The sequence below is a fragment of the Episyrphus balteatus genome, chromosome 4 (genome assembly GCF_945859705.1).
Source record: "Episyrphus balteatus chromosome 4, idEpiBalt1.1, whole genome shotgun sequence".
Lineage (NCBI taxonomy): Eukaryota > Metazoa > Arthropoda > Insecta > Diptera > Syrphidae > Episyrphus > Episyrphus balteatus.
In genome coordinates this window covers 4,629,081-4,880,514 of record NC_079137.1, presented here as the reverse complement: position 1 = coordinate 4,880,514, position 251,434 = coordinate 4,629,081, and the positions used below count along the sequence as shown (strand labels likewise).

Below are 251,434 nucleotides of genomic sequence, written 5' to 3'. Positions count from 1 at the left end.
TGTATGTATTTTAAAAACCAACTCCTACGTCACTTTACTGGAATATTTAGATAATTCATTTCAATCATATAATATCGAATATTTACTGAATTTTACACGATATACTTTGTACTCCTTAATTAGCCCACAAAGAAAGTACACCCAAGTAGAAATAGCAAGCTTAAGGAGTTTAACAAAAGAGGAAGAAGGGAAGGATTTTAGTACTTTTTGTTAAAATATATATAAATATATACATAGTCGACACAACGCCAAAAGCCTCTAATTTGCATTTTTGGACATTTTCATTTGATGTGCCATTTTACTTGTTATCGTTCCCTCTATTCACTGCGTCGATCCCAGTCCCTCATCTGTTGCCTAGACTGTACTATCAATTTCTGTTGCATTGCAGTTTCCAAATGATTGCATGAGTTTCCAAAACTTTGAAGCCGTTTTTTTTCAAAACTACAATTTTGCAAATTCGTGCTTTTGGGTTTTACGCACGATATTACTGATAGCCGGACATCCGTGAATTTGTCAAGTGGTTCTTATTATGCACAAGAATGAAGAATATTCACTTTGAAATGAGTATGAATTTTAAACTTTTTGCAAATCTGCTAATTATGGAAGTCGCAACTCTTCATTTTTTTAACGCACTAAAAATGTCACAGTCTAAACAAGCAAATACATTTTCAAAAATAACCGCCACTTTGAAAATTTATACAAAAAGTATAGATAGTACTCACTGCTAGGTGTCGCTAATATACATTGAAAGAAAATATATATTCCACAATCCACAACATTTGACATTTCATATTCCATTTCAGAAAAATGCAAAAGAACGAAAAATGGACCTGCGAAAAATGAAAAGTTTGTTTTGTTTTGTATTTGTTATCAACTGTGCAGGTTGTCATTTATTTATTTTCGTGCGGTAAATTGTGTATAAATCTATTTGTTTATAAACATTTTCAAAATATTTAAACAAAACAACAGACAAAGTATTGCTCTATACCAGAAAAAAACCTTCGCTCAAAAGAGCCTGAAACTAGAACGAAGAAAAGGTGAGTAAAAAAGAATGTCCTATTTAAATCTATTCACATCATTAATTCATTAAAACTAAAAAAAAATGCATACAAAATCTCTTAACTTGAATGCAAAATACTTTTCATTTATTGTTTGTGTATAACTCCTCTATAACATTGGTAAAATTGCTGGGGCTGAGGGCGAAGCAAAGCCCACGGAGATGAATGCCTTTTCGTGACCTAATAATGGAAAAAAATGAAGAATAACCAGAACGAAATTCTCTGTCTCCCTATTTTTTTAGCCTGGCTCTGGCTCAGAACAAGAAAAACTTCTTGCAATATACGCACATTCTCGGGGCACAAACTGGTTTACAAAAATTCATTACTTGCTTACTTGCTTTAGGTAAGATAGAAGATAGAAGCTAGAGTTAGAGACAGTGGCGTAACTAGTCTTTTGGGGCCCTGTATCCAATTTTTTTTGGGGCCCCTCCATCTCCTAAAAACTAAAAAACTTACGTCAATAAGTATCTTTTTAACAAAACTTATCAAAATAGTAACCTACTTTCCCAACAAACATTATCCCCTCTATAAAGCTTTACAGGAGCAACATTAACACCTGTTAAGCTTTATAGGAACAAATTTGTTAGTCGGGTTCCTTGCCTTAAGGCAAATTTGATGATGCAATCAAGCTCTTAGTTTTTCAACCTTTCCTGCTTTTATGAAAAAAGAAAGCGTGTTGTGGTTACCTCAGAAAAACTAGAAACAAGAACATTTAATTCAATAACCAAGCCAATTGCCAATCCGGTTTTCAGATGGCAAAAGTTGAAAAAATTATTAGCAGACTGATTTGGTACTTTTTCACTAATAAAATTGAACAAGGCATACAAATCGATTTTACTAGTCAAAAAGTATTTTTTTATAGAAATCAAAGTATTTTTTTCTAATGGTTTTTTGTGCGCTGAGCTCGTATCCGAAGTTAGAAAAATTCTATCACATCACGTTTTTGAGATATTATCATGCCAAAAATAGTGTTTTGGAAGTTCAAAATTCAATATCTCAAAAACTTTGCAGGTTAGAGCTATTCTAATGATAGAATCCAATTAAGATGGTCAAAGGCCATTAGAAAAGTATAATTTGGTTTCTATGGAAAAATATTTCCGGCCATATTACTGTTATTTACGGAGAATCGATCGTTTTTTTTTTTTTTTCAATTTTTCTCAATATTTTCTAAAACAAAAGTATAGTTTTTCCACACAATCTTAAATTAAATCTAAATAACTGCATTCCAAATTTTGTTCGGTAATTTTTTTGATTGAAAAATAGGCTATTTTTTTAAATTAAATTCATCAAAAATCCAAAAAATTTACTTTTTACTCAAAAAACATTTGTTAAAATCCAACGATTTTTGTAAAAGATAAAGATAAAAATACGTATATTTGCAGTTTTCTCAATATTTTTGAGGTTATAGAAAAAAAAATGATTTGAGTAAAAGTTGTAGACACTTTTACTATCTACAACTTTTGTATTCAACTTTTTTTTCGATAGGAGGTCTACTATTGACAGAAATCGTAAAAAACCACCCGCTTTCCCCCAAATTGTTTGTGGGCAATTTAGTTTTCCCCTTTCATATACCATTTATCCTTAATTTTCCAACCTCCCATATGCTGCTAATATTTTTTTTTATTCAAAAATTATTGGAACTGGTCTAATAATTTTAACGTCCCTTCCCTTGGCGAACCCTTTTTGGCAGGTTAAAAAAAAACTAATCGCAGAAATTGTAGCAAATTAAATGCACGTTTATTACTTTCAAAATCTAAAAATTGAGAAATTCAAAAATGTTTTTGCAGACATTTGAAATTACCCAGATTAATTTTAGGTATACAAAATCAAATTTCTGAAAAAAAAAATTATAATTTTGCATTTTTTCGCATTTAGAAAGCTCACTTTTATTAGCAACATTTTAAAAAGTGTGAACTACACCAAAAATTTAGTTTTTTAAGGCTACAATTCTGATAATAAAATTTAAAAAATTTCTCCATTGGCCTGAACAAACCGGAAGAAGTGCACTTTTGTTTAACTCGAAATTCAAATATTAAAAATTACCCATAGAGGATCTACAAAATTGATTTTTGCGCGACAAATTAGCTTCAATTTCTTAGATTAGCTTTTTTATTATTCCGCCACAAAGTAAGGAACGTAATAATTCTTTCGAATAAATTTGTTTTTTCATTTAAAATTTTGTCAGTTTTTTTTTTATATACTTATTTACCAATGAGTGAAGTTATAAAAAAAAATAGAATTTTTCAATTTTATTTGGTAACATTTTATTCAGCTCTTTTTTGTATCTCTTTCGCTTCTCAGAGTTTCGTTTTTCTGCAATATCAATTTTTTGGGGGGCCCTAAATCTCCAGGTACCTGTTACATGGATACAGCTGATACAGTGGTAACTACGCCCCTGGCTTGAGATGACGACAACGAACCAAACGACTATGATAGTAAAGTAACAAATCTACGCGATCCTAGTTTCCATTAGAGAGCGTGCCAACCTTCGTTCCTTCCTTCTACTTGCTGTCTTTTTGTCTTCTCTTGTCTTGTCTGTTTCTGTTGTGATTGTAAACTTGTGAAGTTGTGACGCGTCGCATTCTTCACTCACTCTTTTTGAAGCGCTATTAAATGTCCAATTCCAGTTTGTTGAATTCCCATTCCACCTGTGGGCTCTGTTACATTACAGAGTCAAGTGGTCTTGATTTCATTTCAATCGAGAAAATCAAAATCAGTTTACAAGAACTCATTCGAGTGCCAACAATAATAATATAATTCACTTAGAGACACACGGTCGTGACCACAAGTTTTTTTTTTTTTTGGGAATTCGAATATCGAAACGCTGATTGAAAGTTAATTTTTGTGTTTCTTTTGCTTAAACTATCGAGGGCTCAAATAGCCACTTGGAAGTATCGTTAACGTGAGTGAGTTTGCGGCCCAAAGCCGAATACCAAAACATATTTTAGCAAATTCTTTTCTACGAGTTGTGAGAATAGTTTTAATTTTCCATTTTTTTTTTTTTTGTTGTTTTTATTGGACGATGACGACCACGACAACGACAATGTTAATGTTCTTTTATAGTGTCTACATAAGTTAAGCGAAGGCAATCTTGTTGTTTATTGAATTTGTGGTTCATTCATTTCTTGTAAGAAAAAATTATAAAACCAGTTTAGTGATTTAATTGACAAACATATTTAAATTATTTGTGAGTTTATCATTCCGCGGGTCATTCGCGGAATGACACAAAATTTGTTTATTTTGAGTTTGGAGATTTTTGAAGCAAACAATTTCGAAATTAAAAAAAAAAACTCTTTCTCAGATTTTGTTGTTCTTGAAACTTTAGTTTTTTCCTGGTTTCGTGTAATAGATTTTCCTTATAGACCGAGAGCCGACAGCATATTTTGGCAGTTTTGATATAACCGAAATTCGAGTGTGCACATATCTAGATATGCACCACAGTATGTCAACGGAACAAGTCTGGCAGTGATCTTTTTCAGCTTTCCCTTGCCAGACGCATCCAAAGTGCAGCAAAAAATCAATTTTTGGCGTTTTGGTATAACCGAATAAATGATACACCAAAAAATCATAAAAAATCCCCTAATTTCGAATCTGTGGGTACCGCAAGTTTCTTTTTCAGCTTTCCCCCCGCCAGACCGCTTTAAAGCATTTTTAAGTGCATTTTTCTAATAAAAAACCTAATTACTTATTTTCTGTAAGGTATAACCGTATGATGGTAACAAATTAATATTCTATGTCTATTCCAGGTCCAGAAAATATAATTTTTAGCCATCTATTTTTCAGCCTTCCCTCTGCCAGACGCATCCAAAGTGCAGTCAAAAATCAACTTTTGGAGTTTTACTAGGTATTACCCCAATAAATGATACACCAAAAAATCATAAAAAATCCCCTGATTTCAAAAATGTGGGTACCGCAAGTTTCTTTTTCGGCTTTCCCCCCGCCAGACCGCTTTAAAGCATTTTTAAGTGCATTTTTCTAATAAAAACCCTGATTACTTATTTTCTGTTAGGTATAACTGTATGATGGTAGCAAATTAATATTCTATGTCTATTCCAGGTCTAGAAAATATAATTTTTAGCCAGCTATTTTTCAGCCTTCCCTCTGCCAGACGCATCCAAAGTGCAGTCAAAAACCAACTTTTGGCGTTTTTCTAGGTATTACCCCAATAAATGATACACCAAAAAATCATAAAAAGTCCCCTGATTTCAAAAATGTGGGTACCAGAAGTTTTTTTTAGCTTTCGCCCCGCCAGACCGCTTTGAAGCATTTTGAAATGCATTTTTCTAATAAAAAACCTAATAGCTTATTTTCTGTTGGGTATAACCGTATGATGGTAACAAATTAAAGTTCTATGTCTATTCCTGGTTTAGAAAATATAAGTTTAAGCCAGATATTTTTCAGCCTTCCCTCTGCCAGACGCCCTAAAAGGTATCTCAATAGTACGGGAAAGTTAGATTTTGCTATATGGGGCATGGGGGTCTGGGAAAAAATCCGAAATGCATTTTGTCTTCAGGGATTAAAAGAGCATAAACCCAGGGATCGAAAGAGTCTAAAACCACATTTTGTACAACCGCACCAAGAATCATTTTGTTTGTCCCTATACAAAAAATTGCAATTTTTTGAAGTTTTTTGCCTACAGATCGAAAACGGTCTGTCAAATCGAAAAACCAATATTGTAACAAATGAAGGTAATCAAAAGGTCTACAACTTTTACAACGAACAAATTTTTTAAAAAACGCTCAAATAAAAGAGATATGACAAAAATAAGAAAATCACTTTTTGACGTGTTTAAAAAAAAACACCCTAACTTTTAAACCAAAGGGATAAAAATGTTATTTAACATATATTGTAGAAAATTAAATTATTTCAAGTTTGTCATACATTGTTTTTTTTGTAGGTTCAAAAATACGCGAGTTATGTGAAAAACTAAAATTTATATTAAAAAAAAAATGGCGGCTAAATGACTCTTAGTGCGATTGAACAAAATTTGGTTTACGACTCGTGTCTTTATGCCTTTCGAGCCCTGAAGTCAAAATGCATTTCGGATTTTTTCCCAGAACCCCATGCGCCATGCCCCATATAGCAAAATCTAACTTTCCCGTACTATTGAGATACCTTTTAGGGCGTCTGGCAGAGGGTAGGCTGAAACAAAACTGGATTAAACTTACATTTTCTAAATCAGGAAAAGGCAGAGAAAGTTAATATTTGGCCATCATATGGTTACTCTAAACAAAAAAATATTATTTCAATTTTATAAGAAAAAAACAGAAACTAGGTGTTTTTTCTATGGAAAAACCTGTTTGGGAAACCTTTAAGGGCGTCTGGCAGAGGGAAGGCTGAAAAATATCTGGCTTAAACTTATATTTTCTAAACCAGGAATAGACATAGAACTTTAATTTGTTACCATCATAGGGTTATACCCAACAGAAAATAAGCTATTAGGTTTTTTATTAGAAAAATGCATTTCAAAATGCTTCAAAGCGGTCTGGCGGGGCGAAAGCTAAAAAAAACTTCTGGTACCCACATTTTTGAAATCAGGGGACTTTTTATGATTTTTTGGTGTATCATTTATTGGGGTAATACCTAGAAAAACGCCAAAAGTTGGTTTTTGACTGCACTTTGGATGCGTCTGGCAGAGGGAAGGCTGAAAAATAGCTGGCTAAAAATTATATTTTCTAGACCTGGAATAGACATAGAATATTAATTTGTTACCATCATACGGTTATACCTAACAGAAAATAAGTAATCAGGGTTTTTATTAGAAAAATGCACTTAAAACTGCTTTAAAGCGGTCTGGCGGGGGGAAAGCTGAAAAAGAAACTTGCGGTACCCACAGATTCGAAATCAGGGGATTTTTTATGATTTTTTGGTGTATCATTTATTCGGTTATACCAAAACGCCAAAAATTGATTTTTTGCTGCACTTTGGATGCGTCTGGCAAGGGAAAGCTGAAAAAGATCACTGCCAGACTTGTTCCGTTGACATACTGTGGTGCATATCTAGATATGTGCACACTCGAATTTCGGTTATATCAAAACTGCCAAAATATGCTGCCGGCTCTTAGACTATTATTTTATGAATCCAATATTGTAAATAAACTCGGTAGAAATATATTTGACCTTGTCGTGACATCAAAATATGTAGCAGAACCGAAAAGATTACAGTTTTGATACAACTTAAAGGCTTTACTTACCAGAAATTCGATGTTCAAAATATGTATACAAAAAAATGTCAACTTTATTAATTTTTAGATAGAAACCACTTTCCTTCAAACATTTCAAGCGAAATTTGAACTTACAAAAATGTTTATTTAATGATCGGTGGCACTCAATCAGTCAGTTACTTTTGTTATGATTTTTGAAACTACTCAAGCTTAAGTAAACGAAATCTTCTGAAGTGCAATTTTTTAGTTTCTGACTTGTTATAATATACATTTATTGTAAATTTAAGGGGTCTTGTGATATGCTTTCAACTTTCCCACCTAGGTTAAGCTCTTCGGATCTCTAAGGTTCTTTCCGAAGAAAAACACTAAAATGAAAGTTTCGTGTTTAAAATGGGATTTTCTACACTTACTTTTGAGTAATATTCATAAGATACGAAGAAAAAAATAATGAAAATTATTTTAATTTTATAATCGATTCATAAGACACGTTTTTCAAAGAAGGAGTCTTCTGTTAAAATACATGTTTAACTAAACAAAGTGAAAAAAAAAAAATAATGAAAATTATTTTTATTTTTAAGCGGAGTGATTGAATATAATTCAATTAAAAAGTTAATAACTTTTTATTATTAAAAAGTTAAAGTGACCTCAAACGCATATGGAGTTGAGGTCACTTTAACTTTTTAATAATAAAAAGTTATTAACTTTTTAATTGAATAACATGTTTAACAATAAATTTAAAACCGTCACAGCCTTTTTTTATAATTTTATAATAACTTTGTTGATTAAAAAAAAATATTTGTTTGAAGAGTACATATTTTAAAATAAAATTCACGACTGGATCGCACGTACTTGCTCTTGTACTTCCTTTGAATTAGTTAACCATCCAAAATGTTTTTCTAGAGAAAAACGCAGTTTTGTTCAAAACATACAGCATTACGTACTGTATATCATTCTCTGAGAAAATTGTAATTTCTTTAAAAATTTGTATGGGTAGTACCTACACTTTCTAAAGAAGATATTACAAAAAAAAAAACCTTGCAAAACATCACCAAATTTCACTTTTCAGCTATGGTTTTAAAACAAAATCTTGAATATTTCAAAAACGGTTTGAGTTACAAAATTGGGGTTTGTATCAAAAATAATGTATACCACACAATGCGACACAATGCGACACAATGCGACACAATGCGACAAAATGCGACACAATGCGACACAAAGCGACACAATGCAACACAATGCGACACAAAGCGACACAATGCGACACAATGCGACACAAAGCGACACAATGCGACACAAAGCGACACAATGCGACACAATGCGACACAAAGCGACACAATGCGACACAAAGCGACACAATGCCACACAAAGCGACACAATGCGACACAAAGCGACACAATGCGACACAATGCGATACAAAGCGACACAATGCGACACAAAGCGACACAAAGCGACACAATGCGACACAATGCGACACAATGCGACACAAAGCGACAAAATGCGACACAATGCGACACAAAGCGACACAATGCAACACAATGCGACACAAAGCGACACAATGCGACACAATGCGACACAAAGCGACACAATGCGACACAAAGCGACACAATGCGACACAATGCGACACAATGCGACACAAAGCGACACAATGCGACACAATGCGACACAAAGCGACACAATGCAACACAATGCGACACAAAGCGACACAATGCGACACAATGCGACACAAAGCGACACAATGCAACACAATGCGACACAAAGCGACACAAAGCGACACAATGCGACACAATGCGACACAATGCGACACAAAGCGACACAATGCAACACAATGCGACACAAAGCGACACAATGCGACACAATGCGACACAATGCCACACAAAGCGACACAATGCGACACAAAGCGACACAATGCGACACAAAGCGACACAATGCGACACAATGCGACACAAAGCGACACAATGCGACACAAAGCGACACAATGCGAAACAATGCGACACAAAGCGACAAAATGCGACACAATGCGACACAATGCGACACAAAGCGACACAATGCGACACAAAGCGACACAATGCGACACAAAGCGACACAATGCGACACAATGCCACACAAAGCGACACAATGCGACACAAAGCGACACAATGCGAAACAATGCGACACAAAGCGACACAATGCGACACAAAGCGACACAATGCGACACAAAGCGACACAAAGCGACACAATGTGACACAAAGCGACACAATGCGACACAATGCGACACAAAGCGACACAATGCCACACAAAGCGACACAATGCGACACAAAGCGACACAATGCGACACAATGCCACACAAAGCGACACAATGCGACACAAAGCGACACAATGCGAAACAATGCGACACAAAGCGACAAAAAGCGACACAATGCGACACAAAGCGACACAATGCGACACAAAGCGACACAATGCGACACAAAGCGACACAATGCGACACAATGCGACACAAAGCGACACAATGCGACACAATGCGACACAAAGCGACACAATGCGACACAATGCGACACAATGCGACACAAAGCGACACAATGATACACAAAGCGACACAATGCGACACAAAGCGACACAATGCGACACAATGCCACACAAAGCGACACAATGCGACACAAAGCGACACAATGCGACACAATGCGACACAATGCGACACAAAGCGACAGAAAGCGACACAATGCGACACAATGCGACACAAAGCGACACAATGCGACACAATGCGACACAAAGCGACACAATGCCACACAAAGCGACACAATGCGACACAAAGCGACACAATGCGACACAAAGCGACACAATGCGACACAATGCGACACAAAGCGACACAATGCGACACAATGCGACACAAAGCGACACAATGCCACACAAAGCGACACAATGCGACACAAAGCGACACAATGCGACACAATGCCACACAAAGCGACACAAAGCGACACAATGCGACACAATGCGACACAAAGCGACACAATGCAACACAATGCGACACAAAGCGACACAATGCGACACAATGCGACACAAAGCGACACAATGCCACACAAAGCGACACAATGCGACACAAAGCGACACAATGCGACACAATGCGACACAAAGTGACACAATGCGACACAAAGCGACACAATGCCACACAAAGCGACACAATGCGACACAAAGCGACACAATGCGACACAAAGCGACAAAATGCGACACAATGCGACACAAAGCGACACAATGCCACACAAAGCGACACAATGCGACACAATGCGACACAAAGCGACACAATGCAACACAATGCGACACAAAGCGACACAATGCGACACAATGCCACACAAAGTGACACAATGCGACACAAAGCGACACAATGCCACACAAAGCGACACAATGCGACACAAAGCGACACAATGCGACACAATGCCACACAAAGCGACACAATGCGACACAAAGCGACACAATGCGACACAAAGCGACACAATGCGACACAATGTGACACAAAGCGACACAATGCGACACAATGCGACACAAAGCGACACAATGCCACACAATGCCACACAAAGCGACACAATGCGACACAAAGCTACACAATGCGATACAATGCCACACAAAGCAACACAATGCGACACAAAGCGACACAATGCGACACAATGCTACACAATGCGACACAAAGCGACAAAATGCGACACAATGCGACACAAAGTGACACAATGCGACACAAAGCGACACAATGCGACACAAAGCGACACAAAGCGACACAATGCGACACAAAGCGACACAATGCGACACAAAGCGACACAATGCGACACAAAGCGACACAATGCGACACAAAGCGACACAAAGCGACACAATGCGACACAAAGCGACACAATGCGACACAAAGCGACACAATGCGACACAAAGCGACAAAATGCGACACAATGCGACACAAAGCGACACAATGCGACACAATGCGACACAATGCGACAAAATGCGACACAATGCGACACAATGCGACACAAAGCGACACAATGCGACACAAAGCGACACAATGCGACACAAAGCGACACAATGCCACACAAAGCGACACAATGCGACAAAATGCGACACAATGCGACAAAATGCGACACAATGCGACACAAAGCGACACAATGCAACACAATGCGACACAAAGCGACACAATGCGACACAAAGCGACACAATGCCACACAAAGCGACACAATGCGACACAATGCGACACAAAGCGACACAATGCGACACAATGCGACACAAAGCGACACAATGCCACACAAAGCGACACAATGCGACACAAAGCGACACAATGCGACACAATGCGACACAAAGCGACACAATGCGACACAATGCGACACAATGCGACACAAAACGACACAATGCCACACAATGCGACACATAGCGACACAATGCGACACAATGTGACACAATGCCACTGCCACACAATGCCACACAAAGCGACACAATGCAACACAATGCGACACAAAGCGACACAATGCGACACAATGCGACACAAAGCGACACAATGCCACACAAAGCGACACAATGCGACACAAAGCGACACAATGCGACACAATGCGACACAAAGCGACACAATGCGACACAATGCGACACAAAGCGACACAATGCGACACAAAGCGACACAATGCGACACAATGCGACACAAAGCGACAAAATGCGACACAATACGACACAAAGCGACACAATGCCACACAAAGCGACACAATGCGACACAAAGCGACACAATGCGACACAATGCGACACAAAGCGACACAATGCCACACAATGCGACACAAAGCGACACAATGCGACACAATGCGACACAAAGCGACACAATGCCACACAAAGCGACACAATGCGACACAAAGCGACACAATGCGACACAATGCGACACAAAGCGACACAATGCGACACAATGCCACACAAAGCGACACAATGCGACACAAAGCGACACAATGCGACACAATGCGACACAAAGCGACAAAATGCGACACAATGCGACACAAAGCGACACAATGCGACACAAAGCGACACAATGCGACACAAAGCGACACAATGCGACACAAAGCGACACAATGCGACACAATGCGACACAAAGCGACACAATGCGACACAATGCGACACAAAGCGACACAATGCCACACAAAGCGACACAATGCGACACAAAGCGACACAATGCCACACAAAGCGACACAATGCGACACAAAGCGACACAATGCGACACAAAGTGACACAATGCGACACAAAGCGACACAATGCCACACAAAGCGACACAATGCGACACAAAGCGACACAATGCGACACAATGCGACACAAAGCGACAAAATGCGACACAATGCGACACAAAGCGACACAATGCCACACAAAGCGACACAATGCGACACAATGCGACACAAAGCGACACAATGCAACACAATGCGACACAAAGCGACACAATGCGACACAATGCGACACAATGCGACACAAAGCGACACAATGCCACACAAAGCGACACAATGCGACACAAAGCGACACAATGCGACACAATGCGACACAAAGCGACACAATGCCACACAAAGCGACACAATGCCACACAAAGCGACACAATGCGACACAAAGCGACAAAATGCGACACAATGCGACACAAAGCGACACAATGCGACACAAAGCGACACAAAGCGACACAATGCGACACAAAGCGACACAATGCGACACAAAGCGACACAATGCGACACAAAGCGACAAAATGCGACACAATGCGACACAAAGCGACACAATGCGACACAATGCGACAAAATGCGACACAATGCGACACAAAGTGACACAATGCAACACAATGCGACACAAAGCGACACAATGCGACACAATGCGACACTAAGCGACACAATGCCACACAAAGCGACACAATGCGACACAAAGCGACACAATGCGACACAATGCGACACAATGCGACACAATGCGACTCAAAGCGACACAATGCGACACAATGCGACACAAAGCGACACAATGCCACACAAAGCGACACAATGCGACACAAAGCGACACAATGCGACACAATGCGACACAATGCGACACAAAGCGACACAATGCGACACAAAGCGACACAATGCGACACAAAACGACACAATGCCACACAATGCCACACAATGCGACACATAGCGACACAATGCGACACAATGCGACACAATACGACACAAAGCGACACAATGCGACACAATGTGACACAATGCCACTGCCACACAATGCCACACAATGCGACACAAAGCGACACAATGCGACACAAAGCGACACAATGCGACACAATGCGACACAAAGCGACACAATGCGACACAATTTTTTTTGAAAATTTTGACCGTTACATATGATATTGAGTCTTATTTTAGCGGAATATTGAATAACAAATATACTAATCGAGCTACAAAATCCAGGTTTTTGGATTTCGTCTTAGTCTAGGTTACTTCAAATTTGTGCAAAAAAAATTTTTTGAATTTCTAATTTTTTTGGATTTTGGATAGTCACTTTTGAGCTATGGTTTTAAAACAAAATCTTGAATATTTCAAAAACGGAAAGCAGCTTCATGTACGGATGGACGCACCTGGATAATCTCCTCTTTACTTACTTACTTAAGGTGGTGTCCAGAATGGATCCCGCCCTCAACCAACAAGCCAGCTCGGTCTATAGCTAGCTGTATTCATTTGCGTTCACTAGGAACGGAATTCATAGTCATTCCACTTGAGTAAAGTAAAATCTCGACTTGAGGAAAAAATGTTCTCAATTTAGCTGACAATAAATTTTCATCTGAAAATATATTTTTTTTTAATAATTCGTCATTGATTTGATTTTGTTTGATTTTGTTTTCGTTGCGATAAACGATTTTTACCATTAAAGAAAAAAAAAACGAATACCTAGGGAATTATTAAAAATTTATATATTTTTAGATGATAGTTTCCTCAAGTCAGTCAATTTTCATTGTTAATTATTGATTGACAAAAACAAATTTGTCAAGATTTTACCATACCATAGCGTTGTTCCCTAGAACAACTTCATTTAATAATTTGAAGTTCTTCTGTACGTCTAAGACGATCTACAAACCTAACATTCTTGAGTATTATTATATAGGAATTAAAAACCTTAAACGCATTTTTCTCAAAAGAGCACTTTTTGGGTTTTATGAGCGTGACAGCTCAAAAACTATCCATTTTATTTGAAATTAACGCAATTTCTTTGTGTAAACTTCTAAATGGTTTAAAAGTGTTTTAAATTTTGTATTCATTAATGTGTAAATTGCTATTAAAATGGTTAAAACATAACCTATTTTTTTTTTTTTTTTTTGAAAAACTTGCAAAATATTTCGAATTTTATTTTTCAATAGTTTTTTATTTAATTCAACCATTAAAACTAAGGTTGTATTTTTTCTCGGCTGTTCATGATCTTGCAAATAAATTTGACTTTAGATATCTTTTTGAAAGAACTAAGTATGAAAGACATTTCTTTAATTTCTTCTTTTTTAAAAGATTAGTTGTGTGATTGCTAGAATTGCTAAAATTAGAACTGATGAAGTTTTTTGCCTTATACATTCCGTTTTCAAATTCTAGAATTTGCTTATTCTTAATTAAAATGTATTTTAAATTATTAGTTTTCTTAAATTTATAATATTATTATTTATTTATTATAAAATTCAGTTTTTTTTTTCTAGAAAAGAAGTATTTTGTTATGTTGAAAATTTTGAGCGTCAGCTTTAAATCACGTAAATTTGTCATCGATTATGAGTTAATAATAATCAAACAACAAGATCTTCTTCTCCCTGAGAGAAGACATCTATACTTACCTGTCTCGTTAATTTATCATCTTTTTTTTTTACTCCTACTCTCGCAGGTAGTACAATTTCTGTGAGTCACTATAATTCTTGAAAATAATAATAAATGTCTAAATAACTTATACTCTCTATTAAGTTTGTCTTGAATCTTAACGGCGCATTCCTACGTTAATCATACGTTTCATTTCTGAAGTAGCAAAAGTTTCAATTTATTTAATTTAAATTGCCAACGGTTCGTCGTAGTTTATTCTTGTTCTTTTCTCTGATTTGTTATTTTCTTTTTCTCTTTTTTTATTTTATTTTAGTAATCGTGTTTACCTCACCTGAGTACTATGCACGAATTCTCTACCACATGGGAGTGGTATATGTAGGTAGAATCGTAATTGAAAAAAAGGTTTATTTTTCAGTTACTGTTCAGCGAAGCATTGCAAAAAAAAAAAATTTGTCTATGTCCATTGTGAGGGGGCGGCAGGATGAATGAATGTTGTGTCTCATTTACAAATGAAGGTCTAACGGACGTTTAAGCGATTGTTTTGTTTTTATTTTTCTATTTTACTTCATTTTGATCTCTCACTGTTCAAGTTCGTGGATAGGTTCATCGAAGCGTCAATTGAAACTTAAACCCGGTTTAAAGTTGCCATCTTGATAAATCCTAGATATCAAGTTGTCTGTTGGCGTCCGTCGTCGTTCGTCATCAATAAACAGAAAGTTTGTTATTATTAATAATGATGATGATAGTGATGATGTAGCTGTAAAAACTATATAGCTAGTATTTTGCTTTCGTTTTCTAACCGGCGCTTAACCTTGTTTCTCTGTTTTATTTATTAATTCATTTCTTTTTGCAACAAAGTTAGTAAACTGCTTCGGGAAAAACAGGTTCTTTTAATGTAAATAAGAAAAAAAAATCGTGGCTTTATAAATCAAGAACCTATTAAAAAAAGTTAAGCGGTGTGTGTTTTAGTTTTATCACGTGAAAGTATATTCATTCACATAAACAGGATATGAACAGTTTCGAAAAATCAAATAAAACAACACCTCCTTCAATTGAATGTTTTTAATATAGGTAATTTTCGTTTGTGTGCAAGGATTACCACCAGAGATCAGAAATAAATCTCAACCTTTTGAAAGGTTCCTTAATAACTCTTATTTGTCGCCATTTTCAATAAAGGTCATAAAATTACCTTTATTTTAAAAAAAGAAAAATTTCGGTCAAGGTCTGGGACAAACCTTTATTTTGTATTTTTTTATGTTTCGGTCAACCAGTGAGATTTATCGCTGAAAGAAAAAAATAAATCTCATCTGCAAATGTATCAATTCCTAGAGACATGGAAGTGCTGCCATATGAAAGCTTATATTCTCAGCTACCCGATAGAGGTATAATCGGGTTTTGGATTTTTTTTCAAAATTCCGAGAAAATCGCGTTTGAAAGTTGGGGAAAATTTCTTTTTTCGAAAAATCCCCGAATCTTTGAACGCTCCTGGAAATTAAACCGCTTGAGAGCAATTTTTGAGAGTGATGCCAAATGATAGCTTGTGTCATGGGCCTACGCTTTGCACATTGCCAGATTTAAAAAAAAATCATCTTCCATGTTAAACCGCCACATCATGCCTATTTGTTCGGAATCGGGCTTTTTTATTTTTTTTTTAAATTCCGAGATATAGCCGTTTGAAGTTGGGCGGGCGAAAACGCTTCTGGAAGCTGAACGCTTTGACCTAGATATTAGGACATCGGTCTCCTGAAATATTCGAAATTGCATTGGTTGTGCTTGTCGTCCCAGCAGCGACTCAAATCACAGTGGAAATATTTATTTTGTAATATAAAAACATAATTCGACATTTTCCTTTGAATTAACCATTTTTGATTTATTTTCAGCGAAAACGGTTAAAGGTTGACCTTTTCCATTTATTTTTTTTGTAAAAATCTCAACCATTGAGAGATATTTAAAAAAATAAATCTCAACCGATAACCTTTATTTTTAATTTTTTTAAATAAATCTCAAATCTTAACCGAAACTATTCAAAATAATATGGTAACTCTCAGAGAGAAACCGACTGAAAATAAAGGTTGACTGTTATTTCTGGCCTCGATTACCACCATTTATCTTTGATATTTAAGTTTTTTTTCCATTACGGACAGCATGATGAAAGCTACTCTATCAAAGTTCTTCCTCATCTTAGGGCAGAATCTACTTGCCCTATAGAAGAAGTAAAAATCTGCTCCACTAATAATATGTGATATTTTGACCCACATTGTCCAAATGTTGGCCGTCTTTGTCGATTGGCAGTTTGGAAAAGGTTTCTTTCCATATTCTCATCAGCGTTTGCGTATCACACCTATCATTTTTCTATTTTCATTAAGACATGCTTCTATTCTGGGCTGATTATTCTAATGTAGATCTTTCACCCTTTGATCGAATTTTCAAATATCACCCACTAATTAACTGTTTGAGGCCCAGTAGTTCGTGGTTCAGCCTTGGTACAGGAATTTAACTAGTCATTTTTGGTGGACTCTGTGGATGTGTTGCAGAATTAAAAAATTAAAACGTCAAACGAAAACCCAAAAATTTCTGGTGGGAACACATTTCAAGTTTTCAAAATTTTTTTTGCCGAAAACCGCGTTTTGGGTTTGATGGGAAAAAGCTGTTACGCAAAAGACCTATATTTGCAAGAGTTATTTTTTTTTTTTTTTAATTTAGGTACGTTGAAACTGATCGCTCGTACAGATGCATTTTTAGAAAAAAAAAATTTTTAAAACCGTTAGAGCCGTTTTTTAAATAATTTTTTGAAAAAAAAAAAAATTAAAATAAAATTGAAATGCAATTTTGTTAAAATTTTTAATCCACATCTAAATTAAAAAAAAAAACAATATCCCATTTTTGAAAAATCGATTTTTCAATAAAAAAATTTTGCAAGTTTTTTTTTCAAATTCAAAATTTTTTTTTTTTCAAAATTTTGATATTGATTTACATATATTTCAGCAATAAAAAATATGGTTTTGCGTAAAAAATTGTTAAAATTGAAACAGTTATTTGGGAGATAGTCAGAAATTAAAAAAACGGTTCCGTTGAGGGAGGTACCGTTGCAAATGAATATTGAAAAATAATACTTGATTTTTTTTAACAGAATCGTAGAAAAAATTATTTCTAGAAAGTTAGATTATATAAAAACCTTCATTTTCAATACAATGAGGTAAGCGCAAAAAAAACAAAATTTTCGGCAATTTAGGTTTTTTAAAATCACGATAACTTCTAAACAGATGATAAAAGTCATTTCACATCTTTTATAGAGAATTGTATGATAAACAAGCTTTGCATAGCTTTCTTCGTTTGACAGTTATAATTCGAAAAATCCATGTTTTCGACATTTGACCTTGAATAATTTTTAATGTATTCACGAATCCTCCATGGACTTTGGAATACGCATTCCCCATGTCAAAATAAATATAATTGTTTTTTTTTTTACAAATCATTTAGGAACGATTTATTGTTAGATATTGTAAAACTGTCAAACCACAAAAAAAAAATTGTTTTGAGAATACTCTTATTTGCATAATTATAACAAAAAATGTTTTTTTTATTCAAAATAAATTTCAGCTTATTTTCAAAGAAAAAAAAATCTTTGAGTTTGTTTTGTAAACAAAACATCCACTTTGACACATAAACAATCTCATTGGGGTTCAACTCATATCATGGGCAGAACGAGCGGGCGCATTAACTTCAGTAATATTTGTAGAATGAGATAAAACAAATTTAGAGACGGAAAAATTCTTGAAAAATCCAATTTTATAAACAAAGTTGAAATTTTTCACAATTTATTTAAAAAATGATATGACAGTTCAGTGCTCAATTGTATTAAACTGTTCAGGGCGCTCAGGTAGCGCTCAGTTCAGAGCGAGCTCTATTCGCTCTTTGCCCCGTTTCGGGACTAAAAAAGAAAAACGCCTATAAATTGCATATTTTGCTACATATTTGTTTACTGGAAAAAATAAAAATAATCTGAATTCGATGTCTAATTTACGAATTTATTTTTGTTTAAACTTAAACGGTTTTCTTCTTGTTTGCACAATTTACTCAAACATAGATGTCTCTGTGTTCACATAAAAGAAATCAGAAAAAAAATATTCATGAAAAAGTCAAAGTGACATAACCAAACCAAATGTTTATTTGTGAAATCCAAGTCAACTAGAGTTCTTTTTTTTATTTTCTTTTTCTGTAGTTAAATAAAATAATAATAAAAGTTCTGAAAAAATGTCTAAATACGCTGATTTAATTAAACTTGGCACACAATATGCCCGTCGAATGGATTTCTTGTCAAATCGTATATTCGGCGAAGTGGCTCGCACAACAAATGACAAATCCATGAAGGTTGTCCGAATGTACAGCGAAGAACCGATTCACATGCGTGATTACGTCAAGAATTGGTATCCCCGGCATGTGGAGACACATCTGCTGATGAAACAATTGAGATGGTATGGCCTTTTCCGAGATGAACATCAAGATTTCAAACAGGAAATGAAGAGATTGCGACGACTTCGAGGAAAAGCTCCACCAAAGAAGGGTGAAGGCAAACGTGCTTCGAAAAAATAAAAGAAAAACAAAACATTAATAAAATAATTTTATCCAAAAACAAGTTGGTGTTCTTTTTTATTCAAATTTGTTTGTTGATTTGATTTACATTTGACCTTCCCGAAGAATTACAAGTCTTTAAAAAGATACATTTTATTGTGTTTGGTTGTCATCAGAATTTGCAATGGAAAGAGGTTTTTTTTATGGGACGGTGATTTGTGACTTGTGAGCTTCATGGAAAAAAATCTATATTTTTGTTTAGACAAATAAGACTTATTGTTAGTAACTCTTGTTGTGTTTATTTATCGTAGCTAAGAACCTATTTTAAATAAAAAGGAAGAAGTAGGTTGGTCATCGCCGAACAGTGGCTAACTAAAATGCGGGAATGACATAGTTTAATGGTGAGTCAGACAACCCTACCAAAGTGTATTAAGATTTAATAACACTATCCTTTGATCAGGCTAGAATTGTTGATGTGTTTGACTCCTTTGGGCTTATATCTCCAAGTGGGATATATTTTTTCTTGATATATTTTAAGCTAGGCAATTTAGGACAAGCTTAGAATTCGTGACTTATTTACGAATAAAGTTGTTTTTATTTAAGACTTTGTAGTGTTAAAGAAGTGTCTTAGAGAAATGCTTACATGGTTTATAACTTTCGATTGAAAATACGGTTATAAACTACAAAAATGACTCCCACAAGTGACCCTTCAGAATTCACAAAACAGAAAAAATGAGCAAAACAAAAATAATGAGAAAAATATTCCACATACGCCACAGTGACCGCTTAAGTTATAACTAGGACTAGGGTACTTTTGTCTCGGAGTCATCAAATCTGACAATATCTGCGTTATTAGGGAACATTTATCTACTGCTTAGTACTTAAAAGTACTTTGAACCAGTGTGGCCAGAATATTTTCGAGGCAAGGAGCCGATTTTGGCATGAGATTTAATTTTTTTTTTAATTTTCAAATAATTTTAACTTATCAGACTTCAAGTATAATTTCTTTTTCATTTTGTTGATGTATTCTGGTTTTCATGCTCATTTACGGGCGTAAAATTAAATTTTAAATGAAAATCAAATGAAAAATGTTTGCAAATTGGTTGTTTGTTCACATTTTTGGTTGATTTTTGCTGTAAAATGCTTTGATTTTAAAGGAACCTTAAATCGTCAAGTTCAAAATTAAAAGAGCCAAAATCCGATAAATCGAAAATCAAAATTTTAAGTAGCGAGTTAAAAATTCAAGGAGTCTGCTTGGCGATAAATATCCGGCTCTGGCAACAATGCTTTGAACTACTTTTGCTATATTGAAAAAGTAGTTCAAAGCAGCGTTAAGTAATAAGCAGTAGAAAAATATTCCCAAAAGAACGTAGCTAATGAGTGTGATTTGACATTTTTTGCAACATACAACTACCATTTATTCAAGCCAAGTCCTGACTAACAAGGCTGTGTTGTGTATCATTCATTCTGCGTACGGTTGCACTGACTTGACTACACGGATGAGCCAATTCGTTTTTTCATTCATAATAAGGCTGAATAAAACGAATTTATTATGTAAGTTTAAATTCAATTATATGTAGTTTTTGAGTTATCACGCTTAAAACTCAAATAGTGATGTTTTGAGAAAAACTTTGTTAAGTTTGGAATAAGTATTCAATTTTAAATCGCAAAAAATGGCAAATGGAAAAATATGAAATTTATTTGTTTACATTAGTTGTAAATGTTTGTTACTAAGGAAAAATAATTATCCAAAAATTCATTGTTAACATTGAAACATACTTTTTTGCTATTTCACTATACATGGAGTTAAACTCCATCAAATATCTTAAAACTTAATTTTATTATTTTATTTTATAATTTATTTTTTCCACAAATTTTGATCTACGCACTTGTCGCACGTACTATAATAATTCAAAGCACATAAATATTATTTAACCGTTAAGAAACTCATTTATTTAGGTAGAAAGAAAAAAATGAAAAAAAAAATACATATGTTCAGAAAAAATATTTTTTTAAAAATTTGTATAGACAAAATTATTTAAAGTTTTAAACTGTAAAATCGGTCCAGCCTTCAACCAAAATGTCAGTTTTCGCAATATTTCCACTTTCCGAATTTTTATAGAAATTTAATTAAAAAACTGTAAAAGTTGATAAAAAATTTTCAAAATTTGTAAATCTCGTACTAATTACTTAAGCACTAAAAAGAGTGCACAAAAAATAATTTTTAAAATTTTTTGAACAATGTTTACCCACTTGAAAATAACCGATGATTTCGTTGTTTTCATGATATTGACGGTTATTTTTTATGGCTATTTTTCTAATAAATTAAAAATAATTTTTTCGTGCACGTATAAATACATATAATGATAGAGATATGAAACTTTGGAAATATTTTTTTAAGTTGTTTAGAAACTTTTGAGTCCGTATACATTTTAAATTTTAAAATACGCCCTATTAAACATAGTTGATATACGTAGGTATTATTCTGCATAAAGTGTAGTGCGTAGTATAATAATTTCACTTTATTATGATACCTTTAGATCGAAGTTTGTTCAACTCTGAAACTAATCACATCCAATTTAAATTTTCAATGCCACATTTTTTTTCTACCAAATTCATTCCAGTGAATCTATTTTACCATTTCGTACATTTTACTGAATTCTTCCCAAAATACTTCATATATACAAACCTTTTCTTAAACTGTTGTTATTTCAACTATTTACCCATGCGGTTTAATTAATTATCTTTCTACTGAAATTTTAATTTTCCTTCTTTTTCTACTACCTTTCTGCTTCTAATGTAAAAAATATACTCAAAGCCTCGCTCAAAAGTTTTAAAACCTTCTCTTTTGCTGCTTTTCTCTATTTTAAATCTCTTTCTGCAAAAAAAAAAATATTGAAGCATACAAAACCCCACCGCCGACGCGACCCTACCTTGTGTTTTCTCTTTTACCTGAGAATAGACATTCCTTAAGCCTCTATCATCATCGCTTTGGTTGTTTGGTCTCATGGTTTGGCGTCATTCACTCCGCTGAATTGACCAACAACTCATTTTCTAACGATAGATACTCGTGCAACAACCATGCTGCATTAGTGCCAACAGAGTCTTTCTTTTAGTTTGCTTCTTGTCTCTTTACGGTTTAGACTTGGTTAGAGAATACAAAGTAAAATAACTAAACAGCGACAAGTACTTAACTTGTCTACCTACTGACCAATCGGTTGTTTTTTGTTTAATATTTCTTGTCGTTTTTTTTTTATTCCATTTAATTGAAAATAAAAATTGCAATTCTTTTACGATCCATTGTCGTCGTCTTGGTCGAACGTTCTGGTTATGTATTCTGATAGTTTCACTGCCTCGCGCTTTAGCAATTAACCGACATTAACACACTCACTCACACATACAAGCAAATGTAAATAATTATATTAAAAAAAAAAGTTTATTTTTTATAGTTTTTTTATTCATCATTAACCAAATATGAATTCCAGGTCAGAATAGATTGCCGTTCGAGAGTGCAACATTGTTCAGACAACCGGAAGCTCTTGTGTTGTTATTTTCCTGCTGAATGTGGCTGTGTTGCAAAGCCAAAAGAACTAAACGATCCAATTAACAACAACACAACAGCAAAAAAATGCCTCAAACAGTCTCATCAATCAACGATCAACTGACCAAACTAATCGATTGTCAGGATCTTGGCGACATCACCTCCGAGCTATGTGACTTCTCATTGGAAGAACAAAATGCTGCTAGCGAAGCACAAGGCGTCCAGCCATCAGCTGCTTCTGATTTCGTTCCGGTACTTGGCAAATCGGTGACCTACATTGTCACAGTTGTCATGATCAATGATCAAGATGAAGTTCTAATGATCCAAGAGGCCAAACAATCGTGCGCAGGAAAGTGGTATCTGCCCGCTGGTAAAATGGAAACCGGTGAAACCATCAATGAAGCTGCCGTAAGAGAAGTCTTTGAAGAAACTGGACTGAAATGTGAGATGACAACTTTGATTGGTGTTGAAACTGCTGGCGGTTCGTGGGTAAGATTTCTACTCACCGGACGAGTTCTCAGTGGCAATTTAAAGACACCCGATCAAGCTGACCAGGAGTCGTTGCAAGCAAAATGGTTTGCTGATATCAGTGAGTTAACACTGCGCGCCAATGATATATTGAATCTTATAAAAATGACACGAACCTACAAAGCTCGTGCGCAATCTCCAGCACTATGGCATTCAGAGATGATGCCAATACAATATGCTCACCATAAAAATTACTTGCGAATTGTGGCAGTGATTCGCAAACGTGCCACAAACACACTCAATGTCTTGGTTAGTGAAAGGAACGTGCATCATTTGCCGACGGTCGAGATACATCCAGCTCGGAGTTTGCATTCGACATTGAGAAAATTCATGATCGAGCTGTTTGGAGCTGAGCTCCCTCAACATCGCCCACATGGCCTTTTGACTGTTGAGCATTCTCCTGCAGCATATCCACATACCACAGATGGCTTCTGTTTGACACTGTTGGTGGTATTTCGGCCTCCAATGGAGGAGGTGGCGGTCATTGGCAAGGCCGTTTGGCAGGAGATGAACAAAGAACTGGAGGATAAGTTTGGTAGAATGGTGGGAAGTAATCATTCGACACTGCCACTTAATGTTATAAGATAAGCTGGTGATGTGTGGTGTACCTAGAAACGTTATTTATATGCATTTTGAATCTCCATAAAGTTGCTGTCTCAAATTAAATTAATTTGTAAATATTGACACTTTATAAATATTTTATGTCTCAAATTGATGATATTCTGGAGTGGATTTGTCTAGAAACCTGATAAATATGTCTCATTTATTTTTTTCACAAATATTTTAGCAAAATAACATACAATTCTTGCAATATGTTTAATTAAAACAACAAATTAACAATAATTAAATGAATATCTCTCTATATCTATTTCTCTCTCTTGCTTATTGTTTATTGTTATTGTGGATCGAAAGGTGTATTAATCCGCAAAGTATATTCAAATGTTTTTTTAATATTATTAAATAATAATTTTAAAAATAGATTTATTTGTTTGTATTATGTAATTTAATAGTATTTATCATTATTTTTTTTATGTATTGATGCTTTATCACCTTTTTATTAAAATCAGGTGTTTAGTGCGAGTTCGATTTATTTCAATAAATTGAAATGTTAAATAAATTAAATTTATTAACTAATAAGTGAGTGGTTGATTTATTTATTGGAAAACTATGTGAAATCAGAAATGGCTTATAGTGATTCTCATAATAAGGTACCTTCACTTATGAAGCTTGTTTCCATCAAAATCCGACCCATACTATGTACCTAAGAGTGTCGATACTTTTTATTCTATCGAAAAATCTACATCCTGTATTCGTAAGTATGAAATTGTAAGTATTGTGGGTATTGATTTTGGATGATGGTTTAAAGATATGAGTTCACAGTGAACAGGCCTATGCATTCCGGTAAAAAAAAAAATTAAAAATTTATTTATTTTTAAAAAATTCCTCCAAATTCATCGAGTGAAACATCAAAAGGTCTCTCTAAGCTCTATTCATAACTGAAAACTAAACGTATTTTGGAGGTCTGGTTCCTGAGATATTTCTAACCAAAAATTTTTGTTTTTCTTTTTTTTCCTTTCAGTCCAAAGCCGATATCTTTTGACCAAAGTCTCGAAACAAGTTTTGGTTTACAGATATGAGTTCACAGTGAGCAGGCCTATACATTCCATTAAAAAATTTCAAATTTATTTTTTTCAGATTTTTGAGAAAAAATCAAGGTTGCCAAAAAAAATTCCATTTTTCAAAATTTCCTCCGAATCCATCGAGTGGGATATCAAAGGAAAGGTCTTTTTGAGCTCTATTCATAACTAAAAACTAAAAGTTTCTTGAAGGTCCGGTGCCTGAGATATTCCAAACGAAACGTTTTTTTCTCTCTTTTCCTTATTTTCCTTACATTCCAAAGCCGATATCTTTTGATGAAAGTCTCGAAACAAGCTTTGGTTAACAGATATGAGCTCACAGTGAATAACTCTATCAATTCCGGTAAAAAAAATAAAAATTTATTTTTTTTCGATTTTTGAGAAAAAATCAAGGTTAACCCCTTGCCCAAAAAAAATCCATTTTTAAAAATTTCCTCCAAATCCAACGAGTGAGACATCAAAAGAAAGGTCTGTCTAAGCTCTATTCATAACTGAAAACTTCAAGTTTCTTGGAGGTCTTGTTCCTGAGATATTTCGAACCAAACATTTTGTTTTTGTTTTCTTTTCCTAAATTCCTAGGCCGATATCTTTTGACCAAATTCTGAAAACAAGTTTTGGTTTACAGATATGAGTTTGCATTGAACAGGTCAATGCATTCCGTTAAAAAAATCACAAATTTATTTTTTTCAGATTTTTGAGAAAAAATCAAGGTTAACCCCTTGCCCAAAAAAATTCCATTTTTAAAAATTTCCTCCAAATCCAACGAGTGAGACATCAAAAGAAAGGTCTTTTTTAGCTCTATTCATAACTGAAAACTAGAAGTTTCTTGGAGGTCTGGTTCCTGAGATGTTTGCAAAAAAATATGTTTTTTTTTCTTTCATTCGGAAGCAGTCTTTTTCGCAAAAAGATCCAACCTTATCCCCTTGACGGCAACGCTTAAGCTTCTACGATCCTATTACTTCTACAGTTTCACTTGGCAATTTTTAAGCGTAGTCTTCCTTCGCGGCTATATTGCTATATTAAAAAAAAAAAAAAAAAAAAAAAAAATTTCATCAATCTACTAGGTCCCCATGTTTAAGAATAGGTACTATACTCTGCACTAAAAAAAAACGCCTTAAGAAAATAAGAAAAGCCAAAGAATATTTGACATTTTCATACAAAATTCTCATTGATCTAATAGGCGACCATGTGGAAGAAGAAGGTTATCAGAAAGAATGACAAGTGGACTTTTTTCATGCTCCAGTTATTTTTCTTTCCATGGTAGTAATTCGTTGTTTTGAGGCGGAGCCTATCCCTAGCAGTTTAAATCTAGTATAGATCTAGCATAGATCTAGCTTATATATATCCTGATCGTTGTTTGTGTGTACCCTTCAAGCAAGAAAACGGAGTCCAGAAAAGACAGTCCGACCTCCGACCGAGAAAAGCGGGGTTGCACTCACACACTTGCAACTTTTTGTTTATGAAGACAAAGTCTAAGAGAATCGTGGTGAAAACTGAGAAAAGGAAAAAAAAGTAGACAGACATAGCCAACAAGAGCAAAAGCGTCATTTTGTTATTTTTTGTTGAAGTGTTTAGTCGCGTCGTGTCTCGTGTCGTTGTTAATAAAATATAAGTATAATTATAAACAATTATATCAAACTATTAACAATATGGAAACAAAAAAAGGTATGTTGTATATATCGCTCAAAGTGTTTGGATTAAAGTGATGTGTTTCTGTTTGTGTTGTAGATGTAATCTCTAATGATGAAGAAAAAGGCAGAAGGTGAAACATGCAATTGGGCATCTAAAGAAACACCAACAACAGCAGCAACAACAAATAAAATAAAATGAAAAAAATGTATTGTATTTTATATTGTATATATTGTGAAAATTTCGTTTGCCAAAATTAAATAAAAAATAAAACAGTTTCAGTGAAAAAAAAAAATAAATTTTGTTCTTTTTTTATTCGCAAATGCGAAACGTCATCCCTTTTTTATTCCTCTTTCTGGTAGGTTTTCGCTGCTCCGACTCAGGTCCGCCTTCGGCTCCGTTTTCTCGGAATTTAGATTTTCACCACACCAATACATATGCAATCGACTTCGCGGTGATTATAATTTCCATACTAATTTGAACCGCCTTCGGACCAGTTTCTGATCCGAAGTCGGACTCAGCTCCGCCTCAGGCGGAGCGGATTCGGACCGAGGTCGGACCTGTTTGCTTGAAGGGTAGTCCTAAGAAAGTTTGAGTACGTCCAAATAAAATTTAAAGAAAATAAGAGCCCCCGCACCATAAACAAAAAATACCAAGACTGGAAACTCGGCGGTCAACTGACGTTTGCCTACAAGCTGCGAGGTGCGGCGAATGTCGTGAACCTATCGTTGTGTTCGTGTCAAATGTGTGGTGAATGTCGTGAATCTATAAATGTGTGCGTGTTAACGTCATTTACCAACGTGGTGGCTTTCACATATATTCACAGACAGCACTGTACACAAAAGGGTTTTGGGGGGAAAGACGTACGAAAGTTTCCAGTCTTGGTATTTTTTGTTTATGCCCCGCACACTACAAACTTTCTATCGGCCGACAGTTTAGTCGGTCTCTTAATCAGAATGAAAATGTATGAGAGCGCGCACACTACAACGATTAAGTATCGGCCGATCAAAAAGTTTGTTTGATCGAAAAAAAAGTTTGTTTTGCTACACAATTGCCTTCAAACTAAAATATTTCCTAGCGACCCAATTGTTTAGTCGGCTGCCTGTGCGCACACTAGGAGCCCAACCCGACTAAACTATCGGCTGATAGAAAGTCTGTAGTGTGCGGGGGCTCTTGAGAAACCAAAATGTCTAGCATGATTTTTTGATATTTTCCTACAAAATTCTCATTGATCTACTAGGCGCCCATGTTGAATAAGAAGTTCATCAAAAAAAACGATCAGTCGAATTTGTTCTTGCTTTAGTTTTTGTTTATCTTTCCTCCTAAGTATCCCGTTGTTTGGAGGCGGAGTCTATCCCTAGTAGAATTGATCTAAAAGAGAACTAGCTTATGTCACCTGATCATTGTTTGAGTGTAGTTTTATGTAAGCTTGAGTACGTCCAAATAATTTAAAAATAAATAAAAAACAAAAGTCCAGACAGCACGAATATTTGACATTTTCAAACAAAATTTCTCATTGATCTACCAGGCGCCCATGTTGGAGAAGAAGGTAATCAAAAAGAACGATCAGTCGACTTTGTTCTTTCCCCAGTTTTTGTTTTTCTTTCATTCGAAGTATTCTTAGTAGTATTATGTAGTTCTAGTAATTGTTTTAGATGTGTCTTGACAAAAATGTTCAAGCTTGTTGTTTTTCATGATAGCCTGGTGTTTCAAGGCAAGATTCATTTAAATTTTCATTCGTAGGGTGGGCTTTGATGTGTGTTCAAAAATCTTTTAGGGCTGTTGTTTCTCATGATAGCCTGGTGTTTCAAGGTTCATTTATTTTAAAATAAAAAAACAGGTTTATTTATTTTTTTTTTTTTTTTGATAATTTTTCTTTTTATTTATATTACCATTTTGGTCTGTATTACAAAACAAAAAAATATATATTTTATTTATATTTTACTCTGAACTTATAATAGTTTTAATTCTTAGATCCTCTTTTCTTTAGGATGTTTATTTTTTTTTTTAATTTTGCACTTAATACAAATCTATAAAAAGAAAAACAAATATATAACTACACGATTTAATTTTTTTTTTATTTTTAAATAACAAAATAAAAAATAAAATAATACACTATAACACATTTGTTCCCTTTGGAGAATAATTTTTTTTTTATTTTTATATTTTTTTTTACTTTATTTAACCAGAAAGCAAAGGATTCTAAGATTTTGTTTAAAATTTTTGTTTCTGTTAATTTAATTTATTTTTTTTTTGAGTACTAGTATTAATTTTGTTTTTATTTTTTTTTATTTTATATCTTCATCTAAGGCACTTTTCACTTATTTTTTTTTTTTTCAGTATAGGATAACATTTTTATTTTATTTTTGTTTTTTTTTTTCTTAAATGATTTTTTTATGATAATCATTTTTTGTATGCATTTAAATTTTTATTTTTGAGAATACATAAATTTGATTTTATTTCTTTTTAGGATTTTTTTAAAAATATTTATATGTAGACTAGCAGTTTTTTTTTAACAATAAAAAAAAAAACACAATAATAAAACTAAGATAATTGTTTTTTTAGCTTTAATTCAATAAAAAAAAGTGCCTTTTACTTACAGAATAACTACATTTTTTTTATAGTCAAGATTTTTGTTGTAGTTGTGTTGTTTTGTTATAAAGAGGAGTAATATACATTGTTGGTATTTTTTTTATAGAAAAAGGAGAACAGAAAGCCATCAACTATGTTTTTTTTTTGTATTGATATAAAATTTATATATTAAAGAGATAACAGATTAAAACAAATTGTGGTTATTAAAAATTCGATAAATACTTGATAGTTTTTAACTAACAAATTACAGGAAACTAAGAGCTGATTTTTCAATAGCCAGATAAACCCCAGTTATTCCTACGAATAAAAGTGTTTTTTTATATTGACATTTATTCTTCTGATAACTGACGATTGAAAATTCAGGGATAAATCAAATTAAAGTTTATGAGAAAATAAATTTAAGTTTATAAAAAAAAAAGAAATTGAACTAAATAATAAAAAAAATTGAAACGAAGTTTATGCGTTTGATTGGTGAAGAATTTTTTGAGAGTTGCAGTTGCACTTTTGAAATTGAACTTTCGCTTCGAATTTCTTTAAGAAACTTTTGGGATGGGAACTGTTTTGATGAAAATGTATGGCAGGTATATTGGTGATAATTGAGAACATCATGAAAGAATATAGCTAATTATTTCAATTCCCTATGAAGCTCTAAAAAACAGATTTTGAGGCTACATAAGACAGTGGCGCAAAATTTTAAACGATAAAATAAAATTTTAAAGCAATTTTAGTAAGTTATTAAGTTATAATTACTTCTGATTTTGAACCACGTAACTTATACTAAAATGTATTTACCATTTTACTCAATCTTTTAAAATTTTGCGCCAGTAATGCGTCTTTAAAAAAAAATAATTAAAACATATTGGATTTTTTGCACAAAATCTTAGCAAAAATGGCCCTTATTAATGGGCCCGAATTTAGCAAAACTCGATTATCACACAAAAATTAATGGATAATAAAAAAACTCTGTGATGGGAGCTGAAATAGAACCTAGAACCTTTGACTTGACAGTCCTTCGCACTAAGCAGACTCAGAAGGCGAATACTTTATTTTGGAATTCGGTCATTTTTATTCAACGAAGATTTGATAATACAAACAAACAAAATCTTGTTTATCGATTTTTAAAATTTTAAATAAATCGGTCGCTGTGGTGTATGTGTAACTTTTTAAACTAAAAAAAAAACTTTATAAAATTTCCATCGCTAATAATGAAATCAGTATAATTTTGTTGAAGAATTTTGTATGAGGTTGCAATCAAAATGAGAAAGAATAGGTAAACCAAATCAAAACATGCAAATAATAGTCAATATTATTTCCATTTCTGACGCTAACACAATAATTGTTCTTATTCAACAGTGAAAAATTGTAAAATTAGACTGAATAGTAGAAACTATTTTGATAAAATTGAAAAAGTGATGGCTTCTGTTAATTTTATTTATTTTAAGTAAATATTGAATTAAAGATTTTAACTCAACAGGTGTCTTATTTTTTATTCAAGAAAAACTATTATGAACTCTATAGAATTGCTTAAATGTTATTTATTACACAGAAAAAAAAAACCTACACATAATAATGGTGTCCGGAAGGCAGTATGATTTAAAAATGGCAAAATAACGAACACATCTACATTATACGTTGAACAAATCAAAATAATACACAAAACAATAAAACAAACAATTATTAAAAAAAATACTAACTATCGATTTTAAAATTCTAACAACCTGTGTTACCTATAGGAAAATATTTTATTCTATCAACTTTTTGATTTTAATTAAAATTAAAACTAAAATAATAATAAAAATAAAAAAAAAATTATAATAATTTTTGTCTTTTGTTTATTTTTTTTTAAATATAATCAATTATTACATAATTCTCCTACCTAACAACTATTTTTTTTTCTCTTTTTTTTTATTAATTTTAATTTGTTTTAACATTAAATTTTATTTCTTTCTAAATTTGTTCCATGTGTGTTTTTTATTTTGTTTCAAAATTAAGTTTATAATCATCAATTTGTTTCCCTATTTTTAGTTTTAATTATTTTATTTTTTGATCTTAGAATTTATATATGCATTATTTATTTGTATTTCTAGAAAATATTTTTTAATTTTTTTTTTTCAATAATTTTTAGTGGATACAAATGTTTTAATTTATTTTTTTTTTTGTAATTCTTAGATCTAGAGATATATCACTTTTTCACTTAAGTATTAAGTTTTATTTTTCTGTTTATATATATTTTGTTTTGTTTATTTCTTTTATTTAAAATTAATTGTTATTTATCTTGAGTTTGAAATTTTCCATTATTTTGTAGTATTTTTTTTTTCTGGGTTAGTTCTAGGATAGTTTTATTTTTGTTTTCTTCTTAAATTCAGCTTTAGCTCTTTTGCTAGGGAAGCAGTTTTGTTTGCATTATTTAAATATATATATTTATATTTTTGTTTGTTTTAATTTTGTTATTGATTTTTATTTTTGTAGTGTGTGATGTACTTAATTGAGTTGGGTATACATTATATAGATCCCCTATAGTCCAAATACTAAGAATTTTTATTTCATCAGTTTTTTTTTTTTTTTTTTGGTTTTTCAACTTTATTTTGTGTATTTTTAGTTTAGAGAGAATAGAAAAGAGATTTATTTTAAGCTTGACTTTGAAAGCATGTGTGCTTAATATCGAAGTGTTATTATTTGTAATAATGGAAAATATGTGATGTTTGAGAAGAAATGAATAATAAGAGGAAAAAAGAGTATTATCGAATACAAAACAAAAGAGCTGAGCAGCAAACTTTTATTTAAATACAATTAGACGGTTTCAGAATAGTTTGACTGATTTTGTTTTGTTTTCAATTCTTTCTAAGAAAAAAAAAAAAAAAATAGACAGTTTATTATTGACTGTTTCATAAGTTGGATGTTTTTTTTTAGTTATGCGTTGAAAATACAATTTTTTTTTAGTTTTTAACTTTTTTATATACTTTTTTATTTAAGACAAGAATATACGAACTTAAAATAAAATAATTACATTCATGCAACAAAAAAAATACAAATAATTAAGCTATACAAATATACAATTAAAAAAAAAAAAATTATCATATTTTATGTAGTTGGTATACATAATATTATTATTGGGGATTAGAAAAAATATATATGTATATGTATATGTAATTGTTTTTATTTTTTTTTTTTATTTTTATACAATGAATTTTATGATATGAAGTTTTTTGTTTGTTTTAAGAGTTATTAAAAGTTACAACATTGATAGATATTTTTTTCTTATTTTATATATTTTTTTTTTTTTTGTTTATAATTCAAAATAAATATTTTTAGCATCGAATTTGTGAGTAATTTGTGAAGTGAGTATTTGTTGGCCGGAATTCCATGAATTGAAAAATTGAATTAAGTTAAAATTTTGAGTTTTGAAATAAATGCAACGTACATACTTGGTAAGTTGAAGATGTTTTTTAATTCAAAAATTAATTTAAGTAAAGTTATAAATGCGTAAGTAGGCTTTTAAGTCTATAGATTTGAAATACTAAAACAAATCATACTAATGCCAAACAAAGGTACTGAAAAAAATGATGGGAATTTATTTTTGAGATTAAAGAATTGAATATGCTTGAGGCCAAGATAGAAATCTGCCACAAAAATAATGGGTGCTTTCATAAATGCATGGTTGCGCAAGTCTGACCAATGCAAAGCTTTCATCAATGCAAATGACAAATGTCAGGTGTTCATAAATGCAAAACGCAAATATTTGCAGCAATAAAATTTCACATGCGTTCTAAATGTACATATACTGAAAAAAAGAGACAAATATCATGCAAATGATAATTGTAGTCTTTCTTAATTGTTTCTTTTTTAAAAAGTTCTAATTTTGTGAAGGTCACAGAGAAATAATATTCGCGTTTTGAAAATTTCAAAAAAAAAAATAATTTGTCTCACGGAAAAAAAGTAAGACATACATAAAGTCTATCTATTTAATATAAGTGTTCTAAAAAAATAATAAAAAAAACTGACTTATTTTCATGTTTTATATGTATAATATAGCCAACAGAAGCAATCAATTGTTTCATACATTTTTAACCTTTTTTGATGCATCATTTTGCATTTTTTTAAAATTAAATAACAACAACCAACAAAGCAGTCGATTTAAACAAAAAATTAGGTTTCTGCAGCCATTTCAAAATATAGATACCTCAAGCTTAACTTCAGCTCAAAGTGGTGATTATACATTTCAGTTCATGAATAGAAATGTATGGAGCTTTTGTTCCTCTCGGAATGTAAACTTTAAAAGTCCACGAAAAATTGCATAAATGCCAAAATTGTCAAATTGTCTATTTATGATTAAGCATATAAAATTTTATAAAAAAAAAATCCTCTAAAAATAAGAAAAAAAGTTCTATATTAACATTAAAAAAATAAAATAAAATAAGTATATCTTCACTCCAAACTACTCACAAATACTAATGAACTATGATACTTTCTACATTATTTCCCCAACTTTTGGTTGCCCTCATTCCACAATTATTAAGATATTTTTTTTTTTTATTTGAAAAATTAGTTTTTCATGTTTAAATAAAATAAAACAACATTTTCATCTTACAGAAATCTTTACATTACAATATAATACAACTCGTTACTAAAATAAAACAAACATAAAAGGAAACATACACTCTTAGTCTTAATCTAAACACTTTCTTAACTATTTTATTCGTTTACTTTAAGCAAACTTTAGGTATTTTACTTATAGACATTATTAATTATAGAAAATTAAAAATAAAATGAAAATAATACAACATTAAAAACATTTGCACTTAAATTAAAAAGAAAAATTACAGAAATCATTAACTAAAAAAAAAAAAAAAAAAAAAAACAGATCACGATTACTACACAAACACACACGCATACTTATATATAAGAGTGTTGGTTCCCATCATCATCATAATACATAGTAATATCGATATCTTTATATATATAAGTAGTATTTAAATAAATATTTATACAAATTACAAAAAATAAAAATAATAAAAAAATAAAATTCTTATCATGCATGTGTGTAATCAGTATTTTATAGGTATACGTCAATTATTATTTCTGCATCTGAATATATGTATGTGTATGTGGGATAGTGTTTAAATGTACATTATACATATTTATGCATCATACACACAATATAATATATATTCAATGTTGTTTTTTTTTTTCAAAATCAGATAAGTTTACTTAGTAAATTCTTAATGATCTCCGATAAATATCCTTTTTTACTACTAATTTGTCTACTATTCGTATCTAAGTTAAGTCTTTTCTTCTTTATCATTCTTTGAAGAGGAAGGAAAAAAGGATATTTATCATAATTACTATACCGCACATCCTTTTCGTTGGCCATACATTATTCTTAATTCAGGATAGATGATTTTTTTAATTAGCTGATTTGTTTTTCCCGCTAACATGGCACGTCTTGGATCCTTTTTAAGAACTTTAATGCCTGGTTTATGGACTAGGAATGCATTGTCCAATATATGGAACTCATAATCAAGGACACATAAAGCATATCCCTATTTAGAAAAAAGAAATCATTAATTACTTATTTCTTTTAAAAAAAAATTATAATAAATACCTGAGTCATTTTATCACTTTTGCCTTCCCAACTTAATCGCTCATCATAATGAGGATCAGCATTTGTACCAATATAGATTGGCTCCCAATGGACAAAATAACCAACTCTCTTGCCAATATGGAATATGCCTAATTCCTCTGTTTCATTGGCAGCCATCCATTCTTTTGATTTAGGCACTCCGTGACAACTGGAACACACTCGTTTATGGAATGGTATGGCTTTGCCAAGTCGTAGTAACTCTTGTAATTCGGTTTTGTCTCTTGGCACTGCAGCTGAACTTTCCACTTCGAATATTGATAGAGGAAAAACTCTGCGAATTAGAGGAGTTTTAAATTACAATTAAATTAGAAGAAAACATAAAATTAATTTTTGGCACTAAAAAAAAAAAACAAATTTGAAAATCGTTTGAGCCGTTTGATATAACAAAATACTTTTTTTTAAAAATGGTCCCCTCAGAAGCGAGGTAACATAAGTCGAATATTTTTTTACTTGAGATGTAATGTACATAATACGTAGGTACTAAGGGCAAGTTTAGGACTCGTAAAAATGACCGAATCGAAATGGAAAATGTTGTTTTTCTCAAAAACGGCTCTAACAATTTTGAAAAAAACAATACAGTCGACTATTGGAACTTCTTTTAAGTCGGATTTCTCTCCAACTGTGCAAATTTGACTTACAGGGAGTCGAACTACATGTAATGTGGGAAATAAGGTCTTTTTACCTCGAAAATAAAAAATATATTTTTGGGATCGTTGTTAACGGTCAATTCCAATAACCATAATCTAAAAAAAAGTTGTTTTCGAGAACGTGATAAAAAAATGTTTAATTTTTTCTTAAAAATCAAAGAGAAAATGTATATTAAAGTTATATAAAAGACATTTGTTGAAATCAAACCACAACTCGTTTGAGAGAGACTAAAAAAATTTAAAAAACCGTTCAATGGGAGACACCGTTAATATTAATTTGTAAAAATCCAAAAATTTAGTTTATGAATAATTTATTGTAGGTAATTTTGTTTTATGTTGGAAATTTTAAAGCTTTAGCATACAATTTTTTTGAAATTGAATCAATCGTTTGGGAGAGACTTAGAAACTTAAAAAGGCTCTATGGTTCGTATGTACTTGCCGTTAATAAAAAAAAAATCAAAAAAAGATAGCCTTTTTCTAAAAAAACACAGCAGTTTTTGAGGATTTGAAGTTTTTTTTTTCAAAATTGTCATTTGGAAGAACAAAACACAAAAAAAAAATAATAAAATCTTACCTTGGCGCCTTTCGATGCAAATACGCCTCATTCCTCGCAATCATTTCTAAGAATTTCTTCACCAAACCCGGATTCGGATACAACTCAATATCACTTGCCAATATAAAATGTGTTAAAGCTGCATCACGGGCAATATTCCGGCCAACATTTACCGGATAAAGTAGTTTCTTTTGTGTTTTGTACAAATGACCGCCAGATAAATTGAAAAATGGCGGCGGTATGGTACAATTATAGGCTGAACTAAGTACCTGATCACTTTTCGGCACAGCCTTGGGGATATGTTTCGTACTAAAATATATATGAAATGTGACAAATTGTCGAACCAAATTACTTTCTGGCAGGCAGTCTCTTAGGTATTTTATCGAATTAACAGTTGGTGCAAAATCTGTACCAGGTGCATGTAAGGCTATGCTTACTGGTGCATTCCATCTTAAAAAAAAAAAAAATAAACAGAATATATGGTTAACTTGACAATGTTGGATAAGAATTTATAGGTTTACCTTTCTAGTAATGGAATAAGATTATCCAAAAACGTGTAATCAGCGTGCGTGGTATAAGTAATAGTTTCATGGCACTTAAGTTCGCCATGTTCAGCCCGCACATAGTTCTGCAGCACCCAAAAATCACCTCGCTGCAATGTGACTGGTTTGTAGTCATGTTCATGGCATTTCAACAGTGACCGCAGTCTTTCGTCAAAGTCTTTTTCGTCACCCGTCACCATGTAGCCATCGGGACTGGAATTATTAACATAAGAGCTAGACTCTTGGATGCCACCAGCATCCAATGTGGAATCAGTCGGTGCTTCTGAGATTTTCTTGTCAGGAATCATTTTCAGTTCGAGAACTAGAGGATGTTCCGGTGTAGGATTGTCATTTCCTACAGCTGCCGGAGCTTCGTCTTCTTCTTGCTGCTGCTGGGCTTGCGTTTGTTGTTGTTGGGATTGTTGGCGTTGTTGCAACTGTTGAGGTTTGTCCTCAGATGTTGACTGAGGACTTTGATCCTTTAAAGAAAAAAATATTGTAAAAGGTTCTTAAGAGATAGTTTAGATTTTGTACCTGTTGTGACAACGGTTCTCGAACATTCGCCTGTTCACCTTTAAACGGCGGTACCGCATCCAAATGCTGAGCTTTTGGTGACTCATCTTGGATTATGTACGCCGATCCTGTGGAGAAATTACTCCCTCCACCAATCATCACATGACTGCCAAGGTAAAGGATCACGGCCACATTTATAATGATACTGCAGCGCAGTAGCCAATTTCGTCTCGTGAACATTTTTGAGGGATTTTTATGAATGAAATTCTTGAATTTTGAAATATTTGTGCGGTTTTTTTGAACAAACAAAAAGTTAATTTTTTTTAAGTACACTTAAGAGATACGTGTGTTAATTTTTTAAAAATTAAATTAAATTTATGCAAATAAAAATTTTATTTGGTAAGTTATGAATTTTTAGCCTCTGAATTTTGTAGTTTGTCTATATTTTCTGAGGTTTTTTTAGTTTGTTTTATATTTTTTGTTGTTGTTTGTTGCAAGTTGCGCAAATATTTATAAATCTTATATCTCGAAAGTGCTGGTAGTTTTTTTTTTAATTTTTTTGTTTTTAATTGTATTTGAAGAGAGACATAAACTCGACACGATAAAAAGGGCTAAAGGAAGAATTTTCAGCTTTTAGTTGAGCGTTTCAGTCGAGCCCCTTGGGAGTTTTTAAATTTTTCATTTGTTTTACGATAACCACGTGAGGTTACTTGCTTTTTCGTCCTCATTTAGAGTTATTTTGTTTGATTTGCTGCCCAATAATTTTGGTTTTTTTTATTTTTATTTGTTCTTCTTTAGGTTTATTTGTTTCATTGGTTTTACTTAATTTCACATAGATTTATTTCTGAAAATAAAAAAAGCAAAATAAAATTAATAAATAAAGTTTCAAAATTAGGTTCTGAGAATCAAAAAAGAGTTTTAAAAATTGGCCAAAAGATATCGGCTTCGGAATGTAAGGAAAAGAAAGAAAAAAAAAAAAATGTTTCGTTCGAAATATCTCAAGAATCAAACCTCTAAAAAAATGTTTAGTTTTCAGTTATGAATAGAGCTTAAAGAGACCTTCCTTTGATGTCTCACTCGATGGATTTGGAGGAATTATTTAAAAATGGGATTTTTTTTGGCAAGGGGTTAACCTTGATTTTTTCTAAAAAATCTGAAAAAAATAAATTTGTAAATTTTTTACCGGAATGCATAGGCCTGTTCACTGTCAGCTCATATCTGTAAACCAAAACTTGTTTCGAGACTTTGGTCAAAAGATATCGGATTCGGAACGTAGGAACGTAAGGAAAAGAAAGAAAAAAATTTTGGTTGAAAATATCTCAGGAACCGGACCTCCAGGAAACTTATAGTTTTCAGTTATGAATAGAGGTTAAAAAGACCTTTCTTTTGATGTCTCACTCGATGGATTCGGAGGAAATTTTTAAAAATTGAATTTTTTGGGAAGGGGTTAACCTTGATTTTTCTCAAAAATATGAAAAATAAATAAATTTGAAATTTGTTTACCAGAATGCACAGGCCTGTTTACTGTGAACTCATATCTGTAAACCAAAACTTGTTTTGAGACTATGGTCAAAAGATATCGACTTCGGAATGTAAGGAAAAGAATGAAAAAAATGTTTGGTTGAAAATATCTCAGGAACTAGATATCCAAGAAACTATTGGTTTTCATTTAGGAATAGAGCTTAAAAATAACTTTTGTTTTATGTCTCACTTGATTAAGAGAAAATATATGTTTCCGTCCGTCAGCCGCTCAATACATCGGTGTACTCAAAGGTGTACTCAAAGGTGTACTCAAAGTCGTTTATGAGGAAGTCATAACGGTTCAAAATATATTTTCGGTATCTATTTGAAAAGTACAACTTACTTTATTTGAGAAGCATTTTAAGCCAAATTTTTAGCTTAGAGACGTTTTTGAAAAATGAAAAAAAAAATATAAATGTCCTATTTTGGTTCAATGACAAGTACCGTTAGTTTAAGTCCTATAAAAATTGTATTATCTAAAGAATCACCCTTACAATAATTGGCATTCATTCAAAATATGTTAGTCTTCATCAAAAATATAGCCCATACAAAATTTCGAAGCTGCGGAAAAAATTGTAATAAAGTTTTTTTAATCCAATTATTTTTATTAACCTGAAACTCTAGCGAATCTTGACCGCATACGATAAGCCTTATCAGGGTCAAATTTTATATGAAACAAAAAACATAAATTCGTTTTTAAAAGGAAAACAACCAAATCTGAAATCAAATTAAGCCCCAAAAAAGGTATGCAGTTTGATTTCTTTTATTAAGACAAGACGCATTTGTAGAAAAAAAAATCAAATAGAGTCGTTTTTTTAAATAAGTAAGTAATTTTTTGAAAAAAATTATTTAAATAAAATTTAAAAATTTAAAATGCTTATAAAATAAATTTTATTTAAATTATTTTTTTCAAAAAATTATTTAAATTGAAAAAAAAAACGACTGTATTTTGATTTTTTTTCTTCTAAAAATGCGTCTAAGGCCGAGTGTGAATTGCGTTAAATAGTTAACACCGTGTAAAATTTTTGACACTATTGAGGTGAATAAAAAATGTTCAGCTGTTAAAAATTTATTAGGCTCTGGACCTGGTTAAATTTTTTTGTAGATGGTTTTGTTTTGTTTTTTTTTATTAAAAAGGAGTTTCATGGCAGAAAAGAGGCAGAGAAAAATATTAAACAATAAGCCATACAGCTGAAATTTTGCTGTTCACCTTAATAGTGTCAAAAATTTTACACGGTGTTAACTATTTAACGCAATTCACACACGGCCTTAATAAAAGAAAACAAACTGAATACCTATTTGGGTACTGCCTATATAGAAATATTTAAATTTTTGTCAAAAATCATGTAAAAAACTACACTATAATTTCAGAGTATCCAAACAGAAATTTTGTTTAAAATGATGAAAAAATTTGAAATATTTCTCTTTAAGGAAGTTCCTAAACAGACCTTTTAATAACGTATTTCATCTGTTATACCAAATATTTCTAACACTTTATACAATTTAAATAGTATCGACATCCGTGTCTTTATTTTATTTTATTCCCCACACCACAGCAACATTCAAAAAGTAGCATCCATCTTCTTGTCTATCTACAAACATTATTGACTTATTCAAAAATCTTGAATTTTAATAGCGCAGAAGAAACAGCACAATAAAAACTATTGAATTAATAAATTGTAGAAGACATGATAGTTTTTTTCTTATATCATATTCACACCTAAATTATTTCAAATTTCCAATTCAAAAAGTAACGTCTTTTTTCAAACTGTTATACAAAATACACCTCAAATTTTATTCACCACAAAATACACACCACAATTCACTTCACATCCACAAATAAATCGCACATCGCTGACAACACAAACTGTCATATGACAGTTCAATATGACAGTTCAAAAGAAAAGTCATTTGTGAAAAGACCTGCGCGGGAATTGAATTTGAATTTATTTTGTGTTTAAATAAAATTTGTTTATTTCTTTCATAAAATTGCACAAAAATAATACAAAAACATGTCAACAAAAACCCTAACCAATGACTTGGACAACTGTTTAATCAATTTCGATCACAAAATATTAATCACCAATTTGTTGGACGATTATGGTGGTTTATTAGAAGAAACTGCAAAAACAGTTCAACAATTTCTCGCTGCCGAAGAAAAAAAAGGCAAAGAATTTGAGAAAATTTACCTTCTTCGTGGAACTCAATTAGATTCTAATGATGAGGTAATAACTTTAGTAAATAATGATAAATTGAATGAAAGAAAAGAAAAACTGAGAAATGCTCAGAGTTTGCTTTACAGTGCCGAAATAAAAGGTGGCACCAAATCACCACCAACAGAATTTGTTCCATTGCGACAAATGGCAATTAAATTAGACAGTTTGGTTGTCAAAGATATTCCAGTGATGGTTAATCCTGGACTGTTGCCAACTTCGTCAAATGGAACAAGTTCCGTCAAAGAATCGGTGGCAAATACAAAAAAACCGGGAGGCGCTCTTGGAGCAATGTTTAAAAAACAAGAAACTAAAGAAGCAGCAGCTTCTGCTGCTCCAAAGTCGGCTCCCGACACAAGTACACCAAAAAGACCAGAACCTGAAAAGAAAACAGACAAATCAGGTCCTCTCGGGGCAATGTTCAAAAAACAGGAAGCCGCGGCTTCTAAAAAGAGTCCCAAAGCCGAACCAGAGAAGAAAACTAATTCTCTGGGGGCAATGTTTAAGAAACAAGAAGCTGCCGCTGCTAAAAAGTCTCCCACAAAGTCAAATGACAAACCCGATTCCAAATCGTCTAGAACAAAACTTTCTAGCTTCCTCACAAAAAAAGACGAAGATAAGCCCAAATCTTCTCCTCCTAAAAAGAAAGAAACCCCCAAAATCAAAGAGGAACCTACACCATCAAATATCTCAGTAAATTTATTTGAAGAGAGTGAATCTTCGGATGATGAAGAAGCTTTGGACGCTTTGAAGCGTCAAGTTCTTACAGACGAAGATGAAAATGATGATGATAAACCAGCGACAAGTAATAAACGTCGTCGGATTGTTGATTCCGACGAAGATGAGGAAGATACTGGGCCAGAAGTTAAAATCGAACGAAAAGAAGAGACCGAAGAAAAAGTCGAAGAAATGGAAGTTGAGGAAACAGAGGAACCAACAAAATCGGAAACATTCTTGGATGATGATGGATTTGTTGTTACGAAGAAGGCAAAAAGGCAATCACTTCCTAAAAAGAAACCGAATCCAACTCCGGTGAAGATTAAAACTCCATCGAAAGTTAAGAAAGAAAGTCCACCGTCGAGTAAGAAGAAGGAAACAACGAGTAAGACAACAACAGGTCCGAAAACGAAACAAGGGAATATTATGAACTTTTTTACAAAGAAATAAATTTTTAATAAATATGGGAAAAGGGGTAGGAGGGAGCGAGAGCTATTTTTTGAATGAAATAAAGGTTAGAATTTATGTTACAGAAATTTGTTGTTGTTTTATTTTTTGTCGCTTTGGTTATTCTGGATTTTTAGTCGCAGTTGGATGGTTTTCATTATATTTTTGAATGAGTTTTGTTGGCTTCAGCAAGGGTTCCATCCAACTAAGGGAGGTTTCCCATCGTATTCGACATTCAGAGACGTGTAGCATAGACAGATCAGAAGTAAGTATCAAAGACGAGAGAGAGTTAAGATTTCCTTGAGATCGATAATATCCCCGAATAAGGACAAAGAAGAAGCTAATGGGCGCATGCACAAACCTAGGTGCTACGTAGTCGACTCGTTCTGATTGGCTGAAAAGAACTAAAAAATTAGGTAAAATTTCCCCTCCGACGACGTAGTGTAAAAATTTTCGACTTCTAAGTTAGCTGACATTTCTCAGTCAGCTGTTTGATGGAAACAAATTCTCTTTGAATTTTAAATTTGGTGGAATTGATAAAAAAAAAACATATAAAATAAAATTAATTATGCAGTATGTGAATATAAATCAGGAAATTGAGGAATTTCAAAGAAAAAAAGCTATTTAAACCAATTAAAACACATTTTTTTTACTACATCTGTCACCTAGCTTTGTAGTGCAAATTCGCATTCCAAAAGCTAGTTGAAACTCGACTACGTAGCACCTAGGTTTGTGAATGCGCCCAATGTGAATATAAAGTCTCAAACGGAAGGAAATTGAGTTTCGGCAGAGATAGGGGAAAGAAAAGAGAACCATCAGCATTGTCGCCTCAGAAGCAAAGTCTCTTATGTCAAAATTTAGCGATTTTGATTTTTGTTTTGTGATTTTTTCTATATGCTTAAATCAAATTCAAATTCAAGTCTCAATAAATCTAAATTTGAATTTGATTAAAGTACATATATAGAAAAAATCAGAAAACAATAAGTTTTTTTCTGGTCAAACTGTCATTAAAATACTTCTTAACTGAAGGCGTGAGAGCATAATCTCGTTTTGCATATTAGGTACCCTCCCTATCGGTTTCATTTCAATGCAAAAGGACAGTTTTTAAAGCGACATAAGTGTTTCAATTTTTTTGTTTTTTTAAGAGATTTTGAAAAAACGAATTATACTATTCGATAGACGACCAAAAATTAAATTTTAATTGTTCTATTATTAAAAAAAAAAACAACTTTTGAATCGAATTAAACATGTATTTTTGATTTTAAACTGACTATGCTTTCCTTTGTCATCCAACGCGTTCCAAAAATATTTAACAATTCATTTTGGAATAGAGTTGTTTTGAAAGTCATGCATAGGAATAGTTTAGTTTTGAAACTTAGCAACAAAATTATTTTGCTTTATATCAGGAATAGTGTTTTTTTGATTGTTTTTATTCTCAAATAATATGGAATACATTCGTTTTGATGCAAACCATAATATTTCTATTATGTATAACTCTGGAACAAGTTGGCTTTGAAAGTGTTCAACCACACTCAAAGAAAGAGGTTGAAAAATTGAGATAAACTGCGTTTCTAACTCATTTTTCACAAAAAGTGGAATAGATTGTTTTTGATTCTAGGGGACACAATTGTAACTTGATTGGAGTACCCGGTGGATTTGTCTGGTATGTTGTATTTGGCATTTTTAAGACCAAAATTGTTTTGTAGACTCAAGGTCCAAATATGGACAGTTTACAGATATCAGGGACTCAAAACAGATCTAACTATTTTCTTATAGCGGTTTTAGGATTGCTGAATGAAAATCCAAGATTTCTTGAATCCTATTAGTAAAAGTCAAGAACATTTTAGGGTCGAATATGGAAAATAATGTTAAAAATCTGTAAAAATTCTAAAACATCTGTAAAGACAAATCCACCGGAAAATCAAATTCATACATTTTTTGCGGAGTTCTTTACGGAAATTAAATACCAAAAGAAATGTACCTTCATAGCTGTATATGAGAATAAAGGATTATTTCTCAGCGGCGATTACGTATCGAACAACGCAGTTAGAAGAAAATAAGCATTCGGGATGACCATTAATTAGATTTAGAATGACTATTGATATATTTATAAATGCAATATTTGAATACAAGTCGCTATAAGCTATATAGCCGTGCGTCGGTCAAGATGACCTTTAATAGGAAATATATTTAAGAATTTAATAAGTTAAAATACTTAAATGAAGAAGTTTTTCAGTGCGGTTTTCGTATTAACCTCAGCGGCAAAATCATATAAATGGGTTTCATCATACCGAGAATCGAGATCCTAAGTGGAAAAACTATTTCTAAATATTGTATGCAATACAAAATATCCACTAATTTTTTAAGATATTTATTTTGGCGCTAGATGTTGTAATTCAAATTGTTTGCACGTTGTCCATATGCACTGTGGCGTATACGTGCTATTTTGTAATGTTTTTTTTTTTTTTTTTTAAACCGCATAATGCAAGAGTAGGGAAGGAAAAGGGTTTATCAAGATAGAAAATTTAACTTCATGCAGTCTGGCCACATGACACATTAAAATAAAGTATTTAAAGTATTTTATAATTTATTTAATTATTTATTTTATTTTTATAAAGTATTTTATAATGCTGGATAGAATAAGGCCTGAAACTCTCTGAAAAAGTTTATTAGACTTTTTATGAAAAAATGAATACTTTTTGAGTAGTGGTGAGCGGGATTAGAAGTAACAGGGGTAAGACTTAGAATTAAGAATTCTATTGAAGTTAAAACTGTTTGTCTTTTCCATAGCTATCGGTCCATTTTCTTCAGATGTAAATTAAACGATAGCAAAGGTAGGGGGCCCTTAAGGTGGTACCGCAACAAAAAAAAAAAAACACTTTTAAAACGTTTTTTTTTTTTTCAAGCCCAGCTCGGGCAATTTTCAAAATTATTTGAACATAAGCGACTTAGCACCACTGAAAGGAGTCTGATGATCGAGTTGGTCCCCGTGAAATAGCTTTAACTCCAGCCTATGAACTTGGTGGTAACACACACAAGTTGTTGTTCATTCAAAACCTTCAATATAAATTGATTACACGTGCAGGCCGTATTGAAAGCTATACACAAACCTCTTCTAATAATGTTTTTTTTTTTCTATTTTTGCCATTAGAACAAGGTCCCAAACCCATACAGATGAAACAAAGGTTTTAGCCTCTACAATCTACATCTACAGCACTTTACAAACAAAAAATAATGAGTTTATTACAATTCAGTCAAATACGTACATATATAAAATTTTAAATGAATTTAATTTGTCAACCGACAAACTTTATCTTTTTTTATTACTCACGAATTTAAGATACATGTTTCTCTCAACTTACGATATGTTACTAACCAAGAGCGAACCAAAAAAATAATTAAAAAAAGGCGGAAGCATTCCCCAAACCTTCTTTTATGTTCGTTAAATTCACCATTATCAGTTTCTTCACCTTTCCAATTCGACTTAATTATTACTCTCTTATAATTATTATTCCTTAACTTTTTACATTACAAATAAATAAAAAAAAAAATACATTCAATCTGTTTTCTCATGAGAGCTTGCTTCTTATTTGGAAATTTTGGGCTTTTACTTACGAGAATCTCATTATGAAGAACTTAACATGGTCAGCCAGCATAGTAAAATTAAATATGTAATTTTTTTTATCCAAACTTAATGCGGAATTTAAAATGAATCATTTGTGTCGGTGCGTATTTGTATTTTTTTTTTTTTTTTGTTTTTCATTTATTTTTAAATAGAACAAAGGTTTCTGAATATTTAATGAATTATATTAAGATAAAAAATTAGTCGTTCATGGGAATAAGAATTACACGCTGTTTTTCGTGTTTTTAGTTTGAGTATTTAGAGCTTTATGTTGCAAATGAATATTTTACATAGAGAATTATGGATTTTGTAGAATTTTTGATACTTTTTAATAGAATTCGAGAAACATCAGGCAATATAACTCTCATTTAAGGAAATATCTCATTTTTTGAATTTTAAGTAATTATTTATCCATCAACCACAAACTCATTTTTAATCTGACTGGAAAACAAACTAATTATACATAATTGACTTAAGGTCAAAATAAAACATCAATATTCCCAAATGAATTCCCACAGGTAGGTGTAGGTACGTATACTCTGTCTGTATACATTAGAGCACATAAATTAATTTGTTTTAAACCCAGACTTATAGTCAAATATTTATTTTTGTCATCGCCCATAATTTATTTGATTGCAATATATTTTCAAATATAACTCTATAGAAACAAAAACAATAAAAAAAAAGTCAATATTCAGTTTATTTCGTTGCACTTCAATCATAATTGAAAAAACAAATAAATTAAAATGCTAGGTATTTTTTTGTTTGTTGATTTTTCACTTGTGAATTTATGATATTCATAGATATTGGTTTTGTCAAATTAAATAAAAATGACCTTGAGAATATTTTGGTCACAAAAATGGTGATGTGATGACGAAATATATGTTTTTCTGCAGAAGTTTAAGATATACATACATCTGGATTGTGGACATAAAAAATAAACAAAGAACAAGTCAAACTACTACCAAATAATGGTACTTAAGGGTTCTCTTTTGAGTCCTACTCACTTTTGACGATTGACGGTAAAAACTCTCCCATAATCTGAACGCGACTTTAGAAACGCCTTTGTTTTTTTAGGGCCTTTAAACTAAAACTAATTTTGTGATATTCCTCCTACAATGTTCTAATACATCTGTGGGTCGTGACATAAAAAACAAGCAAGAGTGAAACTTCTTTTGAGGTATGAGTTTTTCTGGAATATCTGATATCGAGGTCCCTAAAAGGTTGTTCATCTTTAAGTTCCTTCAAACTTCTCCATTGCCTATTCGAGTTATGGATTGAGCGAAAAGACATTTCGAAGAAAATTTTGGGTCGCAATTCACACAGAATACAAGGCATTGCAAAAAAATAGCGAATTCGATACAAATTATTATGGACAGAATATAATAGTTTTTTTTCCAAAATTAAATTAAGAAATTCCTGAAGAACAACAAAATATTCTTAAGAATTTCCAGGTTCTTCAAATGTGTATGTTTGGTTAGTTGTATTTTGAAAACTTTGGTACCAACAAAAACGCTTTTCAACTCAGGATGTAGCACACTTAATTATGTTTGAAATGAACGGCGTAGTCATTATTAAAAAATTGTCTTTTGAAGTGAAAATTGACATAAGCTGTAAAAAGGTCTAGAATCTCTTGATTCTTTTTGTTTTTGAATTTTTATAAGATTCCATTCTGAATGCCAATAACTTGTATTAAACAAAACGTACAAGATCAAGATTACTACATCCATATTCCCCTTGTTTTTTGTATAGAAAAAGATACTGAATTAAAAGTAAAATTAAAAATTATATCTTCTCACAAGCAATAACCAATGTTGTTCACCTCTCATAGCTTTAAATCATTTGGAATAAAGAAGAAAACTTTTTCTGCGCCATAAAAGAATATACAGGGCAGAAATTAATTTTGAGTAACAAAATATGCTAAAACTTCCACTTTGAAAAAAAAAAAAAAATAAGTTTTGAAAGGTGTACTTCAAAAACATTTGGCCTAAAATTGTACCAAATTTTGTTCTTTTTAAAATGAATCGAGCAATGATCGAAAACTGATCTTTTAGTGTTGAAACCAATTTTAAATCGGGAATATTATGTATTTTTGGTAGGTAAGACTTTTGTTTTGGTTTTATTTATACCTAAGGTTTTAACAAAAAATCAGATTATTCTTAGAATAGATCAGCAAAAATTGGATCTTAAGCAAACAAAAAAAAAAACTCTTAAAAATTTGAATAAGGTCGGGGATATTATGTATTTTTGGTAGGTAACCCTTTTGTTTTGGTTTTATTTATAAGGTCTTAACAAAAAATCAGATAATTCTTAGAATAGCCCAGCAAAAATTGGATCTTAAGCAAACAAAAAAAAAAAATTCTTAAAAATCTGAATAAGGTCGGGGATATTATGTATTTTTGGTAGGTAAGACTTTTGTTTTGGTTTTATTTATAAGGTCTTAACAAAAAATCAAAAATTGGATCTTAAGCAAACAAAAAAAAAAAAATTCTTAAAAATTTAGGTTCCAGTTTCAAAAAATTGATCAATTTTGAACAAAATGTATTTAAGAAAAATTGGTGTATAGAATCGATTTTGGCCTTAAATTGTTGAAAATTAAGTTTGTTTTAAAATGAATGGCATATTTTTTTTTTATCGTAAACTGCTTTTTAGGTGTTAAAACCTCTAATAACTGAAAAGAGGTGGTGAATTCGGAAGTTTTATGGAAAAGATAGCGTTTGGACTTTGGAGTATCAAAAAATCACTCATGAGTTCCATGAAATTTTCTAGAAGTCACATTTTCTTGGCAGTTAATGGAGCCTTCGCTTTCAATAAACTACTTAACCTTCCAAATAACTGCGTCTACGTGCGACTTAGTCATATAACTTAACCTTTCAACACTCAACTTCAACTATATGAGTATATTATGTCCAGCCTGCGTTTAGTGGATCTATGAAGCAACATTTTGTTTTTTAATTTTTTATTAAAAATATTAAAATATTTTCAATTTCCATAATTGAAGTTTTTTTTTATGCTCAGTTGGTATACGAATTTCAATATTTATTTTTATGCATGGTTGGGAATGGGAACTAGTGATTTATTTACTGAATTTAAAATTCGAAACAAAAATTTCAACACAAAATATTTCCATATCTACTCTCAAAATACCTGCACATAAAAAAAAGATATAAAAAAAATAACATTTTTGTTAATTCAAAAACAAAAGAATAAAAAAATAAAAATTGAATAGAAGAAGAGGCGTGTTGGGGTGGTCGGATAGGTTTATATTTGGAGGAACTTTTTATGTTATTTTTTTTTTTGTATTCCCAATCTGCTATCATCGCACTTTTTTTTTTGCATGATGTGAATTATTCACATCAGACACTGAGTTTTTTTTCTATTTTTTTTTTTGTTTTCATTAATTTCGATTATTTGGTCATATAGCTACGGACAAGGAGAAAAGTTGTGAATTCAACAACGAGTAGTAGGTATAAAATAGACGAGTATTGAACTGGACTCTGTGTAAAAAAAAAAACGAAAACCACCAACTTCAGTTTTGGCTTTTGCGTCATTAAAACGGTATTGTTGAGTAATTGGGTTTTGGGGTTTGTGTGGTTTTAAATTGAAAATTGAATAGAAAATAGAATGTGCATAGACGAATTTCGATTCAATAGGATTTTCATGTTTTGTCTATGCTTTTGTTAAGAAATATTCTATACAAAAAAAAAATAAAATAAATTCTTTTGATAAATAAAATCGATAAATTAAACGAATAAAATAGACAAAAATGAAAAGATTCACTTTTTGAGATTGTGAGGTAAAGTAATGATATGAGAATAATGTGACATAATTTAGGAAATAAAGGTATTGTTATAGGCACGATATAAACACATGACGGCAATAAAAAAAAAAAGAACTGCTTTGGGAGAAAAAAGATAGGGACTTATCGTATCAGTTGTTCCACAGAACACGTTCGATTTGATCAATGTTTTGACAAAGATTTGACAAATTCTTCGAATTTCTGATTTAATCGCTTGATTAAAACCGTTTATCTATTTGATAGCAGAAAATTCACAAAACTTCTGCTTAAATAGGTATTGAGTTGGTTTAAATATAGAAACCTTTCGATATCAATTTACTATTGCCATCAATAGACGCTCCAAGCACATGTAAAACTAAATCCAATCAACCATGGCTTTCGCGTCTGGGTTTAATGTCTATCATATTATATTGTCGGAACAAGTCACGAGTATATGAAGTTACAATTATTACCTATCATTCGTGGTCAAGGGCAATTGGTTTTTTGTTTTGGTTATAGTGTCGTCGTTCATGCAATGCATATTTAAGTGATAGAGTTAATAGAAGGTTAATGTATCCAAATTGGGTGTGAAGTGAAGTTTTGGTGATAAGTGTTGGATAATCTTTTTTTCAATATGTTGCCAGCTGGCTAGTTATAATTTACAGAAAGCGTAAGCACTTGAGTTATCTTTTTAGTATTTAAAAGAAACTTCTTTTTGTCATTTTCAAGAATGGATAAAACTATGCATGCATTTATAAAATTTTAGCAGTATTCCGGTTTTTTAATTTTGAGATACCTAAAGGCAACTGAATGCTATTTTTGCATTTGTTCTATTTCAATTTTTTTACCGACTTCCAGAAAGGAGGAATTCGTCTGTATTTTTTTTTTTTTTTTTTTTTATGTTTGTTACCACATAACTTTGGACTGAGTGAACCAATTTTGATAATTCTTTTTGTAATGGAAAGCTGGTGGCTGCAGTGTGGTCCAATTTCAATTTCGTTAACTTTTAGCTATAGGAACTATTTTAAAAACCATAAAACCCAGTTTTGATCCATGGAAGTCGGTTTTGTTTTTTTGGTAAAAATGATTATTTTTTTTTCAAATGTTGTGATTTTAAAAATTTAAAAAAAGGGGCAGAATTTTGGCTTTCCAAAAAAATTTAAGATTTTAAATGGGAAGTGCTTGGTGGATTTAAAATTGTATATCTTCGTTTCATGTAATTTTTACGAAAATTGTCCCGACTCAATGTGAGGGAATAGTTGATTTTGGTTTGAAAAAATTTTTAAAACCTCTCTCGGGCGAGAAAAAAATAAGACCTCTAGACACCAAACTTGAAAGGCTCCTGCTCCTGATACAAACAAACTTGACAGATACAGATTAAAGGCAAAGTTACTTGAGTAAATGTGAAATTTGCTTTTGATAATAAATACAATTTTAACATACATACGTTCTTTGTCATTCCATAAAAAGTCTATTAAAAAAACTTTAAATATCCTCAAAACAGTGACTTAGGCTTACCTGAAAATAAAAAAAAAAAACAAAAATAAATTAGTAAATTTTGTCAAAAATATCTATAAATATTTTTTGCTAATATTTTTGATTAAAAAAATTCTCGAAAGACAATCAGGTTTTTAATATAACAAATCCATAGTGTAGATTTGGTTCTATTTTGTTAAATAATACAAATTTTGCATTTAATGCAAAAAAAATAAATTGCACGACTGGGGTCGCACGTACTTGCTCTTATGGTAAAAGTTACTCTAATGTTAAAGCTCTTCATTGAACAAAATAAGGTATATGATATTTTAACGGAATTTCATAAGTGGACAAAAAAAAATAAAATTTTTTTTTATAAATAATTAAATACCGTTTTAAATGATCTTTTACAAAAACCTAAGTATGCCATTTTATTTCTTGTATAAAAAGAAATTTTTAAAAAAATAATTTTTTATATACATAAAAAATTTCTAACATTTTTCAAAAAAAAAGTTGGTATGCCATTTTGAAGAAATAAATAATTAACACATAAAAACGGAATTTCAAAATTTTTTACAAGCCCGTTTCCAAAAAATTGATTTTTCAAAAAAAAATTTTGAAATATTTTTTAAAAATTCAAAAATGTGTTTTTTTGAAAAATTAAAAATTTTTTTAAATAACGATAGTTTAAATGTTTCTGGTCGAAATATGTTTTGTCGTTTACGAGAAATTCATAAATCAAAAAAAACCATTCTATGGCAGGTACCGTTAATAACGGTTCAAAAATTATTTTTTTTTATTTCCAAAGGAAGCTTTTATGTGTTACACTACACACAAAAATTTTAGTCAAAATCGTTAGAGCCGTTTTTGAAAAAAATTAACTTTTCTATTTCCATTATATGAAAGGTACCGTTAGTTTTGGTCCTAAAAAAAAAATTTCAATTTGTCCTCTAGGGAATCACCCAAAACTCTTAACTACCAAGTTTGAAGGAAATCGCTCTATTAGTTTAGGTCGTAGCTCGAGGTACACACAGACAGACAGAATTGCCGGACCCACTTTTTTGGCATTCTCCATCATCGTAATGTCATGTAAAATTGTTATGGCGAGTTCGATTTTTTTTACGAATCCTAAACTTGGCCTATAGTACCTATGTATATCGCAAGTAAAAATGAATATTTACATGCCCCAATTAACCTGATTGAAAAAAAAAAAAAAATAAGTTGTATCATAATATAATTGTTATCGCATTACCAAACAAGTATACATATTATTGTATTTAACTGCGACTAATTCATTTATTGCACATTCACAAATTAAAAAAAAAAAAAATGATTAATAAAAATGCAAGTTAAAACAATAATAAAAATAATTATGCATTACCGAAACGTAAAGATAAATATCAGTAATTTTTTTTTTTTTTTTTTGTATTTCATTATTTTTATTCAACTCACAATCAACAAATATCGTGAATGGAGGTTTATTTAGATATTAGTCAAGTTGATTATAATTATTCTAAGAAAAAGTAACTACAAAAAAAAAAAACAAAATACAATTCTAATAACTATGTAGACACACATATATTATATTTTCACTGATTTTCTGATAAAATTTATTATTGCAACAATTATTATTATTGGAGTAAAGCTAGAATTAGGGTGACCAGAGGTACTTTTTTCAAAGAATCAAAAAATAAATTTCAGAAATGTTAATTTGTTCAAAAACGACTTTAAATATTTTGATTAAATTTTGTATTCAGTAGTCGGACCTGTTAAAAGGACGGAGCCTTGAGAGAGCCGATTTTTCTTAAAAAGGGCGAATTAGTTTCAAAATTGAGTATTTTCGAAAATAATGTAAAACTGAACCAATTTTAGGCCCTCATCCCAAAATTGCATTTAAATTAATAACAACACTAAAAATCAGTTTAAGAACACCCTGTATGAACACACAAACATACTTCCTTAATAGATGTCATTTTCAGAGAGTCTGTATCCTGGTTGCATTAATTAGGAAATTGGATTCTCCGCGGCAATTCTGTGTCGTTGCTCCACATTCAACAAAAAGGATAGAAGGAAGACCGAGTCAGTGATTTTTTTTTTTGTTGTCATCATTTCATTGTTTTTTTTGTTTCTGTTTAACCATCACCTCTTCCCTGGTGGATTATTTTGCTACTACTGATTGCTTCATTGATTCTTTATTCTTCCTGAACACGGAACAGGTAGGAATATGCTGCTGCTGCTCCATCAGCATCACACAAATGGGACACTGGGAGATAACCACAAAGAAAGAGAGAGCATCAGCGACACACAACGCAGCTGAAGTGGAATTAATTACCTTTGAAATAAATCCTTTTATATTTTTTGTTTTTTGTTTCGGTTTTGTTTTTGTTGTTCTTAATTTTATCCTTTTGCTGTCGCCATTGGGAGCACTTCGATTTAATGAAATGCGTCCAAGCCGCGCTAAGCCTCCCCTATATTCCAGTACACACACAAAATAATATCGAAGGAATCACTCAAAAGCTGATCTGGCCAGCCATTTCATTAATTCAATATCCTGGGAGGAAGAGGAATTTATATAAAAGAACACATCCCTTTTGTGTGTGTGATATACTATTTGATGATATATATAAAAGTGGGCAATTTTCTATTTTTTTGTGATATATATTGGGATTTTGGGATTTCCAATCAATCATTTCGTTTCGTTAAGGGATATATTCATGTGACACTTGAGCGAGATTGAGTGAAGTTGGTAGACACTCATACAAAAGTTAATTGTCTCTGAACGTGGGCTTTTTTTGTTTTGTTTTTGTCTTTCCTCCTTTTTCTGTTTGTAATGAGCTGAGATGAATTACTTTGTTTGTAAGGGGGAGAAGTTTTTAACTTTGATTTAATGGATGGGAAATAGAAGAGAAAAAAAAATTTCTTTTTAAAAGTTGCAAACACAGCTTCCGGATTTGAATGGTTTAGGTTTTAGGAACTTAGACACGTAGATTTGTTTGGAGAATATTGATGGTGGCAAAATTACAGAAATTAAAATTCAACTGAGCGACATTTTTGCATGTTTCTTTACTCTTGAAAGGGGGACTTTGATTTGAAATGAAGGATCAGAGAAGTCACAACTTTTCATTTTTTTAAATTAGATTTTACTTACCTAAAGTTGTTGAACTTTGATTTACTTGTCAATAGATTTTTGGTAGTAATAAAACGGATATCTTTGGACCAAAGTCTCGAAACAAGTTTTGGTTTACAGATATGAGTTCACAATGAACATGCCTATGCATTCCAGTAAAAAATTACAAATTTAATTTTTTTCAGATTTTTGGAAAAAAAAAATAAAAAAAAAACCATTTTTAAAAATTTCCTTTAAATCTATCGAGTGAGACATCAAAAGAAAGGTCTTTTTAAGTTCTATTCATAACTAAAAATAAAAAGTTTCGTGGAGTTCTGGTTCCTAAGATATTTCCAACCAAACAATTTTTTATATAATTCCAAAGCCGATATCTTTTGACCAAAGTCTCAAAACAAGTTTTTGTTTAAAATTATGAGTTCACAATGAACAGGCCTATCCATTTCGTTAAAAAAAATTACAAATTTATTTTTTTCAGATTTTTGCCAAAAAAAATTCATTTTAAAAAATTTCCTCCAAATCCATCGAGTGATACATCAAAAGAAAGGTCTCTTTAAACTCTATTTATAACTGAAAACCAAAAGTTTCTTCGAAGTCTAGTTGCTCAGTTATTGGTATCCAAACATTGTTTTTTTTCTTACATTCGGAGGCAGATAAAAAGCTGGATTTTTTTTTTTTCTTTTACAAAACGTGCAAATAACAAATAATGAATCCTTCAAATTGTTACAATTTCTGGGACCCAACATTTGTTTCGAAAACATCCCATTATTTTCGGAAACGTTTCGTTTTTTTTTATTGATTTTTCTACCGGCAAAAATCAGATAAAAATTTTTGTAATGCGTAATGATAAAATTCTTCACCGCAATTTCATCATTTTACATCAATTTTTAGAACTTATTTTTCCTTTCGGTTTTTTTCCCAAGTACCTACAGCTATCAATCAAAAGGTCTTAAAGCCAAAAAACAGAGATCAGAAATAACAGTCAACCTTTATTTTCAATTGGTTTCTCTCTGAGAGTTACCATATTGCTTGAAATACGTTTCGGTTAAGGTTTGAGATTTATTTTAAAAAATAAAAAAAAAAAGTTGAAGGTTGAGATTTATTTTTAAAAATAAAAAGAAAGGTTATCGGTTGACATTTTTACAAAAAAATAAATGGAAAAGGTCAACCTTTAACCGTTTTCGCTGAAAATAAATCAAAAATGGTCAATTCAAAGGAAAATGTCAAAATGTCGAATATGTCAAGAATGTCTTTATATTGCAAAAATAAATATGAAAAGGATGTTTTTTCTAAGTTTATGTATTAAATAATGTATGAACTAAATAGACTCTCAAAGACCGATGTTCTAATATCTAGGTCAAAGCATTCAGCTTCCAGAAGCGTTTTCGCCCGCCCAACTTCAAACGGCTATATCTCGGAATTTTGAAAAAAAAAGAAAAAATTTGTTGATGCCAAAAGGTAGCGGGGACTCTAACCTACATTTGGGTACCACTCCCGTCCCTGTAGGTGCACGCGTTCTCAAACCGGGAGAACTTAAAGGTAAAAAAAAAAGTTAAGTCCGATTCTTAAAAAATAGGCATGATGTGGCGGTTTAACATGGAAGATGATTTTTTAAAAATCTGACAATGTGCAAAGCGTAGGCCCATGACACAAGCTATCATTTGGCATCACTCCCAAAAATTGCTCTCAAGTGGTTTAGCTTCCAGGAGCGATCAAAGATTCGGGGATTTTTCGAAAAAAAAAATTACCCCAACTTTCAAACGCGATTTTCTCGGAATTTTGAAAAAAAAATCCAAAAACCCGATTATACCACTATCGGGTAGCTGAGAATATAAGCTTTCATACGGCACCACTCCCCTGTCTCTAAGAATTGATACATTTGCAGATGAGATTTATTTTTTTCTCTCATCGATAAATCTCACTGGTTGACCGAAACATAAAAAAATACAAAATAAAGGTTTCTCTCAGACCTTGGCCGAAATTTTTCTTTTTTTAAAAATAAAGGTTATTTTATGACCTTTATTGAAAATGGCGACAAATAAGAGTTATTAAGGAACCTTTCAAAAGGTTGAGATTTATTTCTGATCTCTGCCAAAAAACTACATAGCTTTCAATTTTTTTTTCAGAGTAAACAAAAAAAAAAAAAAACTAAAATTTAGTTAAAAGTTATTCTGGCCAAAAAAGAATTTTAACATGAAACAGGAAGCTTTAAACAAAAAAAAAAAAAAAATAATCTAATAAAACGATTTGAGTCACCGAAATTCTTAAATCATTTCTTTGAATAGAAAATAAATAATCACAAAATACTAGAACCAACTGATTGATATCTTGTTCAGCAATCAGTAAATAATGACCACAAGATTGGATACACTTAAAGCAAAAGAAAGACTTGCATTACTGATCGTTGATATCTTATCAAATGATCCATAAAAAAAACAAAACATTTGTAAACCACCTACATTCTATGATAGAAAATGCAACGCAATTTTTCCAACGATATGATTCAGGAAGCTTGCCCACATAAAAGATTAGACAAAAAAAAAATTAACACAAAAAGATTTTGTTCAACAAAGTTGCAATATCTAAAAAGAAAAACAAGTTTATAAATCTATTGGGCGCCATTTCACTATCTACAGATGCACACGTTTTAAATTATAAATACAAATTAAAAAGATAAAATAAATATCTACCTTATGTGTTATCAATAAATTTACATTATTATACCTATGGTCTCTGGTCCAGGCACAGACATTATATTGTCATGCAATTCCCTTTTGTTATCCAAATGCAATGTTGCAATGTGTTTACCCAACCACTAAACACACATTTGCATTATCAACTGATATATTTTAGGCACGACAAAAAAAACACAAAACAAACACTTGGCAATATTTAAAACAATTAGCCTTGTTTTATTCAATTAATATAATTATCCACAGCTAAAACACATAAGCTGCACATAGATATTAATTAATTTTTTTTTCTTTTAGCTGGAAAAACAAAACTAAAAACAAATGTGTGACCACAAAGGTCATTTAAAGTGTGCTCTTGAATTTTATTTAATACAAAATTTTTCTTTCAAATCACAGAAAATAAAAACTAAACAACAAAATCAAGACTCATGTATCGATATCAGATTTAATTTCGATTATTATGCGATCGATGGGAAATTTTTCACGTGCGTAGTTATATTTACAAAAAATATAAAAAAAAGAAGATACCGCGAAGAAAGAAAAAATATCCACAGGTAGTATTTTAATGATAATAGCAAATTGGAACAAAAATATTGCTGGCACAACACCACCCGATTTGGTTGTCTCACAAAAGCACGTTACTAGCCACTTACTGTCCGACGCACGTCGTCACCGTCGTCAACTTTTAGACCGAAAAAGGTGGTGGGCTTTTGAATTGATTAAAACACTCACTTCGTTTTGTTTGTTGGAAATGTTATAAAGGTAGTCAATATCAATACTACTCACTATCAAACCACACACCACCGCTCTTACACCCCGAACATAACTGAATCTAAGTGAGCACTCCGGTTACTGCGGGAGCTTCCAAATGCGCGAGATGTTTTGTTGCGATTTGAAATCTTAATCTTTTGCAAAATAGTGTGACCATTTGTTGGCGAAAATACCTACTATATTGGTAAAAAAAAAATAAAATTCGTTTTAAAAAAAAATAAAATAAAATCTGAAATCAAATTGCCCTCCAAAACAAGTATGCAATTTTGATTAATATATTAATACGCATTTTTAGAAAAAAAAATTTCAAAATCGTTAGAGCCGTTTTTTAAAAAAACTAATTTTTCATAAATAATTTTTTGGAAAAAAGTTTTAAAATAAAATTGGTATGCCATTTTGTAGAAATCACTAATCAACATCTAAAACCAAAATTTCAAAAAAATTCAATGTCCCGTTTTCGAAAATTTTTCAAAAAAAAAATTTCAACATTTTTTTTTAACCCCAAAAATTATTTTTTTTGAAATTTTGTTTTTGGTTTATATTTAAATTGTATAAATGCATCTCCACAAAAAGTTTCGTTGAAATCGAATATTCACTTTCAGAGATAATCGGATCTGAAAAAAACGGTTCTATGGCAGGTACCGTTAATAATGATTTTCAAAAAAAAAAATTTTTATTGAAAGATAGACCTTGTCTTAAAACTAACATTAGAATTTTCTTAACAAAATCGTTGGAGCCGTTTTCGTGAAATTAAACTTTTCCGAAATTTTTGTATGACAGGTACCCTTATTTTTGGACCAAAAAAAATTAATTCCAAAAACCCCTCTGGAGAGCCTCCAAAAAATGCTACATACTAAGTTTGAAGTCAATCGGTCCATCGGTTCAGGCTGTAGCTCCTTATACAGATAGACAGACAGACGGACTTCCGGGACCCACTTTTTTGGCATTCTCTACCATCCTAATGTCATGGAAAAATTCTATCTCAACTTTTTTTTTTGTACGAATGCATAACTTGATATATAGTACCTATATCGCAAGTAAAAAGTTGTCTGGTTAGTTAACAAATTCTAAGCGGAGCAAAATGTTCAGTTGGATTGAATTCAAAATGTCCACTGTATAAGAGCTTCTCGAGAGACTTATTTTCAAGTCACATTTTCCAAATAGAAACATGCACCTAACCGATATGTTCATTTCTATAAGAAGCTATTCCCTTATTGATATGATGCCAAGGTAAATGAACCTTATTTTCATATTGTTTAGCGATATTTCTCTCAGCGTCATCGTCACCTTGAAAAACTATCTCTAGTGACTGTGAGGCCATATTTTTTAGCAACCCATTTCTTAGCAACGTTTTCCTTAGGAACATGTTTTTCAGCAACATGTTCCTTAGCAACCTGTTCTTTAGAAAAATGTTCTTTGGCAACATGTTCCTTAGCAACATTTTTCCCCTAACAACTTCCCCTAGTGAGAAGTATACTAGTGACTTGTCTATTATTAAGAAATTCTTTTAAGCAGCAGCTTCCTTAGCGAAATACAAAATCCCTTAATGGAATGTCTTAGGTTCTCTATGACAAGGGTGTTATATACCTACATTTGTCACAAGTCACACATGTTTTCACAAAAGAAAGATGAAAAACAAGAAATAAACCTAGAATTCTCGGGAAGATAATTATCATCTTCTAGTCAAAGGCTAAGGAAGCGTCTTTAAAAGATTCACCGAAGAGGTACTGAGTGAGGTCAAATGTGTACCAAATCAAAAACAGGCGCAATTAGCAATATAAATTGCTTAATTGAATATAGGTCATCTATGCCAACAACAACAGCTATCACAGCGGTGTGTCTTATAAGGAGAATGCTAGGTTCAGCAACAACAACGAAGTCTCTATGTTTAAGCTGATTTATCTACTCTGCTACCTCGAAAAAAAAAAACATTTCAATCTCCCTCCATCCAATCCACCTTTAAAATTCCATTATCATGGTTTTTGAATATCAAAAAGGCATTCAAAATAAATTACAACTTCCTTCAGTTCTGGTGGTTTTGATGTTCAAATCCGACAATCAACAACAACAGCCATGAAAGACGGTGTTCCTCAAGGAACCACATTAGGACCATTTCTTTTTTTTTAAATTTCAACCAGAACCAAACCCGGCCTGGATCATCTCGACTCTCGCTATCTTGAAGCTTAAGATCTATTTGATTAGGGTTTGATTAAAACCAATGATCAAGAAGATACGCTTATCTTGGGCCGCAGCACACTATCGTGGTTGAAAGATCAGAACCAAAAGAACGAACGGACACAACAAAAAAAACTCTACCGGATTACGATTTCTTTGTTTAATCTCAAAGTTGAAAGTGGATAACATTTTGAATAAGAAGCTAGGCATTTATAACATAACGAGGGCAATAGCATGCGGTAGCGGTTATATTACAACAAAATTTAAAAGATGTAATGTCAATATGGTGACTCATTTCAAAGTCAATAAAAAAGATAAAGACTCTCACAGGGCCATTCTTGAGTACCACCGTCACTATGAAGATGGGCATTAAACCTTATTTGCTTTTGTCAAAGAAATGATCTAAATAAAAGTAAGGAATTTCGTTTTTGTAAGAACTTGAAAATTTCAAAATTCTGACAATTCGAATTCCAAATTGACAGTCGAAAAAGTTATTCCGTTCATCTGGCGCTTGGTAACCACTGAAACATCTCTAAAACGTTTATTAATGTCAAGAGGCATTTTAGATAGATAACAGTCAACTTTTATCAAAATTACAATAAATCAAAAAACACTTCACACCACACAAGAGTTTTATTTGCTCAATAAAAACAAAATCTGAGTAAAATGAACGTGTATATACTCAACGTTGAGTGGAACTTAAAAAATTATATCAATAAACATGGTTATCAATTACTTTTAATGCATTTAAATAAAAATGAATAATCTCAGTGCTTGACACAAAACACTCCAACATATAGAACAAAATAAAACTCTTGAGATGGTCACACTACAAAGTATGACTCCATGCAATCATCTAACTAAACAAACGCAAAAGAGAATCTCAACACGTTTTTTTTTTTTTTTTTGAATTTTTTTTTATTTAATTGTGGTTAGCCAAATGACGACGACCAACGACAACGACGACGATATTGGAATCTAGAGGTCAGGATGGTTGGTAGATTTTGCGGGAGAGAAAGTGCGTAATGCTCATTCCATCAATGGAATTTGAGACTCTCAAGACCTCAAGACTTGACTTTGGGATTTTGTTTTTTTTTTGTTTTTTTTCTTTATATTAATTTTTGTGCTGCAAGAGTCTCGTGTGTTGGATTGCTGTTGCACGTTCGTATCATTTACATCCAGCAGTAAGGTGGGAGATGTCTACAATGTGCCTATGGAATGAGATATAGACAAGAAATGGAGGTAAGACGATAGTTTGAGGAAGGTCGGTTTGTGGGTAGCCATAACCACACACAGGTGCATAGGATAGTAGGACAGAAGATGAGTAAACATATGGAGTTGTGGGTATTAATTTACAGTTTGTTGCAGGTGTAAATAGTTTTATATACACTTTACTCTTACACAGAGATCAAATTATAGAAGAATAACTGGAAAAAGGTATGTAACTTCTAGGTTATGGCACAGTCCAGTGAGAGTCGCTTAACCTTCGTTATTCACCTGGTTTCAATATTCCATATTTTTGCTGGGAGATTGCAAACTACTCACATGTTTTGTAAATTTCTTTTGGAAAACAAAATGACACATCCATATATTGACTCATTTGCATTTCCGGATTCATCTGATTATTATCAATTCACAACTCACAAAAAGCGGAGAATCCCCTTAAAAATTAAGAAGTTCCATCATTTCTTTGGAAAAAGAAAATACCACGTCCATATATAAGCAATACAATTAACACGTTTGAGAAATTCCACAAGTTGCGTCATCAAATATTTACCAATAAATACTGATTTGCAAAAGGAGAATCAGACAATATTCCAGGGTCGGATTAGGAGGATAACGATGCAATCTTTGTGCAATCATAAAATGGCATAAAGTTAAAAAATCAAATCCAAAATACTAACTAAAATACCATTTTTTTAATATCTTCCGAAAGGAAAAAAAACCAAAATTCATTTCTAGACGGAGAAAAAAAGGACACCTTAAAATAAGATGATGCCCACTTTAAATCCAACCACATTAAAACAACAGGATTTTGTCTTAAACTAAGTGGAATCCGCTTAAATTTTGTTAAAAGTTAACACATAAAAATAAGATGATTTTCCGCTTGAATAAAGCGGATTTCTTTTATATTTGCATATTCAAGAAATTAAGAAGATTTGTCCGCTTAGTTTAAGACGCATGTCATTTTGCAAAAAAAAAAACTACAGATACAGAAATCCGATTGATTTAATAAGGAATCCGCTTGTTTTTAGCTGTTTTTTTCTTCGTGTATTGTAAAAACTACAATTTTGACAAGTCAAAAATCTACCAAAGTCCCAACTAAGAAAAAACAAAAATCTCATTAAAAAGAAAATTCATTAAGTTAAAAGTTGAAAAAATTTAATTCTGATAAAACAAACGCACAAAATCTTTAAAAAAAAATATAGGTATATAGCGGATTGAAGGAGAACTCCGCAAAAAATCTGTGCCCATATTTGAGAATCTTAATTTTGATGAATCAAAATCATGAAAACCCAAAAAATCTGTTCGATTTCAAATGTAAAATTTTTTTCGAATTTTCAAAAAACAAAAAAAAAAAAAATAACAAAAATATTAAAACCCAAAATACCAAGGGCGTTAATATAAATAAAGATGCTGGAGAGTCAAAATACTAAAAGGTAAAAACTAATGACCACTTTTTTTGTGGGCCTGTTTCAATCAATCAAAAAGCCGAAAAATCTAAATACTTTAAAAATCATATAAAACTTTAATATTTTTGAAGTTTGAAAAATAATTTAGAGAAATGTTTAATGAAAATATATTATTATAAAAAAAGGAAATACAAAGTAATCAAAAATTTTCTATGTAAGTTAAAAAAAATTAAAACATGGTCGATGAACGTTGTCGTTCCACTACCTACGTCAAGGCTTAACAAATAACTGTTAATTTTTTCAAAGGTTAGGTCCTTATTTTCCACATACAGTTTTTTTTTAATTAAAATCGTTTGAGACGTTTTAAAAAAAAAAAAACGTTTTTATTTTTGTCCAAAACTCATTTTTGTCTTTAGAACTTATTTAACTGATGTTTGCTTTTCTTAGTTTTTGAATTTTAATAAAAAAAAAAACAATTTTTGGAATTTTTTTAACTTGTTTTCAAAAATTGTGGGCTTTCCTATCCTAACCCTGAATTATACAAAAGTGATATCAAATTAATAATACATAATCACAGCAAGTATCCCACTCTTTTTGGGGTTAGAATATTTTGATAGACATCTTTTCTGTAACCATCAAAAGACTTCTTTTAAGTTTCCGTCTTTTAAAGAAAATACTACGCATATTTTTCATTTCATCATTCCGCCGTCAAATCAAAAGACACCAAACACCACACAAGCGGAAATTATTTTCAAGTTCATGCCACCGCAATTTTCATTCCACAGCCACTCCATCTAGAATAATTTCTAATGAACTTCATTATAATGAAACAACTTTAAAAGAAATTCTTCATTTTTTGTCTTTTTTTTTTTCTTGATGAGGATGATGGTAAAAATGTCTTCTCTTCAAGTGTAGTTGTGTGTATTATTTTTTATTTATAGCCAACTGATGGCTATATTGCCTTGAGCGGTTTAATTAATTAAACGGGATTTCTTTCGCGCGAATGTTTTTGAAAGAGTTCATTCACCAATGGATTTGTCTTTTTCTTCTTCTTCTTCTTTATTTTTAAATACACATAGAAGAATAAGATAAGCCTCGTACCTATACCATCCACCTGGAATTGGTTTTTTTAAGCAATTAGTGCAATCCGGTCAATGATGGTAGGTATTTCTTTTTTTGATTCTTTTCTTTATTCTTTATATATTATTTAGATTTTTTTTTTCTGATTGGAATTACCATCAAACTTTAGATGATTTGCATGTCAAAGAAATCACGTAAAAGGTTGATTTTTAGAATATTTTTTACTTGAGAAAAAATTGAACACAAAGTAATAAAATTAAATCAGACCTTCGGGCATATGTACAAATAGGTTAAGTGATTCCTAATGAGTTTTTTTTAATAATTTATTCAAAATAGATAAGCTGGGATTTACTGAGTATTTTTGAAATTATTTAACTTTAGTTCAAGTTGTAGAAACATTAAATGACTTTTAATACACTATCTTCATCAATTACAAATAATTAACTACAAATTTTGTATTTTCACAGTTTTTTATAATTTTTTTGCACTTTCCGATGTTTGGTCTCTTGACTTCGATTCTTATTTGTATTTTGGTCTGTGATGCCTGAGTCGAAATATTGGGAGACGATGAGACGAGAGCGAAACGAGATTTTCCTTTACGTTTTTAAAAATTTCCAAACAATGAAAATATATGAAACAATACACAATATTCCGATTCTCGTTGCGTGAAATTTCAAAAATTTTGAAAAGAAAACGCACGAGACGACGATTTTAAAATTTTTTTTAATATTATTATTTTATTTATATTCAAAGGAGCTTATATCGATTACAGTTTTCTTAAATTAAAAAGTGGTATTAGGCTAGTGAACAAGGTTGTTGCCTTTTAATCCTACCGCTCAAGGTTCAAATCCCGATTTTTTTGCTTACATTATTTTAATAAAAATTAGTTTAAATTGCAAACAAAATCGCAGCATTGTGAACTGCCTAACGATTTTAAAACAATTTTTGAAAATACAAAAATTATTAGCAGCATATGGGTGGTTGGAAAATTTAGGATAAATGGTGTATGAAAGGGAAAAATAAATTGCCCACAAACAAATTGGGGGAAAGTGGGTGGGTGGGCGAAAAAGTGGGGTGGGTGTCAAAAATCGTGTTTTTTACAATTTCTGTCAAAAGTAGGCCTCCTATCGAAATGAGTTAAAAGAAAATTTGTAGATTGTAGATCGTAAAAGTGTCTACAACTTTTACTTTAACCATTTTTTTATATAACCTCAAAATATTGAAAAAAAAAATGCAAAAATACGATTTTTTTATTTTTTATTTTTATCTTTTAGAAAAATTTTTGGATTTTAACAAAACTTGTTCAAAAATTAATTTGTTATATTTTCTATGTATTTAATTTTTTTTTTTTTGGAGCAAAAACTAAATTTTTGGATAAAATAGCATATTTTTCAAAAAAAAAGTTACCGAAAAAATGTTTGATTTTTGAAAAGCTGGGAATGTAATTATTTATATTAAAACCTATTATTTAAGATTGTGTGGAAGAACTATACTTTTGTTTTATAAAATGTTGAAAAAAATTGAAAAAAAAAAACAAAAATATAATTTTTAAGATCGATTTTTCCGTATTTTTTTTAGATTGTAAGCGATTTTCGAAAGTAATTTCAAGGGTTTCTTTTGACTTTTTGAAAATTTTTTACAACGTTCATCGACCATGTTTTAATTATGTTTACCTACTAAGAAAATTTTTGAAAAAATATTTTTGGATTGTTTTAATAATTTTTGTTATTTTTTTTTTTCTTAATATTTTTTTTTGTTTTGTTTTTTTTTTTTTTTTTTTGAAAAAAATAAAATTTTCAAAACTTGTCCATAAATTTTCTTGAGTCTTCGTTTTCGTCTTCAAAACGATACTCCAAAATTTTCTATAAAAAATTGTAGGTATGTATATTTTTTTTCTGAACACCTGCAACAATTAAAAAAAAAAAATCAAATTTTTTTTCTAATTGTACAAGATCAAATGGAATACTTTGTTTGGATTTAAAAACAATTGAGAAACGTGCTTTCGTAGTTTTAATACGTACTTTTTATATTTTTTTACATTTCTTATAAAATTAAATTTAAATTAATCTAATAAATATTTACCTACATTAAAAGATTTAGGTATCGCTCTAAGCTAATTTTAGCAAAAAAAGAAAGTTCTCCCGACCCAGTTGTGTATTTTATTTTATTTTTTTAATATTTCAGTAAATTTTTAATTTATGTGCATTAAATATTTATTTTTTAAATTGATTTTAATTTTATTTGCAATATTTTTTTAAAAATTTGTAATGGAAAGCAAATGCATTAAAAAACAATTATTTTTTACAACTCCGACGATAAACAAACTAATTTTAATCCATTTTTGAGAAAAATAAACTATTAATAAATTTCACAGTATCTTTACCCTACAAAGAGCAAGTTTATTGTTTTTATCGCTGAAGGTAAAATTGTTAGTTATGCTCACTTATGAATGAACTCATAACGATAAAACCCATTATAAGTAGAAGTACCTACTTTAAAACTCTAAATTTTGCACTTTGTTTTTATTACCTACTGTGAATTATTTTAAAGATTATTGTTCAAAAAAGCTAATCAAATATTGTGATGAAAGATTGCAGTTTCGTTTCCGATTGATTAAAAAAATGAATGATAAGAAAAAATAAAATATTATTGCAGCAATAAATATTTTTAAAGTTATTAAATAGCATTTTACCGGTAAATAGATTAAAAGGTTTTTTATTGCTATTTGCGAAAATTAATTAAATGGCATTGAGTGTGATTTCCAGCTTGACAATTTTGACGGCCAGTTACTAAAAAATTATTTTAGCTCAAAATATTTTAGATAGTTGTCTCACTTCTATCTTAACATTATGTCATTGACTTTAGATCCGAAAATGTTAAAAGAATCTGTCAAGCTTTTTACCAGTACTTTCACGTACTTGATTGATTTAAATTTTGACCTCAATTTCATATGGATCCTAAACTTGCCCTTGTAATACCTGTATCTCAGTTTAAATAAAATAAAAATCATTCAACTGTTTCATTCTATATAAAAAAATGTTGTCATGTGGAATTGGTAATTAAAATACCAAAACAAAAAAAGGAACACGCAAAGTGTGCAAAAAAAAACTTCTTTCTTCTGGAAAGTTTGTGTTTTTTTTTTTTTTTTTTGTATACGCATTTTTTTGGTCTACAAAATCCAGCGACCTAATTTGGTCATTTTTTGTGTTTTCTTTTCTTTAATCGAATACATAAATAAAAAAAAAAAACCAAACAAAAGACAAATCAGAGACAAAAAAAAAAAAAAAATCAATCGACTCGAACTCGATTATCTACTTTCTGCGATTTCAAAGCGTTGCGTTGCTATCAGATATCTCTACACTTTTTGTCAAGTGCAACACAAAATGTTGTGACATAATAGGTTTTTATCGTTTGAAAGAGCATTCATTTTTTTTTGTCTACTATATAAAATCCAGACGATGTGTGTGTTTTTTTTAGTTGTTTATTCATTCACATGATTAAACTCATCGAATGATTGAACTTTTCGAAAGTATATCTGCATCGATTTGACTCAACTCTTTGGGGAGAGAAAATAAAATGTGTGTGTTTGAGTATATCTGCATCAAGATAACTATATAGCTAAAACGATTCGGTTTAGGTTTAAACTGGCTTTGAGTTGAAATGAAAATACAAACAAAATAAAGATTCTGCTTTTGATTTTAATTTTTTAAGTGGATTTATCGGAATGAACCCGGAGAATAATTTAATTAGCATAATTTTTTTTTATTTGTATTTTTACTAGAAAACACGAGCTCACGTTGCTCAATTTCATTTTTAATCGACAATTTAAAAGTAAATCTCTTATAAATTATTGAAAGTGATAGATAAATTAAAAAAAACATATATAATTCTTTTTTTTTGTTTTTGTTTCTTAAGCTAGAACTATGTGTATATCGAAACAAAAGCAAAAAAGTATTAAATATCAAAATCATGATGTGAAAGTAAAAATTGAAATTATTAAGAAGTTCAGAGCTTACAATAAAAGTCAAAAAATTGTCAATTTTGACGCTAATTTTGTGTGGAACTAATTGTTAATTTGTTAGAGAAAGCAACAAAGCTTTACTTAAATTAAATAAAACATAAAATTAAATAAAATAAAAATACTTGCGCATTTTAAGTCAGTTGTATGTAATATACACTAAAGTTACGCATACACAATAGTGACTTTCTTAAATACCTCTAAGTTTATCACTGACTGAATAGTAAAACCGTCTGAAATTTTTTGACCATTTACTTACTGAAAAATTATACCAATGTAGGGTCTATGCTTTATTTTTTCATACGAACAAAAAAACACCTTAAATCATAAAAATTGAAGACATAAAAATTGGCTTGGATGGACTTACATGTCCCCAGCATGTCCCGAAGATGTCCCAAGCATGTCCATAGCATGTCCCGAAGATGTCCCGAGCAAATCCCGAGATGTCCCGAGCATGTCCCGAAGATGTCCCGAAGATGTCCCGAGCATGTCCCGAGCATGTCCCGAAGATGTCCCGAGCATGTCCCGAAGATGTCCCGAAGATGTCCCGAAGATGTCCCGAGCATGTCCCGAAGATGTCCCGAAGATGTCCCGAAGATGTCCCGAGCATGTCCCGAGCATGTCCCGAAAATGTCCCGAATATGTCCCGAAGATGTCCCGAAGATGTCCCGAAGATTTCCCGAAGATGTCCCGAGCATGTCCCGAAGATGTCCCGAAGATGTCCTGAAGATGTCCCGAGCATGTCCCGAAGATATCCCGAGCATGTCCCGAAGATGTCCCGAAGATGTCCCGAAGATGTCCCGAAGATGTCCCGAGCATGTCCCGAGCATGTCCCGAAGATGTCCCGAAGATGTCCCGAAGATGTCCCGAAGATGTCCCGAGCATGTCCCGAGCATGTCCCGAAGATGTCCCGAATATGTCCCGAGCATGTCCCAAAGATGTCCCGAAGATGTCCCGAGCATGTCCCGAAGATGTCCCGAAGATGTCCCGAGCATGTCCCGAAGATGTCCCGAAGATGTCCCGAAGATGTCCCGAAGATGTCCCGAGCATGTCCCGAGCATGTCCCGAAGATGTCCCGAATATGTCCCGAGCATGTCCCGAAGCTGTCCCAAAGATGTCCCGAAGATGTCCCGAAGATGTCCCGAAGATGTCCCGAAGATGTCCCGAAGATGTCCCGAAGATGTCCCGAAGATGTCCCGAGCATGTCCCGAGCATGTCCCGAAGATGTCCCGAGCATGTCCCGAAGATGTCCCGAAGATGTCCCGAAGATGTCCCGAGCATGTCCCGAAGATGTCCCGAAGATGTCCCGAAGATGTCCCGAGCATGTCCCGAGCATGTCCCGAAAATGTCCCGAATATGTCCCGAAGATGTCCCGAAGATGTCCCGAAGATTTCCCGAAGATGTCCCGAGCATGTCCCGAAGATGTCCCGAAGATGTCCTGAAGATGTCCCGAGCATGTCCCGAAGATGTCCCGAGCATGTCCCGAAGATGTCCCGAAGATGTCCCGAAGATGTCCCGAAGATGTCCCGAGCATGTCCCGAGCATGTCCCGAAGATGTCCCGAATATGTCCCGAGCATGTCCCGAAGATGTCCCGAAGATGTCCCGAGCATGTCCCGAAGATGTCCCGAAGATGTCCCGAAGATGTCCCGAGCATGTCCCGAAGATGTCCCGAAGATGTCCTGAAGATGTCCCAAGCATGTCCCGAAGATGTCCCAAAGATGTCCCGAAGATGTCCCAAAGATGTCCCGAGCATGTCCCGAAGATGTCCCGAAGATGTCCCGAAGATGTCCCGAAGATGTCCCGAAGATGTCCCGAGCATGTCCCGAAGATGTCCCGAAGATGTCCCGAAGATGTCCCGAAGATGTCCCGAAGATGTCCCGAAGATGTCCCGAAGATGTCCCGAAGATGTCCCGAAGATGTCCCGAGCATGTCCCGAAGATGTCCCGAAGATGTCCCGAGCATGTCCCGAGCATCCTGAGCATGTCCTTAAGATGTCCCGAAGATGTCCCGAAGATGTCCCGAGCATGTCCCGAAGATGTCCCGAAGTTGTCCCGAAGATGTCCCGAAGATGTCCCGAAGCTGTCCCAAAGATGTCCCGAAGATGTCCCGAAGATGTCCCGAAGATGTCCCGAAGATGTCCCGAAGATGTCCCGAAGATGTCCCGAAGATGTCCCGAAGATGTCCCGAAGATGTCCCGAAGATGTCCCGAAGATGTCCCGAGCATGTCCCGAGCATGTCACGAAGATGTCCCGAGCATGTCCCAAAGATGTCCCGAAGATGTCCCGAAGTTGTCCCGAAGATGTCCCGAGCATGTCCCGAAGATGTCCCGAAGATGTCCCGAGCATGTCCCGAAGATGTCCCGAAGATGTCCCGAAGATGTCCCGAAGATGTCCCGAAGATGTCCCGAAGATGTCCCGAGCATGTCCCGAAGATGTCCCGAAGATGTCCCGAAGATGTCCCGAAGATGTCCCGAAGATGTCCCGAGCATGTCCCGAGCATGTTTGAGTTGGTTTTATACGTTTATACAAAGCATTTTAGACAATTTTTCATTTTTCAGACCTGCTATAAAAAAATTAATTTGCTCAAATTCTTTCTAAATATGAATGACCTTGTACTTTGCACTGAATTTGACTGCTGAACTTTTGAATAGCTACCAAACACCCGATTAATGGGTTTTTTAAGAAGTTTTTTTTGGTTAATATTATTTGAAATTTTTACAAAAATTACAATTGAATAATTAAATTGATTTTCCCTCACTTTTTATTACCAAATATCCTTTTAAAGACTTCAATATTCCTTCAGAACCCTTTTTATGTGTTGGGAATCACTAAAGTAACTTCAATTACATTAGTGAAAGCCTCTTTTATCCAAAAAACAACAACAACAAAAAAGAACAACAGGAAAACTTTTCTATATAGGTAGAGTAAAAATATAAAAAAAAAATACACAAAAATTCGGGTTGTGAATATAAGAAACTTTCTTAGGCGATTTTGTTTAACCTTTTTTGTTGTTCACTTTATTTTGTATCGAGTGATCAAAAAGTTGTTAAAAAGAGTTAATAGCCCATATCGATAGGGGATCTTTGGTGTCATCGACTGCCATTCAACAACGACCGACGACACGACCCAATTTTATATAAAATTTTAACCTCTACTGATTAAATGAAACCCATTATATGTCTATAAAAGTCTTAAAAGTGTATCTCAAAGTCTGGAAAGCCTTTTAAAGTTTTTTCTTTAATTTTTATTTCTTCTATACTGTAATTTATTGATTAATCCTCGAGTCTTAAAGGACTTAATGAAGTTTTTTGTTTTTTTTTTTATGATATTTTTAGAAAAAGGCTTTTGTTTACAGAGTGTTCTTGAAAGATAAAAAGATGAACATGCGTAAATATTGAAAGGCAAGGGGCAATATTGAAATACAATATAATTGACAAATTACATTAAGATAAATTTGTGGAACCAAGTTATCTAATCAAAACTATCAAAAACAATTTCGATTTAAAACTTAATTCGAAACATCTTCAGTTAACAACACAAATCAACTTAATTTTATATTAATTGTTTGTCAATTTGAGTGACTGACTACTACATCTATTTGCTTTAAATAAATAATAGTTTTCTCCAAGTGTATCCACTCAAATCAGGAATCTAAATCAGTTGTAAAAGTTTAAACAAAAACATTATGCACTTAAAGATCAAATATCTAAGAAACAAAAACTTTTGATTTGAAGAGATATTGTGTGTTTATTTATACAAGGTAACCTTACGAGTGCATTACTAACATACAAATTTAGCCTGTATTTTGAAGTCCGAAAATTACAAACAAGTAAATTTTCCCACAATCAGTAACCTGGATCTCTCTCTATCTCTCTATTCATTATGCTGATGATAGCTCACAAGGATGCTTTCTTTATTAACTTTACTGATGTCATTCTACATGTGCATATATACGAGTATGTATATCTGAGCTGGGAGGTCTTCATACAAAACCTTTATATTATCCAACATTGGGAAAAAGTTTGTCACAAAGTTGGACAAAATAAGTCAAGAAAATGGAAAGAAAAAATTGAAAAATACTCAAAGTGAAGAGTTTCAAATAACAAATGCTGAACTATTAGGACCCCAAGAGTAAAAATACATACATGAATGATGAGGTATCCGATATAACTCTAGTTTTAAAACATTATGAAAATGTATAATCAAAAAACCTAACTGAACAGAGATCTAACTGTGTCCCAAAAGGATTATTCCAAAAAAATTAAGACCACTTCCTTGATTCTAAAATTTTTTTTCTTTCTCACAATTTTCAAAATTAATTTTAAGGAAGCACCCTTTAAGCAACTAAAGTGAGCTTCTTAAAGCCCTTCTTTAATTTGATGAAGCTGGCAAGAAATTAAGACCTCTGATTTTTCATTTAACAAAGCATAGAAGATTTTCAGTAAGAACTGATTAAGTTATAGGTATCAATTTATTTTGGGTCCTTCTTGGCAACTGGTGAGCCTTTTACTTTCAGTTTCAAAGTTAAGACCTTAAAATAATTATATTTTTAAATAAAATATTAAATTTTTAAGATGAAAGCGAATGTTTTAAGAACATTCTAATAATTTTCAAAATTATGGGGTCCCAAGATTAAAGCATGATTTTTACTGTATTATACTTTGTATTTGTCAAAATTGGTTTGAAAATTTTTTTTAAATACTTCTCATCGCAAAATATTTTTTATCATTGAACTGTTAGGACCTCAAAATAAACATATATGAGACCTGACACCTGAGTGAGAGGTCTCAAAAAATATATTTTAAAATCAATAATATTCAAAAAAAAAAAACAACATTTTTGATGATATTGATATGAATAAGACATGACCCCGAGAGACCACTACATCAAATAGAAAAGGGGTCACATAATGATTCTTTGTTTTGCCGTTTTTAAGAAGTCAATTGAGTCACGAGTAAGTCCATAAACATGGATTTTAAAATTGTTCATCCGCTTATTTTCAAATGATTGTAGAAAGTTAAGACCTCAAAGCCAATCAAGTGTTTTTAGTTTATGAGCTTGAAGACCTCAGGGATTGAAGTAAATCAGTAAACGTGTCCTCATAACTTCTTTAATTGGGAAGATAAGAAGAAAATTCACAGTTGGGACCTCTGAAATTGAAAACAAAATCATCTATTGAAGATTTTCAACTTGAACAACTGCGATCCTAATAAGGCAGGTGGGTGTTTGGATTGGAACTTGAGATTAAAATCATGATCAGTTTACAACGCGAAGGAAAACATAAACCGGCTCCGGGACCGACCTCAAAAATGGAAGCAAGCGGTAATCGTTTTTACTTTCATCAACTTCGATGACATTATAATGAACGATGCAAGTGAGACCCCAAATTTTGAAAGAAAAGAAAGAAATTACTGTTGGGTTTTATTTTTATCCTCTAGCTCGAATAAAAGTACTTCAAAGTTGGGACCCTAGAGATTAAAACTAAGTAATTAGTGCCACGTTTTTAATTTGAAGAATTGGAAAATCCATCTATAAATAGGTCGCAGCTTACGACCTTAGAGGTTGAAATAAAACGATTAGAGGGTTTTTGCTTAACTTAAAGATCTAGGACCTCTGTTAAATTTTTAAATTTCTTATATTTTGTGTGGTTGAATCGAATTTTCCGTCTTTCTTCTCCCACTGTAGGTATCTTTTGTAGCTTCCAGGCAGAGCCTTAATTTTATTCAATTTTTCAGATGTGTGTCCTGTGAATTTATATACCTCTAGATTCTGATGCAAAAAAGAGTTGTGTTTTTTTTTTGTTTTTCTTATACGTTGTTGTCTTTTATTTTATCTTTACGAGATAAATGTGTATACTCTTCTTGACAAGGCTTCTTGTAACTTCATTCATTCTATTCTGCTATTGTATCCCATTTGCTTACTATAGAAAAGACAACACAATATCCCTCCAAAGAACAAGGAAGAAGAAAAATGTAAATAAAATGCCCACCACCAGCAGCACTACTTCCATATTGATGTCTTCTAAGGAAAGAGGAAAAAAGGGGAGTTTTTATTTTTGGTGACTATAGAGTATAGAGGTTCCCTCATACTAAGCTCTAAGTCCATGTCAACTTCAAGTGTTTAGAAATGTATGACACATGACTTAAAGAGAATATACCTCTCTCTCATCCTGACAAGGCTATCAGGCTCTATCCATTATAAATTCAACTCGTCGTACTCATAACAAAACTACATATACGCCTTTAGGTATGTATATCCAGTTGTTGTATGTTGGGATGTCTTCAGCCTTCAAGAACCTACTAGCTATAGCTGTTGGGATGAATTTATACTCTTCTACCAACAACAACAACAACAACAACCGAATCGCATCAGCCGTATGCCATTGCCGCATCCCAAATTAGGATTTTGCAATTTGCATTTGCGCCAGCAATGAATTTCATAGATTATTCAGCCGACAAGTGCCTTGGTTTTTTTTTTTTTTTTTATATATTTTTAGTGATTTGCATATAAAATGTTTTGTGAGTGGAGTGTAAGTGTATAATATGCGGTTCTTCACAAGTTTTCTACTATAAAGAATACAACAGCAAAATTGCGTTATTTAAAATTTTTTTTTTATCTATTTTTTAAGTTATTTTGTATATAATTTGTTTTACTTTTAGCATATGCAAGTGTGTTGTCTAAAAAATAAGAAAAATATTTCACGATATTTCCGAAACAGTCATATTTTAAAATAAATCAGAAATAGAATACTGAACGAGTAGAATTACTGGTGTCCCACAAGAAACAGTTCTTGGGCCAGTTTTATTTTGTTTAATTTTTTTTTTGTATTAGTCTTACTATTCACCTAGTAAAAGGATAAATATTTGCGCTGTTACTTTATGGATTTATTTTTGATGGTAGAAACTATATATGGCTTCAATAAACTTTAAACAAATTCTATCTAATTAGCCCATAAATTTGATTTGAAGAAAAGGACGTGAAAATTGTCAAAATTGTATTTTAGATGAAAATTAATTGATTTAAGAGTAATTACCAAATATTTCTCGATGTTGTCGAATCAGACACAGAAAAGATACTGAACGAACAAAATAAATGGTGTTCCGCAAGACAGAGTTCTTGGGCCAGTTTTATTTATTTGTTTTTATAATAATCTACCTATTTGCTTTCTTGAAAAGTATAAATATTTCTGACGTTACTTTTTTTGATGTATATGGGTGGGTCCAAAAAAATCGAAATTCTTTTTTTTTGATTTGGCACTCTGAAAAATCGATTGCTAGACACCTCTAGAATATACACACCAAATATCAGTACTTAATATTAATGGGAAGGTCCTCCGCTTCGCAATCTCCATTTTTACATCAAGCTTCTACTATTTGCTACTTTTTAGCAAATTTCTTTACATATTCTTGTAGGAAATTGAACGTTCTACAAAAAAGGCCTTGTACACTTTTTTCGTTTATCTAACCGTTTAATAGATATTTGAGGTCCAAAAATCGAGAAAATCCTTCAAAATTCGCTTTTTGTTCTTAATTTTGTAACAAACTGAAAAACTATAATAATCACACGCGCAAGACATATTCTTGTACGAAATAGATAGTTCCACAAAAAAGGTCTTAATAACTTTTTTCATTAATCTAACCATTCTAAAGATATTCGAGGTCAAATTTAAAAAAAATTGTATTTTAGTTGAAAATAAATTTGTATTATTACCTACTTTAACGAAGTTCAATAACTCTCGAAACAGTTTATTAAGCTCACCTGAAAATAAAAAAAGAAAGAAAAAGATTAATTCAAGTTCAAAAAGACTATTTTTATTTGTAGGTATTTATAGTTCAGGATATTAAGCTTTTGATAAGAAATGATCACGATGACTATTTTAAGCTATTTTGAAATGAAATAATAATTTTGACTCGAAAAGTAAGGGACGATAAATGTATTATTTATTCCTCCAATAAGTCAGTTTTTCTGACAGTTCCATTTTTTATAAGACATCGTATTCGTACATCTTTTGTTAAGTGTTTTATTTGTCATTGTCAAAGTAGCAAATGCGTAACTTTTTCAATAATAATTTTTCAAAAAGCTTCCATCACAAAATTACTCTATCAATATTTAAATAAGTCTATTGTCAAAGTTTTGGACATAAATTTGCTGAATAATTCAAGAGGAATAGCAAAACAAGCGAACAAACATATTAACATGTTCTTCCGGGGAACTATTTGTTTTTTGATGTTTTGATGTTGATAAATGTTTTGACAATTATATTCTAAACAATTCCCATAGGTACAACAATACTTTTCATAACAAATACAAAAAAATAAAAACTAATCGTCAATCAATTCTCGTCAGCCAAAATGACAAAAGACGGACTTGAGTTATTACTTCTACTTAAAAATGTTTATTTTTTTTAATAAACAAATAATTTTAAAAAAGATCTTTAAGATATACCTTAACCAATACAATAGAGTCTCGAGGTTCATGACTATTCTATACACAATAGAGTGAACATTGAAATCTTTTTTTACAGTCTATAATGAGCGAGACATTGAAAACCTTTTCGTATGGCAAATACACAATATTATGCGAACAAACGAACAAATGACGACGATGAAGATGACCAATTTGCACCTGCTACAAAGTACGAGTACTTGGTGTATAAAAATAGATACAAAAATATTTTTTTTTTTTTTATTCATTTTTAGAATTTATGTTATGATAACTTAGAGTACATGAAAATGTGTATGACTAACAAAACGCAAAGATATTTTATAATCCAGTCAAATAAGGGTTTAACCTCGGAATGAATGTTAGTAGAATTTTTTTTTGCTCAATATCTTCCTTTTGCCATTCTATAACATATCTCAAAAGTCTAGAAAAATCTCATGTCCGCTTGTCGCGATTTCAAGGTCAAATCGCGAAATGGAGATTTTCAAAATTAGCAAAAATAGGCTATGGTATTATATACACATATGATACATGATTTCAAGGTATTTTTTAATGCTGATTCCAAAAAATCTAAAATCAAGGCAATCTGACGTCTCTAAAAAAAGTTATACCTGTTTTTCATCTTTCAACCCATATTATTATAACAGTTGCTAACTTACTACCGAAAAACCCTTAAAAGTAATGGTAGCGGAATCATATTTTGCATGATGGTTTTCATATCCATTATCATTAACAATCAAAATAATGCAATGCAAAAAAACATTTATATCTATGACAAAATGGTATTTTTTGAGAAAAGGGGAAATTTTGGGATGTGCACTAAAAAACATCCTGGTACCATCTTGGAATTAGTGCTAATAGGCTAATTTTTTTATTTCTATCTTTGTTTGGATATTCTATAACTTATGTCAAAAATCTAAAAAAATCTCATGTCCGCAAGTTCTAATTTTCCAGGTTAAACTAAGTTAGGTGCAGATTAAAAAAAAATAATAAGAAAACTTTAGATTCTTATATGTATACCAACATAACCCATATCATTTCAAGGTATTTTTTAACGCTGATTCCAACAAAACCCACAAACAAATCAATATGACCATCCCTGAAAAGTAATGTACCTTATTCATGTTGATCTGACACAAATATCTGAAGAGTAGTTTTTCAATTTTTTCAAATCTGCACCTTATCTTCAAACCAAGAAAATTAGGACTTGCGGACATGAGATTTTTTTAGATTTTTGAGGGAAGTTAAAGAATATCCAAACAAAGATTAAAATGAAAAAATTAGCCTATTAGCACTTATTCCTAAGATGAACAAGAATCTTCTTTAGTGCATATCCTAAAATTTGCTCCTCCATCAAAAAATGCCATTATTTCGTAGGTATATATATTTTTTGTAATGGATTGTTTTGATTTTTAATAATGATGGATTCTAAAATTTTCATGCAAAATTTGGTTTATCTACCATAACTTTTAAGGGTTTTTCGGCAGTAAGTTTGCAACTGTTATAATAATATGAGTTGACAGATGAAAAACAGGTATAACTTTTTCCAGAGACGTCAGATTGTCTTGATTTTAAATTTTTTGGAATCAGCATTAAAAAATACCTTGAAATCATGTATCATATGTGTATATAATACCATAGCCTAATTTTGAAAATCTCCATTACGCGATTTGACCTTGAAATCGCGACAAGCGGACATGAGATTTTTCTAGACTTTTGAGATATGTTATAGAATGTCAAAAGGAAGATATTGAGCAAAAAAAATTTCTACTAACATTCATTCCGAGATTTACCCCTTTTTTCTCCTTATTTTACTGTATTATTACAATAAACTTTGTATTATTATTATTTTTTTTTTTTTTTTCGGATTTAACGCCCTTCTCGGACAATTTGTTCTGGCCAAGGTGGCTGACTGGCTGACTAACAACGAATCACGGAGATCGAGATACTTAAAGTAGTCAGATGCATCTGAGATATCTATCAGTATTATGTCTGTCGAATGGTGTCAATCAATGCTTGAGTGCTGCCGTAGTACAGGAACGGATTTTCTAAGAAGACTAGTCAAAAGGCCAAAATGGTTGGCCTTTTGCTTTCATTGGTTTCATAACCCTTAATAGGAAATAGAGAACCGAATTTTCCCAAAAACTAAAAACTAGAATATAAAGTGAATTTCCCTTAAATTCAAGAACTTATTTTAAATTAGAGCAAATTGCATAGGCGTTTTGTGGAACCTGAAATACCAACAAAACCAAAAATCAAGATATTCCCAAAGAAATGAAAGGTCAACGAGAAAAATTTAAATAAATTAATTAAGTTAAAAATTTGAAAACCGCTGAGTTGTGAAGTAGTTAATTGGTAAAATTTTCATTTGAGATAATTTTTTCGAAATCAGGATTTTGAATATATGCTTTTTCAGTTTTATGAATCTTTCGGAATTTGAGAACTCTGTGTGTGTAGGTTTTCTTTGACGTTGTGGAATTTCAACACAAAAATTGAATTCCCTGGTTTTTAAATTTCGTTTTTTTTTTTTTAATTTTTAAGACTTTCTGAATTTTGGATTTTTTTCGAGTAATATGGTTGGGAGTATGCAAGTATGCATACAATCTTCGGAATTAAAGGATTTTAATTTCAACAAATTATTCCATTTCTTTATACTCATATGAGCGATTCTGAGTTTTCGGTATTTCCACTTTAACGGATTTTAGAGATTTTGGTTAGAGATTTTGTTTTTTTAACTTTACTTTCTTAACCCTCTACTGCATACGAAGCCAAATATGGTTTTGTCTGTTTGTACGCACTTTTCTCTTTTCTGTTACAAAAAAATGGTAAAGATTAAATACAATCCTCTTCTTTGTGTTTCTGAAAACCCATAGAGATAGTTTTTTTCGTGTGTCCGACCCAAAATAAAGGTGTATTTTATGATCACAGGTGAGTCGATCAGTCGTGTACATTGAAATCGAAAGTGTAGAATATATTAATACTTTAAGTGTTAATTACTGCGTTTGTTTGGAAAGTAAAGTGGAATTAAAAATTTATTTCTGATCGATTGTCTAATTGTGTATGCTATGAACCAATTTTTATTGTAAAAAAATTATTGGCCTGTTCTTGGGAGGGTAAAAAGTACGGAAGCCATATTTGGCTTCGTATGCATTAAGGGGTTGTAAATCTACACAATCTGTTTAATTTTTTTGTTGGAAAATTTTGTTTCTTTACATTGTTATTTTGCTTGGAAGCTATGTTTTACCTCAGAAATGGAGCCCCTTCGCTTTTAGGACATTTTTCTCATGTTAACCCCATTTCCAGCGGCGTAACCAAAAAAATTTTAGGGGGAGGGGGGCTCACCTATAATATTTTTCAATCATTTAATTACTTTTTAGTGAGTGTAAGATCTGGGAGTGGGTAAAAATGTTGGAGCAAGACATACTTCGACAGTGGAAAAAAAGTGAACCAGAAAAAATGTATATAACGGACAAAAACAAATTGCTTTTCTCGGTTCATTGTCTTAAAATGAGCAAAATTTGAATTAATTCTTAACCTTTTGTAATGCAATGTATTTATTTTACTTTATTTTGTTTTTAAATGATAAATATTTATAATTTGATATTTTTAATTGTATTCTTTTCATAATCTGAATAAATTAAATTAGTAAAATTTCTTACCCCTTAATGCATACGAAGCCAAATTTGGCTTATAAAAAAATTTTTTAAACAAATTAATTTAAACAAATTTTTTTAATGAAAACCGTTTTGAAACAACCCAATGAACCCATGTAAAGCATTTTTAAATTTTTTCGTCCGCTAATATTAATTCATGCAGTAGAGGCTCAAGTAGCACACTGGTGTATAAATTGGTGTAAATTCATTAATTTTGGTGTAAAATTGAAAAAATATAGTGTAATTCTCAAAATTAGTGGTATAAAAATTATACCACTGTCTTTTCTGTGAAAAATTTCAACATTTTTTTAAGATTCTGTGCAAAAAATACACCTATATTCAGTTGTTTTTATAATATACCATTAATGGTGCATAAAATTATTCGATTCTGAAATCAATCAAAACGGTATATTTTGTACACTCTCTTTGGTGTAGGAAGTACACCCTGTGGACATAAAATTCACCAGAATGTAAAAGTGGGAGACGACATATTTTTCAATGGCCGCCATTTAAAAAAAGAAGACAGCAATTAATTTTTTTACTATAATAGTATATTTATTGACCTAATTATCCCGTATTCTTGTTTTTTCCATTCGGTATATTATATTATAAAAGAACTCTTCTAAAAAAATGTAAAAACAACAACAAAATTATAATTTTTGAAAAAACTGATTTTTAAAATCGAACAAAAAAATCATTAATTCAGTGACATTTTTGAGGCGCTTGATTTTTAGAGGGGGTAGTATCTAAAATAAGTAGACAGAATGTGTTTCGTTTTTAAACTAGGCAAACAAATTCATATTTAACCATTAGTTTCTTATGGCAATATTATGAAAGTGAATAAAAGTTCATTTTCATTTATTTCATAAGAAATGGTGTGAATTAGAATTCATCAATCTGTTTGAGGTAAAAAATAAACTTTGGTTCAAATTTTAAATCAGAATAATTTAAATTGTGTATTTTATCCATAGATTTATTGTGTATTTTTCAATTTCAAAGGGATAATTTTCACCAAAAACGAGATCATTTAATATACCACTAGCGCCTTTTATACACCAAAATCGGTATATTTTTTTAACCACCGGAGTTTATTATATACGAGAAAATAGTGTATTTTTTATATTCAAAATGCATATCACGAAAGTGCAAAAAATACACCAAATATTTTGGTGTATTTTAGACTTTTGTGCTACTTGAGGGGTTAATTTAACGTATGTTTTCGACAGTATAAAATTACTCGAGGTTAACATTGTTTGCAAAAGGATTTAAAAAATGAATGCTTTTCTTTTCAGAGGTACTTCTGAACATATTTCTAAATAATTTTCTAGGTTTTCTGGGTTTTGAGTTCTATGGCTTTGATTTTTTTTATCTTTGGTTTTAGAGATTTAAGCTTTTGGCTTTTTGGTTTTCTGTTGTTTTGTGCTTTGTTTTTTCTGTATTTTTAGCTTGAAGGAATCAGCTTTTTATACATTATATAGGTATTTGCAAATTTTGATTCTGAGTTTTTAGAATTTTTGTTTTCGAAATATGTATTAACTTTTTATTTGAGATTTGAATTCCATCGTGTTAGGGGTTTCCAAAAATTTCAGTTTTAAGTAGTTGACACGGCTTGGTTTTCTTGGTCTTTTTTTACTTTTGCTATCAGTTTTTGGGGAATAGCAGTTTTTAAAAAATTCTAGTTTTCGGGTTATTGTCCGTTTCTAAAATTTTCTTTTAGTGACTGAAAAGTCCATTCTAATCCAGAAAACTTAGAATCCGAAGTCCTGGGAAAATATATTAAATGTGTTTATTTTGTGCTTTGTGTTATGTTGGTTCTTGGTAATTTAGGAATTTGAGTTTCCTGGATTAGAAAAATCAAGATTTTGAACATTTATAAATTGTTTCCTCATTTTGAGTTTTTGCTGGATTTTGGTTTTTCGAACTCTATGAGAAAATCAAAAGTTAAAAAAATTCAGAAATGTTATATAAAAAAAATAACGGGATTTCAAATTTTCAAAATTTTTGATTTCGATATTTTTGCTTGAAGGTAAAATTTTAATGCATATTGTTTTTAAGGATTGTGAGTTTCTGCGATTAAGAACTTTTATTTATTTATATTTTAGTTTGTTAAGGAATTTGATTTAAAAATCGGCAATGTTAGGATTTTTTTTTTCCGAATTTCATTTCATAACATTTTAATCCATTCTGTATTTTAAATGGGTTTTACGTTTTCATTTCAAGATTTTTAATTTTTGGAATTTCATTTTGACAGAATTTCTTGGGTTTTTTTTATTTTTTAGAATTTAAAAACATTGATTTTTCCAGATTCTGAGCCCACCCCAAGTCTGGTTTGGAGTTTTATTTACTTTGAATTATTTTTATTAAGAGTTAAAGGTTTTGAGTTAAGTTCATTAAGGGAATTAGTGATTTAGGGCTTCGGGGTTTGGATTGATGAATTTAGGGTTGTAGGATTTTTTTAATTTTGGGCACTGCCTCTGCCACTTTTGAAAACAAACAACAACGATTACACTTCTGTGTTTTGAAAAGTTCTAAACAAGTTTTGCCTACAAATGTAGTTCTACAATAAATCCAGTCCTGAATCGAGACTTTATTTCTTAAATAAATTCACGTTTAATTTCATCGGAACAAACAACATCTGCAGATTCTCTCACGAATTATAATTGATGATGATATACACGATGAGGAAATATATTCATCGGAGCCATCATCATTGCTTTGACTACTACCTCAAGAGCACAAAAAAAAAAAAAAAAACATTAATGTATAGAGAAGATACACAAAAGATACACTTAAAGGTACTCGAGAGTATGTTTTCATTTTTATTTCGATATTTTTTTTTTTTTTGCGACCTAACCACATTTAAGTATCTCGAAACCAAGCCATAAATGCATCACTTGACTCTTGCGAAACATTAAATTAGTGTGTTTTTTTTTTCTTCTTCTATCTGTTTTGACTAAAGCAATTAGTTTTTATGTTGCCTGATTATGGGGGTATATGATGGCCGACCGGTCAACAGTCAAATCACTTGAAGTTATACCTACTACCTTACAACTAAATCTAAACAAAACCTTAGGAAAAATAAATAAAAACAAAGAACGTAGAAAAAAAACTGGCTATTTTGAACGAACCTTTTGAGTAATTAGATGAGAGTTTTAGGCCTGCTATATACCTAATGGATTATGGCCCAACATTAAGCAATGAGTAATGAGGGTTTTTTTTTTTTGAGACTTTTTTTGTGTCTTAAATAGCTTTGTCACATTTTATCAGAAGCTCAAAAGAAATTATTTTTTAAGTTAATTTACCAACAATACAGCCACGAAATTTGGGTTTCTTTTCAAATAAATTGGTTGAGATTTTATTTATATTTTTTTTTTGTTTTTTTGTAAAAGGTTGTCATCAGATGAATTTGGCCTATCAGTAGCACGTTTATGCTTGACCCTTTGGGGTGTCATTTTTTTTTTTTACTGATTTTAATTACTCAAGATTAATTGATTTAAAAAAGATATAAGAGGTTCAACCTAACTTAATAGCGAAAGATAAAAATGATACAAATTTTATGGGAAAAGTTTAAATCTTTAGGGTTTCAATCCAAATGTTCATTTTGTTCTTTTTAAAAAAATGAAAAATAAAGTTTTTTTTGCAGAGTTGAAATGTTTAAAAATAAGCACCCGGAAGCGCTCAGCACAATTTATGTAGTATAAAAAGGGCAATTTCATCGTTTGCTTGTAATTGAACGACGAATTGCAGATTGTTCTTACTCTTTTAATAAGCTTACAATTCACAAAAAAAATATAGCCAGAAGTTCTCCAATTCAATACCAATATTTGAAGACCATAAGCTTTAGAATATATGCAGTAGTTCGTAATCAATTAAGTCCAAACTGAACTAACTCCCAAATTTATTTTTTCCGTGGAATTTGTTCATTTCGAAAGTGGGAGTAAATACGTGTGATGTTTATTCTTAAGGCCGCTCTAGAATCTACACCAAGAAAAAAGACCATCTAAAAACAAGCGGATTCCACATTAAATTAAGCGGATTTCTGCATGTTTTTTTTGCCAAGATGACTTTCGTCTAAATTTAAGCTGACAAATCTTCTTAATTCCTTAAATGTACAAATTTAAATAAAATCCACTTAATTTAAGCGGAAAATCATATTATATTTATATGGAAATGAAATGATGTTTACCTTATACAGAATTTAAGCATATTTCACTTATTTTAAGCGGATTCTACTTATTTTAAGCGGATTCCACTTATTTTAAGCGGAAATTGTATTATTTTAAGAGGTTGGGATTTTTGTATTGACTGGTATAAATCCCACATTTGTTGATAAATAAAGTAAAGATTTTGAGGACACAGTCCAAGTGATTTTCTTCATTTGGACGTAACCAGGCATTAAACATCAGCTCTTCATAATGGAGCCTCCCTTTTTCACTGATTATTGATGAATTACATTCCCAATTTTACTCCCTCATATCGAACCCACAAGAGACCTATTACGTACCTAATAGATAAGCTATAAGTTATTCCAATATGTGTGTGGATGTCTCTTCCAATACCCTCTTATGATTCACATAAATTGATCCACTTAGGTAGTACACTACGTTTATCCCCCACTTCGTAGGGCGAAATACACGAGTACTTCTTGGTACTTGGAAAGATATATAATAAATTCATCCTACTCTCCTTAAAATCCAACTATTCTTCGTATATAATAAGGCTAAACATCTGCCTCATTTCTCTTGAAAAACGGAAGCACGTATTCAAGTTCCGGCAAATCATATTTTATGTGTGATTACTCTCTGATAAAACGTTTTATGTTAGTCTGTGTTTGTATGTGTGTGTGTCACTCATAAAATTACATCTTTAGTATGGTGATGACGATTTTAGGTCCGAAAAGAAAAAAAAAATCAAAAAAAAAATAAAATTAGGGCTTTTTTTTTGTTGTGTGTTGCAAAGGTTCTTTTTGTGTACCTCAACATGTCTAACATAAATTTCATCAATTCCGGGTAGGTGGTTTCTTATTATATTTTTTTTTGTAGTTTTTATGTTGAAAAAGATGACAATGAAAAACAAAAATTACATGGTGATGATAAATGAGACCATGATGTGTCCCATGGGAGATTTTGAGGATGATGATGATGATGATGTGATGAACCCAAGAACCCAAAAATCATGTTTAATGTTTGTAAATCGTAAATCGATATACAAAGTGATTTGTGATAAACGGACATATAGAATAGTTCGTTTAGTTTTTTAACAGGAAAGGAAGCAAATAACTAGAAGTTTAACATGTTGGAGATGGAGATGATATAAAATTACATAAATTGAAATGTGATGAAGGGACATTTTATGTATAGTAAATTTCACACAAAAAAATTACGTATACGCCATAGTGATCGTTTAAGTTTAAACGTTAAAAATTAATTATGTTAATAGGTGATGGAAAAATCAAATATTTATTGTTTAAGTGATGAAAGTTCTACTCTTTATGTAAAAAAGTTAAGGCCAAACTTGTAGAACAGACAATTACATAACTTTTTCAAACAAATTTTTTTTTTTAAAGCTGGCAGCTGATTTCTTGGGTAAACGATTTATATTAATATTACAGGATGGCCAATTACATTAACACTACACAAACAAAGTCTTCCGGCTTGTATCGACACCAATTCTGAGAAAAGGTGCAATAACAGTGCAGTTTTTCAAATGATGATGAAAAAATGTTTATGGCAAAAATTTTCTTATACAAAATTTATACACAGAGAAAAAAGACCACCTTAAAACAAGCGGATTTTTGAATGGTTTTTTGCTAAGATGACTTCCGCCTTAAATTTAGCGGAAATATACTTAATTTAAAATGAATATCTTTTTATTTTCTCGAGGAGACATAGATTTTCATCTTAAATTAAGTGGATTTCAGCATAATTAAAGACGAATGACAACTTGGCAAAAAAACCATGAAGAAATCCACTTGTTTTTCTCCGTGTAAAATTTTTTTATATACAAATTCAGTTTTTAATATTGAAGGTACGAATGTTTGGTGTAGGTACTAGATCAAGGGATTTAAAAAAAAGATGAATAGTAGAGTAACTAAAGCAAATTATTAGGGAAACCGGCCGAACAGCTCTGATTTTGACGATTTTTTTTTTCAAACGTAGGTAATTAAAAATACTTTAAAGTCTATAGATTAAAAATTGCCGGTGTTGCCGTATTGTTTTTTAAAATTAAAATTAATTTTTTTTAACAAAACCATTTTTTTTTGCTTAAATTTCATAAAACAAATGATAGCAAAAGATTCTCTAGGTAATTTAAGGAAAATATATAAAAGGCACTAAGGGACAATCTTCCATCGTTTAAGCGATAAATGCAATTTTCTAACATTCTGACCTCAAACACAAAAAATATATTTTGAAAACAACGGCAACACTTACAATATTTCAAAATACATTTTTAAAAAGCCAGAAGCTCATTCTTATCTCTTAAATTTAAATCCACTAAATTTAATCAAGACTTTTTGAAAAAATGGTCCTCAAACTCAGAATTATAAAAAAAATGTTATTAGAAAAATTTAAAATGACTTTTTTCCAAACTTTTTCTAATAAAATATGAATTTATTTAAAAAAAATTTTTGGCCATAAATATTATCAGTTGAATTTCGAAGCAAAAAAGGTAAAAATATCACACTTTTGAAAAAAAAAAAATGAAAAATTACTTCAATTTCAATGGTTTTTTTTTATTAAAACTGAATTTTTGCATTGAAATAATTAATTTTCTTAAAGACTGTGGTAAATAGGAACTTTAAATTTTTGCTATTTAACTTTCAACAGTAAGGGTTATTAAATGAATAAAAAATAATTTTATGTTTAGATGTTGAACTTAAAAAAAAAATAAGTTACATTTTTTTTTAAAACTTTTATTAAAAAAAGTTCTTCGAAAATGAAATACTTTTTAATTTTTTTCATAAATCGTAATACATATTGACATTTCCTTTTATAATTTGAAATAATAATAAATGCGGCCAAAAAAATTTGAAATTAAATGCATTTTATATTACGACCAAGTTTAAAAAACGACATGTTAAAATTTTTTCAATAATTTTTTTTTTTTTCAAAAATCTGAGTTCAATTACCATTCTCTCAAAAGCCGTTCATTCAATTAACTTAATTTTAATTTTACATGTATTACTAAGCTTCTAGCTTTTAAAAAATGTATATTTGAATATTGTAGGTGTTGCCGTTGTGTTCAAATATTTTTTTTTGTGTTTGAAGTCAATTAATAAGAAAATTACATCTATCGCTTGAACTATGGAAGATTGTCCCTCACTCCCATATATTTTTTTTCCTTGAATTTCCTAGACAATCTTTTGGCATCAATTAATTTATGAAATTTAAGACAAATTTTTGAAAAAAATTTGTTTTTGTTCACAAAAATCTTAAATTAAATTTAAAAAATCAAAACGGCAACACCGGCAATTTTTAATCTATAGACTTTAAAGTATTTTTAATTACCGACGTTTGAAAAAAAAGATTATCAAAATCTAAGCTGTTCGGCCGGGTTCGTTAATATTGCCAATTTTTGAGCTTTAGTTACTCCACTAGAAAAAGATTTGTAGTAATTCATTTTTTTTATGTCCCTCCCGTGAAAGTAGAATTTACACGGTCTATTTTCAAGAATAATCAAATTGATAATTTTTTGTACCAAATTCAATTTCAAAAATTCAAAAATCAATAAATTTAACTGTTGAGTTATGAAAGTCTACGAAAATTTATAAAATTATGTGAAGAATTTGAAGGAGGCAATAGAGAATAGAGAATTCTGGTGTGATTGATTTTAATGGCTGACTTTCATGAGACTTTTTTTCAAATAAAAACTAAAACGCATTGTAGAGATTTATTCAAGTTTTTAAGTTCAGAATAGAATATTTTTAAATACATTTTTTAAGAAGTTTAAAAAAAAACTTTAAAAAAAATACACAATTCTTTATTTTTTAATTAATGTTTTTGATAAAACAATTTTTTTTAGAGAACTGATAAAATCCAGGTACCGTTTTATTTATTTCCTAAAATTAATTCCAAAAACTTCTCCATAATGTCTCTAAAAACCACTGCATACCAAGCTTCATTCATTCAGATTCATTCAAAGAATTTTTACTTAAAAAGCTGTAAAATGTGTAGAAGCTAAATTCCTCAAAATAGTGGTAAATCAGTTACTACTTTTGCAATACATTTTTTGAGCTTTATCTCTTAAAAAAAAATAAACAGTGTTAAGAACAAACTTACTCTTTTATAGTTTAAATTTCATAAATTTTCCACAAGGACATTTTGAAATACAAAATTTCATATTTTAATTGAATTTGAATACGCATTACTTCGGATTATAGAATTGCCACAAATATTCTAAAATTAAACATAATATTCAATAACCAACTCTTGTCATCTTCTATAAAAATTAAATTACACTTCTACTTCCAAAAAAAAAAAAATGGCTTCCATCCAATAAAAATAAAATCAATGACCAATAAGTTAATAAACACAAAAATTGTCTTCTACCACAGAAAAATCTACTTAAAAATTAAAAGTACACAAAATACAAATCAAAGGGGAAACACCTCCTCCGTCATGGATATTTGATTTGCTGAAAATTGCTAAATTGATAGCCTGTCATCCAATTACTTTTCAATAGGGAAATGAGGTTCATCATAGAAATACAAAAAAAAAGCAAACAAAAAAAAGAAGAAAATTGTGTATAAATGAAAAAGAATTTCCCTTTCATCTAATTTCCTTAAATCCAATTGAAAGCTTGTGTGTGCTTCATTGAATTTATACAAAACGCTCTGCCGTAAATACGAAAATTTCTCCATTCAATTCATTATCAAATTTTAAAATTATACGAATACATAAAAAGGGAAAGCAAATTGCTATGGAAATCGTAGGTTATACAGAATTTTTGTAATAGATATAGGGTGTTCTTTAAATCAAGGCTCAGGGTGGCTAAAACTCAACTTTAAGGACGACCTTAATAAAAAATTTTTAATTCTCATTTTCTTAATTTTTTTGCACACAATCAATCTAAATCTAAACAAAAAAATCATTTCTTACCAGTGCTGTCCTCTGTACATTTACGTACTATCTACTACTTAATCTATTTTCAATTTCAAAAGAACTATATTCTGTTTAATAAATAAATCAATCAAATTAAGTAATTTGCATGACAAAAGAAAATTACTGACCTTCTATGCAAAGGAGTTCACAAAAAAAGAAAATAAAAAATAAAAAACATCAACACAAAAGCTTCTAAACAATATGCGAAAAGGTCAAATAAAATTATAATTGATGTCAATGTCACAGAAACGTTCCCAAAATAAACAAAGGTGCAATATACTTAGCATTTTTATATGGATAATTATTATTCGAATCCTTTGTTGAAGTTTCTTTACAAAGAAAATACATATACAAAAAAAAAAAAAAATATGAAAAAGAAAACAAAAATAAAAAAAAAAAAAACAATATCTTAGCTTCATTAATCTTTGGTAGCACAAAACACGCATTTAACTCACCCTTCATAATTTCAAAAAGTGTAGTGGAGAGACTTCATGTTGGAATAACAAATATCAACCTTCTTCCTCCTCCTTTCTACAACTGGAAGCTATTCTCAACACATGTAGAACACTTTTGATAATGAATTATCCCTGACAGCGGCGAATATAACATTCCCGCAGGTGTTTAGAAACTCCCCCAAATGGTAGCTAAGTGACCCCACATTAACAGGTTCAATTTATATCCTTAAGCAAATTTGTGTAGGTATTTTTATTTTCTTGTTTGTTTTTTTTTTTTTCTTATATTTAAGAATGAAAAATCATGCAAAATGGCGCCCGGGAATGGGATTTTGAATTTTGATACAAATATTTCCTAATTCAGTTACAAAATAAATACATATTTTAAATTTATTGATATTTTTCAATGATTTGTATGTATTTTTATTTTTATTTGAATTCAAAGTGTTGATGTCCTTGCACTAATTCAAATTGATTTGTGAGTCTTCGAGCGCTATTTATTTATTTAAATATATTTCAAATCTAAATGGATTTGATGCCTCGAGTTCAAAAATAACCCTCTTTGAATTTATTTTTGCCTTACAAAAAAAAAAAAAAATATATTTACTACCCTGTTTATATTAAGAATACAAAATAAAAAAAAAACAATTTGGGTGTGTAACAAGATTTGGTAATGGCGTAACCGGAGTTTGTGGGTAACTTCAATAAAATATAACTCAATTAGGTGTTTGTATGTGTCTTTTATTTTTTTTATTTTTACCCTGTGAAGATTGGTGTTTTGAATTAATTTGAATGAAATTTTAATGACATTTTACTGGGGAAGCATTTAAAAGTTCTGATGCGAAAAATTAAAAACAAAAAGAAGAAAAGTCATTCGTTAAGTTATTCATTTGTATGAAAATTGAACTTGAAATAACAATTAAACATTAAATGCAGGACTTGTCTTAGAGTTTCAGTTGTTTAGGTACTTGATACCTTCTTCGGTGGAAGGTTTTTAAATCTTTAAAATAAAGTATACACTCATATAAAAAATAGTCAATATCGGGATAGCTATTTTAAATAGTTTAAAATGTTTTTTTTGTGACTATTTTTATAGTCAATAGAAATTTTCTAATAATCATTTTTATCAAAAAAACAAAACCGACTTCCATGATTCAAAACGAGGTTTTATGTTTTTTTTTTAATAGTTCCTATGGCTTTAACTGAACGAAATTGAAATGGGACCACACTGCAGCCACTAGCTTTCCAATACAAAAAGAATTATCAAAATTGATTGACTCTGTCCAAAGTTATGCGGTAACAAACATAAAAAAAAAAAAACTACAGACGAATTGAATACCTCCTCCTTTTTGGAAGTCGGTAAAAATAAACTATTAAATAGTCATTTTTAACAACAACAAAATTTTTTAATAACTTGTTAAAATATACTATTCATTCAATAGTTAATTTAATTATTAAATAGTCAATTTTAAGGAAATAATAGTTAAATTGACTATTTTATAGCAAATTTGGAGAAAACTGGGATTTACCATTCAAATAGTCAAAAATAATCATTTTTAACTATTTAAAATAGTTATCCCGATTTTAACTATTTTTTTTCTGAGTGTTCCACTCATTGCAAAGAGGCAAAGAGGAATGGGACAAAGTACAGTGAATCGGCAACTTCATTTAAGCCAATCTAGCATATTAAAAATTTACAAACACTGAAGATGTTCAGAAGAACAGAGTTTGTGCGTTGGCCAAAAACTGGACACCTGCGGTACACCACTGATAGAGAAGACAGATTCGTTGCGTTATTATAGTGGCGTCGTTCATGTTCGTGAAAATTTCAAGCAGGTAAGAGGCACCGTCATTATTGAATTGACAGTTGGGAGACGGGGCCAAAATTTACAACAATACACCGTTAATCTCAACTTCAGAGAAAAACCGCCAAAAATTAAGCGGATTTGTGCAAGGTTTTTTTGCCAAGATGACTTTCGGTTTAAATTAAGCGGAAATTAACTTAAATTAAGAAATAGAAGGAATTTCTCCAGGATACAGTCAAGAAACTCATCTGATCAGTAAAAAATAAAATGCACGACTGGGGTCGCACGTACTTGCTCTTGCAGCTCAAAGCACTTTTATGTTAGTCTACTTGTATATTTTAAAAGCTGGATCTAAATTTGAAAAAAAATGATATTGGGGAAGAGCCGACATTTAAGGCAAAATTTTGTTAAATGAAAAAAAAATTTTTTTTGTTATTTGACTTTTTTGAGAAAAAATATAAATGCAGTTTTATTGCCACTGCTTTAAATATTACGTATACAAAGTTTAATCAAAATCGTTAGAGCCGTTTTCGAGAAATTCGTAATATCGTATTTTTTTGTATGGGAGGTATACGTTCTAAACGAGATATAAAAAAACAAAAAACAAAAACCAACTTTCAGAATTCCATAAAAATCATCTGTACCAAATTTGAAGAAAATCCGTCCACCCGTTTAGGCTGTGGCTGTGTACAGATGGACGCACAACCGCACAGACGCACAGACGTACAGACGCACGGACGGAATTGTGGGACCCACTTTTTCGGAATTCTCCATCATCGTAATGTTGGTTTTGATTAAAACCTCAATTTTTTTTTTCGACACGAAACCAATACTTGCCCTATAGAGCAAGTAAAAAGATTAGAAACTGTATAAAGAGCTAGAAGACAATACAAAATTATATACCAATGAATTGCACTTTAAGTCGTCTTAAATGTTTATTTTCCAAGTTATTCTTGAATTATAGTTATTAAATAAAACTTTTTACAAAAAAAAAAAAAACAAAAGCGATAAAAATTTTCTATCAACAGTTTCAGTTTTCTTTTAGTAAAAAAAAGTTACGCATACACCACAGTGAGCCACAAATTTAATTTTGAATGAAATGTAGATTTGATTTGAAATTTATAATCATCACTTTAATTAAGTTGTTTGTCCATTACCCATCTGAGAAGTCTGGTTACGTCAAAACTTACCTAAACCAACAAAAACCAACCTACAATCCCCGACTATTAACTAAATTACAGTTAATAGAAACCATAACCACCATCATCATCATCACACCAAGAGGTTCAAGGATACGGTGACATGAGCGTCAATATTTAAACTATGTCATTACTCTCACACACATGTTGTTGTTTATACACATTATTGTGTGCATTTTAAGTGAATAATACAATATCATAAGGAATAACCTAGCCCACACTCACGTTTCCTTTCTCTTTCATTCCAAAATAGAACACAAAACACTAACACATATTGTCGAAAATTGCTCCTTTTATTTCATGTTCCGTATAGTACACAACAAAAATATAATTAAGCTTTCCCGCCGAGTCATTAACTGTTATTGTTAAAGTCACGGAAATATCAAATCAAATTCACTTTCTTCCTTTTCAAGCAAACATTACATTTTTTTTCGTTCGTTTTTTTTTTTTTTTACAAAAGTTAACGTGAACTGAATGAGTGAATAGAAAAGGAGCGTAATAGTGTAGCTGTTATACATACTCAATTTTGTGTGTAGGTCAAATCCTGTAGGGATCACGAAAGAACACAAAAAAAAAACTAACCTCAAACAGGAAAACCCAAAGGAGTGCGTGCCTTGGAGTTATTTCATGCTTGTACCTTCCCTAAGGGAACGCGATTCCAAGTTGACAGAAAACAATAATGTCGATGACGCGGGAAAAGCTTTTTGACTGATGATAATGACACTTTAGTCAGAGATGGATTAAGGTTGCAATTTTGAATCTAAATGAAAGGGAAACTTGAAAAGCAATTTGTTGCTAGCAAATATTGAACCAACAAGTTGCACTCTTTAAAAAGTGCCTGCCGGTTTTTGACAACAAATTTCGTAGAGAAAGATTTTCAATATAGCGGAATCTCAGCAACAAAATGGTTGTGGAATTTTGTTTCCAAACTCATTGGCAACAAATTTTGTAGGTTAATTTGCTGTTACAGCAACATGTTGCTGTAATAAAAACGAAAAGAAACAAGCAGTTTCTTATTTCAATGTTCAATGCAACCAAATTTTGCAAAAAACTTGATTTGAGTTCTGGTTTCACTGTACCTGAGACAAAGCAGAAAAAAAACTTTAGCAACATGTTGCAGGCAAGCTTAGGGACCGATGGGAGACTTTTCACAAAGAAAAGTGTTTTGAGATCAGTAGAATCGGTTATTAAAAGGGAACTATTGATAACAAAATATTTTTTTGATTTTTCAAACCTGCGTTGGGCGCCATTTTAATAAAATCCCCCTCTACTGATAATAGCTTAAAAAAGTGCACGAGCCAATTTAAAAAAAAAAAGAAAAACTACGTAGCTAGTCAATACTATAGCATTGTTTTTGTCACACGTGAGCACAATAAACATTTTTTTTTTGTTTTCTTCTGTGTATGAGCAAGAACAGAGTTTTTACTATTTCCGTATCCTTATGCCATATATACTATACACTTCAACAACAACAATAAAAGTACTATACTCTCATTGAAAATCAATAGCTTTTGACCTCGATTTTCCATTTCGTTGTTTTTATTTATATATTTTTTTTTTGTTTTCTCCTGTTTTTGTGTACTATTTGTTTAACAAGAGTATCTCTTTTTGGATTTTTCAACATTGAGGTTTTTTTCATAGCATGTTCATAGAAGTCACTTTCGTTCTCTCTTTCTCTGCAAACCTATTGTTTTCACATTTGTGTTGATGATGGGAAGCCCTATAGCAATATTGTATTTATTTTATTTTGATTGAATAGGCAATGTTGTTTTATTCTTTTTTTTTTTTGCAGCGATTCAAGTAGATTTAAGTGAAAGTTTCGTATAAAAAGCAAAAGTTCTTATAAAAAAAAAAACTTGAACTTTTATTGTCGATTGAGAAACCTTAAAAATGGGCTGACTTATTGGCTTTTGATTACAGTTTCGAAATTAATTGATTTTTCATTGGAATTAAGAAAAAATTTTAAATAAGATTAAGAAGTTTTTTTTTTTTTTTGTTTCCTGAAGTTGTTTTGTAATTTGGATTGAATTTGGGTCTTAATTAATAAAGTTTTTCAAGTAGCTCGGTTCCTTGTTAGCTTCTGTTTTTCATTCATGTTTAACATTTTAAGGTTTCCAAATAAAATCTTCAGTTTTACCAGGTTCAATGAAAATATCACTCTGGTAAATCCAATGAGATGCCTCTGTTAATTCAACTATATGCACTTGAAAAATCAACAATTCATAAAATAAACTTACGAGTTGCATTAATGAAATTCTATGCCCCAGAAAAATTATCCAAATCCATCGAATTAGACATTAAAAGAAAGGGTGCTTTAAGCTGAATTCATAACTGTTGAAGGTCTGGTTCCTGAGATAATTCGAACCAAACATTTCTTGAATTCCAAAGCCGATATCTTTTGACAACAAGTTTTGGTTTACAGATATAAATTCACAGGGATAATTCCTATGCATTCCGGTAAAAAAATTACAAATTTTTTTTTTCAGATTTTTGAGAAAAAATCAAGGTTAACTCCTTGAGAAAAAAAATCCATTTTCAAAAATTTCCTCCAAGTCCATCGATTGATTGATTCTTGCCTAAATTCGTCAGTTCTAAATCATAAATTTTTAAACAACTTTAAAATGGCGCCCAACTTTCTTAAAAAAAAAAAAACGTTAAAAATAAGCGGATATTTTATCATATATTCGTCCCAATATTTTCGTTTCAATGCGCAAGTCGACTGAACAGGAAGAAGTCATAAGATTTATTCCAAAAATGGCTCCCAACAACAGAAAATGGTTCTAACATTTCCCTCTGATAAAAAGCGGGAAGAAGAAGAGTATGTTTGAACAAGAGTTTCTATTTCAGTTCATCTTTATATTCTTAACTAACTTGCAGTACAGTTTTTAAAGTGGCGCCCAACGTGGGATGAAAAATAAAACATGGCTTTTAAATTTTTACAAAGATAATATATGTTTGTTTGCTTCACTTTGATGAAAGGAACAGTCTTCAGCTGCAAAATATTTAAAATTCCGTTAAATTGTTAGAAAAAACAGTATGGAAGAAATCGGCGATCATTGAAGCAATATACATATATTCACTATAAACTTGCGGCTTTAAAGCAATAAAACAGAATTAGTCTGATAAAACTGGGAGGAAAATTGGAACTTTAAAAAAAAACCCAAAGGACTATTAAAAATCCTTTCTATTTTAAATATTTTTCAACTAACCTTAAATCTTTACGAAAAAAAATCCAGAGAGACATTTTCGTCCTTTATTTTTTTCATTCAATGAAAATTCCACAAAATGGGTATTGTCCTGCGATCTGTTTTTTTTTATTTGTTTGATTCTCCTCCCTAATATCAACATTATCACAAAAAAACTCAACCCGCTTATAAAGTAGCTTGTTTTAAATTGCAAAAAAAACACACCAACTCTCCCAATAGCACAAAAACATTTGTTTCTAAATAAAATATTTAAAATAGGGATCCGCTTTCTATACAAATAAAGACTATTCATTGTCCAAACACGAAAAAGAAAAATATAAAATTCTAAGAAAACTCAAACCATCATTGCATAAAAATTTCAGCAAAACAGCAAAATAAAAAAAAAAAAAAGGAAACAATACCCATTTATAGGAGCAATTGAGCGTCACAGTGAGCCATTCAAAATATATATACAAACGACTTCTTGAACAAGCTCCCAATTGACAGTGACATTAAGGAGCCATTTTCCTTTTCGATTCTTCTTCTCTTCTCAGCGGCAGCAAAATACTCGTATAATTCATCATTAATGTTATGTTTTTCACCAGCGCGAAAAGAATCCGACAAACAATAAAGTTTAGCATACAACCAAGCCCCCTATTTGACAATGTTACTTTTTTGTGTGTGTGTTTTTTTCTTGTATATTCCCTTGACTTGACTTCTTCAGTTCCGGAGCTAAACCAGAGCCCACGACGACGTAGTGCTTTCTGCCCCGACTTCGACATCATGACATTTTTTCGCCCATCATCACGGCCACCATCATCCAGAACCAACAACGTGCAGCAGCAGAAGTTCGGCCCCAAAGATATATATTACTCCAGGGAGATGATGCCTTAGCCTTACTGCAGGGCATATAAAATATATACAGACCCAATAGAACAAGGCCTAACTTTTTTGTGTGCCACAGGCATGCCATCGTTTTGGGATTTTTATATACATTTTTTTTTTTCTTCTTCGCCATTTGTTAGTCTTTTGCAAAAGAACTTTGAAGAAAGTGACTTTTATTCAGAAGATGCCATGATGATGGTCCAACCATTCCAGTGATAAATTTCATCTTAAACTTGGAAGAGAGAGAGAGAACTCTTTTAAACAAGTTGCAGATATTTTTTTTTTGTTATTTATTAGAAGGCGCCGACGACGCGACGATGGAAATGGATGAAGAGAAGAAGAAGATGAAATTTAGATGAAAACGTGTCCGTAATAAAAAGGATGAACGATGAAATAACAGACAACCGGAAGAAGGCTCAGAAAGATGTGAATAAATGCAATGCAAGTTGCATTTTTATTTTTCGTCTACTGAAAAATTATTGGTTTGAAACTTTTTGGTCAAAAATATTTTCATTGCAATGAAGTTTTGAACAAACTTTTTAATTTAATTTTTTGAATTTTTTATTTCGTGTGGCAGAAAAATGGAATGAAAAACTAGAAAGCAAGACGAGTGGAGAGTGGTCGTCTCCCCTTAAGAACGTCTGAAGACTTTGAGTCTCAACGCACTCATTGAAAGTACTTGAAGATTTTTGAGTTACTTTGTTGATGGAAATATTATTGCTTTGTGGTTTTGAGTGAACTTGAGCTGTTCTTCATTTCTATTGAGGCTCTTATAAATCGTTTGATATGGTTAAGTAATTGAAGTTTAAAATCTTTAGAAGCAGAATTTTCGTATGCCTTTTGTATTTCTAGTTGATTGATATACTTCAGTGAAAAAAAACGCAGCATTTGAAAATGACTTGACCTATTTTTTTTGCTGGTTTGATTAAATGAATTTTTGAAACAGTTCGATTGAAATTTTTTTAGAATGAAAAAAAGAGTGAAAATGAAAAATTCGACCAAGACTGAAAAGGTGCATACAATTTGTTGCGGTAAATTTTACCACAACAAGTTTTACCTTCCCATTCCATTCCCTTTTAATTATTTTTTTGAATCCCATTCTTTTGCTGCTCCAAAATGCTCGAAGAGATTATTAGAGACCTGGTCCATCAGCCAGAAGCTTGTTCTTTGAGTATCTTGGAAAAGCAAATAAAACAGGTTTACATTACAACATATAGTGTGACGTGTGATTGATAGTTCACACAGACTATAAAGTCGTTATTGGACGGGCGGTCCATACAATAATTATTTGGAGATGTATAACTATTTGGACGGGCGGTCCAAATAATAACTATTTGAAGATACATTAGATATGTTTGTGAGAGATGACTCACTCAGGAGATAAAGACATGAAGTATTTACCCATGTCCAACGTAAATGTGAATTATAATTCACCAACGTAAATTTAGCATGGCCGAGTGCCCAACATAAGTGCCTTGTACAAAAAGTAAAACCACTTTGCGATGTGTTTCCCTTCCCCTATTTGTCTGCGCGAAGGTCTACGGTTTTAGTTTAATTAACTTTCGCGTTTGAATCCTTTCTCGCGGTTTAATTTGAAAATGTAAATGGTCGTGACTCCGTCTAGAAGAAATATTTTCCTCCAATTTATTAGTTCTGGGCCGGTTTGGGCTGGGGACTTTGCGTGATTTGTAAATAGTTTTTCGTTTAATTCTTTTTAAATGGAATTGGCGGAAGCGGGCTGAATGCGTCCACTGAGCCACTGTTGGTGAGAATATCACCAACGCATGAGATCGCATGCGATGGTTATTCGACATCGGAGCAGGCCGCTAGCCAATAGGCAGGGTACTGTTGTTAGACCGAGACAGAAAACCTCCATGCACAAAGATCGGAAGAGGATGACCATATGGTCGTGGCGGCATGTTCGTTTTGGCCCGCCATTATTACTTCACTTCTTGGAAGACTTTTAAGCGAGTTAGTGGTGAAAAGTTTAAGCGAAAAACTATTTTCGATTTTTTTTGGCTAATTAATTTAAAGATATAGAGTTTGAGTTTGGGAAAATATAAGTCCAGTTGGGGACAAGTATTTTTGTGGTAAAATTTTGGAGGAAAATTTTTATTCGGAGGAGGTCCGAAGATACCATTCGAGGGAGGAAAAATTGTTTGGGACATAGACTTATACCAGGACAAAGGATTCAAGTTTTTTTTTGAAGATAAGTATTTGGTTTTTATTTTTGAAAATATTAGTCGTTTTAAAATTCGTTTTGAGTGGCCCTAAAGTGGGAATAATTTGTTGACCGATTAGGCCTTCGTTCCGTATTGTTTTATCCCGATATTTTGCGGGACTCGCGACCGTTGTAACTTACCGTTGTCTTTCGGGATCTTTCCCAAAGTGGTTTTCCTTTGTGTCTTTTGGCACAAAGAAATTGTAATTTTACTTTTGTTTTTGGTTTTCTTTTATTTTTTTGCATATCTACATTTTGAATTTCATTCGTCGTTTCAAATAAATTATATTGTACCATTTCTTGTTTTCGAAAAGATACTGGGTTTTAGTCCAGGACTACCAAGGTTTCCCAGTCTTTAAAAATAAAATTTCTTAAATTCCAATTAGGAAATAAATTCATTTCTTTTATTTTCAATTTTTGAAGATTAATTTTCAGCTTAGGTCTGGTTTTGGTAAACTTCCACTTAAAAAGTTTCCTGGCGCCCACCCTAGTAAGTAGAAGTAACACCCTGTGTTTACTTTTATTTAATTTCCATTTAGATAATTTTTTTTTATTGTTGTGTATTTTTTTTATTGTTGTTTGATACATTTTATTAATCGGACGGATTAATAAAGTGTATCAAAAAGTCTGAACCCACCCCATCACACTGAGCTACGGGATACAGCATAATTTTGTTGTATGTTTGCAAGTTTATTTCATCGAACGCGCTCATTGTTTGACAGTTGTCATTTGCATCCTTAAATTAACTTCGTTTAAGTCGCGCTTTAGTTGTTTCTTTTGTAAAATAATAATTAATCAAATTCGCGTTTCATTTTGTTTTATTAAAGTTCGATAACTAATTTATAATATTAACGTAAAAGATCGGTGAAATAAAATTGCAACAATTGGCGGCCACAACGTGGGGCCCATTTGAGAAGTTGTTGAGAAAAAAAAATACATAATTACCCACCTACCTAACCTAACCTGTGCAGTGTGCATATTTTTTTGGAGTTCTCTAATTGAGATTGAAAGTGTTTGTTTTAGTGTCATTTTATTTTCTTTTAATTATTTTTATCGTTTAAATTGGAAACTAAAAAAGTTTTATTCCCTAGGTGCAATTTGTCTTTTTAATTGATTGATCGCAGCAGGGCGAAGTTACAAAGCTAAAAGCAACAACAACATCAACCCCATTTTGTATACCTACGAAGTTGTTCGAGTTTTTTTTGTTGGATAAATAAGTGTGGGAGTACATACTTATCTACGTAAGGTTTTGTTTTTTTTCATATTCATTTATTTTGTACCGTATTCATTTTCTTTTAAATCATATTATTCTTTTACTTTGTTGTTGTTGTTCAGTGGTAATTCGATTGATTCCATTGCACCACGAACCAACATACATACATACATGCATATTATATACATTACATATTTTTTTTTTATATTGAACTCTAAGTAGTAAACAACTTGAATAGTGTTGTTAGACCGTGGGGATTTTTTTGTGGGAAATTTTTTTGTGAAATTTTTTTTTACTGATTTTTTTTTTAGTGAACATTTTTTTTAGCTTTTCTGGGTAAATTTCATACGGGGTTATTAAAAATTTTTTGGATAGTTTTAGTAAAACATTTTTCGATAAAAAAAAAACATTTTCAAAGCACAGTTGGTGTTTTTGATAAATAATTTTTGGAAAAATTTTTAATTGAAAAGTTTCAGTTTGGAAACTAATAGTTGGGTGGAAAATATTTTGTTTTAAAATTTTTGGATTTATTTTAGGGTTGCCAACGTGCAATAATTTAGTTTATTAATTTTTGGAAAAATTTTAAATTAAAAGTTTCAGCTTGGAAACTGATAGTTGGGTGGAAAATATTTTGTTTTAATTTTTTTGGATTTGTTTTAGAGTTGCCAACGTGCAAGTATTTAGTAATTTAATTTTTTTTACATATTAAAAAAAAAAAAAAAAAATAAATAATTTTTTTTTCTCTTTTTAAATATTTCTATATTGTAGGTTAGTTAATCATTGTAGATAAAATTTTGTGGTTAAGGGTTGCCAACGTGCAAATGAATTTTTTTATTGTTTTTGTTAAATCTTTTAATAAACTGATTTTAAAATAAATTTATTTCTCCGGCGAGGGAGTAAATAATTTTTTATTTGAGATAAATTTTAAACTGTGCAGAGTTGCCAACGTGCAAATTAATTTTTTGTTTTATTTAAATCTTTTTATAAATTGATTTTAAAATAAATTTATTTCTCCGGTGAGGAAGTTAATAAATTTTTGTTTGAGGTTAGATTTGTAAACGGTTGGAGTTGCCAACGTGTAATAATACTTCTTCTGTTTTTGTTTTTCAATTTATTTATTAGATTTCATTTTTCTTTTTTAATTCATTTATATTTTTAAAGCTTTTAACTTATTTTAATAAAGTTAATTTCATATTACTCGTACTTTACGTTCGGTTAATTTAATTCATTTTATTTTTAAATTCTTTTTATTTTTTTAAATTACATAAATTATATTTTGTTTTTGTCAATAATGGATGTCAGTCAGATAAATCGATTATCGCAGGAAGAAATTTCCTACGAAATTGAATGTCGAGGGTTAACTTCAGGGAACGTTGAGGAGATGCGCAAATCGTTAAGAGCTGCCATCAAATTGGAACGTAGGAATTCGTATGTGCCTCCCGCTTATCCGTTCACATTTGAACAGGATCAAATGGCGGTCGAGAAGAAATTATTAGAAATAGGAAAATTATTATTAAATCCACCAAAGTCAGAAACTTCGGCGGAATATTTGAAAATTATTACCAAAGTTGAGTGGGGATTACGTAGGATGGATCGATCAATACCGGAAAAGGAAGAACAGGATACAATCAAACAAGAATTGAAGAATAGGTTGGTCATGGCTATGGCAGCTTTAGAAGATGATGGGGATGATAGGGAAAATATTGATAGGGAAAATTTTGATAGGGAAAATAAGGATAATAAGGGAACAAGGGAACAGAATCAAGCAACGAAAGAGGTTGAAAACCAGCGTTCAGCTGAATCCTCGGAAACCGGTTCGATTAGTACTTCTGGCGGTACATCGACAACAGTAGGAGTGCCAGATGTTAGGATAGATACAAATCGAGATAGGAACAGCGGGGTCAACCCAGTTATAGAACGGGTTGTACTCCAATCTGAAAAATTTTTAAATATAGCGAAGTGGGACGTGAAGTTCACTGGAGAGCGTTGTGGTGCTTCCGTGAACGCGTTCCTTGAGAGGGTCGATGAAATTCGAAAAGCTAGGGGAGTTTCAGAAACTCAACTTTTTAGGGCAGCAGTAGAACTTTTTGTAGGGAAAGCTTTAATCTGGTTTAGGGCAATTAGGATATCGATTAATTCGTGGCAGGAACTCGTGAAAGAGTTGAAACTCGAGTTCCTACCACCGAATTATGACGATCAACTTTTAGAAGAAATTAGGCGTCGTACACAAGGCAACGATGAATCCATCGGGGTCTATGTGGCTACAATGCAAAATTTGTTTGGTAGGTTAACTGAACCCATTTCGGAAAGTAGGAAGTTGTTGATGATCCAACGAAATTTGACACCCTTTTATCAAACACAACTTGGTTTGGCTAAGCCAACTTGTGTATCTGATTTAGTAGCATTAGGTAGGAATTTAGAGGCTGTTAGGGCAAATGTGGAAGCTTATGTTCCACCACCCAATGTTCGGAATAGTAAGAATTTGCTTGAGCCAGATCTGGCATATATTGGATTAGGTGTTGAAAATCCCAGAGTTTCGGTTGTTGCGGAGAACAACGGAAATGTTCGTCAGGCCCCATCTTCAAACCAATCAAGGTCGTCGTCGATTAGGTGTTTTAATTGCAATGGATCAGGCCATTTTGCAAATAGGTGTTCCGCTCCTAGGCGTTGTTTCGGATGTGGGGAAATCGGGGTGAATAGACAAAATTGTAGACGCTGTTCGGGAAATGGGCAACGGGCTCTTGCGCCAGCAGGGCGGGAAGCTCGGAGACGTTGAAGGTTTTACCTGCTGGAAACCAGCTGGGGGAGAAAGTTTATTTAAGTTTTACTCTGGAGGCAAACGGTAGGGACAATAGACCACACTTAGGAATTAGTATTTATGGTTCTAAATTTTTAGGTTTATTAGATTCAGGAGCTTCTAGGACCATAATAGGTAGGGATGCTTGGAAAATAATAAAAGATTTAGGGCTTTCATTGAAAAAAGACACTGTTCACTCTGTGAGTTTGGCAGATGGGACAGGTGTCGAAGTTTTGGGAACTCTCTCTCTTCCAATTATAGTAGAGGATAGGGCAATTCTGATTGACTGTTTGGTCATTCCATCTATACCACATACGGTGATTTTGGGCGCAGATTTTTGGGCGCTATCGGGTATTGTTCCGGATTTAAGATCACGCGTATGGAACTTTTCGGAACCGGAAAGCTCGGTTTCGATTTGTTCCATTACAGATAGATCAGATTTGGGTGATAGGGAATTAAAAACTTTAGAAACATGGATCGAGGATTCTTTTAAGAAAATGCCTGAGGGTTTAGGGTGCACAACTTTGGTTGAACACAAAATTAGGACGTCGGCGGAGCCGATAAAACAAAGATATTATCCGGTTTCTCCGGCGATGCAGGGACATATTGATAGGGAACTTAACGAAATGTTAGAGCTGGGGGTAATTGAAAAATCGACCAGTGCGTGGTCATCTCCAATACTTTTAGTTAAAAAGAAGGATGGTTCCTATAGGTTCTGTGTGGACTATAGGAAGTTAAATAAAAATACTGATAGGGATGCTTATCCACTTCCATACATAAATTCAATTTTAGATAGGCTTCGGGGTGCTAGGTTTTTGTCTTCGCTAGATATAAAGTCAGCATATTGGCAGATTCCTATGGAGGAGAAATCTAAGCCTTTTACTGCCTTTACGGTTCCTGGGAGGGGTTTATTTCAATTCAAAAGAATGCCTTTTGGTCTTCACAATTCGCCAGCGACTTGGCAGAGATTTATCGACACAGTTTTGGGTGCCGATCTTGAGCCGTACGTTTTCGTCTATTTAGACGATATCATTATCATTTCCGAAAGTTTCGAAAAACATCTAGAAATTTTAGAAGAGGTGATGAAAAGGTTAATTGAAGCAGGATTAAAAGTTAGTAGGGAGAAGTGCAACTTTTGCATGCCATCATTAAAATTTTTAGGGTATATAGTGGATCGAAATGGTTTACACGTAGATCCAGAGAAAGTGGAAAGTATGGTTAGGATTCCAGCACCGAGAAATGTTAAGGAAGTTAGAAGTTTTATAGGGACAGTTTCGTGGTACCGACGATTTGTACCAAATTTTGCGGAACTGCTTAGGCCACTATCTGATCTTACTAAAAAGAATAGGAAATTTACTTGGACACAAGAATGTGAGGATAGTTTTAGGAAGGCAAAAGAGTGTTTGGTGACAGCACCAATACTTACGTGCCCAGATTTTACACGACCTTTCGTCGTACAAACAGACGCGTCAGATTATGGTATCGGTGCAGTTCTTTCACAGAATTTTGAGGAAGGGGAAAAGGTTGTCTGTTACCTTAGTAGGTCTTTAAATAGGAACGAGAGAAATTATAGTACCACAGAGAAAGAATGCTTGGCTGTACTTTGGGCTATTGAGAAGTTGCGACCGTATCTCGAAGGTGTTCGATTTACAGTCGTAACGGATCACTATTCCTTGGTATGGTTAAGTAATCTTAAAGATCCACAGGGGAGGTTAGCCCGTTGGGCAATTAGGCTTCAACAGTTCGACTTCGAAATCATTCATCGCAAGGGCAAAGAGCATGTAGTACCGGATATGCTTTCTCGAGGAGTGCCGCAGTTGGGTGGTATCTCAGAAGGGGATGTAGATCCTTGGGTGAACAAAATGATTGCTGCAGTCAATTCAAATCCACTTAGGTATCCAGCTTGGAGGGTTGAACAGGGACAGTTGTTCAAATTGGTAAAGGCTAATCATGTAGTTGTACATGAAAATAATCAAGAATGGAAGAGAGTGATAGGTAGGAACCAAAGGTTAGGAATTTTACAAGAATTTCATGATGGTCCATTAGCAGGACACATGGGTGTTAGGAAAACTTTTGCCAGGGTTGCGGCGAAGTTTTACTGGCCAAAAATGAGGGCTGATATTACCAAGTATGTTAGAAATTGTAAAGTTTGCCAACAGGTAAAGCCGGTGAATGAAAAACCAGCTGGGTTGATGAGTGAGAGGGTTGGGATAAAGTCACCGTGGGAAATGATTTGCATCGATTTGGTAGGTCCACTTCCAAAGTCGAGTAGGGGTTTTACTTACATTTTGACGGTAGTGGATTACTTCACAAAGTTTCCACTATTGTTCGCGTTGAGGTCGGCGACTGCTAAGGCAATTTGTAGGGAGTTAGAAGACAATGTGTTCCTGTTATTTGGCATACCCAAGGTGATCGTGAGTGACAACGGTCCCCAGTTCCGATCCAAGGAACTGGCAGCGCTTTGCCAGGCGTACGCGTCACAAATCAACTTTACTGCTCATTATCATCCGCAGGCGAATCCTGCGGAACGGATAAATCAAATTTTGAAGACGACGCTGAGGGCGTACGTCGCAGAAAACCACAGAGTGTGGGATCTACAACTTGCTAAAGTGGCGTGTGCTATTCGCACGTCACAGCATGAGGTTTTGGGTGTTTCACCCTATTATGCGAATTTTGGGAGGGATATGGTAACCTCGGGGAGAGAAGTGCCATTTGTTGGAGACAGTTCTGGGAACGCTCAGGATCCGGAGGGGATCAGAGAACGTTTCCAAGAACTAAGAATTGATATTGGAAAAAAATTACAGGCAGCCTCGAAAAGAGCTGCAGAAGCCTATAATCTTCGACGGCGTGATGTTCAATATCACCCCGGAGAAATTGTTTGGCGTCGAAACTTTACTTTGTCGGATGCCGCGAATTATTATGCAGCCAAATTAGCACCGAAGTTTGTCGGTCCGTTTGAAATTAAGAAGCGTGTGTCACCTTGGACATATGTCTTACAAGATAGTAATGGTAAAGAGCGCGGAACTTGGCACGTTAAGGATTTAAAACCGTTTACAGATGCATCCGTTAATAATTAATTTTAATAGTAACGTAGTTTTTGTAGTTTAAGTTTTTTTTTTTGTTTTTTTTTATTATCATTTTCATATATTTTGTTTATTTTTATAATTCACATTATCTTTTGATTTTAAGCTTATTTATTTTTGATTTTATATTTTTAATTTTTGATTTTATATTTTTAATTTTTGATTTTATATTTTTAAATTTTTGATTTTATAGTTTTAAACTTTTGATTTTTGATTTTTTTTCTGATGGAAAACCCTTTTTCATCCTGGGTACATCTTTGAAAATGTGTTACAGTTCTTCGAAATGTAATCACATTTTCGAGGAGGTAAGGGTGGGATTTGTTGCGGTAAATTTTACCACAACAAGTTTTACCTTCCCATTCCATTCCCTTTTAATTATTTTTTTGAATCCCATTCTTTTGCTGCTCCAAAATGCTCGAAGAGATTATTAGAGACCTGGTCCATCAGCCAGAAGCTTGTTCTTTGAGTATCTTGGAAAAGCAAATAAAACAGGTTTACATTACAACATATAGTGTGACGTGTGATTGATAGTTCACACAGACTATAAAGTCGTTATTGGACGGGCGGTCCATACAATAATTATTTGGAGATGTATAACTATTTGGACGGGCGGTCCAAATAATAACTATTTGAAGATACATTAGATATGTTTGTGAGAGATGACTCACTCAGGAGATAAAGACATGAAGTATTTACCCATGTCCAACGTAAATGTGAATTATAATTCACCAACGTAAATTTAGCATGGCCGAGTGCCCAACATAAGTGCCTTGTACAAAAAGTAAAACCACTTTGCGATGTGTTTCCCTTCCCCTATTTGTCTGCGCGAAGGTCTACGGTTTTAGTTTAATTAACTTTCGCGTTTGAATCCTTTCTCGCGGTTTAATTTGAAAATGTAAATGGTCGTGACTCCGTCTAGAAGAAATATTTTCCTCCAATTTATTAGTTCTGGGCCGGTTTGGGCTGGGGACTTTGCGTGATTTGTAAATAGTTTTTCGTTTAATTCTTTTTAAATGGAATTGGCGGAAGCGGGCTGAATGCGTCCACTGAGCCACTGTTGGTGAGAATATCACCAACGCATGAGATCGCATGCGATGGTTATTCGACATCGGAGCAGGCCGCTAGCCAATAGGCAGGGTACTGTTGTTAGACCGAGACAGAAAACCTCCATGCACAAAGATCGGAAGAGGATGACCATATGGTCGTGGCGGCATGTTCGTTTTGGCCCGCCATTATTACTTCACTTCTTGGAAGACTTTTAAGCGAGTTAGTGGTGAAAAGTTTAAGCGAAAAACTATTTTCGATTTTTTTTGGCTAATTAATTTAAAGATATAGAGTTTGAGTTTGGGAAAATATAAGTCCAGTTGGGGACAAGTATTTTCGTGAAAAATTTTGGAGGAAAATTTTTATTCGGAGGAGGTCCGAAGATACCATTCGAGGGAGGAAAAATTGTTTGGGACATAGACTTATACCAGGACAAAGGATTCAAGTTTTTTTTTGAAGATAAGTATTTGGTTTTTATTTTTGAAAATATTAGTCGTTTTAAAATTCGTTTTGAGTGGCCCTAAAGTGGGAATAATTTGTTGACCGATTAGGCCTTCGTTCCGTATTGTTTTATCCCGATATTTTGCGGGACTCGCGACCGTTGTAACTTACCGTTGTCTTTCGGGATCTTTCCCAAAGTGGTTTTCCTTTGTGTCTTTTGGCACAAAGAAATTGTAATTTTACTTTTGTTTTTGGTTTTCTTTTATTTTTTTGCATATCTACATTTTGAATTTCATTCGTCGTTTCAAATAAATTATATTGTACCATTTCTTGTTTTCGAAAAGATACTGGGTTTTAGTCCAGGACTACCAAGGTTTCCCAGTCTTTAAAAATAAAATTTCTTAAATTCCAATTAGGAAATAAATTCATTTCTTTTATTTTCAATTTTTGAAGATTAATTTTCAGCTTAGGTCTGGTTTTGGTAAACTTCCACTTAAAAAGTTTCCTGGCGCCCACCCTAGTAAGTAGAAGTAACACCCTGTGTTTACTTTTATTTAATTTCCATTTAGATAATTTTTTTTTATTGTTGTGTATTTTTTTTATTGTTGTTTGATACATTTTATTAATCGGACGGATTAATAAAGTGTATCAAAAAGTCTGAACCCACCCCATCACACTGAGCTACGGGATACAGCATAATTTTGTTGTATGTTTGCAAGTTTATTTCATCGAACGCGCTCATTGTTTGACAGTTGTCATTTGCATCCTTAAATTAACTTCGTTTAAGTCGCGCTTTAGTTGTTTCTTTTGTAAAATAATAATTAATCAAATTCGCGTTTCATTTTGTTTTATTAAAGTTCGATAACTAATTTATAATATTAACGTAAAAGATCGGTGAAATAAAATTGCAACAAATTTTTATAGCGGAATTTTTCTGGGCTGCGGAAAAGGATGTTGAAAAGTGCCTTTCTACGTAAAGTACATTGAAGTAGTGTAATTCGAGAGCTTTAACTCATAAAGTTTTTAACTCCCTTTAAATGGCGCCCAACGTGGAGGTCGAAACACTGGCTTTAACATTCCTTAAAAAATATAAAACGTTAAAAATAAGCGGATGTTTTATCATTTAATAGTTCCAAATTAGCGTTTTAATTCCCAAGTAAACTGAACAGAAAGAAGCAAAAAAAAAATTCTAAAAATGGCTCCCAACGTTCTCCAATTGAAGACGACTGACCTATTTCATTGCTAATTTGATTCAATGAATATTTAAAACAGTCCGAATAAAATTTCTGCTAAAATGGAAAAAGGTTAAGAGTAAAAAGTTGCAGAAAATTTTTATTGTGGAATATTAAACTGTATTAAAAATTGGTAAAAAAACAGAAGCATGAGTTTTAAGAAGAATTAATAGGCATATTTTTTGGCAAAGCTATTTACAGTAGGATTTCTCAAATATTAACAGTGAACAAAAATGTACATATGCAGGCACCAAGAGAAAAAACAACGTAAACTTTATACACTTCGTCATAATTCTATCCGCAGCTTGGTTTAGCTTCTATTCTTATCGGCAGCTGCGTATTGTTTTTGTTATACATATAAATGCCAACTGAGGATACGAATATCAATGCCAAATAAACACGGCTAATATGATTTTTTTAATATCTTGCACTTTATTTAAAATTCCCTTACTTTGGCGCAAACTTTGTGATGTAATAAAAAAAGATTAATCTCATATGGATTTTGAGTTATTGAATTTTCCGAAAAAATAAGTCTTAAGTTAGCGGACAAAATCTGTAATGATGAAAAAAAATAGGGTTGGCTGACCTTCAAACGCTTTTCAATTCCACAGACTTGGTTTTTTATAGTCTCAACAGTTTTCTTGTTACCTATTCAAAATTCCGCTAAAATAAGACTGAATTAGCGGACAAAAATTGGAAAATTAATATTTTTTTTATATCCAAAATTGAAGCTAATTAAATGCAAATTTGTAGCGCAAAATTTAGTAGCTCCACCCAGTCATTTTTTATTTCAGCTTAAAGTTACAGAAGTGCACTTCCGGTTTGATCAGGCCAGTCAGTGGAGACATTTAAAAAAAAAAACTTTTTAAATTTTTTTCTTTTGCTATAGTATTTGAAGCTTTTCAAAAAAAAAGTTTTGATATACAAACGCCAATTTTGTAGCTCAAACATTTTTTAAAATATTCAAGGTTTTATTTAAAAAGGTAAGCTCAAAACAAAGCTTTCAAAACCATAAGAATGCGAAATTTTTTGCAGAATTTTTTTTTTTGCGAAACCTCGATATTGTAGCTCGATCAGTTTTCTTGTTATTCAAGATTACCATAAACATAAAACTTAACCTCATACATATGTAACGGTCAAAATTTCAAAAACTTTGCATTTAAAAATTTTTCTTTTCTCGAAATTATACATAGCTTTGCAAAACAAAATTTGTTGCTCAAAACTTGTAACTCCCCTCAATCATTTTCTATTCCAATTTAAAGTTTAACAAGTGCACTTCAGTCCTTACTTTACCTGATTCAGAGATGACATTTTGGTCACACGAATTTATGAGAATCAACAAGAACGAATATTCATTTGAAAGTAATTTCTTTGAACGACAAATTCGTACAGTTTTTGAAAAGGACAAAATCAAACAAGATGCATTATGGGACCCAAGGATTGAACACAGAGAAAAAATACCACCTAAAAAGAAACGGATTCCACAATAAATTAAGCGGATTTCTGTATGGTTTTTCGCTAAGATGATTTCCGTCTTAAATTAAGCAGAAAAATCTTCTTAATTTTTTTATGTGCAAATTTAAAAGAAATCCACTTAATTTAAGCGGAAAATCATCTTGTTTTTATGTGGAAACATTTTAATTCAAAAAAACTGGCAGCTGCTGGCGATCGAACCTACAACTGTTGAATCACTAGGCAAGTGCTTTACCATCAGCCTATCTCACTGTTCCAACTTAAATTTAACAGAATTTAAGCGGATTCCACTTATTTTAAGCGGGTATCGTATTGTTTAAAGTGAGTTGGATGATTTTAGAAAAGAAAAAACTAGCCACTTATTCCAATCATAATCTCTTTCAAGTTTTTCTATAGAAAAGACAATTTTTTTCTACTTTCAATTTGTCTACAAAGGAAAACAGAAAAAGCCCTGAAAACCTTTAGAGACCACGCTGCTGTAATAAGAAAAAATGTATAAAAGAAGATTTTAAAAAAATATGATTGCTAGACACACACATCGCATGTACAACATGTTTTATAGGTGACCCTTTATTGAATTAAAATTCAATTTTTCTCCTCATAAATGGGATCATTTAAAACGAATCTGATTAATTAACTTTGACCTGTTCTTCATCGTGTTCAGTTTAGTCTAGTTCATTTGAGTCCTTGGCTCGCCTTTGTCCTGAATTCTCTTCCCTAATCACATTTAGGTCATCATCGCAAGCTCCCTCGAGTCACATAAATACAAAAACAAAAGTTATTAAATAAATTAGTTGAAAGTAGAAAACAAAAAAACATTGACAAAAAAATAAAAATATCCTTTTTTTCAAATTGAGTGTGCAACGTCGCGTCACATCTTTTTATAAAAAAAAAAAACCCAACCCCAATTTTGTCTACAACACCCAAGCTTAAGTCCTCCCTCACCCCAAACACATATGAAGCTCTTATACTACTTGAGAGTAAAAGTTCATAAAAAGGTTGTAGGTATAGAGTATTAATAAACTAACCCTATTGACACCACCCTCAACAAAATGCTGCTGCTGCTTCCCTCTCAATCAACAAACATTGTTGACCTCTAGAGCAGTAATCTTTTGCCAACATTTATAAAAATGACAGCTGATAGACGGACGTGTATATTTAATAGGGAGAAGGGTTAATGCAGTTTGTCCAAGTGAAAGAAGGAGGGGGGTAAGCACCAGGCAAAAAGAACGACAAACGATACAAAAAGGTATATGAACCTGAAACAAAAAGGTCATTTTATGAAAAAGAAACGATGTCCATTTAGTTTGCAAAACTATAATGTATGGTATTGTGTAGTATATGGAACTTTTTTTCAACAGGGTTGTTATACGAATAAAAATAAATTAAAACAAAATAAAATAAAATAAAATAAAATTAAATTAAATTAAATTAAATTAAATTAAATTAAATTAAATTAAATTAAATTAAATTAAATTAAATTAAATTAAATTAAATTAAATTAAATTAAATTAAATAAAATAAAATAAAATAAAATAAAATAAAATAAAATAAAATAAAATAAAATAAAATAAAATAAAATAAAATAAAATAAAATAAAATAAAATAAAATAAAATAAAATAAAATAAAATAAAATAAAATAAAATAAAATAAAATAAAATAAAATAAAATAAAATAAAATAAAATAAAATAAAATAAAATAAAATAAAATAAAATAAAATAAAATAAAATAAAATAAAATAAAATAAAATAAAATAAAATAAAATAAAATAAAATAAAATAAAATAAAATAAAATAAAATAAAATAAAATAAAATAAAATAAAATAAAATAAAATAAAATAAAATAAAATAAAATAAAATAAAATAAAATAAAATAAAATAAAATAAAATAAAATAAAATAAAATAAAATAAAATAAAATAAAATAAAATAAAATAAAATAAAATAAAATAAAATAAAATAAAATAAAATAAAATAAAATAAAATAAAAAACAAAAATATTTTAACAAAAGAAATTTATTGTATCACTGCCTAAAAAATTGCAAAAGAAATGAAAACTTAATTTATTTTGGTCGGATCCAAAAAGTTGAATATTTAAATAGAATTTAGAAACAAAAATTCAATACAAATTTTGAAAGCGAAAAGAATTTAAAAATTGGGATATTGCGAAACTATTCTGCGAAATTGCGCATCCTAATGAAATATAGTAACTATAACAAGTAGAGAATTAAGAATTTATTTTATAACCTGCACACCTTTCTATGGTTTTCATTGCCAAGTAAAGCTTAAGAATAAATTTGAGATTTGTTCAAGAACTTTGCAATGGCATATTTCTGCAACTCGCGAGTTGACCTTAATTCATAATTTTTTTTTTAAATTTTGCGAACGTTGAAAAATCACTTTTGCGAATAAATTATTTTCAATGCGAATTTAAAAAAAAATAAAGCTGCGAAATACAAAATTTATGAGATTATATAGAAAATTCTGAGTAAAAATGCTTAAGGAAGTGCAAAATTATTTTGTTACGTTGACGAGCTTAAATTTGCAAATACAAGACAAACATAATAAATCAGTTTGGCAAAACTTGCGAAATAATCTTGTACAGAGACTGTGCAAAGCTTAAATCGCATGTCAATCCTGCAATTGATTGCAAAATTTGATAACTAAATACTGAATAATCTTACCCGAAAATGTTAAAAGGTTATAATTTCGCAAACCATACAAACTGCCTCTATTCCAATTCAGCAAATCGAATTTTTATGATTTTTTCATGGCGATGCTCTATGGAAACAATAGTAGCAAAGTTATACTTTCGCAAACCATGCAAACTGTCTCTTCTCATATTTTGTAAGGTAATAATTTGCAGAACAAGGCTTCGCAAGATGAAAACTTAAGATTTTCTAATTTTGCGAAGTTTTGCAAAACATTTTTTACTGACTTTTTTACCTAATATAAAAAATAATTGTTGAGAATTTAGCACATAACAACACTGTATCAGCCTGGGAGGTGCTGCGTGCACGATTTCCTGGTATTTGAAGTTTGCATTGCTCCCCATAACAAATGCTTGCGTTTATACGAATATTTTATATTGAGGCACGTTCGTTGTTGGTCTGTGCAGTAACCCCCTTTTGCCCTCCCCACATAAACCTCCTTCTATATACATTCCAACCATGTGTGTGTTTTCATGACTTAAATGGAAAAACATCAACACCCGTCAACGTAATTTGTCCAAACTCAAACTCCAAGTCGGAACTCAAAACGAACTATTTAACCCGTGCTGGCTCACTCGTGGTCATGCATCTCTAGGGTGTAGTAAATCCACACACTATGATGTTTTTTTTTTTCCTTATTTTTTTTTATTATTGTTGTTGGTATAAATTCACACGTGTCGCGTCGCATTGCGTTATGCACGACTGAGTGTGCTGTGTACCCTTTAACTTGGGAATCGTACATTTGTCATGTCACCTGGTGCTGGTGCTGGTAGATGACAGCAACAACGATGGTCGACAACTATTTCCGAGACCTTAATTAGTAATTAACACGCATTATGACAACAACCGACACGACGACGCGACACAACACGCTGCTGACGGGATTTTCATTTTCATCATTTTTAACATTTCATTATGTCTGGATTCCGAGTGCAATGCATTCATTCATCTTTAGACGAAGCAAGAGAAAAAGAATTAACTTTGTAATAAGTTGCATCTGCAACGACGACAATGATGGTGGCAGCGAAGGTAACATGAGTAAGTGCGACAGAGTGATGGAGTGTGAGACATTCAGTGTCCAGAAATATTTCTACCTTGGAATGCAACGATGACGGATCAGAGACCTGATGATGCTGTCAAAAGGAAGGAGCTCAGCCTGAATGATATCCCATTGTGTTGGGATTATCTGGCTCTTATAAAGCAACACAGGGGTGGATTATTGCAATGCTAACAGGGCGATTTGAAAGAAAATCAATATTTCATAGAGGGTCCAAGTAAATTTTACTGACAGAGATTGAGAAAAAATTATAAGACTCTTATTCCATTTAAAAAACGGAACAAGTTGCTTAATAGGGCCCCGTATATTCTGATTGAGGGCCCAAGCTTTTTATGTTGAGCAAAAAAAAGTAAGTTTAAAATTATGTTAATGATTGTTTTTTTTTTTTGAAAAATAACAATGTTTTTAAGTTCGGGCCCTCTGCAATAATCAATCGGGGCCCGGGCCCTAAGCAAGTTGTCATCCAACAGGATTTTTCAACAGTGTACTGTAAAGTAAAGCATTGGATTAAACCATATTGATTTCGATTCTAAATGTTACTTGTCGGAGCATGGGCCTGCAAGGCCAGGGCCTTTTTTGGTAAAACAAAATCGAGACTCCCAGTTTGATTGATAGAGGAATTGTTTAATGGTTTTTTTGAACTACGAACTCTTATAGTTTGGTACAGATGTTCCTCAAGAGGACATTATTGTATTTTCATTTTATTCGGTCTTTGACTGTGTAAGGACATCAACAACATGGTATAGAATATCCTTTCTCTCTTATAGGCATACCAACCAACAGAATCTATAAAAGGAGACAACTTAAGGCTGAGGGATCCCGGATGTATATCCCAAGCAATTAAATGAAAATGCTTGTATCGTCCAAAATCGAGATGAGGAAGGAAAATTTTGTTGGTCCCATAGGAGTAGTTTTTTTTTCGAGTTGCTCTCTTTGAAAAGGAGGATTTAACAAAGGACATGAATGTGTCTCAAAAGAAAGGAGAGCATAGGTATATAAGGTCGTCTCTTATAAAGGTAATAAAGGAAATGAACATTTGTTTCAAGTGTTTTGCAGCAGTAATCAAAAGTGCCACTGGTACCAGTATTTAATTTTAATGGACTACACCTGATGGACTGGGCAAACTGCAGACTGGTCATGATGATGACGATGAAAAGATTTTTTTGGGAGAGGATAACGATTCCAGAAATATATATACATAAAGGATCCAAAATTAAACCCAAGCAATCGATTAAATGGTATTTGTGTATATCTCTTTTGAGCCTTCAAAGGAAAATGTTATTCTAAATTGATTGGCTGTTATTGCCAGAAAATCTTGTCTTTGTGAGTACAGAAATAGAATTTGATTGTTGGAGTATTATTTTTAAATCATAAGAAAAATGTACCTACTTTTTGTAGTTATAAACTATTAAAAAATTTGTTTATTAGATTTTTCGGTACTGAAGTAAAGTTTGATTTCATTTTTAAAAATCGGTCGAGTGAGACATCAAAAGAAAGGTCTTTTTAATTTCTATTCATAACTGAAAACTAAAATTTTATTGGAGTTCTGGTTATTGAGATATTTCGAACCAACCATTTTTTTTTCTTTATTTTCCTTACATTCTAAAGATATCTTTTGACCAAAGTCTTGAAACAAGTTTTGGTTTACAGTTATGAGTTCACAGTGAACAACCCTATCTATTCTGGTAAAAAAATAAAAATTTATTTTTTTTCAGATTTTTGAGAAAAAATCAAGGTTAACCCCTTGCCAAAAAAAAATCCATTTTCAAAAATTTCCTCCAAATCCATCGAGTGAGACATCAAAAGAAATGTCTTTTTAATTTCTATTCATAACTGAAAACTAAAATTTTATTGGAGTTCTGGTTATTGAGATATTTCGAACCAACCATTTTTTTTCTTTCTTTTCCTTACTTTCCGAAGCCGATATCTTTTGACCAAAGTCTCGAAACAAGTTTTGGTTTACAGATGAGAGATCACAGTGAAAAACCCTATCTATTCTGGTAAAAAAATAAAAATTTATTTTTTTCAGATTTTTGAGAAAAAATCAAATCACTTGCCAAAAAAAAAATCCATTTTCAAAAATTTCCTCCAAATCCATCGAGTGAGACATCAAAAGAAAGGTCTTTTTAAGTTCTATTCATAACTGAAAACTAAAAGTTTCTTGGAGGTCTGGTTCCGGAGATATTTCCAAACAAACATATTTTTTCTTTCTTTTCCTTACTTTCCGAAGCCGATATCTTTTGACCAAAGTCTCGAAACAAGTTTTGGTTTACAGACATGTGTTCACAGTGAACAACCCTATCCATTCCGGTAAAAAAATAAAAATTTATTTTTTTCAGATTTTTGAGAAAAAATCAAGGTTAACCCCTTGCCAAAAAAAAATCCATTTTCCAAAATTTTCTTCAAATCCATCGAGTGAGACATCAAAAGAAAGGTCTTTTTAAGTTCTATTCATAACTGAAAACTCAGAGTTTCTTGGAAGTCTGGTTCCTGAGATATTTCCAAACAAACATATTTTTTCTTTCTTTTCCTTACTTTCCGAAGCCGATATCTTTTGACCAAAGTCTCGAAACAAGTTTTGGTTTACAGACATGTGTTCACAGTGAACAACCCTATCCATTCCGGTAAAAAAATAAAAATTTATTTTTTTCAGATTTTTGAGAAAAAATCAAGGTTAACCCCTTGCCAAAAAAAATCCATTTTCAAAAATTTTCTCCAAATCCATCGAGTGAGACATCAAAAGAAAGGTCTTTTTAAGTTCTATTCATAAATGAAAACTAAAAGTTTCTTGGAGGTCTGGTTACTAAGATATTTCCAATCAAACAATTTTTGATTTTATTTTCCTTACATTCCAAAGCCGATATCTTTTGACTAAAGTCTCGAAACAAGTTTTGGTTTACAGATAAGAGTTCACAGGGATAAGGCCTATCCGTTTCCGAAGCCGATATCTTTTGACCAAAGTCTCGAAACAAGTTTTGGTTTACAGATGTGAGATCACAGTGAAAAACCCTATCCATTCCGGTAAAAAAATAAAAATTTATTTTTTTCAGATTTTTGAGAAAAAATCAAGGTTAACCCCTTGCCAAAAAAAATCCATTTTCAAAAATTTTCTCCAAATCCATCGAGTGAGACATCAAAAGAAAGGTCTTTTTAAGTTCTATTCATAAATGAAAACTAAAAGTTTCTTGGAGGTCTGGTTACTAAGATATTTCCAATCAAACAATTTTTGATTTTATTTTCCTTACATTCCAAAGCCGATATCTTTTGACTAAAGTCTCGAAACAAGTTTTGGTTTACAGATAAGAGTTCACAGGGATAAGGCCTATCCGTTTCCGAAGCCGATATCTTTTGACCAAAGTCTCGAAACAAGTTTTGGTTTACAGATGTGAGATCACAGTGAAAACCCCTATCCATTCCGGTAAAAAAATAAAAATTTATTTTTTTCAGATTTTTGAGAAAAAATCAAGGTTAACCCCTTGCCAAAAAAAAATCCATTTTCAAAAATTTCCTCCAAATCCATCGAGTGAGACATCAAAAGAAAGGTCTTTTTAAGTTCTATTCATAACTGAAAACTAAAAGTTTCTTGGAGGTCTGGTTCCGGAGATATTTCCAAACAAACATATTTTTTCTTTCTTTTCCTTACTTTCCGAAGCCGATATCTTTTGACCAAAGTCTCGAAACAAGTTTTGGTTTACAGACATGTGTTCACAGTGAACAACCCTATCCATTCCGGTAAAAAAATAAAAATTTATTTTTTTCAGATTTTTGAGAAAAAATCAAGGTTAACCCCTTGCCAAAAAAAAATCCATTTTCCAAAATTTTCTTCAAATCCATCGAGTGAGACATCAAAAGAAAGGTCTTTTTAAGTTCTATTCATAACTGAAAACTCAGAGTTTCTTGGAAGTCTGGTTCCTGAGATATTTCCAAACAAACATATTTTTTCTTTCTTTTCCTTACTTTCCGAAGCCGATATCTTTTGACCAAAGTCTCGAAACAAGTTTTGGTTTACAGTTATGAGTTCACAGTGAACAACCCTATCCATTCCGGTAAAAAAATAAAATTTTATTTTTTTCAGATTTTTGAGAAAAAATCAATTTTCAAAAATTTTCTCCAAATCCATCGAGTGAGATATCAAAAGAAAGGTCTTTTTAAGTTCTATTCATAACTAAAAACTAAAAGTTTCTTCAAGTTCTGGTTCCTGAGATATTTCCAAACAAACACATTTTTTCTTTCTTTTCCTTACTTTCCGAAGCCGATATCTTTTGACCAACAGGCATTATTTAAGGGTTATATCTTCTGTGAGGAAATGAAGGGGTCTCCACCAAAAATATCACTTCTTTATCATGCAGATTTTGAGAGGTTTCTGTAGAAACTAATTGAGTTATTTTTGTAGAATATTAAGTTACTAGGTTATAAAACATTTAATTGGCGTATAAAAAAAAAACTATGCAACCGAATCATCATTATCATTCTTTGCTTTCTCCAAAATGCAACTCTTTTCAGTTAATAAACATTTTTTTCTTTATTCCTTTCATCATCCATCACTAAAAAAAGAATGGTAGCTGGCTACTATAACTTCATCAATTATATTTTGAAAAGTGTGTCGTCTGTGGTGGCTTCCTCTATTATAGTAGCTAGCCGAACTGTCTACGATGGCTCTCAACTTGCAAAAAAATAAAAATTAACTTTTTACTAACTGCACCCATCCATCGCGAATGGATTCCTCTCTTGCAGCAGCAGCAAAAAGAAATGCCGCAACTAGTTTTTAGCTTTACTTTTTTTTGCCGTCGTTAGTTGTTACAAAATCAAAACAGTAGCAAGCCTCCCAACAAACAACGTGCCATCGATCGGCGCGCTATGCCGTGCATCACACACATCACGTTTAATTCATATATGATGATGATGATGGGGTATCCAAATTCCCTTTATACCCCCCTCGAGGAGGAGATTATAATCTTTAATGTCATGTTGCATGACCTTTAACGTCATCGAGCGCAAAGTTACTTCTGGATATTATTGCATACCGTGCGTTCCATCAGTTTCATAACCTAGATGTGGTATAACTTGTCGCATAAACTAAAACGAGGTTCCCACTTTGTTTATTAAACAAAAATTAAATAGTTTTTTTAAATGTCTATTTGTCTAGTTTTTCAGATGAATTTATTAAGAAAATGTAATGGATGTCAATAAAATTGTTGAATACGGAAAAGTTTTTGAGAATTATCAAAAAATAAAATTGAAAGAGGACCAACTAGTTTGACCATTCTAACAGCAATAAGTATTTGGTTAAATTATTTTTTTCTTTTCGGTTTAATCGAATATCACATTTAAATCTCCAATATTAAATGTTTTAAAGGAATTTGAAACCGTCGAAGTGCAATTTTCAATAAAAGTTGACATTTTATTAGAATTATTAAAACAAAAAGACTCACGTAAAGTGGCAACACTTAACTATTGTCTCGATTTTCCTTTAAATTAAATTTTGAGAATAGTAAACTTTTGAATAAAATGAAAATTAAATTTACATTTGTGATAAAGTGGGAACACTATTGATTATTGCATTATTATTGAATTATTGAAAAGTGGTAATCCTAAATAACTGCCTGAATTTTTTTTAGTTAAATTTTAAGACTAGTAAAAATTTAAATAAAATGAAAACTAAAGTGACAATTGAGATAAAATGGGAACACTGTTTATTATTGTATTACTGTAAAGTGGGAACACTTAATATGCCTCGATTTTCCTTTTAAATTAAATTATTATTAGACTAGTAAAATTTTGAATAAAAAATGAAAACTAAAGTGACATTTGAGATAAAGTGGGAACACTGTTGATTATTACCTCCGAGTCTTGTTGTATATATTATGATCAAGTTTTATGCATTTTTGTGTTTTTTTTTTTTTACAACTTTGTTTCTGCACAGCAGCGCTTCTTCGACGACTTTTCATCGTCGTCGTCGATACTGATTATGTAAAATAGTTTGAGTAGCTTCTTTCGGTTTAAAAACTTGGTCTACACACAAGTCTTCCATCACTTTAGCTACAAGATCGATTTTTTTTTTTTTTTTTTTTTTTTCGTTTAACCATTTTCACTGAAGATGACGACGAAGACGTAACAGGTCACGATTTTGCTGACTATATAAAATTTCTTTAAAGCTTTCAATTCCGCCGCCGCTAGCTACCAATTAAATTCAGAAATATCCTGGAAGACATTCACCATCTTCTGAACGTTTGGAAATTTTATTATCCACTCGAGTTGGTCCAAATTATGTTGAATTCGTCTTCGTCTTGGAGTTGTCGACGAACGAAGTAGAGTTTTGTCCAAAGTGTCCAATTATATATCCTATTACTACCTACAACAGTAAAAAGATTCTCTTCATCTCCATCTTTGGGTTTACTCTGTGTCGTTGGTCGTATAGATCTCATAGTCAAGTCAGTCATCATAGTCCTTTGGCTTCTTAACCTTTCCTATTTTTTTCCTTATAGAAAAGAATATATGAATAACGACCAAGTTTTTTTTTTTGAGACCTTTTTTCATCGCATTACGTGACCTTTGTCTGGTGGGCGAATATGTTTTTCAATGATCTCCACTCTCTCAACAACAACAAGGAACTCCAGGATAACAATCTGTTTCCTTTTCGTGTGAGGTGGTAGATAGGTCTTATAGTGTTCCTATAAGAATACATTTGACGAATAATAAAGAACCAAACCAACCTTACCCGAAATGTATAAGGTTTATGATGATAATATGATGATGATGTTGTGTTGGCTTATCTTGAAAGTTTCCAGAGAGAGGAGAAGATATATAAAAAATTTCAAGTCTCGCGCTAAGAATGGGAAGTAGTTTATTTTATCATTCTTTTCATCTGGAGACACACAACAGGAAAAATAAAGAAAAGAAATAAAATTTTTGAAGAAAACTCGCAAAAAAATGCCTGTAACAATTGAATGCGAGGGAAATTACAAAGAATACCAAGAGGAAATTGTCAATTTGATTTGTTGTATGAAGTTTTTGAAAAAAAAGGCAAAAAAATATAACGACGAAAAGATATAAACAGGGTGTTGTAGAGAAGTGGAGACTTGAGGAATGTGGGTTTTGGAAATTGTTCAAAAGAACCATTTTTTTTTTAAACAGGTGTAGGATGAAGCTGTGATATCTAATTTCAAGGTCTGGCATACTTTAAATATAACAAGATTTCATGTTTCTGTTACTTGGAGAATTTTGAAGCTTTAAGAAATATCTTAACAGCGAATCAACCAGCGAACTTGGCAAATTAACAAGTGAACTACGCACGGAGAAAAGAAACACCTAAAAACAAGCGGATTCCACATTAAATTAAGCGGATTTCTGAATGGTTTTTTTCTGCCAAGATGACTTCCGTCTTAAACTAAACGGACAAATCTTCTAAATTGTTTTTTTAATACGCAAATTTAAAAGAAATCCACTTAATTTAAGCTGAAACAATCTTATTTGTATGTGAAAACATTTTAATTAAAAAAAAACAAGCGGATTCTGTATTAGCATTAAGCGGATTTTTGCATATTTTTTTCCAAGATGACTTCCGTCTTAAATTAAGCGGAAAAATCTTCTAAATTTATTGAATGCGCAAATTTATAAGAAATCCACTTAATTTGAGTGGAAATTATCTTATTTTTATGTGGAAGCATTTCAATAAAAAAAAAAAAAACTAGCAACTACTGCTAGTAAAAAAACAAGCGGATTCCGTATTAAAATAAGTGGATTTCTGCATGGTTTTTGGCCAAGATGATTTCCGTCTTAAATTAAGCGGACACATCTTCTAAATTGCTTGAATGCACAAATTTTAAAGAAATCCACTTAATTTAAGCAGAAATTCATCATTTTAATTAAAAACAAACTGGTAGTCACTACACCGACAAAAAAGACCACCTAGAGACAACCGGGTTCTGTATTAAATTAAGCGGATTTCAGCATGGTTTCTTGCTAAGATGACTTCCGCCTTAAACTAAGGGGACAAATCTTCAAAATTTTTTGAATGTGCAAATTTAAAATTAATCTACTTAATTTAACCGAAAAATCATCTTATTTTTATGTGGAAACATCTTAATTAAAAAGAACTAGCAGCCACTGTAATGGAGAAAAAAGACGACCTAAAAAACAAGCCGATTCCACATTAAAGTAAGCGGATTTTTGCATGGTTTTTTTTGCCAAGTTGACTTCCGTCTCGAATTAAGCGGACAAATCTTCTTAAAAGGAATTAGGTACAAAGATTAGAAGGAGCAAGTACATGTGAAGAATCAGGGTCTAGTGACCTACACTTTCCTTCCTTTTGAAAGCCTTACGGAAGTGTTTCACCTTAATCAGTTATTTTTATTTTGTATGCAAATAATGATGCTAAAAAACATGCCAAGTGTAAATGTAATTTAATGTTTCCTTTGACCCTTTCGGAAGAAAAAAACCGTCACTCTTAATCAATATCCCTTCTCTCTTTTAATAATCATTGTAGTATTTTTTTTTTTTGTTGATTCCAACTTAAAGATTCATCATGCCTTAAAATATAAAAAGAAACGTGTGTGTCCATAAAGATTTCTTAAGATATTTCTCTAGAACTTCTTCAACTTTATAAGAAAAATTCCTTTTGCCAAATGATGGAATACCACTTAAGGCCAATGAAACGCATGTTAATTAACTTCCTTCCACAAACATCTCCCCTTTTTTCCTCTCTCTCTCATAACCAATATTAAGATGATGCCACACATCTTTTCCACTCATTTTCTTTAGAATTTGCAACACACAGAACTTGATAGTCTATTTGAACGGCAGTGCAAGTATAATAAGTTCCTTGTTTGAAGTCGTCGGTCGGTTGTCCCGTCCAGCAGCAGCCAGCAAGCAGCAAATTAAAATGCACACAAACTCAATTGGATTTGGAGCGCGCTTTTAAAGAAGAAAGAGCCTATACGTGCATCCACTTAAGGATTACCGCAAAATCTCCACTTCTTTCTCTTTATCTTTATCACAAAGAAACTTCTTCTTCTTCTTCTATCCACCTAAAGGCTTATCCGTATGCAAAAAAAAAAAAAAATCTATTACAACATAGGAAATGCCCGATGAAAGACGAAAGAGTGTGTTCAAGAATTTCTTTCTATAAAAGAAGACGAAGAAAAAGGGCTTTGCTGATGGAGCAGGAATATCTACAAAAAAAAAGTAGTAGGAACGACGACTAGCATACGCCAACCAGTATTAAATAGAAGGTGATGGTTTTTCCTTGCAACTATTTATAGCCATTGCCAGCTTTATCGTCTTGCTTTTGCTGGCTGGTATGCTACCAAACCACCATCACCGCCACCACCACACCGCAGGGAGAACGAAACGAATAAATTAAATTCTCTTTCCGCCATCACTATAGGCTATAGGCATCGTCGTCGTCTCGTTTCTTGTTTCTTGATGATGCAACAACGACAACGGCCGGTGGCGGTCGGTGGTGCCGGCGACGACACACGGGCTGGACTGCAACTTCAACTCTGATGCATCACACTGTAGCGGATCGGTGTCTCTCTCTCTCGTTCTTCCACTTGCACCGATGAGATTTTGATGTAATCCACACAGTGGCGATTAGTTGAGTTCCCAGTACTTTTATAGGAGAAATTTCACCAGGTGACAAATTTTTGACAGCTGGGAAATTTGTTGATGGCTTTTAGATATTCGAGCTTTAATTTAGATGCTTCTCAAAACTTCTCAAATTTTTGACGTCTATAAGCTTTTTCAAGTCTTGAGTGAAATAGTGACGATTTTTTTAAGGATCATTTAGCCACAGTTCATAATCTGAATAACACACAAAACGTTGTGTTTGGATTATTTACTTACTGTCAAATTGACAGTTCTAAGGGTTGCCAACAAAGTTCTTGGGGGGAAAATCACAAATACGATACATTTTGTACTTTTAAAGACTTGATTTTGAAACTTTTGAGTACTACAATGACTCTTAACTGTCAAAACTGACATTTGGGAGGGTTACCAAAGTATTTTTTAGCAAAAAATATCACATATAAAGGATTTTAACTTGATTTATCTTTCATTGAAAAAACTACAAGTACTGAAGTTTTTAAGGAATTTGAGCAAGTTCACAAAAAAGTCACGAAATTCACAGAAACCCACAACTGACAGTTCTAAGGGTTGCCAACAAAGTTCTTGGTGGGAAAATCACAAATAGAATAAATTTTGTACTTTTGAAGACTTGATTTTGAAACTTTTGAGTACTACAATGACTCTTAACTGTCAAAACTGACATTTGGGAGGGTTACCAAAGTATTTTTTAGCAAAAAATATCACATATAAAGGATTTTTTCTTGATTTATCTCTCAACAAAGTTCTTAGGCGGAAAATCACAAAAAAGGATAAATTGTACACTTTTTTTGTTGGAAAATTTCAAATCTCTCGAGTATTAAAATGACTTTTAAATGTCAAACTGACATTTGACAGGGTTGCCAAAAGTATTTTTGAACAAAAAATGTGAAAGATTTTTACTTGATTTATCTTTTATTGAAGAAACTTTTACGAAATTCCGGGAAGTCCACAGAAATTCACGAAATTTACAGAAATCCATAATTTTTCGGAAACTCAATTACTTAACTTGAGAAATTTTGTTTGTTTGGTTACGGTGCTTAGGCCATTAGTTTGCGGGAAATGAGAGAAAGATTAAAATAGAAATATTTTGCGTACCTCTAGCCAATCTTTACAAACTGGTTTAATCCATTCTCGGAGATGGTTTTGCTTGCGGTTTTCGACAAATCCTTGGGGAGGTGGTGTACATATTCATTTATAGAGATAGAAAGAAGTTTTGTGTGCAGGTGACATTGACACCGGAACACCTTTTATCTTATGGACAGAACCAGAAACTATACGTTTCCGATTACCATTGAATCGTAACGTTGCTGTCGGTCGGTTGCATCCTTGTTGTACTAAGAATTCAAAGAGTCTTCTATATAGAGTAAAACTTGTTGTGTAACAACAAATCGTGTCAGAATGAGAAAGAAATAGAAGGTGTATAACCATAACATCGAATTTAAGTCGTTTGTCACGTTTGAAGTTTGATGCCAATTGGACAAATGCCATATCATGTTTTATATATGCCTGAGAAGTTGCCGAGACTTTGATTTCTTGGTAGAATTTACCTTGAAAGAAATTAATTGTAATTTTGTTTTCATGCTTTTGTCTAGTCTAGTCAGTCTTCTTGATAACCATATTCTGATTGGGGGCTTGGTGTGACGGGCGCCAAAGTATTAGTCGCGTCATATCGGTTGTTTGATATACTTAATAAGAATATTTCCATATTGGTTTCTTCTTCGGAAAATGCCAAACCTTTAGGTTTTGCGTTACGAGCATAATTAATTTTTGTGTTGAAGACATCAATTATGAATTCATATCTCAGGCTATTAAGATTGGTGTTGAGAGTATTTGCTACACTTAATCAGAAATGGGTTGATTCAGGTAGGTGACAATAGATTTTCTAGAAATTCACGCGGAAATCATACCGAAGACAAAGAAAACTCAGGCCTTTAAGAGTTAAGAGTTACTAAAATTCTTTAGAAATATTGGTTGGAAATTTAAGCTTTACGCGATTCAACATGGGATCATCGCCAAAATTACTAAGCACTTTAAACAGAAGGCTACCAATTATGCGTTATAAGGTTTTTCTAATGTTTCAAGAATTCTTTTACGAAAAAAAATGATCATCAAAAAAACAAGCGGATTTCGTATTAAATTAAGCCGATTTCTGCATGTTTTTTTGCCAAGATGACATCCAACTTAAATTAAGTGGAAAAATCTTCTAAATTTCTTAAAAGTGAAAATTTAAACAAAATTCCACTTAATTTAAGCGGAAAACTATCTTATTTTTATGTGGAAATATTTTGATGAAAAAAAAAACAGACTTGCCACTGAGGATCGGTCTTACAAGTGTTGGGTCTCTAGGCGAGTGCCTTACTCATTGTTGGAAATAAGTATGACAAACTGCAATTAAAGCTGAAGACTGACGATAAGTTTAAATTTTTTTATTTTTCGGCGGTTTTTTTTTCTTTTTGAGTGAAAATTCATATTTAAATGAAATGAAGTTCACCTACAATTCAACAGAATTTAAGCGGTTTCCGCTTGTTTTAAGCGGATTCCGCTTGTTTTAAGCGGAATTTGTATTGTTTTAAGAATGTGGGATTTAAAGTTGACATCATCTTATTTTAAGGTGTTCTTTTTTTCTCCATGAAGGAATTGCTTATATACTTTAACCTTAAACCTTACAATATTTAAAGTTAATGAACAGAACACGTGTCAAGTTACTACTTCGAATTCGTACATGGATCATAAGTTGAAGTTCAAGTTTAGGTCAAGAGTATACATAGTTAAATCTTTAAACACTGTTACTATCTTATGATGGTTCTCAACTATTCAATCAATCAATATTTTTCTTCAAGACATCATTTTTGCAAAAAAAAAAACATAATCCCGAAGGCTTATTTTGTTTTGTGTAATTCAAACAAAAAAAAAAAATAAATCAATTTAAAATTTGAATAGTGACAAGGTAATATTTGATCATCATCTTTATAACCCAGCCAGCTTACTTAAAAAAAATTTGATTTATCATCCCATTGACATCAAGTTCAAAATTTGATTAATTTAAGATACTACAAATTTAATGAAAAACCTTGAATATTTTAATTGGTAAAGTAAGCAATTTAAGTATTAATTTTAAATTTCTATATTCAAATGGTATAAGGTACCTGTTGTTTGTTTTCATTGAACAAAAAAAATACCTTGAAAATCTTATAGCAGACACCTGTTGCTGCAATATTTGTGTTTGAATTCATCATCATTCATATCCAAATGAATTAAAAATTAAACAAAAAATCACATAAAAATTTAAATGAAGAAAACACACCATTAGCCTAGAATTTTTTATAAGCAAACTTTTTTTTTTTTTTAATTTTTATTATTATTCACCATGAAAGCAAATTTAATTTTCCCCCCCAAACACACTCAAAAAGTCAATTGATATGAAATGATAATTGCTTATATGGCACTTAAAGTCTTCAACTACATTTGATTGCATGTCTAGTATTATAGACAACCAACATCAACTAGAAGTGTTGTTTAGGTAAATATAGATTCTTAAAAAATTCAAATACAGATTCTCTCTTGGGTGTCAGATTTCTATTTTAGAAATATATGTCAATTAAAGATGTCAAATAAATCAAAATTTAATTAATAATCGTGTGTCGTTATGGAAATTAGTTAGCTAACGTATAGGTATTGTTTATTTGTTTTAGTACAAGTACGACAATTTGCAAGAACTTTAAGTGTTAATCAAAAAAAAAAAAAAAATTATTTGTTTTCTTTAAAAAAACAATAATAAAATTTAGTATTTCTTTAACAAGGCGTTTAGCAGTTGACAGCTGAAATTGATGTTTGCTTATTCTTATTATTGAACAAGGTATTAATCTTTTTTTGCAGCTTCTACTAAAATCTTAAATTTCTTCCTTATTGTATTTTTGCAGTTAAAAAATTGACAATTGAAAGTGTCATCTATAACCTATTTCATGAAAACCTTGGCCATATTTACTTAAACAATTTTTATAGGAGTAAACTCTACTATTATGACTCCAATAAGCTTTTAAGCCATTAAGCTGACTATTCCAGCTGCTCTGTTAGATTATGGAACAGCCGAATCACTTCGTTTGTTTCTGATTTAAAATAAGTTATGTATTACCGATGGAATGTATATTTTTCTAAAGGTAGTTGGCTATCGAATGGTTCTTAAGTTTTGGTTTGATTTTTTTTTTTTTATTTTGTAAAACAAAAGAATTAATAGAAATTTTTTCTACACATCTTGACAGAATTTTTTTTAAAGCTTAAGCTTTATAAAGATCAAGAAATGATATCTTTTTTTAAAGTGAGTTTATTTTTGAACTTACCTTTTTTTTAATGAAAATATGTCACCATAGAATAAAATGTTAAGAGTTCCGTCGCACCATAGTTATCAGTTATCGTTTTTGTGTTGACTGAAAAAAGAAAAAAGAAGAAAGTTAAATTTTTTGTTTTTTTTTTTTAAATGGTGCTTTTTCAAATTAAATTTATTCCAATGCAAACCAAATTCTTTGCTTTTCAAATCAAATTCGAATTCACAAAATCAAAAATATTTAAAGCTATCAATTTATTCGTATATTTTTAATAAAGGAACTGATACTACATTATGTCATTGTAATGAGCTTAAAGACTGGAAACATAACAAGATACTTATAAAAGCATTTAAAGTAGCAGTACTGCCCCTTTGTATAGAGATAAGATCTTCAGGCTTATAAATAATTACAAAACAGATAAACAAAGGGTGAACTTGAATTTCACTAGGGTGAATTTGATTTGCAAAAGGGTGATCTTATGGGGAAAACCCCTCTGGATGACTGCTTTTTCAATATGTTTTTTTTTATGGAAACCTGAAAGCTTTTATTGAAATTTAGAAAAGTACATGATATTTTTTGAAGTAAAATATAAAATGGTGGCTCTGAAGTCTGAAGCCCTTCAAAGTTGACGCCTAGAATTTGCGCCATGCAATGCCAAGGTTCACAAATTTTTTTTAATTAAAATGGAATTTTAAACTTTTTCGAGTTTTTCGGAAATTAAATGAGTGTTTTGTTTTTAGTTTTTTACACGTTGAACTCTCTATCTCTAGGTGCTTATAAATCCTGGTTAGCTTACGTTCTATAAATTATTTGTTACTGAATTTTGTTTTGCATTCCGAAACAGATATTTTTGATTCCAAGTCTCGAAACAAGTTAAGGTTTAACGATAAGAGTTCACAGTAAAAAAATGACAAATTTTTTTTTTTTTTAATTTTCGAAAAAAATCCTTGCCTAAAAAAATGCATTTTCAAAAATTTCATCTAAATCTATCGAATGTAACATCAAAAGAAAGGTCTCTTTAAGCTCTATTCCTAACTGAAAACAAAAAATTTCTAAAAGGTCGACTTGACGAATAAATCGGTTTCTTGTGATAGAAATAAGACCTTTAGCACTATTGTCATCCGAATTCATACTAAATATTCTCTACCAAGTAAAAATTATTCCAGCAAAAATCTTAAAGCAAACCACAAAATCGTCAACATCATCATCATAGCCCACCATAGCCACCCCTTTTAAGAGTATTCAACTATAATTTTGCTTCCATGATGATGACGATGATGAAAATAAAAGTCTCGCATCTTCTTCGTCTGTGCATCTTTTTCATTAAATTTTAATTGACCTTCAAATCACACACAGAAAGATAGCCCCCTCCCCTCCTCTCCACCCCCGCCCATCTTCTTCACACTTATTTACCGGGCATATGAGCCAAACGAAGACCCCGACGAGCATATTATATTGTATACAAAAGTCCATGATCAAGGTCAAGTCCATAGTCATTACCAAGAGAATGATGCATAAAACAACAACCTCAGTGTCAGCATCATTGAGGAAAATGAGGAAAAAATATTGTATCTTTTACCAAAGAACAAAAGCCGTCGATAAATATGAACATACACACACAAAAATTGAGAAGAAAAAAACAAAAATCTCTAGAATATCAAATGAGAACCGGCCAATTGCGCATCCAACATCGTTCACAGCCTTGAATCTTTGGATTATGCTTGGCTAGGCTATATGGAAGGAAGAGGAGCAGGCAGCAAAAAAAAGTAGCACACTTTGTATCTTTGTGTATTTCTGAGTTTGCTATTGATAAATCTAGACAGCTGCTGTTCACTTGGTTGCCACAAAAAAATATCGACAAAAAATATATAATACCACAATAGTCCTTCGCATTGTGTCTGAAAACCTTGAGAAGGTGCAGGCATTCGCATTTCATGTCAAACTCATAACCAAGCGAGCAACCAACCGACCGATACTCTGCAACACGATCAAGGATAAAAATCGAGTGTCCAAGAGTTTGAGGACTTTTATTCTGAGGGCAAAAACGAAACGAAACGAAAAACTCATCAAATGTGCCAGAGAACCGTTTTCAAGATGACCACTTGATGTTTTAGTTACGAAAAAAAGTCTCTATCTTTATCACTCTTTTTAGTTTGACAAGAATATGACACTTCCCTTATCCCTTCTCTTCTTCTTTTGTTAATATTTTTGATATCATTTTTTCATATCTTGGATTTTCATTATTAAAAAAATATTAAAGAAGATGAAGACGAACAAAAAAAGTAAAAAAAAAAAATAATGACATGTGGAGCTGTGAAGTTTTTTTTTTTTTTTTGATTATCTTTTGAAGTGAGGTTATGTGGGGATTCATTATTATGCCATCGATAAAGTAATTTTGTGTTCAAGTTGTTTTTCAAGCAATAATCAGTTTGGAAATTGTTCTATCGAATTTATCTGAAACGTAGGTATATAAAAAATGTTATGAGAGGAACGCAAATACGCATGGTGACCTTCAGTAACGTGGTGGTAAAATATTGATGGATAATAGACTGATATGAGCTATAACGCTTTTAAAGCAATCATTTAGAGTATTTTTATTGATTTTTGAAGTCTTTATCAATCACACTTCTGAAAAGTACTAAAAGAACCTTGAATGAACACTATATTGATGGTCACACCAAATGCAATACAATAAGATTTGTGACCTTTTGGGTTCGCACGTGAAATGAACTTATTGAATCACGTGCAGCTGAACAGTAATTGAAGATCTTGAAAAGGTCTTCTGAAATAAGCCTTGAATTTTTTATTTCCGATTTATTAAAATTAGACTATTTAAATTTTTAACTTGGCAATTTAAGGCTCCTTAACAATCAAAACAATTTACAAAAAACAAAACACCGACAACCAATTTGCTTTCATTTAAAATTTTTGTGTATCAGGGTATACAAATTGATTTTTACCTCCTTCAATAATCTTAGCATGTAAACCAATATATTTAAACAAAAACAAAAAAAAAAATGTATTTGAAGTCTGATAGTTTCATCAAAAAAAAAATATTTCGAGCTGCAGCCTCAGCCAGCAATTAACTTCAAACTGTTTAGTTAAGAGTTTTTGGTGGAGGGGAGGTTGAAATTTTATTTTAAGGACCAAAATTAACGGTACTTCCCATATGACCAAAATGAAAAAAACTATTTTTCTCAAAGCCAGCTCTAATAATTTTGATTTTAAAAATTCATGTTATACGGCATGTAAGGACGTACTTTTAAAATTAAAGAAGTATTTTGTATACCATTGTTAACGGTACTTACCATAGGACCGTTTTCTACATTTATGACTTTTTTATAAACGAGTAAACCGATTTCAACGACTTGTACAAAAATCTTGTTGAAGTTTCAATTTTAAAACTTTAGAAAAAAATTTCAAAAAAAAAATATTGTTAGATTTTTAAAAAACTTTCAAAAATTAATTTTGAAAAATCAATTTTTTGATAACCGATGAATGAATTTCATTAAAACTTTATTTTTATGTGTCAATTAATATTTTATTTTTAATGGCATACCAAATTTTTACTTGCGATATAGGTACTATATATCAAGTTATGCATTCGTACAAAAAAAAAAAGTTGAGATAACATTTTTCCATGACATTACGATGATACACAATGCCAAAAAAGTGGGTCCCGGAAGTCCGTCTGTCCGTCTGTCTGTCAGTCTGTCTGTCTGTCTGTCTGTATAAAGAACTAGAGCCTAAACGGATGGACCGATTGACTCCAAACTTGCTATGTAGTAGTTTTTGGAGACTCTCCAGAGGGGTTTTTGGAATTAATTTTTTCGGACCAAAAATAACGGTACCTGTCATACAAAAATTTCGGAAAAGTTTAATTTCACGAAAACGGCTCCAACGATTTTGTTAAAAAAATTCAAATGTTAGTTTTTAAACAATGTCTATGTTTTGAAGAAAAAATTTTTTTTTGAAAATCGTTATTAACGGTACCTGCCATAGGACCGCTTTTTTCAAATCGGATTTTCTACAAAACTACTTATTGTATTTCAACGAAATTTTTTATACAAAAGCATTTATATAATTTAAATATAAGCCGAAAATAAAATTTTGAAAAAAATAATTTTTGGATTTTTTAAAAAAATTTGAAAATTTTTTTGAAATTTTGTTTTTAGATGTTGATTAGTTATTTCTACAAAATGGCATACCAGTTTTATTTTTAAACTTTTTTTTCAAAAAATTATTTATAAAAATTAGTTTTTTAAAAAACGGCTCTAACGATTTTGAAAATTTTTTTTTTTTAAATGCACCTTAATATATCAAATAAAACTGCATACTTGTTTTGTGGGGCGATTTAATTTCAGATATTGTTTTATTTTTTTGAAAAATGAATTTTTTTTTATTTATTTTTTTTTTTTTTGTTTTTATGTACCTACATTTCCCAAGTTTCTATATAAAAAGTCTTAAAAATTTAAGCAACTTCAACTCTAAGAGCAAGTTCGTGCGACCCAGTCGTGCATTTTATTTTGTTCACATTTTTAAAAATTTTAGGTATATGAAAAAAAAAAAAAACAATTTATGAAAAAATCCGCTCTATCGATTTCCAAAGAAAAATCTTTCTGCAAGAAAATAAATAGCATACTTTGTTTTGAGGTCAAACCCATTTAAAAAGATGTTTTTTAAACTTTCATTTATTGTTTTTTATTATTTCTTGATTTTTTTTTTGTTTTCAAATTGCTAAAAAATTCCTTTATGAATTTTTAAAAACCTTTTATATTCCCAGCAACTTTAAAGATAAGAGCAAGTACGTGCGACCTGGTCCTGCATTTTATTTTTCATCATTTCCAACAATATTTTCGAACAAAACAAGATATTTTAGATTTAATAGAAAAACATATTCATGGATTTTAAGTAATTATCCTTGTTTAGAGCTAAATTAACAACATTTTTCAGTGACGTCATAGAGAAGACAAATTAGTTACTAAAGGCCAAATTTTTTTTATGTTATTTTAAAACTGCAGTCTGACATTCTTAATTTGAAACTGCGTTTTATTTTTAAAATGTTAACATCCATTTTGCATTAAAGTTATTTGTAATTCCATCTTTATCAACTTCTCATTTAAACTATAAAAGCAAATTTATGTTATACTTTGGATTTTTCAAGAGAATCCAAAAAAAAACCAAAAACTTTAAAAAACAACCAACCATACTATCATTTTATGATTTTCTCTTTATTTCCACAGCTGTGGTTCTTTTTTTTTTTTGTCTGCCCACAAAATAAATATAAAGTGAAGGCGTTTGTGTAGAGCAACACAGCTTTTTAATTAAAGTACTTAAATTTATATTTTTAAACTATTTTATCGTTTGTGGTTGTGAATCCTTTCTTTTTTTTTGTGGATTTTGTTTTATTTATTTAACAGGAAATTGAATTGAATTAAAATAAAATTCAATCAACATCAAAGTTTACTTTCTCGTAGATACTTTTTCATTATTTAAATCTTCTTTTTTTTTGTCAGTTGATTTATCTCTACAATGAGTTTTTTCTACTTTTTTTAATCTGAGAAAATCGTACTCACATCGCGCAAAAATACTTTCGATTTTCATGGAAACAAAATGTCACAAGCGATTGTCACGTCATTGATTGATTGTTGAGCTAAAGTTTCGCTAACTGATAAATACGGAAGATTAGTACCAGGCAAGACAAAAAAAAAAAGAAGAAACAACAATGACAAAAGCTGACTTCAATCAGTTTGTAGTGAAATGAATGATACCCTATTTAAAAATCCTTACAAAAGAGCTTTAAAAAACTGAACAAAAGTCATCACAAAAATTAATAGCCTCTGGACTTCAGTATTTTTTACAATTTTGAGAATTTTAAGTTTTTTTTATATTTCTTTTTTTTTTAATAATAATTCCTCTGCGTCACCAACTAACAAACAAACTTTGACTACTTAAACATCTTCGATAAATAATTGCATTGGCAACGCCTTCAGTTTTATTAATAAATAACATCATTTGATGAGTTTGCAAAAAAAATTAAATAAAAAAGTTGAAAGAAACCTTCTCCAGTCAACGACTAAATTGAGCCCATTCATAGAGGAAAAAATATATTTAAAAAAAAAAAATATATTTACCTACTAATTGCAATGAAGAATAACACGACACAAACGACATATTGTCATTAATGCTGAAATTATGTGTGTAGACATACAAAAACTGAATGCGTAGGAAAAGATGTGAAGTGAAGAGGTTGAATACTCTTACTATTACAAAACTTATACTTCGATACCATAAAGCCCCCTCAAGACACATAACGACGATAAAGAAAGATAGCTATCGATTGAGTGTGAAGAAGTGGAGAAAGTCAATCCATTGGATCAATCTTTGGTGAATGAACGTCTGTGATGAAACTGATGATGAGACTAAAAATATTTCTATTTCAATTGAATTTGTAGTTTTTTTTTTGCTTACAATCTTTCGAGTAAAAAAGTTTATCGAAGCAGTTTTTTTTTTATTTTTATTTTTAATTATTGGATTCTTCTTTCTGTACGATAATTACTATATTCAAGATGCCAAAGAGCAATAAACTGTTATTTTATAATGAAAAAGGAATTTATGATTCAAGTGAGGTCGAATCTTTTGAAATATTATTTTTTTATTTATTTTAAGTTTTTGAAATCAAGATTTTTTTTATTTCGCAAATGTAGCTGTCATATTCAATTCTCCTTTTCAAGATTTCGGCACTCGAAGTTTTGTTTTTTTAATTTTTTAGAATAAAACACGGGTAAACCTATTGTATTTTAAGTTTTATAATTTGTAATTTTGAAGTTTTCTACGAAAATCTGGCATTCGGAATTTGGTAATCAGAATTTTGACATCTAATATTTCGAATAAAGATTTTGGAATCATAGATTTTTTCATTTGAGATTATTGGATTTTCAGTATTTTGGTATTCGTTATTCTTAAATCAAGTTTTTTCAATGCGATATTTTTGCACTAGGATTTACGCTTTTAGAGTTTGGATTTTCGAATTCAGAACATTATTTTTCACGATTTGAGATTTTAGGACATTGCATTTAAATTACTGCGTTTTAAATTTAAACCCATTTTGGCTTTCGGAATTTAAGCATTTGAGAACTTTTATTATACTGTCGAAGTGTTTGAAATTTAGATTTTCACATTTAGAATTTTTGTAGGATTTGACTTTAAAAATTACAGCAGGACAGTCATTTTTTAGTGGTAGGTGGGATTTTTACATTTTTGACTTTTGTATTCAATATTTTGTAACAGGGAATCTTGATATGTGTTAAATTTTTTTTTCTGAATTTTGACATTCAAAATTTTACCAATTACGATTTTGAAATTTTGAATTTTTGTATTTTTTAGTGCGAATAACTGCAATTTTTTACTTTTCATTAAAATTAAGAAAAATTTCTTTTATTAAAGTAATCTTAAAGAAAAAAAAGTTTTTAAAGAGGGACAAAAAAGTGTAGATCGCCTTTTAAGGTTTATATGCAGGACTCTGGTATTTTCGACATTTAACCTTCAATAACTTGTTTTTGTAGACATGGAATTTTTGGCAACTCATTTTCAATAATGTAACGTATGGTCGGTCTCATAACTAAGCCTTGTAACTCCACCTGTTTTCAAAAATGACATTTGAGTGCCATTTATTAGAAAATATGTCAGCGGAGCAACCCAGAAAATTTGAAGTCATTCCGAAAACTCTGAATAGACTTCAATTCAAATTTTGCACAGCAACATTATACCACAACTACTCTGTTGTTTCTCTACTCTTTCGTCTCTCCTGTAAAATTTTGTTTTGGGAGTTACGAGGTTTCCTTGTCAGACCGATGATATGTAGATCAGCATCAATTTTCACCTCTAAGTGGAATTTGACCAAATTAAAAAAAAATATTTATTGCAAAAAAAAACTAAAAAAAACTTGAATTTAAAAAAAAATTTATTGGAATTGAAAAAATTGCATTAAACAAAATTACTGCAACTGAAAAATATTTGCAATAAAAAAATATTTATTGCCACAAAAAATATTTTTTATTAAAAAAAAATGTTATAGAAACTGAAAAATATTTGCAGAGAAAATAGAATTTTAATTGCAATTAAAAATTTTTTGCATTAGAGAAATAAAAAATGTTCTGCATTGAAAAATAAAAATTCGATGCAAAATGTTTGCATTAATTTTTCTTTTAATATTCGTCGAATTTCTTACAATTTTGGCTATTTGACCGAAAATTAGTTATTTCAACTATGTATGATATTGAACCAACTCAAATGTGAGAAATTCGCCGAATATTAAAAAAAAATTTTAATGCAGACATTTTGCATGCATTAAATATTTTTTTTTTGAACGCAATAAATATTTTTTTAATGCAAATTTTTTTTTTTTGAATAAATATATTTTTTTAACTTTGCATTTTTTTTTTAATTGATATTTTGGGGTCGAGGTAGTTCATACCAAAACATTTCATACCACTACATTTCATACCACTACATTTCATACCACACACTTCATCCCAACAGAATCTGTTAAAATAACAGAGTTCATTCTTAGAAAGGGCCGCCCTTTTTTGTTCATTTTTTGTTGTTCTTGTTTTTTTGCTGTTTTTGAAAATTTTTATTGGCCAATGAAATTAGTGAAACTATTTAATAAAGGATGCATATAGGTAAAGTAAGTAACGCAGCCGTAGGTGTAGTGTTTATGACATCATATGGAGTTCTTTTTAGTTTTGCATATTATGGAGTGGGAAAAAGAAGAAAAATTTTGAGATGATGGGAGTGATTGGTTGGTTTGACATTTGAGAGATTAGTTGAAGCTTTTTTTTTATTAGTTTGGCAGGTATTATATAGTTCAAGGTTTAAGTATTGTGCGCACTGCGCAGCTAAAAAAGAGGAGGAGACTTTCAAGAAAGGGTTCTTGTTGGTGGTTGTTTTTCTTTATTTTTTTTTAGACTTAGGTTTTTTTTTAAACAGATTTTTGCGTTGATTGATGATACTTATGTGCGAAGGTGTTTGGTTTTTGCAATTTGTTTGTTTTTTTTTTATGAAGGGACTGAGAAGTAGGTAGGGACATAGAGTTTTTTTTATCTTCTATATACCTAGGTTGTGATTATGTACCTAACGACATAATGTTTTTTTTATGAATTTAGGGTGTGTGGTCTAGGTGGTTTTCGTTGGAAGGAAAGACGTGTGGTGTATTGTGTATACCTACATAGAGCGAGGGAGAGAAAAAAAATGTGCCAAGATCTTTATTCTTGTTTTTTTTTATTCATGAACAAAATGACCCGTATAAACTTAGCATGACAACTTTTGAAAAGTTAATTTTTTTTTGGCTCAGTAATTGCCGCATAATTGCCGTGTTTATGCCGTGAAGTCAAAAAAATTGCCGCGCGCTTAGTTTGGTCAGAATCGGTAAACCAAGTTTGTCATGCTAACTTTATATAAAGTTAGCATGACAAATTTTAATTTTTGATCAATTTAAATTTTTTTTTCTCTAATTATTTAAAGTTTAATTGCCGTAATTATGCCGTGAAATCGAAAATAATATATCTCTTTTGGTTTTCTCAAAAAAAAATAAAATGTATTTTTTGTTAACCCTATTCCATATAAAGTTAGCATGACACACCCTGTATTTCTTAAATCCTTGGTCAATTTGAAAATTTTTTTGGCCAATTAATTGCCGCATTGGGTTAATATAAAAACTACAAACTCAAAAAAATTGCCGCGCTTTTGGTTTTTTCAAAAAAAATTAAAAACTGTTTTTGGCCTCATATCGTATAAAGTTAGCATGACAAACCATCTATTTCTTAAATCCTTGGTCAATTTGGAAATTTTTTTGGCCAATTAATTGCCGCATTGGGTTAATATAAAAACTGCAAACTCAAAAAAATTGCCGCGCTTTTGGTTTTTTCAAAAAAAATTAAAAACTGTTTTTGGCCTCATATCGTATAAAGTTAGCATGACAAACCATCTATTTCTTAAATCCTTGGTCAATTTGAAAATTTTTTTGGCCAATTAATTGCCGCATTGGGTTAATATAAAAACTGCAAACTCAAAAAAATTGCCGCGCTTTTGGTTTTTTCAAAAAAAATTAAAAACTGTTTTTGGCCTCATATCGTATAAAGTTAGCATGACAAACCATCTATTTCTTAAATCCTTGGTCAATTTGAAAATTTTTTTGGCTAATTAATTGCCGCATTGGGTCAATATAAAAACCGCAAACTCAAAAAAATTGATGCGCTCTTGGTTTTTTTTTGCAAAAAAGTTTAAGTTTATTTTTTGAGTCACTTTCCATATAAAGTTAGCAGGGCATACCCTCTGTTTGTTAAATCGCTGATTACAATTTAATTTTTTTTTTTTTTGCGAAATAATTGCCACACTTGGTTTTTTTGTAAAATGCAAACTCGAAATTCTTTTTGGCCAGTTTTTTATTCAAAGTAAAGGAAAAAAAACTACTATATTTTATGTAACTACATTCTTTGTTAAGTGGTTCCTATAAAGTCATAAAAAAAAGCATTTTTGTTTACAATGTAAGGTGTTCTTGAATTTTGTAGGTCAATCACATACACCATTTATTATTGTACTATTGTACATTCTAGGACATAGATTTTTATAACTGAGTGATAGTATGATAGACAGGATGTCGGCCTCTTACACGACGTACATGAGTTCGAGTACGGTGATGGGAACGAGTTTTTTTTTTTTTATTTATTTTTTTTATTTTTTTTTTTATTTTAATTTAACATAATTTGTATTCCAATAACTATTTTTATTGTTAAAGCGATATTCCAATGACTTGTTTTCAATAACAAGTATTGGAAGGATGGGTTTTTAAGTGGCAACAACAACTCACTGCTCATAAAGCAAAGTATCTAAGTATTAATATTTTAAGCATTTCTAAAATTGTAATAAACGAGAAAAAAATCTCTGCGAGGACGTAATATATAATTGCTTCTATTATAATAAAAGTAATAATAGTCTTTAATAGCTGTTATTGGGATGGACGTCTGTAACGTTATTCTGTTAGCCAGTGAAATGTTAATTGCTCAAACGAAAAATTACTATCTTATAATATATGTAATAGGTAGCTACCTGTTATTCGGATGGAAATAATCTGCTTAATCGAAAAAATGAGCCTAATAATACGAGTTAATTTGAAACTCGGTGAAACGCAAATTAGTCAATCGAAAAGTACAGATGCACCTACCGAAAAATATTTTCTTTTTCCATATCTCTTTTACCTATATCAGGAAAATATAAAATCAGGGAAAATACATCAAAAATTGTTCTCGTCAGAAAATCAATTCCATAACAAGTGGCGAGTATGAGTTCAAAATGGCTTTAACACTAATTTTTAGCAAAAAGTATGTTTTGCAACAGTTAGAGTGTAAACTCCGATTAATTTTATGGAAAATACCGAAATTTCATTCAAAGTTGTGTTTGACACATGATTTCTTGCAAAAAGTATGTTTTGCAAAAGAATCAGTGTAAACTCCGATTAATTTTATAGAAAATTCCGAAATTTCATTCAAAGTTGTGTTTCACACATGATTTCTTGCAAAAAGTATGTTTTGCAACAGTTAGAGTGTAAACTCCGATTAATTTTATAGAAAATACCGAAATTTCTTTAAAAAATGCTTTTGACAAATGTTTTTCGCAAAAAGTATGTTTTACAAAAGAAACAGTGTAAACTCCGATTAATTTTATAGAAAATTCCGAAATTTCATTCAAAGTTGTGTTTGACACATGATTTTTTGCTAAAAGTATGTTTTGCAACAGTAAGAGTGTAAACTCCGATTGATTTTATAGAAAATTCCGAAATTTCATTCAAAGTTGTGTTTGACACATGATTTTTTGCTAAAAGTATGTTTTGCAAAAGAAACAGTGTAAACTCCGATTAATTTTATAGAAAATTCCGAAATTTCATTCAAAGTTGTGTTTGACACATGATTTTTTGCTAAAAGTATGTTTTGCAACAGTTAGAGTGTAAACTCCGATTAATTTTATAGAAAATACCGAAATTTCTTTAAAAAATGCTTTTGACAAATGTTTTTCGCAAAAAGTATGTTTTACAAAAGAAACAGTGTAAACTCCGATTAATTTTATAGAAAATTCCGAAATTTCATTCAAAGTTGTGTTTGACACATGATTTTTTGCTAAAAGTATGTTTTGCAAAAGAAACAGTGTAAACTCCGATTAATTTTATAGAAAATTCCGAAATTTCATTCAAAGTTGTGTTTGACACATGATTTTTTGCTAAAAGTATGTTTTGCAACAGTTAGAGTGTAAACTCCGATTAATTTTATAGAAAATACCGAAATTTCTTTAAAAAATGCTTTTGACAAATGTTTTTCGCAAAAAGTATGTTTTACAAAAGAAACAGTGTAAACTCCGATTAATTTTATAGAAAATTCCGAAATTTCATTCAAAGTTGTGTTTGACACATGATTTTTTGCTAAAAGTATGTTTTGCAACAGTAAGAGTGTAAACTCCGATTGATTTTATAGAAAATTCCGAAATTTCATTCAAAGTTGTGTTTGACACATGATTTTTTGCTAAAAGTATGTTTTGCAAAAGAAACAGTGTAAACTCCGATTAATTTTATAGAAAATTCCGAAATTTCATTCAAAGTTGTGTTTGACACATGATTTTTTGCTAAAAGTATGTTTTGCAACAGTAAGAGTGTAAACTCCGATTGATTTTATAGAAAATTCCGAAATTTCATTCAAAGTTGTGTTTGACACATGATTTTTTGCTAAAAGTATGTTTTGCAAAAGAAACAGTGTAAACTCCGATTAATTTTATAGAAAATTCCGAAATTTCATTCAAAGTTGTGTTTGACACATGATTTTTTGCTAAAAGTATGTTTTGCAACAGTTAGAGTGTAAACTCCGATTAATTTTATAGAAAATACCGAAATTTCTTTAAAAAATGCTTTTGACAAATGTTTTTCGCAAAAAGTATGTTTTACAAAAGAAACAGTGTAAACTCCGATTAATTTTATAGAAAATTCCGAAATTTCATTCAAAGTTGTGTTTGACACATGATTTTTTGCTAAAAGTATGTTTTGCAAAAGAAACAGTGTAAACTCCGATTAATTTTATAGAAAATTCCGAAATTTCATTCAAAGTTGTGTTTGACACATGATTTTTTGCTAAAAGTATGTTTTGCAACAGTTAGAGTGTAAACTCCGATTAATTTTATAGAAAATACCGAAATTTCTTTAAAAAATGCTTTTGACAAATGTTTTTCGCAAAAAGTATGTTTTACAAAAGAAACAGTGTAAACTCCGATTAATTTTATAGAAAATTCCGAAATTTCATTCAAAGTTGTGTTTGACACATGATTTTTTGCTAAAAGTATGTTTTGCAACAGTAAGAGTGTAAACTCCGATTGATTTTATAGAAAATTCCGAAATTTCATTCAAAGTTGTGTTTGACACATGATTTTTTGCTAAAAGTATGTTTTGCAAAAGAAACAGTGTAAACTCCGATTAATTTTATAGAAAATTCCGAAATTTCATTCAAAGTTGTGTTTGACACATGATTTTTTGCTAAAAGTATGTTTTGCAACAGTAAGAGTGTAAACTCCGATTGATTTTATAGAAAATTCCGAAATTTCATTCAAAGTTGTGTTTGACACATGATTTTTTGCTAAAAGTATGTTTTGCAAAAGAAACAGTGTAAACTCCGATTAATTTTATAGAAAATTCCGAAATTTCATTCAAAGTTGTGTTTGACACATGATTTTTTGCTAAAAGTATGTTTTGCAACAGTTAGAGTGTAAACTCCGATTAATTTTATAGAAAATACCGAAATTTCATTCAAAGTTGTGTTTGACACATGATTTTTTGCTAAAAGTATGTTTTGCAACAGTAAGAGTGTAAACTCCGATTGATTTTATAGAAAATTCCGAAATTTCATTCAAAGTTGTGTTTGACACATGATTTTTTGCTAAAAGTATGTTTTGCAAAAGAAACAGTGTAAACTCCGATTAATTTTATAGAAAATTCCGAAATTTCATTCAAAGTTGTGTTTGACACATGATTTTTTGCTAAAAGTATGTTTTGCAACAGTAAGAGTGTAAACTCCGATTGATTTTATAGAAAATTCCGAAATTTCATTCAAAGTTGTGTTTGACACATGATTTTTTGCTAAAAGTATGTTTTGCAAAAGAAACAGTGTAAACTCCGATTAATTTTATAGAAAATTCCGAAATTTCATTCAAAGTTGTGTTTGACACATGATTTTTTGCTAAAAGTATGTTTTGCAACAGTAAGAGTGTAAACTCCGATTGATTTTATAGAAAATTCCGAAATTTCATTCAAAGTTGTGTTTGACACATGATTTTTTGCTAAAAGTATGTTTTGCAAAAGAAACAGTGTAAACTCCGATTAATTTTATAGAAAATTCCGAAATTTCATTCAAAGTTGTGTTTGACACATGATTTTTTGCTAAAAGTATGTTTTGCAACAGTTAGAGTGTAAACTCCGATTAATTTTATAGAAAATCTTCTTAAGATGACATATTCGACAAGACGACATAGTTTTAAAATGTCAGTTCCTCAATTATTGTTACTTTCCTTAGTTTGCAACAGTGTATCCAGTTTACCTAGTTTTTATGCTTTTTAGATTGAAACCATTTTTGATCATATCGGGTAAGATGACATGACGCTGCGCTCGTCCGTCCAAGTTGACATACATTATCTTACGCGGAATGTAGTATAAGAAGCTTGAAAAGTTACAAAACGACGCATAATGATGTTCCATTCCACCGGACTTTTCGGAATACCTACCTATATAGATAATAATATAACACCATTCATATTAGGTAAGGCATTACCTAAAATGAAATGTTTTAGCATTTCATGTAAAGGAGCATTGGCTATGTTGCTAGGCATGTACTAGGTACATATTGCCACGCATTGCGTGCCGGTGTTGTTTACAAAATGTAACATAAAAAAAAGTATGTCATCTTAAGCAGATCTCCCCTACCTACCTTCCCTTCCCACATATAACTCAACCCATCTTAAAAACACCCTTTCATCAAAAATATTTTTAAGAATTTAATGAATCCTTTATACCTATCTGCTTTATCCAAAACTTTCATTTCAAATTTCAACAGTGTATAGGTAGGTAGGTATCATATTTTTCACATGCGGTTTTTGAATATATTTTACCTGTTGAAGTAAAAAAAACAAGCACCCTTGTTTTTAATCGGCAATAACTTTTCTCAGAGCAATCGTGTACCTATTAACCTTATTTTTATGTCATTAGATTCAGCGTCAAAAAATTCCTTAAAAACATGTGTCATATGATGATTTTCGACAGACAATTTGTTTCACTACATTTTTGACCTTCACCCTCTCCCTCTTGTCCGCGAAAAAACACTCTTCCACCCAATTTTTTTTTATAGACTTTTTTATCCTTGCTTCTTATCCCAAAAACAATATTTTTGCCGATTGGTTTTATTCCTCTCTCTCTCATCAACCAATTAAAAAACTAAGTACCAAACAACCCTATTACGGATGCCAACTACGTATCATTAGGTATTCTTAACGATTAAAACATTTATAAAATGATTCATTTAATATTTAATTTGAACTTTTATCAATTTATTATCAATTGAATCATTAAACAAGCGCATTAACTACGTACCTATATAAATACACACACACCTACCTTCGTGCTACATCTCATTCTGTTCACCATAAAAAAATCAAAACACAAAATCAATTTCGCGTTGACAGAAAAGAATAACCTACCTATACATACCTACCAACAACCAAACCAATTGAATTAAAATCTTTGCACATGCCTAGATATCTTTCCCTCCCTACCTCTCTCCTCATTATCCTAACATACCCACACACTTGCCCCATACCTACGTCACCCAATTAAAAAAAAACCTAAACCATAAACAAACACCCCATATTCATAAAAAAATACTTGCAATAATCCACAATTGAAAAAAACAATAGCAGGTAGGTATACCCCTTTCTATATGTACATATATAATTTTGTTCATGCAAAAAAAAAAGCAAGAATAAAGATCTTGGCACATATTTTTCTCCCCCTCGCTCTATGCCTAAATGCACAATAGACACCACACCATACGTCTTCAAATGATTTTTTTCTAAACCACACGCCCCAAAATCATAAAAAAATATTTGCAATAACCCAAACAGCAAGGAAAACAATGCAAAAAAAAAAATACCTATATATGTTACCGCTCATTTTGTTCATGAATAAAAAAAAACAAGAATAAAGATCTTGGCACATTTTTTTTCTCTCCCTCGCTCTATAGTCCAGTGCATTTATGATGTTCATATATGGACGACCCAGCAGTTTGTACCACCCCCAAATTTTTTTTGCTCATTCGATAGAGCATTGGCTGAATATTATTACCCTGATTTTTCGCACTCGTGAAATTCACCTTTCGGCCGCCATCTTGGATTTTAGTTTTTGTTCAATATCTCGATTTCTATTTATCCTACATAAAAGTTGTGTATACAAGAAACGTAGGCAATTAAATTTCGCGTCTTTTATGTTAAGAACACTTTTTCGATATTCTGACTATTAAAAAAGTTACAAGCCAAAAAAGTAAAAAAAACCGAAAAAAATGACAATTTTAAAGTTTTCAGGACTTTTTATCAAAATTATGAAAAAACGTTCCGAGAAAAGATTATTCACCTTAAAATTCTCTACAACTCTGCTATACAACTTATTTTTCTATCTCTATAAATACAAAAGTTATTAATACTTTTTTGTTAAAAAATACCCCTTTTTTACGAAATGAAGAGACTTAAATATAAAAAAATTGCAGGTCCTGAATTTTCTCTTGTAACATAAAGCTTTAAAATACTCACTAATCATTTAAAATTCAAGATTTGGTAAAAAAAAATTTAAGAAAAAAGTAAAGATAAAAAACACAAACAAAAAAGAGCATTTTTAACAGAAAAAAATATTAATAACTTTTGTATTTATAGAGATAGAAAAAAAAGTTGTATAGCAGAGTTGTAGAGAATTTTAAGGTGAATAATCTTTTCTCGGAACGTTTTTTCATAATTTTGATAAAAAGTCCTCAAAACTTTAAAATTGTCATTTTTTTCGGTTTTTTTTACTTTTTTGGCTTGTAACTTTTTTAATAGTCAGAATATCGAAAAAGTGTTCTTAACATAAAAGACGCGAAATTTAATTGCCTACGTTTCTTGTATACACAACTTTTATGTAGGATAAATAGAAATCGAGATATTGAACAAAAACTAAAATCCAAGATGGCGGCCGAAAGGTGAATTTCACGAGTGCGAAAAATCAGGGTAATAATATTCAGCCAATGCTCTATCGAATGAGCAAAAAAAATTTGGGGGTGGTACAAACTGCTGGGTCAAATTATAAATGCACTGGACTACTATATAGGTATACACAATACACCACACGTCTTTCCTTCCAACGAAAACCACCTAGACCACACACCCTAAATTCATAAAAAAAACATTATGTCGTTAGGTACATAATCACAACCTAGGTATATAGAAGATAAAAAAAACTCTATGTCCCTACCTACTTCTCAGTCCCTTCATAAAAAAAAAACAAACAAATTGCAAAAACCAAACACCTTCGCACATAAGTATCATCAATCAACGCAAAAATCTGTTTAAAAAAAAACCTAAGCCTAAAAAAAAATAAAGAAAAACAACCACCAACAAGAACCCTTTCTTGAAAGTCTCCTCCTCTTTTTTAGCTGCGCAGTGCGCACAATACTTAAACCTTGAACTATATAATACCTGCCAAACTAATAAAAAAAAAGCTTCAACTAATCTCTCAAATGTCAAACCAACCAATCACTCCCATCATCTCAAAATTTTTCTTCTTTTTCCCACTCCATAATATGCAAAACTAAAAAGAACTCCATATGATGTCATAAACACTACACCTACGGCTGCGTTACTTACTTTACCTATATGCATCCTTTATTAAATAGTTTCACTAATTTCATTGGCCAATAAAAATTTTCAAAAACAGCAAAAAAACAAGAACAACAAAAAATGAACAAAAAAGGGCGGCCCTTTCTAAGAATGAACTCTGTTATTTTAACAGATTCTGTTGGGATGAAGTGTGTGGTATGAAATGTAGTGGTATGAAATGTAGTGGTATGAAAAGTTTTGGTATGAAATGTAGCCGACCCGATATTTTTGATTAGACTAAAACAAAACATTATTAAAAATTAGTTTTCGACAGAGTATACTCATTTTCGAGTGAAAAAATTTCTCTGAATATAACAGTTTCATTCTTGACCCTCGGCACCATTTTTTCAACACATTCGTCCTTTATTTTCTATTTTACTTCTAATTGATGAATTATGTCCAAACTATTTCACTAATCCCATATCACAAAAAAAGCCAAAAAAAAGACATCAATTTGGAAAATAAAGACAGATCCTTTTTCAATAGATGTCTCTTATTCAGCATATAATTAGAAGTAACGCATTGCTTCATCCATCCATCAATAATGCTTATTCGTGCCAAAATAATATTTAGGCTTGCAAAATTAAGGACATTCTATATTTTTTTGGACACATAAAGATACTTCATCAGAGATGGAATCCTTTTTGTGTCCTCATTCATTTGCAGATAAATAGGTATTTTTTTCTGTCAACCCATAAGGTGGACTATGTACCTTTTGCCAAAAAAAAATTGCAGAAAACAAAAAAAAAATATTATTATCCTTATAGAATGAAGAATGATATAGCCAAAACTCTCTACCAAATAAACCTATACCAAATAGATACATAGTAAAGAGATGTATGTTAGAATGTAGATATAATTAGATACATCATCCTGTTTACCTTAACAAGGATTAGGGACGATTATTATTACCAACATCAGCGCACACCCGATAAATGGATCGTAAATTTTCAAAGCTCTGACATTATGGCATTGGTGTATAACCGAGAGTTTTGGCATTGACATCATCATAAAAAAAAAAAAAAAACAAATAACACAGGACATTTTCCACGCTATCCTACGAGTCTATAGACCATTCAGCAACAACACCCACTTGGTTTTGTGCGGGGCAGCAAATAGTGTGGTATAGGGCAATGGATGGTGGTGATGGCCTTGTGGTGTTCGAGCCAATTTCCACCGGAAGTTATATCAATACAAATCCATTTGCCTGTTTCTATGGGGCAATTATAAAATATACATTTATGCATGTGCCGTGCATTTGTGTGTGTGTGTTTAGGTATGTGTGTCCTTAATGGGATGCGGTACATGTGTTATTTGTGAATTATATTTTTTTTTTGTGTTCAAAAATCTAGCAAAACTTTATTGCAATGGTTGGTTGGTTAAAATATACATAAATTGTGCTGAACTGAATTTTAAAAAGTTGTTGTTTTTTTTTTATTAAATCCACTGAAAATAATAAATTTCGTAAAATTACGAAAATCGTTTCATACACTACATTTTCGTTGGCCCAACGAAACTTTCGTTGGCTCAACGAAAATATGTAATTTTTCGTAATATGAAAACCTTCATCAATTAATGAAAACGTTTCATAAACTTTTTCTCCCTTTTTCGAGCCAAAAAATCCAATTTAATGAAAAAATTCATCGCTTTACGAAAAATTTCATACTTATTTTAAAGAATAAAAATAAGAATTTTTTCCTTACTTTATCAAAGTTTTAATTAAGTAACGAAAAAATTCATTAACTTATGAAATTCAACATTGACTAACGAAAATCTTCATAAGTTTATGAAAATAAATAATTGTCTTATGAAAATTCTTCATATACTAATGAAATATTACATCGGCTTATGAAAAAATACATCAGCTACGAAAGTAACGAAATAACACATATACAAGGCACGCTTTATTTTCGTTTCTTTTGTGCCTTTCTGGTAGTCGAAGTCACAGCTCAGGCTCACAGTGAATATTCAACAATCCCGAAAGTGCGAAGACATATCTATCACGCGGAAGAAACAAAAAAAAATATTTGGTGCTGAAAAAGTTTAAAGTATACAACCAACTAACCAAGAGGAGTACAAAAAACTTCTTTTTAGCTGGAACTTGGGCCATTTACTCGAGCATTATATAGGTAAGATAAATTGTTAACTAACTCCCAATAGTTTTAATTATTTTTCATCTTTTCAAAAAGAAGGTGTGCGTTGACGTTCTCAACATTTTGGAAAAGGGACACATTTACCTGTACTTATATTCTACCCCCACCGGTGAAAAAAATGGAAGGAATCAAACGGAATTTGTTTCGAAAAAGGTCTTATATTTAAGTTTGAAAAAAGGAAAGCAAGTAGGTACCATTCGATTATTGCTTTCTATATTAAAAAAACAAAAACTATTTTTGTTTCTTAAAATATTCTAACTTTTTGTTTGGTTTTTCTATTTCTGTTTTTTTTTTCAGATTCCATAGATGTCATTCTGATGTATGTACCTCTAAGATAAAGTTCACCATCAAAAAATCCCAAGAAGCTTTATTTTACACGTGTAAAACCTCTAAAGAGGTGGACGACTAGCTGGCACAACTGAAAAGCCGATCTCCAGCATCCAACCATTCATGATCGGCATTGGAGATCACATCAAATCCCTCAAGGACTGTATAAAAAATATTCATTTTCCTCCTCCTTATTTAATTTAACTTTTTTATTTCATGTATGTATTTAGTTTAAAATATCCATTCTCATGATTAAAAACTCAAATTCAAATTAACAAATGTGTTTTTTTTAGGTTACAAATTTTTGCTCCGCTCCTTTTTTTTTAAATTCCAGGTTTTTTATTCCAAAGTTAAGGGAAGAAAATGTATGAAAAATTTCGTAGGTTAACGAAAAAATTCGTAATCCTACAAAAAGAATGTAGTAAATCTACTAACAAAGTAATTAATACAATGAAAAGTTTCGTTAGCTAACGAATATTTTTTCGTAATTTAATTAAAATATTCATAAAATTTACGAAAAAATTCGTTAGCTTACGAAAGTTTACGTTAGTCGTTAGTTGATGAAAAAATTTCGTAAAGTGATGTAAAAATTCATTAATTCTCGATACAAACTTTTTATGAAAAATTTCATTAAAATACTACAGTTTTCGTTAGTTGATGAAGTTTTTCATTAACGTATGAAAGCCATTTCGTTGAGCCAATTAAATTTTTCACCGGCTGAAAATTAATTAAATTTTCGTTGGCTCAACGAATTTTTTCGTTGTATTTACGTAAGGATTTGGTTCAGTGTCGATGGATGAAAAAAAAATAATATGAACTCGATACAAATTGAATTTATTAATTAACAAAAAATACCCTTTAAACCTCTCTCTGGAGGCTCATATAAACACACAAACTTTTTAATTGATCCAAAGTTTGTCTTCAAAAATCAAATATTGGTTTAATTAACACCTGAGTAGATTTTGTGCCTTGAAGCATTTCAATCTCTCTATTTCTGTCTCTCATCAAAAAAAAGTATCCTATCCACCCGCATTATTACCCTGATGGCGATAAACCCTCATCAAAAATTCTAAAATCACAGAATTAATTAAATCGGATTTATATTTTGTTGTGTCCTAATTAATTAAGTTTATTAAAATTACATGCTCATTAAAAAAAAAATGAAAACCTATAAATTTTGTATCTATAACCCACGTAGCTACAGTTTTCAGATACATTCAACTATTATAAGAGAGAGAGATTAAATTTAAACGTTAAATTTATGAAATGTAAAATTCATAAACTCCATGGTAACTTAATTGACTTTATATCGAAAACGTGTGTAAGCGAGGGTTGATGATGATGATGATGAACAAATTAGGGTTTTTTGATGATTTATTTTTAGTTGTATTAAGGTACCCTCCACAATGAGAGAGATTATGATAGATAAATGTCAGAAATGTTTAGCTATCTGTTTTAATATATAATTTCAAAAATAGCATTAAAAATTTAACTGTTTGAAATATAAGAAGAAGTTTTGAAAACTTTTTTGCAAGAAAGGATAAAAGTTTTGTAAAATGTGATTTTGTTGTTAAATTGTCTTGAAGATAAAAAAAGAGAAGATATTTTCATCAAACATGGCGAAACCAAAACCTGAATGAGTTTGAGTGGATGATAAAATTTTAATGACCCCATAAATGACATTTGGTTGGAACAGAAGATTGAGTTGTTTCTTGTCGTTGTAAAAATGCTTTATTTTTGTTTTGTCCTTGTTTTGGAACATGGAAAAAATGTAAGTATTCTATTTTATTGTTATTTTTAACGCTTTTTGTTTCTTCACACATCACCAGGAAACTTTTTCTTATAAGATCCAGTTTTAAATGAAAACGAAGGATATCCCGTATCCGTATTTTCCATTTCATTAAGATAATTTGCTGTTAACTGTAATATTTCATGTCCTAGCTTCGTTTTAAAGTTTAACATGATTTTTTTTTTGAGCAACTTCTTTCGTTCTTGGGACCATTTGGTTTAAAATTTAATTTGAAAAACCTTAAACTCTATTTTTTTTTCTCTACGTGATCTGTCACGGATGGGTTAATTTTGAACTTATATAAAAAATATAAAAACAATTAGATTGCAAATATTTTTCTTTATAGTAAAAAATTCATTTTAAAGCTTTATAAGTGAATTAAAAATTTTCAAAAATAAATTGAATGAGAAATTCTGAAGTTTGATTTCAAAAATGGATTTATAAAAGATTTAAATATTCACTGAATTATAAGGGTCAGAACATAAGGCTGAACCCAAACATACACAAAAAGTTAGCTGCGTCAGTAAAAAAAAAAAAGTGGACAAAAGTTTCGTTAAGCATTGCCACTATTGCAACTTTAAGGATGGTATGATAAATATTCTTCAAAAAATGAGTCAGTTTTTTCTGGTTTAAGACTTTTGATTGAGAGGCAAATGTTCCAAAATTTTAATATATCATTCATTAATTGGTCAGAGACAAACGATTCGAAGTTTGGTTTAACGGTCACTGTGGCGTATGTGTAACATTTTTCTCTATTTGAAAAATTTAACTCATTTTAAAAATATTTTACATATTAACCTACCTCATACAATTATGAAGTTGATTATTTAAAATTTGACATACATAGCATTCAAATACCTTGGAACTGTTATCACTAAGACTTGATTGATAAAAAAATTAAATGTTATTTAAAGCCCCTAAAATTTAAGATTCAACTTTCGAAATAAAATTGGACATTCGTAAATTCAATTCTTTTTTTCGAGTTTAAGTGAATAGGTACTTTTAAAATATGTCTTGCTTATTCCCTTAAAGCTTTAACTTTACAGAAAAAAAGGTTTTATTCTCATTTTATTCCTATATTTTTATATCAGACAACATTTAAAACATTTCTATAGGGAACTAAAAAAAAATAAACAACCACACACAAACACATTCCAATATTACAATCTCATCTGCAAGGATATTTTCGAATAATAGAAAAAAAAAGGACATTTTTCTTCACTTCCAACAGTTTAATAGTTTTTTGAAGTGAAAACTTCTTTAGTATCGTAGTGATTTGAAACAAGATGAAACGAAAACGCGACACGACTTCAACTTGTTATAACTTTTTTGTTTTAATAGATAGATGAATGAAATTTGTACTGTAGATAGGTAATTAAATAAATTATAATTGTACAAAATTTCAATTAATTTCATATTCAAAATTCGGAGATAACGGTAAAAAAATGTTCTTTTCCAACACACGTTATATCTTTTGATCTAGTGCACATACAAATTTGATTTAACTTTAGTACGCATGCTGATAACATAACCTTTTATTTGATATATCACACATAACGTTACGTGCTCTACAAGTTACACAATCTTAAATTGAAAAAAATTTAAAAATACCTCAAAACACCTGTGGAGATCTGTTGGCGATGACCAGCTACCAGTGTAGGAAGTACCGTAATATCAGTCTGGAAATTCGACATGGTTGACTTTAAAAGATTATAACTTCTCTTGTAGACATCTTTGAAATAAGATTTATGCATCATTATCCAAGGTGAAACAATAAGCTTTCACATGGTATAAAATTTTTTATAGGTTGTCAAACAAAAAAATTGATTTAATAGCATGAGAACATAAAAATAAATGTTTTTTTTGCTTTTTGGATGAAATTTCATCGAGTTTAAAAAATTCTTGCTCTTTTTGTAGATGTCTCATACACCTGATCGATATTATATGTTTTGAACTAAGACAATAAGCTTTCAGATGGTGTAAACATTTGTATAGGTTGTTAGGGAAAAAAATGGATTTAATAGTGTGATTTAATACGTGTTTTTTCGCTTTTTTGATGGAAATTGATCGAGTTCAAAAAATTCTAGCTCTTTTTGTAGATGTCTCATAGACTTGATCGATATATATATTTTGAGCTAAGATAATAAGCTTTCAGATGATAAAAAATTTATCTAGGTTGTCATATAAAAACATGGATTTGAAGGTGATAGAATAAAAATAGGTACATTTTTTCTATTTTTTTTTTTTTTTTGCAAGGAAAATGATTTTTTAAGGTTTCACTTCTACCACGTGTGAATTGCACACATGATTTTTTTTTTTTTTCCTTCTTGCTTCGTACTTTCTATATTGTCTACCCGTGTTCCTAATAACTTAACAGGAGAGATAAAAAAAAAAGAAAGAAAAAAAAAAAGAAAGCTTTTACACTAATTACAAGAGGACTATTGTTGTTTTCTTCGAATGCAAAAACTGATTGCATTTTCCGCTAATGAAAAACGAGATTTATGGTTTTTGTTGTTGTTGTTGTTATTTCTATGTAAAAAAAATAAAAGAAATTCTAGAAAAAATTAAAGGCTCTTAATTCAGGACCATGCTTTTTTGATTAAAATATAAGAACACACATAATACCTAAAAAAACAAACAACCTACAAATCCACAAACACATCATACCTACATTTGTCACTTTAAATATTAATAAATTAAAATAAAACAGAAAAAGACAAATTAAAAAAAAATAAAAAAATATTTAATTAAAATTAAACATTGCGTCTTGCGTGTTTATGTTGATGGCTAATTAACCATGTGTGTGTTAAATGAAAAGCACTCACCATCATCATAATCATCATCAGCATAATAATAATAACATTATAATGAGAGAGACATCCCTTTGAGTCATATTTTATATATATAAAAAAAAAAAAAAATAGAGAGAGGAAAAACATACCGCACACACACACACACACACCCAGAGCATTTGTCTAAATTGAATTAACTGCCACTTAAAAGATGTTTGTTCTCTGTTCGTTCGGAAAGTGAGGGTTCAAATATGATTAATGGAAATTTTTCCTTTATTTTTCTTCTTCATCATTCCTAGCTAATGAAACTACCTCATGAAAAAAAAGGAGGTTAGATAAAAAGGTAGAAAAGAATATGACACTTATTAGGTAGCAATGTTTATAGAAGACTCCTGGCTCTATAGCCTTCTATATATTCGCGGTAATGAGCTTTATCAACTCGTTTAAAAAATCCTTTCACATTTTTCATTAACGATGTTTCAAGGAATTTTACAAGTAAAAAAAAAACAAAATTGATTACATTTTCCCTTAGAAAGTAGAATTCAGTTTGTTAGATGAAAAATTAGCGGAAAAGTGAAGCCGCTTTAAAAAATTATAAAAGAAAAAGTTAAAAAGTTCAATAAAAAAAAAATGATGGGGATTTGATTTTGTTTGTTTATCAGAAATAATGAAGATAGTTTATTGCAACAAAGTTTTTTATGCAAAATTAAAAAGAAAATTTAATTTCCTGCTAAAATGTAAACAAACTAATTTTTTTTTATTCTTTGAATAGGATAACATAAATCGACTTTGTTTTTTTCTTCCACATATAAGTGTGGTGCCGGCTTTAGAAGGAATCCCTGCATAAGAAATAGGTATGAGGGAAAATAAAGTTATCAGAAGAAACAAAATGATCGAACTAAGCAAAGTTTTGTTTTTCTGTGAAATTATAATTCACACTTGCTTCTTTAAAAGTAGAAGACCTAATAGTGCAGTCATTATATACATTTGAATTTCAAAATGACCGAGAAAGCTAAATTTTGGATATGTTGTAGGGGATGCTTAAAAAAGCTTAACTTGAAGTTTTCGACGATGATTTCCTATGAGCTTTTTCCGCAATAATTTTTTTGACAATAACTCGGCTATCCTTCGAGATACGAAAATTTTACAAGCAGCTTTTTTGTAGCTTTTAAAATGTTCTACAATTCATGCATTCACATTTTTTGCGTATCATGAACCGTTTTCGAGATATAGATGAAAAAAGTCAAAAATTTACGATATGCGATTTGTTTTTTGACATTATCTATTTTGTGGTGATGAATATCCAAAAAAAATATTAAAATCAAATTTGTAGACCCTGTTCAGACCTACAATTTCGTATTTTTTGTTTTTTTTTTTTACATTAAAAAAACATGAATGATTGTTTTTTTTCACAACCTAACGAACGGCTTGCTTGGTGGTGGGTGCGGACTAAACGACTTCGCGGGCGGCTGGAGGTCGTAGTTTTTGTCAAAAAAAAACGTTTTATGTTTTGAATAGGATTAAAAATTTCAAAATCCAAATTATGAAACGAGTCCAAAATAAACATATTACACTTATAACCCTAAACTTTGTAAATTTTTTAGTAAAAAAAAAAAAACTTAGAAAAAGCTTAAAATTTCGAAAAACTAGAATTATTAAGAAAACTTTAAATTCAGGAGATTCAATTTCTAGCAGCACTAAGACCACTTGTCGATGCTGAAATCATAAAACTACAATAGAAAAAAACAACAACAAAAATTCAAAATTCGGATCTGAAACCAAAAAAGTTAAAAGTCAAAAAATCATTAAAAAAAAATGAACTTTAAAACACATAAATATATGTATGAAACCTTCAATGTATTTGAAAACCATGGTCCTTAAAATTAAAAAATTCAATGATTTTAATATCTGTAAAATGTAGTGGTTTTGGAAATTAGTCCTTATTCAAAAATCCAAAACTCTAAGAAATTTTAAATTTCGAAAACCAATAAACCAACAAAACTGAATTCTTGGAAAACGCAGCCCAGAAACTCCTAAAAATAACAATTCTGAAAATCCAATATAAGCCCAGGGTCGATAATTTTTGAAACCAAAAAAATGATAGTAGGATGAAACCCATTGGAAAAGAAGTTGAATATGATAAAAATGAAAGGAAAAATAAATTACGGGCGAGCCGAAAAATAAATTACTCAAAAACCGTAACATTTATCAATGTAACATAAAATCTAATGATTTTTGAGTAATTAAAGTGTAAATTTTAATAAATAGTCCAAAATTTTAAATAATGATAAAAAAATTTTCGAATTCAAGCTTTTTGCATTAAACGAGAACATGTACTCTGGTATACTAATGTAAATATTTGTTTACACTATTGGAAAGTAGAGATTTTAACGAACAAAATGCCCACCGATTTTTTGAAAAAAGCTGATATTTTGACACGTGAATTTTCGATCGAAAATTAGGGTGTTTTTTTTTGGTATTTAGTCAAAAAAAGGTTAAAAAAATTAATATTTTGAATCAAATAAATTACTGTGTATTCAGGACATGATAAGGCAAGTTTTCACCAAATTTCGTAGAAAAAACCATTTTTTTTGAAAAAGATAAAAATAAAAATGAAAATAAAAAACCAAAAACTCGGTTTTCTTAATTTTTCACATAAATTTTGAGGTTATGTGAAAAAATTGTTAATATATAAGTTGTAGATCTTTGTATTACCTACAACCTTGCCATACAACTTTTTTCCATAGGACTTGTAGTTTTGCCGGAAATCGAGATATAACATTTTTTACCATTAAAAACTCAACCCTACCACTTCCCGAACTCGGCTCGCCCGTAATTTATTTTTCCTTTCATTTTTATCATATTCACCTCCTTTTCCAATGGGTGTTATCCAACTATGATTTTTTCTTACTTTTTAATGTTTTTGAAGGCTTCGGCACTGGTCTATATCCCAAAAGTCAAAATATAATCAAAATTTTGAAAATCTGAGAAACAAGAATTCTTGTAAGCCCTTTCGAAAGTTGAAAATCTAACATCACAAAAACTTTTATTTCTGAGAGCTGAAAATAACGGAAAATAATATTTTACGATATTTCGGACCTATCATCCATGCCAGTAGATTAATGTTTTTTTCTATTTCTATAAAAATAACCTGTTTGCAGCATTACTATATAAATCGGTTTCCTCTTTTTACCAATAAAAGGAATTCTATTGATAAGTCACCCGTGGAAAAAAACACATTAAAATCTTACATTAAATTAATATGAATTCAAAAAATTGTTTTTTTTTTTGTAAGGGCCACTTCCAAATGTCCTGGAAAATTATACTCGACAAAAAACTAGCTATTAACGTTTGTTAGATTAAAATTCCAATTCAAGTTTTCAATTGAAAATTCCATCAGAATAGCATTATTGACTTGAATAAACTATCAGTCATAAATTTTCTTACCGTTACGTTGTTCATAGCAGTGTTATCTGCTGAAACAGAAGCTAAATTTCCTTTAAAATTTTTGGACTTTTTCGAAAATATTAACAAAATGGAGCAATTTGAAAGCATTTTTCTTCTAAAATCTAAGGAACAATATTTTGATATGACAATCGTATACGAAACATTTTATTATCAACTGGTATTCCAGTGATTTTCGGAGCAGAAACTTCGTCTTTTTACTTGAAAAGAGATTTCAATGAAAATATTTTAACTATTGTTCAATATGATTCAAGTTCTGTAAGTTTTGAAAATAAAAAAATATTTAAACTTTCTCGTTGTTGCAAAAAAAAATTTCAGTAATTTTTTGTAAAAAAAATATGATCTGGTTTTGCTAAAAAAAAATTGGCCGCTTTCCGTAAAAAAAATTTTTGAGCCGTTTTTTGTGAGAACAAAAAAATTTGGGACATTTAATTGGCATTTTTTTGCTAATAATGTAAGAGCCTATTCTTTAACAAAAGACTTTACATTCAAAATGGGGCCATTTTAAGAAAAGAAAAAATCCGTCAATTTTTGTTAAAAAAAAATAGTACAAAAATTGGAGTCTTTTTTCAAAGACAACAATTTCTTTTTGACAGTTTTAAAAAACGTTTATAGTTAAAAAATAAATACTAGGCCTTTTTTGAAAAAAAAAAAAATACTGGCCAGTTTTTTGTTAAAAAAAAGTAGGTGTTGTTGCAAAAAAAAAACACGTTGTTCTGCTCTCAGCAATGTTTCGAAAAAAATTTTATTGGGTTTTGCGAAAAAAAAATTGGGCCTTTCGTAAAAATTATTAGAGCTATTTAAAAAAAAAAACAATTTGGGACATTTAAAAAAATTAGCTTGTTTTTAGTTAGAATGCAAGAGCCGTTTCTTTAAGAAAAGACTTAACATACAAAATGCGGCCAGTATCTACAAAAAAAAGGGGCCGTTTTTGCTAAAAAAATCGGTCAGTTTAAAAAAAAAATTGTAAGAAAATTGAAGCCTTTTTTCAAAGATAATTCTTTTTGGTCGTTTTTATAAAAACAAAATCTTCAACATTTTTTGTAAAAAAAAAACGGCTTTACAAAAAATGTCGTAACTATCAAAAAAAAAATACTAGCCATTAAAAAAAAAAAAATTGACCCATTTTTGAAAAAAATATTAGTCCCTTTTTTTTAAATAAAAATGTGTCCATAAAAAATCAAAAATCGACACAAATCCTTGGAAAAATATGGTTCGTTTTGTTAAAAGAAAGAACGACTTTTTAATAAATTACTTGTCTTTTTCCTTAAGTAGGTAGTAGATAAATCTTGTCTTTTTTCTTTAACTTCTTTAACAGAAGACTTTTGACACATTTGAAAATATTAAGAACACCCTTTAAATCACGCTTTAAAGAGTAAAACTAGAACAACTACTAAACGAATATTATAGAAAATGTAGTCGGCTGTTTTCTTTTGTGGGTTCATCCATACGATTTGTTAATTATGTTTTATGTCTAGAAGTTTTTTTTTGGTGTGGCCTAAATCCTCCATCAAACATCCATATAAAGCACACTGACATTACACTACCCCAAAAAAAAAAAATGACTGATATTCAATGTTAAAAGTTAACAGAGGAAAGAGAGGAAGAAAACTACTTGCTTAGGAAGAACAAAGTTCCTGGTAAATTATGCAGAATTAACTGAAATGCAATGCGGTGCTGCATGCTGCTACTGCTCCTGCCACTACCTACTACTGCCATCATTGCTGTGCTTATGGGCCATGAACTATGAGCGCCAGGCCAAAATGGTGTATGTGTCGTTCTTATATATACGATAGAGAATGTTATATTATGCAGCCATTGTCCTCTTTTTAAGAGAGAGAGAAAGACGAATCCACTGGGATGAATAATGTGTCTTTTGGTTTATATATTATAATAATGTTACCCAAGGACTTTTGTGCTGCTGCAGCAGTAGCGTAGCACAGCACCGCACACCATCAAGTCAGGTCTATCCTCGTGTCGGTCAGGCAGTTTCATCTTCCTTCTTTTTAGCTTTTTTTTTGCTTAAGCTCCAAAAACTGTGTGTCTTTGGCAAACACAAGAGAAAATTGCCAATTTGGGCAATTTTCAGAAACAGGTTCTTTTATTTTTTTTTTTTCTTTTGTTTGACTAAAATATCTGTGTCACTCTTCTAAAAAAAAAAAAAAAAACAGTCAAACCACAAAAAAAGACGAAAGAAAAACCCAAGCGAATTCAATTTTCATAGAGAATAAGTTCTGAATGAAATTTTGTTATCAAACAATGCTGTCACTGTCACAATGCTAAAAGTTCTTCCTTCTTTTTTTTTCTTCTTCCCTTGTCTTTCTTTTCCCATCCATCCAGGATGGAGAAAACACAAAGATTGTGTGTCATAATCTTTGCAAATTAGATTATTGTCCAACCAAAATGATATAATTTGATAGCAAAACTGATTTACAACAAGTTTAACTACCAAATAATGTTTGTTTGTTTATAAATAAGAAGTTTTTCATGGAAGAGTTGAATCCAAACAACAAAGTATTCTAGTACAATTTGGGTGTGGAAAGTTGTTCGAGCAGGATCTTTTCATACAGGCCGCAAAAAAAGTCCAATTGTTCGGGCAAAAATAAGACATAATAAGCTTTGGAGGTAACCATTTAGATACCAAGCGACTTGCATGCTTTTTGGATTTTTTATTAAAACTGCTACAATTGCCAGTTGTTGGGACATAACTCCACAATTCGATAATGGACTTTTTTCCCCACCTTATTTGGGTATAAGTTGCCCAAAAAAATGTATGGAGTTATGTCCCACCTGACAACAGCAGATCCAGGGGGGGGGGGCACGGGGGCACGTGCCCCCCACCCCCCCAGAACTGGTTCATACTTTAAGCAAATCAAATTAATAGAGTTGTTTAATTATATGAATAATTACAGAAAGTACTTGAGTGAAACTCTTGTCTATTTCTGGCTGGAAATGCGAATTTTATTGTTTGTTGCATCCCTTTACCACCTCACAAATAAATAAACGAATAACTAAACACAAAATTTTTTTTCAATTTTCTAAGTGTTTTTTTTTTTTACTTCAAAGTGATTTTGGTGAAAAATTTTGATACCTATGGACATCAACAACCAAGGTATGAATGGTATTCTAAAAAAAAAATAATTGTATATTAGACTGGGCCAAAAAAAAAAAATATTTTTTTTTTTTGAAAGTTACTTCGAAAATCTTGTTCAGGATGATGAAAAAAAAAATTTGGTGAAAATTTGAGCCGTTAAAAAAATTTTAAGAGGTCTATCATCGGTTTTTTTTATTTTTATACATGATATGATGTTTTACAACAGAACTGCTAGACGATCAAAGTAAAAAAAATTTCTGTTCATTTTTTCTTATAAAAAATTAAATTTCCTACAAAAAAGATCTAATTGAAAATTTTCGTCAGACGAGCCGTATTCGAGTAATTAAGCTTTTTAAATCGAAGTGTTTTTTTCAATTTGACTGTTTCACTTTGGAATTTTGTGATGAGCAAATAAGTGAATAGAAAAATAAAACCACGACAGATTCTTATAGGAAATTTAATTCTCTACAAAAAAGGTCTCAAAGTAATTTTCCCTAAATTGAGTTCTAAAGAAGTTATTCACGATTTAAATCGAGAAAAAAATTAAAAAATCAATTTTCAATTTCAAAATTTTCTAATTCACTGAAAATTCAATATTTTCAAATTAGCAAGATGTTTTCTTGTAGGGACTTAAACGTTCTATAAAAAGTTCCCTGGTAGCAAATTAATTGCTTTAACCGTTAAAAAGATATTCGTATCAAAATCAATGCCCACTGATTTCAATAGTTTTCTTATGACAAGTATGCATTGCGATTTGAATACGATTATATGCAACTCTATTTTTTCATACAGAGGGGTTGAAGTGCACACTTAAAAAAATTGCAATTTTTTCGTTTTTTTTTGTAAACATTAGTGTTTTTAAAATAGCGCAAAATGCCACAACATTGCATAACCTATATATTATTGAACTGCTAGATATGTAGAATAATCTTGCATTTCCAGAGTTTGCCCAAGTATGCACCCCCGAAAATAAAGGCCCCTTGAAAAAAAAAAAATCTTCAAAAGCGACTCTTACTTTTAGATTTTAATAAATATTATGTTTTTGAGAAAATTTCTCCAGGGATACCTTTAAAAATATGGGAAGAAATAGTATTCCAAATTTTAAAAGTATCGGTGCAATAGTTATGAGGTGAACCGGGTTTGAAAACATTAGTTGTGGGGAGAACGATTTAAAGTTTTGAACTCTGGACTAAAAAGTTCGTAAGCAAAATATTTAAATTCTCATAACTTGGTTGACTCCAATAGACCAACAATTTGAACACAATATTTTTGAGATATAAAAAATTTTAATGCAAATAAAAAAAAAAAAAACTGGGTCTCCCGGGAAAAAAGTAGCTATGTTTCAGTTTTTTTTTTTTATTCTTTGGAACTTCAATATTTATTAGAATGTCTTTAGTAGTCTTTAGTATTTGACTAAAAACTACCAGGTCATTAAATAATGGTATAAATATGTCCATAATATTGCAAAATTTTATACAAAATCAATTAAAAAACGAAAATATTTTTTTTTAGAAATTTCATTTTTAAAACTTATTTTCTCAAAAACCATTTAATGAAACAACTTGAGTCAAAAAATAAAATAAAGAATAAATTACTAACTTTAAGAAAAGTAATAGCACAGGATTGTACGTACATTTTATGATTTTTAATATTTTTTTTTCTCCCGTCTAATCGGGAGGTAAGTGGGTAAGCACTTAAGTGGGTTTAGTAAAAATGCTAAGTCTATTCATTTGCATGTTGATAAACTAAGAAAACCTGCAATTGGGTGAAGCTAATCACGTGTGCGAGGTAGCGCAGTGCGTAGTGTACTGGCTTCTGAACTCGCTTGGTCTAGGTTCAATACTCAAGTGTGACGGAAGAAGTTTTTCAAATCAAATGAAAAAAATTACTAGACTAAGCACCACACACAAAATGGAATAAAAGGAGTCTGATGATCGGATTGGCATTCGTGAAACAGTACCTTCAAGATGTTGTTGTTGTTCAAAAATTATAAAAAAGTAATTAGTCGTTAGGTAACAATACAAATGGGGTAGTGGGGAATTCCCAGTTAATTTGTGCAGGTAGGTGCGTAGTAGAAACATATCCCTAAAAAATATGCAATAATGCGATTTGGGATGATTGTTTTTAAAACAAATTACTATTTTTTCGCGTAGGTATATTGGGGAAATTACAAATCGGCATGAAAGGGTTAAAGGGAAAATTATGAATGAAATGTTTAAGTTCAAAAGCTGATTTCTTGCGAGAACAATATTTAAATATTAATCTTCTGAGTTCATTTAAAAAAAGTAATAGTTTTATAAAAAACAATGGAAGAACATAGTATTAGCTTAAATCTTAATAATAATATATTTTCTATTTGCAACAAAAGAAACTGCCGAAGTAAGGTATGGGGGACTTTTGGCGAAATAAAAAATCAAAATGGTGATACTATACCAAACCAAAAGTGATGAAAATTTTTAAAACAACGACGAACCTTTTGAGGCACAGATGTTTTAAAGAAAGCTTGCCAAATATAATTAAAGAAGTGATTGTGTCGATGGCCGATAAGAAAGCAGTTTTTGATGTGTCCGTGAAGGCGTGAAGCTGTGTATTGAAGATATTAGACCGTTTTCTACTGTAGAAAGCTCTGGAATGCAGGCATTTGTTAAAGAGTGTATAAAAATCGGTGCTAAATACGGAGAACATGTTAACGTGAAAGACATGCTTCCCACTGGAACAACCATAAGCAACAATATAAAAAATATTAAAGACAAATTAGTGGAAATAGTCAAAACAGAACTCGGTTTTATTAAAATCTTTTCGGCAACAACAGATTTGTGGACTGACCTTTTCTGAAAATTCAGAAAATTTAAGTGATTTAAAATACAAAGTAAAACATTATTTAGTGAATTTGTTTCATCCTGAAAATCAAAAACCTTTATGAAGCACATAAAATCTTGAATCGTATTCCCGCAACATCAGCAGCATCAGAACGAGCATTTTCACAGGCTAGAAATAGAATTACAGAAAATCGATCGAGGTTGAACCCAGAAACTGTAAGTAATTTGATGATTGCGAACTTAAAGATAATTCCAATTTAAATATTTTTTTTTTTTTTTTTCATAAATACAAGTGTCATAATTTTTAACTTAATTAAATTTATTCAATTTTTGTATCTAGCATTAAGTTTTATTTAATTTTTCTTTTTTTCTGTATTTAATTTAATTTTATTCTAATATGTTTTTCTTCATTTCATTATCTTGTCAAATTAATTAATTTAAATAAAACAAATGTAACTTGCTTTTGTGTACCAAACTGATTCTCTTTTATTTATGCTACAAGAAAAACCACCCTCGAACACATGTCGCGACATGGCGACATGGCGACAAGGCGACATGGCGACATGGCGACAAGGCGACATGGCGACATGGCGACATGGCGACAAGGCGACATGGCGACAAGGCGACATGGCGACAAGGCGACATGGCGACATGGCGACAAGGCGACATGGCGACAAGGCGACATGGCGACAAGGCGACAAGGCGACATGGCGACAAGGCGATAAAGGGACAAGGCGACAAGGCGACAAGGCGACATGGCGACTTGGCGACATGGCGACAAGGCGACATGGCGACAAGGCGACATGGCGACATGGCAACATGGCGACAAGGCGACATGGCGACATGGCGACAAGGCGACATGGCGACAAGGCGACATGGCGACAAGGCGACATGGCGACAAGGCGACAAGGCGACATGGCAACATGGCGACATGGCGACAAGGCGACATGGCGACAAGGCGACATGGCGACAAGGCGACATGGCGACAAGGCGAAATTAACATCAGGTTACATTTAAAAAATCTATAAATTTTCTAATCGAGAACAATATATCCACATTAGGGTGTTTTTTTTTTTAATTTTTTTTTTTTGGAGTACCTAGTGTTTTTTTTTTTAATAAAAAATCTAAGTTTATTATAGAGATTAAGTTCTTGGAACTTTTTTGTAGGAAATTGAATGTTCTACTACTTTATAATATACGATTTTGCTGTAGATGTAGCCATTTGTGAAATAACACCGCAATAAGACCAACAAAAAAAAAAAAACAAATCGTAAAAAAATGCCTTTAGTGACATTTTGAAGATCTTTTAATCTTCAGTAATTTGCTTTATTTTGAAGGATTTTTTTGTAAGGTATTTCCAACGAAATTTTGAACTGTGAAAAAAAACATTGTTGTTAAAAAAAAATCACCCTAATCCACATGCAAAATCCGTTCAACAAAATTTGCAGCAATTTGTCTCAAGTGAATCAATCAACCGTGGCGCATTAGTTCCAAGTGTCATTTTGATATGATAAGTGAAAATATTAAAAACCATTGAATGACATTAGCGACATAGAAATTAAATTGCAGTAACGAAACAAGTCGAATACTTTTTAACAGTTTACCGAGTAAAGTTCTTGGTAGCACAAAATTCGAAACCTTATTAAACAATTTAAAAAGTAAAAATAAGAATTAAATACTTTGCGATCAATTAAAAAATCTACATTTTAATGACTGTTGTTGCTAAATTTTTGCCCACTGAAGCTGAATTTAATTCAAATTTTTTTAGTTTTATCAAAAATATCAATCATTTCGAGCATTTCGAAAGTGTTTTTCTTTTCAAAACATTTCAAGACAATTTCGATGACGAATTTGTACGAAACATTTCAATTTTACTTAATATTCCAGTAATTCTTTCAACCGAAACATCGCATCGTCCTTATACTTGAAAAAGGATTTTAATAAAAACCTGTTGACCATTGTACAACTTTTTTATTCAAGTGAAATATTTCTTCAGAAACTTCAACACCTTCGATTTTGTAAAATAATTTTTGTTCTTAAGAATTCTTCAAGAAATAATTCGTCAAAAATGGAAAAACTTTTTAATTTCTGCTGAGAAAAATAGAATGAACAATGTAATAGCAGTTTTTCAAGATTTTTCAAATTCTTCCGATTTCTACACTTATAAAAATTTCGGAAATTGAAAAATTCATATGGAACAAAAAGAAGAAAAATTCAAAAGTTTTTCGAAATTATTTGAGTGATCTTCAAGGATTTACATTGCCAATTTTATTTGGAGGTCCAGAAACAGGAATTATTATCTTCGAAAAGGCTAGAAATCATATTAAAATTGGAGGATGTGTGGGACATATTTTTGAGACATTTGCGAAGAGGCTTAATGCTAAATTGAATACTTCGAATATTAGAACTACGCTTTCATCATTTGATATACATAAACTTGTTTTAAATGGAAAAATTGAGATAGGTTTTGAAATAAGAATAAAAGACACAAGTAAATGGTTTTCTTATCCGTACAGTCAATTTGATTGGGGTCTAATGCTACCCATAGAGCCCAATATTCCAACTTATAAGGTATTTGCATTTGTCTTTCATTGGAATGCCTTCATTTTAACAATTTTGATCTTCGTCATGTTGGAGCAGCTTCTCAAATTTCAGGATCAAATCGAGGCTTTTTCTTCACTCGTCAGTTTATTGATTCTTTTCTTGGAATGCTTGGACAATCATTTTCAAAAAAACCAAGATCTTCCTTTTCTACAAAAATAATCTATTCTTTAATTTTTCTAATGGGATACAATGCATTTTTTCAGTCCTTCACAACAAAACCTCCAAAAGAAAAAACGATACAATCCTTCGATGATTTGCAATTGTCAAATTTGAAAATCTACACATTTCAAAATTATATAAACGAAATATTGTACAAAAGTCGTCCTATTTTCATGAAAAAGTATTCAAATTTATTTATTGGCGAAAAAAATTTTGAGAAATTTTCAAAAATTCGAAATACCTCAAATACCAATTACGTTTACACAGTCAATGAAATTGAATGGAAAGTTTTTGAAATTCAACAAAATAAGGAATTGATATGCGTATTGGGTATTGAGTATTGGGTGTTGGGTATTGGGTATGGGGTTTTGGGTATTGGGTATTGGGTATTGGGTATTGGGTATTGGGTATTGGGTATTGGGTATTGGGTATTGGGTATTGGGAATTGGGTATTGGGTATTGGATATTGGATAATGGGTATTGGATATTGGGTATCCGTTATTGGGCAAAGGGACTTTTGTGAACAGAAATTGAGGTAAGAACTCCAAAAGCATTTTTGACATTTGACCCTTTACCCTGATGGATTTCTAACCTCACTTCAACAGAAAAAAAAAACACCCTGTATGTCAAATAACTACTGTTTTAAACATAGCAGAATTTAATAGAAAATACCCCAAAAGGAAAGGCTTGGTGGGTGGTTGGTTGGTGTATAGGAGTTAAGTTAAAAAAAACCTCTGGATGGTGGTTAAGTTGGTCGTCTATGTGATTTAAATTACGGGGAACTTTCGTGGCGGTTTTCTAGGTCGAACCAACCCTTTATTTTATTTTTTTTTTTTTTTTTTTTTTTGGTTACAGCGTAAATAAATGTTTCAATATCGGTGCTTGGGAGCTCAGTGTCGGTGGCTGATGTGGTTTAAGGGATAAACGTAAAGTCATTATTGGACAGAAATAAGACAATGCGGATGATGGTGAAGTGGGTGTTGTATCGTAGTATAACTTTTTTAATGCTGTGGAGGTGTTTGTGTGTATAAAGTCGAACAAAAAAAAAAAAAAAACAACATTAACGGCATCTGTTTTTGGGCCTCTAGAGGAATGATGGCATTTTACTTTCTTAATTTCATTGTTTTTTTTTTTTGTTTTTTTTCTTATCGAATTGATGAGTGTAAACAGGGTGCTGTATGAGATGGCGCTGTGTTGTATATTGAATATCCTCAAGTATCCTGTAGAGATTCCGTGTTAAATTTCAAGATTATAATGATGAGGACATTGGAGAGGGCATTTAGCCTAGATTTTTTTTTTTGTCCATTTAAAGGAATATAATAGTGCTTTTATATTTTGGAGGGATGAATATTCTATGGGAAATTATCAAGAAAGAGAATACAAGGTGTTTTTGTAAAGGGTAGATTTTGGCTTAAAAATTACCATCAAGATGAACGATTTCCTTTCTTTCAAACTGATATAGTCTTAAAGTTTTTGTAGAGATTAGAAATGTTTAATGTCCGATATTGGGGAATTTTCAAATTTAAATAAGTAAAACATTCCATCGAAAAAGGATCTGAATAACAAATAAGAAATATAAAAATAAGAACATCATACCTACAAAAAATAGCCTCACTTCTTATTTTTGATACTGATTAATAAGCAAATAGAGTTTTGTGTGGCAAGAGAATGAAAGAAAGTCTACCGAAATGAACGAAGGAATTACAATTCAAAACAAAATGATGGTATACCTCAGGGTTCTGTACTATCTCCTACACTTTTTCTTATTCAATTTCTGTTGAAATAAAGCAGTTTTTTAACCTATATTTACCAATTTCAACTGAAATTTACCAGTTTTCTGTCAATATTTACAGATTTCTACTGACATTCTACCATTTTAGCTGATATTTATGAACTAGAACTGTTTTAAGGTGTTTTACTGTTTCGGCTGTAACTTGCCGGGTAACAAATAACTAACTTCAACATTTGAATCATAATTTAAATACAAAATATTTCCGTGATACCAAAAAGCTCTCTTTCAATAAATTTCTTATAGAAATCAATTTCTACCACAAAGAAGTGCTCAAGTCTTTTAAATTTTGCAAATTTTAAATTTAAAAAACTTTTCAATCCTTTATTCCGAGCAAGGAATAATAACCTCAGGGGACTTTTTATCATCTTTCATTCCAAAAACTTCCATTTGCTCTGCTCTATGATAATATACATAAATGTTGAACATTGATTGTCGGTATTGCAATCTCAATACTATTTACCTGTTCAAAGAACTCACCTGCATCACTACAATGCGGCTGTACTATTTGGTTGATGCTATTGAGTATTTATACACCTACACTTGGGCTCTTTTCATTTCCCACAGAGCCCCAGCTCAGTTATCGTATAACAAAGAGGAACAAAATCGATTCTAATAAACCTTCGGGATATTTCTATTCAAATAATAATAAATGCATCCAGCAAATCCATTTTTGGTGTGTGTATTAGAGAAACAGTGATGCCAATTTATTTTATTTTTCATAAAAAAAAAGAAGTCTCGTGTTTAACAAAGAAATACTGGAAAAAGTCTTTAAGCAATTTTTAATTATCAAAGTTTTGAAAAAAATTTCTTCAGATAACTTTGAAAAAAGATGTCCTTAAACAAAAAAAACTGCATAAAGTGGATTCCTTTAAAAATTATATTTCCAATTTTAATAACTTTTGACTAAAGCTTTCAAAAACCGTTCGCGCTACCAATTTTCAAAGAAAAAAAACAAAGATTTTTAGAAAAATTTTATATAAGCGACATACAATTTGTTCGTAAATTGTCATCACTTTTCTGAGCATTATTCGTTTCAATGCAACTTTTGCTTTGAAAACAACCAGGAAACCGTTTCCCATTCATAAACCGTGTGGACTAAAAGTTCCTCAGGGCTTAGCCAATAGAAAACATCACTTTGGCGTTGGATGGATACATAAATCCATTTGCATTGTGGGATATTATTGAAAACCAAAATATTCAGCAGGGAGTAGGTACTTCCTGAGTTGGGTTTTCAACTTTTGTACAGCGGTTTATTATTTGCTGATAGTAGATTTTAATTTTGAAAAGTCGCTTTTATCCTAATTAGTATATCGCATAATCTCAATTTATTTGCCAGACAACCAAACGAGTTAAAACCAGCCAGTTTTTAATGCTTCACGTGATTTTAACATATTAGAGAGCGAAGGAGCCTTTAATTCGTGGAAATTGAACTCGAATAGGACATAGGTAGGCCAACTTATTTTAGGGCAAAGTAATATGAAAGTAACCTTAAAGTTTTGACTTCAACTTTCAAGATTATTTAAAGAATATAAGAGGAGTTTTTTTTAATTCATTTTTTTGATTGCAATCTTTCGAAAAACAAAGTTCTTTTTTGGCAAAATATCTCATTTTTGAAATCTGTACATCCTCTCATAGCCATCGATTAAGAAGAGTACAATGCCATTGCCAGGTACAATAATTATATTGGGCGCATGAGATAAATGTTTTTGGATTATTTTTTATATAGGAATGAGGAGAAGCTTTATACCATGTTTATAGGAGTTGGTTATATTATTGAACAATGATTTGGATTTATATGAATTTAATTGTTTGGGTATAGATTATATGGGATTTTATTTTCGAAAGTTAAATCAGACAGAGAAGGATAAAAATATTTGTAATATTCATAAAAAGAATTCATGTTCATTGCAGACAGACAAGATGGGTGGTTGTGGAATTATACTGATTGTGCAATATATGAAAATATGAAAAACATTGATGCGCAATGTTACGTGTATTTTTTATGGAGTTTTTTTGTGTGTGTTTTTTTTTTTTGGATTTATTCATGTGAGGTATATTTTGTATGGTTTATTGTTGAGAATCATCATGTTGGAGAGATATTGGATATTGAAATTGCATTTTCCGAGGTCAAATACAAAAATGATTGTCTCGTAAAATTTTTGAGTAGGTTTTTTTTGTATAGATTCCAGATATACCTGCAATAAAGTTTTGTAAAAAATAAATTGGAATTCAAATTACAGACATTATAGAGGGGGTACTTTTCTGCAGTGCTATTAATTTAAATGACTAAAAATTTTGAATCAGTAATCCGATAAATGAAAATACCATATCAGCTAAAGTATTTTAATTTGACTGAATTTTCAAGTTAATTACAAAAATATCATTTCTTTGTTGGAAAAAATTATTATAGAAAGCAAGAATAAAGAGTTTTCATAAAAAAAATGTTGGTGAAAGGGAGTTTTTTTTTCGAAGAGACAATAAAATCTGTAATTGGTCCCAAAAAGCCAATCATTCATTTTATTTATGGTTTTGATGACAAATTAAACATTTATAAATAAGTTCTTACACGTTTTACGCGAATCATTGCCTTTTTGGGACCAATTACAGATTTTACTGTCTCTTCGAAAAAAACACCCTTTCACCAAAATTTTTTGTATGAAAACTCTTTATTCTTGCTTTCTATCCCAAAGTCAATGTTTTTACCAAATTTCATTAGGATGACCCATCATTTTTGTTTTCACTCAAAAAAACACCCTGTTAACCATGATATTTTTATAAACACTTAAGATTCTTGTTTCTTATCTTAAATGTAACATAATTGCTATTATTACTCTAGTATTTCACACTTTTTCAAATAAACCCATATTTTCTTTACTTCTAAAAAAAAACACCCTTTCACATAAAAAAAATTTATAGACTTAGATTATTCGTAGTTCCCATGGGAAAGAGAACATATTTAATGAATTTCGTAAGGGTACCATTTATACCATTGATTTTATCGAACTTATCGCGGACTTTTCCCTATTTCCCAAAAAAAAACCCTTTAACCTATAAAATATTTGTATAGACTTTTTGAGTTCTTGGTTTCGGTTATAAATGAAACATTTTTACCAAATTTCATTGGTGTAACAATTTTTTCCTAGTTTTTGTGGTACTAATTCCGAATTTCATCATTTCTTAAAAAAAAAAACACCCTTTCACTCAAGATAATTTTGTACCTACACTTTTTAGATTCTTAACTCTTATACCAACCAAAACATTTACACCAAGTTTTAAAAATTAATAAAATTTAAGTCAGCTGTTATGATACCTTCCTCACACACAACTTAACCCATCAAAAAAACACCCTTTCATAAAAAATAATTTTAAGAACTTTGTGAATCCCTTGTCCCTGCTTTATCTAAAACCTTCATCCCGAATTTCATCAGTGTAGCATGTTTTTCCCATGGCTTTCGGTTATATTTTACCTGTTGAAGTCAAAAAACAAGCACCCTTGTTTTCAATTGGCTATAACTTCTGTTTGAGCAATTGTATTGACTTTATTTTTATGTCATTAGGTTCAGCATCAAAAAATACCTTGAAAACATGTGTCATATGATGATATTCAACAAACAATTTTTTCAGTATATTTTTGACCTTCACCCCCTCCCTCTTGTTCGCGAAAAAATACCCTTCCACCCAACTTTTTTTGGTTCTTATCCCAAAAGCAAACTTTTTGCCCAGTTTCATAAGTGGAACAATTTTTTTTTTATTTCTTGATTTTATGTACTATTTTACCTGTACTATTACTGGATATTGAAATATTGGATATTGATTTAAACAAAAATTAAAATAAATGGCGGTCAATCCTTCTTGTTTTTTAGATAGCAGGTGACTAGGTTTATTTGATGCTACAAAAAGGTGGGGGTCAAAATCCTAAAAACCGAAAATCCCGAAAATCCAGAATCCCGAAATCCCAGAATTACGAAAGTCCACTATCCTGAAAACCCAGAATTCCGAAACGAAAACCCAATATCCTGAATGGGATCACGAAATCCCGCAAAATTATATACATAAAATTAAAAATTTGAGCAAATTTTTCCGAATTTTCGACATTCTGGATTTTGGGTTGACGAGATTTGGTTTTTCGTTATTCTGGGATTTTGGGATTTTGAATTTGGAATTCTGGTTTTTCTAAAATTTCAGTATTATGTCCGTCTCTTACTGCAAATGCTTTGCCACAATTTTTAAATTTCTGTACTGTCGATTGTACTAATCACCTGATATCGTTGTTCAATGATTTCTTTTCCTAACTTCTTCACAAGAAGTTTTTTTTTTCAAATAAACTCATTTCTCTTCTTAAACAAATATTCAATTTAATATAATTATTATCAAATATTTTCAATAAAATACAAAGCAAAAAATCTTAAACAAAATACTAAATTTCAAAACATAAGTAATACTAAACATTCTTTGTACAAAAACGTACTAAACCTTCTCGACTTTCAACGGAATTCCATGATCAGTTACCCATAAAATATGTTCTGTATGAATCCTTAACTTTTCCGGTGTTTCCTCACAACAACTAAATTTGAAATTTTTAATTAAAAATGCCAAACCAATTTTTGCTTGCATTTTTCCAAAACTCAGTCCGACACAATTTCGAGGTCCTTCGCCAAATGGTAAGAAAGCTACTGTATCACGTTTTGACTTCTCCTCGGAACTAAAACGTTCCGGATCGAATTTGCTGGGATTGGGATAAATTTCCGGATCATAATGAATCGCTTCAACCGGAATGAAAACCATTGAACCTTTTTCAATTTTATATTTTGGATCATTATTGACTTGGTAATCAGCAGCTGCAACACGTTGTAATGATGGAACTATTGGATGCATTCGAATAGATTCTAAACAAAAAAAAAAAAGAAATCAAAAACTGTGTTTTTTGAAATTTACTTTTAACTTACCATCAAAAACTTGATCTAAATACTGCATCTCCCTGAGACACTCGTATGTCACTTCACCATTATGCTTCTCAAAAGCTTCATCAATGGATTGCCTCAATTTATCTTGAATATCAACATGTCGAGCAAGTTCGTATATCGTATACGACATTGCCGATGAAGATGTCTCAAACCCAGCCACCCAAAACAAAAAAGCCTGAGCTGCAACTTCTTCCATTGTTAAACCTTCTGTATTCACAATTTGACCATCTTCAGTTTGGATCGGTTTGTTGTTCTTCAAATCAATCAAAGTACTCATAAAATCATTCTTTCGAATATTGTTCTTTTCTCGATATTCCACTGCATCTCGAGCTGCTCCCATGAAAAATGTCTCAATTTCACGTTTTGTTGTACGAATTCTTAATTTCCTTGCTAATTTCGGACAACTTCGTGTGAATCCAATTATCAGTGAATGATGATTCTGCTCTTCAAATACTGAACGACCGTACTTTCGAAACTCTGCATTGGGATCTTTTAAGCTATTACACTCAATACCAAATGCACACGATCCAATAACGTCGGTGGTAAATCTTGCATTCAAATCTTTGATTTCTACTATTTCACTACCTTTTTCACTAATAATATCACTAAATGTCTTGACAAATCGATGTCCGATATCAACAACTATTGGAAATACTGATTTCATTTTGTTGGATGTAAAAGTCGGTGAAAATTTATTCCGTAAACGACGCCATTTTGGTCCATCCAAACTTACGATATGTGCACTTAAAGGATCATCGACTTCGTTCGAAAAGAATCCACGATCAGCGAAATTATTAAAATCTTTCACCAACACTTTTTTCACTAAATTTAAATCCAGTGCCAATACAGCTGGTGTCATGAAGAAATAAAGTCCACAAAACGGTCCAGTGCCTTTGTACTTCTTATAAAGATCATTCATTGGTGCACATTGATGGGTATTTGGCTTCATGTTGCCAAGAAACATTCCCGGTTCATCGTGAGGTATTTGACGATATTTCCAATAGCACATTCGATATCGAAGAAATAAGAACACCAACGACACTAAAGTACTGATACCACAAAAAACTGTTATTAGAAGTTCCATTCTCAAAATACTCAATGCAAATGAGAATAACTATGTAATTGCCAATAGTTTAATAGAACTAGAACAACATGTTTTTATCTCAAGAAATTAAAAGCTTTAACGTCATTTTTTGATTTATCACCGAAAAAGTCTCAAAATTAACGTAGGTATCAACACACTTTTTTATAGGGACAACATAATTACCTAAATCCCTTGTTTACAATTTGTTGTGATGTCGTAGGAATGCTAGATAACAGAGACCGAGCTTAAAAACCGAAGCGCGATAAGAACTTTTCGAGTGGATATTATAATCACGCAAATAACAGCTATATTCGATTACCTTGCAACTGTCTTTAATTCCCTGATAGCGTTAGTTATTTTAATAAATTGATATCATATCAGGCGACTTATTGTTATCATTTAAGACTTTTCATACTACGATGCATAAAATACCTCATTTGCACTTAGTACTTACAATATGGAACTACTGCTCACTGTGATTTGCGGTGTGATCACTTTGATCTCGCTGGTATTATTTTTCGTTTGGAATCGATTACGCTATTGGAAACTACGTCAAATACCTCACGATGAACCGCTTATGTTTCTTGGCAACATGAGGCCAAATACCCATCAATCTACACCAATGAATCAGCTCTATAAGAAGTACAAGGGAACTGGACCGTTTTGTGGACTTTATTTCTTTATGACACCAGCTGTATTGACACTCGATTTGGATTTAGTGAAAAAAGTGTTGATTAAAGATTTCACCAATTTTAGTGATCGTGGATTTTTCTCGAATCAAGTTGATGATCCACTTAGTGCGCATCTATTGACTTTGGATGGAAAAGGTTGGAGATTGTTGAGGAATAAGCTTTCGCCGACTTTTACATCAAAACAGATGAAATTTATGTTTCCATCGGTGGTTGAAGTTGGTCATCGTTTTGTCAAGACTTTGAGTGAGATTATTGGTGAACAAAACAGTGAATTAATAGAAATCAAAGATCTGAATGCAAGATTTACCACCGATGTTATTGGATCGTGTGCATTTGGTCTTGAGTGTAATAGTTTGACAGATCCAAATGCTGAATTCCGAAAGTATGGTCGTTTAATTTTTGAAGAACAAAATCATCATGCGTTGATTTTGGGTTTTATGCAGAGTTCTCCCAAACTAGCCCGATTGTTAAGAATGAGAATGACTCGTCGTGATGTTGAGAAGTTTTTTATGGAAGCTGTCCGGGGTACTGTGGAATATCGAGAGAAGAACAATATTCGGAAGAATGATTTCATGAGTTTGCTGATCGATTTGAAGAATAATAAGCCCATTTATAGTGAAGATGGAAAACAAGTTGATACATCGGGTTTGACAATGGAAGAACTTGCAGCTCAGGCGTTCCTCTTTTGGGTGGCTGGTTTTGAGACATCTTCATCGACAATGACCTATGCAATATACGAACTTGCGCGAAACACTGATATTCAAGATAAGTTGAGACAATCGATCAACGAGGTTCTAGAGAAACATGATGGTGAATTGACTTATGAGAGTCTCAAGGAAATGCATTATTTCGATCAAGTTTTTGATGGTAAGTAGGAAATTTCAATATCAAATCAGTTTTTGCAAGTAAATTCTTCTTTTTCAGAAACTCTTCGTTTCTATCCAATTGTTCCGTTTCTACAACGCATTGCAGCTTCTGATTACTCTTCAACCAGTGATCCAAAATATAAAATCGAAAAAGGATCTTTAATATTCATTCCGGTTGAGGCGATTCACTATGATCCGGAAATTTATCCAAATCCTTGCACATTCGATCCGGAACGTTTTAGTTCTGAAGAGAAAGCTAAACGAGATACTGTTGCTTATTTGCCATTTGGTGAAGGACCTCGAAATTGTGTTGGATTGAGATTTGGAAAAATGCAAGCAATAATTGGTTTGGTTTCATTGATCAGAAACTTTAAATTTAGCTGGTGTGAGGAAACACCGACGAAGTTGCAATATGATCCAGCACAGATTTTATTGGCCACTCGTCATGGAATTCATTTGAAAGTTGAAAAGGTTTAAAAAGAAGATTTGAGAAATGCTGTAAAATAAATGAATGAAAATGGCATAGTTCGAAAGTGTTTTTATTTCTTTGGGAAATTCTTTAAAATGGATTAAGAGGAACATTTATTTTTTGGGACAATTTCCCGATAGCTTTTTTGCTGGAAAATCGCTTTATTTCTAGATTGACTTAATTCATTAACTAGGTACCTGCTACGCAAGAGGACAATAAAATCGTTCGTTCTAGAGTTTTTTAAAGGAATTATGATAAGGCCTTTCGGATTGACATGACACAATAGCCAAGTTATTGTCAAAAAAAAAAAAACAATTTTATCAATTTTTTTCAAAATGGCGGAAAACGCTTGTATAGGAAATCTTGGTCGAAAACTCTACGTGCTTAGAAACAAAAATTTAGCTTTTTCGATTCATTTGCATTTCTAAGCCGTTTTTTTTCGACGTGATTGGAAGCATTTAGCGTAGAAGTAGACTGTCAAGAAGTAGACTGTCACTTCATTTGGCACTGGTGAAAAAGTTTCATTGTATACCTAGAGACTCGTTTTGCAACGTGGTTTTGTTCTCAAAACTTATATTTTCTGCTCTAAGATATTTTCCTAATTGATTGATTTCGCCAAATTAACTTGTTCCGAGTTATTTGATGAAATACACTTTTCTGATTTTTATGATTCAAATTGGTGAATCGAGAAGTTGCAGCTTTTATAAAAGACAATATCCAAACAAAATGTACAATTTATGAACCGATAGCAAAATTAGCTTCTGATTAGTCGATATTGAAGAAATTGACAATATTTGAAAAACGAAGAAATTGAATATTTTTGAAGAACAAATAATTGGAAATCTTTAGTCTTACAGACTTGATTTTAGGTTCCAACTATTCAATGTATTAGTTCAAGATTGTGATTATATTTTTAAGAGTAAAAATCGAAAAAATTTAAAACATTAAAGTTTTTTTTAATTACCTACACGGTGTAACACTCAAAATATACGCGGGCGGAGACCTTTCACGTTTTGTAGAGCTAGTCGCACTGATTACGAAACGGTATTTAAAAACTCCAAAACACCTCCAAAATCTTGAGTTAGGGGCAAAAAACGGTTTTTTTTTACCTTCACCCATTGAAAAAAATTTAGCTTCGTCAAATTTTTACCCATTTTCGATTTTTTTACAGTTTCTGATAGGAGATAAATATACCTTTTAAACAATGTATAAAACATGTAACTCGGTTAAACCACCTAGAATTTATAATCTTTCACAGTTCAAAAATTCAAAATTTTTTTCGTCATCAAATTAAAGTATATATTTTCGAAACAACATGCTGTTTTAAAAATATATTCTAAAATTATATTTATTTCCAAATAAAACGAGGTATTTTTTATGGAAATCAGTTAAAAATTGGCTTAGAAAAAAAAATTTTACGATTTCAACCCAGATACAGAAATTCGAATTTTTAGGTATAGAACAAAAATGTTGTTTTGGCACGTAATAGAATAACCTGGGCGCCAGTTTAATACAAACATTTTTTTCTTTGGGAGGGGGGTGTATCTCCCCCCGTTTAGGGGATAGTTGGGCAGTTTTCTAAAAAAAAATTATCAAAATAAAAAAAAAAATATTTAAAAACAACGGCAACACTTACAGTAATAAATGATAGCATTTGCGAAAGGCAAAATTGTACATTTAATTCTAATTCTTAAATCAATACGTTATAACCAATAGTTTTTGAAATAATAGATTTCAAAGTTAAAAATAGGCGAAGAAACATTTTTAAAAACTCATTTTATACTATTTTTGTCCACACTGTGAATTTAATAAAAAAAAAATTACTCACCCAGAAAACTACCTCAATAGATTCCTTATCGAACAGTGAAAACTATATGATTCTATGTCTTCTAGTTTTTGAGAAAATTGAAAAATTATTTCATCAGATTTTTCTTTTTTCAATACATTTTTTATTTTTATTTGTTTTTATTTTTCAATTTTTTCAAAAACTAGAAGACAAATTTCATTTAAATTAATAGCACTGCAGAAAAGTATACCTACCCTCTATAATGTCTGTAATTTGAATTCCAATTTATTTTTTTACAAAACTTTATTGCAGGTATATCTGGAATCTATACACAAAAACCTACTCAAAAATTTTACGAGACGAGTCATTTTTGTATTTGACCTCGGAAAATGCAATTTCAATATCCCATATCTCTCCAACATAATGTTTCTCAACAATAAACCATAAAAAAATAAACCTCACATGGATAAATCCAAAAAAAAAAAAAAAAAACACAAAAAACCTCCATAAAAAATACACGTAACATTGCGCATCAATGTTTTTAATATTCTTATATTGCACAATCAGTATAATTCCACAAACCACCACTCTTGTCTGTCTGCAATGCATATTATAAGCAAAAAAAAAAAAAATAAACATAAATTCTTTTTATGAATATTACAAATATTTTTATATATTTTTTTCACCCTTAAAAAAAAAACCCACATAATCTATACCCAAACAATTAAACTCATATAAATCCAAATCAATGTTCAATAAACAACCATGATTTCTCTCCAACAGTTGAATGTCAGTCTTCTACCAACAAAAAAAAAAAAATTAACCCCTATAAGCATGGGATAAGCCACCTCCACACTCCTATAAAAAACTGAAATAGCCTAAAAACATAACTCATGAGCCCAATAATAATTGTATATCTGCAAATGGCATTGTAATCTTAATCTGTATGCATGAATATGAGAAGGATTTCTTTTTTTTTTTTTCTTTTGGAAAATGGGAAATAGAAAGTCCCAAAAAAAGAAGACATTTGTCGTTTGCCAAAAAGAACAAGAACAACAAAAAAACTGCCAATCCAAATTCACCTTTAATTCAACATTCTTTTTATGGTAGGTCCCTTACTACACTCATAAAAATAACAATAATTTTTTATTACTCAAAAAAAATTGCAATCAAATGAATATAATAATTTTTAATAGAATTAAACGAAAATTCTTTATTAAATTGATGTTTTTGGGTTTTTTCATTCAATTTTGTTATTGTTTTGGAGAGTGGATTTAAGAAATCATATAATTCCTTAAAATACTTAAATTGGTCTAAAAGAAAGTTTTTCGAAGAAATTCGGAATGAAAGTGTTAAGACAAGAACAAAGGATCCATAAAGTTATTAAAAAAAAAAAAAATTGGTGAAAGGGTGTTTTTTTTTTATGGGTTCAGTTATGTGAGAGAAAGGTAGGTATAATAACAGCTGACATAATTTTTGTTAATTTTTTAAACTTTTTGAAAAAGTTTCGTTTGTTATAAAAACTAAGAATCTAAAGAGGCAACAGAATTATCTTCATTTAAAGGGTGTTTTTTTTTTTAAGATGAAATTCAGAATTAGTAGATACCACAAAACCTGGGACAAAATGTTACTCCAATAAAAAATGCTAAAAATGTTGTCTTTCCCATAAGAATTGCGAATTAAATATAAATTTTTTTTTCATGTGAAAGGGTGTTTTTTTTTTAGGTTGTAAAGAAAATGTGGGTTTATTGGAAAAACTAAGTAATAGCTGTGGTATCCTATTGAAATTCAGCAATTATATGTTACTTTTGAGATTAGAAACAAAGATCTAAAGTGTCTTTACTCTACAAGAATATTTTTTTAAGTGAAAACAAAAAAAAAATCATGGGCCACCCTAATGAAATTATCTAAGAACGATACATTTAGGATAGATAGCAAGAATTGTGAATTTTCATAAAGTAAAATTTTGGGTGAAAGGGTGTTTTTTCGAGGAGACAGCAAAATCTGTAATTGGTCCTAAAAAGCCAATGATTCGTATAAAACGTCTAAGAATTTAATAATAATTATGTTGAACGTTAATAACACTGGACACTCAATCCAACTATTTTTTTCTTAGGTACTTTGACCTCAGGGACTCGGAAATCACTTTTAAAAAAAATTACGATGGATACGTTTTCGAGATATGATTTTTCAAAGTTTTTTTGTCGTTGTTTTTTCCAGCCTACTTAATATTCGGGCTATATCTTGAGTAATAAATGACAAATCTGAATAGAAAATCCGGCGACTGAAAGCTGAGTAAATAAGCAACAAACGTTTAAACAACTCTTCGTGGTCACTCCAAATGTTTAAGTGCAATGTATTAAAACATTTAAAAAAAATCGAGTTTTTAAAGAAAATTTCTGCAAAAAAAAACTTTATTACTGAAAGAAAAAATCAAAATGTATCGAAACCTCAAAGTTTTAAATTTTGTATGTATAGCACACTTTTTGGCAAAGATAAAAAATCTATGGTTAAATTATAGAGATATAACCATTTTTGTAACGATCAATATTTTCGACTTTTTCTTTAACTTTTTGAGTTTTTGTCTATAACTTGAAAAGCAAGCCGAATTTGAAAATTTTTATTAAGTAATTTTTTGTAGATAATTAAATTTCCTATCGATGTGTGTTCTTTTAAAAAAAAATTAAAATTGAAATATTGTAAAAAACTTAAGAACAACTATTCATAAAAGAGAAAAAAACGAAATTTTTGATGTTTTTTACTAAATGGTCTATTTTTATAATTTGAGCATTTATAGATATTGAACATGTAAAGGAGAAAAGAAGATAGATACTTTATCTACTGTTTTTGGTCTTTTTGAATCAGTTTTCTTCCAGTGTTCCCACATACTCAAGTCATATGCTTTATTAGAGTTGACCTCTTTGAAATAAAACCAAATCATCCTTGCATTTGAGTTCCGGTTTTTTTTTTTTTTTTTTATTTCAGCCACCATCACCCTCAATCATCCATTTGAATTCTATTTATGAATATTTTTCCCTCTAAAGTCACACAATCAAAGAAAAAAAAAAGGAAAGAAAACCCCAAAACGACCTAAAGGCATATGAAATCATCGATCCTAGACATAACACAAGGAGTGTGTTGTCCTTTTGTGGGTATATATCACCCAAAAGAACTAGAACTTAACAAGTAAAACGAACATTTTTGCGGACCAGAAACCTTTTTTTTTTTTTTTTGAACTATTTTGGAAAAAAAAAAGAAGAACTAGTTCATTTTTGGATGAATGAGTTTTGTGTGGTGCATATAAATATAAGAGGTCACAAGGGGAAAATATAGGGATAAAAACAGAGACATAGAAAAAGATTGAAAGTTTAAGGAAAAGCATGCAGCAGACAAAAAAAAAAATATAGAAAATAAGAATGTGTCCTTTAGTTTTTGTTTTATCCTTGAAAATGTTCCATGTCATTGCCAAGCACTATCACAGATTGCCAAAAAAATTGTCGTTTAGTGTTTATTTGAGTGGTTAAGTAAATATGTTTTTGGTGTTTGGGGTGAAAAAGGTAAAAATCTGAGAAATTGGTAAGACGTAAAAAAAAAATCAATAATGAAGAAACAACAAAACATTTTCATATGAAATTTTTCCTTCAATCATAATTTTTTTTTTAAATTTGGGTCAACTTTGATTTTAAAGAAATGAAAGCAATTTTTTTTTTTTTTTTTGTAAATGTAAACTTCAAGATTTTAAGAAAAAATAATTTAACCTCTTGTCAGCTTAACCTACCAACCTAATTTGTTTGACCTAAAAACCTTAAAAAAAAAATAAAAGGAGTATAAGTACAAAATTCCTTCCTTTATTAACGTGTTAACTTCAATAACACAAGAGTCTCAAAAAAAAAAATAAAAGGAAAAAGCTAAAAAAACCACCCTCATCCTCCTTCTTACCTACTTACAAAATGTAGAAGTAACCTGAAATCCTTCCTTCTGTTCCGGTTTTAGAAAAAATTTACATTTGCAAAATCCTTTAAAGCTTCCACACACACACACAAACAAACACACATGTGTGTACGTTAAGTATTGTCAACCACTTAAAAAAAGAAAAAAAAAAAACTGGAGAGAAAACCCACTCAAAAATAGGTTAAAAACATTTCTCTTGTTTTCCAAAAAAAAAAAAGTAAAAAGAAAAAAAAATGCAAAAAAAAAAAAAACATCATAAATAGGAACCAACAGCTTAGTGCCTACTCAACAATATTCTTTGCTTTGAAGCACATGTTTAAATTAAGCTTTTTCAAGTGTGTAATTCATGTGTAATTCGTCAGGCCTAGAAAAGCCCTCATTCCTATTTTTTTTTTTTTTTTCTATTTTGTATTTTGTAACAGAAGTAGGTAGTAGTATAAGTAGAAGTTGAAAGTAGATCTTTTTACTTTCCGCTATACCACCTCTAAAAATGAATAGAGGTACAAATAAAATTTGTTTGCTCCTATTTATGTTCTTGTACCTGCCGCAAAAAAAAAAAAACACTTTTAAACTTAAGTTTTCTGTCATTAAGTCTTTGAAAATGAAAACGAACTTACTCCACAAAAAATAAATGTTACAAGAGCACAAAATAAAACTATTACTTGTTTGGAGAGAAAAAACACAAACGACAAAGTCAACATAAACTTGAGGTACCCTCATAGCATCATCCAGCAAATCCTGGTAACATAATTTTCCTGCAAAAAATATGCGAGTATCAAAAACAAAATCGTAATTTTAGTCCAATAGCAGTCCTAAATACTTTTGTTTTTAAATTGTGAATTTTGCCATTGTAGTACAAGATTTTGAGGGGATATTTCAAAACGGGGCTTAGATATTTCAAAGAATGGCTTAAAAAAATAACAAAGGAATTTTTAGATGTTTCAAATCATAATTTCCAAGAAGAACAAACATTGAATTTTTTAGTTCACTGTGGTGTATGAGTGATTTTTTTTCAACAAACTTTCTATTTGTTAGTTAGTCAAACTTGATTTAATGTTTTTTTTTTTGAGTATAAAATTCTGAAAATGATAAAAGAAAATTTTTTTTAAAGTGAAAAAAGTGCGCATTTTTTAGAATAATTGATTTGCAGAATTTTGAAATAATAGAAATTAAATAAAAATTTGAAAATAATAAAAAAAAAAATTTTTTATTGCCAAAATATTTTAAGTTTTAGTATTTTTGGAATCCAAATTTTGTATATAACAAAGAATTTCTGGAAACTTTTTTTTTTTCAAAAGTCGTTACAATCTTTTTGAAGCGGGTAAAAATTCTGACTTCAAAATTCTGATTTTCAAAATAATTTTTTTTTTTTCACGAAAATTCTGTTTTTCAAAATTATCCTTTTTAATATTTTGCTTTTCAAATACATATTTCATTTCTTATCCATTTGTTTTAATTTTTATTTTTATTTGATAAATTAATAAATGTTTAATTATTTTTCGACGATATTTAACATTAAAAACCTTTTCTTAATATTTTTTTAAATCTACTGATTTATCAAAAAAATAATTATTCAAAAACTTGACAAAGTAAGTATTCAAATAAACAGCAAATTTTTCGAGAATATGATTTTACGAATAGATGATTTTTTGTTAAACAGAATTATTAAAAGTAGAATTTTAAAAACCAGAATTTAGAAAAACTGATTTTTTAAAAGCAGAATTTTGAAAAAAGAATTTTAACTCGAGTAAAATTTTAATTTCTATATAAAAATTGGTTTTTAAGATAGTTTGATAAAAGATATATGTAACTTGTGAAATTTTTATTGGAGTGAAAAAATTGTGACTAGAAAATAATTTTCAAAATCATCTTTCAAAAACCTTCCAAAAAACTATTTTATAACAAAAAGTGGCATTTTTAGCCTAAAAACGTCTCTTTTTGAAAGCCTAAAGCCTAGTACACAGCTAAAGCGAAACGAAACAATTCTGCGAACATGTTAACGAAAAAAATACCATCGGGTATTTTAGCAAAGGAAAAATAATAAAAGTACAAATAAAAAAAAATTCAAGAAAAAACATCAGAAAATAAGTTTTAAAGCTAAACAAAACAAATTTAATTTCGTTCAAGATTTCGTTAGCAAAATTTTATATGGAAAATTAAGTTTCGCTCCAGCTGGGTGCTAGACATAAACTAGCAAATAATTAAGGGATTTTTTTTAACAACATCTAAGTATTTTTATTCAGATTTCATTAAAAATACTGAAGTCTAGGGACAACATTTTTTTTTGTGGGTACAAGAAAAATCATGGTGGACTCATAAATAACATTAAAATTTATCAAAGAATTTTCTTATAGATCGTGTGAAAAAGTTCATTAGAGTATTAAATTAATCGGGGTCACTATGGTGTATGAGTTTTTTTTTTTTTGTTGAATAAAAATCATTGAATTTTTTTTGGGAAATATGTTTTAAACATTTTCACATGTGAAATTCACCTCGTTTTTAACCTCGAATGAAAATCTCCAAAAAAAAAATGGTTATACCAGAATGACATGGTTTCATATCAATACCCATAACACTTGAACGGAAAAATCCATGTCTAGCTTACTCCAAATAATTCCCCAAAAAAAAAAATCGCAGACACAAAAGAAAAATTGCACAAAATAACTGTCAACAGAATTAAGGCCTTTAGGGGCCTTAGTTTTTTTTTTCGTTTTTGGAGAAAGTCTACAACACTAAGGGGTTTTTTTTTCGTGGTGAAATCCTCTAGGCAAATAAAACAAATGCAAATGGAATTTTATGGAACTGGACAGCCAGCCAGCCGAGGTTGCGAATAGTCGTTTAATTTTTTTTTTTTTTGCAACTTCACTATGTAGACTTCTGTTGTTTAAAGCCAACAGCTGCACTAAAATTGGTTTCATGCCAACAAAAAAAATAAAGAAGACACAAAATTGAAGTTGTAGTTTTTGTCCTAGGAATTTTTAAACACTTTGGTATGCGTTGTATATCACGTTTGTCTGTATAGTATCCTCATAAAGCCAAGTGTTTCTTACACACACTCAACAAAAAAAGGAATAAGGAGAAACCTACAGGATAACCTGCTCGAATTGGCAACGTACAACATTTTTTTTTTCATTTCCTGGTTCAAAGGGTTGTAGATGATGACTTTGTTTTTATTTTGCATTTCAACATCAGGATGCTAACAATATGTGTGTTTTTCTTAATTGAAATTTTTGTAAAGGTTTAAGAAACAAAAAAAATGAAGTAAGCAGATTTTAAAATAAGCATCGAATTGAAAGTTCATGTGAAAAAATATCAAATTTGTAAATAAATTAAATTTAACTTGCCACCTTGATTTTTTTATGAACACGGAGAAAAAAGAGCACCTTTAAATAAGATGATGTCCACATTAAATCCTCTTAAATCAATATTTCCGCTTAAAATAAGTGGAATCCGCTTAAATTCTGTTTATTTTAAGGTGAATTTTATTTCATTTTAATGTGAATTTTCGTCTTAAGAAACCGATACAAAATAAAAATTTAATGTTTCCATTTAAAAATAAGATGATTTTTACTCTTAATTTAAGTGGATTTTTTTTATACTTGCGTATTCAAGAAATGAAGAAGATTTGTTCACTTAATTTAAAACAGATGTCATCTTGGCAAAAAAAAAAACATGCAAAAATCCGCTTAATTTAATGTGGAATCTGCTTGCTTTTACATGTTTTTTTTCCCCGTGCAACAGATAGATAGACTGATGGTAAAAGCGCTCGCCTAGTCACCCAACAGTTGTAGGTTCAATTTCCATTGGCTGTATTAAAATGTTTCCACATAAAAACAAGATGATTTTCCGCTTAAATAAAGTTGATTTCTTTTAAATCTTTGCAAAAAAACATGCAAAAATCCGTTTAATTTAAGGTGGAATCTGTTTATTTTTACGTGTTTTTTTTTTCTTAGTGTAAGAGAGGCAAAATATACATTTGACGCTTCTACTGCACTAAACTTCCTACCAAAATAAATTTGTCTGCTAATTCAACGAAAATGTATCCTTTTCTGGCAGTTGTCGCAGAAAATTAGCACACTTTTTTCTGCTTAATTGCTTATTTTAAGACAAAAAAAAAAACCTACAATACTTCTTTACCCACCTACTCTAATATCAATTATACCTATTCCCTACTAAAAAACTTCTATAGCTAGATATACTGCAGTCAGCCACCACATTCCTGCATTAAAAAATGGAAAAATGCTCTTCAAGGATATTGTTTTTTTTTTTTCTACATCCATTTTATTTTTTCCTTCTTCTTCCATTGTCACAGCAGTTATACCAATTAAGATGCACATTGAATCTTGGTCAAGGCTATAAACACTTTGAAAATGGTTCGTGGTACTAGTTTTTTTTATACCTGGTACACACTACTTCCAATCCAGCACGTCCTTAATAATAAAAAAAAAACACACACAACTGCAAAAAAAAAAAAACTGCAAAGATAGATAGAAAGGATTTATATACCTTGTACCGCATTTGAGAGGCCAAGAGTGCGAACTTAGTTAAGAATGAAAATCCTGTCAGCAGGAAACACTTACGATACAGTTACACACCTTTACCGTTCTTCATTCATTTTGCCAACAAGAAACTGAGTGAGCGAGGAAATTTAGTATTTCTTTTTTTCTGTTGAATTTACACATTTGTACAGTGGGGTCTCTCTATTTCAGGGGAATGTTTTTTTTTTTTAACAGTCGAAGCAAATTGCTGCTTCAATTCAACGAATTTTTGTACCAAATTTTAGTACAAAAATTTGGAGTAAATTTAGAGCAAATTTGATGCAAATTAAAAAAAAAATTGAAATATTTTCTCAAGAATCTAGAATTTCATAATTGTTTTTGAAAATTCGATCTATCCTTCTTATTTTTACAAAAGTTCTAACTTTTTTTCCAAATTTTGGGCAAACATTTACTAATTCTTTCCATTTTAATAGTTTTATTTGTGAGATAAAACCCCTTTAACAAGAGTTTTAACTGTTTTTTAAATACAAATGAAAACTATGCACAAAAGTCGTCCTTTTCACGAGTGGTGCCAGAATGATGAAGAGGAAGGAACACTTTTTTAAACTTTTACATGACATTGTCATGTCAAGAAAAAAAAAAAATAATAACGTAGTAGAAGAGCTACGTAGAGAATTGTTTTTTTTTTTTTTTTGAGATATTTTACATTAAATCTTTTTTATTTTTTAATTTTTTTTTTTTGTAACAAAGATACCTTGAAAATAGTTGAAGAGAGAGAGAGAGAAGTGAGTGGCACTGGAATAAATTAAAAGTGACATCCTTACCTGAAAAGAGAAAAAAAGAAAGAAAAAAATGAAAAAAAAAACAGAGTTTATTAAGAGCTTTACATAATAATGACCAAAGCTAAATTGTTAGTTTTATTTATTAAGAAAAAAAAAGAAAAAGTCCAAAATGTAAATATTCGCAAAGGGTATTGTTGTATAGTTAAGTTGAGTTGAAATTAATTAAATAAAACGAAGTAAAGTGTACTCTTGAGATTTGGGTATTAAACTTTATTTTATTTTTGAAAGTTAAACAATGTTGAGCGAGGCTATACGAAATAACTTGCTAAAAGGGTAAGGTTGATGAGTTGATGATAACTGCATTTTTAATTACTGATTTTTTTTTATTTTTCAAAAAAAAAACTGTCATATAAAAAACAACACTTTAATTTCGTGAAATCAAAAACATACTTTCCTGTAGGATATTATTTCAATGATTTTAATTTCTCAATAAAATTAGAGTCCCAAAATCCAAAAACAAATCAGAAATCTACAAAACAAAAAATAATTCAGACTTCAACACAAAATACCAAATATTTATAAAATCTAATGTGTGATCCTAAAATTAAATATTTCAAAAATTCAAAATCTAAAAAAATCAAAAATTTAGTTTTAAAAATCAAAAAACTCGAATACCAAAAACTTTACGACATAATAAATCCTTTGAAACCGTAAACTCTTAAACTTCAAAATTTAAAACTCAAAAATTCTCAAAATCAAAAAATTCTGAAAAAATTATTTTGAAAATTTAAAATAGAGATACATACCTACAAAATTCAGAAATTTTAATGTTTAAATTTCATCATAAAAACTCAAAAACTGAAAATATTCACAATTTTGAATAGGTAATATTTTAAAAACAAAATTCTAGAAAAATTTAAATTACATGATAGTCCACGATACGGGAACTTAAAAGCTTAACAAAAAATCTGCTCGAAAATTCAAAATGTTAGAAAATAATTTCAAAATTAATCGTACCTACCCAAAATTCAGAAAATCTGACTTCAGAAACTAAAACCTCAAAAACATTGGAAAACTTGAGTCTTAAAGCCCAAAAAACTGCATTTGTCTCAAATTAAGAATCTCAAACTTTATAGTTTAAAAAATACTAAAAAAAAACGAAATAGTTTTTTCATTCATATCCGTATTTTGGGACTTTGAAATTTTTCGCATCTTTAGTGACTAGTGGTCTAAGTAATTAGTTTTCTAAGTGTATATCGTTTGAGTGACTCTTAGTAGCACGAAGTGGAAAATATCAGCAATATAATACATATTGCCAGAATTCTTGCATTTCTTCTGAGGGGGCGCCTGTCAGGTATTTAGCCTCTTTTCTCTACCCACATTACCCAAAACTGCCTATATCATTATTTTCAATCTCAAATAACAATTCATTTAATTTAGCCTACATATTTATTTACTCTCCATTAAACACAACCCCCTATACAAATTTTTGAAATATATTTTACTTTCCTAGCCAGTTGCTTTCATTTATCTACCAAAATCCATTTTAATCTTCTTCCCCGCATCTCCCACCTACTAACTTGCCTACCAATAAACCTGCATCTTTCAAAAACCTGAAAACCCCAAAAAAAAAACTAACATAATGCAGGTCAAGATCGATTTTCTTGTTTATCGGTCACCAAGTCGCCCATAGTTCTGCAGTGCAATCAGCCAAAAACACGAATCGTGCTCCAATAATGTTGGTACGTTGTACCTACCTACTACCTTATACCACTCTGGGCGTGGACCTACAAAATACAAAAGTTACCCCCATATCTTCGTCACTAGCTGCATTCATAGCTTCTTTAGCTTAAATAAAATCCCTTCCAGCAATTTGGCTTGCTTGCAGTCGTCGTCGTCGTCGTCTTCATCGTCGTTGAAGTTTTTTTTTCGACATTCTCTCACGAAGTCCATTTAAAGCCTATTCGCATGGTATGAGTGCATTTGGAAATAAAATATAAGTAAAAACATTCAAGGTGAGTCCATACAATGTAGGCGAGCCACCAACAAAAAAAATAATGAAAAGTGAAATAAATAAAAATGCAAAAGAAATGCCAACATAATGACCAGCCTTAACCCACTCAAAGAAAGTATCGCACATCAACGTCGTCGTCGTCAGTCGTCGACAACAACAAAAAACAACGGCGACCAAAGTCGACTGGAGTCTGATTACTTGCAACAAAAAAATTTTGTTTTACCTGCACGCGTAATTATGAGACAAAACCAAGTTAATGATGATTCACAGTGGGGCAGAAGGGTTGAAAAGTTGGAATAAAAAAAAAATGGTGTCCTAATGTCAATGTGATTTTGACATTTAGGGACTCAACACTAAATAGTAGCTTGAAATGTCATTCGCTCACATTTTGTTATTAATTTTTAAAATGGTAAAATGTAAGCAAAATATCTATATGAATATCTATATTTCAAATGTTATCGATATTTATAAATGTTATCGATAACTATCGAACAATTATCGATATATTCACAAATACAAATTTTTTCAATAAGGCAAGAAATTATAGAAAAAAAAATAACAAAAATTGTAATGGAAATATTGCAAAAATCGATGACAAATATCGATACCTTTAATGGTGTATAGTATGGGTAAAGAAAAGCTATATTTTTATAAATATCTAAATTTTTTAATCGATATTTAAAAATGCTATCGATACCTATCAAAAAGTTATCGATATGTGTATCCACAAAAACTTAATTTTATAAAAAAGGCAGAAATCATCATAAAAATAATAAAAATTGTAGGACAAAAATATCGATTTCTGATTAATGGATTTTAAAAAAATCGATAACAAATATTTATTATTTTTTTTATAAAAGTATCAATACTTTGATATATGAAAGCTTTTTGACAATTTTTCACGATTTTTGGTCTCTTTTGCTCCACTGTTCATCAGACACGGTATGGTGGTCACAATGTCCGGCATAATATTGTCCAGCTTGACATCGGAACTTGTTCTCATTTTGTATTCCATGCTCCAATGCTGGCTTTGATGTTGACGTTGCGCCGTGTCGTAGTCGTTGAGTTTAAAGAGACACCTTCAACCTTTTTGACCAGTTCACTCCTCAGAATAAATAATATTTAAGCAATCCAGGGATGTTATTAGAACTTGCTCGCCAAAACTTTACTGATTTAAAGTTTGAATTGACGGATGACAATTTAAAGTCTTTTTTTTTTGACGAAGATCAAGAGGCTTTTAATTTATCAGTTTTATCCGAATTCTTTTTTGACTTTTAGTTATTGAATTTTTTTTAAACAGTTAGATTCTTATAACATCCCTGTTGTCTAGGCCTATGATTTTGCATGCAGGGCAGCGCCAGCTAGCGCCGCCATTCATTGAGGTCGTTCTCGTTGTTTTTTGTATTTTTTTTTTTTTTTTTTTCATTTTCGATTTCATTTATCTGTGACCATTTCGTTGTTTAATTAACGAATAGCAAGTGCACCATTATGTTGTAGACTGTGATTGCATAACACTTTCAATTTCGATTGAACTATGGATACCACAAGGCGACCAAGATAATTTTCGGTTTGCTGTCGGATAAGATTTTTGTTTATTTTATTGAAATTTCGTTGTTTTTTTTTTGTCCGTTCTTTGTGTGTTTTTTTTTTTTTTTTGGGGAGTAACTATGTATTTATTATGGCTTTACCCATGGGCGGATTTTTCACATAGAGAAACTTTTAATTAAAGAGCAACCAGAGAGATATATCTGATAAATTGTGAACTGTGAAGTATGCAATTAACTGATAACATTGTTATGTTAAACACTTTTGAATGGGGATTGCATGTTTTTTTTAATGGGAGTTTGTAGAATGGGTGTACTGAAATGGATGAGAGCTCTGTTTCAAGGGAAGATTATGGGTGTTGAAAGAGACATTATAATTGGGAATCACGAAGTTTTTAGATAATTTTTAAATTTTGGCAGTTCGAGGTTATTTCCAAATTAAGCTACGAAACATGTTTTAGTAGTTGCTGTGAAGGAATCAATCACAAAATCCATTACAAATAATATGTTTTAAAGTGAATATTGTAAAACAACTTAACTTGTTGATTGATTTTTAAAAGCCTTTGATCAGTGAACTGTTCCTTTTTTTTTTTTTTGTAGGCAGCAATTTCAATGATTTCAACCTTCTTTGAAAATCCCTTCAAACCCTCAACAATTCCTGTAAAAAAAGATATCCAAACACCAAAAGATTGATAGTTTTCAATATTGAACCATCCCATTCCAATCTTTGTTTATGTGGGTACGTTTAACGTACATAATATCCCTCAATTTTGTGTGAAAAATTTGTTTGACGTCATAAAAACCACCAAACAACCTCTATTAAACAAATTGAATAACAATTTTGAACTCAAACTCAACTCAAATTGATGGATAATTTCCAATAAAAAAAAATCTCAGAGAAAAACCCTCTTTATGTCAGAAAATTGTTTCCTTAACGAAAATATAGTCCTTTTGCTGCTGCTAACAGTTTTTCTTTTCCATTCAAAAAAAAGGGAAGGTATATCTAACAAAATGAGGAAGAACAAAATCTAACAAACTATCCATTGAATTTATATCTTTTTTTCTTGTTTAGATTGAAGATGTAGTTTGAGGAAAAAAAACACACAAACAAAATAAAGGATAAAATATATCACAAAGAAAAATATATATAAAAGTGAACTAAGTCTGCTGGCACATTTCCCAAACAGCATATGGCGTTTCTTTTTTTAGGGTACACAAAATGAAAGCTTTTCTTTTTTTATAGGGGACTTTCTCTCTTTCTATATCTTCGTCGTCGTGATGCGGTAGGATAGTAGTGTAGCAATGCGAAGGATTGTGATAGGAGAAAGGGATTTTTGTCACACACAAACGCAGTTTTTCTTCTTATGGTTTCAATTTCAAGTTTTATATATATTTTTTTTATTCTTTCCAACAGTAGCTACTCGTATCTACTTTAAAAAAAAGTGAAGAAGACTTTTTGGTATTAGGATTTTAATGGCTCACCAAAATGGCGTGTTTTTGTTTGTCCTTATTCCGTTTTTTTTTTTTTTTTTTATTTTGTTTTGCTTTTTTTATTTTCAAGGGAAAAATAAAGGTACCGCATGGCGAATTTTTATATTTAATGTAATATATTATGCTTAGGGTGAAATGGGGTAATTTGACTCCAGTGCTTATTGAAATGGAATGAAAGTATCCCCACGAAGCTTACTTTGAAAATTACTTTTCCTTTTTCCTTTAAAATTCTGAAAAAGCCCCAAATCCGGCTCGAAGGACCATTTTTGTTTTTTTCTATTAATATTGTAGTTTGTTTTCAGTAGCCTATTATAAATATTCTGTTTAATGTGAGCTATTTACACTACAAAATCTTGAAAAATCCAAAGCCCGGGGTTGCTCAAGTTGCTTAATCCGGATCGAAGGACCAATTTTTGAATTCATTAATTTCGAATAACTCTTAGTATTTTTTGAAAAGTGTCTTCTGCACTGATTTGTTTATGAAGAATTTCCAATAAAAAAGTTGCATAAAGCCCAACTTACCCTATAATGAAGTCCTTGCAAAGATAGAAAGGTAGAATATTATTATTTTTTTTTTTATTTCCTTCGTCTCATCGTGCGTTCTTTTCTTTACAAAATACAAAATAAAAAAAAAATCCAATCCACACCTGTGAGAGTATATTTGGTTTGTACATTATAACATTTCCATGAAGAAGAAAAAGAAGAAGAATTATGTGTATGGTAATCTCAGGAAACAGGATATTTGTGCAAATGTCAGTTTTTTTTTTTTTTTTCAAAAAAACACAGTTGAGTGATGATGGGAGTTTTGGTAGGTGTGTTTCTGTGGGTTTTTTATCATATTTTTTTTTTTTCACTTTGATGGAAAATAACATATCTTGACTGTCGTTGTCGTCTTCGTCATCGTTAACGAAATACGGAAGTAAATGAATGATGTAAGACTCTGCGCTATAGGGTTTTAAGATGAATTATGGTGGTGTAAAGAATTAAATCAAGTAAACAAACAAAAATAAAATACTTAAGAAGTTGTGTAATATAACACAAGTGATCGGATCACACACAAAAAGTGGTTTCCTTAAAATTCATACGTTATTATATTTTTTTCTTGGATTAAATGAATTAAGTTTAATGAACGGGTGAAAAGAGGTCGATGATTGAAAAAAGGATACAGAGAGTAATTTCACTGTCGAAATTCTTGACAGGCGCGCGAATAACTGTTTCACCATATTTCGGACCCGAGAAATCCATTGGCATCATTAGTTTTTCGATTTATCGGTACGACTTCGAACAAAATTTTTTTTGAAAGTTTTTTCAATTATTTTGAGAATTTTCCACTGTTTTTAGTCATTTTTCAATCAAAAACATTGTTTATATTGCTAATAATTCTGCTCAAACGTTATTTGCTACCAGTAGAAAGACATTGTAAACAATTTTGAACAATTTATTTGAAAGTTTAGAGATTTTTTTTGAAAAAATTTTAAAAAAATCGAAATTTTTTACATTGTTATCGTTTTTTCGCCGTTTTTGTTCTCTTTTGCACAAATACATAGCATGTTTTCCATTAAAAATTAATTTAACTGTTAATTTAGTGTTGGTTAAACTTTGACATACTATCGATAGCATTGATAACAAAAAAATATCGAGTATATCGATACTTCACAAAACTATCGATAGTTTCAATACTTCCAAATTATTATACCACAAGGCTACCGTTATTATCGATAGTTTTTTCTTAAAACTATCGATACAATCGACAGTGGAAACTATCGATATCTACCAAACACTATGTTAATTCGTTGTTTACATCCAATGTCAAACGAAAACTTAACTTGTAGTTCAAATTGTGTTTAATTAATTTCAAAGCTATCGATAATATCGGTAGCCTTGTGGTAAAATAATTTGGAAGTATTGAAACTATCGATAGTTTTGTGAAGTATCGATATACTCGATATTTTTTTGTTATCGATGCTATCGATAGTATGTCAAAGTTTAACCAACACTAAATTAACAGTTAAATTAATTTTTAACGGAAAACATGCTATGTATTTGTGCAAAAGAGAACAAAAACAGCGAAAAAACGATAACAATGTAAAAAATTCCGATTTTTTTAAAAAAATTTCAAAAAAAATCACAAAACTTTCAAATAAATTGTTCAAAATTGTTTACAATGTAGCAAATAACGTTTGAGCAGAATTATTAGCAATATAAACATTGTTTTTGATTGAAAAATGACTAAAAACAGTGGAAAAATCTCAAAATAATTGAAAAAACTTTCAAAAAAAATTTTGTTCGAAGTCGTACCGATAAATCGAAAAACTAATGATGCCAATGGATTTCTCGGGTCCGAAATAGGGCAAAACAGTTAATCGCGCGCCTGTCTCAAAAATTTTTTTCAAAAAACTTGCACAGTGTTTTGTGCTGCAAGAGGTTTTCTTTTTTTGTACGTTCAACTTATTAAAACTCAATGACTTCAACTTCCTCTCATGCTAGAGAAAATTGAGTGTAATATTTTTTTAAAATTATATTAAATTCGCAAAAAATTCGTAAGAACATACACCGCCACAAAATCACTGCTTTTATTTCCCACCCGTGACAGTAAAAAATTTCCCATTTTTTATGGATGATTATTGAGTTGGCTTATTTTTTTTTTTTTGAACATTTAATTAGTTTTAATTCTACTTTTTACAATTATGAATATCATTTGGAAGGAATAAAATTCATTGTACAAATGTCCCGCCCGTGACGATGTTATGCCTCAGTTTCAAAATAGTTTTATTTACTCTAGAAAAACATAATTTAGTAAGGCAATAATACAAGGAAAGGACTCTGAGTAACTATTTTATAATGCATCTTTAACCCAACCCCCAACAATATCCATCCACAGGGGCGTACGTTGAGCTTTCGGGGCCCCGGGGCAAGACCAAATTTTTGGGGCCACTTTGATATAGAAAATAAGAACAAATAAAAAAGTACGTATACGCCCACTTATTTTTTTTTTTGGGGCCCCTGATATACCTATCTTTTGTTACTCACTTAAATTATGTAAGTAATATTTTCTGGGGCCCCAAGATATTATGTAATTTTTCTTTCAAAAAAGCAATTTATTTTTTTGGGACCCCTGAGGTAATTCTTTTTTTTAGATGAAATATTATGTGGCTGGCTACCAATTCACTGAAAAATATAATTTGTCTCTCTTGTGTTCGAAGTGATTCATGTCAAGTATCTATAACCAGTTGCCTTCTCTGCATTGTCTCCTTACGGGGCCCTAGCGTATTGGGGGCCCCGGGGCACCGCCCCACTTGCCCCAATGGTGTGTACGCCCCTGTCCATCCAACAACCAACTAAACAATATTTCACATTTCATCCCTTTGCAATACCTTGAACCCAATCTCTTTTCTTGTTCAAGAGAGTATATAGAATCCCAATAATTCTAATTGGATATTGAAACCCTAATAAATCCGCTCACAATAAAATTGTAAATTCATTTATCAAGCAAAAGTTAAAGGATTAGTCTCCTCGTAATCTATTCACAAAGAAACTTATTCTATAACAACTTGGATGCACAAAAGTGCATCCATTCATTTTGTCAATTGTCGAACACAAATTAACATGAAGCCCTAAATAAAACAAACGATTTCGTTCAATCAAATTAATGTTAATCAATTTTGAGAAATTACTTAATTGCAGTCCACACACAATCCACAACTATGTAAAGCATTTTCAAATGGATTCCAGCTGATTTATGATGGCAATGTAAATGTAAGAAGCATTAAATTTATGAAGATCCTACTTCAAATATAATTTCCGCCTTATCACATTGTCAAACTTCTCCAGCAACTTTTAGGTATTTTTTTTTTTGTATTTATGTCAAACATTTGTTAGTTGGGTAAATAAATACGATAAATTCTCTTTGCTTTCAATCATAATTTCTATTAAGCCAGGCAATAGCCAGCAAATAAATATATCTCACAGTGCAACAATGTGGCGTCTTATCAAAGAAAACCGGAAGTCCACACAGAGTTGAAATGCGTTGTATGTGAAAACATCGACATAAACCACAATTAATTGAGTTCACAGCGATATGGCGCTGAGGGTTTTTTATCTTCATCAAAAAAAAAAAAAAAAAAAAACATTTCAAATCATTTTGTGAACTATTCATCCTACTAAGACCGATGACAACAACAACAAAGTCAGAGTCATCAATGTCAACAACAGCAGCAGGCGGACGCGAGCGACTTATGGTACTTCAACACCTGGACATGAACATTTGGACGACATGGACATGCAATCCACAATGAATGACGCAGCCATCAAGCACTTGGGAGGTCATAAATTCAATAAAACTCAATCTAAGAAGGCGTCTTTCCCCAATTCCCAAATCTATCTGAATGTTTTATAGAGCTCCAAAGTCCAGAACAACGACGACGATTCAATTGGACGATGAACATTGAATGAGATAGAAATTGCCATTTAGTTTGACATGTGAAAGAGGACTTTCTCTATCTCTTTCTCTCTCTCTCTCACTCACTCACTCGCTCGAACCTTGTCTCACTATTTGATGTATCTTTGCCGCAAAGGACACACCAAATGAATTTTAAGTAGGTAAGTCTGTCCTCCGAATTATCTCGACTGGACATACTCTTGGAAATCACTCTCCTTGTCCTGCTGCCCTGCCCATCTTTTGGGACTCCTCGTTCTCGTTCAAATTCATGAAATTCGATTAGGAATTGCATGAGTAGAGATGTGGGCGTTCAATGGTGGTTGACATTTTATATTTGAAAGTGAATGTTAGTTTGAGTGTGGGTTATGTCATTTGGTTATCAAGAGCGTGTAGCATAATAATGTCTTGAATAGTTGGGAATTTTTTCTAATTCTTTTTTTTAGATCATGAAAAATTAAATCGGAAAAGATTGTTCGAAATGTGCACTTATGATTGCTACCATTTGCCAGTAGAGAAATATCAAACTAATTTTCATTATTTCGATAAAAAAAAAGAGTTAGACATTTGAATTTGGAGTAGGTAGTCCTGCGTTGGGCGCCACTTTTCTTTCAAAAAAAAATTGATCGGCTGTCATTTTAGAATAGAGTGTTAAAATTTTAGTTTAGGTTGTTTTTTGAATAATTTTGAGTTTAAAAAAAAAAAATGTTTTATCCTACGTTGGGCGCCATTTTTTAATTTTTAAAACATTTTTTTTTCTAATAATAGTTTGTAAGACTAAGACGAAAATTTGTAATTTAAATACTACCGCGCACCATTTAGTTTTACGAAAATAAATATTGGTAGATTCTCAGACTTAGACAATATGCACACAAAATTTCATAAAAATCGTTCCAAAAAAAAATTTTAAACAAAATTTTGAGTGGACCACCCTAACCATTTAGTGGTATGGAAATAGATGGTGACCGATTCTTAGACTTATCCGATATAAACACAAAATTTTTCATAAAAATACATACATAGTTCCAAAAATATATAAAAAAAATTTTGGTTGGACCACCCTAACCATTTAGTGGCATGAATATAGATGTTGGCCGATTCTCAGACCTACCCGATATACACAAAAAATTTCGTAAAGATCGTTCCAAAAAGATATACAAAAAAATTGGCTGGACCACCCTAACAATTTAGAGGTATGAAAAATAGATGTTGGCCGATTCTCAGACCTATCCGATAAGCACACAAAATTTCATAAAAATCGGTCCAGCAGTTTAGGAGGAGCGACACGAGAATTTTATATATTAGAAGATTTTTAATGAATTTTGTTTATTTTAAATCAATTCTTCGTTGGGCGCCATTTTCCTATTGAAAAAGTAGTTTTTAATCCAACGTTGGGCGCCATTTTTTTATTTTTTTTTTATTTGTATTTATTAATTGTTCGTTAATTGGAATTTTATGAATTATTTTTAATGAATTTTGTTTATTTTAAATTTTTTTCAACGTTGGGCGCCATTTTTTTTTATTGGTTTAAAACTTAGTTTTTTTTTGTTATTAATGACAATGCGATTTTTAAAGTAGTTCATTTAATATTAATCTTGCAAAGCTTATACATATTATAATTAGAAGGTCACCAATTCATCAAAAATATTTTTTTTTTAATTTTGTTGATTTTGATAGCCGGCTCTTATTTTTTGTTTTTTTTTTTTTAAGTTTTTGGCGTTTCATAATAACAAATACAGCTTTAAATTTAAGTGTCATTTTTTATCCAGAAGAATTATTATGTTTTTATTCTTATCACCGCATGGAAAAATATTCATATTTCTTTCTCATTCATATCACGCGACTTATAAAATTATATCTTATATTATTGAAGACTTTGAAATTAATTTGGGTTCTATTTTTTTTTTCCAAAATTTACGTTTTAATTGTTTGTTTATCAAAACAAAACAAAAATAATGTGAATGAAGAATGAGTTATGTAATATTAAAAATGATAAAAATAACAATTTAATAATAAAACGTAAAACACACAACACATTGCGAATTATGTTATCATGACAAAAAAAAAATCCTTTAGATATGGGTAATCAGAAAAATGTCAAATTCATAAGACTAAAAAAAAATGTTCATTAAAGCTTTCATTAAATTGCTAAAAAAAAAAATGACAGTTAATACAGGCGTCGATAAGTAATACAATAAACAGTGGATAGACATTCTATTGAAAGATTTTATTTGGAGACGTAAAAAAAAAAAAAACAAAAAGATGTTGAAAAAAATTAGGTAGGTATATATGAGAAAAAATAAGAAGACAAAATATTATAAATTTACGATTATTAACATCAGAATTTCGTAAATGTGATAAAAACATTCCCTTTTTTATTTTATTAATTTGTTTAAAATTTACATGAAAACAATTTTTATTGGGGTTTCTAGTAAAATTTATCAAAAAAATTTTTTTTTTTTTTTGAAAAATCATTTTTTTTTTTTTTTTTTTTTTTTTGAAAACGGTAGAGAGATTTTTTTTAATTTTGTTTTTATTTTTTTTTTTTCTAATAATTTCTTAGGAATGGCACACCAAATATTTGGAAAAATTTATTTATAAAAAAAAACTAAAAAAAAACCACTCGAACGATTTTTAAAAAAAAAATGTGAAGGTTGAAACCGTTCTAACATATATCGTAGTCATAAACAGTTTATAAAAAATCTCTAATTCATACATTACTTAGAAATTTTTTCCAAATTATTTACAACAACATCCCACTGTGCTTGTACTTACTAGCGATAAAACAAAGTCAAATTTCATCGCCATGAAACATGAATCAAGTTAATTAGTACAACACACGAGCGAACAATATATATTATTGTGTTTTCTTTTTTTATCTCAAAATTACAAAAAAAAAAAATCATTCAACAGCGGAATTAAATTTAATTTTTAAAACATTTTTTTTTCTAATAATAGTTTGTAAGACTAAGACGAAAATTTGTAATTTAAAAATACTGCCGCGCACCATTTAGTTTTATGAAAATAAATATTGGTAGATTCTCAGACTTAGACAATATGCACACAAAATTTCATAAAAATCGTTCCAAAAAAAAAATTTAAACAAAATTTTGAGTGGACCACCCTAACCATTTAGTGGTATGGAAATAGATGGTGACCGATTCTTAGACTTATCCGATATAAACACAAAATTTTTCATAAAAATACATAGTTCCAAAAATATATAAAAAAAATTTTGGTTGGGCCACCCTAACCATTTAGTGGCATGAATATAGATGTTGGCCGATTCTCAGACCTACCCGATATACACAAAAAATTTCGTAAAGATCGTTCCAAAAAGATATTAAAAAAAAAAAATTGCCTGGACCACCCTAACAATTTAAATGTATGAAAAATAGATGTTGGCCGATTCCCAGACCTATCCGATAAGCACACAAAATTTCATAAAAATCGGTCCAGCCGTTTCGGAGGAGCGACACGAGAATTTTATATATTAGAAGATTTTTAATGAATTTTGTTTATTTTAAATCAATTCTTCGTTGGTAGCCATTTTCCTATTGAAAAAGTAGTTTTTAATCCAACGTTGGGCGCCATTTTTTTATTTTTTTTTATTTGTATTTATTAATTGTTCGTTAATTGGAATTTTATGAATTATTTTTAATGAATTTTTCAACGTTGGGCGCCATTTTTTTTTATTGGTTTAAAACTTAGTTTTTTTGTTATTAATGACAATGTGATTTTTCAAGAAATTCATTTAATATTAATTAATTATATTAATTATAATAAGAAGGTCACCAATTTATCATACATAATTTTTTTAAATTTTGTTGATTTTGATAGCCGGCTCTTATTTTTTGTTTTTTTTAAGTTTTCGGCGTTTCATAATAACAAATACAGCTTTAAATTTAAGTGTAATTTTTTATCCAGAAGAATTATTGTGTTTTTATTCTTATCACCGCATGGAAAAATATTCATATTTCTTTCTCATTCATATCACGTGACTTATAAAATTATATCTCTATTATTTAAGACTTTGAAATTATTTGGGTTTTATTTTTTTTTTTCAAAATTTACGTTTTAATTGTTTGTTTATCAAAACAAAACAAAAAAAATGTGAATGAAGAATGAGTTATGTAATATTAAAAATGATAAAAATAACAATTTAATAATAAAACGTAAAACACACAACACATTGCGAATTATGTTATCATGACAAAAAAAAAAATCCTTTAGATATGGGTAATCAGAAAAATGTCAAATTCATAAGACTAAAAAAAAATGTTCATTAAAGCTTTCATTAAATTGCTAAAAAAAAAAATGACAGTTAATACAGGCGTCGATAAGTAATACAATAAACAGTGGATAGACATTCTATTGAAAGATTTTATTTGGAGATGTAAAAAAAAAAAAAAACAAAAAGATGTTGAAAAAAATTAGGTAGGTATATATGAGAAAAAATAAGAAGACAAAATATTATAAATTTACGATTATTAACATCAGAATTTCGTAAATGTGATAAAAACATTCCCTTTTTTATTTTATTAATTTGTTTAAAATTTACATGAAAACAATTTTTATTGGGGTTTCTAGTAAAATTTATCAAAAAAATTTTTTTTTTTTTTTGAAAAATCATTTTTTTTTTTTTTTTTTTTTTTTTTGAAAACGGTAGAGAGATTTTTTTTAATTTTGTTTTTATTTTTTTTTTTTCTAATAATTTCTTAGGAATGGCACACCAAATATTTGGAAAAATTTATTTATAAAAAAAAACTAAAAAAAAACCACTCGAACGATTTTTAAAAAAAAAATGTGAAGGTTGAAACCGTTCTAACATATATCGTAGTCATAAACAGTTTATAAAAAATCTCTAATTCATACATTACTTAGAAATTTTTTCCAAATTATTTACAACAACATCCCACTGTGCTTGTACTTACTAGCGATAAAACAAAGTCAAATTTCATCGCCATGACACATGAATCAAGTTAATTAGTACAACACACGAGCGAACAATATATATTTTTGTGTTTTCTTTTTTTATCTCAAAATTACAAAAAAAAAAAATCATTCAACAGCGGAATTAAATTCATTTACTCAACCTCTTTTCAAAAAAAACTCTCGACCATCATCTATACCCACCAACATCAACCACCAAAACATCGTCATCATCGCATGAAACTCTCAACGATTTCAACGTTTTTCCGATCAAATTCGGTTGAACAAATAAAATCTTTTCAACTCATTCAATTCATCCAGCCCCCAGATAAAATAGTCTCAGTCAGTCATTCAGTCAATCGATGAAGCAAAAGCATAGAAAAAGATTTTTATTTTTTGTTTCTTAAAAAAAAAAAAAATCAGTCATGGTTAGGTGGATTCTAATGCCAAAAATGACAGTCAGCATGGATCGTATTGATTTTTGTATAAATTTAACTTTTATATATGCCCCCATAAAGATGCATTGCAATTGCAGCAAATTTTTGCATCAACCTTTGTACAGATAAAAATTTATTTATATAAACGTCGCTCTTATTGAAAAAAAAGCATTTTTATAGGTCATGTATTGTCGATTTGTAGATTTTTAAGGCGGAATTCAGCCGCTGTTTTCAGTAGTGGATTTTCTATAAGGACTAAAAGACTAACGAAAAAGGGCGTTAGGCTACAAATTTTCAAATCATTTTCAGGATAATGACAAAAATTGTTCTTAAAATCGAAAAAGGTCTAGCAAATTGAAAATGGAAAGGCGGAATCAGTGACTGATTTCAGTAGCGGATTTTCTATAAAGACTTAGAGACCAGCAGAAAAGGGCGCTAAGCTTAAAATGTTCCAATCATTTTCATGATAATGAAAAAAATTGTTCTTAAAATGCAAAAAGGTTTAGCAAATGGAAAACGGAAAGGCGGAATCAGCGACTGATTTCAGTAGCGGATTTTCTATAAAGACTTAGAGACCAGCAGAAAAGGGCGCTAAGCTTAAAATTTTCCAATCATTTTCATGATAATGAGAAAAATTATTGTTCTTAAAATGCAAATGGAAAACGGAAAGGCGGAATCAGCGACTGATTTCAGTAGCGGATTTTCTATAAAGACTTAGACACCAACGAAAAAGGGCGCAAAGCCATAATTTTTGTAATAATTTTCATTATCAAAGGATAAATGTTTTTAGAAAACCGTTAAGGTTCAGAAAAATGGACGAAATTTAAGAGACATTTTAAAGTTTTGAAAGCTGCTGTTTTCAGTAGCGGATTTCTTATGAAGACAAATAGAGTCAACGAAAAAATTTTACCTACTAATTATTTTTCATGAAAATGAGAAAAATAGTTCTCCAAGGCTTTAAAGTTCTAAAAAAAAATGGAAGAAATAAGAAAATTGCAAAGTTTTTAAAAAAGGTAAAGGAAGATAAGCGTTTTTGACTCATTCCGCCCCTGTTTTCTTTTCAAAAAGGGCGCTTAGTCTCAATTTTACTAATAATTTGTATGATATTGACAAAAATAGTTCTTCAAGGCTTTAAAGTTCTAAAAAAAAAAATGGAAGAAATAAGGAAATTTCAAAGTTTTTAAAAAAGGTAAAGGAAGACATGCGTTTTTGACTCATTCCGCCCCTGTTTTCTTTTCAAAAAGGGCGCTAAGTGTCAATTTTACTAATAATTTGTATGATATTGAGAAAAATAGTTCTTCAAGGCTTTAAACTTCTAAAAAAAAAGGGAAGAAATAAGAAAATTGCAAAGTTTTTAAAAAAGGTAAGGAAAGACATGCGTTTTTGACATAGTCCACCCCTGTTTTCTTTTCATTTCCCTGGGTAGTTTTGTATATACAACTTTGTATCGACAGCTTGTGGTTCTTTTTGGTTGATATCCTCTTATCAGTTTACGTAAACATGAGACTTCGTTGAGAAGAAGATGATGACGATGACAACGGACAATGTCAAAACGACATATTAAATCCCCCAAAACGACTTCAACGACACCATCAGAGCGCAACTTTAACTTTACATTTGGATTTTGTTTAGTTTTTTTTTTTATGTATCTAACAGACGACGCGTAAAAAAATATCTGTCACAACATTTGGTGCCAAACTGCCAATTGATGGGAAGTTTTATGAATCGTCACGATAAAATCCACCGCCAAAAGACATCTATACACTCTCGTGCTTAAGGCAGCGATACATCATCTTCTCTTCTGGCTTTTTTGATGGAAATTCAAATCGAATGATGAAAGTTATAAAGTTCAATCTCGTTTCCTTCAAAACGAAGACACCAACAAAATAAAAGAAAAATACAAAAACGTGACAAAAAAAAATCAAGAAATAAAAAAAAGTCTGACACCAAAATAACACAATTCTGTTTGGTTGTTCACACAAGAGTACAAGCAGCTTAATCAAAAAAAATCCGCTGTAAGTTTATAGGGTTTACAGGGTTTGTGTGTTTTTTTTTTTTTTTTTTGTTATTTTTTATTTTATTCTCGGTAAGAGATGGAAGGAAATTGCCCTACCTCCGAATGATGGTTTAATATTCGAAAAGGAAAACGTGGTGTCATCTCTAAAAAAAAAAAAAAATAACAAAAAAAGGAAAATCTAAAAATGTCAAGACATCTGTTTTGAATTATTTGAAATTGGTATAAATTTTTTATGACCAACATGTGTGTTTGGATAGTAAAAAAAATATCAAGTTTAATTTTATTTATCTCGAAGAAAAAGGGTTCAACTCCGGAACCAACATATTAGCCTATTTTTTATTCTTACGAGTACAAAAATACTGAGCTGGAATCATGCATTAATTTTGCATTGAAACGTCACTGAGTCATGAGACAATGTAGTATCATGATACAAAAAGTAAAAATGCACGACTTTGATCACACGTACTCTATAGCACTTATGATTCAAGGCTATAAAGTGGTTTGGAGCATTTGAAGTTGGATTCGGTATCTAATGGGTTTTTAATATAACAACTTAGTTACACGAAGCAAGTGTGAAAATGGTAATAAACATTTTATTGCTTTTTTTTTATTGCAACACAGTAAAAGGACAAGTGTTGCAAGGGCCGAGGTTTTTTTTTTCTCAAACCAACATTGTTTTAACAATTTTATGTGGTGCATTGAGTCTCTAGTTACTTAAGTGAAGAAGATTTCAATCATTCCTAGGGAAAGAGAGAAAGTCAAGAATCTTTCATACAAAATTTGATTGATATGCTTTAGGACCTCAAAAACTAATGAGAAACATTATAGAAAAAAAGTCAGGTTTTAAAGACCTTAGGCTTAGTGATACTTTTATGATTTCAAGGCCTTAAAACTCCATTTAAACTTGTTTGTTGGGAATTCTTATTTCTTTTCTGCTTTTCTGAAATTTGGGGTCCTAACTGCTAAACTTGTTACATACATATATCTTGGTTCTTTGTTCTTTTCTTCAATTTAAGGTAGATCTCAACATCGTAAGACTTTAAATTAAACGTGTCAAATTGTTTTCCGCTGAGACCTCAGAAAAAATATTTCATATTTGAATGTATCCTTATCAACTGTGGTACTAAATTTAATTTTTCTTAGAAACAAGAAAAATATTAAAGCAATGTCTTACGGACCTAGTAAGAAAATTGTAGTATGTTGCATTTTAACATCACACAGGGGTCCTAACAGCTTCCATTCATTTGGAATTTAAAGCCTATATTTATCTTAGTATCTCATTTTTCATGACTAAAAGTTTTTTTAATCACGTTGAAAGATATGAATAAGACCTCAAAAATTAATCTTATTAACGTGAAAGAATAAGTTCGGTTTTGAGACCTTCTGACTCGCATAATAAAGTTCGTGTGGTCTCAAGTAGTATCACTGTTTTCAGATTCGTGCAAAACTTTTTTATTTGCGATCTTAAATTTAATTTTAAATTCAGATTTATTACAATTCCAGAGTTACCGTTAAAATTTCAAACCTAGAGCTTGATCTGAAAGATCAAAGGTCTTTTAATTAACATTCCATTAAAACAACTTGCCTTCATAAAAACACCAAAAAAATAAGTGAATTCATCCCATTTTTGACGTCTCGCCTTATTAATAGAGTTTTTGTTGAAGTCTGAGGGGAATTAGGGTCTCAATTTTCGGAGTTAAACATTGCAAATTGAATATATGCATTGTTTTTATGTAATCAGTCAACTTATTATCGTAACGATTCATTGACTTTCTATGAACATACAGGTAAGGCCTCACAGTTTGATTAAGTCTATCGGATTTACTTTCGTGCTGAACATTTAGAGATAAAAAAACGAGGACTGTTGAAGACTTAAATGATAGCTAACTTTCATCCACCTGTGGTTTTGACATCAAAAAAAAAATTGAGACCCTATAAAATTTGCATTCTTTAAAGACCTTCTTCAAAAATTAGAAATTATGATGCTTTTATTAATCTCCCATTAATTGAAACTAAATACGTTATATTATGTTATTCTTAACAGAAAAAAAGGCAAATTTAAGAGGTCTTAAGAACCCTATTGTTGTTCCTTTATAAAATTGACAAAATTGCGCTATTTCTAGCTCAAAGAAACTCACCCATTTTTTTTTTTTTTAAATAACAGAAACTAAGTTTATAAGAAATCGTAGGGGTCTTAAGCTAATAATAAGCTAATAATAATAATAAATTACCTGAATTTGAAATTTGACACCGTTGCAATGATATTATTCCATGCTTTTGGCTTTTTTTGCCAGACAATTTTCCTGGATATTTTCTTCTATGGTGTTTTTTCTTAAACTTGAAAATTATTGTAATTTTAATTTCTTCAGGATGTTTCTTGATGTTTATCATTGTGACCATGACCTTCCAATATTTTTATGCTAAACACGTGTATGAATGTTTTCCTAATTTTTTTTTTTTTTTTTTCAAACTAGAGACAAAAATTCTCACAAATATATTTCGAAAATAACAAACTTCTTCAGACTCCTACGATATTTGTAAAAAAAAAAAAAAAAAAAAAAACAAACAAGTTTTTCCAAAGCAAATAATAAAAACATTTTCTATTTACAAAGTTATCAGTAGAAGTTTAATTTAACTCAATTATATCTAATTGAATGATTTCTCAAGTCTTCATCAACCAAAAAAAAAAAAAAAAAAAAAAAAAAAAAAAAAAACAACCAAGACGACTTCAGATGAATTTTCCAATTTACCATCAAAACACCTCATTTTCACATATTTACACACAAAAACAAAATATACAATATCCTTGGCGCCATAAAACATGATTGCTCCATTTCACATTTACGACACGACAACGACGATGACGATGACTATGACGACTGTAACAACGACGACGAACAAAAAGACAGACGACGAAGTTGTCAGCAAAATATAAATAAACCATCTAACCTAAAACTAGAGTTATAGCTGGCAGCAAAACTCTCTAGTATAATAAAGTTTCAAAATAAAATAAAATAAAAACCTATTGACATTGAACTCAATCAAAAGACACCTCCAAGAGCTTGCTACCAAACATCCTTGCCAGGAGCACAATTGCCTAATAGTTGCATAATGACTTCCTCCTTAAAAACCATTTCGACTGCTGCTGCTGCTATTGCCTGGAATAAGAATGAAACGAAGTGAGGCGAAAGGAGCTTCTGAAAAACGGTAATCAAACGGCGAAAAATAAGAAACTTAAAAAAAAAAACATCAACTCAATGCGGCAAACATATTGTTGACGACGAAGTTGACTATGATGACGGGCTAAGTACAGTGGGATGGAATAAAGTAAAATTTGGAATAAATTCTAAAAATAGATAAATTTGTGGTATTTGCTTTAAAATAAAACAAAAATTATCACGATTTTCTTGAACTCGAATGTTTTGGCTCATCCACGAAAACGCCCAATGACACGTCCACTTTTTGTGATTTTTTGGCTTAAATTGAGTTGTATTTAGAAAGACATGACAAAAAACACACATTAATTGATATGTTTTGCAATGTAAATCATCCATAAACAAAGATATAAATGATAAAAGATTCGCAACTAGTTTGCAATCAATTTGAAATTATTTTGTATTTGTGTATATTTAAATCAATTTCAAACGAACTATTCGGTAAGGTTAAAACTTGAAACTTTAACCACTACTTAAATTTAAAAAGGTTTGTCAATCGATTTGAAACTAATAATTTATAATCAATTAGAAACTAGTTTGCAACTTTTTCGAAAATCGATTTGAAACTCACATTTTGATAATTTAAGGACTTGAAAAATTTTACATAACTGGTTAAAAAATTGATGGCAGTGAAAAACTTTATGGATTCTAATTAGTTGCAATCGATTTAAAACTATTTTAGAATTTGCTCAAACAAATCTGAAGAACATGTTAATACCTACTTTTTTATCAAATAGATGCTTGATTTTATAAACAGCTCCGAGTTAATGGTTATTCCATGTATTTAATTATTATTTGCAATCAGTTTAAAACTATTTGTAATCAATTTTCTTTGCGTGAAATGTTGCCATTTATTTGCGAACTTGCAAACGTGCTTAAAATTTAAAACTTTAACTAAAAAGATCAGAACTGGATGACAATGCAAATGCAACCTGCAACCAATTGAAATTGATTTGCAATAAATCTGAAACCAATTTGCGAATTGTGCGGAAGGGATTCAATGGCAAATAAGAACCAACAAAACATTCGGAACCTTAGTCATAGATGAGAATTAAATTGAATATTTATTAACTTGCAATCGCTTTGAAACTTCTTCATAATCAATTTTTAATGAATTCTGAGCTACAGATCGAAACAAATGACAAAGAAATATTTTTTAGTTTGCAATTACTTTGAAACTAATTCACAACTAATTTCCATTCGATTTGAAACTAATTTGCAACAATTACTGAAACTTTCAAGTTCTGTTTAAAATTCACTTCTTTCACTTTAAATCTCAATTATTTCAGCTTTTAATGATAAAAGGTTGCAGTCAACATCAAAACTAGTTTGCGATTTGGTCGGGTGGAATAGCAGAGTCGAATTTAAGCTAATTTAATATTATGGAGCTTACAAAGCTCTGAATGATAATGACAACATACTCATTAATTAGTTAACTAACCGATTTGAAACCTATTTACAATCACTTTGAAAATAGTTTTAAATATGAATTTGAAAGTGGAATATTAGAATAGATTTTTAATTTACTTTTCAATCAGAAAAAAAAAGCTCAGAAATAAGGAAACATAAAACACTCATTAACCACATATGTACATAGTTTGAAATCAGTTTGAAACGAATTTGCAATGTTTTTAGGGTGGAAGTATAAAATCAATAATAAATTCACTCCCTGAAAAGTAAAAGACTGAATAAAGGCTTGGATACCTATACTACAGGCATAAGGGAATCATCTGAGAATTTTTGGAAAGGATTTGAATTTGATATTTCATATAAAAAGGTGCATTGAGACGAACATAAAAAAAATATTTTTTTTGTCCCAAAAACGTGTGGTTTGGCCGCCATTTTGAAAAATGCGTTTTTGTGATTTTCTCGGCTCCTGTTTATCGTAGAACGTATTTTTTTGTCTTGTTTTGTAGAAAACCGTATTCTAAAACTTTTTTATTTTATAATTTTTTTTTGTAATATTGCTCTATAATAAGTTATTGACGAAAACATGTAAAATTTTTGGAGATGATCGTGAGTTTTACACTTTTCTTCAGTGTAGGTCCATCTGAGAGAAAAAGTTCTTATAATAACATTGATATAACTCTAAATTTCCTACGTTTTGGTATATTAAGTTTTCTTGCACGTCCAAAATTATCTCAATTATAACCTGACGAATTCAATATTTTGGTTGGCTACAATGATAATACTGCTCAAAAAAATTTAACTTTTTTTGGCAGAAGAATCAAAATATATTTTTCTGAATATTTTTGGAGTGCTGATTTTGAATCCGAAGTCAAAAAAAATGTATTGACCTTAGTTTTTGGAATATTACCGTTATAAAACGCAAAAAAAACGTTATTTTTATTGTTTTTGAGGATGAGCTGTAATTTTTAGCAATTTATTTGAGAATCATTTGTAACGGTCTCTATAAGAACTGTTTAAATCTTTCCGATACCTCTTTTATTGACCGAGATGACCCATTTTCAGCTCCCTGTTTCCTGTACTACTATGCAATACTTTTAAGCTCGCAATCGATTTGAAACTAATATGGAATCCATTTTAGTGAAGTTTTGCATAGAATCTTAATTATTATTTATTTGAAATCGGTTTGCAATCAATTTGAATCTAATTTTCAATCGATTTCAAACTGATTAACGGTCAATTTGAAACTAGTATGGAATTTCTTTGAAGTGCTGAAAAATTCGATGTACAATATATAAGCATTTTATCCAACACATACCTTATAAACAATACCACTGTACGATTCAACTATGGCACAATTTTTCCAACAAAAAACAAACACACTGAACTTCACACAAAAAAAAAGAACTAAAAAATTATTCGCAGAGAGAGCGAAAATGCAGCAGAATCGATTTCCACTCACGAAAAATGCCATGTTTCTGTTTTTGCTTCTCGTAGACGTTCCCCAAACCCCAAAAAAATAAAAGAAGGATACAAAAATACCAAACCCAAAATCCAACCTTACCAAACCATCGCACATGCACACCCTTTATTTCAAAGCCACTTTAGGTTTTTCCTTACATTTTTTGTTTTTTTTTTTTTTTTTTGTTTGTTGCCAACTAACCCACCTATGGTTGGTGGCTCCTACTCTGCTAGCTTCTTGTTAAACGGAAGACACACATACTCGAAAAACAGCTCACTCTCCAAAATGGAAACCGGAACAATAATATTCGAGAAATAGTTTTCCTCATCCTCATTCTCTCTTTTCCTCTTCATTTTCATCGTGGGTTTTTTTGTGTTTTTTTTTTTTTCAATCGGTTTCGTTTTGGTTGTTCGAAGCTTAATTCATTCATTTTGACTTCGACAAACGAAAACAGGGTTACCAAAGGATATTTTTGAAAATTAGTTTTGTTTTTTATTTTGGGATTTAAATCGCCATATTGGAGTATTTCGTTTCAATTTTGGAGACGAAACAATTTATTTGTATGATATAAAGACTATAGAGGGCGCCACTGGTTAAAACCTAATTTTGGCACATTTGAATAGTAAAAATATATTAAACTGTGAAATATTGTTCGAATCTACTCAACTAAAATCAAAGAAATCCAAAACTTATCTTTTAAAGAAACAAAAACAATAACAAATTCCAGTAAAGTGGCAACACTTTCAATATATCGATGAATAGGAAATACCAAGTACAACAAAGTATCTGAGAGAGTGTATATCCCGTTTATACGATATGCCCCCCATTCCGAAAATAAGTATCTTCAATATCTCTCTATATAGCTTTTGGTTAATTTTATTTTCATCTTACAGAGATCTCTCATATGATGTATTGGGGTCAATGCAGTGGGAACTGGGACTCTTGCGGTGTCGTGTGGTTCTGTGCAAGTGCACCAGTGCATCGTTTAAAACATTTTTTTATTTTTTTACGTTTTTTGGAATTCAGGTGGAAGAAAAGTTATTCAACCAACATGGAACTAGGTTAAATGGGAAGTGTTTGGGCAACTTCAAGCAGCAGAGAGGATCAAGATGACAGAAGAGTATATAGAAGAAGAATACCTAACTAGATTGAGAAGGTTGGTCTTGGTTAAAGTACATCAGGTACCCACCACATAGTGTGTATCATTTCTAGATTGGTTGGTTTTTGTATAATTTTTTTTTTTTTTATAGAAGAATTTAATTGGTTGATTTCACTTTAGGGGGAATCAATTTAATTTATCGTTATATCGTATCAACGATATGTTACTACATATTATTATATTTTTTGTATAACAACATGAAGGTCAATTATATCTAAATTGAGTCAATTAATTTTTCAATCTAATCATGTACTATGGGATACAATGTTGTGACTCTATGGGGGTTAAGTGGGAGATTTTTTTTTTTGTATTGAGGGGTGATTCTTGGAGTAATTGAGATTTACACGACATTTTAATTTGACAAATCCAAGGGGACGTGATAGTAAAAAAAAATATTTAAAAGCGTTTTACTCTATAAAGATTAAGGGTTCACGGAGAAAAAATACCACCTAAAAATAAGCGGATTCAACATTAAATTAAGCGGATTTCTGCATGTTTTTATTTTTTGCCAAGATGACTTCCGTCTTAAATTAAGTGGAAAAATCTTCTTAATTTTTGATGCGCAAATTGAAAAGAAATCCGCTTATTTTAAGCGGAAAATCATATTTTTATGTGGAAACTGACAGCCACTGGAGATCGAAAATGCATTTTTTGGGTTAACATCAGCCTATCTCACTGTTGGAAATAAGTTAAATAGACTGCAACGAAAGCTTAACAGAATTTAAGCGGATTCCACTCTTTTTAAGCGGAGATTGTATTGTTTTAAGAGGATTTAAACTTTGCATCACCTTATTTCAAGGCGTTATAATTTCTTCCAAATACATCGAGTGAGACATCAAAAGAAAGGTCTCTTTAAGCTCTTTTCATAACTGAAAACCAAAAGTTTCCTGGAGGTCCGGTTTCTGAGATATTTCGTCTGTACTTCCATCTGTACACATTTCCACAGCTTTAACGCGTGGATGGATTTTCTTCAAATTTGGTACAGATGATTTTTATGGAATTCTGAAAGTTGGTTTTTTTTTGTTTTTTTTTATATCTCGTTTAGAACGTATACCTCCCATACAAAAAAAATACGATATTGCGAATTTCTCGAAAACGGCTCTAACGATTTTGATTAAACTTTGTATACGTAATATTTAAAGCAATGGCAATAAAATTGCATTTTTATTTTTTCTCAAAAAAGTCAAATACAAAAAAAAAATTTTTTATATGAAAAAAATTTAGTCTAAATGTCGGCTCTTCCCCAACCTCAACAAAATTTCTTTAAAATTTATTTTAGAGGCAGCTCGTAAGATCTACAAGTAAACAAACATAAAAGTGCTTTGAACTGGAAGAGCAAGTACGTGCGACCCCAGTCGTGCATTTTATTTTTATTTTCCTTACCTTCCGAAGCCTATATCTTTTAACCACGTCTCGAAACAAAATTTGGTTTATAGATACGAGTTCACAATGAACAGGCCTATGCATTCCGGTAACAAAATTACAAGTTTATTTTTTTTTTTTTTTTTTTTTTTTTTTTTTGATTTTCGAGAAAAAAAAATTATTTTCAAAAATTTCATCCAAATCCATCGAATGAGACATCAAAAGAAAGGTCTATTTAAACCTTATTAGTAAATGAAAACCAAAAATTTCTTTCACTTCTCGTTGCAGAGTTATTTGAATAAAAAGATGTTTTTTTCTGAAATGCCGAAATTTGGGAGCAGATATCTTTGCACCTAGATCTCGAAACAGGTTTTGCTTTGAAGATATGAGCTTCTAATGAACACGCGCATCCATTTAGGTACAAAAATTAAATATTTTTTTTTTCAAGATTTTCGGGAAATAATTGTCTAAAAAAAATTATTTTCAAAAATTTCTTCCAAATCCATCGAGTGCGACATCAAAAGAAAGGTCTCTTTAAACTCTTTAATTCGGAGGATATTCAAAATTTTGAGCAATATTCTTTCTTAAAGTTCTGAGATGGAAACTATTTTCTATTGAAATCCATTCTTTCTAATGTTAGCCTATTCTCTATTTATACATATGTGCTTCGGAGCTTTTCTATATTAAATAGGAATTAGAAACAATTAATTACCATCATAGACACTTGTGTTAGCTACTTATCATATTTTATTAAGAACCCATATTGCATTATTTTCTTTTAATAACACAAAAAAAAAAAAAAAACAAATAATATAAAAATTAATTAATTAGACTTAATTCCTTTATGACTTTCACCAAAATCCTATTTCACATTTATTTTATTAATGTATCCAGAAACAAAACAAAATATAGACAAATCTACGTCAGTCTTATTCGTTTATAGAAAACAATTTCCTATTTTATTAAAATAGATTTATCATCATTGCCCAGTGCCAGTAGTAAAAGTAGGTACATAACTTAGAACATAAAGGTTTAACTTAGAAGACGCCTTCTTTCCTTGATCGACTATTTACCTATTCTCTTCTTGGCCGTTTACAAAATGATGAACTATGTCAATCTTATTAACTTGGGGCTGTCATCCCTTAAAATTCATTCATCTTTATTTTGTATTTAAAACAAAAATAAATACAAAATGACGTCTTAGAAAATACGTCAGATATAAAAAGTTTTTCTAAAAAGTCTTTATTTACATTATATGTAGAAGGTTTCAGTTGAATTCAAATGAAATTATAATTTTCTTTAGTTGAAATCATTTAGCAGAAGAAAATTTTAAACAGAGTAATTAAAAATGATTTACCTTGAAAGCTTAGGTGTTTTTTAAAAGTGGTATTAGTTGAAGGTAAACCAGTAAACAAACAAGAGAAAATAATTTTTATTAGTATTTATACAATGTACAAATACATATTAAACATATTAGGCAAATGGGGTAGTTAAAAAAATACGATTTTTCAAAAAAGTGGTCACAAAAAAGTCTCTTTATAAGGGTGAAAATATATTTTTTAGGAATTGTGAATACAATATTCGAATTCCTCGGAATATTCTACATCAATTTCATACTTGATTCTCTATAAAATATTATGACCGAAAAAAGTTCTAGCGACATGAAAAAGTATAAACCAAATTCGCACCCGTGTGCCTATAACGTCACAAAAAAGAGGTGTGCCTACAGAGGGTTAAGGATAACGGGTACCCTCCATCTTCAAAAAAAAATCAAAATCTAGATGCATTTATGGGTTACGGGGACCCTTAATTAAACAAAAAAAAAAATAAGAATCTTGAGTGTATGAGTTACTAGTACACCCCTCATCAAATCTTTAATCTAGAGGCATGAATATTTAAAATTAATCTGCCAACTCAATTTTTCATATTTAAGCCCAGATTTTTTTTTTTTTTTTTTGAAAACAAGAATTTTTAAGGGAAATCCATTTAAAAATTTTTTAACGGGTATATGGGTATCGACTAGAGATGAGCAAAAAATCACGACCTGTGATTTTTAACCTGTGATTGACAAATCACAATTACTACCTGTGAACAGTCTTCAAATAACCTGTGATTACCTTAACCGTGAATTGGATATTCACTTTTTACTTTACAGTTAGCACTTAGCACAAATAGAGCATTTACCCTGAATGTCATTTTCGACAAGTTTGTTTAGGATACGGCGTGATTTCTCTCACATAGATCAATCATAAAAAATATTTCTATGTTTGAAGTGAGGCAACATTTTTTGTCAAAATTAAATTTAAGTGCATTTGCGGGTTCAAAACAATTCCCTTTTATACTAGAAGTGTTGTAAAAAGTTATTTTTTTCCAAAATAACAGGTCAAAAGTCATTTTCAATGCGTTTTCGTGAATTCCGCGTAAAATAATTCACGTTACACAAGTGCATTGGAAATTCAAATTATAACCTGCGATTTTTCAAAACAGCTTTTGCAACAGTTCTTTATTTAACGTGAATTGGTTTGACTGGAGTTCACGCGATTGCTTTGGAATTTTTTTTTAACCTGTGATTTTTCCCAAAACAACTTTTCAACAGTTCTTGTGTAAATGTGAATTGTTTTTACCGGAATTCACTCACGTTCGGTAAAATTAATGTTTTGTTTACCCCTTACAATCACGTATGGCTCCAGAAGAATCACGGTTTGCCCGCGAATATTTTCTGTGAAATCGCAGGTTGCACTGATTAGAATAAGTGTTTTCAACGTTACTTTTCCCGTGAAATAATAAATTTCTCCCGTAATATCAAGAGTCGCTTAGACAAAATAATGTTTCCCCTAGTATAATCACGGATGGCTTTGGTAAATCGCGGATCTGTTTGCTTAAACCAGGAGTTTTCCACGTAAAATCAGCTCCATTGATTCAAATACACACGTATTTGATCTTCAATAGTACTTTCTACGTGAAAAATCGTAAAGAAATGTGTATATTGGAAAATACAAACGTTAATAATGCTTCGTGTAATTTTTTTTTTTTTTGGATTTTCATAAAAAAAAAATTGAAATCACGGTTAATAATCACAGGTTACAATCACCGTGAATTCAAAATCACAGTCACAGGTATACCTGTGATTGAAAAATCACGACTTAGCTCATCTCTAGTATCGACTTAATTTTTGTGTTCTTATCAACTTGGTACCATTATGGGAAGAGTGGCTTCTGTCCACTTTGATGAAATTTTAATATGTTATGGTTTACCTTCAACTAGCTTCTATGTGAATATGAATGTATGTTCCTCCATAACTTCTAAACTGCTTATCACAATTTAACAAATAAGGTATCGGTAGAAATGTATTTTTTGTCTGCTGATTATAGACTATATCATTCCTTAATAGAGCCAAAAATCATAAACCATCCGAGTTTTGGTTTTTGAACTTATTTTTTTTTTATATATTATTTCTAAGTTATAATTTTATAAAGTATATTCAGAGCCATTTTAATTCTTGACTTTTTCGCTACATGGCGTTATAGAAGCCATTTTTACTATATAGTTTATAACCAGCGAGTAAGCAGGACACAGCTTACGATACCTTATTTGTCAAATTATGATAAGTAGTTTAGAAGTTATGAGGGAATAAACATACTCACAAGTCACGAGCACAAAAAAAACCTATAAATACATAATTCATTAAGAAAAAAAATCATTCCTTTATAACGAACAATTAAAAATAGTAAGGATTCTTCCCTGTCTTGAATTTTTATTTAGATTCTTATCTCTAAGAATTTTTTGAAAAAAAAAAAAATAAAAAAAAAAGAAGGTACCTAACGCTCCATAATGGAAGCTATGAAATCGAAGAAGTTTTTTTTTTTTTTTTTTTTATTAAATATATCAAATCTATTGAAAAGTAATGATGTCAACTGCTATTATCCAATGACCTAATCTTAACTAAGGTCTTATTTATTGTAAGCTATTTATAATAAAGTAATTATTTTTCTATTTTCTTTCTAATGAACTTGACCAAAAACTTACAAACACGAGTAAATCAGTATTTTATTAATGTTTTCACATCATTAATACTTCTCCAATCTAATTTCAGTCATAATTCCATCAATTAAATGCGACTTACCTAAAAAGAGAGAAAAAAAAATGAATAATAAATAAGCAAACAATTAACAACAGATTTGTAAAAAAATACGATATACGAGATAGGAAGAAAAAAAAGAAGATTTTAACGACTTTGACTCTTGCAAATGATATCAATCAATATATCTATTTCGTGATCTCAAAATAACAATAATTCATTGTGTAAATCCTCATAAAATACGAGTATCTTCATAAAGTCAAAAAGCTAAAATTAAAAACTCGTTACGATACGAGAAAGAAAAAAAACGAATAAAGCTATAAAGATACTTCCTTAACCATAAATATATTGCCATACAACCATCAAATCAAAATACTATTAACCATCTAATTAATTCAACATCAATTATCCAGCCATAGACATGCATTATTATATTCAACATCACCATCATCAGAGTTTTGTATTGGAATTTATCCAGGAAAAATATATACATTCCATCGTTTTATTATTTCAAGTTTTTTTTTTTTTCTTCTTTTCATTTTCTTCACGCCAGCAGCATTCCTTTTCATACTGCCAATTGAGGCAGGGCTTTGAAAAACAAGACACAAGACATTCAAAAGAGAAACAAATTTATAAGCAGATGAAATTAGACAGACAATTAACGTTAATTCAGTAACATCGTATATCAGTCTTGTGTATTGCAAAAATTCTATTCCAGAACTCGATTCGAGAGGCATCCAGAGACCTCCAGAGTGTATTTATGTATATGCAAGGTTCATGGGTTTCGCGGCAAGAATATTGTGTAGCGAAATAATTATATTTAAACAGGGCTGGATTTGGGTTTTTGCTCTATAGAGGGTTTCAAATATTGCAAACTGTTAGAAAAAGTCGTTTACGATCTGCCAACTCTATCTTTAGTTCTATAAAAACTTCAAAATCTTAAAAAACATGGCATCGAAGGGATCAAATTTTACCCTTTTTGCACAAATTTTAATCACATTTACGATATATTTACGATGAGATCGTAAAAATCGAAATACCTTTTTCTTAACAGTAACAATATGTTTATATGTGCAAGTGACTCGTAAAAAAAGTTATAATCTGTTTAACATCGTTTACGATCGACCAGTTTGAAACTTACTAATTAAATGTGTTTATAAATTTGGATTATAAAAATATGAGGTAACAGGTATGTATATTTCATTCTTCATGTCTTAAAAAGAGTCTTATATCGTTTACGATCTACCAAAGATAAAATATCACCTACTTTTAGACATGTGCTGTTTAAAATTATTATTTATCTTATGTTCTACAAACAGAAAAAATACCAAATAGAGTTGTTGTAATTTTGAAGAATTAAACGTATATCATTTACGGTCTTTAGGTATAAGAATATAAACAAATATGATACAATCTCGTTAAAGACATGCAGATGCAAGAAGCTTTCAAAACTTCATTCCCTCAGCGTTTCATAGTAAAACATAAAACTGTTTACGATATACGATCAATAATTATTTAGATTTATCAGATTACGTTTCTTGTATAAGACTTTAAGACCTTACGATATTGTGATGCTGTAATTAATGTCACATTTTCTTACTTTAACAAAATAAAATACCATCCTGTTTACGATATAAGTTTAAGAAAACTGAATATCTTTTAAAATAACATTTCAGGTCAAAACTCATAAGTTGAAAAGTAATACAAACGGTTTTTTTAATACCTATGATTGTTAAAAAAGAGTGATTTTTGTGCTAATACAATTTACGATCTAGCAGTAAAAATAAATATAATGCGAAGAAATTCAAGTAATACAAAACTGACCATAATTTCGAATCTAATGCGAGAAATAATAACTTACGATATTAAAAAAAATACGATATTTCGAAAATTAGGCCTTAAAGAATACAAATCCTAGGTTTAAATTAACAAGTTTTTGGAATGAAAACCTAATTTTTACTATATTTTGCTTTTGAGAATTGTAAGACCGTTTACGATCAAAAATTAAAAATGTTTTAAGCCTAATACAATTTAAGTTTTACGAAGTTTAAAAACTTACTGATGGCATCTACTCTGCACAAAAAACTTCCTAAAACTATTTCCGCATAAGCCGGGTGAATGTCTAAGTCCAGTCCCGTTTCGCGAGGCATAATAATTATTTTTGCTATTTTACCTTCTTTGCGTGAGATTTTGACATTAGACGACTCGTGTATGTGACTGTATGAATGTGTATGTGCATGGTGCCTGTACATTTTCTATCTGTGTTTACATTCAATTAATTATAGTCCCACTCTGTATCCATAAAACGTGAATTATAATCTCATTTCTGCAAAAGTATAGCAGCAGCAATGGCAGGCAGAGCAAGAACCAGAGCACTGAAATGAAACTTGAGTATAAATGGACGCAGGAGAAGTTCTATACCTATATACAAAAACTCTTTAGGCATCCAGTTAGATAGCTTACAGTAGTGTCAGACGTTAGATACTTTAACGACGCATTTAGTCACCACAAAGATTTCGAGTTTAGAGAGTCAAGTCACATGACGGACGACCGACCGACCAACGACAAGGGGATTGGCCATTTGATCTCGTTCGTTTCCTGGATTTGTATATAACTCGCGAGTACTATACTCTACTGATATGGCCATAATCGTAATATGTTATCCCTTCTAGCCTCGAGGTAACCCCTCGCGAGCGCAATATTCCAATCCGCAAACACCGCGCACAACGAGAGTTGCAGTCAGATAGCATTTTACATATATTTCCGACAGAGCTAATTAAAGTGCAGCAGGTCTCTGGAATGTCACGGCTTCGGTTGTGGGTTGGTGGTGTTTGGTTGGCTTTAGGGAATATAGAATACTCTTTGAAATAGGTATAGGATTGGATATTACTGTGTGCGTCCAAAAAACCTCCCATAATATTCATCTCTGGCTGTGTGTCTCGTAATTAATTCTACCTTCACCTTTTGGGATTTGCTATATGACTTTGTGGTAGTTCTGTCCATATCGTAGTCGTTGTCGCAAACCTAGACAAACCAAAACGAAACGAAACGGGGATAGATTTATTCATTTGCATGATTCTAATAGGATTGAGGGTTATTCATTTATGAAAGAGGTTATCTGATTTGGAAAAACAGAAATGCTTGACCAAAGTTTCTTGGGGAATAAGCGAAGGAAAAAATAATAAAATAAATATTCATTCATGTTGACAGAAAAAAAAAAATATGAAGGAAGTCAAATTTGTCCACACTTCCTTACCTTCTCTCTGCGGTTACTTGCGGTGAAATTAAAAATACATTCTAGATAAATAATAAAATTGTGCTGAATGCATTCATTTCAAATGTCAATGGAGCGCTCAAGAGCTATTTGTTAGGTTCGTTCGTTTACTTTTTGAACAACGACTCACAAAATATCAATTTTTTAAAGTCAATGAATTTCGATAAGTATGTGAATACACTGTTTATAAGCTTTTTAAAAGTAATAAATAAGTCAGTGAAAATACTGTTAATGACGGTGTTTAGACCTGTTGAAAAATAAGTAGAAACACTTGATAATTTGGTTTGGAGGTTGAAAATCTAGTTAAAAAACTGCTGATAAGAAGAGATATTGATAAGTAATCTCAAGTGCAGTTGATAAGTTAACAGAAATACAGTTTAAGAGTTGCTTGAGGGAATTAATAGTGAAATGTTTGATAAATCTGTTGAGAATTGCTGATACCTTAGAAGCAATTTTGATAAGTTGATTTAAAGCTGTTGATAAGTCGGTTAAAAGCTATTGATAAGTAAATATGTGAAACCATTTTTTATAAGCTTTTTAAAAGCAGTAAATAAGTGAGTGAAAATACTGTTAAAGAGGCTGTTTAGACTTGTTGAAAAATCAGTAGTGATTTGGACTGTTGAAAAAACTATTTTAAAAACTGCTGATAAGCAGAGATATTGATAAGTTATCTCAAGTACTGTTGATAAGTTGACAGAAATACAGTTTAAGAGTTGCTTGAGGGAATTAATAGTGAAATATTTTATAAATCAGTTAAGAACTATTTATATACTTTAGAAGCAATTTTTGATAAGTTGGTTAAAAGCCGTTTATAAGTCAGTTAAAAGCTATTGATAAGTAAGTATGTGAAACCACTTTTTATAGGCTTGTTAAAAATAGTAAATAAGTGAGTGAAAATAATATTAAAGAGGCTGTTTAGACTTCTTGAAAAATTAGTAATGGTTTAGACTGTTGAAAATCTAGTTGAAAAACTGTTGATTAGTAGAGATACTGATAAGTAATTTCAAGTGCTATTGATAAGTTGACAGAAATACAGTTGATCAACTTATGATTGAGGGAATTACTAGTGGAATGTTTTATAAATCGGTTAAAGGCCGATGATACATACTTAAGAAGCAGTTTTGATAAGTTGTCTAAAAGCTGTTGATAAGTCAGTGAAAAAAATGTTGCTTAAATGCAATTCAGAAACCTTTTCACACAGCGTTTATAATCAGTTTAAAAGTCTTTAATAAGTCAGTAGACATCTTGTCCTAAAATTGACAAAAAGCTGTCAGGATAAACAACGTTGATAAGTGAACTAAGATCTATTATCAACATTAAAAAAAAAAAAACAATTGATAAGTTGATCAACGAGTGAAGATAAGCGAGAGGAAAAAGTTCCTGAAGAGTTCCTGATATTTCGAAAATTTCTATTCCAGTATTACTATTCTATGATAAGTTGATTCAAAGCTGTTGATAATGGAAAAACTGTTGCTTAGATCTAACTGACAAAACCTGTTCAAACAGTGTTTATAATTAGTTATAATAAGTTTAAAAGCCTTTAATAAGTCAGTTGACGCCTTATCCTTCACAGTTGGTAAGTGAACTAAGATCTTCTTATCAATATTGGAAATCTTTTGATAAGTTGATCAAAAAAATTTTCAAATACTTTTTGAAGAGTTGAGATATTTTCAACATTTCTTGTGACCGCATTTGAAAAATAGAAGCAGAAATAGCAAAGTTCAATATTATTTTCATTCCAAGAACAAAATCATCATTACAAATTGCTTATGAATATTTTTAAAATATGTTCAATGTCACACTGTGGTTGTAGTTCTAATCGATTTTTCATATAACAATTCATCTGGAACATCAATTTTATGTTAAGCATCTATAAATGAACAGAGTATGTGTTAATAATAAAACACAAAACTCATTCATAAAATTAATGAAAAAAACAAAAAACATAAAACCAGATACTCTGCGGAAATCTAAGTTTACTATTACAACAGTTATCTACATATATAGAACCACTTTACTTAACTTTAACTGTAAAACAAAACAAAAAAAGCAATTTGATAAGTATGATGATGGTCTGCTTTGATTAGCATCCTCATCCTGGTAAAATAATACATATACTCACTTTTTTAGATTCACATGAATGGTCATTCATTTGAAACAATAATAAATTATAACAAGAACACGTACACGATTTTGTATGTTGTCTATGGTTATTAAGTTACGCACAGAAGCGTTCGCAAAAAGTTAGAAATGAGAGTGTTTATGTCTTTATTTTGGGTATACATTTTAGGTAGGTGAAGTAAGTAATGTTATTCAGGATGCAGAAAAATAAATTTGCTCACAAATGTCATTTTTCTGTTACAAAATATCAGCCAAATCGTTATTTCTGGTGGAAATTTTCCACCACAAGACCGGCAGAAATTTCTTTACAAGACTATTTTTAAAATGTAAAACAGCAAAGATTAAGAGTAAGGATTTTGAACGTATGGCCATTTTACCCAAATTTTTCATTTTTTTTCACTCTAAAAGACGAATTTTTTTTTAAACGACGGGTTATGGCCTTGAAACTTATAAAATGTTCAAATTTTGTTGACTCGAAAGTAATAATTCTGAAATAAATTAATATTCTACTGAATTATTTTCAATAAATAAAAATTACACATACGCCACAGTGACCCATGAAACTTTTCTATAGCCCAGTAATAATTGATTTTTTTTTTTCAAGGAATCAAAATGATTTTTGATATGCAGGTTTGTGCTAAGCTGGTTTACAGTTCTGACGTTTCCTCCGTCTGCTAGTTCCGTTATATTGGGTTAAGGGTCACTAAAACTTGATCTTAAAACCACAGGTTTTAGAGAAAAAAATTAGTACAACTGCAAGTATGTAAAATTTTTTTTTTCTTAAACCTTTAGTTTTGAAGATATATGAAAATTTTATCGTTTTTCAACCTTCCGTTTAGAAGATATTCAAAAAACAAATTTTGCACTGAAAAATCGAAATTCTCCTAAAATACCCAAAAATTACATTTTTTTTTAATTCAAACTGCTGTCGTTTGTCGTCCACTTCAAGTTTTTTACGTATACCGAAAATCATCGTTTGGCCATCCTACGTTTAGAAGAGATTCAAAAAACTATTTTTTTATTGCAAGTCTCATACAAAATATCATTTTTTTTTTTGCTAAAATTCCCAAAAATTATTTATTTTTTTTTTTTTCAAAAATTTAAACGGTCATCGTTTCTCCATTCGATACAAAACGAAAATCATCGTTTGTCCACATTAAGTCTACAAAATATTCAAAAAACAAATTTTGTACTGAAAAATTAAAAGTCCCCTAAAATACCAAAAAATTACTTTTTTTTCAAAAATTCAAATTTCTGTCATTTTACATTTTGAGTGGACAAAAAATTCGTCGTTTGTCCACCCTTGGTTTAGAAGAAATTTAAAAAAAACTAAATTTTGTACTGAAAGTTTTCAACAAAAGTTACTCATACACCACAGTGTATGTACCTACTGAAAATTTCAAAGTCTCCTAAAATCTCTAAAAATTAATTTTTTTGACTTCAAACTTTTGCCGTTTGTCCACCTTGAGTTCATTACATATACCAAAAAATCGTCGTTTGACTACGCTACGTTTAGAAAATATTCAAAAAACTAATTTTGTACGGAAAAAAATACGTTCCACAGCAAGTAAATTAGTAATCTAATAAATATTAGTATGACTAGGAAATTGTTGTGGAACGTTCAAATAAGGTGTATAGATGGTTATAAAGTAAAATGTTTAGCGAAATGAAAAAATTGAATACGTTCCACAAATCTTATGGTGATAACACCCACTCAATTCGTTTGAAAAAGAAAAATATAATTCAATGTTCAGGGTCGAACTTAAATTTTCTATATTACGAAAAATATAATTAAAAAAAATGCCCCTTCCTAGTAAATATAATTAAAAAAAACTACGTCCCTGTCCTGATTTTTTATTCTATATTTATTCAATAATATCAATTCTCAACCCACATTTTTGCTATCTCTACGTTTTTATGTATTTTTAAACATATCTACTTTGTACCTGTACCCCATATCTATATAGCTCTTAGGTTTAATCTGAATCCCGTTTCCCGTTTATTTTTCATCTACAAATAATATAAGATTATGTATGTGCTTCGAAAGCATCTTTTATTTATTTTTTTTTTTTTTTTTTTATATTTTTTTGTATAAAAATGTTTTCCCTGCTGATCTATTTTTCAAGTCAGGTAAGTTCAGTTAATCAACCTAATGGAACACATCGTTCTCTTATTCTCTATTGGGGTTTGTCTTCTATCCAATGCCAAATGGTAGTATAGTAGTGGTCTTCTTCTGGAATAGTAATAGTTGTTGCAAGAATAGAACTACAGAGATAGAATCCACATGCAAATTATGTAGAACACAATAACAAGGCAAGTTAAGTAAGCAAAAAAAAAAAATCAGAGCATTTCTATATGATTGGCAAATACCATTCGACCGGGAACCCGTCAAAAGTGTGAAAACAAAAAGTATCCACGACTTTTAGTATTAGGTAGGAAAGTATGAACAGATAAAAGTATTCAAGGAAAAAAGTATGCGCGACAAAAGTTCGAAAAATGGAAAACTATTATTTTGACTGGGTTTTGATCTGGCAATAGTTACAAAGAGAAATGAGAATTTGCGAAAACAAATGTGGCGATGGACAATTCTGATTGGTCAAGAAAGAATAAATAGACGAATTTATTGTTAGATAGGGCTGGGGTCTCAGAAAAAAAGAGAGTATACAGAAATATTTATTCATATAAGGATAGGATAGGAGGTTTAAATTTAATTTTCAGTCTCGCAGCTGCGATGAGCGAGGCAAGGTTAAGAGTGAGAATAAATAGACGAATTTATTGTTAGATAGGGCTGGGGTCTCAGAAAAAAAGAGAGTATACAGAAATATTTATTCATAAGGATAGGAGGTCTAAATTTAATTTTCAGTCTCGCAGCTGCGATGAGCGAGTGCGGAGTGTTGGAGTGCGCGAGATTATTAGTCCTTTGAAATGTTGCAAAATTTTGACCGCATTTTAGGTAGGACAAGATTTTTTTGTTTTGATGTGTAGAGTAGGTTAATGGGAGTATACAATCTAGTTTTCGGGGTTGAAAACCCCGTTTAAACTGTTTTTTAATAATATCTTGCGAACCGTTAGTCCCACAAAAAAATGTTTAAGATGGTTTTTGTAGATAATTTAGTTCTCTACAATTTTGATTAAGGTACTTTTTTCTGTAAAACTGGAAATAAGAAAGTTGTACTTGAAAATAGATGTACATTTTCAACTTTTTTTCTACAACTTTTATTGAAAAAATTCTTACGACAATTTTTAAGGATCATTTAATTTCCAAAAATAATGGGGTTTCTTAGTAGTTTCTTAATAGATTTTTTCTTTTAATTTCTCGAAAATGACAAAACTCTTTTGCATTCTGTTTTTTCTTTTTGTTTGAAAACACATAACATCATTGAACTTTGAAAACTAAATTATCACTTAATTACATAACATTTTGAACAAAATTAGTTCGAAATATTTTTTTCGTAATTTTTCTTCAAAGTCTTGATTTTGAAAAATTTTTTTTTATTTTTTCATTAAATATTTTATAAAACAGGTTTAATTAAAAATAGAATAATCGTTAAAAATAAAATAATCGTTGGTTTTAAACAATTTTTTTTTTCAAAAGTAAAATATTTTTTAGAAAATTGCCCTGGTCCCCCAGAACCTGAAATCCTCTATACTATACGATTTTCTTCCTGCTTTGACCCAGCTTACATATTGCTTCGAAATCATTCGTATTGAAGTAAAAAAAAATAAAATATATGTTATAAAAGTACCAAAATAAATTGTTACCTTTTTTTGTAGAACCATTGCAGCACCTTTATGTAAACGAAATCTGCAAAATGAGCACATCAAATTGTTGGAAATTAAATGATCCTTAAAAATTGTCATAAGAATTTTTTCAATAAAAGTTGTAGAAAAAAAGTTGTGGCCCTTCAAAGTATTTTTTCTTGAAAATGTACATCTATTTTCAAGTACAACTTTCTTATTTCCAGTTTTACAGAAAAAAGTACCTTAATCAAAATTGTAGAGAACTAAATTATCTACAAAAACCATCTTAAACATTTTTTTGTGGGACTAACGGTTCGCAAGATATTATTAAAAAACAGTTTAAACGGGGTTTTCAACCCCGAAAACTAGATTGTATACTCCCATTAACCTACTCTACACATCAAAACAAAAAAATCTTGTCCTACCTAAAATGCGGTCAAAATTTTGCAACATTTCAAAGGACTAATAATCTCGCGCACTCCAACACTCCGCACTCGCTCATCGCAGCTGCGAGACTGAAAATTAAATTTAGACCTCCTATCCTTATGAATAAATATTTCTGTATACTCTCTTTTTTTCTGAGACCCCAGCCCTATCTAACAATAAATTCGTCTATTTATTCTCACTCTTAACCTTGCCTCGCTCATCGCAGCTGCGAGACTGAAAATTAAATTTAAACCTCCTATCCTATCCTTATGAATAAATATTTCTGTATACTCTCTTTTTTTCTGAGACCCCAGCCCTATCTAACAATAAATTCGTCTATTTATTCTCACTCTTAACCTTGCCTCGCTCATCGCAGCTGCGAGACTGAAAATTAAATTTAAACCTCCTATCCTATCCTTATGAATAAATATTTCTGTATACTCTCTTTTTTCTGAGACCCCAGCCCTATCTAACAATAAATTCGTCTTTTTATTCTTTCTTGACCAATCAGAATTGTCCATCGCCACATTTGTTTTCGCAAATTCTCATTTCTCTTTGTAACTATTGCCAGATCAAAACCCAGTCAAAATAATAGTTTTCCATTTTTCGAACTTTTGTCGCGCATACTTTTTTCCTTGAATACTTTTATCTGTTCATACTTTCCTACCTAATACTAAAAGTCGTGAATACTTTTTGTTTTCACACTTTTGTTACGGATTCCATTCGACCATCAGAAGCACGTACTTATATCTTCAGAAAAACACAGATGCTGCTTGTTGATATAGATTTGTTTAAAGACTTCAATAAGTAGAGTAAAGTGGAGATATCAATTCAAATCTTGAATTGCGTTGGTAGACAATTTGATTTGGAATTTTATTTCATTTCAATTTAACGCGGTAAAAATTAAACGGGTAAAATATACCGCCAGCTATATACCCACCAACCGCCCCTCCACGTTGCTGACCTAAACTGTGGCTACCGGCTTTTTTCTAGGCCATCATAACCATCGTTTTTTTTCGCGAATGAAAGAAAAGCAACCCAAAGCATTTATTTAAAAATATTCAAATGAAGGTAAAGTGGGCGCCAAAGAATTTATAAATCCCCCAAATATGTCGCAGAAACATGCCTTCGGGGGCGTTTAAACTAGAGCAGCTGAATAATACTGCAATACTAATTTCTAGCGAATTGCAGCTCTGAAAATTAAACTTGGGTAAAAACTATACTGTTTGTGTTGCGATGGGGACTGTATTCAAAGGGTTTTTGAATCAGAAAGAGGGCTAATTTTGTCGTCGTTGTTGTGGATATAATCTTTTTAATTTCAGAGTGAAATCATCTTTTTTTACCTCCGGGTTTTGTGAAAAATACTTCACGTTTAAGGGTTTTTGACTTTCAATTATTTCAGTGTTGTAGTGGGTATTATTTTTACCAGCGGATTTTTATAGAAAACCCTTTCAATTACTAAATTTTAAAATGTATTATAGATCTGTTCTACACTCGGGGTTTTTTTTTTAAATAATTCTAGTTTAGGGTTTTCGACTTCAAGTGTCTCACGATTGTTGTGGGTATTTTTTTTTTATCAGTGGGTTCTCAAAGTTGTGGGTTTTCAATGTTAAATCATTAAGAATATGTCGTAGGGGCTTTTTTGCCTGTTTTAGGCTTTGATTTGTCTCAGAGCTTTTGTGGGTAAAATTTTTACCAGCGGGTTTTATTAGATTACTCTTACAATTGTGGGTTTTCAAAGTGAAATCATCAACAAAAATGTATTAGTGACCTTTTTTACCTCCGGATTTCGTGGTTCAACTTTCAATTGTCTCATAGTTGTTGTGGTAAATTTTGTTACCTGCGGGTTTTAACAGAAAACATTTTAAATTGCGGATTTTCAAACTGAAATCATCATGAAAAGGCATAAGTGACCTTTTCTATCTCAGGAGTTCGTGATTCGACTTAACGTTGTTTCAGGGTTTTTGTGGGTAAATTTTGTAAAAGCGGGTTTTTATAGAAAATCCTTAAAATTGAGGGTTTTCGTATAAAAATAATCAAGAAAACGTATTAGTGACCCTTTCTTCCTTCGGTTACTTGTAGAAAATACTTCCAATTTAGAGTTTTCGACATTCAAGTGTCTCTGGGTTATTTTGGGTAAAATTTTTATCAGCGGATTTTAATAGAATACCCTTTTAATTGTGGGTTTTCAAAGAGAAATCATCAAGAAAATGTATTAGTGTACTTTTCAGCCTTCGGGTAATCTTAAAAAATATTTCTTGTTAGGGGTTTTCGACTTTTAATTGTTTTAAAATTGTCATACTAAGAACTTTTAAGCGGGTTTTTAATAGAAAAAACTTCAAACAACCATCTAAGAAATGTCACAGTCATCTTTTATGGATTCGGGTTTTCATATTAAGCATTTACTAACCAAACGTTTTGAGGTGTTTTCATCGAAGAACGCTTCATGAACAATTTTGTCTCTATACATTATTTTAACCCTTTAGGGGATTTTAAGTTTTATTTGCATCATTTTTTCGCAGTCAGCACTTCTAATTTTGTTAAAAAAAAAAAAAAAAAAACCAAAATGGTTCTATAAAGAAACCATTTATCTAACTAATGTAAAAGTACCCCTTTAAGTATATTTCTCCTTGCAAAAGAAAGAATAAAAATCCCATAAAACCATTAAACCCGAAGCTATTCGAAATATCGATTAGTTCCATTCGATGGTGATGGTGGTGGTTGGAACTTGGAAGTTGTAACACAGTGGCGTTGGCAGTGACGTTGTAAGATTCAAGTAGTTTTCATTTTCGTTTCTTTCTTTTTTTTTTTTTTGTATTATTTTAACGACATTCACAAGCTGTGTCGTGTGCTGTCGTGGTATCGTGTATACTTATAGTTACAATAAAAAAAAAGTGGGCGATGTGGTAGGTTGAATTATATACGAAAGGATATGGAACAATATGAAAACAAACAACACACAATATTGTGCAGTTAATATTCCACATCAGAGAGAAACATATGTTACAACTACTGCACGGATATTGATGTAACTTTGCTAAATAAAACGTATCCGCAATCCGCCGCGTTTTTTTTTTTCCGTCGTTGTTCCCCACAACAACAACAAATAAAAAAGTTACACAAAACAAAAGAAAAAAAAAACTTTTGTGGGCGAATGAAAATCAATTTGAGTTTGGTTGAGTTTAGTTATAGTTTTGCTATACTTTCAACTTTTCCACAAACCAAGCACAGAAGGTCAATATGTCGCTTGGTCGTGTATACTATATAAATGACACTTGGGAATACTCTTTATGGAAAGTGGATTATGACGTTTCAAAAGCAAAAAAACAAAAAAAGGCAAGACATTAAATAGGTTTTGAAAGAATCTAGAGCGAAAGTGGTCAACTAGTTGTTGTTTGTGTGTAGGTCTGATTGAAAAGGTGGTAAGTGGCAAGTATGAATATGAGTTAAAGGTGGGTAGGTGGAATATACGTCAACGTCGTTGTCGTATGAGTATCAGAAGATAGATTTTTCATAAAACTTTTTTTTTTCTTTTTTTTTTTTGAGGGTCGTTTGGAGAAAGTTATTTTGAACCAAACTGAAGGAAGACATTGATTGATTGAGCAGAACGGAAATAAACTAAAACTTAAGAAAAAAAAAACGAAGTGATTAATTATTCTAATCGATTTTTTGATGGTAGGGAAATTTACTTGGGAGATCTTATAAAAAGCATTAAACCTTTTTTTTTTAACTTATGTGTAATGGTTGATTTTGCATCTGTACAATTAAAAATACATGCTCTCGATAATTGTCAAAAAAGAATCAGGCATTTGTTGTAAACATTTTTCTTTGAGTTTTTCTGAACGCACCCATTGGAAATAAATATTTGACATTCGAAGTGCACTTTGGTTCGATGTGCAACTTATACACAGTGGGGAACCTTGTATGGGAAAGTGGAAAAAACTCCGTAAAATCTAAAGTACTGGACTGTTTTTGATGAAATTTTCAGGTATAATAGAAAAAAAAAAAGATAAATCAACACCAGTAATTTCCGCCCACTGCCCCACCCATTAAAGTGAAAAATGTCTTTTTAAGTTGAAAAAACTCGAAAACTAGTACTTTTGCATGAAATTTAACGAAGACAATGTGACTTGCCGTAACCAAAATATACTTTTCTGAAGGTTTTTGGTGTGTTGAACTCGAATCCGAAGTCAGAAATAATTTATCAGCTCCTGTTTTTGAAATATTTCTGTTAGAAAATGCAAAAAATGTTTTATTTTTTTACTATTTCGGACCTTCTTTCAAGACCTATTTAAATCTTTTCGATATCTTTTTTACCGCCTGAGATATCTTGAGTTGTTTGGCATGTTACCTACCATAGAAATTATACCGTCATTATCTCATTTATTATAAATGAAGCCAAACCCACTTACTACATTTTTAAGATATCTCGGGAAATAAAAAAGATATCGAAAAGATTTAAAAAGGTCTTGAAAGAACAGAAATAGTTTTAATAGAAACCGTTATTAAATGTGTTCAAACAATATTTTTTATATAAAAGAATAGGGTCAGAAATAGTAAAAGAAAAGTTTTTTTGCATTTTCTAACGGTAATATTTCAAAAAACGGGAGCTGATTAATTTTTTCTGACTTCGGATTCGAGTTCAGCACATCGAAAAACTTCACAAAAGTATATTTTAGTTTCAGCAAAAAAAAAAAATTATTTTGTAAACCAGTCCAGGTAGGTAGGTACTAAAAAAAAATCAAGTCAGGTTTAAAATGCATGTAATTTCAACTTCAAATGGTTCTAGAAGACGAAGCCGGACCGTAACGGATGAGATCTTTGCAGGGAATTCTTGCTCAACACTACAAGCCTACACTATCCGCTGGAATCAACGAGACAATGTCGGCAAATGGCGGTAGCGCTTGAAACTCTAAAAGACTAAAATTAATAGCAAATTTTAATGATCCTGAACTTTGCACAATTTGTCTGCTAAGGTTTGGACAGCCACCAAAGTCGCAAAACTGGTCTGATTTTGAAAAATTAAACGGCATTCGCTTCGTTAAATAAAAATCTAGGGGCGATATTTTTTAGTTTTTTTTTATTTGTCTTAACAAAAAAGTTATGACCAAAAAAACGCAAAAAACACCAAAAAATTAATTTAAAAATTTTTGGACTTTCGTCACCACTGTAATAATGGACACATTTTTATAAAAAAAACGCCATTCGCTTCGTTAAATAAAAATCTAGGGGTGATATTTTTTAGTTTTTTTTTATTTGTCTTAGCAAAAAAGTTATGGCCAAAAAACACAAAACAGTGGTGACGAAAGTCCAAAAATTTTTAAATTAATTTTTTGGTGTTTTTTGCGTTCTTTTGGCCATAACTTTTTTGTTAAGACAAATAAAAAAAAAACTAAAAAATATCGCCCCTAGATTTTTACTTAACGAAGCGAATGCCGTTTAATTTTTCAAAATCAGACCAGTTTTGCGACTTTGGTGGCTGCCCAAACATCAGCAGACAAATTGTCTGCAAAGTTCAGGATCATAAATTTTAAATGTTTATTTTTTAAATATAAGGATATTTACAAAAACTAACGTCAGATTCGAATTCATGGCATCAAAATACATATTAAACAAATATGGTTTTCAAAGAATCTTTTTATTTTCTATTATAATCTGCATTTTTAGAAAATATGTTTTTCAAATTTGTTTAGCTTCAAATAGATCTAAAAAATTGATTAGGACGAACTAGGATGAGATTTTCGGTGGTAAATGTTGCTGAGATTCAACACAATCATATGATATGAGTCCGCCCAAAGAGACAAACAGAGGAAGTAGTTAAAACAATTTTTGAACTTAAAATTCCGGAAATTATAAGTATTCTTAAAATGAAAAATCAAAGAAATTTTTTTTTCCACTAAAATTGTTACTCATATTGTTAATCTGTTTATTTTTAATATATTTACAAAAAAAAATGTTTGAAAAGTCAAAATTTAACTGATTTTATACCATTTAAAAAATACTCATATTTACATCAGTTTTCATAATTTTTCAATTTGAATACAAATTTCCATGTCTTAAAATTTTTTTTGACAAAAATGCTTTCACATCCTGATTCTACAACATAATTACTGTAAGAAAAACTTCCAACATATAAAAAAATCCAGCTTTCACACCAATGAGTTTTTTCCACTTTTTTCCAACTGTGATGGCGAAATGGTGACAAGGCGACATGGCGACTGTGTTAAATATTAAAAAAGTCTTTAAGATATATCGACCGTTATCTGATTACCACCAAGAAAATTTAACACCAGTTTCAACCAAAAAAAAAAATATTTAAAAAAGAATATTTTAAAAAATTCATTGCATAAACAATACGGACTTAAAGCGTCAAACTCATGCTATGCTCGTGCTTAAAACAAGTAAAAAATAAATTTATAAAAACAAAAATAAATTAAAAATAAAAAACAAGGAAAAACCGAACAAGACCAACGCCTTGTATAGCAAAATAATAATAATAATAATAAAATCAATAGTTGATGTACATGGAACCATAGGTTAGGTAAGGTATATGTGTATAAAAATAAGAAAACAAGTAGAAGAAAAAAAAAAAAGTAATAATAAAACTAAAAAACCACACCACAGAGAGATACAAGATACCTATGGTTTTACTCTATTTTAGCAAACACAACCTAACCTAACCTACAACAACCAAAGCTTAAATGCTCATTCACTCATTCTCATTGCCGCATTTTTACCACTTGAGTTCATTCTTTTAGTCATAGTCATGAATGGCGAATGGCTTTGCTGGCGTTCAAGCTATACTACGGGTATATAATACGACTATACATACAGTTAGTTATTCACCTATGGAACGCATTCTTCCGTTTCAATATTTTTCGTGCTATTCGAAGCACGCTTAATTTATAGATATACGATATATGTAATGTACCCTCTTACTACTATACGCTCTGGGTTATCTTGTCAGTAGAGTGATGATTGTGCACAGGGTTTACAGTGGGAAGGAAGAAATTTACAGATTGGTCTGAATTGTATTCAAATTTAAAGAAAGATCAACTTAAAACAAGCTTAAAGTGTAAACAATTGTTCTTTTGAGCAAAGGACACAAAAATATGAAAATCTTTGCATACTTTTATGCGCAAAAAGTATATTTTTGGATAAATTTCATGGATTCATTAGGATAAACAACAGAAAATAAAACAACGTTAAAAAAACTCAACTCCAAATAAATTTGACCCAAAAATATGAAAATCTTTGCATACTTTTATGCGCAAAAAGTATAGTTTTGGATAAATTTCATGGATTCATTAGGAGAAACAACAAAAAAATAGAACAACGTTAAAATAAATTCAACTAAAAATAAATATGACACAAAAATATCAAAATCGTTGCATACTTTTATGCGCTAAAAGTATATTTTTTGATAAATTTCATGGTTGCATCAAGATAAACAACAAATAATAAGTTAAAATAAGTTCAACTCAAAATAAAATCGTTCTAATTGAATTTTTGTGCCGAATTTTCTCATGATGAGATGTCCATGATGAGTTGTCCTATTATGATATATGCTATAATATATTAAAAATCTGACAATTTTTTTATATTTATCCACTAAGATCATACAAACTGGCCTACTGTAATCCACCGGTAGTCCTCACATCGAATCCGACATCAATTTGTACTAAAAATAGTTCGAAGAAAATTGTGCTAAGGCTAACGGTGTGAAGAGTAACTAATTAAGATAAACATTTTATTAGTAGTTCCATATAAAAATACACTTGCCTCGTACCATCGATGTAAACACAACAAAAAATAGACACAAACAAAATATAATCTATTTAATAATCAAACAAATGCAACGGTTTTTTTTTTGGATGAGCGTGCAACCAGATGAATGAAAATAATGATATAGTTAGTCTCCTCTCATAAAACCTAACCCTGCTTCAAGCTTGAAGCTTATAAGTTTCAGTAAAAAAAAAAAAAAAAAAACTTCATGATACACATTTCAAACTAATAAATGGCATATATGGTATAATGGTGTTATAATCATTCAGTATAAAGATAGAAATATGTATGTAAGTATTTCTCACGGCCAATGGGCATTTATGTTGCGACTTTGGAAGTCTAGAAGACGAAGTAGAAAAAAATAAAAATTTAAAATGCAATGGAAAATTTAGATATCAACATATCATATAAATACGAATGCGAGCAACAACCATTACAATTATTATTATAAATTCTTTTTTATTTGAAAGCAAAACACAAAAAAAAAATGAAAATAAAATATTTTTTTTTTTTTGTGATTTTTCTTGAATTGTTGGCTTTCTTATTGTGTTTTGTGTGTTATCCGTAATGGCAATAAATGAAAGTGATTTAAATTAATAGTCTGGAAATATTTTAGATTGTATGTATTTTGTATATTTGAACATGAATTTATTGCAATTGAATACAATTGGGGAACTGGCTTTAGATGAACACAATTAATCTCATTTACTTACTTAAAAAGTAAAATCTAGAAAACTGACATTTTTAGAGAAAGTGAAATATTCAGATAGAAATTGATTTTGACAGCTTTGCATTCCAAAGTTCTAGTCTATTAATTGTGACAAATTTATTTTCTACAACTTGCATTTTGGAAGGAAAGTTATGGATTGATAAATTTGAAATATTTTTACAATTCTTCAATTTTTTTTTAACTTTTACAAGAAGAAAAATACAAAAATAAATGTGTTCCACACGTTCCACAAAAAAAAAAAACAACACGATCCACAATCACTAAATTTTAAGTTTTATGACAAAAAAAAATATAAGTTGACAATAATTTGAAGCTGTGTTGTATTAGCGAACGAATCTCTATGAATATTAATTTTTAATCGAATTCAATACAAGGGAACACGCCTGAATAAATATGAATAATCATTTTTATCAAAAAACAAAACCGAGTTCCATGGATCAAAACTGGATTTAATAGTTTCTAAAGCCAGAACTGAACAAAATGGGAATGGGACCATAGGCAACAGCTTCCAATACAAAAAGAATTATCAAAATTGGTTCACTCAGTCCAAAGTTATGAGGTAGCAAACATAAAAAAAAAATGCAGACGAATTGAATACCTCCTTCTTTTGGAAGTCGGTAAAAATAATTAAACATATGAATAAGTTCCACAAAAAAAACGTCTAGATTCGCGACTGATGCGAACAAAATTATGGAAAACTACATTAAACATATTCGTTCCACAGGGAATTCCTCGCTAGAAAAAAGTACTAGTTTCAAGTTGAATTCATAATTTCATAATAACTTATTTAGGTACTGCAAATTTTTATCTTTGCATTCCACAGCATTTCTTTTGACTTTTTTGATTAGTAAATTTAAAGTTTTGCCTTGTTACCTTAGCAATTTGTTTGTCCATTTATGGTAAAGATTGGCCTTAACATATTGTGGAATGTATTATAAGTATTTTAATTAATAAAAGATGTGAATGTACTAGAATTTAGTTCTAAAACTTCTATTTCGTCCTAGAGTTCTCTACTCTTAGACATTCTAAACTTTTTTGCATGGGAGGTAATACGGTGAGCTAACATAAATAACTGCATGACAAATGAATACGTTCCACAAGATTTCATTTGCTTTGGTATAAGTTTTCAAAAACGTTTCTAGAAAGCACTTTTCGCTTGTAATTTATTTATCAAGAGAATATAACATATTTCATCTAACATCATACGGACATGAGTTTGGGTACAAACATTTCTTTTTTTTTTGTGAAAATGACGCACAAGAAAAACCACAACAACATCTCTTTTTAATTCAACACATTTTTGTCTTCTTCCATTTCCATTAATTAAAAAAGTTTTTGGCAAAACTTGTCAAAATGAAAAAAAGTCTATCAAAAGAATTTTAAATTAACTTTTAATCCTTTTTTGGATAGTAAAAATGGCGCCCGAGTGAAATTAGTTCTCTTATTTTAACACATCCTTATCTGTATTTTTGCCTTTGTATATATATTAAACCACAGTAATTTAACTATAAAACTCTATCAACTCTATCTTGCAAACAACAACAAAAAATAAAACAAAACTAAGTTTTAAATTGCCTCCTCTTTGGAAAAAACCTTCAACTATTTTAAGAAACCTTTTGATCATTTTAATTAATTTTAACATGCTAGTCAATAAAATTTTCTGCACAACAACTCTTATATTCTTAATCATTAAAAAAAGAATTCCCCATTTCTACCGAAATGAGCAAAAATTAAAAAAAAAAACAGATAATCATGGGTACTTAAAAAAAATTATAGAATCTCATTTTATTGCTTAAGAAAACGAAGAAAGACAACTCATCACATGCCATCGTATCGTTTCGTATCGTATCTCTCTTTTCTTGGCTTGATGTCTCGAAGGCAAACAGATTAATGTGGTCATAATTTCCAAGAAGAAATAAAAATTACATCTCTCAAAGTTGATTTCAACGACGAGAAGTATAGGTAACACCAACTTCCAACCAACACAAACAAAAACAACTCTAAAGCCATTTTCTATAGAGAGTTCATTAACTTTGTGCAAACATTCCATCAGGACATATCAACATCACCCAGCAGTTAACACCAAACCATAATCATAAATTCGTGTAAAGTTAAAAAGACTATCTATCTCTTAATGTTACATGAGAGAGGGAAGAAAAGGGAGTTGAGCAGTAAAAAAGAGCAAAAAAAAAAAACAATTACCCTGATGTAGGGTTTCCCGAGAGGAGACTTTTGAAAAAAAAAGTACTATATACTTATTTTTGCATTACCCATCGTAGTAACCCATTCCAAATTGAGTATCTAGTATTTTGAAAAGCACTTAGCATCAATTCTCAGACCGACATAACGAAAAAAAAAAAAGAACATCGACATTTCAGCCGTCAGAGTCCTCCATTACGCATCACTTAAAACAGACATAGGTACCTTATACGACGACGACGAACGACGCCTCTTAAAACAAGTTCAATGTCCAGTCATTTGTACAACTTTCAGATCAATGACACTGAAGACGGGGATTAAAATAATAAATACAAAAACAAAAACAAAACACAAAATAAGTCCTAAAGTCATTAACATCTTCAGAATATAATATAAACGATTTATTTCATAACAAGCCATACCAGCACAGCAGCCCTCAAGGCTTTTATCTCTACATCTCTACACACATGCCCTGAAGCTGAGATTGAGACTGAAACTGAGAGAGAATGTTAAGTGACACCACATTAGCGTAATGTGGATTTAATTTTTTTTTTCAGACGATGCACCCTCTCGAATCGGAGCTTGGAGATGTTTTATTTTTATAAAAAGAGGCCACCAGCAAATCAAGAAATCTGAATCTCACTTAAAAATAATAATGATTTGTATATTCGCAGAAAGAAATTAATATTTTTATGACTTTTTTTTTTATTTTTTGTCAGGAATAAATTAAATTTATTGGTTTTTGGTGAAAATTTGGTAGTTTTATATTCCACAGCTAATCAAGAAATTTATATGCCACAAGTAAGCCTTTTTTACTGTTGGTTTTTTGTTATTTTTCTTTGTTATTTTGTAGTTTTGCGAAAAAAAAAATGTAGAATTACGATTCAGTTCAAGTAGAATTGAAAAATTCATAACAAATCGTGAAAGTTTTGACTTTACATTCCACAGCATTATCGCATAATTGATTGCTTCCTTATAAATTAAAATGGTCTAAAAATTAAAAAAAAAGTAGGAAAATGCTTATGGAACGATCTCATTAAACAACTAACAACCAAGAATAAAAGAATTTATTTAGAAATAAATTTTCCACTCCTTTATTCATTTTGTGGAACGTAATCATTTAATTTTGTTTGTAGTGTGGAACGTATCTATATCCTTTTATAATAGTTTTCGTTAGTTATTGATCTTTATTGATGCATGTTTCACGAAGTACAAAAATAATTTTTAGAAAATTTTCAAAGAAAACGATATTGAAGAAAACAGTTTTTGGAACGTATGTTTCTTATTATGTTTTTTATCTGTTGTCAAAAATTGTGGAATTAAATTACAGCAATTGAATTTGTGTGAAACTTATTGATTGATCTTATTATGTATTTACACTTTATATTTAAAAAATGAAAAGACAAGTTTTCATACCTCGTGAAATGAAGAATTAAATACGTTCCACAACCTATTTTGGTGCAATTGGCAATTCGTTCTAAACTTTAAATTCTTTTGCTATGTTGTTTGTATGAAAATTTTAAAACAAAAATCAAAAAAAAAAAATAATATTTTATTTTAAGATCCACAAATTGAAAAAATTTCTTATTAAAACATGTGGAATGTATTCATTTTGCTAACCTTATACATATACTAATTTCCTGTTCGAGCAATGAAAAACACAACACATTAAATAATTATTTGGAATAATTATTATTAAAGAGATAAGTTCCACAATCATTTCGACACTGAATTAAAAAAAGGAAAAAAATTATTTTTCAAATATTCATCTAAATATTAATTTAAATGAATGGAATAGGTATAAATGAACAAAGATTAGTGTGCCTTATGATAAAAATAGAACAGAATGAAAATAATCAGAAAATGTATTACTCATCATCATCACTACTCAAAGTTAGATTTTTTTTGAGGTGATTTGTTTATAAAATAGAAAATGTTCAATGTTTACACGATAAAGATTTATTTTGAAATTACAATTTGATGGTTTTTCTGCATCAAATTTGCAAAAGAGATTATTGAAATGAGAATGAATAAATATCGGAGAAAATCCGAGACATAAATGATTGACTGGATTGGGGTAGAAAAAAAATCAAAAACCGTAGTTGTTTTTCTATTTTGTTTATTTTTCTTTTTAAAAATGTAATTTTTATTAACTAATTGATATCAATAAAATTTGAATATTAAAACGGATTAAAGACACGGCCAATTTTAATCCCCTTTTTTTTCTTATTAAACAAACTCAAAACCGTTAAACATATCATATAATTTAACAACACGTCCGTAATCCATTTCTATCGAAGATTCAACCATTGGAATGGATAAAACCTTTATCCTGTCACGCAAAAAAAAAAAATTCATTGAAATGTATCCTTTTAGCCAAAGAAGAAGCTTTTGCCAAATAGGAATTAACGTTAGAAGTGAAGCAACAACACCGGCAGGATATCCGTACGAAAAAAAAAAACAACAACAACACAAAAAACTGTCATTCACACACGCTGCTACCTGCTGCTCATGTTGCTGTGTCCATTCCATTACAGAGAAGGTGGTGGTGGTTGATTTAGACAGAGCAATATATTCTGGGTGTGGTCTTTTGAACCCAAACAGTCACACATGACGCATCAGGTCAAAGGGAGAAACAAATAAAAAAAAAAGCAACAATATTCATCCTAACCTGTGTGTCTGGCTCCCCTGCTCCAAAAAAAAAAAAAAAAAAAAAAAAAACGAGTTCAAAAAATTCGTTGAGCTGGGTCTGGTCCTTTTTTGCAACAGACAAAACGGACGAACTTAGATGCAGGGACTGTAATTTAGGGGAGAATACACACAGGAGGCTGTGTGTGCTATAAAGCGAAGTAGATTTCAAAGCTTTTGTGCAGTGTGTTGTAGGTAGATTCGGGATGAGAAACAGCGACTAATTATAAGGTGACTGTGATGGAAATTGAAGCAGGTGTAGGTACATTTTTTTTTTTTATTCTATAGAATATCTTCCAGCTAAACAAAACAAAGTCTATGTGTTTGTATGTTTGTAAGTGTGTAGCTTTAACGATTTTAAAGGCTTATTTCACCATAATAGATTAGTTGACATTTGGATGAAAATCTTCGCGTGAAATATTCAACTTACGTTCCACAGTTCAATGTATCATTTTGAAAGAGGTCTTTTCAATCATTAAAAAAGTAATCTAAAAGATGATGTAGGTTCCGTTGAAGATACATGTGGAACGTATTCAGTTTTTTATTTCAATGGATGAAAAAAGAAATGTGGAACGTATTTAAAGAAAGAAAACTTATTATACAAAAAATTAACAAGTTGTAGAACGTATTAATTTTTTTTTATTCAATGGATAATATTGCTGAACAAAATCATGTGGAATGTACAAAACGTACAAAAACGGTTGTGGAACGCATTTATTCAAATTGAAAGTTTAAAAAAAGAATTGGACCCTAAGAGCAAAAAAATTTCCTTAATTCAACTCAATTCGAAAGTTAATTAGTGGATTGTGAAACGTATTTATTTTTAAACTAGCGTAGATAAAGGTGACACAGAAGCCCCGTGAGATTTATGAACAATTAAAAATACGTTGTGGGACGTAGACAATTACAGTGAGAAACTTTAGTGGAACGTACTAATTTTTCATCCAGCAAAGGATTAGTGAATTGTGGAACGTATTTATTTTTAAACTAGCGTAGATAAAGGAGACACAGAAGACCTGTGAGGTTTAATCAACTCAGTCATATATTTTCCCGTTGAGGTAGAAAATTTAAACACAGTATGAACAAGCAAAAATACGTTGTGGGACGTAGACAATTTCAGTGAGAAACTTTAGTGGAACGTACTAATTTTTCATCCAGCAAAGGTTCAATTGGTACAAACATCAAACAGAGTTGTGGAACGTATTCCATTTAAAGTGAAAAGTAAACCAATTCATTTACATCGAATGAAATGATAAATATTTAAATTAAAATGATAACATTTACAATCCACAGTCGTCATCTTTTTAAATTGTATATTTAAAAATTTTTTATACTGCTTGAAACTTTCCCATTTTCGTCAAAAATTGTGGAACGTGTTAAACATTAATTTCTAGATATCTGAGTTGGAACATGAAGAACTTCAAGGATAGTCTTAAAAAGATCCCTGGTTGAGTGAAATTCCCCTTGAATTTATTTTTCACCAAATTTACTTCCGGAATGACAGAGTGCAATCCATATGACACGGCACAATGGGGACCAAGAGGTTGTTTATTGTTTCCATAGTGATCCCTTGAAGGAATTTTCTAATTGAGGCCTACGACGACGACGACGACGATGACGACGTCAACGAGAACGACAACACGACGATGACGATAACGACGACGACTACACAACATATCGTATCTACTTCGCGTCACTTGGGTCGGGTTAGGTCGAGTTGGGTCGTCGTCGTCGTTGTAGCTCCTCGGTCGTATCCAGGACATTGATAAAATGATTGTGGGTGTCCTTTCTCACCACCACCATAGGCATAACACAAAACCCAAACACACACACACACACTGCGAAGGAAGTGAACAGATGCATTTTCAAAAAGGACCCTCATGCATAACAACATTAATTAGATTCTCATTTTGCTCTGTTTGTTTAGTTATAGAATAGGGCAGAGAAACATGAACCACTTTATAAAAGGACACACAACACACAAAAAAGGGGTTCTCAATTCTTGTCAAAAACACAAAAAAAAAAAAAAAACAAAATCAAAAAAAAAATAAAAATAGAAAGAGAGAAAGTCCTTTGTGTTTTTGGTCTTTTGAAAACCGTTCCTAAAGGCGCACATTGCACACATTGTGCATTGAATGGCACATTAAATCATGCAAATTTTTTTTTTTTTTTGTCTTGATGTTCCCCAAACCATCATCATTTATAAAACAAACCCTCCTCCTTTCGTATAAAAGTAATTCGGGAATGACTGCAAGAAGAACATACAAAAAATAAGAGTGACGTTAGCCATCTCTCGTTGATGCTGCTGATACTCTGAACCAAACGTTTCATTCCAAGTTAAAAAAAAACTGCAAAAACGTCAAGGACACACACAACATGAAATGGTTTAGTTTGGAATCCTGGGTGCACCCACTCAACTTTTGTTTTTTTTTTTTTTGTTATATTCGACTTGAAAGGAAAGATTTTTGATTTTTTTTTTTTTTTCATTTAAAAATATTTTATATAAGTATGGATGCAGTGAGAGAACAAAAAAAAAAAAAATTACAACAAGAAGCTGAAGAAGAAAAAGTAAATTGCCACGTGTGACGGTTGTGGAAAATGCATTCTTTCTAGTTGATGTTGGTTTTCCATTATGATGGCAGCACCAGCAGAGAATCAGAATGATATGAGTATACATTGCGGTCTACCAAGATTAAGGCAATCACATAAAAATGCATCAAGAAATAAATTTTTTTCCAATGGAAATCACATGTAAAATCAAAGCCTAATGTAAAATGAATACGTTCCACAATCTTTTAAAGGTGTGTTTTCAATTTCCAAACATAGCCGCGTATTTGGGGAAAAATAAACGAAAACCTTGGAATTTAGCAATACGTTTCACAAGTTCCCTTTGATAAATGGCTTCGCAAAAAATTTAAAAAAAAATAATAATAATTTGTAAGTGAAATTAAAATTATATACGTTCCACAATGTGTTCTAAACTTGATTTCAATTTGCGGAAAGTGAAATTAATATGCTACATTCGTTATGAAAAAGTAAATACAAAAATTAATACGTTCCACATTTTTTAACTTTATTTTTACTAAACCATAATTTTCATGTGTGAACGTGTAATACATATTCCACAAGGTAATGTGGAATAAAGTCTTTATAATTTCACTTTGTGTTGTGGATTTTATTAAAAGATTATCCTTCACCATTAATAAAATGAAAAATCAATAAATTCCACAATGTGGATAAATAAGAATAACTAATTCCTTTATTTGACCGAAGGGGAAAAAGTTCATGACAGTTTAAAAAAACTTAAGGGGTCAAATATGGGCCATCAATTAGATTTTTTCTGATAAAACACAAAAATAGAATGTAATAAGAATTTCAATTTACTTCATAAAAACAAAAATAAAATAAAAAGTATTCAAAAACATACCAAAAAAACTGGAGGTTAATATGGATCACTTGTTTTTAAAGAATTAAAGTAACAAATCAGCAGTATTTTTTTCAAACTCATTGTTTTTTTGGCACATTATTCACTATCCAGATTTTAAATTTTTTCCATGATTTTCATTTTTCATTTAGCCCGCCCTTATGGTGGTCCATATTACCCGCAGTACATGGTTTCAAATGAAACTTACGTTATTTCTTCAAATATTACATATTTCGATGGAAATGAAAAGTATGAACGGATTCCAAAAAGGTACAAATTTAATTTTATACACAAAAATACCTAGATTCTTAAATGAAGATCATTATTTTAAATATAAAGTTTGTGGAACGTAGAGTTGCTAGGAGCATTTTTGAATACAAAAATAAAAATACAATAGAATCCCCTTTTGTTCCTAATTGAGCTTGATTATTCGAACCGAACTGTAAAACCATCCATTGTGTTAAATAAAAAAAAAAAAAATATTATTCTAAAGGACATTCATTGGTTCCGTTGGCTGGAACTGGTAGTTTTGTATAAGGTTAGTAAGTAGTCGAAGTCAAAGTGGGTTTTTTTCTCCCTCCTCATTTTTTTATTTTTGAATCTTCTACTCAGCAAGAACTGCATATATGCAATGCAGTTCAAAATGAATGGTTGGGCCATCCAATTTGCCATCGCCGTATAATGGAAATACCGAGAAGGAAATTTGGTTATAAAGGATTGCAATTATTATCCCTTAGATGTTGTGGGGATATTATGAAAAAAAAAAAAAAAAAAGAGCAGCGAGCGAGAGAATCGTTTATGGTTTTATTTAATGTGTGTTTTTGACGGAGGAGATTGGGGGAAGGTATGGAGAGAAATGGAGGAGGCGTTTGAGGGTTTAGGTTATGACGTTCGTTTTTTTTTTTTTTATGGGGGAAAAGAAAAGATCTATAAGCGTGTTGAAAGTTTTTTGTTATGATTTTTTTGTATCTATAGTTTAAGGGCATTTTTGTTGTGGAAATAAACTGGGGTTTTTCTTTTGTTGAAAATCGTTGATTAGTTATGATAAATTTTTATGAATATTTAAAAAGCTGTAGTAAGGAAAACAACAAATTTTAACTTTTAAGAGTGTTTTATTATATAGTTTTAGATCTCGTTGTAGACTCGTTTCACTAGTGCAAAATTAATTTGCAATTTTTATTGTTCTAATTTTCAAATCTTTTATATGTATTCACTTAGTTTTAAGAAATAGCCGTTTTGTATTTAAAAGTTGATACAAAATATATTATCAAATTAAAACAATACGATGTCCGCTTAAAATAAGTGAATTCCGCTTCAATTCAAAACAAAAATAAAAATTTTACATTTATAGTCAGACTTAAGTCTTAGTTGCAGTTTATCATAATTTTTTTTTTTTTTTTTTTATTAAAATGTTAATTGGTTTTCCGCTTAAAAAAAGTGAATTTCTTTTAAATTTGCAAATTCAAGAAATTAAGTAGATTTATCCGCTTGATTTAAGACGGAAGTCATCAACATTGCAAAAAAAACAAGCAAAATCCGCTTAATTTAATGTGGAATCCGCTTAATTTAATGTGGAATTCGCTTAATTTAAAAAGTGGATTCCTTTTAAATTTGCACATTCAAGAAATTAAGTAGATTTATCCGCTTGATTTAAGACTAAAGTCATCAACATTGCAAAAAAAAAACAAGCAAAATCCGCTTAATTTAATGTGGAATCCGCTTGTTTTTAGCGACTTCCAAAAAGGAGGAGGTACTCAATTCGTCTGCATTTTTTTTTTTTTTTTTTTTTTTTTTTTTTTACCTTAAAACTTTGGACTGAGTAAACCAATTTTGATTTCTGGCCATAGGAACTATTAGAAAAACCATAAAACCCAGTTTTAGCCATGGAAGTCGGTTTTGTTTTTTGATTAAAATGATTATTGGCTGGTCTTATTTGTCCCTGTATCTTTCCATCACCTCCAATGGAACTCGGATAATAATACACGAAAGAGCCGATTCTGATCAATTAGTTCTGTTCGTGTACTTACTGCGTTAAAAATTGTAAACTGTCAAATTTGAATGATTTCCAAAATTATTTATTCACAAAAAAACATCTACTATTTTTTAGTTGATATTTTTAATCACCAACGCCATCTTTTAAATCACTCCTTACAATACCGAGACATCGTAAAAATGTAGTCTTCAAAATTTCAATTCTTCATCTGCTAACACTTCAACCAAAATTAGAATTATTCTATACCAACCCCAACGATAAACGCTGACCTGAAGACTAAGATAATCTTTAAGTGGGATAAATATAGCAGCTGAAGACTCTGGTTTTTTTTTTTGTCTGAAGATGTCTGAGAAAAAAAATAACATCTGTTCATAAAGTGCATCGCCATGTGGATGTGTGTAAACAAAAGTGACAAGAAAATAAATAACAAGTGGATTTTCCTATTCCCAAAAATTTGGAAGTTAGAAGAAATAATATTTTTAAGGTATTGACTTTTTTAGTGAACTTTATGAAATGACACTATTTACATCTAATTAAAAAAAAGAAAATCTTGATTTATGTCCTCGTAAAAACTTGTATAACACAGCTTAAAGGAGCTTTTCAAAGCTACCTGTCAAATCCCACAACTCCGTTAAGGCTTCTTTAAAGCTTGTTAAAGGTATTATAAAGAACTAAAAATTGTATAGCATTCGCCCTTGTTAGACTTTTGGTATAGAAAATAAAATGATAGTTAAACGTAGCTCAAACAAAAGAAGGTGTTTGTGAGTACTTTTTGTTTGAGTTAGTAATTACTGAGATTTTTCAGAAAAAGAAAACTAAACAACATTTTAAATGCCATATTAATCCAACTCGGTATTTCAATCTCCCACATAAATAGGAAAAACTGAATAAACTTTTATTTTCTAGGTAGTTATCCATGAAGCAAATTAACTGTTAAACTAATTATAATTTAAAAACATGGTTTCTGTTTCTACGAAAACATTTCAAAGTAGCAAAAGGTAGCACATTTCAGTTTAATAAAAAAAATAAACAAGCACACAAACAAATCTTAGTACTGAATAAACTTCTCATTAAATTTGCTATGGATAAATAACCTACTTCCAAGAAACTAAAAACATTAGGTACACCAAAAAAATTAAATTTTCAGCTTAAAAATTAAATCTCTACACCCACAAGGAAATCTTTCTATAACAACAATGAAAATCCATGAATAGGCATAAAATTCAATTTGATTGCCAATTAAAAACATCAAATCCAATCGGTTTTCATTAAAAAAATATTTATATAAAACATCTGCGCAATATAATATCTGCGTTTTTGTGGGTAAACAAATCTTCAAATAACAACAACAACAAAATTGTATAATCCACAACACCACCCACAACAAATCTCACTTATATATCAAAAAAAGAAACGAAAGTCGTCAGTCGTATCAAATTGCCTTTACTTCAATCAAAATAATGATTTAATGCGTTTGACATATCGATTTTTTGTTTGAATAAATGAAAATTATTCTCTTAAGCCGCAGTCAGGAGCGAACAGATCTAACAAAGAGCCTGTGGTGTTTGAAGTTTGTGAATTGCATTCACTGGTTGAATTCACTTAAATGATTGCATTCAGTTAAGTTCTGAATGCAATCATTTATCAATGAGCTGTTTGATTCTTTTGTTAGGTGATTAAGTAGTGCAGTTTGGAGAATACAATTTGACAGCTTTAAGGCTTTAACAAATGTGTAAATAGAAAATGGAAGTTTAGAGGAAACACAGAAACGAATTAATATTTTCCAGAACGTTTTTTTTAATTCTTAAAGAAAATGCGATCAGTTCTGTTTGTTAACTTTATTAAACACCATAAACTGGCATAATCGTAATTTGCAGAGTTCAACTTGACAGCTTTAAGGCTTAAACCCATGGTAAATATTTTTACTTAGCGATTTAAGTATTTTGCATCCACAAAAGTTGATCGAAAATGCGCTCAGTTCTGTTTGTAAACTTTATTAAACAACATAAACTAGCATAATTTGACAGCTTTAAGGCCTAAACACATGGCAAATATTTTTAGTTTAGCCATTTTATGGCCTCGCATCCACTAAATTTGAGCGGTTTGTTACCACCACAAACTGGAATATCTGTTATAAAATGTTATATAGTTTTGTGCGAAAATGCATTCAGTTCTGTTTGTAAACTTTATTGAACAGCACAAACTGACATAATAAGTTATAAAATATAATTTCGTTATGCAGATATGGCGCCCTCTGTATTTCAACTACTGCCTGCGGTTAAATCACACATCGTATAAAAATAATGCAACTCTTCTGTGGTACTTTTAAAAATATAACTTATTTATTAAGTTACACATAGATTTTTGTTGATATTTTTACTCTCTATTCACAAATATGACCTCTACAGACTTTTGGATATAGTTTGCAGATACTTTAGGGAAAAAAAATGTTTACAAACTTTCTATAAACTTATCTAAATGCAATGTTGAAAGTAACAAGAAGACAACAAATATTTGTAGTCTCATCGGCATAGTCGTTGTCGTCGTCATATCGTCATCATCATCATCAACGTTGTCGTTGTGTGGTGTTCTTCTTCTGACAGGAGCAGAAAATGAAATCAAAAGTTTTTCTGACAGGAAATCATTAATACCTGCTTGCCGAACGGCCGTCGGCGTCGGAGTCGACTGGAAGGGGGGGGGACGAACAGACGAGGCGTGGGGATTAAGCGGGAAGAAGATTGAAAATACACTTCCGTCCTATGGGGATATGATGATATTATGAACAACCACAACTTAATATTAACATGCAGACACAAGTTGTGTATAAAGTAAAATAAAGTTTTCTTCATTTTTTTATTTTTATTTTTTTATGCTGAACTGTTGTTGTTTTCAAGTTTAGAATCCCATGAAAATTCATTGAATGAATATGAACATCCGCGAACATTTTGCCGGAAATATAAGAATGTACGAGAGTATATATAAGTTACTATGTGTGAAACATTATAACATGGGAGTAAAGTTTTGAAATTATAAACTTTTTAGAAAGATATATACATTGCATGGATTTGATTATGATGATGTTTTGAGAAAATACATATTTAGAGCCAAAATTGAAGCGGATAAAAAGTGAACAATTACTTTCTTGAAGAAGAGAGAAAAGCAAGGTTTCGTAAAAAAAAGTTTTTCCTTTAAGAAAAATGGAAGCTGTTTTAACTGGGATTAAATGACTATAAGTTTTATTTTTTTTTTAAGAATTAAACTTCAAAAACATTTAATCTTTCAAAAATTAAAGGCTCACAAAATGTGGCCATAACTTTCATTTGCAGGCAACTTTTTGTGATAGAGTTTTACTTCAAATTGTTTTCAACTTTATAGACAACTTTTTGGTAAGAAATGGCTATCCTTTTGTAATTTTATACATTTTTAAACGTTCAAAAGAAATTTTTATGTATGAATGTTCATCTGTGACACTATAGCTCCTAAACTACTTATCGGAATTTGACAATTAGGGTATCGTTGGAAACGTTTATCTCGTCCGCTGGTTAATGGCTATGTGATTTGGTATAAAATCAAATTTGGCGTACTCTAGAGGCAAATATCATAAACAATTGCTTTTATTTATTATTATTTAAAGTGCCTCTGTAAATACTTTTCCTCGCAAAAATAGAACAAAAGACAGATTTCCAAAAAAAAATATATAGAATCTTTCTTGAGTAGGTAAATTGTATGGGTTTCACATTGGGCGCCACTTATTTTGTCTTAATTTGTTATCAAAAACGAAGGAAATTTTATGCCTTAGTATATTTAAACCGTATTTTTTTTATAAATGAATCGCTTGTCCAATGAGTGCATTCTACGGATTTAATGAAATTTTTTCTTCACGTGACATTTAACATGATCATACATTTACCTACACATATTTGACGAGTTTTTTTATACTGCTTCAGAAAAAATGACCAACTTATTTTAAGGGGTTATATCTAGTTGTAAGTGCAAAAAACAACCTTCTTTTTTGTGGATTTTTTATGAAGAGGCATTTAATTATATAAACATAAAGAATACATATTCATATAGCAAATTTAATGTATTAAAATAATTCGTTGTGTATTTAAAAAAATATTGGGTTCCGTTATTTTTGTAGTAGATCTCCTAGACGACCTCCCAAAAAAAGGTGTCTGGCGGTGAGCAAAATTTCTCCGAAATGGCTCGAGTAATCGGCTTGAAATTTTTACAAAACTTTCTTAGATACTTTTGTCAGGTAATTAACGAAGGAAAAAGGTTTTTGGCAATAATTCGATTTTTAAGCCACTTTAAAGTGTAAATTTTCGTGAAAAACAACGATTTTTTTGCTTTGGCAAGCCGCCATTTTGTCAAAAAATCCAAATTTTGACTATTCCTTCTTTCATTACCTGCATTCGTCTATCCTGAAAATGAATCTTTTGGATCTTTTAATTTTAGGTGACTTGGATCAGAGATATCTTGCTCACCGCCAGGTACCTTTTTTTGGAGGTCGTCTAAGAGATCTACTATACAAATAACGGAACCCAATATTTTTTTAAATACACAGCGAATTATTTTAATACATTAAATTTGCTATATGAATATGTATTCTTTATGTTTATATAGTTAAATGCCTCTTCACAAAAAATCCACAAAAAAGAAGGGTTTTTTGCACTTGCAACTAGATATAACCCCTTAAAGTAGATTTATCTGTACGTGACTGTGGGTGATTTGTCTTTAAAAATGAATACACCTTTATTTTGAATTTAATTAAAATATCGGGCTCAAAAGTAAGTATGGTACTTTTTTTAATAACTTAGGTACAGTGCATTTTAAGTTTTACCCAAAAATTTTTTGAAAGACTTTGTCAAATGTCTAATTGGATTATGTTCCTTCAATCTATCCAATACTAGAAATTTGTGATAATTGGATGTTTTCTTGAACACCAAAAAATATCACATCCTAACTGAAATCTTCGAACAATATATCCGTCTTAAATTAAGCGGACATATCTTCTTAATTTCTTGAATGCGCAAATTTAAAAGGAATGGACTTACTTTAAGCGGAAAATCATCTTATTTTTATGTGTAAACATTTTAATTTCAAAAAAGCCTATCTCACTGTTGGAAATAAGTATGATTTACTGCAACTAGGTATAGCTAAACTCTGACTATAATTTTAAAATTTTTATTTTTTGTCAGTTTCTTAAGACGAAAATTCACATTATAATGAGTTGACATTAAAATTAACAGAATTTAAGCGGATTCCACTAACTTATTTTAAGAAATAGACTCGCTAAGTGAGTAGAGACAGTTCTACGTATGAAGCTATTGCTTAATTTTTTGGAATCTATATAGCATTCAAGTTAAAATACCAAGCTTGGCATTTTGGACATTAGGTTATCCTTTGTAGTTTCCGACCAGATTTCTTGTCAGTTTTCGTGCTTGGTCATAAGAATTTTCATTAAGACCCAAGAGACTATTTCACGGAAACTCTTTTCAAAATTCTTAGAAATTAAAATACCTACAAGAAGAAAAAAAAGGGAACCTTAAAGTAACATGATGCCCACTTTAAATTCCACCCTCTTAAAACAATACGATTTGCTGTGAACTGAAAAAATGAAAAGTAAAGCTTTGCAAATCGTAAATCATTTCCCTTTTCTCGGATTAAACTACAGTTGTTGAGAATAAACACTTTGATTCTTTCTTTTTCCAATTCAAACTATAACTCACAATATCACTCGAACCAAAACCCACGTTGGGCGCCATTGCAAAAAACTGCCATCCCATAGAAAAGTCACCTGACAATATCGTACGATATTTTCTTTTACTATTAAATAAGAATAAATTATAATACATTTATAAAAAATAACAAATGTACATATTTGTGCTAATACTTATTCACTTTGTTACTTAAAAATATAACCTTCACTCTTAGACACTAATTTTGTGTTTAAATTAGTGCTTTACTTTATTGATATTCTCACTTCCCTACAAAAACCAAAAATGTACATAATCGTGTAATAGTACCTACCTAGTACCTGTCTATTTGCTCTTCTTCTAATGTGACATAACCTAGGACATGGCGCACGACACGACGCAAGGGGTAGTAAAATGAATAACTGTTTATAGATAATAAAAAAGAAAAAAACATAAACACACAAAACAACACACAACTAATAATCAAAACAGAGAAAGAGAAGGGTGTTTTTTCTCAAATTCACCACACCACATTTTATATCCACCTCCACCCCCAAATATAACTTAACCACTTCATAATACAAAACAAGAAATAAGGATAGAAAATACTGTTAACTTACCTTGACAAATGTCAATGCACGCCAAAAGAGTACACAAACAAAGTACAACCGCACCGAATTTGAAGAGAAATGTAATCCAAAAATAAAAAACAAAACCCACAAATAATACAGCCCACACTTTTTATTTTTCTTTGAATCACAAGCACTCACTAAAAGATTCTAGGATATTTATAAATTTATGCAGATAAGAGCGAGATAGATAGACCGAACTGTGTACACGCGACCGGAACGAAGTGGAAAAAAAAACTCCTACAATTTACTCAATGATAAAATGAAACACGAAAGAGAGAAAATTTACAAAGACACAAAACCAGAGAGAGAGAGAGAGAGACTTTTTTTCTAATATTTATTTTTTTTTTCTTCTTCTTTGATTCCTTCACCTTCTTTAAGCTAATTTATTGCAAATTCTATTTTAAATTTGTTTGGAAAAATTCACTTTAATTAAAAATTTTAATGGAATTACTTTTGTTAGAAAAGGATACTCTTTTGTTAGACAGACAGACAAAACAAGGCTGTGTACAATGAGTCCCTGTTTGACCCCTTACATCACCGACCCGACGCGGCTGCAGGTGACAGCTCTTCGAGGACGATGATTTATGCTCCTTTCACCAGTTTTTTTTTTACTTTACTTTTTTGCTTTTTTCTTTGCGTGATGCTTTAGTCACATCAAAAAAGACACCTCAAAATTAAATTAAGAAAAAATTAACAACAAACCGTTAATTAAACAAAAAAAAAAATGACAGAAGAAAAAGACAATAAAATGTTAAAGAGCAGAGATATGTTATGTTATAATTTTGACAGCTGATCGTGAGTCCGCGAAGGTTCCGTATACCTCACCGCGACGACCCCCGCACTTGACACATTCAATTTCATTAATTAAAAACTATGTTAAAACATTTTTGCATTAAAATGTTTCATTGTAGGTCACTGAATGAGTACTTTTCTTATTTCATTTCTTATTTAGAAATAAAAATCATAAAAGACAGATAGCAGCAACTTGTGCAAAAAATTTAGTCAAAGAAGAATTTATACCCGGAGAGAGCAACATATACGTCCACCACCTGCAGTGATGTTTCGTTTTGAACTGGTTTTTTCAATTTCGACGATGCTCTTCTATGCTCCTTTGCTCGAATGGAGAAAAAGAACACACACTAAACGAAAAAAAAAACAACAAAAAACAAGTAAATCCAATTCCAATTGCATACAACAAAAATACATGTGATAGCGATAGTACGAGTATGGCATTAAGCATAAATGCCAGAGTGTGATAGATAAGTCACTGACTGACTCGACTTGCTCTATAGATAACAACAACAAGAAAAAATAACTTGGACCAATTTGAAAACCAAAAAAAAAAAAAAAACAACATAACAAAACAAGACGCATAGTTGGAACTTTGTTGTATATTTTTTTTTCATGCTGTTGCATATTGGTGAGAAAGAGAACAGTAGATTTGCAGTATTAGTATCACAATTGGAATTGGGTTGGTATAATTTTTTTTTTTCATTTCCTAGTTCCAAATGTCAGATATTGTTTTGATTAGTG

At 30.8% G+C, this 251,434-nt stretch overlaps 6 protein-coding genes and 1 long non-coding RNA gene across 12 annotated transcripts; 5 read left to right on the top strand and 2 right to left on the bottom strand.

Annotated features, from left to right (window-relative positions):
* Positions 1 to 817: 817 nt before the first annotated feature.
* LOC129918662 (8-oxo-dGDP phosphatase NUDT18) lies at positions 818 to 24,554 on the top strand. Of its 3 annotated transcripts, none has more exons than XM_055999290.1 (2): positions 818 to 1,037; positions 23,042 to 24,554. In XM_055999290.1, the coding sequence occupies exon 2, from the start codon at positions 23,185 to 23,187 to the stop codon at positions 24,211 to 24,213; it is 1,029 nt and encodes a 342-aa protein (XP_055855265.1). In that variant the 5' UTR covers positions 818 to 1,037; positions 23,042 to 23,184; the 3' UTR covers positions 24,214 to 24,554. The 3 variants fall into 3 exon arrangements, with proteins under 3 accessions (XP_055855265.1, XP_055855267.1, XP_055855266.1); XM_055999292.1 differs by lacking the exon at positions 818 to 1,037 and adding an exon at positions 3,447 to 3,960; XM_055999291.1 differs by lacking the exon at positions 818 to 1,037 and adding an exon at positions 22,742 to 22,965.
* LOC129918663 (28S ribosomal protein S33, mitochondrial) lies at positions 19,187 to 19,584 on the top strand. The gene has a single exon (XM_055999293.1). It carries the CDS (start codon positions 19,239 to 19,241, stop codon positions 19,575 to 19,577), a length of 339 nt encoding a protein of 112 aa, XP_055855268.1. The 5' UTR covers positions 19,187 to 19,238; the 3' UTR covers positions 19,578 to 19,584.
* Positions 24,555 to 34,658: 10,104 nt separating the features above from the next.
* On the bottom strand, positions 34,659 to 250,978 carry LOC129919067 (beta-1,4-glucuronyltransferase 1-like). Of its 4 annotated transcripts, none has more exons than XM_055999891.1 (7): positions 249,890 to 250,978; positions 127,583 to 127,669; positions 37,401 to 38,223; positions 36,846 to 37,345; positions 36,346 to 36,774; positions 35,086 to 35,395; positions 34,659 to 35,023 (listed from the first exon to the last, which is right to left on the bottom strand). In XM_055999891.1, the coding sequence occupies exons 3-7, from the start codon at positions 37,617 to 37,619 to the stop codon at positions 34,826 to 34,828; spliced, it is 1,656 nt and encodes a 551-aa protein (XP_055855866.1). In that variant the 5' UTR covers positions 37,620 to 38,223; positions 127,583 to 127,669; positions 249,890 to 250,978; the 3' UTR covers positions 34,659 to 34,825. The 4 variants fall into 4 exon arrangements, with proteins under 4 accessions (XP_055855866.1, XP_055855867.1, XP_055855868.1 ...); XM_055999892.1 differs by lacking the exon at positions 249,890 to 250,978 and adding an exon at positions 204,738 to 205,009; XM_055999893.1 differs by lacking the exons at positions 127,583 to 127,669; positions 249,890 to 250,978 and adding exons at positions 51,125 to 51,195; positions 57,002 to 57,229.
* On the top strand, positions 40,802 to 42,366 carry LOC129919070 (DNA polymerase delta subunit 3). The gene has a single exon (XM_055999898.1). The coding sequence runs from the start codon at positions 40,913 to 40,915 to the stop codon at positions 42,278 to 42,280; it is 1,368 nt and encodes a 455-aa protein (XP_055855873.1). The 5' UTR covers positions 40,802 to 40,912; the 3' UTR covers positions 42,281 to 42,366.
* On the bottom strand, positions 170,968 to 173,081 carry LOC129919069 (cytochrome P450 6a9-like). Its single transcript, XM_055999897.1, has 2 exons — positions 171,490 to 173,081; positions 170,968 to 171,429 (listed from the first exon to the last, which is right to left on the bottom strand). The coding sequence occupies exons 1-2, from the start codon at positions 172,589 to 172,591 to the stop codon at positions 171,011 to 171,013; spliced, it is 1,521 nt and encodes a 506-aa protein (XP_055855872.1). The 5' UTR covers positions 172,592 to 173,081; the 3' UTR covers positions 170,968 to 171,010.
* On the top strand, positions 173,014 to 174,674 carry LOC129919068 (cytochrome P450 6a8-like). Its single transcript, XM_055999896.1, has 2 exons — positions 173,014 to 174,150; positions 174,208 to 174,674. The coding sequence occupies exons 1-2, from the start codon at positions 173,049 to 173,051 to the stop codon at positions 174,624 to 174,626; spliced, it is 1,521 nt and encodes a 506-aa protein (XP_055855871.1). The 5' UTR covers positions 173,014 to 173,048; the 3' UTR covers positions 174,627 to 174,674.
* LOC129919071 (uncharacterized) lies at positions 244,334 to 247,221 on the top strand. Its single transcript, XR_008773044.1, has 2 exons — positions 244,334 to 246,956; positions 247,047 to 247,221. It is a non-coding gene; the product is annotated as an uncharacterized LOC129919071 (long non-coding RNA).
* Positions 250,979 to 251,434: the final 456 nt, after the last annotated feature.

Bases quoted from the DNA above. Each gene is read 5' to 3' on its own strand.
- LOC129919069 (XM_055999897.1), bottom strand. From the start codon at position 172,591: ATGGAACTTCTAATAACAGTTTTTTGTGGTATCAGTACTTTAGTGTCG. The intron at 171,430-171,489 runs GTAAGTTAAAAG...TTTTTTGTTTAG, and splicing joins TTTAGATCAAGTTTTTGATG to AATCTATTCGAATGCATCCA.
- LOC129919070 (XM_055999898.1), top strand. From the start codon at position 40,913: ATGTCAACAAAAACCCTAACCAATGACTTGGACAACTGTTTAATCAAT.
- LOC129918662 (XM_055999290.1), top strand. From the start codon at position 23,185: ATGCCTCAAACAGTCTCATCAATCAACGATCAACTGACCAAACTAATC.
- LOC129919067 (XM_055999891.1), bottom strand. From the start codon at position 37,619: ATGTTCACGAGACGAAATTGGCTACTGCGCTGCAGTATCATTATAAAT. The intron at 37,346-37,400 runs GTACAAAATCTA...TTTTCTTTAAAG, and splicing joins GAGAACCGTTGTCACAACAG to GATCAAAGTCCTCAGTCAAC. The intron at 35,396-36,345 runs GTAAGATTTTAT...TCTAATTCGCAG, and splicing joins TTGCATCGAAAGGCGCCAAG to AGTTTTTCCTCTATCAATAT.
- LOC129919068 (XM_055999896.1), top strand. From the start codon at position 173,049: ATGGAACTACTGCTCACTGTGATTTGCGGTGTGATCACTTTGATCTCG. The intron at 174,151-174,207 runs GTAAGTAGGAAA...CTTCTTTTTCAG, and splicing joins TTTCGATCAAGTTTTTGATG to AAACTCTTCGTTTCTATCCA.
- LOC129918663 (XM_055999293.1), top strand. From the start codon at position 19,239: ATGTCTAAATACGCTGATTTAATTAAACTTGGCACACAATATGCCCGT.